Below are 243629 nucleotides of genomic sequence, written 5' to 3'. Positions count from 1 at the left end.
GGCAGGTTTTAATAGAAAATATGATTCCGCAATTGACATATATTAAGGAATTATGAAATACAGACAAAAACGCTGTCCCATAATACTTGTAAAATACTGTATTTTTTGTTATAGTTATAAGTAATAATTACAGAAAATGTTTACATTTGTTTTCACTACTTGAATCAAAATTAATTAAAACTATATTCTTTAGGCAACCTAGGCTTTTGTTAATGAGACAACATTTAAAGAATTATTCTACTGCTGAAAATCCGTGGTTTGTTATCATAAAATATTTTGAAAGGACTAGAATAACTATCGCATTAAATGCCATTACATCTAGTGGACGATAGGGATGTTAAAGCTGATAAAAAGCACAGTGTAAGACGACCCACCCAAAGTTCTTCATGCTGCAACTGCATTTCAGCACCACAGCACTGGACAGCTCCGCCATCCCTTTTACTACCATCCAGCAACACTAATTGAAATAAATACATAAATAAATACTGGTACAGACAAATTCCTACCAAAGTTTTGTAGAGTCACCATTAATCGCTTGTCAGATTTCATTACCGCTGCTGCTGTCTTCCCAGAACCCATTGGCCCTGCTGACCCATTTCAGGGCTTTTTCCCCACACACCCAACTTTCTCCAAACCACCCAGGGGGTAATTATGGCTGTTACTAGTGGAGGGCTGAAGGTGAAAGCGTATAGCCTGCATTCTGACGGGATGACATACTGGAACAGTATATAGTCCCACTCTAACAGAGATCCAGGCTCCAGTGGGGGGGGGCGATGACTGACACAATGGTGTTGAACTGGTTTCGAGGCTTGGATGGAATGTGTGTGAAAAATAAAATAGAAACACTATAAAGAGAGAACAGAGTGAATATGAGACAGAACAAGAACCCTCTCAAACTCTTGAATTACTCTGCTGCTCAGAATGCGTATTTCCTATCAACTGCATCTGTTATTGTTCCTCTTCAGCTGAGAGTGAAAATGGAGAGACACTTCATTCAGAGTCTTTCCCCTTGGTTTAGATCCAATTCCACAGAGGACTTCACAGATTGACATCCAACCCTGCCTTTCGGTCACACACACCGGCGGATCAGACACAGACGCCTCTTTTTTCACTGCCTCTTGTTAAATTTACATCTCCAAAAATCACTCGCCACAATAAATCAGAAACCAAATGGAAAACAAGGCACTGTCACTGAACCAACCATTGCTACGTAATTTCATGGCTTTATGCATGGTGGAAACCATTAGACGAGTGGCTTCCCTGAACGTGACATCATTTATCCACAGGCCAGCCCACCTGGACACAAAGTAATGGGAGACTGTGTCAGAGATTCAGTGCTTTCTCAAGCTGAAAACTCTGTATCATGTCATCCTTGCCATATCTGCTCAAAGACCCTCTATGCAACCTGATACTTAATTTCATCCATCACTTCCTAAAGAAATACAGGCTGCATATCCTTTATCTTCGACCTCAGGTCATGGGATTCAGTATTAGGTGGGTGTTTATACTGATACAGTCAGTAGAATTGATAAAGCGACTCAAATTCCAAAGTTATTTGAAAAAGACATCTTATAATATTTTTCTTATAGTTTGCAACATACTGAAAGTAACAACTGACCTTTTCTTCCATATTGTGACATAAATCCAAGATTCTAAAAAAAAAAAATATATATATATATATATATGTATATATATATATATATATATATATATATATATATATATATATATATATACATACATATATATATATACACACACAATTTATGGTGGGGACTGCATAAATTGTGTGTGTATATATATATATGTATGTATATATATATATATATATATATATATATATATATATATATATATATATATATATATATATATATATATATATATATATATATATATATATATATATATATATATATATATACATACATATATATATATACACACACAATTTATGGTGGGGACTGCATTGGTATTAAGATGTGGTTGTTGTAGTCAAAATGTAAAAATCCAGATTGGATAAGTAATGTTTTGATTAAAACATTAGAAAATGAAACATATGTATGGATGAAGTGTCCACGAAAAGATCAATAACAATATGCATTTACAGAATAGATACAATAGATTAATTTTAATTTCATGCTGAAATGCACTTTTTTTCTGTTGTTGCCTTAAAATTGCTGCAGTGATGACCTGTTTTTGTAGGCCAACCCGGAAGTTAGCATCACCTTTGTCCCCTGGACAAAAACCCAAGAGATTTTTCCATTGGTTTTTTGGATTACTGTTAAAAAAAACAGAAAACAGCTCTATGCTGCCAGAGATGCTGCTCAGTGCTCCTGCAGCCTACACTGAGCAACATAGAGCGCCCTCTCGCGGCTGTAGATGGTTATGTTTTCTCTTGGTTCTTGGTTCTTAATAAATGGGACTTATAGTCCAGTGCGACTTACAGTGTTGGGTATAGTTACTTTGGAAAGTAGTTAGTTAGGTTACAACGTTACCATCAATTAAAAGTAATCAGTTATGATACAGCGTTACCTATTCATAAAAGTAACGCGATAGAGTACTCATGCGTTACCAAAAATTAAAAGCAGTTAGCAGCGGCTCACACATGGCAGACACAGCCCCTGGCCCCTTTAAATGCACCTAGAAGTCGTGACTCCCGACAATGAATAACGTCAGTCATCCGACTAAATTAACACTGCAGGATAACAATAACAGGAAAGACAGTCAGCAATAGGCTATTCCACATGGCGTTTTATTTATTTATTATCACAGAACATATTATTAATCAAAATTCGCACCTACCCAGCCCGGGTAGCCTAGGCTACTGTATATTATGAGCACCACAAGATAACTCCTGATTTTTCTTTAACTTTAAATAATGCAGTTATCAAAGTACAAGTATGCTTACTTGTAAACACAACCTTAAACAGGCTTGCAGATTTAAATCCATTTAGAAATGATGAACAACCAGCCAGCCAACGATCTAACAGAAATTAACAGCTGCCTGTCAAACAAAAATGATAACAAACCGACCAAATTAAATCCTTCACTGCCACACAGGCAAATGACAAATCGCTTAATAGCCGAACTAATTATTATTAAAGTGTCACTCACAGAGTGTGCATTTTACCGTTATGTTCTTTTCTTTTTCGTTGACAAATTGAAAATAATGTGCGTACTTCCATAAACCAAATGCTGTCCTCTCTGCCATCTTGTCGGGAGTTCGAAAAAAAAAAACCCCACACTCACACAGGGTCAGGCGCAGGGCACAGACGTATCACAGCCATTGACTTTACGGTCACAGAGCTTCGGCTCCGCTGATACATCCGCATGTGGCACAGTAGACCTAGGCATACTGTCTGACAAAAAGCTGGCTGCAGTCGGGATTTTCCTTTCCTTAAAATAACGGATTACTTTTTTTTAAAAAATAACGAAGTTACTGATTACTTCCGCACAAAATTAACGCGTTAAGTTACACATTTCAGGAAAAAAGTAATTAGAGTACTCTAACGCGTTACTTTGTAATGCGTTACCCACAACACTGGCGACTTATATGTGTTTTTTTTCCTCGTCATGACGTATTTTTGGACTGATGCGACTTATACTCAGGTGCGACTTATAGTCCGAAAAATACGGAAGTTCTGTGACCAACAAAAGTTTCTAATTCTTAAACTTTTGGTCATGTCACACTGGGTTTTGATATTTACCCATGTTTCATGTTCCTGTCATGTGTTTCTCTACCCTGTCATGTGATCCTGCTATTAGATCCTTTGTTCAGTGTGTCATGTTGTTATTGGTTGTCTTAGTCATGTGTCTTGTTTCTCATTGGTTGGATTGTGTCATGTGACCTGCATTGTTTGGTATAAGTAGCTATCATGTTGCCATTGTCAAGTCATCGTCAAGTATTGTTCTTGTAACCCTCTGTTGGTGAGTTTATGTTTCAAGTCAAGTCAAGTCAATTCTCGTCTCTTTTTGTATTTTAAATTTCACTTGTTCAATAAACTGTACTTTCATTCATTAGGCTTGCCTTTGGTGGATTATCGTTACAGGTCATTGAAATTAATTTCACAAATGCACAATACTTGCTGAGCCTGAAGTGTCTACCTGATCTCGTGCCATAAATGTACCTGGGGGCACTTTTTAGCAAGACACGAAATAAGTACAAATATACATATCACTGCAGTTTCCAAAAGAAATGAACACTAGAGGCAGTAAAACTCTGACACCTTTTATTCCTTTTCGCACAAATTTACAGAGTTTCGATTAATAAAGCACAATTTTTGAAGAATTGCTTGAAGAATATCAAGTAACGACTTCAAAACAATATTAATATGCTGGGAGATTTGCATTTGTGAACATTATCGGGCAGGTTTAGGGTTGGTTTTTGGTGTAGGGCATATTTTCAACATGATACAGCATTAACTTTTAGCGACAGTCCCCGGAATTTGAATACTGGACCACTGAAATATGTAACTATAGCAACGTCATAAAAACGTGCAAGGGTTCACTTATTGAACCTGTACTTTAGCTCCACACAGTGGACATTTATCTCTGAAATGGCGGCAAAATGTGCAGTAAGGCACATAAAAAAAATTGTGTTGTAGAAAAGTACCCAGAGGTACCTATTTTTATGATACTAGGTTGGCTAAAATGCTGACTTATTTCCAGGTTTTGGCCTACAAAGATATTCTCAAAATTCAATTTAAATTAGCCTGACCAAAGTTAAAATTGCAATTTTACCTGATAGTGATGAGTCATTACTCACTATATTCCAAACTGCTAGAGCGTTTTGTTTTTAGCACTTCATCTCTCTGTTATTTTGCCATAAGCTGATGAAAACAGCTGCGAGAACACGGTCTATCTCCTCTGCACAGATGATCCTCTCTCTGGATTCCTTCTGGGTTTGGCCACATGTTTCTTCAGTTCAATGAGGTGGATTCTGTCACCACTGGCTCAACAGATACACAACAGCTTATTTGTTGTTAGTTAAATATAACTCAGTCCTCCTCAGGCAGGAGTCTGTTTAAGAGTTTTATCTTCTCTAAAGCTTTTGACAAATGTCATTTTTCATGTGATAAAAACAGCCATATGGAGAAGCAATACATTAAGTGTTTCAACAACAAAATAAAATAAAGTTAGCTTGAAGCCATCGGATTGTGGGTTAAAAATAAGTTCTCAGAGAAATTGATTCCAATAAGCCTACAAACGGCAATGTAACTTCAGTTTAATATATAAAAGAGTGGTCTGCGAAAGCTTTTAGATAACAAAGTTATAGCTTTGGAAAGATCATTCATTGTCCACAGCAGTCTGGCTGTCGCTCTGTATAGGGATCTAAAAATTCAATATAAAAGACAGTGAGAAAGCTAGTTCTCTCTCATTCAACTGATATGGTGACACATGCTACAGGAGCAAGTAGGTTTGGGGGTCAGGTGATTTGTTCTGTGTCAGGAGGACTGTCTCCTTCTCTAATGTTCTTATGTAAAGTCATTTTTTCACAGTTATAATCACTTCCAAACAAAATAAATCTCTGAGCACAACATGGTTGACTAAGGCACACACCATTTACACACCCACCCATCATTTACTCACTCTTATGTTGATTCAGACCTGCATTATGTTCTTTCTTCTGTGGAACAAAAAGAGATTTAATAAGTATCCAAGTGGGTAAATTTAATCCAGATGCAGTGACCTTTGGCTCACTTTAGTGCTTAATAAAGTACCCAAACATGTCAGCAAAACTTACATGTGGTTTGATGATAATTTTCCATGTTGGCCGGCCAGTTTTGGTGAACACAACACAAAATTAAAGTCATTTTAACAGTAAAATTGTGGCTGTCAGCATCTTGCCCTTCAAGCTCTAGTCTAATAGACATGGAAATGTTCACATGCCTTCTGGAATTTTAATAGCAAACATATAATGTGCAAATGTAGAAAATTTGGGGGTGAATTATTCCTTTGAATTTCATTCTGTCAGATAAACAAAGAAACCCTATGCAAAAATGGTTTGAAATTCTTGCTTACCCTACCTGAAGAGTCTGAGTAAATTTGCAGGAGCGTTCTCTGCTGAACAGTTTTCTAAGAAAACCATTAAAAATGACCTTTGATAACAAAAGAACAAACCAAAGCAGTGAAAATGGAAAAGAGAGAGCTGTCAAAATAATATTTGGGCTCAGAGATGATTGCCCTTTGTACTTGAAAAACCAAAACAAACATTCTGGTTAGAAGTCAAGAAACATTCAAACCTTCAGAAGTTTTCAGCACAAAAGTTCAGACGATCATGCATAGGTCCTCCTTCAAACATCTGTAAACTTTGGCAATTTTTTACATAAATGTAGAAGACGCATTAAAGATACTTGCTTTATTGAAAAAAATAATCAACTAATCGATTAATCAGGTATACTCAGCATAGTTATTTGATCTTATAAAATATTTGTATTCTATTGTGGTACTGAGTGGTCTAACCTATCACGGTAATGTTAAGAAACCAATAGCCAATCAGAGGCATTTATCTCTGAAGCTGGGGTTTTACAAAATCCACTCATTTCCTTTTAAAATGGAGTGTTTAGCATGCACTCACTGACTCAGTTCTTCACTCTCACAAATGCTCTCATTATAACCAATGAAGTGTAGAAAATATAAAAATTAGAAGTGATTGACAATGGAGGAAAACTGCACAAACAAAATTAAAGATAAACAAACAAATAAAAAAGAAACGAAATTAAAATATGTGTGCACAAATAAATAAATAAATATGCAAGGAGATAAATAAATAGCAAAATAAATAAGATAATAAAACTAATAAATTACTTTATCAAGGACAATAATAATAATTAACAAATTTATAATGTGTCAAAATTATGCTGTTCTAAGATACATTAAAGGGATAAACTGAGGTTGGTAAGGTACATTCAGTTATTCCAAAGTAAATGCAGGGCCTAATAAGGAACAATGTGTAGGCCAAGAAGGAGTATTCTATAAATACGGAAAATGCTGTTGTCCTTTGACATAAGATTATAGTAGCCAATTTTGAGTCAGAAGGATTCTGTGGAGTTTCAATGAACCTTCTGGAACACACTATTCTTTGATCAGGAAGGTTCAAAGTATTATGAGGGTTTAAAGTGTCAGAGAGTGCAACTATGCTCCGCTCATAGCACCGGAACAGAATATCATGCCATTATGACCCAATTTCAACCTCTTCTCTGAGCACACATATACATATTCATGAACTCACTAATCAGAGACCAACCATATGCATCCACAAAAGAGGAGATGTTAATTATTACCAGACGGCTCAAAGAGCACAAAGTGCTCATTAAGGTTTTGGTACAAAATAGAGAGATGCATATGTACAACAATATATATATATATATATGTGTGTGTGTGTGTGTGTGTGTGTGTGTGATTTTCTAATTGGAGGGAGATACCTGGAGAGATAGGAAGGGAATAAAGGAACAGTGCCATAAATTGGATTGGAGTATAAAACTAATATTAAAGTATCAAATAAAGATAACATAAAAAAATTTTAAAATATGAATAATATGAACTAATGTCAGGAAAAAAAAAACACATACATAAACACATGAGCACATAAATCATTTTTCCTGAAAATGCTATATATTAATGCATTGGACTAAAACTTTCTGATTTTGCTCACACTGAGTATTTTATAGTTTTATTTAATATCAATTTTGTTCTTCTTTGTTACACTTGTGGTGTTCCCAGCTGCCATTCTACAGCAGATATGTCATCTTCAATGAAAAAGGGCAATGGCAGGAAATAGGAAGGTGAGTTGGAAGCTTTAAAAAATTACCCATTTCCATGGAAGCCTTATGCGAACTCCTACGCAGAATTAGAAATGTCAGATGTTCCCTCATGTAAACAAACACACAACATCCAACATCCATCCATGCTTCCAAGACTATAAACACACACTGCACCTCTCCCAAACTGTGGCTTTGTTTAAATCTTTCACAAAATCAGAAAAAAAATTACATTATCTTTTGCATTCTACCATTTTGTATTTCAGTGTCTTGGAATTACAAAAGCCCAAAATGTCTAAAGCACAACTGTTAAGTCATTTAATTCCTAGCTCCTCTACAAACCTGCTGCTGTCAACAACACATTGAGCTGCTATGATAGAGGAATTATCCCACAGACAACAGCAAATCCTAATCCTGTTACTCTGGGATACTAGCCGGTGCTAATGTGGTTTGATGTAAACTCCTTCCCACAAAATACATCAAAAGAGATTTATGAAAAGAATATGAAGCAATTTAAAAGACAATATTTTATTATTGATTTACAAAGGAAGAGTTTTGGAACACTTTTAGATTCATGTGTGGAACAAAATAATAATCCTGTAAATATAAGTCAGTTTTATTGATAATACAAAGGCTGTACAGAAATTAAGTTTCAACTACAGAACAAAAAAACACAAAAGGAGGAACAAGTGGCACAAACTAACACATGACTAGTTGTAATATAAACACAGGTGGAACTTTTGAATGATGATTTTAAATTCATACCAAAACAGCAAAAAAAAATATTGAAATGAAATATTATTACAATTTAAAATTATTTTCTTTTTAAAATATATTTTAAAATTGTATTCATGTGATGGCAAAGCTGAATTTTCAGTGGGCACTATTTCAGTATTCAGTGTCGCATAATATTTATATATACACACACACACACACATTTTCTACAAATAGTTAAATATGCTGTATTCACGACAAACAAGATCGCATACTTGTACCAGATTTGTGTATATTTCATGTGAAAAAGACCTTTAAAGCTGTAAACATCACAAGACTATGTTTACGAATGTCTAGAAAGAAAACAATAAATTAAGCTATTGATAAAATCACGAGAAGCATAAAACTGCATCAGCACACTCTTCCTTCTGAGGGATGTATACACTGCTTATAAATGACTGCAAGGTCAGATACATACATACATTATATATGTGTGTGTGTGTGTGTGTGTGTGTAAATGTAACGGAGGCCAGCGAGTAGTGCTGTGCAGGTAAACCTCACTCCCCGATCTCAAGAGACGCACTAGCGACAGACGCTAGTGGCTGTAGCCATTTAGCCTCCTTGTTAGTGTGTCCGCCTCCCATGCCGGAAGACCCGGGTTCGAGCCTCGCTCGGAGCGAGTGCGAGGAGTGTCAGAGAGGACCCGGGTGAGAGGGGTTACATTGGTGCCGTGACCCGGATGGGAGTGAGGTTTAGGGGGGTGAGTGTAACGGAGGCCAGCGAGTAGTGCTGTGCAGGTAAACCTCACTCCCCGATCTCAAGAGACGCACTAGCGACAGACGCTAGTGGCTGTAGCCATTTAGCCTCCTTGTTCGTGTGTCTGCCTCCCATGCCGGAAGACCCGGGTTCGAGCCTCGCTCGGAGCGAGTGCGAGGAGTGTCAGAGAGGACCCGGGTGAGAGGGGTTACATAAACATATATCACTCAAGCCTCGATGACAGTGTAGACGATGATGTAAAACCTGATATCAAGTGAGCACAATATCATAAAAACACACAGACACAGTTAGGCTAAAGTATATCAGCATATAGTATTATGATCTCACAACGCTGCATACGAGCAAACATTACTGTACATCTATGCACATGTGCCTAGGGACATCATTAGAGGAAACAACTGAGAGAATGACTGTGTGTGTGTGTGTGTGTGTGTGTATCCATATACCTCACAGAGGTGTGAGCTAAAGAGTTCAACTAACAAAGCTCTGCTAACTTCAGATCCGTTTCCATCCAATCGCGTTCTGAGTAGCTATATCCTCAGGGAGGTTGAGAAGCTCTAAAAACTGCAGCATATATACATAGTCTATAACAGGCATTAGCTGAATATGATATGAATCTGAAGATGAAAGTACAGTTTCACTGCTCTTATTATGGGAGGGATTGTGTATGTTTCTTGCCAATTCTCTATCTTGATTGATTGCCATCACAGACATTACTCATTTTCTGACCCTACTGACAGGGCACAAATAATCAAAAGCCCTCTGGGGAATTGACTGCTAAATAACAACTCATCCTGACATCAATTTCTGAACTGAACACATCTCTTAATCTGAGGTCCACACAATGGAAAATACATGGGTGTTCCAGCAAGGGTGTACAGTAATGACAGATGTAAATAAAGAACAGGCTGCTGCAGAATGTTGTTTCTGAGAAATATTTTTCTGCTTTTGCTCTGCAGTCAATAAATCATGTTAAACAAACTCACATTATTCAGTGCAAAGATGCCCTCCGGTGTGGCCCAGAATTTAAAACTAACATCATGAGTGTCTGTGTAAAGGATGTAACAGAGTTAAAAGTTGTTGACTTTGTGTTTTCAGTTATCGAATACCCACCTGGCTAAAAAAAAAAAAAATAGAGTGGGGTAAAATGTGTCACCATGTTAATCCAGCACTGAGAGATGCACTTCAGAAAAGCATTAAGAACTTGTTTTAAGCCAAAAAAAACTACATTTTCCACATGGCATTTGTCCAAACGAATTTATCCCACTCTAAAACTTTGGTCTCAGTAAGATTTTAATTTTAATCTTTTTTCTTTTTTTCTTTTTTTTGGAAAGAAATTACTACTTTTATTTAGCAAGGATGCATTAAATTGATTTTATTTATTGTTTTGCAATCAAACAATCCTGATAAAAAATGTATTATGATTTTCACAAAATTATTAAGCTGTACAACTGCCTTCAACATTGATAATAATGTTTCTTGAGCACCACGTTAACATATTAGAATAATAAATGCAGCCTTGCTGAGCATAAAAGATGTTTTTCAAAACTATTTTAAAAATCTTACCGACCATGCATTTTTTGACTGGTAATGTTGTTGAATCACCAAGATATAAGACACTGTCTTTTGTTTTGGCTACAGATTAGACATGAATTATTCAATAATTTATTTCTGCTTAAATGGTATTTGTTGGATAAAGCCTGCCAGATCCTCCAGGGTAAACAGCTCCATTAGTGAGCTTTGCGTCCAGATTCAGTAAATGTTAAATATCATACAATTATGAAAACTGTTACAAGACTTGCTAATGAGAATTTACATGTAGCATAGACTTTTATCCAATGTGGCTTAAAAAGCATAAATAATAGTGGCTTATGCAAGTAGAATCATGTCATTTTTAATTAATTTATTGTATTCTCTGTTGCTAAAAGGCAACTTAAAACATAAAAAGTACTCTTAAATGATTGATTGTAAATTGATTTTTTTAAGCATTATATTGTTAGTATTTCCTTCACTTTCATGAGAAACTCATCAGCTTCAAGAGCTGGGCATTCAAAAATAGCCCAAAAATCTATGCAATTTCATGTTGCTGGGAATGGCTGTGCCATCAGTACAAATAACAGCAGGGACAATCACCAAGGATGGCACATTTCAAAGCCACACTATGAATGCTGCTTGTGTAACATTTGAACTTGTCTTACGTCAACAGCGTTCATTGCCTGATATGCTAATGACTGACATTCACTGCAGTTCACCAGGGTAAGACGATGAAGAAGCTAGCTGATCACTTTTAAAGCACAATATTCATTGGAAGCATGTGAAACAGCTTAATTCCATATTCCTAATTAATTCCTTAAGTCCAAACAAACAAACTAACCCTCAGTTATTGTGTCCTGTTACACAATTACCATGACTGCCTATACCTATGAATTACAAATGCAATGTTTTTTTGTTTTTTGCCATTGCGTGCAGTGCATCATTCATTAATCAGACAGGTTTAGTTTCTAGGTTTGGTTGATAACAAAGATCGGAGGAGAGACACTAAATAAATGAATCAGTGTGTGTGTGTGTGTATGTTTATATGCTGAAACTGAAAAATGTATCATTCTAAATTAAACATTCAGATTAGTGTACATTAGTGGTTGTGATGTGACCTGAGCAAATAAAAAAAAATGGTTTTAGATTTTATGCACCTAAAGTCCCAGTAGTGCAAAGGGCAGCAGTAAAGCAGGTGAACAGCATATATGATAATGACTGTTTACTTTAATGATAGCAGTGCCCTGCACTGCCCGGACAAAGCCCTCCACTTAATACCCATCAGCAATTATGCTAAATTGCTCTATTCTCCAAACCAGCAGCTGTCCATAAACAGGGTGGGCTGCTGTTTCCCAAAGACCTTCTGTAGAGGTAAGAGAAGTCCGGGCACCAAGCCCAAACTCAAAAAAAGCCATTAGCACACTCAAAAGAGTTACAAATGCCATGAAAGAAATCGACACTAATGGATAGCCAAAGAGCAGCAAACCATTTCCTATTAAATTCTCCCATTATCTATGTTAAGCCAGGAATAAAGAAAGAATTAAATTATCACTGATGTGTTCTTAATTACTTTTCCTCATATTTGTGACTAATTACTCTGGACATAGCCTCAGCCTCCTCTCCAAAACTTGAATGAATGAATGAAAGCATAAATAATATTATTTCAGCAGATTCTAAATGCAAGACTTTAAGACCTTTTTATGACCAAGTTTTTTAGTTTTTGTTTGTAAAGGTAAATTTAAAGGAACAAAATATGTCAATATGTTCAATATGGAAATGTCTAGGGAGCAGGGATTCATTGTCTACAGACAATGAGTTGCATTAGTAACAATTCTACACTTTTTTGCTCTGAGACACTACAATATGGAAATAACTTTTACTGTACTTCTGACCAGTCATGTTCCTCCTTAATACTTCTGTCTTGTTTTCTCATGCAAATTAAAGATTCTAAAATCAAGATGCACTTACTTGAGATAAAAAAAAGGCATAAGAAAAGAAGTCTTGTTTTCTGTGGAACTGATTAAAGTTAAATGAGTTTATGCTTGGAATTAAGAACAAATTCATGCTTAAAACAAGAACAAATTTCTGCAAATCGGCTCACAAAAAGTACACTTCTCTGACAGATAATTGTTCTAGTTTTTGGTCGATTTTTAAGCTGCATTTACATGAGAATCAAATGTTTAAGAATTTAAAGCTGTTTAAATATTTTTTATTAATAAAACAAACATGCTGAGAAATATTTTTTTCAATGCATGCAACATTTAATGCCATGACATGAATTAAATTTACTTGCTCTAATTTAAGACTTTTAATGACCTTATCCCATTTTAAGACCCCCTGAAAATATAACAGGAAAACATCTACAGCACTATAAGGAAATATGAATCATATACTCGTTATTTGCAACAAAAATCATAATAATAATAAATAAATAAAAACTGGGTCAGAAAAAAAAAATATTGCTTCTGAATGGGCATCTACCAGCACGGGATAACTAAGTGCTAACCAGCCAAACCTTGACCTCTTGATCCCTCCAAACAACTTTATCATCTTGAAATCCAACAGAGCAAAGACCTCTGAATTTCCTGGTGTGAGTTTGATGAAGAGAGGCGTGCAAGTGCACTCACTTCCTGCAAGGTGAGAGAAAACTGTTCAGTGCTGGGCACGGCTTTGAGGAAACAATACTGCAATCACACAACCGTGAGCTGCAGCAGAGGTCAGAGGTCAGAGGTTAGAACAGATTATGAGAGGCTACAGACCATTGGTCTGAGTGAGGAATAAATTCCTTTGAAAAAAAAAATATCACAGAAGGCCTTGATTTGATCAAGAGCAAGATGACCTTTTGTTGGTTGTGTCTTTCTTTTTAGAAAATTCTGAGGAAGAGGCACATAAATCCAGTGGGCCCCAAAAAAGTATTTAACTGTCAACTAGCATTTAGGCATTTATGAATGGCAAAGGCAATGTGTTACATAACAAAATACGAAATCATATTTCCAAGTAAATATAGCACAAACACACATTTAAAGCAAAACATTTTTACAAAAGAAGTTTGTTTTACCAACAATAGAGATGTTGTCCATAAAGTAAATTCTTCAAAAAGTATCGCACGTCCAGATTATATTCATACTACAACACTTTCATATATAGAATGTTCTTTTTTAACGGTCTAAAAGTAATGACTTATTCAAACAAAGTACCTCCTTAGAGAGTATGTGATTTCGGATGCAGCCATGATCTTAAAATAACCATGATGGTTAAGAAAAGCGAAGGCACTTCTGAGAAAGGTCAGTCATCATTTGTTAGCAAATGCCATTTGATATTTTGCAAAACTAGCGCAATGACATTCATACATTTTTATGTGTATCTTAAGTGTCTAAACACTTTTTTGCGGACACAGTATATTCAGTGGGGAGACTGAAAATCTCCAGACTTCACTGAACAGACAGAAAGTGCTCAAACTGATATAATAAGATGGTCTGTTAATGACAGTGGGTGTACAATCAGATTAAAGTAAGGAAACCAAAGATACGCCATAAGTGCACATTTCTTAATGTACAGATGCACACAGGTAAGTTTTATGTGAAGTAAGCAATGGACAATCTCAAATTTACTGCTGAAAACTAATCATGTTTAACATTTGTGTCAAATATGGCATATAGTATTATTAGAGTCCCAATCAAAAACCAATAAAATGAAAACTGAAAACTGGTTTCAATGAAGATTAAAGCTGGTCTTAAAATCATTAATAGTCACTTTTTTAATTAATTTATTTAATTTGCATTTGTGCTGTTACTGAGGTTACTTTATAGCCTACTCCAACATAAGATTCACAGTCCTCAGTAGTGCTTTTGCTACAGATTCACATGCCTTCTGTGGTTGCAGTTTGCTAATCAGTATGCAAACAGACTATAGGTTCATACCATTATTTTCTGAGATGACCACTAGATGACACTTGCCAGATTAAACGTAACAAAATAGGGTCACAACAATGCAGCATACTGCTATAAGTAGTCTACATTTCAAACTGTGCAGTATATACAGTATTATTCTATTCCCATTCCAAAAGGCATTATTTCGTGGAGGAATGAACTTGAGAAATGCTATAGGTCTGTTTCATTTAGTAATCATTAGATGAGATCATTTTGTTAAAGTGATTCATTTTGAGTAAAATGTTTGTGAAGTTTGGGAAAATAACATAAATGTTGCACATGTTCTCTATGAATAAGAAATTAATTAAAACGAATGGGTTTTCTTGCTGCTTCTGTGCACATTAATTCCCACTGAAACCCAAAGAAGGAGAACCAGGGCTTTTTAATGTTTGGTTATAAGGCTTAAAATTTTGATTTAGTCCTAGTAGTCTACCACTTTTTATTAGATGTAAGCAACCATTAAACCATAAATGTAATTAAAAAAAAAAACAGATCAGATCTTAACTAGCATATATATTTAAATTATTGGAAAATCTCTCCAAAACGAGGGTTTTTTGTGACTCGCTTTATTTACATTCAACTATGTTCACTATGCATAAAAAAATTTGTAAATAAGAGAATTTCAACACCATATATTTCATATTCACTGTGTGTGTGTGTGTGTGTGTGTGTGTTTGAAGACAAACTGAAGAGTGCAGAGGAGCGGCTACAAATTAAACAAGATCAATCATGTTGCATATGCAAAAACACAAAGCAGGGATCATATTTATCAAATACCTTTAAAGCGCATTACTGTGTCGGAGTTATATATTAGTCAGAGTAATATATTATTTAGTTCAGGGCTGTGAAGCACAGACATCACATGCTATATTCCAGAACATTGGAAGTGTCCTAGTGGAAGCAGATTTCTTCCACGCCTGCTGTGACCAGACAGCCTCATTGAATTCTCTGCTGGTGTGTTTTGCCGATGCTGAGCGCTTAGGAAAAACGTATCTGTCATATTTACTGCAGCTGTGTAATTTTATTTATAAGGCATACTCCAGTATGAGTTCTGATGGGAGGCAGCCATCTGGTGGTGAAGCTCCTCACTGCATACTAAAAAACAGCACTTGATAAATAATACAAAAAGCAGCCTACATGCACATACTGTAAGTGTGTTCAGCATTGACAGAGGTTTCTTTTAAAGCCCCAGAGTAATGGCTTGACCTGTGCTGTGCTATTTTCTTATTGAACCAGATCCATTTGTGGTGGGACAAATTAAAAGGCTAATTTATTTTTATTTTATCTATTTATTTTACCAAGGATCCATTAGATAAGTCAAAACCACAGACCTTTATTTGATTGCTATATGCCTATGGTATTGTTTTGACCCCCTCATCTGATTGAAAAAGTGGCGGATTGTAGAATCCGAAGTAAACACCCACAGTTGTGTATGTTTGACAGCTACATATAACACACAAAGCAACATTGATCACGTAATAAAAACAGTTACTCACACTTGTGTGGCTGGTGCCTTCGATGGAAGGTATGCAAAGACTGTGTTTGTCCACCACTTGGCACTGCACAGCTTCTTGTTGTCTTCGGAGCATCTTTTTCATTTGGTTTATGTCTAAACCTTCATTCATCTCATTATTTACACTAACCATTATTTAGCCCTACTGGGTACACGCTTTTGTGTGACTTATACACAGCTCTACATGTACTTGCATAACATGTACATTACTTACATGTACTTTATCATCATAACCCACCTTTTTCTGCATTTCTTTGTGCTTTGAGATGATCCAGCACATGTTCCTTCTCTCCACTACAAGTCTGATGTTTCGCAGTAGCAGAAAGGCAACAGAAGCCTGTCAATATTCAAAGATGTGTCACATTCTGGTGGAAACCCAAGTCAGAAATGGCATGTGGCTTGTATAAGCCAGGCCAGTGGTCTTTTTCAAACAAACATGAAATGCAGAAAGGATATTTTTAAAATCTCATCACTGAGCATTAACAGACACACTTTGCAATGTATACTTTACAGGGGTCTGTAAAAGAAGTTAACAATTTGTAAAGAAATTATGCTGTAAAATGTAGCTTGTGCATTGTGAAAGGTATTGTTGCATGATTGAGGAAAGGCTTACGTCAAATCAAAACCAAATCTTTATTTATATACCACTGAACAGCATTAAATATGAAAATAGTGTGTCAATAATGCAAAAAGGCAGTTCATTATTGAATTCAATGTCATCATCCAGCTCACTTCAGTTTGGTTTAAATAGTATCTGTGCAATCAAGTAGAGGATATCACTGGAAATTAAGTGTCCCCAACTAAGCAAAGCCAGAGGCAACAGTGGCAAGGAACCACAACTCAGTGAAAGAATGGAGAAAAAACCTAGGGAGAAACCAGGCTCAGGATAACAAGCTCTTCAAAACATTTATAAGATATTTTCGCGCACTATCAAATCTATCGCACTTGAACAAATGTTGCATTGCTGTTGCAGCATTGTGTGATGTTCAAGGGTTCGGTTTACATATCATGCCTTTGATATCTTTGTAATTCTTGACCTACAAAGCAAAGGCTTCACATCACACCCGAGAGGATCACAAACATCAGAGAGCAGTCTTTGTTGTTGACTATCTTTTCTGACAAATTCCCTTCTGAGCAATAAATTACTGACAGAGATACATTGACTGTTTATTTATATTACTCATGAAACCTCATTAGCAATGATCCCTCTTTTATTATTTCTTTCTTTTTGTTCTGGTAGACATTCTTTATATTATATATATATATATATAAAATCTGCTGTGTTACATAGATTTGGTAAGAGGTGTTGACTACAACTTTTTACAAATATATAGTCTGTGTTGTTCCTACAACACAAAAGCTGTTCTTTTACTGTGAAGTAACAAACATATCTGATTACAGCATCTAACAGGTCATTGTTGCCACCTTATTCCTCATCTTAATTTACCATTAATAATTTAAAAACTGACACCTTTGTTGGCAACAGTGTTGTTTCAGACACTATTCCAGTGGTGACGATCTCCCTAGCCTTTGGACTTCTTCGAAGAAAAGCTGATTTAATCATTTTATTTGAACTGCTATAATATAAGAGCTGTCTGTAGCTGTCTGGATTCTGAACTAGCTTTTAATTTTTTTTTCTTTGAAAAATATCTACAGACTTCTAATCTCGCTGGATATATGTATATTTAATAATGGCGAATGAGAATATGCTTCCAGCCCAAGAGGCTGCCAAAATCTACCACACCAATTATGTGAGAAATGCCCGGGCCATCGGTGTCTTGTGGGCTGTTTTCACCATATGCTTCGCCATCATTACCGTGGTGGTCTTCATTCAGCCCTACTGGATTGGTGATAGTGTAAACACCCCGCAGGCTGGATACTTTGGGCTTTTTCACTATTGTATTGGCAACCCCATCACCTCCGAATTGGTCTGCAAAGGAAGTGTGTTTGATTTTGGTTCGATCCCCTCAGGGGCTTTCAGGACTGCTATGTTTTTTGTAGGCACCTCAATGCTCCTTATCGTAGGCACCATTGTGTGCTTGGGTCTTTTCTTCTTCTGCAACTCTGCAAGTGTGTACAAGATATGCGCATGGATGCAAACATCTTCAGGTGAGCAAAGTGTTTACTAGTTAGCCTTGTTAATAAGTAAAAAATTAAAGCTGTTTAAAAAGATGAAACTACAAAATTTGAAACATTTGTATGAATATATTTACTAAGGGTAGACACCTGTATAAGGTTAGACATTCGTGTACTTATTTATTTGCTATTGATCATGAGGCTGTGAGGGACGGTTGCACTGTCTTAAAGGGAAAGGTGATTAGTTTAGTTAAAATAAACAGTATGAAAAAGATTTGAATGCTAATCAGTATCTGTGCATTCCGTGACAGCATCCGTCTGTAGTAAACCTGCAGCTGTCTGTCAACATTTAAAAGCATCATCAACTGTGCGTCTATCACTCACAAAGTTATAGTGAAAAATGCAATACTGCCTCTAATCTAAATAAATGGATATTGTAGGCATTTAAAGGGAAAAGTTATGGAAAAACGTAACCTTTGCACTTGATGTTGTAGCTGTGTTGATGGTGATGGGTTGTATGATTTATCCGGACGGCTGGGATGCCCCGGAGGTAAAGCGGATGTGTGGTGAGAGGACAGACAAGTACACGCTGGGGAACTGCACCATTCGCTGGGCTTATATTTTAGGCATTATCAGCATCCTGGACTCAGCGTTACTGGCACTGCTTGCTTTCACTCTGGGCAACCGGCAAGACAATCTGCTGCCAGATGACTTCGAGGTGGAGGGTAACGGTAAGAGAAGTATTGGAATGATTTTGAGAATAATTAAAATGTATTTACAACTCATAATTTAGAGCAGAACATTAAGTTACACTGGCTATGAATTGGACAGAATGTGCTGATGAATTTATTAATGTATCATTAGATTAATAATAAAATAATTATCCATAAATCATGTCAAGTATCTATCCTACTAAATAATTCATGACTATATTTAGGTTGCAGTAACTTGAAGAATTTTTAAACGCACAATTTTAGTGTTGTTGTCTCCTTTTGTTTATAGATAAAGCCTGAATCCAAAAGATCTGAACTGCAGTGGACACGGAACTGGACATTTATAGTAAATAACTTTTTTTTTTTTTTAACTGAATCCCAGATTGACAAACCCAGTTTTACTGTACTAAATAGCTATTGAAACAATCAATTGTTTTGCACATACTTAGCAATATAACATCTTGCTTTAATCTTTACTTTTATCTTTCCAAAAGATCAGTGTGTATTACAATGAAAAGTACCCTGCCGTTTTTACCTCCAATTTATATCATTTCAAGGTTGTTGTTTTTTTGTTTTTTTAATAAAAGCAAATCAAACAAACAGGTGCATCCATCTTCCAAATGCTTTATTAAAACACTTCTATCCAGCTAAATAATCTTAGCTTAGATGCAATAGTAGGATTTCTTTTAAAAACTGTACATGGCTGTAATATACAGATCAAGGCAAACTCTTTGGTACACATATATACAGACACACACGCATGCACATGCGCGCACACATAAATCATACATACAACACACACTCTGACAATAAATGTTTTTTTTTTTGTTCCCCCCCCCCAAAATTTCACTTTTGGTGGCCCTTTTACTTTATGTGGAAGCATCATGTGTACACAAAATGTACTGACCATGAGTGAGAAGATTTCAGCTCTTTAAAATCGAATCTGGGGCAGACAAGATCAAAACCTACTGAATTAATAAACACAGCTGAGAGAGGTGTGGCGAATCTTGACGCAGAACAGAAACAACCTTAACTTATACTCTACAGTCATAAAGGTAAACCAAACAATTCACACCATTACTTTTCCACTCTGAAAACTACAAGTAACAAAATGATCTCTTGTGCATTGCACTGGAGCCTGAGTGGTCGGTACTCAGGGGGACTGGACTGTATCTCATATATTAGCGATAAAAAAAAAAAAAAACTGATCGCCCATCGCAATTTTATATGACCTCAGAAAATATCTCAGATACCTAAACAGGTGCCTTCTAAGTCTACATTTCATCCTTTACCAAAATAAGAGGGACGGCAGTGGGCTTAAGGCTGGAGTAACCCTCACAAAAAAACCTGAAGAAAGAAAACTGCCAAAACAAAAAAAGGCAGGTTTACTATTCCTCTGATGAGCCAAGCAAATGAAATCACTCAAATTAACAGAAGAAAAATGACTATGCCGATATGCTCTATAAACTGGAAAGTGATCTGTTGCAGTCTCTTGAGTTCAGGGCCTGAAGTATGTGCAGTGACAGCACGAGGACACTAAAGGGCAAGCCAAGGGTGTCGCAGACAGTCAGCAGCAGTGGCTCTTTTCTCTGGCAGCAGCTCCAGCATTGGAAGCAGGAAATCAGTGAAGATCTCGGCCTCCTCCCGAGACCACTCGTATTTATCCATCAGAACTTCCAGCAAACCCCACGGCTTCAGTTTAGTGATGTGCTTCAGGTCACCTACAGAAGACACACGCTTAGAGACCAGGCTTCTCATTCCATGCAGTATTTTGTTTCGCAGTATTTTGTCATTCCATGCAGTATGTTTTTTGCAATATTCTGGTAGGGTTGCTCCAATTTTTTGCAGATGATACAGAGTACCAATTTCTAATCATGGTGATCGGGCGATACAGATCAGGTACAGAAATACCACAGAAACTGAATAATCTATTTAACGCTAAAATAACAATGGTTAGAGTCTTCAATGTATTAATAAACAATGACATACAGCAGCAGGTTTATTTAGGTCACTGTCTTTGAGACCTCATGCACGACTCTAACTGTTAAAACAAGTTGTTTCTCAATTGTTTACATTCACTTAATAGCCTATCGACTGACAGAGTTTTGTATAAATCGACTTTTTAACATGAATACTCATCAAGATGGTCATTTTGACAATTTTGTATGTATTTGGCCATTTACGCACAATAAGGCACAACACAACATCATTTTATAGTCGCACACTCTAAGCTGCGGTTCTATGTAGGCGCGCTTTGGCTGTGAGCTCACAGGAAGGGGTCTCACACAGTATTGAATGGAGCATTGAATGTTTCAATTTGGAAGACTCAAAAGGTTGTGAATATTATACATTCCGTCATCTGTCTTGAGTGTATTTTACGCTGAAATATTTGTGGGATTTTTTGCCTTACAAGCACGGAAGCTGGGGGAATAACAGAATCCCTCAATGAAATTCAAGCCCTTATTCCGCGCCGGCGATGACGTGGTCGCGGCGCCAAATCATTTATGTCCCCACCCATCATGTACGTCCTCACATGTATACGTTATCAAATTTCGATCATTTCATGAGATCGGCCAAGTTTAGGGAGTACGGATTAAGTCATAAAATGTGATTATTGGCAGATACAGTTCTCCCGACAGATCGATTGGAGCATCCCTACACTCTGGCATTAACATTTTCCCCCACAAAACCACATAAAATCAACATTAAACTTAATTTTTAAATAATAATGTGGTGCAATACAGAGCAAAAGTATATTCAAAAGAAAAAATTGTTTTTATACAAAGACAGTTTTTTGGGATAATGTACACTGGTAAATTGTGGACAGAAATGTCCAATAAATTCTAAATTCTGATTTCATGTTAACTGTAAAATAAAAAATCCAAATCCAAAACATCTATCCTTGAGGCTTTGCTTTGAAATGATTATAGATACACTGCCATTCAAAGTTTGGGGTCAGTATTATTTTTTTTTTTAAACAGTTATTTATTCAGCAAACTACAATGTAGAGAATGACTGAGTTTAATGGTAAAAAAAAACAAAATTCTACAGTACAAACCTGTTAAATATTTAACAGTAATTTCCTGTAAAATGTACGGGGAAAAAACGTAAACTTACGTTCCCAGAATTCTCTGCGTAGCATTTCTTTGAAATAACCATGTTTCTTCTTATTTTTTTTCTGTCATGTTTATAAAGGGTTGTATTTTACATATAATGTTGTTAAATTAATGTTTATTGCATATTTCAGTTAATGACACTGTGCACCTTCTATGTATCTAAATATTTAAAAGCTGCTTGTGATGGGCTTTGTTTCATCAGTGACTTTCTCATCACCACTTGCTTTTGGTGGTTACCAGTGTATTACAAAAGGTACAATCCAGATTTCAGTACTTCAATAAGTTGGTATATTAACATTATATCAGTAAAATTAGGGTATTAAACTGTAAATTTAAGGTAAAACTGTTAAACCTACAATGGTGTTACCATATTTTTTACATTATAATTCTGGCAACCACAGCTGGCAACCACTGCCTTTTTTTTTTTTTTTTTACAGTGTAGCAATAAATTGATCAAAGGAGGCTTTTACATTGTTCGAAAAGATTTCCATTTCAAATAAGTGTTGTTCTTTTGAACCTTCATGGTTTCCACAAAAATTTTAAGCAGCACAACTATTTTCAACAGATAATAAAAGTTACTTAAGTACCTTTGCCGTCACAGGAATAAATAACATATTGAAACATAATACAAATAAAAAATATAAATAAATCAAATAAATGCTGCCTTGGTGAACACAAGAGACTTCAAAACCATAAAAAAAAGTTATCAACCCCAAACATCTGAACAACATTTGACACACAATTTATATTTAACATTTAAGTTTACAATGCAATTTAATCATCTGAAGTGAAAGCATAATGATTAGGTATAAAAATGTATTCATAAGGGCCGTATTACCTTTCTTGGAGAAAAACTCCTTGGAATATTTTCCGGTCAATATGAGTTTGCGTGGGATGGCTCCCAGCAGTTCAATGACCAAAGCAATGTGGTCTACCATCACACACAGAGAGGATCAAGGGGGTGGGGGGAGGGAATTGGACAACTTGATCAGACAGTGTTAATACAGTCATTCACCCATCCTGAGAGAACAGAGATGAGAAGGAAGGCAAGGAGACCCAACCATATCCATCACAGACGTATTTTCACATAAGAGATCCAGATGAAAGATTTTAAGAAGAACTAGACTTGCGTAATGCTGAAGTGTTTTTGATGTTATCCTGCTTCTTATAGAGTTTCAAGCTAATTCAGAATCATGCCACAATTCTGTGGCTCTGAAACTACAATAGTTCATCTATTGTTATGACGGCCACCTCAAACTTGTAAGAAAAGCCTCTTTGTGAACAACCGGACATTTTCTGAAGAAGATTTTATCATAACGTGCTGTGAATGGAGCTGCTGGATCTCCTCTCTTCCCCTTCAAACCCCTCTCTCGGGGCAGGGCTCTTCCTGACTGACAGGCGTACCTTTACGGCTGAAATATTCCTGTGAAAATTTCCCACTCAGAGCATAGTGATGGGGGATATTCCCCAAAAGCTCGATAATCAGAGCAAGGTGGTCTGAGAGAGAGAGAGGGAAGATAGACAGTAAGAGAAAATGATCATGGAATGGGGAAAAGCAGAAAGAACCAGGACAGTATTTAAAAAAATAAAAAAAGGACAAACTCACATGACAAAAGGCAAATGACAGAGGGCCAGAATTACAGATTACAAGTTTAAAAGGGAATCTTACATCAGTGTCTCCAGTCAGACTATTTATGTTTATTACAAGGCTCAATGGAATACAATAATGAAAATTATAGGAGAATTCAATAACTCCATTCTCTTTGACACGACTGAACTTGGAAGGTTTTAGGAAAATTACATCAGCTGATTCAAGTGCAATGTGGTCTAACACAAGAGTATGTTCTAAGCAGGAGTTCAATGAATCATTACTACTCTCTCCAGTTTGACTTCTGGTCTGACCAAATCCTGCTAAATACCTCACATATATACAAAGTGAAAGCATCACAATGCACAATTTACAACCAAATGCTTAACCTCTATAGCCTTTATGCTTTGAGCCCCATGAAATTATTAACATTCGAAATCAATAGAATGATCTGAAATTTCACTTGGTAAGTATGGAGTTTCTCTTTGCCTTTGTGTATTACACCAAAAGCAACATCCACTTAGCGGTTCAAAGCATGCTAATTCTGATCATGACTAACATAATCACCAAGGTCTTTTTAAACAGCATTTCCACTCCAGTGCAAAGATAATACGATCACAGATGACAGCATGCCTTAGAAACTGTTAACTAAGATCGACAGATGGATACTAAATTAGGTTTTACGTTTACAAGTTCTTCCCACACTCATACATTTCTAAGGCATGCAAAATACGCATCTTAGTCTATTTAGTTACAGCATCAACTAACTATAGAACACCAGGAAAAATGAAGAAACATGGGTCAAAAGGGCAAATAGTGGAGGTGAAGGAAGTGATTATGAAGAGGTTTAAAGAAGAGACAGGGTCTTCATGCATTTTAACAACAGGCTCTGATTGTTAGCAGGGAAATAACCACAGGATCACAGCTCTTGAAGCAGTGTAATATCAATTCATATTAAGACAGAAGAAAACAACACACAATAAATAATTAAGCAGGTGTTTAAATTCTATTGCATAGTGCCTGTAGTGAGACATTAATGTGATTGTCAGTCAATTGCAGTAAATTGTTTATAAATAAAATGATGGTTATGTCCCTCACTGTAGGCATGTACATGCATCTGTTATCCAGATTAATTATTACTGTATTTCTTTCCTCAGTAAATGCAATGGAGGGAATATTCATAATTTTTGTAATTCAGGCAGAAGGAAGAAATGTTGCATTACCTTCATCTCTCGAGTAATCTTCACCAGAGTGGGGCTCAAACAAATAATCACCAGTGGCCAATTCAAATGCCTGAAAAGAGAGAGCAATCCAATATCAGGTCTTAACTGTTACCTAATTGATTTACCTGTTCCCCCAAGGATGCCTGTGGATTTATGTAAAAGTAAAGCTGATTAACAAACTGATGAAGGACCATGTGTAGCTTCTCACCATGCAGGCTGTGCTCCATATGTCCGCGGGCGTGCTGTACCCTGATCCCAGCAGCACCTCCAGAGAGCGGTACTGTCGGGTCTGAATGTCTTCAGTAAAGTGCTTGTGCTGAAGAGCAGAGAATTCAAATAAATCATCATTTTGAATACTTAATATAAATAAATAAATAAAAAACCTGTCTATATTTTCTTTCTTAATAAATGTCCGTGCTCCATTTATCAGTCCACACTCAACCAAAAAAATGTACACTACTGTTCAGTAGTTTGGGGCCAATATGTTTTAATGTTTTCAAAATAAGTTAGAAAATGTGTTCATACAATAACATTTAAGTTTTCATGCTCATAAATGTGGAAAACAGTAATATTGTGATATATTACTATTTTAAATGAGTATTTAATACAATGAAAGCATCACAATTTGTCAGAAATCATTCTAATTTGCGGTTTGAACAAATAAATGACTATAATTTGGACTTCATTGGGTTATTAAGATTCTTACCACCCAGCAGGCGTTGCCAAGGTCAGCAATCTTGACCTTGATCTTGTCTGCGTTAAGTGGGTCCAGTGGGTTGATCAATAAGCTTCCAGATGACAACTTATCTGAAAGAAGAGGAAAAAGCAAATCAAAAACAGTCACATGTGGTTACTATGAATTGTCATTGTAAAATTTAAAAGCTCACAATGTACTGACATAAAAATAACAGTATTCCCGATTAGGAACGACATGAGCGTGAGCAAATAATGACACTTCATTTTTTATGTGAACTACCCTTTTAATACACACTGTTACAAGCATGTAAGAATCATGCAATTTATATAAAAAAATAAAATAAAATAAAAAGATTAAAAGAATTAAAAAGCCATAGAAAATTTACCGTTCTTTATCTTATCCTTGTTCTGTTCCCTGGCTCTGGTTCTAGTCTTCTGCTGATCTTGCTCTCCAGGTGGCATCTCTCCTTCCTCTAGATGCTCTCGGCCTGAATTGCCATTGCTGTAGCCAGCCTGGTCCAGTTCAGGGGACTCTGCCCCATTACAGTACTCGTACATGCTTTGAACGGTGTCCTCTGGGCCTGTGTTTGCATTATGGTGGTCCTCCTGTAGCTGTTGGCCATGTGGCTGGTCTCCTTGATCATCCTCCTCAGGCTGTGTTTGACTGGAGTGCATACAGCCGTTACAGCTGAGCTCAAGTGAAGCATCTGAGGTTAGTCTCTCTCTGGTCTCCACTATTATGTGAGAAGTAGAGAAACAGAAATATAATGGAGATGTGTTAATAGCAGCTATTTTGTACTTAAATTGTAAATAAAAGCAAACTCTAAAAAACTCTAACTCTAGCACTATAAAAAAAAAATAACTGATACAAATAGAAACTAACTTATTGTGTCCTCATTAGCAATGTCCTGCAGGGAAGCCTGCCTTAGTGGGACACAGAAGGGGGATTTGGGGGATTCTGGGTCATCGTCCTCTTCCTCTTTGCCTTCAGGCCCAATCTCCATCTCCTCCAAGTCCATAATGCACTTCTCTAGTAGCTCAGCTTGACGCTTCTGCTTCTTCTTTAGCTTCTTTTTCTTGTTTTTTGACATTTTTGGTGCCTGAGGAAGAAAATTCCAGGTTATGACAAATAAAATCACACTACCATGCAAATATTTAGTTTTTTTTTTTTGTCAGATGAAACAAGACTCATTCTTAACAAAGCTGCATTTATTTGGATACAAAAAAAAAAATACGCTAATTTGCTGCTCAAGAAACATTTATTACTATACATATTGAAAACATTTGTGCTGCTTTATTTTTGTGAAAACCTTGATGGTTTTTTTCCGGATTCTTTCATAAGCATTTAAAATGGAAATACTTTGCATCATTACAAAAGTCTTCACAATTACAGTGCCAAGATTTTAAGTTGTAAATAACCCAGAACATTCTTAACATTGGGAGCAGCAATTCAAGATTATTTTCAGGGAACTACAGAAAGAAAGAGAATGATTGAATAGTTTTCTTTGGGACATTAAAACAATAAAAATAAATTGAAATGAAACGTACCTGTTTAGGTGCTGGGGCAGTGCTCACTGGAAAATAAATATCATCATAAGTCACTGTAACTCAATGATGGCTTGCAAAGTAAACCAATTTTAAGAACAATATCCTATAGAGAATGTGAAAAACTACTACCAAGGGAAAAGTTTACACAATTATTTGCAACTGGTTGAAGCCGTGTAAAAGCATGCTTCACTGTGTGAGTCTGTAAGCAGAGCTGTCGTACCTGCTGACCCAGATGGAGGGGGAGCGCCTGCTTTCTGCCACTCAGTGGCTTCTGCAGCCAACCGCCTGATATACAGCTCATCTACGTTCATGAGAATGTTCTCTGGCTTGATGTCTGTGTGGATGATTTGACACTTGGTGTGCAGGTAATCCAGACCTTGAATAACCTGAGATTTCAAAAATGCAGTGATTCAAACAACTATAGAAAATATATATTAGCATCTTTCTGAACATCCTGGGGCAACACAAAATAATATACAACAAGGCATATAAATCATAAAACCAAAAGATACATAATATAACGCTGAATATTAAGAATACAGTACTTTAAAACAATGCAACAAAATTATTACATTATTATTATTGGTTATTCACAGCTCTCTGAAAAGGATGAATCTGATTGCTTACGATTCTAAAAGAGAAAAATCCCAGCACATTTTTTTTTTTTTTAAGAAGTCTCTTATGCTAACCAATTCTGTATTTATTTGATTAAAAATAAAGTTAAAACAGTTATGTTGTCTTTAGTGTCACATGATGCTCATTTTAATGTGAACAAATTCTTAGCAATAGTTTTTTCAGCATGTCACTTTTGATAAATTAAATGCATCCTTGCTAAATAAAAGTATTAAATTCTTAGAAATAAACATCTGGCAGTCCTGCACATTATCCCTTACAAACATGTCTGTTCTAGTGATTAAAAAAAATTAAAAACAAAAAAACAAAAAGATACTTCTGACTTTTCAATTAAACCAAACCCTTTAAGCAAGACTGTAAACCCCTAATGATTCATCTGTAAACTGATCCACTGAATCCAGGACAGCAGTTAATTAATCCAACCATAATGATGTGAACACTGATCTGGTTGTGCAGTGAGGTAACTGCATTACCTGTCGAATGATGCTCTTGACACAGGGCAGAGGTAAGCCTTGATAGTTGGACTTGATAATCCATTTAAGCAAGTGGTGCCCTAGAACTTCAAACACCATGCAGACATCTGAAAGGTCAAGTTAAGATCCAACAGTTTTAAAATGGAATCTGCTGTTGGTAGGAACAAATGTACAACTTCTAACTGAAAAACATGATATCAGAACAGCTTCACTCAGCAAAATCGCTACAAAGCAACAACTCTTTCAAAGTCAGCATTCACACGTGCCCTTGTAAAAGAATTTGTGGTATCTTAAAATAGCACAAGACACCTGCTTGAAGACTTCTTGACCCATTTTCTCTCACACACACAGCTACACACAACATTCTTCACATTCAAGGATACGAGTCCCATTGGCCCCTGAGACCTTGAAGTCATCCAGTAACTGCACAACCATCTCTCTGTTTGGATCATCAGGGTCTGTATTTCTGACCTTAAAACAAAAAACACACCAGACAAATAAATAAATAAAACTAAGCATCCTGGTTCAGTGATATACCAAAATATGCTTGCCTGAATAAATGAAGAAAAAACATATTCTCGTTTCTTTGCATACTTACAGATCTGAGTAGCTTTATTTCATCCACAGCTGTTTCAGTGTAATGCTCTGCACTCTTAACTACCTTCATTGCAACAAACCGCTTCCCTCTGCAAATCAGAAGAAAAAAAAAAAAAAAAGAGAAAAACTGGATCATGCATATGTGATTTTGGCACATTATAATGCATCTCATGTTATTAAAAATGACACAGCTCTTACTGGATGTCCCAGGCCAGCCACACAGTAGAGAAATGCCCCCATCCCAGCTTCCGGATCACGTGGTATTTGCCATTTAAGAGGTCCCCTATTTTCACATGGTGATATCCGCCTGAACAAAGCAGAACCGCAATCCTTCAGCTTGTAATCAGAAAGCTCATCGGTTGTCTTTAAGGGTAGGTTTCATGGTTATTTGGTTAGGGCCCGATTTTGAGCAATCAATTTAAAATACATTAGAAATTAGAACTTGACCAGACTATTGACATTTAAAAAAAATAAGTAAATAATAAAACAAAGTGAACACTTATAGCATCACAACCATTTTATATAAAAAAATAAATAAATAAATAAAAAATAAAAAAATCACACCTGGAACACGCAGAGGATGATGACATTCCTGTATTTACAGTACCAAATATCCATTTCTAACCAAATATCCATTTCTTTTGTAGTGTACAGTAATTATGCACTTTTAGGAAGAATTTTAGTTTCACCAACAGATACTTGCAAGAAAAAAAACACGAAAAAAACAACAACAACTGTGAAACAAGGAAGCGCCTCTAGTCATGTCATTTCAGCAATTTTAAGTCTCGTCTATAGATCAAGCTGTAACTTCTGCTGTCAAGCTGTAACTTCTGCTGTTAAAAAGAAAGTATAGAGCTTTGTCTTCAACCTTTGCAGTAGTCATTAGGATCTTCTTGCTCTTCATCGTCAGAGCCCAGGATTTCCTCATCAGGCTCCTGTATCTGGGTCTCTGTAGGAGGCTGCTGCTGTTGTGATGCCCCGCGTGGAGGATGTGCTGGCCTGAGAGATGATAGCACATTTCATTTAGGTCAATGGACAAGCATTACAGCACAGTCTATATAGGGAGGCCCTCTTACAGTTTAAGCTCTCATAAAGCAGACATCTTACATTAAAAGACCCTATGATGCTAATTTTTACAAGGTAAAAACATTCTGACAGCGTTTTCAGCATGCGTTTTCATTTCATTTCTGTGATGTTTTAATCAAAGGACCTACATAAAGACTATATTTAACTACAACAAAAACACATTTATTCAAAGAGATGAATAATGCAGCTATATATATATATATATATATATATATATATATATATATATATATATAAAATGTTTTGTAGAATTGCTTTATAGGTGAAACAGAAGTTGGAATTATAAGTAAAAATACTGAATCCTGATCGAAAAAAATTGCTGCTATGCTGCTTTAAAACAATCTGTATTCTTAAAAAAAACAAGCGTCCAAAAAAAAAATTCTTTACAATGTAAAAAAAAATGGTTCTTTAGATTATTAAAATGTTCCTCACATGAAGATTGGAAAAACATTTTAACAATAAAAAAAAAAAATAGGTTTTATGCCAAAATCCCCATGTCGAACCATTATTATTAAGTGAAAGTGACGTGACCTACAGCCAAGTATGGTGACCCATATTCGGAATTCGTAAATAAATAAAATTGACCTGTAAAAACTCTTCTGAATGAAACTTCATCTGAATCAGTCAACTGAATCTAAATCCAAGAAACACAATGTGCACACAGCCAGCGTTTCGTTTTCTACCACATAAACTCTTTCAATAGATACAATGTTGACACACTATTGAGTAAAAAGTCTTACCAGGGTTTAACCCATGCAAGAAAAACACTCGTTATATCATTTTAAAAAAAACTGAAGTGAAAGTAAGTGCAACTCGATACTGTTCAGGCCAAAAACGATGACTTCATTCAGCCAAAATATTATCAAATGAACATGGTTCAACAGTTAAGATTGAATAATCTCATTCATGACTCATTCTGTCCACAAAAACAGTGGCGTCTAAAGTGACACTGCATTTAACAGCCCACTCTGCAACTTCCAGGACATACATAAATACTTTTAAGTCTACAGACACCATTGTACACCAAATTATGGTTCCCAATATCTTCATGGCCAATAATCACATCCCAGCTAAATGTTTAACAGTGCATGATGCAGTTTATATATAGGCACCTTCTTAGGTGTAGTGTCATTCTTATTTTAAAAATCCAAATGATCAGCCAGATAAATATGAGCAGGAAAAAACAAGATAATAAAGGACAAACTCACTTCTTGGTCGACTTCTTGGCTTTGGCCCGTTTCTTCCTTGCCTGAAGTGCCAGAACTGGAGTAACAAATGAGATCCAGCATATGACAATGAAACTATTAATAAAAATCACTTAAACTCAGTTGCTCAAAGACAGTCAAACATAGCCCGACCATAATACAGGGGAGACACAGACCGGTTATAGTGATCTTATATAATTCACATAAACAATACACAGCTGGGTGTTTACATTGTGACAAGGAACTGAACGCTTTACACGAGTGCAGACGTGGCTCTTTAATAACATTAATATTTTTATCTATTCTTACAGCGCCAGAAACATGGACGCAAAACCAGGCTTGGAGGAAATAAATTACTGAAGTTTCCACGACAGCAAGGAGGAAAACAGAAGCTTTTAACTCTCATCCATGATACGTGCACGCGCCTAACGTTACTCATACGATTAACGTCTATTTAAATCAAAAGGGGGATGTGACATCGCTTAAAGTAAAGCCTATACAAACCAAATAAAACGTGCCCTTGGGGGCGTGATGAAAATAAATGTATCTCACTTCAGCTGCAGACCGAGTGGCTAACGTTAAATGCTAACGCTAAAGACACCAGCTCATGCGTCCCAATATAAGGAAAAATGCGCCTTTTTTCTTTAATATTACACTACTCGTTTGAGTCCGAATGCAAGTTAGTCACTTTGCCTCATATATAATAGCTATAGCATCAAATAAGGAAAATATTATTCAGAGAAAGTCAAGAAAGAGATTACCTTTTCTCTCCATGTTGGCCCCTTAGTTAGCGGCTTGGGTGGCACTGCGCATGCGCGCCCCTCGGACACGCGCATCTTGACTCTTGAACGCTCATGGTGAGAACTGTCTTTTTTTTTTAATTCGTCACAGTAATTTTTTAATGTATGTGATTGCGCAATTATACATCGAATTAAAAAATGTTACCAAACGATTATTTTGGTAAACACACAAAAGCAAAGCACAGGTAAATCCACGGGACGAAAAGTATCAGGTAAATTATGGTTACGCTCTCTTAGAGATCGAAGAAAGTCTTAAATATGCATTGGTCATAATTTTTTTTTAATGAAATTCAGACCCAAGATATTGCGTATAAAAGGTCAATAATGACCTTACTCTATTGTTCAACCTAAAATAAACAATCATAACAAAGAAGCAGAAGTTTCTGAAAAATATCGGCCTTTATTTTCAGTAAACAATGGTGTGTTTGATTCCGTGTTTTCTGTCAGGTGCTAAAGAAAAGAGTTGCAGCTTTTGAGGTTCATAAATACCACCTCCAACAGTATAAATATCTTGCTCCGCTTTCATATTTGAACATTCAGTTACCGGTAATAGCGTTTTAAAAAGAGCTACTGGAGGCAGAATCAGACGAATACAGTTCAAAGTAGCAACCTCTGGTGGACACACTCACACTCACACACACACACACACACACACTATCTCTCCCTATGAAACGTACACAAACAATGTGAAAAAGATCAGAAATAAAACAGCTACAGATTCCAAAAGCTTTATGAAAAATATATTTACAAATAGCCTAAATTTATTACTAATACCCAATGCAACAATTTACATTTTTTTTTTTTCTAGTTCTATCAAAGGAGCCTCCAATAAATTCCATCTTTATGAAATCTGATGAATGAGGAACACTGTAAAATTGTTAAATACAATGCTCATTGTTTGTTTGGAAAAATATATATATATTAACAGAAACTAAATAAACAATGTTTACTGAACATTTTAAAAGTACTGCAAAAGTGATGCATTATACACAGAAAGAACAGCACAACTGAATACCACGGATTTCAGGGAGATATTACATTTACAAGTAGACTTCCATGACTGTCATATATGAATATCATGGAACTGACCAAAACAAACGGTTAAAAAATAGTTGTTGATATGATTATCCCCAGGTTCTTTTGAAGAGATTCAATGTTTAAAATAATATTTTCTATGACTTCTATTCCTTCTGTTTGGCCCAGCAGACAACATGAAAAATATGAAAAGAAACAGTCAAACATCCTACTGACTGGCTGATTACAATACTGCAAAATGACAGCATTACTGCAGAAGTACAACAGTTGCTTTGATAGGCATCTAGAAGAAAAGGTCAAGATTCCATTTCATCTCCGTCAAAGACTGGAGGCTCAAAACTGACCACCTCTTCATATGTCTGACCTGAGCAGGAACAGAGAACAAACAATAAAGGTTATGATTGCAACATACATTAAAAAATCTTCAAGTCTATATTCAAAAAAGTAAGTGACAGTTAATGTGTTACTAACTGGAAATTAATAAAATGAAAAATACCTTAATATAAATATATATATTTTTTAAAACTAATATATATATTTTTTTTTTCTTTTTTTTTTTTTTTTTTTTTTACAAAAGCACAGAACAAAATGACAAAAAAAGAATTACAATTAAAATCACTATAAAAATAAAACCTAATTCTATTAGTAATAGTAATTTTTTTTTTTTTTTTTTAATAGTTAATGACTATAATCATAGTATAATAATATATTAGTATCAAATTAACACTGGTTCAGGGTGGGAGGATGTGGTTTTGGAGGGAGAGTGTGTTGTTGATGGGATGGGTTGGTCTAACTCAGTGAACTGTTAAAACTGCTTAAAGCACTAGTAACTTGTGCCGACTGGCATTATTTGTATATAAACGGACCAAAAACCCTTGACTCACGTTTCCACTCTTCAATATCAAGCTCTCGGCTCTCAAAGCTCTGGTCAAAAGGCTCTGCCTCAGGTTCATCATCTGGGTCATGGTACTGGGCAAAGTATGGGTGAGCCAGAGCCTCCGCCGCTGTGATGCGCTTATCGGTGTCCAAAACCAGCATCATTTCTAGAAGGTCCACAGCTAAAACAAAGAATCAAGTATTTCGGCAAAATTAAATATATATATATATATATATATATATTAAATGTATATCTCTAAAATATTTAAAGTAACCTACAAAATCAACAAAATGCACTACATAAAAAAAATCCTACAAATTTTGCAAGGACATATTACATTTATCAAATGTGACAGTAAAGAAAGGTTACAATGTTAGAAAATACTTCTATTTCAAATGAATGCTGTTCTTCTGAACTTTTTGTTAATCAAAGATTCATTGCATTGCTAATCACAGGAATCTTTTTTAAATATGTTTATACATTCTTTTAAATTGCAATCATATTTCATAATTTTACTGCTCTTACAGTATTTCTGATCAAATAAATGCAGTGTTCTCTCGCCAAAACATGACAGTTTTACCTTGTGGATTAGCCCCGATAAACACTTCAGCAAAATTCCTCTTGGGCATCTGAGGAAGGGAGTTGATGTAAGTACGAGCCTGTGGAAACAGACACTTGAATCATGAGCAGTCCAGAGTTAATCAAATAATGTCACTATCAATGTATCAGCTATGTTCATTTAAAGTTATCACTACAATTAAGAATTGATCTTGTTGGTAATTCATGACTTGATCACTATGAAAACTTGCACATATATTGCGAACACTGTGAATCCTAACATTGTGGTGTTAGCATGCAGTGCCATTTGATTAATGCAGCAAACAAACAGCTTCAGAAGCCAGAGGTCTGTGTTGTGCTGGTGATGACAGACAGTGATTTCAGCTCACGTAGATCAGTGAATAACTTCACGACAGCTCAGCAGCAAGCAGTGAGAAAAGCAGAAAGTGGAGAAGATGGTGGAACTGCATTGGGTGCAATCGATTTTCACTATTACATTTGCTTACATTCTCTACATAAAATAATGTTTTAAGCCGACTTGAAAATGTTCTAATGAAGTGAGAGTGGGTTTTCAGTCCAGTGTCGCTATTTGTATCACTCCGCTTTTCTGAGTCTTCGATGTTAAATTGTGCAGTGTAAGTGGATTTTTTTTGGAAGTCAGCGTAGCACTATTTTCTCTAACTTCAGGAAAACTCAGACTGGGGTTTTTCACACCAGTGAGCTGGAAACTGGAGAGATTACAGAAGGCTGTGTTTACTTGGGCCATACAAAAGCACTCTTGATTGTGTGATATTGCTTTGTTATACGTTAGTAGGACTTTTTTTTAATTCTTCTAAATGCAGTCTGTATTTCCAAAGGGAGGTCTGCTCATTAAAGGGCATGAGGGGTATTCTGCAAACAGGGCTGGGCGACCGCGAGCTCACCTCATGGCTAGGCATCCTGCTTATTAGAGAGGCAGGTGGAGTTCCTGTAAGTCGCATTATCTGTTGAAGCTGGTTTATATCTTTGAAGGCCGGGTCAAGGAGCGCACGGTGAACAAATTTAGTTTAATGCATATTTATCATATGTTATCTGGACTTTATATTGTGGTTCACCACTGCTCTAGGGAGGAAGACAGGATCTAACACAGAGGGAGAAGGAACTGGCATGCAAATTGTGTTCATATACAGCAGAGAGGAATGTCATGCTTTGGATAGGAAGAGATTTTGACAAGGATTAGAATCAGTTCAGAAACACATGAGCAGAGCTGGAAGACAAAAATCAGGCTTGTCAATTTCAGTTCAGATGTCATGATTCAGTCCCAAACAAAACTTCAAATCAGTCCTTCATCTAAAAGTGAAGCCAAACGGTTAAAGTTTAGTTAGAGAACACTGGACAAATATTATTTTTAATAGCGACAATCAACACACATTTTCCTGTTGGAAAATCCAGCTTACACCATTAACTGTATTAATTAAATTCATTTTTAAAAAAAATGACTGTAAAGATATTTATAATACTACAAAAATATATAGCAAATAAAAAACGTAAAAAAAAAATTTTTTTTTTACTTAATATTCAAAGAATCCCAATCCAGCCTGGAGGAGATAAAAGCTATGACAGCTGCCAGCTTAAAATGGATTTTCCACTTTGAAAATCAACACAGACGAGCATTTTTAGCAAGTTCATACTTCCTAAATATATCAAACTCACAGACTCCGATGATATTTTCATTAACAGCTCAGGTCCTGGAGTTCCAACCAGAAGCATAATAAGCTTCAACTGATCGATGTCTAGTAAAATAAGATGAAGGAAAACTACTGTGGCTCACCGAGGAACAGGCCACAAAAACGAAGCAGGAAATGCATCTGTGGAAAGGCGAGCAAGCTAGTAAAAATATCACAGGTTGAATATTTTCAGCCTGGCCAGCAAAAGCAAGTCAGAAGTAGTTGCACAGGTGAGAGGAGGAAAATATTTGGAAAGTATTTCTGTTCCATGGGTTGTGGAGCCAGATGTATTTAGAGTGGCAGTCATTCAAGATACAGAGTGTCAAATGTGCAAAGCCAGGGGAGAAAACACAGCAAGAGCTGAAACCTGAAAACATTTGTCAGGAAATTAGGAGTGAGAAAGAGAGAAATAGATAGTCATGTAATTTCCTGCAGGGCAGTTTATTGCATTCTCATAATGATGGATGAAATATTCTTCAAATCACTGTTGCGTCTTGTGGGGCAGCTTGAAGGCAGGGCTTAAGCAAAGGGACAAAAGTTCAGTTTAAGACAAGAGGCAGACAGACCTGCCAGCTTCTGCCATAGCAGAAATACATGCTGCAAGGACAGAGAAAGAGGAGAAAAATAAATAATAAACTGTAATGTGGTATTAAAAAAAACATACATAATTTGTATACGTTTAAATCAAAATGAGAGCAAATACGCACTTAAAAATCAGGCATTTTCTGGCTTGGAGCCATGGTGCAATTTATAAAGAGTGTTTTGCAAGGCAGTGAAGGGGAAATGAGAGGAAAAGGATACGATCTGTGCCAGGGAACAGAGTCCTGCCTGTCAACAGCTCAGCCATGATGCAGCCCACTGACCAAATGTCCACTGAAAAGAAATCAAGAAACAAAATTAGTGGAGGCAGCAAGCACATGTTCCCTCTCTCATGTCCCGACCCAGCTGTCTTGTCACAGAGGGCTGTAAAAATGGCATGGATCAGCAGTAACAATCCAACCTTTGGCTGATTATCATGGGCTAGTCAGCTTGTTTGGTAGTTGTTTTACCTATGCTACCATTCCAACATTTGGGGTCAATAAGAATAAAGAGTTTAATAGGTTTATTCAGAACAATGAATTAACTCAAAAGTGACCGTAAAGACATTAACACTGTTGCAAAAAAAACCTCTGAGCTGTTCTTTAAAATTTCTATTCAAAATCCGTAAAAAAAGTATTGTGGTTTCCACAAAAATATTAAGCAGCACAGATGTTTTCAACATTAATATGATTTAAAAATTGTTACCTGTCATGTTGTAGTGCATCCAGTTAAGCATGATCTCTGGAGCACGGTACCACCTTGTGGCCACATACCCTGTCATCTCATCATCTGTGTGTCTAGCCAGACCAAAGTCAAGGATCTGAGATACAACAAAGAGAAAAACTGTCATTATTATTTACAGAATTTATTGAGTAACCACATTATAAGCAAAAGTATAACATCTATAAAACAAAAGACAATGACATACTTTAAGTTCACAGTCTTCATTTACTGCCAGGTTACTGGGTTTCAAGTCCTGGGAAACAATTAGTTAATATTACTTATCAGTTTCTTTATACTGCTACAACAAACAGTTTTTAATAAATATTTGCAGCTATTTATGAATTTAATATATATAGATGTAACATCTTGCATTTAAATTTACACTTTTAAACTAAAAATGTATTCAAGATCATAAAAACAAATAAAAATGCTTATTTTTAAAAGGGATATGAACTCAAACATGAACAGTTTAAAACAAAAATAAGTTATGTGAGCTGTAATGCAAACTCTTTTCAAGATGGACTACTTTCACATTACCAATGTGACTTTTGTGGAACTTTTTTTTTTTTTCATTCTTTTCTAGAACTAATTTCTAGCTTTAGTCTTTGCACAACAACAGGCCTGAACATACAACATGGTGATGCCAGGGAGAATTGGCTCCACGGGGCAACACAGACTTTTCTGAGGGGACAAAAAGTCTGCAGGCCATTTCTCATAAGCCTGAATATATACTTACCCTGTGAATTATGTCAGCCGAATGGATGTACTGGTAAAATAAAATAAAAGGAAAAATAAAGAGTTAGGCTATTTGAGAGAATCAAATTCCAGAGTAAGTCTTTTTTATATCAGACTTAAGAGATTTCTGTTTGTGATCGTTACAGAATTGAAAAAGGGTAGTTTCACCTTCAGCCCTCGCAGGATCTGGTAAATAAGGAACTGAACATGATCATCAGTCAGCTTCTGACACTTCACAATGTTATTGAGGTCAGCACCCATTAGATGAGTCACCAGGTACCTGCAGAACAAGAATATTTAACCTGGTATTGGGAGTGACGGCATAGCCTGAAATGTATGGAACATTTAATTCTGTTTTGATAAAAATCCATTAATCTTGTTTCTGCTTTGACGGTTGACGGTTGACTGTGCTCTAAAGTGAAACAACAACTTAAACTTTGGCCATGGAGGAACTGCTGACTACTGTCAACATCAAGATATTTATGCTTGCATGTCAGTAAGATTTTTTGTTTAAATAAAGGATGCATTAGACTGAGCGCAAATAATTGATAGTAGTAAAGACATTTACATTGTTACAATAGAAGTTCTTTTGAACCTTGATACTAATAGAAAATGTCTCTAGAGTACCAAACTGAATTATTCTTGAAGGATGATTTCCTTGATTTTGCTGATTTGAAACCGTAATGACCATTGAACCTGACCAGCCGCTCACAGTATATTCAGTCACATAATAATCATTATAATCTTCAACCTATTAAACGAGCGCCTCAATGGTAACAAACGGAGTCTAAATAAGCACTGACTCTTAGCAGGAAGGTGGAGCTACAGGTCAAACCGAGCAACTGTGGTGACACACACAGCAGAGCTTAAAATAAACCCTACTTAATCCCAGAAACACTCTCCACCCAACAAGCACACTCTGCATTAGAGATAATCAACAAATACATCCAACCCCCACAAAGATTTGGGGAGAAACAGATTAGAGCCAGTAAACAAACATACATCTCTTCTACTTGCGCAGACAAAGTGCGAATGCCCTTCGTCAGGTTTATTTTTGGCAGTTGAATCGATGTAAAGTCACCACAGCATCTGGTTTTACAACCTGGCTGTGTCCTTAGCATTCCCCACTATCCCACGGCTGCTAGGCTGGAGCCAGGCAGCACAAAAAGCTGTCGCTGTGGAAACCTGAAGCTCCATAAAACCACAAGAGCCCGAATACATGCTTCTAGTCATGTAACAAATGGCACAATATAAATAATGCATTCATCCATTTATTGTATGAGAAATTAGCGCTGAACACACAGGAGGGATTATATTAAAGCTGTACTAAAGGATGGGTGATGGCACATCAAAACCAAATCACTCTAATTGTAATAAACACAGCTGTCTGATGTGGTGGGAGTGACGCACCTTCAGTTGCCAGACAAACACTTTCTTTTTCTTATTTAAGAATGTATACTACCATTCAAAAGTTTGGGGTCGGTAAGACTTCTTTAATGTTATTGAAAGACACTCACCAAGGCTACATTTATCATTTGATCAAAAATCCAGTGAAACAATATTACTGTGAAATGATTACTGTTATATTCTTATATTTTTATTGTTTACTTTTATTTCATTTCTACATAGCTTTATTTATGTATATTTTCATCTGTGTTGTTTTCTTTAATAATTGCACTGTCCATGGAGCGGACCTGACTCACATTTCACTGCTGGTTATATATGCTATATATAATTTTGTATGTGACGAATAAAAATCTAAAAATCTTGAATCTTGAACATTCTACTATGCTGATTTGGTGCTTAAGAAACATTTAGTACTATTATCAATGCTGAAAACTGTCATGCTGCATAACATTTTCATGAAAACGGTGATGCATTTTTTTTTTCCCACATTCATTCAGGATTGTAAACAGACCGTTCAAAAACACAGCATTTATGGACTCACACATCATTAAACTCCTCCAGGCTGGTGGCAGGCGTGAAAACATCCAGCAGGCCGATCACCTGCAAGCATAATGTGCAAAGAACACAAATCAGAAACATTTAGTACAGCGTGTACAGTCTTGCATTAAGATTTCCTTACATAACCTCAAAGGGAAATCTAGTATTGGGCAGTTATAGAATTCCCCGAATAAACCATTTCAAATAAGAAAGGAATTGCTATGTTTTAATACAGGTTTCATTCTTACAGAGAGAATAATGGCTAAATCGAATAACAGAGGAGAGCGGTTCAAAATTTGCTGCAGTTTTCAAGGATACAGCGAGAAATATTATGTTCTAGAATCCCTTGAGCAAACAATAGCTCAGTGACAGGGCTTGATTTAAGGGTATAATAACCCACATTTCCAATTGCACATCACTGCTATTTACTGTAAACATCCTATTATTGGCCTATTCTATTTTATAATTTCCAACAATAATTTTTTATTCTGAATAATGTTGGGGGACCCAACAGAATTTTTTTTTTTTTTTTTGTGAGCAGTAACTTGTTAACATCTTATTAATTTAGATATTGTAGGTCGCCTTATTCACTCACGGTCATTATGTTGCCCCATAGACCTTAATAAGGTTAGAAGCCATATTATAATATTTGGATGAACTAAGCCTTTTAACAATTGGGATTACCATCCGCTCCTCTGCATATTAGACTTGTCAGGTTGATAATACCTTTGATCCAAACTCACATTCTCATGTTTCATATGCTTTAGTAGTCGCAATTCCCTGTAGGTCCGCTTGGCATGGATGATTGATTGAAATGGCCTTGACAGCTTCTTCACGGCAACCTTCAATCCTGTCTTTTCATCATATGCAGAGCTGAAACACACGATTCAATCATGTTGTCACACTTCACTTTGTTGCACAACTGAAACTCCAACATGCTTCAACAAGACCACACAAAGTTAAAGACAGTTGGAAGTAAAAGTCAACATAAAAGGCACTTATTTAACTTGCCATACATTTCAGACCGAAACAAAAACCCACCAGATTCTCACTTCCTCGTGGAAATAACTACCAAGGTTTATAGAAGGAACTAAACAGTAAAAAGTACCTATTGCAACCAATCACAAACTACTAATTGTTTAAGAATTTGTCACAGAATCACCGATACACGCTTTGCAGTAGTCCAAACAGTGAGGGTCATGATACAACCTTTTAAGAACCATAGGATATTGTACATGTATAACTTGACTGAGAGCTAGCTAATAGATCTTTTTAAAGAAAATCTCAGTGCTTCCCTTTTTTGAATGCACTGCATGAGCTGAGAGACGAGCCCGGCACTTCAAACCCTGTGCAATCTGTTCATCAAATATTCAATTAGCCTGACACAATAATGGAGCCCATGAAATATAATCTAGATAGCATGGTTGCCTAGCATCGCAACTTCCAACAGTCACTTTGGTGCATAAACAACCTGTCTGCCCAGAGTAGGAGTAATTTAGAAAATGAGCCTGGCTTTCAAACACCTGTCTGTTTAATATCACAGAGACCCTTCTGAAAATCATTTGCAAACATTAAAGAGTGGGATAAGGCTTGTTTTGAGTTAAAGGAAGAAACCAAAGAAGTATCCCAATGTGCACAAACATGACTGGTTAAAACAAGGTCACATCTCCTCAGAAAAACATATTTCCTCTTTAATACAGAAATCAGGCTGATACCCTGAAAACATTGCGTGACATTGCATAGAAAATGTGTTTGCAGAGGGCCATTACAAAATAAATAAATAAATAAACATCAGCACAAAACCATCAACAAACTTCCTCATTGCAGCTAAATTAACCAAACACGCATTCCAGAGGAATTAATCACGAGATTAAGATAACAAAAAGACCAACCCAGTCCTGGGTGTAACGACAAGCAAACGACAAAATTAAGTTCTAGGACCCACTGACATCGGTCTTGAAATTACAAGCAGCTCTGGCTGCGTTTCAAAAGCTCTCGAGTTTCCTACGAAGACAGCAATTTTGCGCATCAAACGGCAGCTGCCTTCTGTTCTGGGACACAGGCATGATGCATCATCTGTGGGGTGACCTCATTCAGGACAGACCCCGACAGATGTCCGCATTAAGACCACACTACGCCACGAAGTAGGGCGAATAAAAAAAGTGTGTTCTGTTTCATAAATAATAAACAACTTTGTAGGACATCGCGTTCATATCTTCGATTTGAATCGCTAGTTACAATTTAAACGTGTGTATCTTATTGCATATCGACCGCAAAGATTCATCACCTTGCAACTAAAGTGGCATACGTGCGTGCGTGCGTGCACGCGATCTGGCTTTATAGCAACATACGCGGCTTTAAATGTTTAGAAAGCATAAATTAGACACGATAGAACACTTTGCAACAATATAAGCACTTTTAACCCGCTTTTTATAACTAGTAATCCCTCTTGCATAACAAACTACGGACTTTGGTCTTGTTAGCAAGTTTGCTAACGCAGTGCAATGCTGTACGGGCCCGTAAGAATGAATGGGACACATCGTTCCGCCATCGAAACAACAGAGAAATATTTACCAAACAGTTCCGTATGCACCAGAGCCGACGGGAGACAAATTCTGATATCGCACAGGGACCTCCCATATTGTCTTGTTGACCTCCTGTCGATGGAAAGTAGGTCTTTCTTTCTGCGACATGCCTGCAGAACGAGCGCCCGAGGCGAGTTGAGACTTCTGCTTTCCCTGGTTTGCCTGCCTGTGATTCAAGGTGGTTGAGTTGTCGTGCAACAATCAAAAATGGAAAGTAAACGACCGATAAAGTCGACGCACGCGGGCACTAAAGAACGAATCACCTCGATGAGTTTAGTTCATGCCAGCCAGCGGCGGATATTCTTGAAATGTGATTGACTGAGAAGTTGCTCGGTTCCGGGTCGCGGTGGTTTCGAGCACTATCCCGTCTGCGTCTCTCCCTGCTACAAATGAAAGTCACCGCAAAAAAAAAAAAAAGCCTATGCGAGTTCCCAAGCGCGCCCCCTGCAACACATTTACACATTACACAGGAGGCAACACAGAGATTGTTGATGTACTGCAAAGCTTTATGCAACGTTTAATGCAAGTCTCTGAATTCAATATTTATACCACCCTAAACGTTTTGGGTGGTTTGAATTTTACTTAACTTTAATGTATAATAATATTTTATTATAGAATCATGATGAAAAAAAGATATATAAATATAGCTACAGAATGCAGTAATGAGCTACAGAATGCTCATTACTGCATAAATGAAACATGCAGATTGAACCTACTATACAAAAAGTTTTACAGTTAGGTGCTCTTAAGGACTGGCAGAAGGGGTCAGAGGTCATATTTGCCATTGGCATCTGGGTTATAAAGGTCAGGCTACGTTTTTCTTCAGTAAATCTGTGAAGGAAAAATGGTTTGACTTAGCACTTAAAAGTCAGCAAAATAGCATAATAATTATTTTTTGTAAATGAACATCACAAGTGTTACCCATCACAGTGGGCCTTACCCTGCATGACTGCAGACCTGGATCTTCTCAGAGGAAGAGGTTGATAGAGCTGGAAGATGGGCTGGTTTCCTGTCAGGGAGTAAAGAAAAACAAGAAAAAACTAAACAAATATGTTTAATTGTAAAGTTAAGAGCCATGAAAGCTCATTAGCAGTGTGTTGTCTGTCACTACAGAAACCAGGACACTTTCACATAGGGATGTAATAATATCTAAGCATGCTCAAGGAATGTGTGAAATGCAAAGAAATCCAGGCCTAAGAGAATATAAATCTGAATTCTGGATGCTGTGTGACAGCATGGCAGTGCTAAAAACAAATGTCGCAGTTCTGTTGTTGTTTAATTTTTTATTTATTTGGTACTTTCATTTAAATGTCTTCCATACCGAACAACAGTGCAATATCCAAATCCCTTTTTACCCATTCAGATCCTACACACATTTCAATGGATATCACTTTCTGTGTTTTTAATGTTAATTTTAATATTTAATAATACAGTTTAAATAAATATTTTGGTTAACAACAATAACATTCAAAATAAATACAGAATTCCAACCAGTAAACTCTATTTTAAAAATTTAGCAGAAGTTTTCTCAATACAAGATATGTGTGTATGACTTGTAATAATTATAAATTTATTTAACTTGTTTTTTGGCCATTCAAACAGCCCCACAGCATGAGGCTGCTACCAGCACACTTTAAAAGTTTTGGGATGGTACTGAGCTGGTTTCCTTCAAACATGATGCTTAGAATTGAGGCTCATCAGACCATATAATCTTCTCAGAATCTGAGGGTCCTTTAGCTGCTTTTTTGCACATTTTTTGTAAAGCATGTTTTTATTTGTTTTAACTGAAGAGAGAATAGATTTTGGCCACACTGCCATAAAGACTGGATCGACAGAGTGTTGGAGTGGATTTCTCCTATTTCCATATATGATCATAGAGCTCAACTAGAGCAACTATCAGGTTATTGGTCACCACACTAACCAAAGCTTCTGTGACGCTTTCATTGTGGCAGAATTTTTTTTCTGAACTCTTTCACAGATGTGTCGCTTGACACAAACCTGTTTCTGAGCTCTACAGGCAGTTCTTTTGACTTCTGTGCTTGGTCTTTCCTCTGCTATGCATTATCAGCTGTTAGACCTTTTATTAATACGTGTGCACCGTCCTAAATCATACCCATTTAATTGAATTTGCCACAGGTTAACATCACTTGAAATGTAGTAACACCTCTCTCAGAGGAATTTAGTATCACATATGAAACTCACTACTTCCTCTTATTATTCTATCCCCTCCTCTATTATAAAGGATGTTTTTGATGTAGTCGGCCCCTCCATTCAGGTCATCTTAAATATATGTCTCTACATGTTTTAAGCATGTGGTTGTCCAACCCCTGCTAAAAAAACATGATCTCAATGTTAAAAGCCTAAACTACTACCATCCCATTTGTAATCTTCCTTTTATTTCAAAATTTTTGGAAAAAGTTGCTCCCCTTTTTGACCACTCACAATATACTAGAACATTTTCAATCAGTTTTTAGATCACTTAATAGCACTGGAACTGTTCTGCTCAAAGTATCCAATGATCTTCTCCTTACACTAGATTCAGGTGATAATGCCATCCTGATTTTATTGGATCTTATGCCGCCTTCGACAATATCGATCACAACATCCTCCTTACTTGCCTTGATCAGCAGGTGGACATTAGGGAGACCGCATTACTTTGGTTCCGTTCCTTTCTCAATGATAGGACTTTCTCAGTATCTATCGGCAAGTTCTCCTCATCCTCTGCTTCTGTTTCAAATGGGGTCCCTCAGGGGTCCATCTTGGGTCCTATGCTTTTTAGCTTGTATATGCTCCCACTGGGTGACATCATAAGGAAGCATACCATCTCGTTTCATCTCTATGCAGAAGATTCACATTTGTACTTGCCTCTAAAATCTACAATACAATCTCTTCTGGCCTGTCTTGAAGACATCAAAACTTGGATGGTTAACACCTTTCTCCAGTTAAACAGTGACAAGACAGAAGTGATTATTTTTGGTTCTCCCAAGGCAAGATGCACTGTGGTACAAAATCTAGGTAACTTCACCCCATTTATCAAACCTTATGCCAGAAATTTGGGTGTCATTCTTGACTCAGAACTCAGAGAATGATTTCTCACCTTAAGTCATTCCTATCTTTTAACAGTCTTGAGAAAGTTATCCATGACTTTATTACATCACGGCTGGATTATTGTAATTCCCTCTACTTTGGCCTTCCACAATCATCACTTAGACATTTGCAGTTAGTACAAAACGCAGCAGTGCGTCTTTTAACGGACACTAGGAGGCACAAGCACATCATCCCCATTGTGGCCTCCTTGCGTTAGCTCCCAGTGTCACAGTCAGCGATATACTTTTTTTTCTCTCATCTTAAAGCAAAAGAATCAATTTATATATACGTTTTTAAGCATCTATATTGCTTTCTACATTAAATAATTATTAGTAATAACTGTGCAGTACACTGATCAGGTCTTCTTCCAGACTGGCCTTTATTTTGCATAAATGCTTAATGGTTTTGCACTCGCCATGCATCCTCTGGAAGTCACTTGACCTCTGCTTAAACCTCTCTTCTAAAGCATCAACCTTTTCCATTTATTCAGCCAGTCAATTGAAAATGATTGAAGGGTGAGACTCAAGTTTTGCATGATAACAGCTTCTTGAAATTGAACGAGAGCACTTACACAGACACAGCAAGATCAATTATTTTTAATAGCAAATAGAAGCTATACATTTGTGTTTTAATTCATGTCCTTATATTATTGTTATGATATTTATTGTTGTAGTTTGGTATAGTTATAGTTAATCTCAATATTTAATAAAACAATAGACACATTAGCTTTATCTAGTAGGCTATATTATTTAAGACACCCATTACAAACAAGATGGCATTTCCTAATATACATATAACATAACAAAAAAAGGTCCGCAAAACATTAATGCTAGTATACCAAAACATTTGAATGATTTATAAAATTATTATATATTTTTCTTCTTATTTTTTTATATATATATAACAAAATGGCATGTCAAACAAATGCATTGTAAGTTTATCAGCATTATTCACAAGCTTTCACAAGCATATGTGTTTGGTATAAAAAAAAAATGTGTAGAACAATATAAACAAAATAATAGGTATTGTGTGTGTGTGTGTGTGTGTCACACACACAGCATAATTTCTTCTTATGCCACTCTGGCCTCTGGTCTGCTGAATACAGAGGAGATGCAATTGAAACAACAGGTTTATGAGGAGACTTGAATAAGGCAGACTTATTTTTCAATATTTTTCTCTTTTGGAATAAAAGTATCAATGTTATATTGTCAAATATAGTGCTGATGATCTTTTCTGACAGGCCAAACATTTCTTGATGGCTCTCCCCATATCTGAGAAGATCTAGTTCATCTCCATCTCCATTGCAGCTGATGATTTTAGGGGAACAGAATCAAAGCCATCTGACGTTCTCTGTAAAATAACAGAACTTTTTCAAGAAATGCCTGTTAATGCTAATATTATTGGAACATTAAAAACATGTAAAGTGTCCATCACATCAAGAGTACAGCCAAAGAGTGTATAGTACTTCCAAGCTGAAGTCTGTCTTGTGACCTCCTTACCTCCCTGGAAAATGACTTGATCTTAGTGAAGAAAGACTTCTTGGAGAGGTAGATGAGGTCATCCTCTGCATCTTCTCCTTCCATGATGGCACAGCTATCTGCAGCTGGAAGTTCACACTCCTTATCTCCTGCAGTCATCATTAGCTTTGAGTACTTATACTGCAGCCTAAAGAGACGACATAAATACACTTATACATTAAATTTATGCATTTAGCAATCGCTTTTATCCAAAGCAACTTACAATGCATTTTTTACCAGTATGTGCATTCCCTGGGAATTGAACCCAAAACCTTTTGTGCTGTTAACACAATGCTCTACCACTGAGCATTGTCTAATTTCCTTGATCCACAAAGTCAGTGTTGTACAGTGCAGTTAGCTACCATGATTTTTAAATATCACTTTCAGTAATGAACTCTCACTTGCGTGTCCTTTTCCAGAAGTAGCAGCTGATGGTAATGAGCAATATTGCGGCAACAGTTCCGACAGAGACACCAAACTTCAGCCAGAAGTCTAGTGTCACACAGGCACTGATCTTTTGAGGAGGCAGTGACACCCCACCTGTACACCTCAGAGGTTGCTGCCACACATAAGTAGTCCTCTGAGAAACATAAACACATTTAGCTAATAAATGGTCACATAAAAACATTAGGAAAACAGTCTCATTCAGAATCTGCGTGGTTTGTCCTTTTGGGAGTTGACATATACCTGAATTCCTTGGATGCAAGCGCTCACTATCTCCTTAATGTTCCTCTCAGAGCAGAGAGGACAGGCATGCTCGGAGCGCCACAGGAAATGGAAGGAGCAGCCATCACAGGTGCCCTCGGAGCAGTTACTATACCAAATGCACACACACACACGGAAAATAACAAATAAAGACCGATATTACAGATACAGTAATAGTCCTATGCTGAAAAACACAGCACACACATATATTTATTGAATTAAATCACAGCCTTTAGGATTTGATAATCACAATAAGCCATATCGAGATTTTGGTTTTGTGTTGATTCACTGCGCAGACCTACCCACAGGAAAAGCAATTGTCATATTTACCTTGGAAGCGAAACATGGTTCTTCAGTGTTACAGTGGGATCACATCGGAGCCTAATGGAGGCAGATCTTCCATTTTTACATGCTTGTGTAGTTTCTCTAGATCTGTTGACACCATAATAGGAAGACTGTCAGATAAGCCTGAACTAAATCACCTACAGACTTGAATTTGAGATAAAAAAAAAAAGTGTGTGAAAATAATAAAAGCATTAGAATAAACTAAACACAGATCATTGTAAGCAAGTACACTCACCTGTAGTAGAATATGACATCAGGCAACTCTGATTCAACAGGAAAGTTGCCATCCAATGATGAGATGTCATCAAATTTAAAGTCAGTAGTCACTCCTGAGTATAAAAATTTTCCATTTGATGAATCCACAGGACCCACTATGTATTTGAAAGAGATTTCAAAGCATTGGTAGCACTCACCGATTAAACTATCTCCAATACTGAAGGGCTGGGAGGACACAACACTCTGACCCCTGACTTCAGAAGGCACTACAGTAGACTGACAGATGTAGCCTTTTACATCCCTCTTGCTTTCAGTCACATTTTCCAAACAGGATGCAAGAGCCCTGTTCTAAATGGGAGAAAGACACACTTTAATGCTTGATTCTGAGTTTCTATGACTAAGACTTCACTACATACTTTAAACTTTCATAAAGACTGAATGTGTTTTAATTTAGTCTCTTACTTCTGTCCCACACAGCGCCACACTGAAATGCTGGAAATACTGGAGCCCTTTACTGGTGAAGCGTGGGATGCCCTGGAAGCCTGTGACATTTGCCAGCGGAGAGAAATCATAATTCAGCATTTCTCCTTTATGATGCAGTGCTAATGTACAGTCACTCATGCATGCAGAACGGCCCTGTGAACAGAGAAGACAAGCATATGTTACAGAAGTGAATAGATAGCTGTATATAAAATAGTTCAAAAATAGTGAAAATCACTATAAAGAAAGTTACTGAAAATATGAATACACACTAGCAACATATACTAATAAATAAATTGAATCATTATTAAAAAATAAGGATATTCTTTATTTTAATATTTTCTTTACAATTTAATAATTGTAAATTATTTATATATGCTATATTATTTGATAAATATAATTATAATTTTGAATCTTTATTAACCATAGTAAGTATAATTGAGGGAACAATAAGAAATTCTTCAATATGACAAGGATTTTAATGCAAACAGAAAAAATTACAGTGTATGAATAAGATGTATTGCAATGATATGATTATGCTAGGGGTGTTTAACAATCATTAAAACACAAAGTCCAAAGGTTTTTTGGAATCTCTGAGTTTGACTTTTTATACAAACAGTGCAATGCAAAATATTACTTCTCTTTACCAGAACTGCCCAATAAATTATTATTTATTATTGGGGCTTAGCACCCGAATACATTTTTAGTCAAAATAGTCAAATGTCAAAATATTAAATGCATGTTTGTATGTTTTACTACACCAATGCATTCAAGATTCATTTTTTCAATTTTTTTGATTAATTTCCTGAAAACTATACAGTTACAAGGTAACAATGTACACAATGTAAACCGTGCACAATTTATTTAGCTCAGGAGTTAGTCATATGTTTTCAAGATTGCTGAACAGTTTTATTGTTACCTCATCAGCTCTTTAAATCAATGTTTACTGAAGCCTGTTGACTGACAACAGTCCCATCTACTGGCCAGAACAGGTACTAAGCTTGCTATATCAACAAAGGCTTTAAAACTGCAATGAGCTCAAAGATCAGGGGCCTTTCACACAGAACACTTTGTGGAATGGAAAAGAGCACATGGTCTAGAGACGAGTTTTGAATTTCATGAATTTTGTTTGAATGCTCACTTTATTACTGTAGGTATTGGGTCCGCAAGGTATGCAGGCTTGCTTTCCGATTGGCTGCTCGGGCCTGATGATGGTATTTGAGGGACAGCTTTCACACACTCCAGTGCCATTCAGCATGTAGTGCCCTTGAGGGCAGGGCACGCAGCCTGAGTCAGAGTCGACTGCAGCCGGAGCACACTGACGACACTCTGAAGCCACACCCCCAATCACATTAGTGAGGTGAACAGAGTAGATCTTAGCATAGTCAGAGCTGTATTCATTTTTCTGTAAGACAAACACACAGCCTCATGTCCAGCTTCTTTAGCCATGGAGTCTTAAACCTCAGTAAACAGTAAAAAAGTAAAAACCAAACAGGAAAGAAGTAAGAGACTGAGGTTTAATCTTACCATGCTGAAGATCCCAGTGCGCTGAAAAGCCCAGGTGAAACTAACAGTGTTGTTGCTTTTAATAAGATAAGAGTAGGATTGCTTCCCCATAGTACCAGACCAACTCTCCACAATATTACTCCATTCATTTTTCCCCTGCGGAGAAATGGGGAAACAACAACAAATCTTAGACATTAATATGCAAAATTAGGCAAAACCATTATAATGATTGAACCACTTAAAGGTGTGGGGCAAGTAAGATTTAAAAATATATATACTTTCATTCATTTATAAATTATGTATTAAATTGATCAGAATTGACACTAAAGATTTCTATTTTAAATAAATGTTGTTTTCGCTATTGATAATAATAATAAGATGTCATCTATGTATACAATGATTTAAAAAACGGCCGAACTCACTGCCAGGAAATACAGTTTACAATCGGCTGTACACTTTGTTTCAAACACAAATGTTATTCTGGAAAGCTGAACTCTCTCATTGTCTTCACTCAGGGAATGAGGCAGGCTGAAAAAAGGAAAAAGGGGATTTTATTGAGTAAATTTTTAGCCCATGGTTATGTCTCTTGTATTAGCGTTAATGTTGATGAGGTCTTCATTTGAGGTATTGAGACCATTAATACCATGCAGTTGCTGTTTGTAAACGTGTGTGTGTGCTCACCTGTATCCAGGTACTGTGAGCGTCAGCATCATGTAGTCAGAGTCCTGATTGCTTGGTGTGGTGTAGATGTACTCACCCGCAACCTCCCAGCCTGTTACAACAAAAAGCTCATAACTCATAAGCATATGACAGAATGACTCATAACATAACATAAACATAAAATTGTGTGGAGCGCTAGTGATAAGATATTTAGGCACCTGTCATCCTTTCAGTGCTGCTGTATTCTGAACTGAAGACTGAGCTCCTCATATTGCTGGGCATTTTGTTCCACCATTTATATTCAAAACCCACGACTGGTTCTGTTCCAGCAGGACACTCTGAACATTCTGAACACATGTAACATGATCATTTCTAATAGTGAGTTCTGTTACTGATGCACTTCAAGTATATACTAAAACATACATTTAGTGTTATTAAAACATACATTTAGGGGAAGTCGTGGCCTAATGGTTAGAGAGTCGGACTCCCAATCGAAAGGTCGTGAGTTCGAATCTCGGGACGGCAGGAATTGTAGGTGGGGGGAGTGCATGTACAGTTCTCTCTCCACCTTCAATACCACGACTTAGGTGCCCTTGAGCAAGGCACTGAACCCCCAACTGCTCCCCGGGCGCCGCAGCATAAATGGCTGCCCACTGCTCCGGGTGTGTGCTCACAGTGTGTGTGTGTGTGTTCACTGCTCTGTGTGTGTGCACTTCGGATGGGTTAAATGCAGAGCACAAATTCTGAGTATGGGTCACCATACTTGGCTGAATGTCACGTCACTTATATACACATGTAGTTTTGTCATCTAGAGATATAACAGAGATGCATGCATATGCTGTCACGGTGAAATCTTTTAATTGTTGTTTGTTCGCTTTGTCTCTCTACCTGTCCCATTGGAATAGAAGCCATGTGGGCAGGGTTCACAGGTGGAGGTGTTGCTGGAGAAGAATCCTGGATTGCATGGAGGGCAGGCCATCATCTCCCCTGAGACCGGAAGCTGCACTGCCCCCTCCACAGTCTCACTGCAGATTTTTGGCTCGATCCACTTATACATCAGTTGTGTCTAAAGAAAGACAGAAAGATAAAACAGTTGTTAAATAAAATCAAAATAAATAAATAAATACAAATTCTCTCTAGATGTGTTGGATTTTTTTGTGGTACCTGACCACTGGAGTCACATGGTGTGTGAGTATAGAAGTAATCCGTTGTTGTGCAGGGCAGTCGCTGTAGACAGCTTCCAGATCCAATTCCTGGAGTAACACACACAGGAGAGAGGAAAACACCCGTGGCATTAGGAAAAACAAACACACACTCATTTAGATAAAGTGATAAAACACAGTAGGCAAATTCCACTGGGGCGTTCAGGTCATTTACATGAACATTTACTTTCATGTGCGTCCATTTAAATGCTTGATCACATCTATGCAGATTTAACGTTCAAAGCCCTTTACAAGGAATGTGTTGGGTGACCACCCAGTCATTAAAAATAGCTATGCGTAAATGCATTGTGAAACATTTTATAGTATATTCAATTCAATTCAAGTTTATTTGTATAGCGTTTTTCACGATGTAAATCGTTGCAAAGCAGCTTTACAGAAAATTAACGTTTCTACATTATATATGTATATGACAGATATTTGTTAGTTTAACCATAAAATCATTCAATTATTATATCAACAATTCAATATCTTTTGATATCTATATATACACACACATACATACAGACGTTTTTTTATTTATTGACACTTCAGGACGATTTATGCACCTACAAAAATATTCTAATATTTCACTTACACAAAAAAATCGTGTAAACATTCACATACATTTCTAAGAACAGAGGGAGAATAATAACTATAAGCAGTAATGAATGTGAAATTATGACAATAGCAGCCGATGACTGGCTTGAATTAACATGAACATTTCTTTAAAAATGCTGATACACACACCTGAATATTTGTCTGCTTCACAGGGTTGGCACGCAGTGGCTCCCTTATTAGAGTACGAATTAGCAGAGCATGGGATACAGCGGGCAGCCCCTGGTTTATCACTATAGGTACCAGGCTTACAGTGAAAGCATTCAGATGTATACGAGACACCTGAAAATAAGGTCAAGTGTTAATCCTTAAGTACTTTTTTTTTTCATGCATTTTAAAAGTAACCCATGCCATCCTTTTTAAGGTAGTGCACAAATAATTGTGATGGATAAATACCTGAGATGGCAATGTTCTTCAGTAGAACTGGTTTGGCAGTGTTGGAAGCCAGAGAGAAACCTGTTGTTCTCCAGTACAAGACATTGTTACCACTACTCAGCTGTACCTGGTTAAATAGCAGGAAGAAAACGTTTTGAGGCCTGAGGCTTCTATATTTGCTCAACACACACTCTCACACACACACACAGATACTTACATAATGATAATCCCAGTCACTTTCTGATATTTTCATCCAACGACGTTGAGATTCTGTAGACTGACACTGGTCATTCTGAACCTATTAGCACATGAATATCATAACCCATATCACGCAGTGTCTAACATTATCAATGGACTATACCACAAGAAACACATCTGTGGTGGTAATAAAACTCAATTTATTATTTTTATATTGCCTATTATATGTTATTTATATATTAAATATGAAAATGCACTTTATACAAATGCAGTTTAATCAACTATATATTTTTTAAACTCTATATAGGTATATATTTTGGAAAACTGTAACTAGCGAAGCCCCAGTACTTACATAAAACTCAAAAAACATGCGGTTGTCAGGATAGAAGTACTGGAAGGACACAGATCCAGGCTTCTTTAGACTCACAGCATAGGAAAGGGTTGAAGTGCACTCATCTGTGTTAGAGGCAATATAATCACCTTTCGGGATCCATGTTGAGCTGAGCACATGCAATGGGTCCCCATTAAAGCAAATTTCCACAAATGTCTATACTTCAGTTTCATTTTAATTCCAGATAATTCAAGGTTCTGACTCGTCAAGCACTTTTACGTAAACGTTCAGTGCATTCAATTACAGTTAAGTGAATGTTGAATGGCTCAACCATCCACTTGATCCTGAATTTTAAGCACTAACACCAATTTGCATATCTTGAATACAAGAGCTCAAATTTTTCATATACTGTATATATACGATTCACTCACTTGGAGCAATTTGTGTGAGTGTATCCAAAGTTAATAGTAATGCCATGGCTTATAAAGCCAGTGGGCAAAGTGTCCCACTCGTCAAAAGCAACACCCGTCCCAAGAGAATAGGTCCCTGCGACGCACTTCTGACACTCTTGAGTCCTCATGTCCAGAAATTCGCCATCATTACAGCTAAACGCTGACAAAAGGGGAAAAAAACACAACAAAGATTAAAGTATCTTTCTAGATTTGAAAACCTTCACCTGGTGCCATAGCATGCTAGAGACCAGTCTATTATTTTTTGTGTCTGGTAGTGGTAGTGTGTGTGTTGCAGATACTTACTGCAATGGGTGCCTTTGACTGGATCAGGTAAACCAGTGCAGGTCTCAGGCTTGTTGGGTATCGCCACTCTCCATCGAGAGCCCAAAACATCACAGTCTGTGTACTCAAAATGGTAATCAGACTGCAAAATAATGAAACATACAACAACAACTGCATTGAAATGTCTTTCAGGCTTATTCATTTGGAATATAAGACAAAACTAGGAACACTGTAATATTTCGTTTTGTGCAGAGTAATACATTTGTTGGCATAATTTGAGATATCAACCACATCAACCTCATAACATCAAGTCATCCAATTATTTTGGGGGAAAAAATCTGATTCTTTGATTTTTATTCATTGATTGGTGGTTACTTGCCAAATAAATGAATAAATATATGGAAAATAAATGTTGACTTGAGATGGAATTATTTCATATTATGTAATTTATATTATCATAAAGCATCCGCTAAGAAAAAAAGCCTTTCATTACAATACTATGTCACAGCAATATTAAAACTGCAGTGGTCATAAGTCTGTCTTTAAGTGTAAAGTAATTTTCACTGCAGTTGAGAGCTGAGATACACAACTTGTCACTTTGTGCTTTACAGACATAATACTAAAATCTAGTCAACATCTTGTTTATAATGCTCCTCTGGATTACATCTCCTTTTAAAATACTGTGTCAGATCAATATTTACACAGTGGGCGGATCCACCCACTGGAGATCAACTTCAAGGAAGTGTCCGTCGCCTTGTCTAAATGAACAGTCTTTAGCAGGTATTATTTACACACCATGCAAAGTAGGAGAGCCCAATAAAATTTAATCTTGAGTATATATTAACATATTAACATCTCCAAACATCCTGTTCATCCTAATTTAACCAAGGACATAACAACCAGTAATAAAATACTTAAATACTTAAAAGTATGGTTTAAATGAAAGTTATTTAAACTCAAGGTGGTTTGTATATGTTGAAAGCTACCCCAAAGAACAGGCCGCTGGCAAGAAACAAGAACCTAAATAACCCTGACTGAATAACACCTGAGGTACCAGCAGAAACTTCACTTCCACAGAGCAAAACAGAATGACCCATGTGGAAGGAAAGAAGATTAATAGTTAAGACCTCACCAGGACGAGTGATCGTGCTTCTTATAAGTGCTTTGTGTTAGTGCTGTGAGAGTTACGTTCAGTAAGAAAGAAAGAAAGAGTTGTTCTGAGCAAGCAGTCAACATCATAATCCCTACATCCATATAAATGATGAAACCAAGGCAACAGAACAGACTGACATTTGTTTCTATGGTGTCTCTTAGGGGTCAGATTAACAGATGAATCTCTTCCACAGAAAACATGGGTTGTTTATTCCCCCCTCAAGGTCAATTTTTCACTTTGTCTATTTTCAGTTATATTTGCAATAATATAATATATATATATACACACACACACACACACACACACACACACACACACACATATATATATATATATATATATATATATATATAGCTTTTGTGTCAAAGAATTAAAGACAGGTATATCAGTTCAGGTACACCAACAGCAATGCAGCCTTTTGTTAAATGATCATAACAGCAGATGCCCCTTTCACAAGCTCTCTAGGGCAAACAGACAAGCTTATCTGGACGTGAGTGTGTCCCCCATTTCCATGATTATGCTCACTCTTATTCAAACAATTAATTTACTTGAGGGAAAAGAGGACAGAAAGCTAAAACATATATTTTAATCAAAATCAGCATATATCTTGAAAAGAAAAGGAAACAATACAATGAATGCTGATGTATGTGAGCTTTTTATTAACTAAGAAGAAAATCAAGCCCACATCCCTTGTTTGCTTTACTAACTGAATTGAGCTCTCACTCAGACTTCTTCTTCTTTCATTCATTACTGGACGGTTTCAAATTTTGTATGGTCTTATTTGTAAAGTGGCATCATGTGATACACAGGCTGATGATCCAGTGATGATGTTTGTACAATATGATCTCAGCATGTAATCTCGTGTTATTTCAAGTGAGGAGAGTTTTCTACGATTTATGGACATAACACAATATATATTTTTCTTGAATGTTCTGGCCTAATCCTCCAGTCCTGCACAATAATGTTGGGTGTTTATAATGGTCAATATACCCTCAGCAGCAGCATTAAATCACAAATATGCTATTCTGTTAATGTGGGTTCAGCCAGCACTCATGGTACTAACAGCTGTCGGAAATAAACCGCACACAATGAATAGTGCAAATCACATTAACTTGCATTATTTTAAAACTGTCGCGGTACATGATATACAATGCACAGTAAAGCAGCACCCTACCTCTTTGCAGCTGGGTAATTCCGTTGCCTTAGTTAAAAGAAAGTGAAGCAAAAAAATGCCTACACTGAAAAGCACATGGCTTAAAAACATTTCTGTTTCCAAAAGATATGTTCCCTGCAGGCAATGCGTGTGACAGTAACAGACGTGCTGTTAATATTGCTGCGCTTTTATCCAGACACTGTTTGCACACGTTAAGCGTGTAATGCGCTCAGCTCTCCTATTGGTCAGTCTCTTTGGGATGGAGTTCCTACTGCAAACTTGTCTTATTGCCACATGTTAAGACATGAATATTCGTTAAGACTCCAATAAAAAAATATAATAAATAAATAAATAAAATAAAATAAAGACACACACACACAAACATTAAGAACATGGCGGAGTAACAAACATTAAAGTAATGATATTAGGTCTAATGTAGGCTAGTCTACATTTGGGAAACTCATTTTAATGCTTATGAGCAAAGTACGGGGAAACTCAACAGTTTTGTTGTTGTAAAAAATAAAATAAAACCCGGTTAACAGCAACGTAATGATAAGGGTTTAAACACTGATCTATATGTTTCTCTATTATAGATCAGTGGGTTTAAACCTAAATGAGTTTGTCTGTATGGCGCTGTGTGAAACACCAGACCTGACGCTCACAGTTGGTCTCTAGGCAACGGTAGGAGGGACAACAAAGTTGCAAGAAAAGATCCCAAACCATCGATCTGTTACATTCCACAAGACTCATCTGGATATATTGTGGGAATATGCCTCAAGAACGAGATCCTTTCCCAATCCCGCGATATGAGAACGATTATACACTCAGAAGGAGTGAGGAAGCTCAGGTAATTTCAAACTATGAATTTAAAACTTTAGAACTGATCAGCCGTTTCTATTTAGTTACAGATTTGTATGCTTCTTGATCATTGCCCACATTTTTATACACGTTACATATTTCTTACTTTTTACCTTGATTGATCAGAAACTACCATACGACAAGCCGACCCATCTCGCACAAAATGACGAACCCTGGGGGAGACTCCACAACACGACAACACAGGCCAGCTCGCGTCGACAAGTCTGTCATTACGATACTACAGTGAGTTGAGATGACCTCGGAGGAGGATTTGAATTTACTGAATAGGCTACTACTTAAAAATTACCATAGGAAACCTAAAATAAATTCAAAACGGAAACATATTATGATTCAAAGCTCTGTTTTTAAAATGTACTGACACTGCTAAAATGTTACAAGGTACCAAAGGACAGTCTGGACATTCATCTAAAATCGACATACGATCATCATCTAGGATTATTTCAGGACAAAAATAAAACTGTGACGCAGAAGGAAACTATTGCATTGGAAAATGGGTAAGACCGCTATTATATAGATATGTGTACGTACACGTATATAGTGTTCAGATGCAAAAGCCTTTAAGTGTAGTCTGAAAATGTTCTCGTAAAATTGGTTAGGATTTTTATCAGGCTCTTTAGGTTTAGTAATTTGACTTTAATGAAAAATAAATTGAAATAATTGAACAAATATAGGACTATGAACCTGATTAAAAAAAAGCTAATTTTACATGAAAAATTCAGGCGGCATATATATATATATATAAACAAACATGGAGAGTTGTTTCGTTCGAAGCCTCAGTCAGGCTGAAACTTGCAGCCATTTTGATTTTTCCACACAGGACACTGAAAAATAAAGAATCAGAAGATTCGGTGAGTGAAACTGAAAACAAAGGCATGAGAGTGTGGCTCGACACCCAGAAGGCGTCTATATACAGTATTAAAGGGTCCATAGGTGATATTTAATACTCAGCCCATAAAATAATCATCAAAAATGCTACAGAATTTAACCAGGGTGTGTGCGTTTTTTTCCCCTTCTTTTTTTTAACTCTCAGAGTCTCATCATACAGCCTCTACAAACCGAGGTTACTCTCGTAAGCATGATGGCGGCTTTTACTCAACGTGACGCAGTGCAAATGGGATATAAAGTGAAGATGAGAACCCATATTCCGTCAGTTGATAAACAATGGGTATCGGCAACACCATGTACAAGGACTTGAAAAAAGGAAAATAAAAGAAACGTAGATATGCCCGTGTGGACTCTTTAAAAGAATACAACACGTTTGTCGTGATGCTCACTGACTTCAAGGAGACACTCACTGTTAGAAGTTATGGTTAGATCAGGATCGCCGTTATACTCAGTGAACAAGCAGGGTTTACTGGACCGAGATCCAGCACACTGTCTGTTCTAGTATATCTGATCGACTCATCATTTCTTACCACAGTTTCAACTGTGGGTGCCCCGAGTTTAGTGAGAAAGCCTCACGATCATCGCTACAGAAGCTCACGAGTCGGTTATTATCATCTCTGTATCCGAACAGGGCAACAACTCGGACCAGATCAAATAAGATCACGGTGTAGATTTTTACAAATTATCTAATTCATTCACTCACACTCACAAAACTTAAACATTCACGCGCACAAACAACCACTCTCACACTCGCACTTACTCCACACACACGAGAAGACATTCACTCAATGACCTCACGTCCTGGTTGACGTCAATAAGTAGCACTTTGGAATCATGGGTAACGTTTAAACAACCCTAAAAATCACACTGCCCTCTTGTGGTTGGTTACGGTACGCGCAATTTTTAATAGTCTCATTTTTAATTATAGTTCTTATAAATTACTTATTCATATTTTAATAAATTAATTACATTTTAGACTTAGAGACAACAAAATACATAATTTAGACGAGATGTAAAATTGATAGAACAATAACCTGTTGGTTAAAAAACACACATTGTAACAGGCATTTTCTTAGCAAGTGTCTGCGGTAATTAGTTAATCTGGCGTCCTACGTGCCTCGTATAAATTCAGGGTAATCTGAAGTGATGTAATGAGCTTGAATGTAATGTCCGCAACAAGCATCACTGAACATAAACAGGGCAAACTCTAACTGGAGGCCACAGTCTCGACAATAGACCCACAATGCTGGACCTGAACACAACACAAAATCAATCAACTGTGTGCGTGGAAGTGAGTGTTCTTTAAAAAAAAAGTGTATTTAAGAGTTTATTTGCTGAATCCTAACTGAATGGTTGTTTGTTTGGTATTTCACTCTCTTTCAAAGATAAAGATACAAAAATTTAGTTACTTTTCCATAGTTCCTTTTATGAGGAACGACACCGAAAGGTGTTTGTTAGTATATAATTGTTTATATAGGTAGATATTGCGTGGACTCGTCTAGGTTCCTCAAATGCACGGTAGAGTATGACGCTAAAGTGTCTCTTGTTCGATATATTTAATATACAAAATCAAATTCAGTAGTTATTTACAGATATAATGGTCTATTTAATATAAATAATAATACAAGTAACTTGGCAAGTCTGTATTCAAACTTTGTGTATAATTAATGCAAACAAAATCCAATTTTGAACGTCTTCCCTTTTGTCCTATTGGCTGTAGTCATATGGTTTCAGAGGTCAGGAAGTCAAAACTAACTGAAGAAGCCCCAGTGTTGAACTATAAATGACCTTGTTTGCTTCATTCTTCTGTGTTTGTAAATCAAGCCATAACGCATTAGGAGGCAGAGCATGTGATTTGATCCTGGACACGATGGCACGGTTACTCTATATTAGTTGCATGCTAAATGTCAATTAACTCAGTCATTTGGCTGATTTTTTTTTTCTCTCTCTCTCTTTATCAATGGATTAATACTGTTATTTATTTTATTTTTACTCCTCCAGCACCCAGGATTCAGACATAACCGAAAAGGTATAGGCACTGACTGTGCCCTGAGTTTTATTGACCCTGCATAATGTACATCACATAATCTCTTATAAAAATGTAGACCTAGTTTTATTACAATTATATTCAAACTTACAATTTTCATCTCAAATACATTTTAAATCCTAACTGAATGTTTGTTGCCATTCAAATAATTATAAATGTTTCCCCTCTTTGTATGTTCAGATAATATTGTGTGTCATCCTCCTGAGTCCCAGCAAAGCACAGACAGTGGAGACGAGTTCATTCAGCTCAGGAAACTGAATGGCTCACCCAGCGAGAGTCCCAGTTACCAGAATCTCCACAAAGAACTTTTGCTCTGCCACAAGAGGTGAAGGGTAACCCCTGTTTAATTTGCAAATTGAGTATGCCAACATAACCCAGTACTTTACAATAAAAAAAAAAGTAAACCCTTTTATATATGTATATGTGTGGGTGTGTATATGACCTCAAACCTACTTACCTGCATTTATGCATACAAACTTTTTTTTTTTCTTTCTCTCTCTCTCTCTCTCTCTCTCTCTCTCTCTCTCTCTCTCTCTCTCTCTCTCTCTCTCAGAGGCCTGTTGTTGGAGGAGAAACCAGAATTGCAGCGTGTGTTACAGCAAAGGAGGCTTGACCTGCACCGAGAGCAGGAACTTGCCCTCCGACCTCCCTCTGACCTGGAACAAGAGCTTCGTAAGAGACAGCAGAAACTGCAGGAGGTACTGACCATTTGGTCCACTTAATGTTCCTCATTACTGAAGACCATTTTGCCAGATGTAGGGTAGTACATTTTGATTGTCTTCAATGAACTGTCAGTGTCTATGCATTTTGTTGAATGGACTGTTTCTTAATATAAATATTTATTTTAAATTTTTTTTTTTTTATTCTCTCTCTGTGTAAAGTTCACCATTTTGACTTTCTCCACAGTATGAGATTGAGGAACAGAGCCGTATAGAGGATGAGAAAAACGTTCCAGAATTTGTACGAGTGAAAGAGAATCTGCGTCGCATACAGTTGACAGAATAAAATAACTGAAGGGTCTGTGGATCAGAAATGTGCCTTAATTTTTACTGTTTTCATATAAAAAAAGTGTTGAAATAAAGTGGCATACAGCTGTAATGTAGTGAAGCTAGTGAAGCACTGTATTTAAATGTACTGTAAATTTGAGTCCAAGTAAAGCTATTCATGTCTTGTATAATATTACGGTTGCTTTCTTTTTTTCTTCACCCTGTTCAGTGATCAAACAGCAATGGGGTATATGAATACTTTTGACTTGCATAATATCCGATTACATGCAGTACAAAGTTTGTCCCGCAGGTGGCCAAACTGTCAGACTTAATGGGTAAAGTCAGTTACATCCTACCAAATGACAATCTCCTGTCATATTTCCGCAGCAGAACGTTTACTTATCTTGTAGAACCGGGGAAAAACAACCCCCCCCCCAATACAATAGAATTCCCAAATCGATTCGGTGTCTCGTTGCCTTTTGCATTTACAGGTGGCTTTTTCTGCACCTCGCCAGTGCGGAGAGCAATCTCCACGGACTCTTCCTTTCACATGGAAATGCCACGGTTTAATTAGCTGATCTTTAAATTCAGGGAGAGGCACGAGGAAAGAAAGCCTGACCATCTGCCGTAGCCCGCCTGTATCAGGAACGTAACAACAGGAGGCGAATGGGAAGTAAATCGACAAAGAAACGTTTGTACGAAGAAACTCGAGCCATGCTGTGGTCTCAAAATGTGTATATTTTTACATGCTGACGACAATTGCGTCAAAAACACTTTCGGCAAATTAACGTTACTTTTGAACAGTATCGTGCTTGTCGCCACGCAAAAAAAATAAAATAAACATAATTGGCAGCGCGCCATTTCAGACACTATTCAAACAGTCCAAAGCACTATTCGCCAGCTGTCCTCTTGTTTAACTCTTATTGTCTCGGTTTTCTCCCGCTGGCTGTTAGACACGCCTATCCCAAAAGAAGCGTGCGCTGCCTTCAAAAGATCACGCACGCTTACGAAGCATCTAGACAAACATTCACGATAGGGGATAGTTGCAGTGGTATCGCCCTTTTTTGTATCTTTAAACTATTTTACAAGCGAAATTGAAAAACAAAATATTTAAAATATGAAGTAGGCGTCTATTTCTTTTAATACGTACGTTACTTTATAAATCCAAACTGTAGAATATTTCAGATATATGGCACGCTCCCACTGCGTTAAAAAGGTTGGTACAGTCCAGTGGCTTTTTGCTGGTTTGAGAAAAGACTCCACATCCAGCCGCACTGTGGAGTCCGCAGGCACACGCGCTTCTACGGGAATGGAGTGAACGGAGGGCGTGTATTGGGTTGGATACTGCAAAGAAAGGTATTATGGAGATAAATATTTTTATGAATATTACATGTATGTGTTATCTTTTTGTGGCACAGATGTTTTTCATATGTGGAAATGATATTTTATGTTAACGCTTTGCACCATAGTTTAGCTAATCATTTAAAGGCATGCGCTAATTCTTTGATTAAGCTCTGTGCTTATGTTCTTAAATATTCTTTTGAGTGCATTTATGTTTTTGGGATCTAAACCTGCATTCACAAAATACACAAAAGCTGATAATTTCATTGCATGGACAAGTGATGCTTAGTTAGGTCATCCAACCCTTTCATATCATGCAAATTATTAAAGACTATCACTTCTAAAATCAAATCTGAATTGCATGATATTTTTATGGGCCCAAGTTGGTTTTGATGTTGATTGGTTGCATTATGATTGATTAGATTGAGCAAGTACTGCAATAGAAACACAAGTGATTTCTTATCATTTGTCCTCACAAACTACATGCAATCAAAAGACATGTTTCTTAGTGCTTGGGAGTGTTGTTGTAGATCCAGATCAAAAGTCTGGATAAAAAGTTAATTAAAAGTACCATTTTGCTTACAGTTACAACCATTGCAAGGCCTACACATGGTTGATCTTTTTTTTCCCCCAGAGATCCATCGTATATCTTAATGGACTTTCTACTGGAATACAGGTAGAAGTGGATGTCCATTCATAAAGGAGAATGAGTCCATGTTTACAAATGGCAGAGAAACTTTTTTTAGCTAAATGTGTTTTTTTTTTCTTTTGAGATGCTTTTTTTTGTGTCATGCATTTTGATTCATTGTTTTTTCTTCACTGAGTGGCATAATGAAAGGAGTTAAGCGGAATCACTGCCTTTCAAGTCTCTTCTATCTCTATCACTCTCTGCAATGTTTTGCATGGCTTCATTAAAATTTGACTGGTTTTCGGCTTTACACCAGCTGTGGAAATAAGTCACACACTAAACTCTGTCACTCCCATATCATTTGCGTCCACACAATTCAGCATCTCTATAATAACAGGCTTCGCATACATTCTGGGTTGCGTTCAAGTCTCCTGTCAGACTTTCCAAGCTCTGGCCCTCTCTGGGAATTCCAGACCTGGCCGCAGTGGTAATGAAATTGGCCGAGTAGGCATTCCAATAGATCATAAGCTCATGGGAAAGGGTGTTGGGAAATCTGGCGGAGATGACATGAGAATTGCAAACTACTGAAAATGATCTTATTCGCTGATGTCTCATCTTTACGCTTGACTGCGTGAGAGGATGGGTGGATCTGTTGTTATTCTGCTACTGCTGAGATCGCTGTCGAGAAGTACACGTCCTGTCTGCTCTTCTGAGCTTAATGTGCTTTGTCATCAAGACATGCCTAATGTGTTTTTAGGGTGGAAGTTTGTGGGTTTGAAGAAATTGGTCATACAAAAGTTTCAATGTCATAATTTACTCATCCCTTTATGATTTCCTTTCTTCTGTGGAACACAAAAGGAGAAGTTTTGAAGATTGTGCTGATTGATCTTTTTCACACTTACACAAGTTCCTTTCAAGGAAAGCCAATTTAAGGCAAGGAATCCCATAAGGAGGGATTTGTAGAAAATGACATGTTTGAGAGAGGTGGGGCATAGGGCATAAATGACCTACAATAATGTACAGTATTTGAAAAATAATGTGTTTTTTTAATTAAAGCATGTCAACATATTTTGTTACACCAAATACACAAAATAATGATTTTTAAAAAAAGCATCAAATGAGCCCTTTAAATAACATTTCATTTCAAATCAAACATGAACTGTCCACCTAAATTTTGGGCAAATTTCTTCATTAATAAATCACAATTCACCAATTATTGTGTGTGTACTCAAAATTTATTTATTCAGAAATTTCTGAAAAACTGTGGGAAGAACTAGAAATGTGTCAGTTGGTTCTTTTATTTAGTAGGCAGGATTTGTATCAGCTTTATTGTGCATCGCAGTTTCTCCCATTCATAGTCTCCATTTCATGCTCCATGGCAGAAAGTCATATGGGTTTTGATGGCAGAATTGTGGGGTGAACTAATATTAAGAGTTGCCTTTTGTGTAATAATGCTCAGTTTGTCACAGTGACCTAATTCCTGCCGTAGCTTCATCAGCCTTTCTTTTGCCCTCTCTTACCAACTTAGTCTTGTTGTAGCAGCAGATACTATCGTCTCAGTAAACTGGATGCCCGGTGTCTTGTTGACACAGAACTTAGCTTGTACTCTTTCAGTCGTTGGAGTGTCTGATGGAGCAGGCTGGTTCCTTTTGTGCTGAGCTGCATCCATCCACATGAGTTACAGAACTGAATGAGGATAGAGCTTTAGAAGCTCCACAATCACATCCTGTTAAATTTTCTTCCTCAGAACTCAGGAAGAGGGATGATAAGGATCCACACTGACTCATTAGCAGAGATGTTGTCCCTAGTGATATGGGTGGGCAACTAGATTCCCCCCAAAATAGCATTTATATAAATACAATGTCTGTTTTTGTAATTTTTGCGTGAATGTCACCATAGCTCATTAGATATAACAAGGAGTCATGGGCCCCATTTAAAACACACATACAATCGGGATCCTAAATATATATATTACTGTTTTTAAAGAGGGATACATTTAGGGAAAATGTCCATTCTTTTAGAGATCATTCAAGATTTTGAAAATTGTTGTACATTCACATTTAGGATCTTTGCAAGCACATCTATTTGCTCGCATTTTTTGGGGTAAACTTCCATTCAATTAGATACAAGTTTCCTGCATGATTAATTCATTTTTACATTTGTAAGAGGATCAGATGTGCCATTCAAACTCTACCAAGTACATTAACATGTCCCTTTACAATAACAGAACAAGACTTTATGTAAATGTCAGAGCAGTATCTTCTCATCTTACTTGCTCCATCCTGAGGCCTGCGAAATCTGAGACGTCACAGTTCGAAAGCCCTAAATGTTATTCCTAACAATCTTTTAGAAAAACTCTGCCTGTAAGTTTTCTTCATGGTAATTAGAGAAGCCCTGACATGGTTATCAGCGTCTCCCGCCTGCGGCTCAGTCAGCATGGACACATTGTTCCACTTGAAAGCTTCGGCGAGTGGGCACTGAAAGAAAGAGAGGGGCTCTTTTAGAGAACAGGTGCAGTCTTTGGGAGGGGAGAGTCCCTTCTGCCATCTGTTGACTTCTAGTTTTCCCCCTAACACACTTCATCACAATTCACACACACGCCTGCTTGGTCATAGTGATCCAGGTTGCTATGGTGCTATATAGGAGGAATAAGACCCCCACATAAGTGTGGTCAACTCCGGGCGTGCGGCTATTGTGTTTTGAGGCATTCAAACTTTTGAAGGGGGTCAGGGGAAGGGGGGTTCATGTGTGCGCAGACTGAAATAGGGGTGGATGTGGCAAAAGACCAGTTGCTTTGTCAGATGTGGAGGAGACGCTGAGGGTTCTCCTCTGGAGGTTCGGTTTTACATAATCGCACAACCACAAGCCACTATTTGGAAGGCATATTTACTAAGTGGCTGCTGGACTGGAGAGCATTAGTAAATGGAGAGCGCTTGAAATCAAACAACAGATTTCAGTCTTTTCTCTTCCCCATCAACAGGTCACATCTGCAGACTGAAATCGGATCTTGTCGAAAACGGCAGAATCACTCAAATAAACATGGATTGTAAGGAGGAGATCAGTGACTCTGATAGCGGGATCATTTTGAACTCTGGTGAGTGCTTTTATTTTGTTTTATGTTCATGATAAACAAATAAAATTAAGAAGAGAGCAGAATGCATATCAACTTGTAAAGATTTGGTGCTGTAGTTCCCCCCCAAAACACATTTCTGTATAATGTTTAATGAATATTAGTTTACCAGCTTTATTTTATTTAATAGCATTTTTTTGTGTGTTAATAATATAACTAACTACTCACTCAAACTCAGATTTTAGTGCTACAGTTCAGTGTGTCAGGGCAGGTCAACTGCTAGCAGGCTATATGTGTGTGCTGTTGTGTAATGAAACCTGCTGTGTTATCCAGGCCCAGACAGTCCCACGTCTCCAGTAAAGGACCTGAGCACTCACACACGTGCCATGAGGCTGAAGCAGAAGGGCCTTGAGGACAGACTAGAGCTTTGTGTCCTGGAGCTAAAGAAACTCTGCATTAGAGAGGCTGTGAGTGACAAAAAATGAGCCATCTATGTTTTTATATATATATATATATGTTAAGCATTGGGCTTATATTTACATGTAAAAAAAAAAAAAAACATCACAAATACCAGAGAGGGTCTGTGGAAAAATCTTGAATTGTGACCAAAGTCTGCTTGAAAAACTGGCAGCCAATATACTATTTTCCATTAATTTTCTCCACAGAAATTTCATAAAGATATTTAAGCCATGAACCAAAAATAAAAACAAGCTTCAAGATAACTCTTGATTTTCATTTGAAAAGATAAAATTAACCAAGGGTCTGCCAACACTCCGGGACTATAAAAGGGTTTCTTGGTTCAGAGAAGTTTAACCTTGGCCTAATTGACTAATGAAGCATAATGACTTCTAACAGGCTAAACAATTACACTACCGTTTAAAAGCTTGGGGTTAGTAAGAAGTTCTCTTTGTTTGATCGAATATACAGTAAAACAGTACTATTGTAAAATATTGTTGCAATTTAAAATAAGTTTTCTATTTTGATATATTTTAAAATATAAGTTATTCCTGTGTTGGCAAAATCATTGATCCTTCCAAAATCATTGTAATATGTTAATTTGCTGATCAAGAAACATTTATAAAAAAAAAAAAAAAAAAAAAACATAATTTATTTAATAATGTGTTATAGTTTTAAAAGGAACCTTTCAGTAGGAAAGTCAGCTGGCCCATAAGCGTAATTCAGACTTCTCTTATTAAGCTGAGCTTTTTCTTCGTCTGAATACAGCCCTTCAATAGAAGCACTAAAGCCAATGGCCAAGAAACAGATGCTTCTTTGCAAGTTAGCCCACATGTCTGTCATTCACTATTGGCCAAGCAGAGAGAAGATTTAAGGGCCTAATAATTACACCAAAGAAACCCCTTTCTGGACGCGTTGACATTATAAAGACGAGCATCTGCTCAGTCAAAGACTTTGTAGTTTTGTATTGACTAACGCACATAAAGTTTGTTTTCTTTGCCCTTGTTTTTCTTTAATGCTCTTTGTTTCGACAGGAGCTGACTGGAAAGCTGCCCTCCGATTACCCTCTCCTGCCCGATGAGAAGCCTCCTCAGGTCCGCCGACGCATCGGAACTGCTTTCAAACTGGATGAGGGTTTTATTTCACAAGATGGCGAGGTATAGGCCACAGTTTATACACAGACATTATTTTAATAGCTTTAATGCAACTGACTGTTATTTGAGCCTACCTGGCTAGTTATAAATGTTATTCTTGGTGCTATTATATGTTCCACTTACATGGAAAAATATTTTTTTTGTTGAATCCATATTTCAGCATTTTCAGTTTGTAACCCTGCGGTTATCCCCTAAAATGTTTGTCTCCAGGAGTCTGAGCTGCACGCGCTCGAGGCTGATCTTGCTCTGCAGCGGCAGATTTATGAGGCAGTCCGAAAGCTCTCCCTCGAGGAGCACATCAGCAAACCGGTGAGGAAAAGCCGACTGCAGCAGTGTAAACATGAAGAGAAGAAGCTGAAGGAACTGCAGGATGCGATACTGAAACAGCGCATCAACCACGGCTGTCTCTCTCCACAGACCTGCTATCCTTCCAGACAGAGAGGTCAGCCACTTGATTCTCATATAAATTCAATTTGATGCATTACAAAATTGATAGATTGTATTATTAAAATGATATGTTGTGAATGAACAAATAACAATTGTATTTGTTGGTCCTTTCCAGATATTTGTGTGTCTGATGACAGCTCGCTGTCAGACGCTGTTGCATTGGATGATGGTAAGTGAACGACTTTTTATTTTGATGTTAAAATAAACTCGAACAAACGTTTGCAGCCCACTGTATGGGAAATGTAATATTTTTTGCTAATGTCAAAAATTATCTTTTATATACAGACTCAGACTCTGCTCCCTTTTCTGCGGCCGTTCTGGGCTCTTCCACAGACAGTGGGTTCCAGTGTCTGACTCTCTTGCCCAATAAAGGCCCGAAGCAGTCGAGCTCCAGTTCCAGTCTGGACTATGATGCCTCTCCAATCCAGAACTCTCCATGGAAGGAATCCAGCTTGGACCAGCCCTACCTGAAACAAAAACCTTCTCACTCTGCCTGCAGCAGCCGCTCAAGGTATTGTGATGATAGATGTTTAATTGCAATATAAGCAAAACTTTACTCTGTGTTGTCAGAGCTGTTTTAAATGTACTTGAGCAAGCATTTGTTATATTACATATGCCTTAATGTTCAAAACTTTGGGGTTGGTAAGATTAAAAAAAATGTTTTTGAAAGAAGTGTTTTGTGCTCATCAAGGCTGTGTTTATTTAGCTTACAGTACAACAGTAATATTGTGAAATATCATTACAGTTTAAAAGATCTGTTTCTTTTTAGTATTTTAAAATTTAATTTTGTCTTGTGTTGGTAAAGCTGAATCTTCAGAAGCCACTACTCCAGTCTTCAGTGATTCATAATAAATCACACCAATATGCTGATTTGGTACAGAAACCATATTGAAAACAGTTGTGCCACTTTAGATGTTTTTAAAGATTAGTTGATGAATAGAGAGCAAAAAAACACAAAATTGATCTGAAATAGAAATCTTCTGTAAGATTTTCAATATTTTTATATTTACTGACACTTTTGTTGAAATGAATGCATCCTCGCTGTATAAAACTCTCTGGTGTGTGTTTTGGCAGATATCTTGTACACAACCATTACTGAACAGATCAGGTTTGATTCTTCTGTTTAAATATCTTTTGTCACACTAATGATCCGATTAGCTGGTTTGAGGTTCGACACTTTAGAACAAAGTGAGTCTATTTTAGATGCATTTATGAGTTTATACTTTTCATAGTGATTTCTTTTTTTTGTTTCAGCAGCAGTCCAACAAGCTCACCAGCAGACACAAGAATGGCAGAACTTCCTCCAGCGCCCCAGTTTGCATTTAAGAGTCTGCCAGTTCGAAACAATCAACCGAACAGCGCCCCCTCCACCCCTGAGCTGCCACTGCGCCGACAGTTCTCACAGTCCTTCAGGTACCAAGGCAGCACTGGCCCTTCAGGATTGTTCACTGTTTGTCAAATACATGGTTCATGTTGATATTAAAACTAAAGTAAGATAAGCCCATAGATTTGAGGACTTAAAATACATTGCACACAATATTGTTTAGTAAAATAAATTGCATTTAACTATTTTTAAATGACATTTGTATTTCTATTCTATCTGCCAAATATCTGCCAAATTTTTAACCTTACTTATCATCTCCTCTCAAATAGGCTTCCCAGAAGCAAACCAGAATTGACCAAGGCCAGCTTAGACCTGGGACGGGGCCGGACCAAGTTGCCGCGTCGACGAGTGACCGATTTTGCACTGGCTTACTCAGTTCAGCGTTTATATCAGTGCAGCTCTGAAGACAGCAGCTCTGAGCTTTCCATTTCTTCATATAGCAGTTCCTCCAGCCGAGAGACGACCACCGAGGCACCCAAACCCTGTCCGCCTCCATACGGCTACCACCGCACCGCTCCAAATAAAGGACTGGGCCAGCTCAACACCCACAGTACACTGAAAAACAACAACAACAACCCATCTCACCTTGTGCCCAGACCCAATCAAGTGAAAACTAGCAATGGGACACCACTTCAGGTGAACATAGGGAGGCTGCAACTCGGACCAAATTCACAATCTGATCCTGTACATACTGATAAACCCCAACAAGTTCAGGCTACTTCACCCAAACGAATGCTCAAGCCTCCCCCACCGTACACAAAGGTGGCCCGCACGATGTCGCTAAGAGAGTATCCCAACCACCCTGGCCGTGTGCTTCCTCGAGAAGTGATATCAGGGGAGCTTAAAACCTGGCACCAGAAAAACAATATAGCCATATCCAAACCCCGCTCACTTGAACGGCAAGGATCGATTAGAATCAAGCGCCCAGAGCCACCACCCTATTACCATATCCCCTTTCATAAACAGGTAAAGATGTAGACAATATGTGTGTATATCATTACCAATTTCGTAAAATGAGTGCCATAAATTAAATCTGTCCTAAATGATAAACATACTTGTTTTTATCCAGGTTTCTCAGAAAGTGATCCTACAAAGGGCTTCCGATGGAACGCCGCTGCAGTGGTATGAAGAGGAAGACTCTGAGATTGTGAGTCAGGTGTAACCATGTAGAAGAAACCTAGAGGAAACTAAACCAAGAATTAGTGAACTCTAATTGTATACCATCTTTATTTTTATTTATTGAGCCAATGGACTCACTTATGTAGTCTGATGATGTTAATTCTCACCAAGACTTTTTGACCAAGTTGGAGCTGAGCCAGTGAAGTATATGCCTCAATTCAATATATTCCTAGATTTGTGATACAATTTTAAGTCTAAGACTTCCTTGTAAGGCATCATGCCAGATATTTATGATGAATGTAGAATATAATAGTGATTTTATTGTTGTCAGGAGAGTGTGGCCCACCTTTTGCATATGAACACCCACAAGTGAATGACATCATTTAGTATATATTTGTGTCTGGTACACAATTCTTCATAATTAAAGTATTATGTAATTTCTTAGATTCCCCATGATTTAATTTAATTTAACACATTATGAATTAATATAATATTTTTTTATATCTTATTTTTTATTTGTGAATTAATATGACCCCTTTCCTAAAATATTTTGTTAATTAGTGAAATGTTTCGAGAACCTCTGCTGTGCTACTGTAATATGCGTTGTATGAATAATCCATCTGTGGGTTTTAATAACAAATGCTGATTTTTAATTTCCTGTTTATGCACTAATTGTGAAATATATTTAATATTATTTATAATACACTTTAATAAACAATATCATAGATCCTCGCTATTATGTCTTTCACATTGAAATTGTAGAAAACAGATATACAACATACATTGAGTGCTATTACATGAATTTATTCTGATATCATTTAAAACTATACATCCTATAAATAGCTTCCCATAAATCTAAGTTAAAATGTCTAGCAAATGGTAAGTAAAAGCTATCAACAGTATTTTAACATATTCGTCGCATTTCTATGTCTATGGTTATAACTTTCACATCCATAAGATGGGTGTTTGCATCAACCATACTAATATGGCTAATATAATGATCGAGCAAAGAACAGTGAGGTAAATGGCAAGGATTATCCAGCGGCAACGGTACATCCACTGCATAAGAGGGCGCTGTCTGCAGATAGAGTCACAAACAATACAAGTGATCAGTAAGCACTGAGAAATGAATGGATAATAATTGAATAAATACAAGAGTAAATGAAAAAGCAACATGCAAATGAATATCACTTGTTACTCACAAGCTACTGACACATCTATTACAGTCTCTGAGGTAGTGCTCAGATCTCTTGAGCCAGGCATGACTGCGCTCCAGCGATGCCTTCCTCCTCCGCTTTTGATGAGCTAACACTGGCAGTGAACTTGTGTTTCTGTTATTTGAATTATTATGAAATGGTTAATATACCACTCTTTGACTGTAGCAGACTAAATCTTAGCATTAAATACATGTGGTGGCTTGTTTATGTCTAATGTTACATTTAAAGGTTAAGTTATCATGAGATTTCCTCTCCAGGACTTTCAAAAAAAAAGTGCCTATGTTTCAGTTGACCTACTTTTTTACAAAGGCAGGGTCCAGCTCTAGCCTCAGAGTCTGATTGGGATGAATTTGGGTAGAGGATGTCTCCTCAGTAGCATCCGCCGTGACTGTTTGTGAGGGGCTGTCATCTTGGGGTACTTGCCTATGGAAATGTGAGACTTTGGATGTGGTTATTAATCACACTCATACTGTGATATTTCAGCATAAAACCCTTTTCCAAAAGGTTATTTTTTCCCAAGTAAAACAGGATATGAAAAAAAAATATATATATATATATATATATATATATATATATCCATTATATATCCATTATATATCCATTGGAACAAGTGGTCATGAAATGAAAATTATCCTTATCTAATTTTTTTATGTTATTGATTTTATTGTTAATGGCTCATTCGTGTAAACTGAATCAAATCTCTAGCCTCTATTTTTTTGCTAGTCTATTTCACTCTGATGCACATCATAATAGTGATGTATTTTTGTAGGCCAACCTGGAAGTTAACATTACACTGAACAAAAAAAACAATGGGATTTCTACACTGGTTTCTTGATTATTGTGGACAATAAGCTCAAACCAACAAAAGTTTATGATTCTTACACATTCTGTTCATCATTATAATGTTTACAAATGAACACACATTTTATTTATTTTGATGTAAATACAAAAGGCAGAAGTAAAAATCTAAATGCAGACTATAAATGAACTACACCACGATCACAAACTCTTTCAGTCATTATATACTCTGAAAGTTGAGTTAGAATAGTTTGCAAGAGTGCAATTATAAACTCAAGGAGGCTTTGAAAGTGGACTGGTTATAATATAAGTTAACTGGTGCAATGTAATCCCATTTAACAAACTTTGCAGGCCCATTTAACCACTCGTTAGCACCTGCCTTTTTCAAGACAAGTGAAAGCTTTGAAAAAAACATTTTATCTTTACAATGTTTTATATATTTTAGGTCATAGAGTACAACATGAAAATATCTTAAACTTGTTTTAACCACAGACATTAATGATTTTAAAGATTTTAACCAAAACCCAGTGAAACAAGGCCAATGACATCAGGATTATAGAACTGGAAGTGCTAAAATGCTAACTTGTTTCTGGGTTTTGGCCTACAAAAATACATCTTACCAGCTGTCTATACAGAAGACTATTTCTGTTACATTGCAACTATAAATATACAAATGTATCCAAATTACCCTCTATTCAGTTGGCAGTTGTCTGTGTGGTCAGGTTTCTTTGTGGTTGATTTGATCTCTTCACTAATCTCACTGGTCACTGAAGATAATATAGCTTCTGCCTCCTTCACCTTTTGCCTCTTCAAATAAAAGAGAAAAGAAAATGACAAGTGCTCTTACATTAAGTTTAGACTAGAATGGAAGAGACTCATTGTGCACTGACCTGGATTTGCTTTGCAATGATGTTTGTACTGATTCTACGCCGTAATTGTGGCTAAGAGTGAGACAAATGAAAGACATTATTATTTGATGATACTCTAATCATATCATATAATTCACATCTGAAATATAAATTATTTATCTTCATAAATCAAGAAAACAAACAACAAAATCATTTTTCAGAATGAAAGCCAAACAAGTATGCAGTCAATACCTTCTGTAGGTCTTTTTCCAGCTTTTCAATAGTGTCAGTTTCCTCTGCGGTAACACAGGTACATTTTTTCTAAAAAGCTAGTGGATGCATCATAACTTTAACATGGTGAAAAAACTGAATGGGTGTTTCCTACCCCTCTGCTCGCAGACATTGTGCTCTCTGCTGCTTTTCTCCATCTGTTTCTTCATCTCCTCCAGTTCAACACTGTTCCTCACATGACGGCGCTTCAGGTTCTCCACATGAGCCACCATGAGCTCCACTGCACGGCTCACTTTAGCCTCCTACTCACAGAAACAGAACGGGATTACAGAACCACCAGTCTGAAGGGATCTACTGTAATGTTCCCTGGCTTTGCTAACAGAGTTAAATCTCGTATCGACAGATACCTGATGCACAGCCCCAAGAACCTCAGCTGTCTTGGAGATTCTTCCGATGGTGCCCCCGATAATGTTAAGAGACAGCTCAAGATGCTGGAGAAGCCTGGCACGTTTGATATCTAAACACATTCCCTTGAGTGTCTAGTGACAAAAATACAATCCTAGAATTGGCATAGGCTAAATCCGAAAAAACAATGATTATATATATATATATATATATATATAGATATAGATATATATATATATAGATAGATATATATATGCTCTCAGATTGTAGTCGTACCTCAAGCACTTCCATGCCTCTTTCCACTTCTAGTTTGAGGTTCTCCTCAGCATTGTCCCGAGCGTGTTCCTCCATCTCCAGCCTCTGACAAAGCGTGTACTGGTCACAGCGAAAGGCCAGAGACAGCTGAGAGAAAGCAGCCTGTGCAGGGTAATGAAAAGCTAAATTAAATAATATTAATAAAATACAATTTAAAAAAATTGATAAATACATTTATCTAATCTACATGGAACAGAATTATAAAGGAATGCCACACATTAAAGAAAACTGAAAACCATCACTTCACTTGATGGTACGAATGTCTATGTATCTTAATCAAACAGGACTGACCTCCAGTTCCTCCTCTGTCATGTCAACACTATGATGGAAGACATTATTGTAATTTATATCCACAATTCAGAAATCAATTAAATAACCCAATAAATTGCTGATGAGACTTTATAACTAAAAAGCTAGCTTTGGTTTAGTCTGAGTAAATCACCTGTTAGGACCCAGCCTCACCCTAACAGACGACTCTTCTAAAGCAATTTGGTCTTCGTGTCTAGACCCTTCAGAAGAGAAAAGTCACTTGAACTTTAATTTACATTGTATAATTTTAAAATTAATATATTATAGGAAAGTATGTCAAGTAGATGGTTTTGTTGAGGCATTACCCTCCTCAGAGTCATTCTCACTGGTCTCAGTCTGATTGTTGGTCATGACTAGCTTTTCTTCACCGGCCTGATCAGAAATGGTTTATTAATTATAAATCGCAAAATAAGTCTAAAAACTTGATGCAGACTATAGAAGCTTAACTGATGTGTATGCTTATTTCCCCAGCAACAAGTGTTTTACATTCATTTTGAACATTAAAAACCAAGTTTTTCTACACAAGCTATGAATTCTGCCTACATATTGTCTATAAAAAGCCATCTACTGACACGTTAAATCAATCCAACCCCAATAATCACCCATCTTACATGCAGATTTACAGCTACTGCTCAAGATAGCATACACAAAGTGTAGAAAATAAGACAAATGCTTGCTTACCATGTTAACGGTGATTTCTTGCTCTCCACTTCTCCTTGTACTGACACTTAATCTCATTAAGATTAGACATAGTCAAGGAAACTGGCAGACTAATGACGCGGTTTGAGACAACTGCTAAATATACTTCGCTTGGTGTGCAAGCTACAATGCACCATGGTGAACCATATTACAAAAGTTGCCTTTAATGTTTAAGCCAATTAAATATAAAATTCATTTATGCAGGTGAAGCAGTTTTACATCAATCTTTTTCTAAGAACTAAAGTCTCCTTACGGTCCATAAATATTCCGAAAACCTTTGAGACAATTCAAATCAATTTGTGCAACTTTCACAATGAGAATACTATCAAATGAACACATAGAAAGAGCAATCATTTGAAAGGACATCAGGAAAGAGACAAAAACAGACAAGATTTGGGTCAACTCCATTTATTGTAGAAAACTGAGGAACAGAGTCTCTAATAGAGGCGCTGTGGCTTTCCCATGGTGCTCTTGATGTAGAGTGCTCTGACATTCTGCCAGTTCTTCTTCAGCAGAGACACCAGGAAGTTGACAGCCAGGTGGATGTTGTAGACCAGCTCTTCCTCAGTCATCCTGACATGACCAACAGCCACAGCCAGACACAGAACCTGAAAGTGACAGAAGCCATTATCAACTTCATGTAATACAAACTCAGGAGTTCTTAAAATGAAGCCTCTCAATCAGCATGTACAACAGTGATAAAAATTTGTAATATACACCCTTTAGTAGATGCGGGATCTGTAGGAGTCTCTTATGCTCAACTAGGCTCCATTTACTTAAACATACACTAAAAACAGTACTATTGGGATATTATATTAAAAGGTACACGTGATGTCACTGACACCATGTCCATGTTTTTACAGTCTGGGAAACAGTCACTTTTTCCAGAGTGGTTTCATTTCATCTTTTCATTGTCACTTTTGATCAAGTTAACGTTTCAACTGATGAGCAAATGCAACCTCTTTAATAAAAACCTACCTTCTTCATCTGGAATTTGATGGTGGATTTCACTTCATCCACCTTGGTGGCCAGGTTCTCGTTATGGGTGAGCAGAGAGGGGAACTTTCCTGCCTTGTTGAGGCCAGGTCCCAAGATACGAGGAATCTGCTTGATCAGAGACTCAGAAGCCAGGAAAGCGTCGTACTTCTTTGCTAAAGAGAGAACCAACAAGATGCATTAACATGTAGACACAATCCAGAACCTAAACCCTTATCACTAATGCTCGCTTGAAAGGAAACTCACCCAGCTTCTTAACCAGTTTCTTGTTCTTGTTGAGCTTTTTAAGAGCCTCGATGTCCATGTGTGGAAGCTCAGCGGCCTTGGCTTCATCACAATGCTGCTGGTCACCAAGGATGCACACGGAGAACTTGGGACGTGGGGTGGTCTTCAGCCTGCGAGGGGCAATGGAAAAGATTGACTGACAAACAGAAGCATATAGGACCACTTTTAACCAATATGAGGCAGAACAGAAGAGTCTTACCCATACCACCTCAGCTGTAATCAGGTGTTGATAGCACAGGCATTTAACAAAATGGTCGGCTTAGGTATGACGGCATGAACACAGTCACCTATAGCCTCCCCTCATGTTTTAAGACCCAGGGTAGGGGTCCGCCTGCTTAACCAACCCAGAGAATGGATGGTTCAGACAGACTACCCGAGGCTGTTCTCTACTGCCTGCCTTTAACCTCCCCATTCATAAAATTTAATTGAGTAATTAATGTCAAGATATCCAGATATTTATTCAGGCAGAGCAAAGGGCAGGCAGACAGAAGGCTGGGCGATACAGTAAATTTCCGAACCTGACAGTGCCTGAGAAACGCTTGTCCTTCTGGGGATCGTAGTTCTTCAAGCTGATCTGCAGTTCCACAGTCTCAAGAAACCTTAAATATAAAAGCCACTATAAATATTGTGTATTCAAGTAACTGCTACATAATGAGGTTAAACACCTGGGGCTGTTAACGAATATACAGCTGATATTTAAGCATAGGCTACATTTTTATGGCAAGCAGTTAAATATTTATTCATTGAACTAATAGCCTTTTAACTACAAGTAACGCAGTAACTAGTCCATTTTGACCAGAAATCAATTTTTAATAGTACTAGTCACTTATGATCACTAATTCAGTGACTATTCCATAGCTACTGATAAAAAAAAAAGTAAATAAAGAGATAAACCACTTACATTCAACTAGTTTGAATTCCAATTGTTGCTGGTCCCAATTAATTATAATTCAGTTCACTATTAACTACTCAGAGACTACTAGTTACTGGTAAACTAAACCAAGAGCTACAAGTATGTTCAAGCTTCACTTGCACATTTTTTTTTTTCAGACAGTTGTACATTTCGTGGTGCACAGCTAAGTAGGTGATGCCAGTATAAATCTCAATTTCTACACAATTGACCTAAACAATAAAAAGAAAAAAAAATAGCTGTCCACAATTTAAACTACTAGCAATAATTTAAAAAGAAAAACAAAACAAAAAGTACTATAAACAACAAAAATAGATACTATAAACGTCTGTGGCTTTATGCTGTCAGTTAACACAAGAACCGGAATCTTACTTTCTCTTCTTAAGACGGGACCCAGCCTGGACCTCCCGAACAGCCTCGTACAAAGTGTCTCTTGAGACCTTGCTGTTAAAAAAATATACATGAATGATTACTTGCATGACCAGTTTGTTCCAAGGGGCTCGAGCGCTTATATTGCCATGAGCGTAAGACTGACCAGTGAGTGAACCATTAACATGCCCTCAAACTCCGTTTATCAAACATCAATATATCAAAATTACTTAGGTTAGATATGAATGATAACAGTTAGAACAATAATAATTTTTAATTACGTTTACTAACGGTCGGATTAAACCGGATTGTATTTCTGATAACCCACTATGCTACGCGCTACATTAGCTCTCAAGAGCTGCTCGAGGTCGTCAAGGAAAACACATCTCAGTGTCTCCGACTGACACCGCTTTATGACATACTTGCTTAAACATCTATTAAACTGTAAGATTAAAAAAAGTCTAAATGCTTTAATACGTTGTATATGTGACAATTTCTCACGTGCCTCATTTTGCCGTGACGCCTCTCCTTTCACACAGAGCTCGAAAAAGGAAGTTTGATAGGAAGTTGCGCCGAATATATGCGCCTGAGAGTAAAAAAAAAACGGACTTCCGGAACCGACATGATTGTTGTGGCCATAAAAATGTTACTTTACATTCCATAAACTATTGTTTTCAATGTGTCAAAAATGTATAAATAAATAAATAAAAGTGTGTGCGTCATGCATAGTTTCATTACATTATATGTGTATGTATGCATGTATGTGTAAGTAATATATATATATATATATATATATATATATATATATATATATATATATATATATATACATATACATACAGTCTAACATGCTGATTTGCAGCTCAAGAAACATTTTATTATCAATAATGCAAACTGTTTTATAGCTAAATATTGTTGTGAAAATGTATAATAATTAATAAGTTCTTAAAAAAAAACAGTTGATTACAATCATTTCAAAATCTTATCCTGTGCCAAACATGAATGTACTGTACAAACTTTTGGCAGCAGAAGGTGTGTGATCACAAAACTGCGGTCTGGGGACAGTTACAACAGACAGCTACATAACTGATCAGATGCTTCTGAAAAACACAGCATTGAACACAATACCTCCAATTATTGCTGTTTTACCCTTTAAATAACTATTGCAAATGATTATATATTTATACGCATATGCAAATTATATATATAGGTTTTTGGGGCATTGATTTACAAAAAAGAAAAGAAAAAAGAAAGAGAATCATGTTAAAAACATTCAGATTTTTGCCACATAGCTGACAGCCGCCGAGTTTAACCTTTTTTTTTTTTTGCTTATACTAAACTCAAGTCCAACTTTTTGATACATCGCTAGACATTAATAGGTGAAAGTCAAAATGAAAAATAAAATAATTGTGAAGTAGTGAAATATTTCATAAGCTTTCAGAATCAGATCCACCACTGGAGCTCATAACAGACATCGGACACCACCGAGGAAGCCTGCCACTACTTGCCATTTCAGAATGATCCGTCTAGACACAGCAGATAGATTTATGATCAAAACAATGACAGATCATAACACTGCTGAAAGCTCAAGGTTCGAATGAGCCCTTTATGTGGCTCTTAATAAACGCTTATTGTACATTGGAGACTCCTTCAGGTTTGGAGCGGAATTACAATAGAGAAGCCCTCTCGCGACATTCTGAACCAGTTTTGTCAGTGTTTTCTTAATTTAAAATGGAATGATTTGTAGAAAATAAATAAAATTCAACTTCTCCAAAGTGCCCCCACCCCCTCAAAGCACACATACAAATTAAAGAGACCAGGAAGATCAAGTAAGGCAAACTGTGGAACATTTTTTATTTTCACTTTTCTTTGAATATAAACATGTACTAAAAGTTATAAAATGTGACCTCAAGTCCTGGTATAACCTGTTAACACTGCTGAAGAGAACCATATATGACCGAAAGCCTGCTGACAGGTTGCACATTTAGTGTTTTGCAAATACTGGCAATAATATAAACTACTACACAAAGTATAATTAAAATTTCATAAAGGTATCAGACAGAAGGGTACAACAATCAGGAATCAGCACAGATGGAAGTACTAAAATGATCAACAAGTGAAAAGCAAGCTGAAATAAGTGATCATGCATTCAGTTAACATGAACCTCTTTTGCCCTAGTTTCTCCTCAACTAAACCTGAAGAGACACAGAGTTTAAGATTTGAGCATTCAAACTGCTCCCCCCACCAACTCCCTTAAACTTAAGGCAAAAGACCCACACACACGTAAATCTACACAGCTAAACAATTAGCCAAACATTTAGGACTACCTAAAGCCAACCCCAAAGAGAGACCATTAGATTTCAGTGCAGAAGATAAGCAGCTCACTCAAAGCAGAGTCAAAACATAAATGACTCTAAAATGTCCTTAATCATCAAGAAAATCCAGAAGGTCTTCATCGTCTTCATCCAGCAAAGTTAGGGCAAAGATGTAGCTCCAAAGTTGGATGCCATCAATGCCCAAATCCTCCAACATCTCAGCTGTGTCCTAAAAACAACTCTGATTAAAATGGCTAACTAAAGACGGTCAATACAGCAAGCTTAGCAATGCATAACGGACAATTCCAACTTACAAAAAACAAAAAGGCACGAACATGGGACATAAAATGCACAATTAATAGAGTAAAATGAGTTAAACAAACATTACCCTGGATGCTGAGCGCCTGCGACGGTGTGTATGATTAGAGGGCATGTCATGGCTGTAGATACACTCTGATTTAAAGGGGCAGCATCCATGACGCATGAAGAAAGTGCACTTTAGCTTACTAGAGATAAACAAAACTCAGGAATCAATGTTAAGGATCGAATAAACATTACAAAAGACTTGACAGCATGAATGCGAACCATTCTAACCTGCTTCTTTCTTTGAAAGCGGCTATCAGTGATGCCTTTTCCTCCCCATCACAGACCCAATGCTTGCTGGGAATGTAGAAGGAGGATTTCACTCTGCACTGTGGACAGCCCCTGTTTAAAGAACAAATTAGTTACATTAATTAATTTACATGTATACATAACTTACTACATATATACAGTTTTATACACGCAAGGTGCAAAAGGGGAGTCAAAAAAAAAAAAAAAAAAACCCTCACTTGATGACATCCTCCTGGAAGTCCTTTGTTTTTCGCCAGGTAACAATGCAGCCGATGCAGAAAGCGTGATTGCAGTTGGGTAGGATGCCATAACGCCGATCCAGAGTGGTGGATTTCTCCGAAATCTTGTCCATGCAGATGCCACAGGCCACATCTTTGCTTTGGTCAAAGGCCCTTGAATGCTCTTGCCCCGTCGATACTGCAGCGCCACCCTGATTTAGTCTCTCTGGTGAACCATTCACCTAGAATCCAATATTTCATTAAACCCCAAGCCTATGATCTCTAAATAGAGCGGTCAAGGCTCTAAGGAAACATATATAGTGTTTGTGACCTGCGTTTCAGCTTCAGATACGGTTATCTTTTGGACTACAGCAGGTGTTGCGCCCGGCACAAAGGCTGATGAGCTGTAGTTATGTGAAGAACTGGAGTCTGTAGCACCGATTTGTTGTAGTGGTCTAATTGCACCTGAAGGGAACAACAAAATTAAATTCACAAAAGGAAAATGTGATGTGTAGTTTCAAAGAAAAGCATGAATAAACAGTAATACCTTGCTGGGGAGGTGAATTGTCCATAACCACAAACTCTTCCTCCTCTGCAATGCCTGTAGTCAAGCATTCGAAGTTCAGCTGCATTACACTCATACTTGTGACCAGAGGCTCTGAACCCCTGCGATTCAGACTGTGGGCTCCTCGAGGTGGGAGAAGAGAGGGCTCAGATCCTCTGCGGTCAGCCAGAGAACGGCCCGCCAGCGCAGAGGGGAGCCCTGCAGGTGCTGAACCACGTCTGCTGCTCCCTGAAGAACCATCACCCGCTCGAGGAACATGGAGATACCTGCAAGACAAACAACCCGTAAACCACTTTTCTTATAACATATGGTGTTCAAAAAGGGCCAGCTAGCTCCTTACCTGCAACGGTCACCAAACCAGCAGCCACCTTTCTGGAAGTATCTACACTGAACCTGAAACGAAGGATCTGCTGGAAACTCGTGGAGATAGTAACAGCTCGGACCATAGCGACAAGATCCATTGATGAACTGCCTGCAAAACACAACAACATGCTCATTACATATATTTGTGGACAACTGCCAGCACATGTACTTCACAAGTTAACGAAAAGCTGCAGCATTTGATTTAAAAATAAACAAATAAATAAATGGCAGGAAAAATCAGTTTTGAACCCTCGAGCTCTCGTTTGGGTTATTGACTACGGTAGCACACGGAAACTTCAGGACTCTAAACGTTTAGGAACTAAATTAGCAATCTCGCAACGGTCTTTTCAAAACTAACTTTTACGTTGCAGTACAAAAGCATAACAAATATCACGAGGTTGTTGTAACTACAATTCTCTTTATTCTACAGCAAAAACAAATCGCTCGCTGCCTTAACCGGATGTAAACATCTGCGCCGAGAAACGTTAAAGCAGGAAAAGTCTCTCTTTCAAACAGATGATCGGGGCTGAAAACGAACTTTTCATCCGATCGAAACCACGAAACTACCTGCAAACTTCTCTTTCCACATTTGAGCTGCCTTTTTTCGACTGTCTACACGGTATGCGATACCGATTCATTGTCAGAGCCTCAAAAAAATTGATTTAATGAAGTTGTCGGAGCCAATAAACGGATTGAAGAGTTCGGGGGAGAGAGAGAGAGAGGGAGGCGCTGAAGACCGACGTCACGAAGAACGCGCGTTGACCAACCAGGGACGCGTGTCTCTTTTAAACATTAAACTGCGAATTTGGAGGAAGACGTCTATACAAACGAGACTTGTGTCTCACAATTTGTATATACTTGCAGATTTTGGTCTTGGTCTTAATATAATATCTTCTTAATTGTTTGCTTGGTGGACCTGCAACAATCCAACACTGATCTGCACACTGAGCTGAAGACCATACCCACCTACAAACCGCACTGTTGTTTCCTGGGCCTTTGGATGATTGTGCTTCCCTTTCCATCTTGCGCTTGTAACTCTTTGCCCGATGGATAGCTAATGACATGCACACTTTTATAATTGTTGGGCGGGGCTTTCCCATATGGACGTGTGATAGACAGGGATGTCTCTCAAAACGTGATACTCAGTAAAGGATCGAACTTCGAATCGATTCCAGTAAACGGCTCTTTCGAACAAAATAAAATAAATTCTGATATTCGTGTATATCATTGTACATATTTCTAACACGATAGTTTCCTTCATATTATTTTTCACTATGTGTGTTAAAATAACTAATAACTATTAAAATAATATACAAAAAATAAAATAATATATTATTTATTATCAACTCTGTTTTGAGTTCAATATGACTGGAGAACCACACAGACCGATTCAGCTCGATTCGCGAGTCAATCAATCATTCAGACCCACTATTAATTAGTTCAAACCCGTTTATGAAGAGGTTCAACCGATTCATTGAAAAGATTCGAAAATAACAATTCGTTACGATGTAATATTGACAGAACAGAAAAAAATGTTCCATGTTTTTAAGTAGAATAACTGGCTTTAGTATTATTTTTCTGAGAAACAAATATGTGAACATGTTTTTTTAAATATCTGCAAATATATTATAGTATTTTTATGCTTTAGTACAAATTACAAACAGCAACAAAGATGACAGATGAAACTAAAAGATAATAGTTAAATATAAGATTGCACCGGATAGAACAATTATGGTGAATGTCTGGTGTGAAAATGGATGACAAAAAAGTACGTTTAAAAATAAGAAAAGAAAAAATGCAATTTCTTATAATTTCATATTATTGTGCTCTCTAGTTTCACAGTAACAGGTTTCAACATAATCATAGATCTCTGACATCAAGGTCCATCTTGAAAAAAAAAAAAAAAAACAGATCAGAAAAGCAATTTCAGCCATAAGAGAAAATCTCAGATATTTCTAAGATTCTTCTGGATGTGAAATGGTAGATGTGTTGCACATCATATTAATACCAATTAATGTAATTCAACATCAAAACTGATTTTTAACACGTGTACACTGAATTCCCAAATTATTCGGCACTGTTTTTGACAAGACCCATTCTGAACTCAGAAGTGTCCAAGTTACTTCAATAAAGGACAACTGAAGTATCTTCCCTAAAAAGCATTCAATTCATTTGCAACACACATACAAATGTCATGACATGATCATTAAGTAATTAATGCATCTGATTTACAGAATGAATTTAAGTTTGTGTACTATACATGTTCTAGTTTGAATGTAACCACAGCCTGCTTGCTTTCAATCACTCAATGTATATTCATAGTCAAGAACATGTTCAATCAAAATATAATGGAAGACCTAATTTAATACATATAATGAAATCTGATTTTGTTTCTAAAATCAGTAAATATGACCTTGAGACTGGTACCAGACAGTATGCCAAAATACAAGTATCATCATGGTACAAGTGTTTAACAAAGGGATCAGCACATAAGAATTTCATAAATCAAAGTAAAAAAAAACTTTCCTTCCATACAGCTGAAATTATCACGCTGTTGTAGGTTTATCCCAAAGAGTTGAAAGTGAATTATTAAGCAGATTTGTCTTCAGTTTCAATACCAATATATATTTGTAGCAGCTGAATCTGAAAACAACATACTCAACAAAGTAACATAATCCCAAAATAATATAACCGACTGCTGTACAGTTCTGTGTGGAGTCAAACTTTTACTTTACTAAAAGTGCCAACTCAAACAGAATCAGGAGGAAAGAAGAACTATAAAATAAAAGCCCTACATATAGTAAGTCGTATTTCAAGAGCTTGACTGTTCTTCTCAAAGAAACATACTAGACATCACTTAAATGTACGTGCAAACCAAAACCATGATGGAAAGGTGTTAGCTCTCATCAAGCAAATTAATAACAACACGATGGTGGTAGTAGTAGTACTAGTAAACGATGACTAGATGTTCTGCATCCTTGAGTTTAAATAAAAAAACACTCCGCAAAAATAAGAGAAAATGTCAGTATTCCAAGTCAATATTTGTAAAAAGTCATTTACAAAATTTCATAAAAAAAACAAAAAAAACAAAAAAAAAAATGGCACCATGGCGCCGTTATGATCTGTGCACTCTCTCCGTTCAGGAGGGAACTCTGAAGTCCATGCTTCATTCAGGTACTTGCATGTCAGTACATGTCTTTATAGATCTCCTGTAAAAGTGGGTGGAGGGAGGTCTCAGATTCAGTCTTTTTGATCATCTGAACCAGCTGGGCATTCTCTGTGACCAGCTGTCTGAGGTCGGCCATCTTCTGGAGCAGTTTGGGGAAGAGATGAGGAGAGTCAGGGTGGTGCACCTGAAGATGTTGGTCCAGAGCTTGCAAGATGCCATCCTGGATCTGTTCGACCTGCTTCACGTTCATCAGCCCAGGACGATCTAGAGCAAAGACAAACCATTTTCAGCTTCCTTTTTCTTACTGAGTTATTTCACTGACATTACAATTGGTTGGTTTACATCCAGTGTAAAGTGTGCTTCTTCCAAGCGTTTAATCTCTTCTTATATTTGGTTCTCATTTTACTGCCATTACTCCATAAGTTCTTTGTGGATGTAAAGTGTATAGACAACAACAATTTAAAAAAACGAAGCAATGATGCCTTGCCTCCACAAAGTATGATGGCTGCTACAAACAGAGCCAGGTCACTGTCATCCAGCTCCAGGGCATTGAATTTTACCGCAAACTCAAATTTGGGCTCCATGATCTCGCCGAAAGGTTTGCGTAGACTACGCAGGAATTCTCTCGTCACGAAGCCCTTCCCATTGGCCACCAACAGCCCGTCTTTATTCATAAGCGATGGGAGCATCGCAAATATGGCCTCATGGACTCCATATTTTAACAATGTTACCTGAGAGAAAAAGTGGGAGATGAATTCAGCGGAAAAATATGCGTCAATACGTAATTCATGTATAATAAATACAAGTAGCCACTAAAAATGGTCAAATGTGTTTGTATTTAATAATTTAGCACTATTTTTTAAATGAGGAAATAGAAAAAGATATAGTTCAATGAGGTAAAACAAGTGATTGCTCTAATGTAGCCACCAAAATGATGAATCATAACAATAATCCTTTTTTTTTTTCCAAATAAGGAAAAGAGACATCCATCTTGGCAGTCACTTTTCAAAATGAATAAAATCACAAATAACAGATTTAAAGGGATATTTCACCCAAAAATTTAAATTCTACTTAAACCCATAAGACCTTTGTTCATCTTTGGAACACAATTAAAGATATTTTTTGATGAAATGAGAGAACATTCAGACCCTCCCATAGACAACAAGGGTCCTTGCAAGATCAAGACACAGAAAAGTACTAATCTCACCTGATCATTAAGGAAGAGATCCACAAAGCCAGGGATGTTTTTGGCAAACTCTGTGAGCTCTCGCACAGTTTCAACTGTGGTGCACTGGCAGCGGTAGAAGACATGGACCCCAATCTCTTTGTTGGGTGATGCTCCATTAAGCTGATTCCAGACCAGCCCGTTTTCTGCCTGCCATAGTGAGTCCATATCATGGATCACAAAAGGCTGAAGGTGAAATGAGAACATAATTAAAAAACAACTAAAATAACTGCAAATCAATCATATACTGTTTTGTGTTTAAAACAGTTTAAAATCAGTTTTAACATAAAAATAAATATTGGCTTAGAGTATCTGCCAGAACTTTAACATCAATCCACTTGCTAAAATAAAACAATATGAGAAAACTGAAATTATTGGTGGCATCTCACTGAAAGCTGAGCGCATACCGATGTGCAGCTCGTCTTGCCCGTGAGGATGCTCTGTGCTTTTTTCTTGGTCATGTTGAGGTTCCTCAGGTAGGATGTGTTGACATGCTTGGCCAGTGTTTTGAGGTCAGCTCCACTTGAGTTTAGCAGTTTCTCCCCAGCGATGAGCCCTGCCACTAGCTTCTTCTTCTCTGCCTCTGGCATACGTCCGTACCTGATTGCTGATTCAAAGAAACAAAGATGAGCTCCATTTATTACAACATAACCCAGCACACATTTAAAAATAAAGCAACAATTTATGAATGCTCAAATATGAATTGTGGAATATGACTATTAAAGGGGACATCGGATGCCCATGTGTCCTCAGCGGCTCAGATTTCAGGTGAAAAAAAGACACTTTATGTTCACTTTTACATCTAACTACAAAACAACTGCATTACCTAGGAGACATTGTGTCTATAGCTGCTCGAGTGTGGAGAAAATGGAGGACAGCGTATTACTAGCTGATGGTGGATATATGCTAATATGGGACACTCAGTCAATATGACGTCATATTGCTCAGAAATTCAAAATGGTTTGATAAATTGAGACTGTTTTGGTTTTTGAGGGAATAAAAAAAGAAGTGAATGGATTTTTATAATTGTGGGGTTGTGTCCACACTCTGCTAAGAAACATTTACATACACTCCATGTAAAAGGCAAGGCAAGTTTATTTATATAGCACATTTCATACACAATGGTAATTCAAAGTGCTTCAAAGTGAATTTTCCAATCGATGTCCCCTTTATACAGGAATAGTTGGCACAAAAATGAAAATTTTCAGAAAATGAACCCACCCTCAGGATGAAGTGAATGGGAAGCACTCTAATGATGAATTTGCTTCTAACAAACACAGCTTTACACTTCGCAGGAGATTAATTGTCAAACTGGTATTGTGGATTACTGTGATGTTTTTATCAGCTGTTTTGACTCTCATTCTTAAGGCACCCATTTTCAGGAGGATTTATTGTTGAGTAAGTGATGTAATGCTAAATTTCTCTGAATCTGTTCTGATGAAGAAACAAACTCACTTTGGATGGCCTGAGGGTGAGAAACTGTTCAGCAAATTTTATTTTTTGGTTGAATTATTCCTTTAATTTACAGTTTTGCACATATTTATTGGATGTAAAATGAGGGTGAAAATTGTGAATGCATTTAAGTTTTTTTAAATGTATGGATTTTTGAAAATTACATTTCAAGCAGTGTGTAATGCAGCTTTATGTGAATGTAAACAGTCTGCAAAGTTGTAAAGCTGAAAGTGTATCGTAAAGTTATTATCTCTAACGAAAGAGTTAACTCTGAACCACTGAAATTAGCCGTTTTTAAATTTGAATTTTAAAATCTTACATTTACATGATGCCTGCCTACGTTCTGCGTGGACATCCCATGAAAACAACCCTCAAATGCTGAAGCTGGTTTGTGTGGATAATGTCAAGAAGACACTGTGAAAGCGAATTCAGTTTATTTTAATTTCTAATGGATGAGGCTGTGAAGAATCAATGGTTAAAATTCATATTTACTAAGATTTCACTAAAGACAGCTCCCCCAATCAACGCGTTCAACGCGGGATTCGTAAAACGTTTGTCCTTGAAGGATGGGCCAGTGCCTAGTTTCTTTGGAACAGTTTGCTCCTCTGATTCACAACCTGTAAGTGTAACTAATAATTGTTGCTTTGATATTCTGTCGAGCGTGCATAATCTGCCGTTTTGTGTTTTGCATTGTGTATACAGTCAGTGCAGCTGTAAGTATCCAGCTAACTCGTGTTATACAGGTGCTGGTCATATAATTAGAATATCATCAAAAAGTTGATTTCACAAATTCCATTCATAAAGTGAAACTTAAATATTATATTCATTCATTACACACATATAATTCAAATGTTTATTTCTTTAAATTTTGATGATTATAACTGACAACTAAGGAAAATCCCAAATTCAGTATCTCAGAAAATTTGAATTTTACCTAAGACCAATACAAAGAAATAATTTTTTGAAATCTTGGCCAACTGAAAAGTATAAACATGAAAAGTAAGAGCACTTCTGTTCGTAGTGGTTCTTGAAGCACTGACTCCAGCTGCAGTACACTCTTTGTGAATCTGCCCCAATTTTTTGAATGGGTTTTGTTTCACAATCCTCTCCAGGGTGAGGTCATCCCTATTGCTTGTACATTTTTTTCTACCACATCTTTTCCTTCCCTTCGGCTCTCTATTAATGTGCTTAGACACAGAGCTCTTTGAACAGCCAGCCTCTTTTGCAATGACTTTTTGTGTCTTGCCCTCCTTGTGCAAGGTGTCAATTGTCATCTTTTGGACAACTGTCAAGTCAGCAGTCTTCTCCATGATTGTGTAGCCTACAGAACTAGAGACCATTTAAAGGCCTTTGCAGGTGTTTTTAGTTAATTAGCTGATTAGATTGTGGCACCAGGTGTCTTCAATATTGAACCTTTTCACAATATTCAAATTTTCTGAGATACCGAATTTGGGATTTTCCTTAGTTATCAGTTAAAATCATTAAAATAAAATAAATAAACATCTGAAATATATCAGTCTGTGTGTTATGAATAAATAAAATATACAACTTTGACTTTTTGAATGGAATTAGTGAAATAAATGTTGATGATATTTTAATTAGATGACCAGCACATGTAGTTCTGCTAATCAACTGTGGGTCTGCTAATGTCTAGAAATTAGGGCTGCAAGATTAATCGCATGTGATTGTCATGTGTGTCTCGTTAGTAAAGCCAGATGAATCGCATGCGATTATGAACGTGATATTGCGTAGTTTGTTACGAACTACGGCTCGGTCTATTAAGTGCGCTCCATTTGAAAGCAGGTGATGGACATTTACCGCTAATCACAGAACTGGCTTTACTAACGAGACACGCATGACAATCGCATTCGATTAATCATGCAGCCCTACTAGAAATGTGTTGATTAATATAGAATGTTGTACTTGGAGTCATGATAAAAGGATGGAGCAATACGTTGGTTTACAAACTGAAGTGGTTCATCAGAACTCTTTGTGTTTGGCATCTAATTAAATGCATATTATAAGGAAATGACAGTGTTTTTGAATCTTGCATGCATGTAAACATCTTGTTGGGGACTCCCAAAACCAAATAATAAACATTTTTAAATAGCATAATATGGGCACTTTAAATTGTGGTTATATGTAGGCTGCTTACCATCATGTGACATGCCCAATGCCAGGCACTTCTGGAAGCGACAGTACTGGCATTTGTTTCGGCTCTTTTTCTGGACCTTACAGGCACGCTCACACTGTTCATACTCCAGCTTCATACGAATGGTGCGTCTGAAAAAACCCTTAAAAAAAAAAAGGAGACACTTCATCACTGCAAAACAGCAATGCACATTTGCACTTGTATTGTGGAGTTATTTCACAAAAAGATATGACAATTTAAGCATTAGGAAGCCCAGTGATTTAAGGTAAAGAAATACAGTGGTTTTATTAAACCACCCAAAAATGAAAATTTTGTGTTTATCTGCTTACCCTCAGGGCATCCAAGATTTAGAGGACTTTGTTTCTTCAGTAGAACACAAACCAAGATTTTTAACTTAAACCATTGCAGTCTGTCAGTCATATAACGGAAGTGAAGGGGAATCACAGCTTTGAGGGTCATAAAAACATACACAAACAAAACCAAGCTAAACCCTGCAGCTCGTGACGATACATTGATGTGTAAAGATCGGTCTGTGCAAGAAACTGAACAATATTTATATCTAGCTATAATCTCAATTAGGCTTGTCAATGGTTCATTTGAGAGATAGGTGGTGGTATTGCACTTAGAAGTCTGCAATCCACCGTAAAGCGAGTAGACAACGGCGCGTCAGGCGCTGGCTGTTGAGAACGCACTCAGGACAGTTTGGACATGCCTGTGAAAATCATAGGTAAAAACTATAAATACTGTTCAGTTTCTTGCACAGACCAGTGGTTTTGTGTCTTTACACATCAATCTATCGTCACAAGCTGCAGGGTTTAATTTGGTTTTGTTTGTATATGTTTTATGATTACCTTCCACTAACATTATATGATTGAGAGACTGCAACGGTTTGTGTTAAATATCTCAGTTTGTGTTCCACCGGAGATACAAAGTCACCTACATCTTGGTTGTCCTGGGGGTAAGGAGATAAACATAAACTTTCATTTTTGGGTGAAGTATCCTTTTAAAGATGCTGTAACAGATAAACAGATCCACAGTTTGTGAAAAACCTTGACTGCAGTAGTTTGGACAAGTTCAGCAAAAATACCTTGCAGCCTTCACAAGCATGTACTCCATAATGAAATCCTGAGGCTTTATCTCCACATATGCGGCACTCAACGTTCAGGCCCAAAGTACTGGGGTCATTCTGACCCAGCCGTAACTGGTCTGACAGTGAGAGAGAGGTGGTCTGTAATGGATCTGTAAATATGAGCCAAAAAACAAAAAATAGAAACTTCTTAAAGGGTCTCTTATCAGAGAACTGCAAAAGTTTATGGATAAAATACATAGAAATCAGAAAGCCTGACAGAAAAAAAAATGGATGTTTAATGTTAGGAAAAAATTATCTACAATATATTTCTATGAATTATTTCATTGTAATCTTCTATTAATGTTGTTTTGTTAAAGGGGTCATGAACTGAGAAATCAAATGTCCCTTGATCTTTTGACATAACAGGTCAATGTACTATAAAAACAATCTTAAGTTTCAGAACTAAATTTTCCCTTTTATTTACCCCAAGCTGACAAAATGACTTTTGGAATTTGTCACATTACGACGTCATAGTTCAATGAAAGACCGCCTCTGTACAAGAAGATCAACGCCTACATGAACCTCATTATCTCCTTAGCCCTTCACCCTTGTAGTAGAAGGGGATGAAAACACTAGAGAGAGTGCTGACCCCTTTAGGTTTAAAAGTTAACAAAGGATAAAAAGCAGGTCATAAATAAGTAATATTAAATAAACAATAGTTACATTAATATAATCATGTTTAAAATTGAATTATTATATACAGTACAGACCAAAAGTTTGGACACACCTTCTCATTCAAAGAGTTTTCTTTATTTTCATGACTCTGAAAATTGTAGAGTCACACTGAAGGCATCAAGGGCTATTTGACCAAGAAGGAGAGTGATGGGGTGCTGCGCCAGATGACCTGGCCTCCACAGTCACCGGACCTGAACCCAATCGAGATGGTTTAGGGGTGAGCTGGACCGCAGACAGAAGGCAAAAGGGCCAACAAGTGCTAAGCATCTCTCGGGGAACTCCTTCAAGACTGTTGGAAGACCATTTCAGGTGACTACCTCTTGAAGCTCATCAAGAGAATGCCAAGAGTGTGCAAAGCAGTAATCAAAGCAAAAGGTGGCTACTTTGAAGAACCTAGAATATGACATATTTTCAGTTGTTTCACACTTTTTTGTTATGTATATAATTCCATATATAATTCCACATGTGTTAATTCATAGTTTTGATGCCTTCAGTGTGACTCTACAATTTTCATAATCATGAAAATAAAGAAAACTCTTTGAATGGGAAGGTGTGTCCAAACTTTTGGTCTGTACAGTAAATATATATATATATATATATTTAAAATGAATATAGCTAAAATATCTGCTGTATTATATATGGTTAACACATTTTATGAAATAGAAAACATGATTAAATATATAATACAAATTAAGTTAATGAAAATACAGTAAATAATATCAATAGCAATTTTAAGGGTTATTCTTTTCAGGAATACATTGATCTTATTAATGATGTAGAGGCCTTTGAAAGCCATGTACCAAATATGATACATCGATATTTATATTAGAGGTTTACTGGTAGTTAATTTTACCAATACTGATAGCTATGTTGGATTACGCTGACGACTAACCAATTAATCAACCGATAGTTATATTATAAATTGATCATTAATGTTAGTTCATAGTTAATTAATAACAGATGCAACTTTAAACTTTTAAAATGTACTGGAATTGAAATTAAAACTCAGAAAAAGGACCAATGCTTCTACAGCTCATATTAACACAAATGGAATTGAAATGGTTACAAATGGAATCTTACAAATTGTAAAGTGTTATTTAATATAAATCCAAACAGTCATGTTTAAAAATGGCCATGTTTACACATCTACAGAAAGGCCATAGCACTGAAATTACATATGCATTTTTTAATGTATAGTCTTACTTTTTTTTTTTATAAAACTAAAAATAACAAAGCACACCGGACACAAAGTGCAGCACGTTTCATCTATAACTCACAGGTTATAACACACCGGACGTACTGTGTTCAGTTCAAGCGGCTGTTCAGAACTGTTTATTTAATCACCAACCAGGCAAAGGTTCACTACAAGAACAAAGTGGCAAACCATTAAGAGAAAGCACGATCTATACTGTAAGAAGCATTTTGAATCTGTTTGAAGCATAGAGAAAGGAAAATGTTTCACTGAAAAATGCCCAATTCACAATCTCCCAGTCTTGGGTGAAGTCATTATACATACCAACAACGATCTGGGACAAATATAATGTAATTTAATGGAAAACTATGTGAGTGGTCATGCGTGAAGCAGAAGGATCTCTGTCAGCTGCATGAACGCATCAATATGCTTTCTAACGTCACTAGCTTTAAATACGCAACTTCAACCGGTAACAAATGCATAAAAGTGACCAATTGGATATAAAATAATGCAAATAGATGGTTACAATAATGACATCAAACATTTGATTATTTTGGTCAAACTGTTTCAACCTCTTGAGGTGCTAGCCTACTAATGTTTGCATCCTCTTAGCCTTGATGGCAAACATAATTCTGTTCTTTCACTACTAATGCAGCATCTAGTCAACAAATGTAACTACTATATAATGATATGAAAACATGTACAACCCTTTGAGAAAACATTTTATTCAATTACCTCTTCTTAAGAGATCTTTAACAGAGTTAAGCCAGATACAATTTGCAGTTTTTAGCTAAAATAAATTGCAAAAATCTGATGTAACTTAGATACATATTTTCTTGCCATGAAAATAGCTACAATAGCTTGCATGGCGTTAAACACAAACAAAGAATGAAAACATGTACTGTAGTATACTGTATACACACCGCTTCGTTGTCCGTTTTAAATCCGCATCTGAAGTGTCCGGCTCTGTGCAGCGCGCAGCCTCACGTGTCAAAACAAATAGCACAAAGTGTCAGTGATTCCTCCTCTAGAGGCCGCTCTCATACTGTAGCCGCTCCAGCAACGCACACAACTAACGATTTTTGCAGATAGCCGATATTTATAGCAATTAACTATCAGTGCCGATTAATCTACAAAACCGATTAATTTATATAATTTATTTATTAGAATTTATAGTCAACCTCTGATTTATAGGGTTAAGTGGAGGCAAAAAATCTCACTGTCAGGATGTCATAATACTTGGCTCTGATGTCTAAGCGCAGTTTTACCTGGAAATATTTGAGCTGTTACAGAAGTGTCACTATTCTGTCGAGGACTCTTCTGTGGTGTCCCATCTCCATTCTGTAGAGTGGCCCCCCGTGATCCCTTGCTGCCGGGTGAGACTTCTATTCCTGTGGCATCAGACGTCTCGCTGCCCTCCACCTCCTCACCCGACGCTGAGCTCGGCTCCTGTAGCTCTGACATCTTTCCACAGTCCGAGGATGCAGACTCACCCTCCTGGACTGCCATCCATGTTGTGTCTTCAAGAATCTGGACTGGGTTCAGGTCTCTCAGTGGAGACGATTGGCCCTTCATAACTCCTGTGAACATGAGGGGCTCTTGGGCTGCCGCGACGTCTACTGGGCCGTCACATTTCATTTCTGAGGTAGATTGCTCAACCTGTTCCATGGTTCTCCTGTCTGGCTACTAATACTCATAACCATCCATCACGTGACATTGCCTCTGGAAAGACAAAAGACATAGATGTTAATTATTGTAACAGTGCCTCAATCGAACACGGTATCAGTATATGACCATCATCGCTGGTGTGTAGTGCACATGCTCCAGAGATTACACTGATGACCTGATGTCCAGTACTGCTTGGGCCATTTCCTGACTCCACCCCACCCCCCTTACCTCTCCGCTGACTCAAATAAAATTAAAGGGAAACAATTTCATCATGATGATTTTTAAAGCGCATAAATGATTTGTTCACACTGTATTAAGACCACATTCATTTGATAAAGATTTTAAATTAATTGTTTTTTCTATTATTAAAAGTATCCTGATGCATTATAGTTTCCACTGAAATATTAAGCAATTTCAACATTGTTAATAGGAAATGTTTCTTGAGTATATCAGCATATTAGAAAAATAACCATGTGACACAATATATTTATATTAAATAATATTTCTCATTATTACTGTTCACTTAACTGTATTTTTGCAGCCTTGGTGAGACCTTCAAATAAAAAAAAAAACACTATTGAACGGTAGTGTATGTAATGTAAAAATACAAGTTTTTACAATATTTTTATATTGCAGTAATGCTTTCCTTTCAAAAAATTTTTTTTTTGTCACTTTTTTGAATAGGTTTCTTTTTTTGGGGGGGGGGGTAATGCCTGGCTCAAATGCTTATAGGAGAATATAATCCTTAAATGTAGAGAATCAGAAAGTAGCTTTTGTCTTAGCAAGCTGGCCTTTTATTCATTCACCACTTCCGATTACATGACATTTATCTTTTTTTGGAGACAGATACAAACTGTGTCATAAGCAATTACAGGTCTGTGGTATATTTAGTCTACATAGAGTGAGAGGTGATAAATCCATTATGAGACTCACTCAGATTGTATGACCAACAGAAAGAGATCTAGCAAAATACTTCTGTGTTACAAAATTTACATAATTTGGTCATCTGATCAAGAATGGTCTATCAAAGCAAAATGAAAAGAGAAAGAATAACGCTGATCATTATCTTCCTTCCTTAAGAGACACAGAACTGACTGTGCCCATGTTAAGGACAGGTCAGATAACTAGCATCCTAACAGAGGATATAACATGGGCAATGAGCCATGTCAAACACTAAGACATGAATAAATGCTATGTGTAAAATACTGAAGAGATCCATGCTGTCACTCATGACCCATTTGCATGAGCAAACACAAAAACCAAACTGTCAACACAAAGGTCAAGAGAGTTTGTGTTTCATCTGGCAGGCAGTGTACTTCCTCAGACTACAAGGTGTTTACAGAATGTCTTAAAGGGATAGTTTACCCATGAAAACCCTATCATCATTTATTCACCCCAATATCTTTTCCAAACCTTCCAGTGAACAAAAAAATATATTTTAAAGAAATCTGGAAAAACTGAATCATTGTATCGACAAAAAAAAAAAAGAAAAAGGAATGAATGAGGTCACATTCATCATAGCTCTCAGTGTGAAAGACGGTGATAACAGATGTGAGGATTGAGACCCCGACCAAACAGACTGTGTTCGTAATTAGAGGATTCTGACAATAGGATTATGCAGAAACCACATCAATGTGTGAATAACAAAGACAATCCAATAAAAAAAAAACTTAGCTGATTTAGTTAGTTAGTTAGTTACTGAACCACATTGGATAACAGAAAAAAAGAGCACTACAATATATGCACCGATTTTACATTAATTTACACGCATGCGCAGTAAATGAAGTGATCAGAAACACTATGAGCCACTGTTCAGACTTGTCAGCAACTAGTCATTCAGGATCTCAGTCTGTTTGCATTGTACTAAGGGTTGCATGCTAGCTGCAGAGAGGAACTAAATGAGTCAGTGTGCAGAGGTTTTGAAAGACACTCATTCCAGTGTCTGAACCGCGCAGTTGCTTCATTTTTGTTTTTAAGGCAAGATACTAAAGAAAAAAAAACTACGATTTTTTTTTAATGCACAGGTCAATTTTGAGTTACTGGACTATTAGGCTTCCAGAAATGTCCAAAATACACATTTAAGTGTTTATTTTATTAAAGTTTATCTATTTTCATCTGTAGATTTCAATTCACATGTAAGGAGCCAGAAATCTTCACTTATAGTGTACTTACCTATATTCTAAAGTTTTCAGAGGGGTTTGTTCATCATTTGACTATTTTATATAAAAATTTAAAAAACATGATTTATATATTTTTTTGACAGTTTTCTCTGTTTTATTTATTTTATTTTCTGAGTCATAAAAATATATATCCAAAGTCCCCTCTTTAAAAATCATTCATATGTCCAATGTTCAGATTTCTGTTTGGGAAATGTATACCAATTAGTGCACATTTAGTAAATCATTTAGTGTACAGTATTTGCATATTTAAACATATTTGATGTCTTGCCATTATAGTTAAAGGGCAGGAAAAACTCAGAGCACTACACAATTAATAATGAACTAGTACATAAAATCTGTTGAAGATTATAGACAGTAGATCTTCACCTTTATTGTAAAAACTTTAACTTTGGAATCAGAGCGAAAGCAGTCGGTCTTCTGTGTGCAGAAGGTCACACTTGATACATCTACGTGAAGCCTTTCAAATACAAAACACAAACAATTCACTTGTCTTAGCAGTATAATAATAAGTTTATTATAGAGTAAGTATAATAATAGTAAATAGCTTCTTTCAATCTCTTATCTGTTTGATTCAGAAAATAGTACGTTACTCTTGTAAAACAATTGCTTAAATGTATCTATAATAATGTTTCTTTAATTGCCTGGTCATTTTGGAATTTTTGGAACTAAAATGTCTTAAGATGACGTAAAGTATTTGTAGAATGTGCCGACTAATGTATTCCTTGTTCCTTAAATTGTTAATAGATGCCTGTAAAAATCTAACGTAATGTTAATGTGAACAGCGCCTGGCTGAGAAAGCAAAGTTTAGAAATGTACAATACATATGGTGAAACTTCATCTAATGAAGAAACTGACATGAAGTGACTGACATGAATCCCATTGCTGAAATAACCTTAACGATTGTATGACAAATAACACAAAATAGCCAAAAAGCTAGACAGACTGAGTGGCACATCATCAACCTGACAGACAACAAATCTAGCTTAGTTAGCTGACAAAACAGTACTTCAAAACGGTGACATCAACTCTTTAACAGACTACAACATACACTTATTCCGATATGGGCATGTTTACTTGGTTCGTAATCGGATGAAGCAGACATTTAGACTTAAAGCAAAACAGCGAGTTTTGGCTAAATTAGCAATTCTGGTTTACCTTGGTGTTTACGAGTCAGCTTCGAAGTTTCCCAGCGGTCGAACAAATACAAATATACTTTTCCTACGTTACGTTACGTTGTTTTGAGACTCAAATGAGCTCATAGTCCGTGGGTTTACATCAGGTGTGTCATCAGTGTGTTCCCGCCGTGACTCTTATTCCACAAATGCTAGTCCGTGGTGAGCACTAGTTAGCTTGACGCTAACATGTTTTGTTTTGTTTTTTATTTTGTTGTGCACGCTTTCAGATTTCTCCCGGTAAAACAAATATCAAATACAGTCTTCTTCCTTCCAGATTCCTGTTATATCCATTCTGCTTTAAAATCCAATTAAAAAACGGATCAAGCGATGACCATCGCGCTGTTATTCCTACGCCCACTTTTACCCAATCTGGTCTAGTAACTCCATTCACTTTGATAACTCGGTTGTCTGGGATGACCGAAATAAAGGAACTAGAAAAGAGAAAAGAGGCGTGTATTCTATATAAAATAGCATGCAGGGGTCGCTCTTCGACCGAAAGTTGTCAAGAAGGCAACTGACCTTAAAACGCAAAAAAATCAATTTAACCACTTACATATAGTACAACCGTTTTAAAAATGTGTAAAGAACTAAATACGAGTAGATCAATTCACCTCTATGAACTATTTTTCTGATTTGATTCTGAAGGCTTTGGTTCAGAGTCTGTTTTCCTTTACAGGTTTTTTACGATAGACAGTAAAAGACCTAAAAGACATGGTAAGAAAAGAAAAAAGCATGGCGTGAATGTTACGTAATAAAAGGTGGTTAGTTTCCGCCAGTAGGAGACAGATGAATATTAAGGAAGCTGTATGAATCATAAATGTTATTTCCCGTTAGGGCTGAAATCGTACCGAGACGGACTAGTTGCTCTGAGCAACTGGAAAATTGCATGTAATAAATTTTGTGAAATGTTTACAAATGATCTCACTTTAATACATTAATATTATAACAATACTCGTAATTGAAAGTTTTTTTGTGATTTATAAAGTGTTCCTCTAGATGGGGCCATTAGGTCGGAGTCAACTGTAAACAGATGGACTTCAAGTTAAATATGATGGTGTATCACCAAAGATATTTACCTGACAACGAGACGGGAGTAATAGATATAGAATAAATCAAACACGAAGTCGTTCATTTCTAATATTGTCTTCTGTTACAGCCCTCAAATCTCACCTTGAACTTAGAACACAAAGCATTTGAGGACAGGTTTGTGCTCAGGTTTTTACAATAGGTTATGCTAACCTATTGCTCTCAATGAGGATTTTTAATAATAAAACTACACAACAATTGCAAAAATGAACATGAAATATTGACAATAAATGCAGATGTTGGCCATGTGCCACACCCAAGATGTAGGCTATTGTGGGATGGAATGGATTTAAACATGGCAATATAATTTCACTGGTAACATAACGCATAATCAAATCAGCTCTAATATTTTACAGTATATCAAACAATGGGCAACAATGCACAGTTTGTGAGTCACAGGCACTCTAATCCAGCAAAAATTTGTGGTGCTTTCAGATTCCACATGAGCAGTGTTGGAGAGGAACTACATGTAATGGAATTATGTAATTTAATTACAAAATAAATTTAATTTTAACCATTTACAGTTACTGAGAATTGTTTTTATAATTAAAGTACATTTACTTACGAAAATGTTAACGATTACAAAGGGATTTACATCTGAATTTGTTCACACGCACACACACACACACACATACACGTTTGTTTTTGTGAAAAGTGGGTTCATCTCATAGGCGTAATGGTTTTTATACTGTACAAACTGTATATTCTATGGCCCTACAACCCTACCTAACCCTAACCCTCACAGGAAATTTTGTGCATTTTTACTTTTATCAAAAAAACTCATTCTGTATGATTTATAAGCATTTTGAAAAATGGGGACATGGGTTATGTCCTCATAAGTCACCCTCTCCTTGTAATACCTGTGTCATACCCATGTCATTATACAGAGTTGTGTCCTGATATGTCACAAAAACAAGAGCGCACACACACACACACACGCACACATATTTCATTGATTTATTTCATAAATTGCATTGACTTTTAAAATATGAGACATCAATGTTGCTTGCTTATTTGAAAACTCTTTATTTCCTATTCAAGTGATGAAGGATTTTGAAAGTCAGACTAATTAAAACTCCAATTCCAGAAAACTTGGGACATTTTGTGAAACGCCATAAAATCAAAAATATGGTATGTTTTTTGTTCATTCTCTTTAACCTTTATTTAATTGACAAAAGTACAACGTAATTTTATTTTGTAAATATGCAATATTGCAAATATTGATTTTGATGGCTGCAACATACTCCAAAAACGCTGGGACAGTTTATTACTGTGTCACATCAACTTTCCTTTTAATTACATTTAAATTGTTTGGGAATTGAGTTACTAATTGTTAAAGTTTTGCAAGCAAAATGTTCATTCCGTCTAATGCACAGTAGTCTGTGATCGTCAGTTTCTGATTCTCCTTTTCATGACTGGATATTTTCAAAAGGAGAAAGATGTAGACTGCAGGCAGGATTTGCTGGCAGTTTATGTCTCTGTACAATTTCAATATAAACCTCCATGTCAACGGTACCTTTGCAAATATGCCAGTCACTCATGCCATTTGCTCTGCTGCATCCCATTTTTCTCAGAAACTATGAAATGTAGACTCATCTGACCACAGCACACATTTGTCTTTTTGACTATGTGAGTTAAGCTCTGGCCCAGAGAACCCATCCCTGCATAATTGGTGTATAGTTTTCTCCTATAGATTCGAGGTGCATTTATTCATGCAGCAGCAGACTGTGTTAAGTGACAGCGGTTTTTCTAAGTACTCCTGAGGCCACATGGTTATATTTAACACCACAGAATGATGGTTTCGAATCAAATGCCATCTGAGGGCTCAAAGGTCATGCATACTCAGCTGAGGTTTCCTGCCATGCCCTACACAGACTTGAGAGTCTTTTCACAATTATGTGTATAGTAGTTGGTGAAATACCTCAGTTCTTTGTGATTTGGCATCGGCATTTGGCATTATTAATGACACTGCTCTCATGAATTTTGTCTCAAATAATGAGCCATAATCCAGATTTGCATGCAAAGACCCAGAATAACACCCTCACCTGTTACCAATTCACCTGCTTACTGTGATATTCTGTAATGGATATTCTATAACCTTTTCATATCCTTTCATATCCTTAATCCTTTTCTTATATTTCCAAAATACATTTAAGTTGGTCAGTGAAAATTTAGCAAATCTTTTCTGAATTAAATAAAAGTGAATGTAGGTTAACCTTGTAAGGTTATGGAAGGTTAACCCTGCCTGGTTTAAATGTTTGAATATGACTAACTAATGTTGAGAACGTTAGAAATTTAGAAAAGTAATACAAAATAATAAAATGTAATCAGTTCCATTACTTTAATAAAGTAAATGAAACAGTTACATTACTCATTACATTTTAATTAGGTTCATTTGTAATGTCTAACTTATTACATTTCCAAAGAAACCTTCCCAAAACTGAACATTAACCATAGTTATATTGATATTTTAGTTCATATCTGCTAAGAACCTAAATGTGATTGCACAATGCATAAAAATATGGTTGTGCAATGTTCAGCTTGAAAAACCACTAAGCTGTCATTTAATGTAGCTGACGTTTTCTCTTTTTGGCTGTGGTTTGTTGTCAGTGCCGGCTAATTTACTACAAACATGTCAATATGAAATGCCACTTAAGATGTTTTGAAAAAAACATCTTAAGTAGAATTAGATATATTTACACAGACTGTTTAATGCAAGGGTGGCATGAATGCACTTAAAACAAATAATATAATTTTATAAATAATGTTATGAAATTAATGTTTTCAATATAACATTTTGAACATAGGAATATGGCAACAAAAAAAATATGGGTAAAAAAATGAATTATGTTTAACTTTGAAATTAAAACTGTCAGAAGGTGGCGACAAGCCACTGTCTCAAATGAGTCATGGACTCATTTAATTCGTTCACAGGACTGATTCATTCAGAAACAAAGTGACTGATGATTTTATGAGTGGGTAATATAGCCTAACTGAATCATTCGCTTGTTCAAAATATTGATTCATTCAGAAAGTGCATGAACACCTGTATATAGAGCAAAATCAGACAATACAGTGTCTATAATGTAAGTCACTTAATATTAACTTTTTGCTTCTGAGCTGTACAAAATCAACATCACATTTACAATTTAATGTCCAGCAAAACAGCACTCTTCTTCCTCTTAAGTTGCTCAACTGTAAAAAAAAAAAAAGAGATCATACATACAAAAATCACTGTCACTGCTTGAGAAAACGGATATGTGGCATGAGAAAAAGAGAACAGAATGAGCTGAATTCATCTGTGTCCAGGGCCGGAGTGTGACTCAATAATAATAATTTTCAGCCCTGAAGTTTCATGCCTTATATTTTAGTTCAAAACTTACTATAGGCCTATTCAGATAATGTAATTAAAACCTCAGTCTATATAGGCCTATGTCTGCAATAGTAAACAATTCCCTATAGCCTTGTAATTCATTGTATTTTTGCTCATATATCTTCAACAACTGATGTTTTTTTCAAGGTTCCTCTGTCCGGGGAGTCAAAAGATAATTACGTCATCATCAGGGTATAAACATAAGCAAAAAGAGTCATTGGCCTGAGTAAATCGTACCATTATAGAATTGTGACTTCACGAGTACAGTGTAAAAGGCTAATTTAGGAGGTGAAAATACGTGTAATTTGAAAGCATAACATATGAACGTCTATGAAACATCAGTCAATAAAGCTTTTTTTTTTTTACTTAAAATTTTTAACTAAAATTTTATTGCAAACATGAATGAATGCAAATGCATATTTTTCAATTAAAGAACACTAAGAGAGTGGGGGATTTGTACTTAGGTGCAATTTTAAGAATTAAGTTATTTTTTTATGAAAAATGTAGGCCTAGTCTATTTTTTCTCTATTCAACAGCATTAACTTACAAAATTGAAAGACGTCTTCTCTTGGGTAGACTGGATGCTTTCCTGTCTTGCTGGATGTTGGGCTTTTGATCAGTGGTTTGTATTCGCCCATTTGGAAACATCAAAACGCGTCGCGGATGACCAGCCCATGCACCGGTTTACATATAGCTAGTCCACTGATTTTTGATCAAAAGTTTTGACGCAACAGAATGTTTTAATGATAGTTTCTAAGGAGCTTTGACATTTTTAGTTTGCTGTTTACCCTTATGTAAAATGGAAAACTCCTGCGAGGTCTTTTGTTGAGATATTCAACACCCCTACCACCACCCCTAAAAGAGGGAAGAAAACACACACAAACACACACACTTGAAAGGAACGCATTCGTTTGTTTTATATTCAGGTATTATGCCGTTTTCATCTTAGATATGCTTGTTGGTGGGTTAGTACACTTGAAATAATTTAGAGAAGAGCTTTGACCGGACGTAACTGTATTTAACAACTGCGCTGAACTCTTGAAGGAGTGGAACTGAAACTATTTGATTATTTTACAAACCAGCAAGTAATTCTGATGAATCTGCAAAATCATTATGGAATAAAGGAAGCAGGAAACCTCTTTCACAATGAATATTTCCTGTTTTTATAAACAGCTCTCTTGGGTCGTTGAGGCAGGGTGAAACACATCACTCGCTATCACAGTCTCTAAAGCTGCCACAATAAAGGGAACTGTGTAAGGTAAGTGGCTAAATTTTATATTGGTTAAAATATTAAATTCATAACGTATGAACTTCTGAACCCTTACTTTGTATTATCAATTCATTTATATTACTCAAAAACCCCCACACACATTTGTTTGTAGTTTCAGTTTTTTGTTTTGGCTAGTCATAATTTTAAAATGTTTTTACGTGCAGTAATTTTAAGTACTTCCACTTTCAGAATCAAGCATTTCAGCCATGAATCTGATCGTGTTGGGGATTGTGCTCCTCGGGATTTACGTCCAACAATCAGGTTGGAAATGTTTTATGACAATATTTAAATATTCGGTCATATCTAAATGAATATTAAGTAAAAATATGGCTAGCTTGCCAAACATTTTCTCAAAAACTTTTTCTACCAACTTTATCTTTATCTTTAATGAAACAAAAGAATAATACAATTTGTTTATTTATAAATGCATCCTGGTCATCTGTGCCATAACATATATCAGGCAATAAGTGTAACAAGTATTTTATTCTTTCATTCATTTGGTTTGTTTCTCAAGTTTCGCAGAAGGTGGATTGTTTTTCATCATTTACCCTGTCCAGTGGGAAATGTGGTAATCTTTTGGGTGAGGTTGGAAAAGAAGATTGTTGCTTGAACCCCAGCTATGGCTTCAAAGAAGCAGATGGCGTCTGTAGGTCCTGTGGGTAAGCTTCATTGATGTGATACTTATAATGTTCATGGCCAAAACCCTGTTTTGATAAATGTCACATTGAGCTACATTATTGTTTATTAAACAGATGATAATTTTAAGATGTGAGAACTATTTCCTAACATAGTAAACTTTTTCCATGAAGCTTATGACATGCAGACATGCCCACAATGTGCACATCTCAAAATCCAACCGTCAGCCAATGCAACCAAGTCGCCTCCCTACATTTTTTCTTTTCCTATAATCTGTTACATTCTGATGTAACAATGTTAATGGTCCTTTTTTGTGGAAACCTTTATAAATAGTTATGCATTTTTTGTGAAAAGAGCTACTGAATTAGCTGAACTGAAATAAATGAGATCAAATGCATAAAGCACATCACTTAGAAACATCTTAAATGTTGAATGTTGACCTCCAGGCGGGCAACATGGTCTGAATGGACTCCCTGGGGCGAGTGCTCAGTGAGTTGTACAGAGGGAGTCAGTCAAAGGCGACGATCGTGTCACGGAATTGGCAATTGCCCAGATCCTGAAAATCTGGGAAAGGTTCAAACTAAACCATGTGTGAAAAAAGATTGCTGCCCAGGTAAAAAGAACATTTAATTAACTGTAACATTTAAACACAGAGGTTTCTATGTCCTTTCTCATGTTTCTGTATATATATTGTTCAGTGGAAGGTGGCTTTTCAGAGTGGGGGAAGTGGCAGCTATGTTCAGTCACATGCGGCGATGGAATTAAAAAAAGACGAAGAACATGTTCTGAACCCATTCCACAATGTGGGGGCTCCTGTAGTGGTGCAGAAGAAGAAATCACCCCTTGCTCCACTGAAATAATCTGTCCGAGTAAGCATAGTTTTCTATTTTCTTTTTCTACTTACCGAAGATACTGAAAATGAAGAACATGCTCTCATTTGATGTCTAGCTCATGGTGGTTGGTCCAGTTGGGGGAGTTGGGGTCCATGTCCAGTTACTTGTTTTTATGAAGGACGCAATCCTCAAAATGAACTTCGTAAACGAACATGCACCAACCCTGTTCCATCTACCATTCCACGTGGTAATGCCTGTGAGGGCTCTGACACAGAAAGCCGCCCTTGCAGAGGTCTACCGTTCTGCCCAGGTCCGACTTTGTTTTCTTCTATAAAACAGCCAAACATACATGAGGATTTTAGAAACAAGAACTTTATTTCTCTGCTTCACAGTTGATGGAAACTGGGGCGCTTGGGCAGGTCACACACCCTGCTCTGTGACGTGTGGAGTGGGTCAACAGACTCAAAGACGGATTTGTGATTCTCCTAAACCAGCACATGGTGGAAAACAGTGTCCAGGTGAAGAGCAACAATCTGTTATCTGCATCATTCCTGTCAACTGTCCAAGTAAGTATAGTGACAGAATGCTACATTTTTCTAAAATAAAATGTATTGTTTACAATTGAAAGCTATTCTTTTTGTCTTTTTCTCTCAGTAAATGGGATGTGGAGTGAATGGGGAGAGTGGAGAGATTGTAAACCACCTTCCACTAGAAATATCATATGCAAAAACAGGGAGGGAAAACGAAGGAGGGAGAGGGACTGTCTGGATAGAAGATACGATGGAGCCCCATGTGATGGAGAGATTGTTCAACATGGCAGGTGCTATAACATAGAAGGCTGTGAAAGTGAGTGCAAACTAAAATCATAGCTGTTTGAAATTGCATTTATTTCAATTAAGAAATACATTTGGTTAAAACTTACTTTACAAAATTAAATAATTATGCTCTATATAGTATGAATATGGGTAGTATGAACAAAACTCAAACATACTACATCCACCATGTTGTTGTTGCCTTTCACAAATCCTCTTCTGTGGCTTCATGGCACAGTAAAGTGTCCATTGGATGCCCTTTTCAGAAACTCAAGAAGTAGTAGGTCAATCAGGCACTTTTTGCCTACTGTTTTTTGAATACTACAATTTTGGACATACTAACTACTCTTTGGTCGTACTGTTTTTCGCATTGGGTTGTATTATTGTATAGAAGGCATATTCAAATAGCATAAGCTACACAAATGCAAAGTACGCTAAATTTTTATTGTTTAGCATAAAAATGTGTCACACTTTGTAAATCGAGTGCTTAAAGTGTGTGCACTTCAAACACTTCAAACCATTGCAGGTGTAAGGTTTTGTAGGTGTAAAGTAACAAATAACTCTCTGACTGTGTTCAGTGGAAGGTGTCTTGTCAGAGTGGAGTGAGTGGAGTTATTGCACACCTGATTGTGGGTCAAACTCTACACAAACAAGAGAAAGAAAGTGTGTTGCTGACATCGCTATATACAGGTAGGAGAAAACCATTGCATGCTACTAACTGAAATAAGACTTTTTCTATAATAAATCATATAATTATGCAATTCAATTGCACTGTAGGTTGGTCATTGTTTCACAATCATATTAAATATTTAAATATTTGTAACATCTAGTCATAGGAAGCATACATTATTCATATTATTAAACATTATTATTGCTATTATTTATCTCCCATAGCTCCCAAGACCGCACTATGTTTGCAGGGAATCCACGTGTTAAATGTGGCGGTCTGAAAACACAAACAGAGAGAAGACCATGTAAAAATGTTCCTGAGTGCATGGATTATGATGTAATGTTATGCTCAGAGCTTATGTATATTCATCTTTACTAATTACTAATTGAAGACATTTGAATTTTAACAATATTCTTACTGTTTCCCAGTATGAATGAGCACAGAATGCAGAGTAGTTGTTGAAGACAAGAGGACCAGTTGCTGTACACAAGTACCTCACCAGCAGGTGGAAGAACCTCAGCAAGCTGTTTTCTTATCAAATATGCTACTAACAGAAAAAATACTTGGTTTGTCAGCCTTTGTTATATGGACTGGATTGATTGCTGATTAATGCACACATTTGTAAACTCTGCTTTGTTGTCACAATAAAGTATTAAAATAAAGCAATTTGATGTAGTATATGAGATCAAATAGTTAGCAAAATGTATGAGCGAATACATCATGAATTCATCTTCAAAACCACGTTTTTGTCTAATGCCGATTCACTACGGTACACCTATAATAAGTGCTTTTGTTTGGACTACTGTAACCTGGTCGGGTCGTCACTGCTGTATAGTAACAATTACCTGCATGAATCGCCATTGACAAACTTAGAGAAGTGGCCCTGGTTTTAATGTTTTTACATGGGACGCGTGCAGTTCTGTTTATTAACCACTACAGCGCCAAAAGTTAGATAGTGTTGCTTTAATCGAATGCAGAAAAGATACGAGACAGCCAGGAGTCGAACCTAGAATCTTCTGAACCGTAGTCAGATGCGTTATCTATCACACTACTGGCCCTGTGAAAAACTTGGGGGCCATGTGACCTTACTTTGTACAACGGAACTAGTTTTGTTATATTGAAGACTGATGCGACCACAGGAGGGCCTAATTGAGATTCATTTCAGAAAACTATTTTAATCTAAAACAATTATTTTTAGTGGCATAAGCCATAGAGACCTTCAAAATGTCTCACAAGAAAGAACCCTTTCTTTAGCAGTAAAATCAATAGAGAGTATAAGTGTTTTGTAACATGAATGGATATAACAAACTGCACGTGTTCCTCACTTTGAGAAAGAAATGGGCAAAGGGAAATTGTTTTCTTTGAGTTTAAGATAATGGTAGTTATTTGAATGGAATGCTTCGAACTGGAATCATGGCTGAATATCCCGGGATGTTCACTTCACAGGCCACTTATGCTCCAACAGAACAAATGTCTGAAGCAATAAGACAAACTGTTGAATTATACAGTCTTTTACCCGTTGCGTTGTGTTGCATCGCGCCGCGTAAACATAAAACGATGCATTTGTGATCGGAGAAAAGAAAAACAACAAGAGCTACTGTACACTACTTTAAAACTCGCGTTTGAATCATCAGTCTTAAATCCTTAAATATTTCAATGTACTTACAGGCTGTGAGTCAGAACAGCCGACATTGTAGTCTTCTCTCCCAGGATCAGGAAATAGTATTCCATAAAACGGCTGCGCTCATCTGAATATTTGGGTTGAATTGTTCTGGAACAGTGTTATAATTACAGCTTAACCACTGGTTTCTAGTTGTGTCCTCTTTTGGAAGACCAAACTAAGTAGTTTCGCATTCACAAGGAAACACACAGCGTCACAGCCGGTGGCAACATCATCCAACCAATGATGCTTCAAAGACCTGACATTTTGCTTGGCATTTTAAACACAATATATTGCAAATCTCCAAAAAAAAAAAAAAAAAAAAAGCAAAAAAAAAAAGCTAAAATGGCCTATGGTGTTACAAGAGGCAACATAATAGTAACAACACCATAATAAATTCATAAATAAATAAAAACTTTTCATAATTTTATTTTGAAAATATCTTCATGCCTAAGCAGGATTCTAATGACTACCACATCAAGACGCATATCCATATCCACTTATGTCAATTAGTCAGGAAAGCAAAAGCTTTCTCTTGGTAATCATCACTTATCCGAGTGACTATATTTCAAACTCTTAAAAACCAGCTCGACCAGCCAGTTGGGAGTCTGTTGCTGCTCCGAGACGCTCTACCATCTTAGACCAGCTGGAAACCAGCTACCATGTTCCAAAAAAACTGATTAAGAAGCATTTCCAGCAGGAATTGCATTAAAATCTTTGTGTGTGCAAAGAAAGATCACTGATCAATTAATATTCTGTGAATTTATTGTATAAATAGGAGTATTGCAAGTCTCTCCATAGGTGTGTGTAAAATACTATCATACAGAACCAAACCAAAATTAGAGAAACAAACATACATGTATAGACAACGCTGACAAACTGGACTCATCACTGTTACACTTTCCAGGAAAATCACTTTTTAGTCCATGTGCAGAGGTCTATCATTTTAGCACTTAGAAAAAGAGAAAAGAACACATGGACGGATCGCATAAGTTTGTTTTTACATTCAATCTTGATTTCAGGTATTATGCCATTTTTATCAATAATGTTATATGCTTGTGGATGGGTTAGTACACTTGAAGGAATTTCGAGAATAGCTTTGACCAGACGTAACTGTGCTCAACATGTGCTGAACACCTGAAGGATTGGGAATGAAACTATTTGATTATTTTACAAACCAGCAAGCAATTCTGATGAATCTGCAAAATCATTATGGAATAAAGGAAGCAGGAAACCTCTTTCACAATGAAAATTTCCTGTTTTTATAAACAGCTCTCTTGGGTCGTTGAGACAGGGTGAAACACATCACTCGCTATCACAGTCTCTAAAGCTGCCACAATAAAGGGAACTGTGTAAGGTAAAACAGTTTTTGTTTTGGCTAGTCATAATTTTAAAAAGTACTTCCACTTTCAGAATCAAGCATTTCTGTCACCGATTCAGCCATGAATCTGATCGTGTTGGGGATTGTGCTCTTCGGGATTTACGTCCAACAATCAGGTTTTAAATGTTTTATGACAATATATAATTATTTGGTCATATCTAAATGAATATTAAGCAAAAAATATGGCTAGCTTACAAAACATTTTCTCAAAAACTTTTTCTACCAACTTTATCTTTATCTTTAATGAAACAAAAGAATAATACAATTAGTTTATTTATAAATGCATCCTGGTCATCTGTGCCATAACATATGTCAGGCAATAAGTGTAACAAGTATTTTATTCTTTCATTCATTTGGTTTGTTTCTCAAGTTTTGCAAAAGGTGGAGTGTTTTTCATCATTTAGCCTGTCCAGTGGGAAATGTGGTAATCTTTTGGGTGAGGTTGGAAAAGAAGATTGTTGCTTGAACCCCAGCTATGGCTTCAAAGAAGCAGATGGCGTCTGTAGGTCCTGTGGGTAAGCTTCATTGATGTGATACTTATAATGTTCATGGCCGAAACCCTGTTATGATAAATGTCACATTGAGCTACATTATTGTTTATTAAACAGATGATAATTTTAAGATGTGAGAACTATTTCCTAACATAGTAAACTTTTTCCATGAAGCTTATGACATGAAGACATGCCCACAATGTGCACATCTCAAAATCCAACCGTCAGCCAATGCAACCAAGTCACCTCCCTACATTTTTTCTTTTCCTATAATCTGTTAGATTCTGATGTACATCACAATATGGCAGAGATGGTCTGTTGCTACTATGTTAAATCACAACTTTAAAATAATGCACTGTTAATGGTCCTTTTTGTGGAAAGCTATATAAATAGTAATGCAACATGGTCTGAATGGACTCCCTGGGGCGAGTGCTCAGTGAGTTGTACAGAGGGAGTCAGTCAAAGGCGACGATCGTGTCACGGAATTGGCAATTGCCCAGATCCTGAAAATCTGGGAAAGGTTCAAACTAAACCATGTGTGAAAAAAGATTGCTGCCCAGGTAAAAAGAACATTTAATTAACTGTAACATTTAAACACAGAGGTTTCTATGTCCTTTCTCATGTTTCTGTATATATATTGTTCAGTGGAAGGTGGCTGGTCAGAGTGGGGGAAGTGGCAGCTATGTTCAGTCACATGCGGCGATGGAATTAAAAAAAGACGAAGAACATGTTCTGAACCCATTCCACAATGTGGGGGCTCCTGTAGTGGTGCAGATGAAGAAATCACCCCTTGCTCCACTGAAATAATCTGTCCGAGTAAGCATAGTTTTCTATTTTTACTCACTGAAGATACTGAAAATGAAGAACATGCTCTCATTTGATGTCTAGCTCATGGTGGTTGGTCCAGTTGGGGGAGTTGGGGTCCATGTCCAGTTACTTGTTTTTATGAAGGACGCAATCCTCAAAAAGAATTTCACCAACCCTGTTCCATCTACCATTCCACGTGGCAATGCCTGTGAGGGCTCTGACACAGACAGCCGCCCTTGCAGCGGTCTACCGTTCTGCCCAGGTCCGACATTGTTTTTTTCTATAAAACAGCCAAACATACAAGAGGATTTTAGTAACAAGAACTTTATTTTTCTGCTTCACAGTTGATGGAAACTGGGGCGCTTGGGCAGGTCACACACCCTGCTCTGTGACGTGTGGAGTGGGTCAACAGACTCAAAGACGGATTTGTGATTCTCCTAAACCAGCACATGGTGGAAAACAGTGTCCAGGTGAAGAGCAACAAACTGGTATCTGCATCATTTCTGTCAACTGTCCAAGTAAGTATAGTGACAGAATGCAAAATGTATGCAAAATGTATGCAAAAAAAAAAATATTTTTTAAAATTTAACACTTTTCTTTTTGTCTTTTTCTCTCAGTAAATGGGAAGTGGAGTGAATGGGGAGAGTGGAGTAATTGTAAATCACCTTTCGGTAAAAATATCACATGCACAGAAAAGGAGGGAAAACGAAAGAGAGAGAGGGATTGTGTTGATAGAAAATACAAAGGAGCCGCATGTGTTGGAGAGATTGTTGAACATGACAAGTGCTTTAACATTGAAAGATGTGAAAGTGAGTGCAAAGAAAAGAATTACAGAATACACGAGACAGGAAATTTGAACCCTGATCGGTTTGAACGGCAATACATTTGGTTAAAAACTTACTTAACAAAATTAAAAAAAAACTATGCTCTATATAGTGTGAATATGGGTAGTATGAACAAAACTCAAACATACTACATCCACCATGTTGTTGTTGCCTTTCACAAATCCTCTTCTGTGGCTTCATGGCACAGTAAATTGTCCATTGGATGCCCTTTTCTTTTTGCCTATACTGTTTTTTGAATACAATGATTTTGGATATACTTGCCATAGTGTTTTTCACATTGTTGTATTATTGTATAGTAATGTAGGCATATTCAAACACAGCATAAGCTACACAAATGCAAAGCACGCCCGTTTTATTGTTTAGCATCAAAATGTGTCACATTTTGTAAATCGAGTGCTTAACATTTGTGCAAACAAATTGTGAATGATGATGTTAAAGATCGGTTGTTCCTAGTTTCAGACTAAATGAGGATTTTTCAAACCATTGCAGGTGTAAGGTTTTGTAGGTGTAAAGTAACAAATAACTCTCTGACTGTGTTCAGTGGAAGGTGTCTTGTCAGAGTGGAGTGAGTGGAGTAATTGCACACCAGATTGTGGACCAAACTCTACAAAAATAAGAGAAATAAAGTGTGTTGCTAACATCACTTTATACAGGTAGGAGAAACTCATTTCATGCTACTAACTGAAATAAGACTTTGTCTATAAATCATATAGTTATGCAATTAAATTGCATTGTTTCACAATCATTTTAAATTCTCTTTGGCTTTTTTTTAATCTCCCATAGCTCCCAAGACCGCACTAAGTTTGTAGGGAATCCACATGTTAAATGTGACGGTCTGAAAGAACAAACAGAGAGAAGACCATGTAAAAATGTTCCTGAGTGCATGGATAACAATGTAATGTTATGCTCAGATCTTATGTATATTCATCTTTACAAATTAAAGTGAATACATTTGAATTTTAACAATATTCTTACTGTTTCCCAGTATGAATGAGCACAGAATGCAGAGTAGTTGTTGAAGACAAGAGGACCAGTTGCTGTACACAAGTACCTCACCAGCAGGTGGAAGAACCCTAGCAAGATGTTCTCTTATCAAATATGCTACTAACAGAAAAATACTTGGTTTGTCAGCCTATATGAGATAAAATAAAGTTTGCAAAATGTTTATAATGACCGAGTACATAATGAATTCATCTTTAAAACCACGTTTTTGTATTATCACAAATCACCACGGAACACTAATAATAAGTGCTTTTGTTTGGACTATTGTAGCCTGGGCAGGTAGTCACTGCTGTGGAGTAACAATTACCTTCGTGAATCGCCATAGACAAACTAAGAGAAGTGGCCTCGGTTTTAATTTTTTTTAACATGGGACGCGTGCAGTTCTGTTTATTAACCGCTACAGCGCCAAAAGTTACAAAGTGGTGCTTTAATCAAATGCAGAAAAGATACGAGCCAGCCAGGAGTCGAACCTAGAATCTTCTGATCCGTAGTCAGACGCGTTATCCATTGCGCCACTGGCCCTATGAAAGTGTGCGTAGGGGGCACGTGACCTTACGTTGTATTCCGGAACCAGTTTTGTCATTTCGAAGACTGCAGCGGCCTCCTGCGGTCGAGTTTAATGGCTTCTTTGAGATTGCCTCATTTCAGAAAAGTAACAATTACACGCCGAAAAAAAATAAATAAACAAAGGAATCATAATAATGTATTCCTCACAAAAATAACCAATTTTATAATGGCTACTTTGGTGAAATTAGACACCATCGATAATATCTGCAGCCAGTCGACAAATACGACCACATGAGGGCGCAGAAGTCTTCGAAATAAGAAACACAGCTTTAAACTGTAAACGTCATGATCGTGTGAACAAGCCTTTCGTTCAATTCATTAAAATGTTTTATAGAGCCATTATTAAGATTACAAGCTGTAATCATCGCCTACCTATGTCTGCCTAACTGATTACATAGCGTTAACTAGGGGTCTTACAGCTGAGCTCAGTTGGGAGAGCATTATTAAACTGAAGACCTAAAGGTCCCTGGTCCCATACATAGGGTCCCGTACCGGATTTCGGCATTTTAATCTAAAACAATTATTTTTAGTGGCATAAGCCATAGATACCTTTAAAAAGTCTCACAAGAAAGGACCGTTTCTTTAGCAGTAAAATTAATAGAGAGTTAAAGTGTTTTGTAACATGAATGGAGATAACTAACAAACTGCACGTGTTCCTCATATTGTGAAACAAACAGGCAAAGGGAAATATATATATTTTTTAAGATGACTGTAGTTGGTTTATTGTGCCACAATTTAAATTACACATAAGAAATGGAAATTAGCCCAATTAATAAGTACATCATATGTTTATGTTACAGATATACATTTGAATGGAACACATACTTCTGCAACGCTTCGAACTGGAATCAAGGCTGAATATCCCGGGATGTTCACTTCACAGGCCACTTATGATGGGAGAAAAGACAAACAACAAGAGCTACTGTACACTACTTTAAAACTCGCGTTTGAATCATCAGTCTTAAATCCTTAAATATTTCAATGTACTTACAGGCTGTGAGTCAGAACAGCCGACATTGTAGTCTTCTCTCCCAGGATCAGGAAGTAGTATTCCATAAAACGGCTGCGCTCATCTTAATATTTGGGTTGAATTGTTCTGGAACAGTGTTATAATTACAGCTTAACCACTGGATTCTAGTTGTGTCCTCTTTGGGTAGACCAAACAAAGTAGTTTCGCATTCACAAGGAAACACACAGCTTCTCCATGACATGGCGCTGGTGGCAACAGCGAAAATTTTTTGATACAAACAATAATGCTTCCAAGACTATCCAAGGCCAATGATGTTACAAGAAGCAACATAATAACACCATAATAAATAAATAAAAACTAAAATGTAATGCCTAAGCAGGTATCTTATGACTACCACATCAAGACGCATATCCATATCCACTTATGTCAATTAGTCAGGAAAGCAAAAGCTTTCTCTTGGTAATCATCACTTATCCGAGTGACTATATTTCAAACTCTTAAAAACCAGCTCGACCAGCCAGTTGGGAGTCTGTTGCTGCTCCGAGACGCTCTACCATCTTAGACCAGCTGGAAACCAGCTACCATGTTCCAAAAAAACTGATTAAGAAGCATTTCCAGCAGGAATTGCATTAAAATCTTTGTGTGTGCAAAGAAAGATCACTATAATCAATTAATATTCTGTGAATTTATTTTATAAATAGGAGTATTGCAAGTCTCTCCATAGGTTTGTGTAAAATACTATCATACAGAACCAAACTAAAATTAGAGAAACAAACATACATGTATAGACAACGCTGACAAACTGGACTCACCACTGTTACACTTTTCAGGAAAATCACCTTTTAGTCCATGTGCAGAGGTCTATCATTTTAGCACTTAGAAAAAGAGAAAAGAACACTTGCTATTAAGACAAAGAATGAGTCTCCAACTAAATGCAGTCTGCTAAAGGCATTAAACACTTGTGTAATACTCTGAGATGTGTGTGTATACATGTATATATATATATATTTTTTTTTTTAACAGCAGTGATACTTCATTGTTACATCTGGATGATAAAGATGATAAAGTGGTAATGAATGAACAGACAAGCCTTTGGTGAAAGAATGAAGGCTGAAATGATGAAAATTAAACTTATAAGCAAGAGAGAGAAAAATGCCTAATTCAGTGAAACGAGGCACTTCTCCAACAAAGGCAAGGATAAGTGAAACCAAATTACCAGCCATTCTCCTTGTTCATCTTAGTAGGAGTGCTGCTTTACCAAATCATCCACTGCACGAGTTACAGCTGAAAGGTCAAAAAGCAGAGGATTTCTACTGGTAGTTCAGAGATCGATTCAAGATTGGGGCTGAGTGTACCTATTCTACAACAGAAGGTTTCACATTGACGGGATACTGGATAAAACATCAGCACCATCTCAGGCCAGATGTTTCATATTACCAAATGTCAAGGCTTAAGGCTCTTAAAAAGCATAAATAACAAATATCTGGAATAACAAATACACCTTTGCTGCTGGCAATGTCAAACAAATTCATAATAAATTTCAGGGAGCATCTCAAAATCTTTACTTGAGTAAATGTTCACTTCCCTACAACAAATGACATCCTTTTTACCGAAATAAAGATTGCACACATTTTGCATAAATAACAGTATAATCTTGTTGCTTTGTTTTAGGTAAGTTAGATTACTATAACATGTTTTATATGTCCGTAATGTGCCTTTCAAAAGTGTTATTTACAAAGTGAAATGAGACTCAAACTGGCCTGCCCTTTCAAAGGACAATCAATAAAGTGCAATAAAAAAGATACAGTACAATAAAAGGGACTTGACTTGATGGACAGGGAGAAAATCATGAGATGAGAAAGTCACTAAGCTTTGGTTGTTGATATAAAACAACACAAGTCTCATTAAGCATGTGTAAAGCACAAAGTTGTGCTGTGACTGCAACTGTGGTCAACAGCTGGTTTCTCGAGATAATCTACTACTGCACAGGATCAGGAATCAGATGGAGAGAGGGCAACAGGAGTTGTTGGAGAGGGAATGGTATTGGCTAGATTATATGTTGAATTCGATAAGGTACCCTGAGAGGGCTGTACATTGAGGAAAGGAGGTCTAGTGGTGGGTGTCTGGGGGGATGTTGCTGCTGTGGTTGGGGAGTCCAAGCTGACTTCATCCCCTTCCTCCGAGTCCCATACCTCACTCTGCAGGTAGTCTGCAAAGAGGGCTTTAGCTCGGTGCAGAATACGCCCAAGGTTGTGGCGACGGACCAGGCGGTCAAAGTGCATGGCCAGCTCATTGTAATCCAGGCTGTTTTTGACAATGTGGTCACGATGTTCCAGCAGGATAGACAGGCAAAGGAAAAGCATGAAGGGATTCCCTTTCCCAAACTCTTGAGGAGGAGGAAGCGAGCAGGGTTTCATTCCTCCTCCTTCTGGTTTGTTTGTGTTTGGAGAGGTTATGACAGAGGCGGTGGGCCTGCATGGTGAGGGAAGATTGCTGTAAAACGCTTTGGGCAGAGATGGGGATTTGCCGAAGGATAAAACCGGAGAAGAGAGACGCGAACGATTGTAACTCTGCGATGGAGACGCCAGGAAAGATTTCCCTGGGACCACTGATGGGGACTGAGCCTCAGTTTGTGAGGACGTGAACCCCCCAGGAGGTTTATCAGGAGACACCGCTTTGTCCCCACTAGAGGAAGAGGTTGTGCATTTTGAAAGGTCATCGGGAGATGCCGTTCTCCAGCTAGATGGAGAATTAGATGCTTCCGGTGAATGATTAGAGCTACTCTTCCAATTTGGTAGGCCGGAAGGAAGAGATGATGCTGGGGAAGCAGCTTGACCATTGGGAGAGTCTCTTTGTCCTGGAGAAGAAGGCGTAAGATTACCGATGAGAGGTTCCTGCTCTCCAGGGTCATCCTCACTTTCCTCTGTGGACTGGCGGACAGAGAATGGCAACGTGGAGTGTGCAGACTGAAACTGTACTGGAGATAATGTAGGATCAGAGCAATCGTTTTCATTGATATCAAAGCTGTCCTCACTTCGGCCACTATAGTACTTGAATTCCCCAAAACTTGCCTGTTTCTCAAAGGAGGGCACTGGAGCTGTGACATCATTCTTGACCATGTCATCTACACCGAACTCTCCTTCACCTTCCTTCCGAGGCCTCTTCTCCTCCTCCTCTACGATGAGGCTACGTCCCCCATCTGCCTCCTCTCGGGATGGTCTTAGCATGTGACGTCTCCTCTGCCTTTCCTTCTGCTTCTCTTCCATCTCCTCCATGTCCACATTCTGATGGACATTCTGTGAGCCACTGGACTGATCTGGCTCATGTGGTAGCCCCTGAAGCTCCACCTCTGTCTCAGGTGGATCAGGTGGCAAGGAGCTCCAGGTGACCTCAAGCATTCTCAGAGCATCATCAAAAGCGAATTCACGCTTCAGCTCCAAAAGCAGCCAGCGGTAACAGAAAAACAGATCGTCTGCACCTTTTGAGACTAGGTAGGCATAAAACTCAGGGTCTGAATACTGCAGTAGCAACTTCAGATGCTGGAACTTAATGGACATAAGTTGTCCGTCAGGGCGAAAGTTGCCCTCAAGACGTTTCATAATGCCACAGAAGCAGATAAAGGCATGAGCTTCGTTGTCCATGACAGCTAGAATTGGCGAGGCAATGTCGCTCATGCCTTGGCAATAAGACACCTGTAAAAGCAAACAAGGACAGTTTATTTCCCACAGAGGTACAGGCATATCTTAGTGTTATCAAATGGGACTACTGTGTGTTTACCTGTGGGTGTGTAATAGCAAAGGTGGTGAGAATGTCTGTCAAGGCGGTTAGATGTGGGCTGTCCTCTGATCCTGCATAGTAAGGATGTGCTCTGTCTGTTCGAAGAACATCTTTCAGAACGTTTCCCCTGATGAACTCCAGGTCCTCTGTGCTGACCCGTTCTGTCCATTCGCTCTTGAGCTGGTCGTACTCTCTTGTTTTCCTCTTCATGTAGTCCATTCTCTCTTGTCCTGTGAGACCATCTGGGTACACATTAAGGAGGTATCGCCAAACAACCTGTCAAAAAAATACAAAGGAAACATTAAGGTAAAAATAGGATTGCTTGCCACATCATATTCTTTAGAAAGCATTTTTAAATATGTTAATATATGTAATAGATTTAAAATATACATTTCTAATTTAGATTTATTTAAAAAAATAATAATAAAAATATATAAATAAATATATCTGTGTGTGTGTGTGTGACCCTGGATCACACTAACATTCTTAAGTTGCTGGGGTATATTTTAAGCAATAAATATACACTGAAAAAAAAAAAAAAAAAAATATATATATATATATATATATATATATATATATATATATATATATATATATATATATATATATATATATATATATATATATATATATATATATAATATTTCAAATTTTTGTATTTCGGCCAAATATTGTCAGATGTAATAAACAATAAATCAATGGAAAACTTAATTATTCAGCTTTCAGATTATATTTTAGTGCTGTCAAACAATTAATCACAATTAATCGCATCCAAAATAAAAAAATTGTTTACATAATATATGTATGTGTACTGTGTGTGTGTATATATATATATATATATATATATATATATATATATATATATTAAATACTAAATACACGTAGATACAGTAAATATTTCCAGAATATTTACATGTATATATTTATTAATATGTTTGTGAATATATTTATATATTTTCTATAAATATGTTCAACATATAAACATAACGTTTTTCTTAAATATATACATGCATTTGTTTGTATTTTTATTTATTTACATCATAATTATACACAGATATATTATGTGAAAAAAAGTTGATTTTGGATGCGATTAATCATTTGACGGCACTAATATATATATATATATATATATATATATATATACACACACACATAAATATTATATATATATATATATATATATATATATATATATATATATATATATATATATATATATATATTAGGGCTGTCAAAAATAGCGCGTTAACGGCGTTAATTAGTTGTTTGTCGTTAATTACGTCAAATTTTTTAACGCATTTCACGCATGCGCAGTGTGACAAATTACTCAGGTTAGGAAAGTCTCGTCGATCTCTGAATTCTCAAGATAGTAAAAAACAGCGGCGAGCGCCGCGACGAAAACACAGAAGAAGCTTAAGGTTTTATCCCAGTTACTCTCAAATACATTCATGCCAAGCTCGAAAAACAGAGATGACTTTGGTAGTTGATACGCTGGAGCTTCTTTTTCCTGTTATAGCAGTGATCCTCAAATCTGGCTCGCGAGTTTCCTGCAGAGTTTAGCGCAGACTCCAATTAAGCACACCTGCCTGTGATTTACTAATGATCCTAAAGACACTGATTAGCAAATAGTGATGGCCGATTCGTGAACGAATCGTTCAATTTAACCGGTTCTTCTTAGTGAACCGGTTGAACCAGTTCACCAAATCGAACTGAATCGTTTGAAACGGTTCACGTCTCCAATAAGCATAAATCCACAAATTACTTAAGCTGTTAACTTTTTTAACGTGACTGACACTCCCTCTGAGTCAGAATAAACCAATATCCCGGGGTAATCCATTTACTCAAACAGTACACTGAATGAAATGCTGTGAAGACCGAACTGAAGATGAACACCGAGCCGAGCCAGATAATGAACAAACACGCCCACTGCTGGAGCAGTTCTCGTTCTCGAGTCAAGAACCGGTTGCTTCGGTGTTCGGATCACCAGTACACTCAACCGAGAATCGTTTCTGTCGGACGCGTCCGATTAGAGAACCGATTAGCTGATTCTCGTTCTCGAGTCAAGAACCGGTTGCTTCGGTTTTCGGATCACCAGTACACTCAACCGAGAATCGTTTCTGTCGGACGCGTCCGAATTGAGAACCGATGAACTGATGATACTGCGCATGCGTGTAATTTTGTAAGTATTTTGTTAAACATCGGAAAGTGTGATAAAGTAACTATATTTTATTTTGATTTTTTTTTAAATTATTTTTTTTAGATTAATGTTTCCAATCTGTATATTGTATATAATGTATAGGCCAAATGGGTTTTCAGGGAAGTTGGACAATAATTAAGACTAAAGACTCTTATGTTTAATAGGAATAAGGGATGATTTATGAGATATCTGTACTGTATTTATAGTTAATGATGACATTCACAAATTGAGTTTGTAGTAAACAGAACATGAACACGAGTAGAGCAGCTGATGACACTGAACTGCAGCACGTGCCGGTTAGAGCGATTCTCGTTCTCGAGTCAAGAACCGGTTGCATCGGTTTTCGGATCATCAGTACACTCAACCGAGAATCGTTTCTGTCGGACGCGTCCGAATTGAGAACCGATGAACTGATGATACTGCGCATGCGCGATTCAGCGTGAAGCCAACTGACTCACAGCATGTCTCTGAACCGAAGGGATTCTTTTGGTGATTGATTCTCATTCTGTACTAGTAATGTTATGAGCGCGGGTATTTCGAGGGCTTGGATGAAGGGCAATCTGGCGAAACGTAAGTTAATTTAATAACAAATACATCGCAATGGATTATGTTTAGTAAGTGGATCATGGTTTCTGCACTGATGACACCTAATTTATTTACTTTATATCTTCAAGACTTAAATCCTCATATGCACATTATTGCTGTTACTGTATTTAGGTGTTGTTGCAAAACTCAAATGTAAACTTTTCATGATTATGAGGTTTTAACTGACTAAAGTTATGATTACTGACTTTATATATTTGAATGTTTGATAGACGTGACGCCATTACGTCATCGCCAATGACGTCATTACGTCGAGCGTGAAAGAACCGATGAACCGGTTTTTTCAACCGGTTTATTGAATCGAACCGTCCGAAAGAACCGGTTCGCGGAAAAGAATCGAACTTCCCATCACTATTAGCAAACTCATGCGTGTTTGATTAGGGTTAGAGCTAAACTTCGCAGGAAAGTGGATCTCGCGAGCCAGATTTGAGGATCACTGTGTTTCACACTGCGCATGCGCAGAACGCCTACATGCAATGCAGCGAAAATTACAGCTGTTTGGAAAAGCATATGCATTTTTACTTGGTTTTACTGGCACTTGAAGCCTTCAGAACGTGAAAATATCGATCCTAAAGTATTGTGGCACAGCAAATGAACACCTCCCAAAAACAAGAGTGCCCAGAGTGCTGCTTATGTGATTGTGGCGCATGTTTTTGTTTCTGAGTTCATTCTTTCGAGTTTCTCTATCCATAATTTCATAGATATGTGGCTATATTTAACCACTGGTTCACCTGAAACTCTTACACTATCTGTAGTTAAATGGCATGGTTTGATATAGTGCTCAGGTAAATTTGATCTAAGTAAATGTTAAACTTTTGAAATTCAGAAAAAAAAGAACCACATGATGAAACAATACATGAAAATTATGTATCTGTGTCCTGTTATTTATCTTTTGGTATGCATTTCAGAAAAAAAATGGTTAGGATTCAGGTGTAGTGGCAAATAGTGATGAATCATGATTAATCCACTGAAAATTCTGATTAATTTGATTAAAAATTTTAATTATTTGACAGCCCTAATATATATATATATATATATATATATATATATATATATATATATATATATATATATATATATATATATATATATATAAATAAATAAAATAAACTATAATATTTTGTATTCAGAGATTAGCAAATTAGATATAGAAAGTAATATACTACCCTCTAACGGCAGATTAGTTAAAAACTGTCAAATCAGTCTGGTTACCTTGCGTAAGGATGGCTCAACCCCACCATGGTATATACGAAGTCTAAGGTCCTCTGGTCGGGTCAGTTGACCTTGGCTGTTCAGGTAACTGTGGAACTCAGCATCATTTAAGGGAGGCTTGAATGGTTTCACCTCCTCCCCATAGGACCAACTCAAGGCCTGCTGCACACGCGATAGAGTGCGACCCACCTGAATTGATGAGCAACATACAAAGTAAACTCAAGAATGTGTACTATTTATATGGATTTCTAACTAAATTTATGGTATTAGGTGGAATAGAGGCAGAAAGAATCATTCATATATTCCAATATCGCCTTCAAGGACTCCTAAAATATATAATGACTTCAATTGTTTAAGGCTAAATGCCATTAATTATAGTATAAAGGCAGTAGACTGTGAACCTGACTGACTGCAGCAGACACTGGCTGGTAAAACAGCTGGCTAACAAGGTGAAGAACATAAGTAACCTGGGAGAGCAGCGACTGTGTGAAAGGAAGTGCGGCAGATGCCAACGACCTCTTCTCTCCCTGCAGCTGGTCTGAGCCAATCACATCCTTAGGACTGATTATGTCCCAGTCCTCCAAAACAGGACCTTAGGAAGTACATGGGGGTAAACATGAAAGCATTAAAAAAGTATTCAAGACTGGATTAGTTATTAACATGTAAATGCATAATGTTTGTAAAATAATTATTCTACCCAATAAAGATGCAATGTAGACTCTACAAAACAACAAACACACTGGAAAAATGTACATATTCCCAGGAAAATACACAACCATTTGAACTAAACGACAACTACCCCCAAAAAAATTCAAATTAGGCAGTTTAAAAGTAAATAATGTTATAAGGATCCACTGATTTTGACATAGATTTAATACCCGGCAAACAGAAGGATATGGAGTTCACTCACTGTCCTCTGATGGTCTGATGTCCATCTTGAGTTGGAGAAAGGGCTTTGCAGCACTGACAAATGCTGCATCTAAATCCCAGTCAGACAGCAGAGACACGTAGACCTCCACACCTCCTTGGTCACGGGACAGGTAACTTATCCCAAAGTTGCGTTTTCTACAGAGAACCAAGGAAATAAATACTGCATCTTTATTTGCTGCAGTTCATTTCCCTGTCATTGCTATTAAACAATCATAAAAATAGGGTTACAACTGTTTTTTACAACAGATGTAAATGACAATTAGCACAGTACAAATATATTCCACAATTTCTCACTCACCCATTCAGCTCAAATGCTCGTATCAAGATATGCTGCAACACCTCCAGTGAGGTTATTTGAGGATCAACAGCAAAGGAGCGAAACTCCGGCGGTAACACCCCTTCACACTTCTGCAAACAGACAGATTTGATTTAAAAAGTTTTAGAAAACAAAGACAAGTGGAAAAATGCCTATTTTACATAACCCTACTTGGTCAATTATTCTGAAAGGCTAATCACTCCATCCTCTGAAATGCAAATTACCTAATCAGGTGACACATTTATTCAGGTGGATTTACTGCCTGTTGAGTCTCTGTTGATGTTGCAACCAAGCATGGGAAACAGACTCTGGCTGTAAAGATTACTTTGAACTTTACCAACACATGCTAAAACACCTGCAAAACACAGCACTACAAGGTCATCTGTCCCAAGCAGAGCACACATCTGTCAAGGTTCACACTGGACTGAAATGTATTTATTGTTCAAAACCTTGTGATTTTGGTATCATTTGTTACTGATGCTTGGGTGCTGGGAAAAAAAAACAAGATATAAAACTTATTCAAGGAGTAATTTAAAAAGTATCAAAATGTTTAGAAATATTTCACATACTCATGTGTAGGTGCAGCTCCAGCTTTTTTCTCCCTTGCCAAAATGTGGTTCAATTGTTATTTCAGTATTTCTTATTTACTATCATAGCATTTATTAATATAGTAAATTATTTTCAAGCATTCACACAGTCAGACACAGAACATCTTGAAAATGCTGGCATAACCATAATTTACATTTCATATATATATATATATATATATATATATATATATAATAGCATTTTGTTGGTCATTTTCCTGAAAATTATAAAAAATATATATATATATTTATTTACAAGCTGTGTAACCGAGTTGACATAAAAATTAGTCTCATGGCAGTGTAGTTTACTGATTAATCAAAAGTTCACTGTAATTAAACTAAAATTAAGAGACCCAACGTTTTGTCCGAAGAGAAAATGGGCAAACATGTTAAGTGCCATTTATGATTTATCATTCATGGCGGATCTATTAGGCCTGGATCTGAAATTATACTTACATGGTTTTCAAAAAGCAGATACACTGCTGTTCGTATTCATTAAAGCAGTCTGAACATCTGAGAAACGACTGAAAAACAAGCTAGGGAGTTCATGGCAGGTTGATGATCATGTGACACTTGAGAGCAGACATGACTCACTATCAGGTCAGCGGTACATGAGAGTTTTTTCTTTACGACGTGGCTTCACAAATAAATATACATACAGTATTACTATGGTTATAGCAGTACAGAATGATAACGACCAATTTGTATATGATCAACGTATATATGTCGAAAAACTACAACAAAATCATCTAAAACATATATTCATTTTAACAACAAATAATTATATTTCTACAAAAAGTATGTCACATAAGTATTAAAGCAGTACAATTATTACACAACTTCAAAGAATGCACGTATGCCCTTTAAACGAATGATTAATACGATCACGATTTGTAAACAACAAAGATGCCAGCGAATCAAGCAATGCACATGAAGAGCAGCTCCACGTCACGGACACGGACACCAGACACTGTCTCCTGGTCTGCTGTGTCTCTCTCTCTCTCTGTGTGTGTGTGTGTGTGATTGGGGTTTGTAACGTTACCTGCCGCTCGGTCCCCACAATTTCTCACCTTGACCTGAACACGAACTACCCCCCTCTCCTCCTCGGAAGACATGGTGGGTAGTCCGCGTTGGGCGTCCCGTTCAGAGATGCGTTGTGGTCATCCGGTAAAAAAATGAAAGTAAAATAACAATGGATGCGGGAACCCGTTTGCCCCTCTCTTACTGCTCGCAGGTTCAATGAAAACTCCGGTAATAAGAGACCGAAAAACAACCAATATCCTGCTGACACGTCATAATAAAAGTCCCGGTGTAAGACAGAAAAAGGCATTCGCGTCTTAAAACGTATTTTAATGACGGTTTGCGTATGATTGACTCAGGGAATCAGTGTTTCGTCTATATTATTCGTCTAATATCACACATGACGTAAGTAAGAGGGCATTACGTTTGCTACAAGACATCGGCCAGTTTTAAACAACAGGATATGACGCCACACTTGCATTACATCATTGGATTCATCAGGGAATGTGTGATCCATGTGCAACAAAAAAAAAACCCTACGATGATTTATGGTCAGACAGATGCAGTCATTTAGGTCATATTTATAGGCATATTTTAAAATTAGTATTACATTCAACGATGACATATAGTATAAAGCTATATAATAATTAATTAAATATTCCGAAGCATTTTTGAAAACAAATATAACTACACAAAGGTCTATGTATGAAATACACCATGAAGCAGTAGTATGTATTTTATCAAACATAGCAAATAAAAACACACGCCTCACCATTTGCGAATGCCGTGACCCGGATTCGAACCGGGGTTGCTGCGGCCACAACGCAGAGTACTAACCACTATACGATCACGGCGCGCTACTTGGCAGCTGCCTGCAAGGGGCGGATTTAGACCATGTAATCAAACTGAAAATGTGTCAGTTTGTATAGCAGTATGTACGAGTATATGCTACTCGGCAGCTCGTTGATTAATTTGTGCATTAATATTTCCAATCTCATAAGTAAATAAGCCTGCATATACACAGAAAACTGTTATTGTGGCAATATTGCTGTTTTACTATGTTTTTGATTGATTAAATTGGTAATCAACTTTCAAGATTTAGAATTTGTGGGTTATGTTTCATCACTTAAATGTATAAGGACCAACACAACATAATGCAAAGCCTTTATTTGATTTTATAAATTGTACAGCAGGTACATACAAAAGATGAGATTTTTCTTGTTGCTGGAAAACTGAATTTAGCAGCATAGCTATTCACAGATTTAACTGTGAGCAAACAATGCTCTGTTTGTACAGAAGCTTAGTCTAAAGCCACAAACAGTGAGGACCTGCAAGGTCAAAAATAACAACAGCATTTGGTTTGGCCCTCCAGGAGCCTCCATGTATGTAATTACAGATGTCATAAAAAAAATCATTTCTCTAGTAATAAAAAGCTGTTGAGACTTATTTGTGCATGTGTAAATGTTGAGGCTAGGCTACATTGTTACTGTAGTGTAGGGAAGGTAAGTAACATTACAACTCCAAATCTATGAAGCTATTTGACCTAATCATACATGTAATCAGACCTACTGTATTTGTAACTCATAATTGTGCAGTTTTGGACAGCGGCTCAATACTTTGGGCTACCAGAGTTAAAAAAAAATGTCTGGCTACCACAAGTGATTAATGTTAATACAAACATCACCCTTTTGCAACTACAAAACTCATGACATACAGGTTTACAAAAAAAAAAAAAAAAAAAAAAAAAAAAGAGAACTGTAAACCACTTTACATCTAACTACGTTTAGTAAGATGTAATGCAAGAGCATTAAATGTAAAAAAAAGTTAAGAGATAAGAACATAGTGTCCTGTCCGTAAGTTCATCAGCAAGCCTTTTCTTTCAATGAACTCAAGAACATTGAGATGCATTGTAACATAACATCCAGCAGGTGGCCCCGTTATATTAGGTGTTCACGCAAAAAGTACCACGTCTCCAATGGCATACACACACCACACCTCATTTTACTTTTCAGTTCATATTTACACATTATACCTTTGGCAGTTTTAACGAATGTGGGCCATCTCCTCTAAGAAGGGCGTCTTCATGCAGCCAGTGCAGAGCTGGTCCATCCAGAGGGGGGCTTCGTGCTGCAGGGGCGTTCGGCGAGGGTAAAAGGTGTATGAGAGGTCGTAGTTCAGCAGGCAGCTGATAGAGGCCATGTAGAGGTCTGAGAAACGGCACAGGCGGCGGGAAAAGTAGGTGGGGTTGTGGCAGGTACGGAATATGCTACCAAAGTGAGGGTTGAAGAGGTTCTTGGTCACTGCCCTGTAAAAGAAAATTGGAAGATGCATCACAATGGCTTTAGTTCTTGAGTGAGTTTTTTTTTCTCGTCTTTTTGTCTTGCTTCACTCACCGTAGCTCCTCTCTCTCTTTCAACCACTCCTGCAGAACCTTCTTGGACTCTGGATCCCGATACATCTGAAAACCAAGATGTAAATATGTCAGTTGTCTAAAGAAAGGTTTTTTTCTTCAAATCAACAGGGGAAAATATGGAAGATTACCTTAAGATGACATAAAAGACATGACAGACTTTACTGTAGCCATAAACATATATATACAGTATAATGATATAAACACTATCGTTCAAAAGTTTTAGTCAATGAGATTTTTTTTTTTGTTGTTGTTGTAAGAAACTAATACTTTCATTCAGCAAGGGTGCATTAAATTGATCAAAAACACTTTTACTGTGATTTCTATTTCTAATATTCTTCTGCGTTTTCCATTTATTAAAAAAAATCCTGAAAAAAAAAAACTCATCATGTTTTCACAAAAATAAAAAGCAGCACAACTTTGTTTTAAACGTTACTAATAAGAAATGTTTCCTAAGCAGCAAATGAGAATAGTAAAGCATAAAATTAAAGACAGAACATGGGGTTGAATGCATTCTGGATTATATAAACAGAAAAACCGATCACACCAAGCCTTTCTTACACAGAGACCCTAACTTTGGAAACGAACATTCAGAACAATCCATTCAGATCAATTTAAAGCGAATGGACCTCTGCCAAACCTATCAGGTCACTACCATGCATTTACTGTAGAAGCATGTAATGCAGATGTGTTTATTTTGCCCTCTAGAATCTCACTTACAGAGATAAATTAAGTAAAAAAAGAAAACAAGGAAATTTGGATCTATTAAAATGTTTTTTTTTTCTTTAAATGTGAAATTTAAAAAGTAGACATTTATTAGGATTAATATTTTTGTATTGTAAACAGGAAGCATGTTGGTGGAGTACCTGCATGCGCTCCAGCAGGCCGGTGAGCGCCTGCAACCACGTGAGACCTTGAGCGTACTGCTCTGTGTTCACCACCTTTGTCTCCACCTCAAGTTCAGGCACGATCGCTCCTGTCCTCCACCCATGACGCAACATCAGGTCCTAAAATGCCAGGACACAGGATGTTTAGACTATAGTCCACTTCAAGTACCTTTTAACAATCATGGTCAATGTTTGACTCTGGAAACCGGTGATCAAGAAAACGATAGAGTGAGATTTACTTCCAGTTTCTGAAGAAGTAAAAACAAAAGGAAGAGACGCAAGCGCAACAAATGTGAACAAAACAGAAGTGTGTCAATCACTCACTGCCAAGTCACTGTAAAGATGATCTCCAAAATAGAACACCTTGGATCCGCTCCATCCTGTAAGCTTCAGAAAATCCACAAGGTTTCCCTGAAATAAAACAAATTGATTTCAAGATTTTGAGCACACTAGTTTTTTCCCCCAGTACTCATTTGGTTTTGGGAAGCAACGAGTCAACATTGGTTTTGTATGGCAGGAATAGTTTCCTGCCAGGGAACTTCCTCAAAAGTCTTTCCCAATTCACATCCTGCTTTAACTTCATCTTGCCTGAGGGCGGGTATGTAGCCAGGCTGTTTGTACATGCCTGACACTGCCAAACTGTGTTCAATTGATTTTCCATTCAGACTGAAGTTGACATGGCCACCTCTTGTACTTTTTTCAAATGAAAGAGCCAAATTAAGTGGATAAATCATTCTACAATTAACAGAGATTCAATGCTGAGCTGGAAAGGTTTGGGTGTATTCTCACAGGGACAGGAAAATGTTAAAAGTTTAGCTTTTTTTTTTAAGACTTTAAAATTACAAGTTTTTCACAAGTTGAAGACTTCTAAGTAGGCCAAATGTCCCAGTAATTCAGAAAAACATTCACCAGATGTATTTGTAATCACTGACTTAATCCAGTCAGGTAAAAATGTAATAGCAACTAAAAGCTTCTAATCTGCCTGTATTCTGGTAAAATGATTATGAGCAATAAACTGTTATGATGGCGTACAAAACAAATCTGTGTTACCTGTTTATAGATCTGTCCCTTATCCAAACTCTTGATTCTGTCCCACTGCAAGTCTCCATTGCTGTCCAAACGCCTAAATGGTCTGGAAAATTAAGAACAAAATTGAGATTCTTTAAAACTATGGAAAAGGGTTATTCAGAGTTAAGGTTTATTATCCATTAGTTCAGGGTCAGGCCTTTTTTTATTTTTTTACTTTTTTCCAGCAAGGATGTTAAACTGATCAAAAGTGGCAAAGAAATTTATAATGCCATAAAATATTTATATTTCAAACAAATTCATTTTTTTTAAGAATACTGAAAAAAAATGTTTACTGCCTTTTCAACAAAAATATTAATCAGAGTTTGATAACAATATGAAATGCTTCTTGAGTACAAAATAAGCATATCAGAATGATTTCTGAAAAATAAGGTGACACTGAAGCCTGGAGTAAATGCTGCTGAAAACTCTGCTTTGAATCACGGAAATAAATGTAATTTAAAAATATAACAAAGAATAATCATTTTAAAATATTAAAGCTGTACTGTATTTTTTTTTTTTCAAATCAAATAAATGCAGCCTTAAAAAGAAAATGTTTGAATGGTATTATATATAATCAATCACCTCTTCTAAAGTGCACAATAAAACATTTTAGTGAAGAAATCTCAACTGACTGTAAATGGTATATTTTCCATTCACAATAAAGCAGACTTACTTTATGCAGTCATTAAAAAAATGAGGTTTGTCAGCTTGAACAATGACAACGTCAAAGAAGTCCCTCCACTCCTTTCCAACCATGTACTTCATGCCTTTATCACTGCAAAAATACAGAAAAACCCCACAAATACTTAACAATAACAGTGTAAAAATAATAAATATAAATATATAAGCTAATGTTTAATTTTATGTCTATATGAGAAAATTATTTGAGACAAAAAACAATTAGGTGTTTTTATTTATTATTATTCATCATTTATTTATTTGTCAAAATTGTAGAGAGAAATTTGGAGTTACACTTATGAATTAATCTGCTGAATATGATACAACAGAAAAGAAACTCACACAAAGCTGAAGGGGCTGTTGGTAATTAGGAAAAGCTTCTTTCCTTGACTGGCCAGCCGGTGCAACACAGCATATGTCTCGTCTCCTCTGAGAATGTATTTCTCTGAGGACAGAATAAGGAAGGAAAAAGGTCTTTTAGTCTTTAAAAACCAATTATATTCTATACAGACAAAAACCGAATCAGTCATTTTTTCAGACTATGATGAATGTAAAATAGAATCTGACCAAATCTGTTTTCCTGTTTGCATTAACAGTGTTTATACTGAAATGGAAAATCTGTGATAAGGATTTGCAGGTTCCCTGCTTGTCCGCAGGGATACAACAAACATTAAAACCAAAGATTAGATTGGGCTAGCCCAACAAAACCACACACTGCAAATCTCATTCTCCAGAGAGGTCCGATTATGCAACAGTCTGCTCTGAAAACAAAAGACAGCTCTCCACCTAAATACACAGCACATACACGCACTGCACAGTCATATCTGGGGAGTCAACTTAAAGTCTGGTTGTCATTAGCTTCAGGTTTCAGTAATATGATCTTCACTTTGCTAAAGAAATTCAGTTTTTAAGCCATTTTTGGGCCACATATTTTGGTTATGCGCAAAGTAAATATTGGTTCATACTCACCAAGATCTTGCATGATCCATTTGTACATGTAACCTTTGATGTGCACCATTCCAATTGCATCCTGAAAAGACAGATTTCACCCATCAATTCAGTGCTCATATTTCTCAAGCTATAAAAGTTTAACAAACACTAACAGCCATTTTTGTGCACCAATGCTTAAGGCAAACTTTCTATTATTATATCCTTTTCCCCCCTTCTTCGTAAAAATTATTTTAAAACGGATCTTTCACAAACTTATTTTGAGCCGCTGTCAGGTTTCCGGTTCACTATGACATCCTACGTACTCACACGCACGCCACGCTGCAAGTACAGTACAATCTGTTCTAGCAACTCGGACAAAAGTCAGACGACAGAAAAGCTGCGCATGAAAGATAAACAAAGGCAGCTGACGTTCTATTTCCTGACAAGCTGAAACTGAATGTGTTAATGAGGCAAACCCACACACTGCAAAAGAATTCATCTGATTCTTGTTGACGCACTTTGGAGGTCTGAAATATTTTGGGTTTCAGCCATTTATTGCTCAGCTAAGATTTTTATTTTCTACTAGTCAGCAAAGGCACGAGTAAGGAGGAGTGGAGAGTGAGGCTTAAAAGCAGAAGTGAAAGCAAGACCACATTCTGCAAGTACACTGACACAAAACAGCATGAAAAAACAAAGTCGCTCTGTAACTCAATTCAGGACCACCGTGATCTACGCTGAATGGAAACAAATCAGTCAGCTGCACTTAACCACAGGGTGAATCCACTCAGCTTGACCAAAGAGTTTACACAACAACAAACAAGAAACAGCTCTCACAGATTTAAATTACAAAAGCAGTTTGTAAACTATTCCCACAGCCTGGCTTTATTGTGCAAATGCTCTTAACCGTCAAGAAGACAAGTGGTTTGATCAGGATTCAGTGGGCATATTGCCTTCACACTTACCGAGACATCTTTGTAGAGATGCTCTGGGTCGTACTCGATGTCATTTGAGATGAAGTAATCGTTCGCAGCTGCCAAGAGAGTCATTTCGGGGATGGAGAACACATCCATAAACTGCTTCATTTTGGGACCCTGGAACAAATAATAAATAATAAAATGCATAAGTCATATGTATTGTACAACAGTAATAAATAGGCAAAGCTTCATTCATCTTTATATGTAAATTACATGCCTTTTCTAAGAGAAGCTGGAAATACTGTTGGTCTATTGTGAGGAAATTGCAGGTCATATATTTTAATGACCATTTTAGTGGAAAACCTCACACATACAAAAAAACAGTTAACAAGTATTTAACAAGAATTTCCTGAGCCATGAATGTGCATGGCCACATCATTTGAGATAAAAAAAAATAAAATAAAATAACTTATTCAAAGCAGTGGTTCTCAATTGGTTTTAAATTGGACATTAAATGGCAATACTTAAATGGAGTACTATTAGTGTATTAAAAAATGTATTGGGAATTATTATAATAAGTATTATTAACATGAACTGCACAGCTTTAACATAAACATCGTTGGCTATACAATTCAACAGGAAAAAAAATTCCAACAAAGTTTTATTATTATCATATTATTATCCACATGATAGGTAAAAATTGATAGCCTGAATGCACTGTAAGTCGCTTTTATCCAAAGCGTCTGCTAAATACATATTTTATTTTTTTAAATCTATGCTTTCCACCGCTGTCTATGACCTCATCAGAACCACTACTCCAATTAATCATTCATACAGATTTGCAAACCACTTCAAACAAGTTTGAATTGACTCAAAAAAGTCAGAGACTCTCTAAGTCAGAGAATACTAGGCAAACAAGTTTTACTGCATCAAAGAGTAACATTTAGCTAATTAAACATTTTGCAGAACAATTCCTCATGATTTTTCCAAGTCTGCAAAACACAGTTTTATAAATGCCTGATATATCTGTTTCCCATGACCATGGAAATCCTTCAGAGAAGATAACCATCTGATACAGAAAGGAATAATGTTTTTCTTGTAGATCTACAGTGTACAGCCACTTACTCATGGTGGCTGGACACATAAAATCAGATCTGAGCTCCTGACAGGGTGGCACCACTTTAGCCTCACTGACCTCTTAGTAATGAGGTACAAAAATGTGAGCATGCGAATAATGCCATATAAACATCTGCTCTCTGGAGTGTAAAATTGAAATTTGATTAAATGAAAATACAATATGGAACAATCACCTTGCCGTAAAATCCACTGACTTGGTGGAGGGGAACATGATTTGAACCTCCATAAAGTTCCATGACCTCATCATCAGGGACAGGCTTCAGACCCCTGTGAACACAAGAAACAAAGCCTGTGAGTTACATAAACAGTTCTCCACAAACTCATTTACCAAATTGATCAAATGAGGATCAATTTACCTATAAACAGTGCCCAACTGAATATAATGGAAGGCGTCGATTTTCATCAGTAGTCCCTATGGCATTGAATAATAATAAATAGACAGTTACATTAATTTTATTGCACAGCTGCAATTAAACAACGATGCAAAAACTCAAGCACAGAGGATTAAATGCACCTTTTGGATGTCGTAATGAAGTCCCCGAGTCGCAAAGTTGGGAATGTAGTCGTATTTACTGATTTCCTCAGGATACTATTGAAAGAGACAAAAGTTAAGTCATCTCAAACATGCCAACCTTTCACCCCCCCCACCCCTTGTCACCACATGACAGCTCAGACAGGTAACCATCATTAGAACAATTAAGCAAGCAAAACAGAACTATACATAACTTTAGCGCTTGAGCAAAAAGCCCTGGATGCTTTTGTTGGATTAGGGGCGGTTCACACACACACACAAAAATGTGTGTTCCACTGCATTGCTTTTACATTGATTTTTCTATGCTTATAGGAGTTAGATGGACAGGTTTTGACTTTTGCGTTCGCGTCTTTTGCAACGCCTCAACATAAAACAGAGCTCTAAAAATGTGCTACTTCAATTCAAATAACTTTTAAAAAGAGAAAACAAAACAAGGTTTCCTATATCCCAGTGCTTTGTGTCTCCCATGTTAAATGCAAAAAAATTATTCTGTATATGGCTTTTTAAACTTTCTAAGGGGCCATTCACACAGAATGCGTTTTGTATTCCACTCCACTGCTTTTCATTATTTTTCTACGTAAACATGGTCCAGACAGACCGGTCTGACCATTACCTTCACGTCTTACATGGTGCTCTAAAAACGTGGTGCTAAAATTAAAAGTAGTTTGACTTAAAAAAAAAATCCCAAAACACGTATTTATCTACTATTCTGTTACGTTTTGTAGTATAATTTTTTTTCCGTACTGAAAATTCCAAAAGAAAAAGTGCACTTTAAAATACCCGGATGATGGACTTAAATAACTGTAAAAAAAAAAAAAAAAAAAAGTGTAACGTTGAACACGTCATTCACTCGAAAGGGGAGGGGCTATCAGTCTCCGATTATGAATGACAAAATAACCTTATATAATTCATAATATTACGTGGTTGAGTACATAGTGCGTAAGTCCTTCATTATGGATGCGGCATTAGATTTTGCAGTTTTTTCCACTACCCCACGTCTTGCATTTTTAAACATAAAAGAGCTGTTTCGTTTGTTTTTTGCAGCATTCTAACAACGCTGCGCTAACATTCACGTTATATTTTTTTCCATTTTAATGCCCCTCCTCTTTTTAGCAACAAGCGCGTGTGATTGGACCGTAAGTGTTTGTTTTATGGTTTTACCTCATAATGACGCTTCGTATTTATTATTATTTGGTTTAATAGCAATGAAGTATGGAAATCAACAGGTTTATATGACATTGGATGGATGTTTTTCCCGGACCTTGTAGTGCTGAACGAGAAACTCTCGCGCCTTGTTGTATATCATCTCGTCCAGCGCGCTGGAATAGAGCGCGAGCGTGTAATCATAGTCAAAGCCGTAGATGTCCACCTCTTCCAGATTCACCTCATTGTTGGCATAGATGGTGGAAGGGTTCAAAAGATTGCACACCCCAGGAGGAATCAAATCTGTGAGGCGGCAAAGGGAGATTTACATTTTATTATTACATACATAAAAGTCTATGTTTTAAATACTTTTTACTCTGTGCATAAATAAGGCAATTAAGAAAAAACATGTCTATTACACATGAAATAGTGGTGAACATGAAATGACGATCATGCACTGGACACGTGACTGGCAGTTGGTAGTTGTTGTTTACAAAATGTCCAGAGGCCAGCGCCTCTTAGGAACGGAGGAAAAGTGGACAAATACATTTTGCCAAGAGTCCAGAGATTACCAAACATCACATCTGTGAACTGAAATTAAATCAACATACCGTGCACGAGCCGTTTCATCTCATTGTATCTCGCCCACAAGTACGTTTTGTTGTTGATCTGCGGGGCCGTGGATGAGAAAGCCCTGCCAGATTTGGTAAGAGATTCTTCGCCTCTATTTTTGCCAACGAACTGATGTCTGTGTGAAGTGACTGCTGCTGCAACAGGGTTATGGTTAGCTGGTGGAATTTTCGTCGGCCCACAGTTGTGCCTATCTTTGCAGCAGTTCTGTCCGTTCATTGTTGCACCAGCCGAGGCGAAGCTTCCACAAGCTAAAGCAGGAATATTAAATCCTGCGCACATCGAAACGGTGCAACTAGAGCTTCTTTTCCATATTGCGTTACTTAAACTGCCTAATTTTTTGCAAGCCATGTCTGAACTATACTAACAAAGTTGTTTACTTCTTTCATTCGTACTTGCTCCGCGTGTTCAGTAAGGATCGCTTCTGTGGTGACTGATACAGCTTAGCTCAGGGCGTCGTTGGTCGAGTGCAGGCTGTTATATTAACCAATCATGTACCAGACTTGTAATGATTGACAGTTGGCTAAACCAATGAGACGAAGATTCTGCTGCGTTGCTTATATAGGGGTTTGGTTCAAGAGAAAAACGTGTTTACATGCTAGTCCCACCAATACGTTTCCTTGTTGAAATTTTGCAATATTTCATGCTTTGTGATTGGTCAGACGACCTGGCAACTGCCTACATGTCCTACGTGACTGAATATGCTTACAATACATTTTGTTCCTAGAGACATAGGCATGTATGTACAAGATGTGACCATAGAATCAGCTGGTTCTACTTAAAAAACATTTTTTGAAACGTTTTTTATGGTGTTGTTCTACGCTTGTCGTTTCATCAGAGACTTCACGAGTGCTCTCCAAATGCGCTGGAACAAAAGGGACGCGTTATGACTGCGGTTCAGTGCAGTAACACAAAGGCTGATGTAATTAGTTTTCCGCTTTTGAGCATATGTTCGATTTATGTTACTATCTTATCCTAACTGATAGGCAAAATAGATTTTTATATATGAGGCCCTTCCGGAATGCACACATTTTTTTCAGCGAGTTGATTTTAGGTGCAGTAACAAGAGCAAAGTCACGTTTTACACACATTCACAAGTTTGTCTGAAAGGATTTACTAGGCTAATCAGCTAAGAGCCAAGCATGTCTGAAGTAACCGTTTGTTTACAGCTGCATGTATTGACATCCACACACCATTCATTTGAATATGTGTTGAACAGGCCGTGGGCAGAGGCAACAGAAGCATGTTTTGTCAATATGTCCCAGGAAATACCTCATGAAACTGTAGAAACCGGTCAGTAATCATATTTCGCTGCAAAATATATTATATTGAATCTCACTTACATTTTTTTATTTATTTAATATTTAAAACAGAAACACGAGAAAATTGCACCACTTCGTTGCTCGCCTTGATTTTTAGTTTTTACATTCAGGATAGAAAATGCATAAAACAATGCAGTTTTGGAAACTCTCGCGAAACAAGCAACCCCACAGTTTCAAAAACAATTAACATCATCAGTATTATTTATAATCAAATATTTATTACCAGTGAATGAATCTGCAACATATCAAACACACTTTTTTTATTTAAAAAGCAAAAACAGAAGCTTATTTGACAAAAATCAGCAAACTACAACAAAGCGGGAGGTAATTAAAAAACATTTTCAACTGTGAGAATAGGATTGGACAGATTAAAATGGAGAAAAAAGACAAGACCTTTAAGGGGTAGCTGTAACATAGCCACATTTATAGCCTAATAAAATATATTCTAACCAAACGTATACTTTAGTATAGGCATCGTTGTTTTTATTATATTATACAAAACACTATACTAAAAAAAATTTAAAAAAACTTTTTTTTTTTTACCTTGTCTACTACTTTCACCTCTTGGATTACAGCATCACATGCCTTTGTGTTGAACGTGATTTTTCTCCAATGAGGGGAAGGAATGTTTGACGAATACAGCACTTAATAATATTGCTGATTACTGATAACTGTGAGCAGACAATATCAATCATTGCATTGGAGAATATGGTGAACATAAACAGAAAGAAGAACATAGGTTAAGAAGCCCAGGTTTCTTTGACAGTGGCCTTCAGCTCATCTGCATTTTTTGGTCTCGTTTCTCATTTTCCTCTTGACAATAGCCCTTAGATTCTCTATGGGGATCAGGTCTGATGAGATTGCTGGCTAGTCAAGCACACCAACACCATGGTCATTTAACCAACTTTTGGTGCTTTTGGCACTGAGGGCAGGTACCAAATCCTGCTAGAAAATCTCAACATGCCAATCAGCTAATCAACTCAAAACACCCGCAAAGTATTCCTGAGCCAGCCTTCAAAATGATTTCTCAGTTTGGTTCATTAGGCTACACAATCATGGGGAAGACTGTTGATCTGACAGTTGTCCAGAAGACAATCACTGACACCCTTTACAAAGAGGGTAAGCCGCAAACATTACAAAGAAGACAAAACATTTGACAAAGAAGCTGACTATTCACAGAGTGCTGTATCCAAGCATGTTAAAAGAAAGTTGAGTAGAAGGAAAAAATGTGTGGGAAGAAAAAGATGCAGAACCCGAGAGAACGAGAAAACTGCAGCCTGAGGATTGTCAATCGAAATCGAAGAATTTGAGTGAAATTCACAAGGAATAGACTGAGGCTGGGGTCAAGGCATCAAGAGCTACCACACACACGTGTCAAGGAATTTGGCTACAGCTGTCGTATTCCTCTTGTTAAGCCTCTCCTGTGGCATCTAATCTGGGCTAAGGAGAAGTAGAACTGGACTGTTGCCCAGTGGTCCAAATTTCTGTTTTCAGATGAGAGCAAGTTTTGTATTTCATTTAGAAACCAAGGTCCTAGAGTCTGGAGGAAGGGTGGAGAAGCTCATAGCCCAAGTCGGTTGAAGTCCAGTGTTAAGTTTCCACAGTCTGTGATGATTTGTGGTGCAATGTCATCTGCCTGGTGTTTATCCATTGTGTTTTTTTGAAAACCAAAGTCACTGCACCCGTTTCTTTTAGAAAGTTTGGAGCACTTCATGCTTCCTTCTGCTGACCAGCTTTTTGAAGATGCTGATTTAATTTTCCAGCAGGATTTGGTACCTGCCCACACTGCCAATAGCACCAAAAGTTGGTTAAATGACCATGGTGTTGGTGTGCTTGACTGGCCAGCAAACCTGGGCTTCCATACCAGCTCAGCAGTGCCACAAACTGATCACCTCCATGCCACACCGAATTGAGGCAGTAATTAAAGCAAAAAGAGCCCCTACCAAGTATTAAATACATGTACAATAAATTAACTTACTTTCCAGAAGGCCAACAATTAACTAAAAAGTTTTAAATGAAATATTCTAATTTGTTGAGATAGTGAATTGGTGGCTTTTTGTTAAATGTGAGCCAAAATCATCACAATATAAAGAATCAAAGACCTAAACTACTTCAGTCTGTGTCTATTGAATTTATTGAATACATGAGTTTCACAATTTGAGTTGAATTACTGAAATAAGTGAACTTTTCTTTGACTTTTCTATTTTCTTTCACCACCCAGAGCCATGTTAGGCACTTTTCATTATGGATGGATGCATTTTATTTCACTTCTTTTGGACTGATGTACTGCAACACCTGCTGACTGCTATTAAACAGGTGGAAGATCAAAGTATTTATACAACTCCGATTGGAATCATCTAAAAGAAGGGATTCATATATGCCTATGATGGCTTGAGGGTGAGTAAATAAAGGGCTAATAAGTTTTTTTGGTGAACATGCCCTTAAATGTGTGTGAACATGACTATATTAAGAACTCAAAAAAGAACTGAACTATTTTCTGCTGTGTGAATGTGGCCAATGACTCATTCATTAACAGAATTGTATTGACTTGATGCCACCTACTGGCGATATCCTATCGTTCCATTTTGTCATTCATTTCATATTTCTATATTCTGAATGTTTTTGTTTAAAACATTATTCGCATTACACTATGCAGTTGTACTTGTTTCATAAATGCATTTATTGCCCTTTGAGCAGCATTAACTGTGTAAATACATATAAAATCAATTTAATATTCAGCTTTTGCTGCAAAAATTACTTTGGTTGATACCGTTTTAACTGGTGACACCTATAATGTCATAATGTCTAATATTGACTAAATTTAGTTATTTTACTATAAAGTTAGAAAAATTCTCTTTTTTATGAAAATAAATAAAATAACATTTAGGAACCCCATCCTCACTTTTTGTGTTGGTTATATCAATGTTACTTCATATAATAATGTATGTTGTTCTAGTTGAGGTCATGAAGAGTAGGTGAGGCCAAAACAATGACTCAAATCCAGGCCCCAGCCAAATATAACTTGGGTACACTCATGTTCTTTGCCTTTGCCTTTTTAAAGCGATATTGCAATTTGGCATCTCAAGCCAGTTTACCTTTTTTTTTATTAAACCGTGGCGTCAAATTACTCATACCAATGAATTCAATAGTTGAAACAAAAACACTGAAGCAACCATTGAGGATTTTCTGGACAATTATATCAAACATTTGTTTAAAAAAATAATTTGTAGTAAAATGTGAGTGGTAAATGTTTTTTTTCAAATTTAATATGTTGATAACTTCCTCAGGACAGTAACTGGTAGCAAAATGGTGGAATATCAGAACATCATGTTCAGAAATTGAGCAGATAAATTACAAAACATTTCTTACAAATTTGCAATTGGACCTTTTACCCATGTGGTGCAGCCCTACTCTAAATTTCCAATTGTTACAGCAAAGGTGAAAAAAGTGCCTTAAGGTTCTAATGTCTTTACCTCATTTGAAGTTAACCAAAAAAAAAAGACAATAACAACCGATAAAAGTGGTGAGAGTGGTAAATTATAAAACATTATTTTCTATGTAATCTCTAAAAATCAATCACTCCAAAGACAGGCATAAACTATTAATCTTATGAAAACCTGTTTGATTGGGACAATCATCAGTGTTAATCAATCAGACACTTAAAAGTGTTTACACAGCTTTCCTATTATTTGAGCAATTCTATGGATCCATCAGAGCCAAACAAACAGATACATTATCAAATTGATGCTTTAATATATAACAGAGAATCTGTTCATGTGTATTAACTTATCAGCCTAGTATTCTCAAAGCTCAATCAAACTGACTGAATTTTGTAATGTTCATGAGCAGCTCAACCTATATGAACAAGAACAATCAAAGGTCACTGTTAACGGACACTTTCATGTACATAATGGTTATCGCTGTATAACAAAGACATTGTTTTATCAAGCCGAAGCACCGGTACTGGTCCTTCTCAAATTATTGCAGTCCAAGCTGTTTGTTAAAAAACCGAATCTCATCACAATGATCAGAATAAGTTTTAACTAACACTTTTTCAAATTTGTGTCATTTTGATGCAAAAAATCTCTTGTGTTCAAACCCTCAGTAAAAGCTGAAAGTTGCTAATGTGATGAGGATTATTTTGGATGGAGGGCTGACGCAGACGGGAGCCAAACTGACGTCTCTCACAGCAGCACCCATTTCAGCAGGCCGGGTTTTCACTCTGCAGTACCATCAAACACGGACGGAGCAACAGCTCAACCTTCCCGGATCTTGGCAGCAAGAGCTGAGTTCTCCTGACGAATGGCCTTGTAGTCTTCAAGGATCTTCTCTAGGTTGCTAACTGTTCTTTTGCCGTTTTCAGTGTCAATCTACAAAAACAAAAACAAAAAAAACCCACTGAAGACAGTTGAAAAGTGACAATGAAATGATGTTTGCTTAGATCTAAACTTGACTGTGTTTCACACCTGCTCCTCAAGATCTCGGATTTCTCTCATGATGGTTCCTGTGTCCTCTATAGTCTGAATCAGCTGAGTGCAGTTCTGAGAGCACATAAATGTTAGACTGATAAAAATAGCCAGAATCACGTTGATGTCAGGAAGGGCATTAACTCTAAGATCAATTGTGTAGTTCAAAGGTTAGACAGATTGACTAAAGCACTGCTAATGGCCTTAAAAAAAAAAACAAAGTGCCATTTTTGTCTAAAATGTTTTTTGCAGGTTCACAAGCAGCTTGCCTTTTGCTTGTCTTCTCACATGGGACAAAAAATACAACACCTGCATTTTAGGACTGCAATATGAAATGTTTCTAAATAATCAAGACCAGTGACAACATCAAAAAAAATATATATAATCACATTTATTTGTAGATCAACTTATATAAACTGATACGCAGACACATACCTCATGTAAGGCAGCCAAGTACTTGTAGGATTTGCGGACAGATTCATCTTTTTTGGCATCCTGCAGTTTGAAAAAATTCAGTTGTTTAATATTTAATTATTATTACAAAACAATGAAATGACACTTTCTCTAAGAGGGTCTGAGATCACACCGAAAATAAATTATGATTGCAGTATAAAAAGAAGAAATGCAAATATATCTATCTTTTTTTTTATATACACTACAAACATTTGGAATCAGGTTTAATAAAAAAATTAATACTTTTATTCAGCAGGACTGCATTAAAGGGGTCATGAAATCAAAATTATCTTGATGTTTTGACATATAAGAGATCATTGTACTATAGAAACATCCTGTAAATTTCAGAACTTCAGAACTTTCTCGTTAGTATAAAAATAGCTTATATATCGACTCCAGTCAGCCAATATGACAGGCTGTGGAACGTGCCACTTTATGATGTGATAGTGTGGCTAAACCCCGCCTCCATAGAATAACATCACCTGCTCCTTCTACATCACTGCCTGTTTAGCCCCGCCCACCGGTACGCACGTATAGTAGATGAATAACAAGAGATGCAAACGCAGGTCTATGCAGAAATCAAACAATAAAGATGGCCCCGAAGACAACAAGACGCTGTACAGAGCCAAGCTGTAGACAGTCTTTGCATTGACTTCCTTCTGATCCCAACAATAGGAAAGAGTGGATGAACTTTATTTTTATTGAAGATCCCCACCGCTTCAGTAAGCACTTGGTCCTTTGTTCACTTCATTTTACCACGGATTCGTTTTGACAGGATTTTCAGAAAGATTGAAACTAAAGTCGATGCTGTGCTGAAAATATTGGAGCCGAAAATAATGTTGGACCATACAATTGTGAGTAATTGCTTTTATTATGTGGTCACTCACTATTGCTTTGTTTGCGATCACAGATCGTTGGATACGTTCTGAGTATTTCTTCGATTTTAACCTAAATAACAGCAGCGTTCATCTATGAAGGTCGTAGGATGTCTGCTGTCAAATATACACAACTGTTAGCCAATCATAGCAGTGGGTGTTTTATTTTTGAGCCTACAATCCGCCACGCTTATTCAAACAGAGCATTCTTCTGAGGGGGTCAAAACAGGACAGAAAATAGCCTATTACTGCTAAATTATTTTTGATGTAAAAAACTTAACATTATAGGTGCACCAAAGAAAACAGTGCAAAAAAATAAATAAAGGCAGTTTTCATGACCCCTTTAAATTGATCAACCATTTCTATTTCAAGTAAAGGCTGTATCTATTTAAAGAACCCTAAAAATAAAAACCACCATTCCGCAAAAATATTAAGCAACACAACTGTTTTAAACACTGATAATAAGAAATGTCAAATCAGAAAATCAGAATGATAAAGGATCATATAAATAATAGCTTTGCCATCTCAGGAATAAAATACATATTTTAATATATATCAGTTATTATAAATTGTAAACTAAATTACTGTTTCACTGTATTTCTGATCAAATAAATGAGCATTTTTGGTAAGACTTAAAAAATGTAAAAAGAAAATCTTATTGACCACCAAAGGAAAGATAAAAAAAACACTTTTGGACCCCACTAGATATAAGACTGACCTTAAACACCAGTTCATCTGTGACGGCAAATGTTCGGTCTAGTTTTCCAGTCAGGCTGTTAATCTCTTTCTGCAACTCCTTCGTGTCGGACAAGATCTACAGGGGGTGGATTAATTGGGTCAGAGGTCAAAAGGGTTCTGAAGACCTGCCAACTTCAAACACAATGCTTAAGTCTGTGGACACAGGTCATGACCTCAGATGAAGTATTTTATTGAGAGCTAGATAAAGGATAATCGCAAACAAAGACCTTAGTGATTTCCTCCTTCTGTTTCTTTATGTTGCCCACAATCTCCAAGATCCTCATGGTGTAGGCTGAGCGAGACACATCTTTAGATAGCGTTTCATACTCAGTTTGCTGTAGAACATTAAGGAAGGAGAGTAAACATACAGATTGAATGTTAAACCAACAAACAATAAATATTATAAAGATATACATAACATATAAATGCTTTCTTAGAGCACATCCTAACCATGCATTCTGATAAAACAAAACATTTGTCTGATAAAACACAAAACGAGACAATCACAACCAATCAGAAAACATGTTTTTGGTGTGGGGTTACAGGGGATGGGGTGGGGTTACAGAGCCAGATGTAACAGAGATGGAAACCAGAAGATCATTTATCCTATAATGACTAATTAGGTCAAAAACTCATTTACATGGAACAGATGGCATTGAACACTTGTTTTTGTGAGTGTGACTGGTTAGGACATGGTGTAAGTGCTAAATGCATTTCTTGTATGACTGAAAGGAGAGGGAAGGGATGAAAAAAAAAAAACATTACGTACAAGCTGCTTATGTAGACTTTCCTTCTTTTTGGCTTCCTCAGCCGACTGTCTGATTTTGTCATGCAGGTCTTTGATCTCCGACAGCTTCCTGGAGGACTCGGACTAAGAGAAAGTTTACATAACAGGTCACTTCATGAAGGCACACATTGCAGTCAGAGTGATAATTAGGGCTGCACAATTCATCGCAAAAAAAAACCAAAATCTCAATATGGCTTATTGAGATCATAAAAACACTGTGTTCTTTTACGTGTAAGCTGCTCATGATGCAGTGTTTGCAGTGTCTCCGTGCGGCTTGGTTCACTGTAAATAGATCACAACATGCAGGAACCATCAAACTTGTAATGAGAAGTGCTTATAAACTGGCTGTTATCAACAAAAGAGAATCTTTATGGTCTCCCTGCAGTTTTACTGCCAAAATATTTTAACATTTTAAATACTATACAAGTTTCTATTTTGCCATGAAATATTATAATAGAAACATTTCTTATTTAATATTTGTATTTCACAAAATAACTTTAGTAAAAAAGAAAAAAAAAGTAAAAAATAAGAAAATCTTATTTTATTTGTAAGTTTACTATAAAATAACCGTATTTGTATTTAATACTCCCTTTTTATTATAAAAGTCGAATAGTATTATCAAACTTTATTATTTTATTAAAAAAAATAACTAAATAAAGTGCAGCAATAATTGAATAATCACTATTATTCATTTACTTTTTTATAGTTATATTTAATCGGTCACACTTTGTGCAGTGTGAGGACCAAACCAAATCTCCAGGTTCTCTTATGAGAACCAGGCTGAAAAACTGCACCTCTGTATATGTATATTATTGTTATTATCATTATTATTGTTGTTATTATACTGATATACAATCAAAACATTTTTGTGCAAAATTATGCAGCCACAACAAAAAACAAGCATAGTGAATAACACAAACCAACACAGAAAACTAGCACTTAAAAAAACAAACAAACAAAAAAAACATTTAGATTCCAATTGCAATTTGTATCAGAAAAGCAAAACAAACAAACAATTAGACTTTTTCATCAAAATCATACAGGCTTTTCATATATTCAGGGATTTGATAGACAAAGAATTGAATTGATATCAATGTGTTTGGCCGTTTAGATAAGAGTACATATTAGACTTGGATGACTGCAGAGGTTATAGGGCTGTACAACACATCAGGGTTACACAAGGTACCTCTCTGTTGCTACACAGCTCTTTTAGTCTGCGGTGCTCGTCAATCAACGGGACTCTGTGTTTCTCCCACTGAGAGGCCAAATGAACCACTCGTTTAGAGCTTCCCTCTACCAGACTCTACCAAACACAAACACAAAAGAAACATGTCATTCGCCACAGGCTAGTTACATACCGTTTAAATCTGTCTGCACTGCAATGTTATTCCTGATTTTTGATACAGGTGTGTAAGGTGTGTGACTTGTGCACCTGTAACTTCAACAGGTTGTTCTCAGCATCAGGTAACAAGTCAATGGTCTGTCTCTTCATTTTGACTGAATTCTCCTTCTCAGCATTTCTAATCTCTTTCTGTTGTAGTTCATCTGACACCTGCAGACAGGAATACAACATATTAATGATTAGTCATGACCTAATGGTTAGAGAGGTGGATACCAGCATGGGTGCTGCAACAAAAATGGTTGCCCACTGTTCAGGGTCTGTGTTCACTGTGTGTGTGTGTGATTACCTGCTGGATAGACACAGTGAGCTGCCTGATGTCTCCACCCACTTCTTCCATTTGGACTGACAGCTGCTGCAACTGTTGCTGCAGAGCAGAAAGTTCTGCTTCCTGCTGGGCCTTTAGGTCCTCCTCTGATTGGTGAGAGCTGGGAAGTGCACTTGCTGCTGCTGCCATCTGCTGGGCAGCTTTCTCGGGTTCCTGAAAATCAGATTGACCTTTTGGTTTAATTTGCCTTTTTAGTTAAGAGCCTAAACATCAAGATCCACTACATTCAGCTGCAGATTCGAATCAGATTAAATTAACTGGATAAAGAGTCTAAAATGATCATTTGGTTATAGATTTAACAATAAATAAGAATAAGAAATGGCTTTAAGTAAAAAAACAAAAAATAATTACTATATAATTGTTTTACAATTTATAATATATATTTGTTTTGAAAGGTGTATGTATTGTTTATGAATACGATTATTACTACAATATGGTTATGTTGATGATAATAATATTATGAATATATAAAATATGAAATAATAATACTTTTGTGTTTTGTAATGTTTATGTATCATTTATAAAGGTGTGGTATAGGCCATTAGTTTACTGGAATAATCATACAATCTAAGAAATAAAAAATGAAAAAACTGTAATAACCAATCACAGCCCTGCTGAGAATGCATATTTTCAGTATTAATAGTTTACCTATGTTTCTCTCAGCCTTTATTACAAACAGCCTACTGACACATTATTTTTACCATGTGTTTACTGTAAATAACACATCTACAGTCAGTCAATACATACAAAATGACTGTACTGACATCGCATATTAGCACTTTGCTTCTCACTCAAAACAAAAAACTATTTTAGACACATATTTCTGGTACATTTCCATGTCTGGCAAGCTTATTAGTCATAGCTGTAGTCCCAAAATGTCTACATTTTGAAAAAGCCTTGTTAGTAACACCGTCATGTCACTATTATTTTCCATGACATGTATAAAAATTTTCCAACTCTGGCACATCACAGTTTGAGTAAACCAATTCTGACAGGTACCTGTGTAAAGGTGAATTTCTCTGTATGGGTGAAGCGTGTGCCTTTGGTCAGCACATCTCCCGCAGTGGAAGCCCCACCGAACGCCTGCAGCAGTTCAGCGAGGTCAGAAGTCGAGCGCGTGGCTCCGTGTGTGTCAGGTCGAGGCTGAGCCGCTGCTCTCAGCTGCTCCTCGATACGCTTCTGCAGTCGGGCTTTCTTTCTGGATCGGTACTCCTGAAGAGACAAGATAACAAGGACGGGAAGGATTTAATTCCCCAAATGAAATGCTTATCATAAATATATCTCTTTAGTTGAATATCAGTTTATTAATTTAATAAATCATGACAGCTCTGAATAAACTATAAAACCTAAATGTGCTATGGTTATTTTCAGACCCACAACTATTCTCAAAGCTCAAAGCAGAACAGAAATAAATTAGAAACACAGATGAAGCCTTGCGATTGGCAAATAAAATGAAGAACATCTTGGAGAAAATCTAGAGGTCAGACAGTAGGCCAGTAGGTGAGCTGGAGGGCAGGTGAGGTGAGAATGTGGAACTGAGATGTGAGAGGGCAGCGGTACAGTCAAAGGACACATACATGCTGAATGTCACACATCTCTGTGTTCCATCCTCATGTTGATACAGAGACGCCATCAAGGAAAGAAGGACGGCAGGAAAAATATGTACATGCTAGTGTTATTGTTATTATCAAGATGGAACCTAGACGTTGTGCTAGAGAGATGTCATGCTGAGGCTGTAAAACGCCGTCTGTATGAGTAGCCTGAGCCACATTTAAATCAAGTGCTTGCCAATTTAATGAAGTTCAGCTTTAGACTTTGTTAAATGAATACACAATGGAAATTTATTAGCTTAATAATAATAATAATAATAATCAGTTATTAAAGGGATAATTTTTCTGCTAGTATGTAACCCTCAAGTTTTCCACATTACACAAAACATAATTTTTTAAGAACATCATAGCCATTAGACAAATTGGACATTGTTAAAATACCAAAAGGTAATTGAAATAAATCTGAAATAAAATAAAATATAAATATTAGATGAAAAAAAAAAAACTAAAAAAACCTCAATTAAATTTCGAAATGTTGCTTTAACAACTTTCTGAAAATGACTGAATTTCTTACTGAAGTACTTAAGTACTAGAATTACTTATGTTGAGGAACACACCAAAAGATAATCGGGCTGATTTTGAGCCGATTTCCTCCCTTGCGACATATATATATAAAGCTAAAGTAACACCATTGTGAACACCTTGGAGACCTAGAGTTAATGTCAAAACTAACCCTTTACTAAACAACTATTTAATAATGACAGAACGTTCCTTTATGGTTGAACTATCTCTTAAAAATTGAAAGAGAATAACCTCAGGTGTAAGTCTTGACAGAAGGCCTTGGCTGTTCCATTCACTCTCCCACTCCTGTGCGGCACTAAGTTCAGAGATGTGGTTCTCCAGGAGGGACGCTGGCACTGAGGCATGCTGGGAAGGCTGGGCAGTCACAGGCAGCAAATAATTTCTCCAGTATTCTTGTACCTCTGAGAGAATTCACAAAGAAACACCAAAAACATACTAATGTTAGCAGAATGAATCATAGAGATTCCTCAAAGGGGTAATCACACTTCAGGGGTAAGTGGCATCAAGGGCAATACCACAATGAAGAAGACATATCACACCAAACACCTAAGGGGGCTTACTGAGCGGAGTAAGTGAAAATGAGCATGCCTTTTAACTTCCTGGAAGAGACCTTCACTGAATATGGGAGGCTCAGCGGCTGGGTGTGGAAACTGTGACATGGGCCGGAACTCTGAAATTACATTTTACACACATTTGACAATTAGTTAGCTTGGAAGAAGTTTTACCTATGTAACTGAACATGTACCAACACTGAAATATCATGAAAAAATTACTTTAAGCATTAGTGTCTGTGCATTTATACTAATATATTACTGCTCGGATGTTTGGTCAGTAACTTTTTTTAATGAAAGAAATTGCTAATTTTATTCAACAGGGATGCATTAAATTGATCAAGTGACATTACATTTATAATAATGTTCTTCTGACTATTTTCTATTAAACAAAGAAACCTGAAACAAATGTATCATGGTTCTGACAAATATTAAGTAGCACAACTTTTTTCAACATTGATAATAATAATAAATATTTACTGAGCAAATCAGCATATAAGAATGATTTCTGAAGAATCGGGTGACACTGGAGACTGGAGTAATGGTTTTGGAAAATTCAGCTTTGCATCACAGGAATAAATTATTTAATAAAATGTTTAAGATAAAAAAAAAAATAGTTTCAATTGAAATAATATTTCATTATAATTCTGTTTCACTGTATTTTTTAACAAATAAATGCAGCTTTGTTAAGCATAATACCAAGAGACATAAAATACATTAAAAAATATTACTGACTGCAAACTATTTTAATGATATTGTATACATTCTTCAACCACATCAATATGATATTTGTAGAGTTGCTAAGGTAAATGTATTTAAAATGTAGAATTCTGCATATAAGCCTTGGCCTTGGATTTCAAGATGTACACATGTTGAGGTACCTGTGTTTTATGATGAACGGGGAGTTTACAGGACGGAGGGAGCCAAGGCACTGACAACTGCGCTTTAATTTGAGCAGCAATTGATCTTTGCAACAGCGCAGATTTTCCTAAGAGAGGAGAGATAAAGGCAACAATTAGACTATTCTGAGAAACTAACCTCATCATTAATCATATTAATTTGATCTAATAATCAAGAGCAACATGGGATGCCACAAATGCAAACAAGCAAAAAAATAAATAATAATAATAATTATAGTGAGTCTGAACCATTTTCCTACTGAGTTTAGAACCGAGTTAACAAGCTATTAAGTGGGGCTGACTCTGAGTTCTTTCCAAGATAACAAAACATTTGAATTCATTTTTAGGCAATGAAGAGTGTTTAATTAATATTGCAGAATTGAGAGTTTACTGAAGAAAGCTGGGAATAATCAACGCTCTGAGCTCTTAGATTAACACCTTAGTTAATCACATTATCCTTTGATCCTAGCATGAAGAACACATAACCCAACCATAAACTTTATTATTACACAGCCAGAAAATCATCTTGGGTGTTGGAGAATTTGTTGAAGACTTTGAGTCCCACCAGATTTCATATGATGTAAATCACTGCAAATCACTATTATGGCATTATTCTCTAGTATTATCACATGCTGTATAAAGTAACTGATATAACATAATACTAGAATAGATTGCAATTTTATTATTTCTATTGCACCTGGCAGATAATGCTGCTGAAGTTGTAATACAAGTAGCAACATTTATTTTCTTCTGTATTGTGATGTTTATTCACGTGAAAGAAATGTTAAAAAACGGAAAAAAAAAACTTGGTTCCAGAAGATCTGAATCTTAAGTAGATAAAATGATGAAATCTGGCATACATAACCAGAAAGAAGTCTGTTGTTTCAACAGAAGATTGCATAACATTTTGATAAAAAATACAAGGTAAATGAAAATAATAAAAATTCATTAATTAAACATATAGATGGATTCTTGATAAAATGCATTTAGAAAATAAATACAGTGAATTTCCATTCTATGCTGTGTTCAATATCAATATCAGTCATATGCCAAATACATAAATGCAAAAAAAACAATGGTCAAAAGTACCTGCAGGCTGGTCCGAGGCCTCTGCACTCTCTCTGGGTAACTTCTCAACCAGAAACATGAACAGAGAGCGAATCTCTGGCTCATTGCTGTAGAGAAATGTCTGGTAACCAATTTCCCCTTTAAAACCCACATCCTAAACATACAGAACAATGTAAAGATTACAACAGAGTCTTTGAAGTCTCTCTTGCTCTACCTTGCTAAGATAGAACATTTAAAGAGGTACTAGTGGTATCACTTTCCAATAATGTTTCATTTGTTAACATTAACACTAACACATAGTTAATGCATTAACTAACATGAACTAATAATGAGCAACATGTTTTTATAACAGTTATTACTCTGTTAATGTTATATTGAAACCTTAATAAAAAGGTTCATGTTAGTTGAGAGTACATAAGAAATACTTTTGATTTTAATAATGAGCCTAACTAAGAAAGATAAAATATGACTAAAGACAAATTAACAGCCAGTAAAAAATAAGAACAAATACACAAATTACAGATAAATAGAGCAAAGTTACAAATAAAATAAGGTCGGTAGTATTCAGGTACAGAAATGTAATAATTAAGTGGAAAATAACACTGCATACTGTTCACTGTATAAATTAAATATAGATTAATCTTTGTAAAGGCTGTGTTTTGTTGTTTGGTTAGCATTAATGACAGCAGCAGATATTTATAGGCCGCTGTCCCTTTAAGACCAGATGCAAGGATCCAATATAATGATACACATCCGATCTCGTTCTCTGTTGTTTTGTTCACTTAAACGGTTAGTTCACCCAAAAATGAAAATTATGTCTTTAATTACTCACTCTCATGTCGTTCCAAACTAGAGATATATCGATATACCAATATTTTCCCAATATTTAAAGGGATAGATCACTTTGAAATTTAATTTTGTTATGTTTTAGCTTACCTGAAGGGCATCCAAGATGTAGGTGTCCTTGTTTCTGCAGTATTCTCAATTTGGATATTTTTAGGTCAAACCATTCATGTTTGTCACACACACGCACAAACGTCACACACCAGGAAATGCGTGTGCCTTCAGATCACTTGGATGTGGTTGTGTACAAGAGGTAAAAACTATATAAATACTGTTCATTTTTTCACACAAACCGCTTGTTCCGTGTCTTAGGCCATCGATGTGTACTTACGATGGGGAATTGTTTGATTTGGACTCTTCTGTGCATGATCTTTGAGGTGGTGACCATAGACCTCCAGTATATGAGTAACAGACAAGAACGGTTTGACCTAAAAATATCAAAATTGGAACTACTACGGAAACAAAGACACCTACATCTTGGATGCCCTTGAGGTAAACTAAAACATACCAAATTTTAATTTCAAAGTGAACTATCCCTTTAAGCATTTTGCCATAATCGGGGATCTGTTTTGTAATATTCGTAATGTTCACTCGGATTCATTGCGGATTGATGCTCAGGAAATCCTCCAGCAATTCAACAATAAAAAAAAAAAAAAGATGACTGAAAAGAGAAAAAATCTATGTGAACTATGTTCTTACTCAGTCATTTATTTACTTTATAACAGTAAATAAATATCAGTTCCGCATATCGGTTATCGGGCACATAAGCATGCAAATAATTGGTATTTTATATATATATATATATATATATATATATATATATATATATATATATATATATATATATATATATATATATATATATATAAAAATCAATATCGGTCGATCACTACTCTAAACCTGCAAGAGCATTGTTCATCTTCGGAACACAAATTAAGATATTTTTTATTAAATCAGAGAGCTATCTGAACCGCCTTGGACAGCAACATAACTGAAATGTTCCCAGGTCCAGAAACATAGTAAATACATCATATTAAAATGATGAATAAATAAAAACAGTCCATGTGACATCAGTGGCTCAACTTCAGTTTGCGATGCTACGAGAATACTATTTTTTTGTGCAAAAAAAAAAAAAAAACAACAACAATTAACTCAACCATTTTTCTCCCCTGGGTTACATCTTCTGCCATTTTAAAGAGTATTACAATGCATATGCAAGCTTTCCCCTAAGCGTAAGCAACATTTATTACACAGATTAGGTTCATGAGTGCCTAAGTAAATAACGCTGATTACATCAAATGCATTTTTGAATACTCTCCAAAATGGCAGAACTCGTAACTCAGGGGAGAAGAATTGTTGAGTAAATTATGTAATTTTTGTTTTCTTTGCGCAAAAAAAAATAAAATAAAAAGACTAACTTTGAGAGAGAAATGCAATTTCAATTCTCTGTATGTGCTGTACATGTGGCAGAATTGACAAAGCAGACTTTGACTTTAACTATTTTCCTGTTTGACACTGTAAAGCTGCTTCGACACAAGGGTCAAAAATAAAGGTGACTTGCAGTAAGAACCTATTTCCTGGCCGGAGGAGAACAGGCCCCCAACTGAGCCTGGTTTTTATGAAGGTTTTTTTCTGTCACTGCTATCGCCTCTTGCTTGCTTATTTGGGGACACTTAATTTCCAGTGATATCGCCAACTTGATTTCACAGATACCATTTAAACTGAACTGAGATGGACGATGACATCACTGAATTCAATGATTAACTGCCTTTAACTGAAAATTAAATGTTAACGATTGTCCTTTTGCATTGAACTATTTTCTTATGTTGATACCGTAACGCTGCTTTGACACAATCTGTATCGTTAAAAGCACTATATAAATAAAGGTGAATTGACATTTATCTTTTGTTAGAAATATTTGTACATAATCTATATACTAAGTCTGGTTCATTTATTATAAATGTCATTACTGTAACACCTTTATTCAAACTCAAGATAAAAACAAAAGTGCTTATTCACCAGCAGTAATGCATTCTGAAGGGCTATCAGCTGACTGTCAGCTGTGAGGGGTCAAGTTAACCCAAGCACACAGTGGGACATTCAGGCACCATGTCTCTCACCTGACAGGCCTGTGCCAGGCTCATGCCCAGTCTGAAGCGGGCAGACATGCCAGGGGGGAGTAAGTGGGACAAGCCATTGCCCAGAGCCGGGTCGATCACACGCAGGCATTTCACCACCGCTTCCACGATCAGCTCACTGGTGAACTGCTTCACACTCTGAACATCCTCATCAATGTCTCTGGAAGATGAGGAGGTGGTCACACACACACACACACACACACACAGACACAGAAATAGACAATAAATAAGTTTTACACGTCCCGAGATGCAAATCACTCCAAAGTGTGAAGAGATGAGTTTTCACAACTGAACAGACATGTTAGATTTTGAATACTTACGTGCCAGCTTTTCTTAGAGAGTGAATTAAAATCCTGTCGACTTCTTCCATCACAGAAAGAGGTCAGATATAGCTGCTCGACTGTCTTCTGTAACAATATTAAACCCCCACCGTGGCCAAGGAAAATGAGTATCATAAGGCTTCAGCTAACCCTGAGCATCGCCTTCACTTACAGCCGTGCAGGGCTGCTAACCAGGACGACCGTTCGGTTGCCATGGTTACATTTCAAACCGCAGCTTCAAATGAACCGTGAACTGTTTTTTAACACATGCTCCAACAAAACGGCGCGTCAAAATACAGCTTTTTTCACACAGTCTCTTCAAAATCTGTTTTTTTTTTCTGGAGAGGAAGTCAATACCTAGGAGTGTCCGACGCAGTGCACAATGGGATATGAAGTTTAAGATCTTCGAACCGCCCGTACTGAACTACTCGTAAAAAACTAAAGTTCCCGACATCCACAGCGCGCTCAAGTCTCGTGACGAGACCGACGCGTAAGCACGTGCGCTGTCCAGGAGAGAATTGAAATGTTTGAGATGTTTTAGCAGAGGAAGATAAAATCAGATTTAGAACAGTCATATTATTTGCAGATGCTTAAGCTAGAAAGAACATGCTATTAGCCTCAATATTATTAGTGCTGAATATTACTGTTGAGTGCTGACTAAATATTTAATGATATATTTAAATGTATTATGATTTGTAGCCTGCAGTAAATCTTAAGAGATTTTTGTGATTTTTTTCTTCCTTAAACTAGGAAACTACGTCTTACATAAAGCTGCTACTTTGATTCATTTCTGTTTACTTTTTAATTTACTGTTTTCATATAAATCAGTTACAATAAATAAAAAAATGTATATCACAAGACAATTTAGAAAATATGACATTATTCCTCAAAAAAAAAAAAAAAAAAAACGAAAAAAAGAGGCTATAACAAACCTTTAAAAGTCTTTTTCAGCCGACAATAGTTTTGTTTGCTTGAGACCAAAGTGTTTTATTCACTTTAAATCTAAAGCCCTAGGCCAGGGGTTCCCAAACTTTTCAGTTCACAACCCCCAAAATAACAGTGCCAGTACCTTGGGACCCCTACTTTCCTCTGAGGGGTTTAAAGTATACAAACGTTTTGCACAATGGCCTATATGCACTTATAGCATAATGGCAACACAAAGGAACACAACAGTCCAACAACAATAATATTATGTTATAGTAATTTACTCATTACTTAGATTTCAACCTTAATCTTACCTAATTAGTTGGGTGGACAACATGCTGGAGTACAAAAGTCCATGCTGGAGTTAGATTTTTAATTCAATTTATAATTTTTTATTTATGGGTAAAATATGCTATATCTAATCCTTGATTAATTATAAGATTTCTGGAAATCATCTTGCAACCCCTTCTAGTGGTTTTACGACCACCTGGGGGTCCCTGCCCTAAGCCACAATTTATATATGATATATGGATTAGTCATGTGACATAAAAAAAAAAAAAGAGTACCCAATCTGGGTTGTTTTTAGCCCAGTGGCTGGGTAAATATTTAGAACAGAACACATGTTGGCCAAATTTGCCCACAAATTGGATAGTTTATTTAATCTGGCATGATATGTTGATTTTACCCATTGATTTTTACAATAATATTAAATATGATAAATACATTTTTATATCATATTAAATATCTTTACCTACAGAATAACTTAATCTTGGTAAAATACACAATTCAACCACTAGTTAGTATACAGTCCTTAATACAGCATATATATATATGTATATATATATATATATATATATATATATATATATATATATATATGTATATATATATATATATATATATATGTATATATATATATATATATATATATATATATATATATATATATATACATATATATATATATATATATATATATATATATTACCTACATTTAAACTTACAAACATTCTACAAACAGTCTAACAAACATTTTAAAAAGTAAGTCAAATGGCATTAACTGGTCTCTGTTATTCCATTTCTACTGTAACAGTATTGGATCTCTTTCTGGAGCTGTGTTTGTGTTCGGCGGGGGAATCACAAACCTCAGTCCGCTGCTCTTTATTCATGGAAGCCGAAATATGCTGTGACTGACTCATAACCTGCATTTGACCCAGCCAAAGGGTTCCAGAAAACTACCCAACACTGAAAAAATTACACAAAAAATTACATAAATTTATTTACATGTCTTGTTCTGAGTTTTGTATTTTCCAGCTCAAAATATGGAGCTTCTTGTGGATTGCATTACATTCTATCAATATGATGAATGAGAGAAAAGCAGAGGTGAAAGAGTTGAAGAGCCATTGAATGGAATGCTGTTGTCTGCATTAGTGGCTTCAGTTGTACATGACATCACAAGTAATTTGAGACTGCATTGAGAAGCTCCCTCCCTTTCTAGTTTTTTTCCTCCATGTGCTTCCCACCCTTGCCTTACACCCTTCTCTAGAACCACACTGTCCTTTCTCTCTTGAGCTCTACTTAAATCTTTTAACAACTGGGATAAAAAGCACCACCTCAACTAAGAAAAGCTCCCAGAGAATGCTTTAACAAGCACTGTCTTTGAGAAAACATCAACAGCCATTTAAAAGGGTGAGAGAATCTGAGTTTTCTGAGTATCTGTTGTATAGCACATGGTCTATAAAAATCAAACTGCTGTTGACAGGAAAGGCTTAATGGCTTAGTAGAGTTTTGAAAGCATTATTACAGCTTTCATTATGTTCTGTAATTTTTTTTGTATATACATTTTGTTCTTTGATTGCTATTAATTGCACTTTGTGGTGGCTTTTTATAACAATTTGGGTTAGTGAGATTTAAAGTTTGTTATTCCCCTCATTGACTTTACATTAATTGTTCTGAAGAATATGTGTAAATATGACTAGTTAATAGCGTGTGTGAGCTGCAAAGGAAAATCTTTCAATGCACACTGTTCATGACCTTATGCGGGTGTCATATGTCCGATCACAGGACTAGAATTAACTCAAGCCAGATATAAAAGACCAATAGCTGATCTGGATTTAGACAGAAAAATTACTGGAAGTAGAGGGCAGTATGTATGTTCTTATGTCTTTTATTATGTCTTGAGATGGTTTCTGTTGACTGAGAGCAGTGTGCACCCACCCCAAATATCTTAAAAAACAGTCACTCTTTCTTTATGAGGTTGCTTAGAATATATTTCACACTTGGAATGTTTCTATTAAGTTAAACTACCATGTCAGTGTAAGAAAATCAACTTGATAGACATGTAGGTTATATGTAAACTTTCAGCATATATCAGTCAATACATATGCATATATATCTGAACCATTCAAAAAAATGTGTTGCGCAACATTTAAGAGTACACCCAATGCACTGTGAGAAGTAGATCAGAATATAAAATGTATTCGGTAGAAGCATTTAAAGAGCAATGAAGTCATGTATTTGGGAACAGAGACATCAAATATCATTGAACTTGGTAACTTCAGTTTGGTAATTCACTATTAGAAATCTGTTCAAAAACTGTTATGAAGTTAAATGGGAGAGCAGAAGTATGTAATTTAATACACTTTACTTGCCTACTGTAGTGGTGATTAAAATGTATATTTCTTATGTTGTTCATAAAATGTAATCTGATTTGGATCAAAGTCACAAGTATAGACAAAAGCTTATGTAACATGTAAACTGTTATAATCTTTCATGTATTTATTGAACACATTCCATTAAACATGCTCAGTGCTGTGGATGTTAAATAAAAAGTAAATGTTAAATAAATAGTAAATGTTGTTGTTGTTACCTGGATGACCTACAACTGTTTTTCATGTTTTGGACAGTTGTTCATGAATCCCTTGTTTGTCCTCAGTGATTTTCTAAAGAACTTCCTAAGGTTCTTTAGAAAAAATCCTCCAGGTTCTGCATAATCTTTGGTTTTTCAACATCTTCTGCAAATCTGACACCTTTACAACGTAAACTATGATTTTGAGATCTAACTATTCACACTAGGGACCAGTGATGGACTTGACTCAACTACACAACTATAACAAAAGGTAGAAACATTTACTGATGCTCAAAAAGGAAATGTGCTTTAAATGCGGGGCGGTGTCAAGTTTTTGAAAATGATGATCAGGGCAAATTGTACTTACTGTACTATGAAACATAAGTATCTTACATAGCTACTGAATTGCAGTATTAAAAGAAAAAATAAGACGTTTATTTTATAGGTATATAGGTTGTCCGAATACAAAGCATTCATGAAAAAGTAGATGAATATTATTCAGATCTTCACCTGCTGGGACTTTGAATTTCACAGAAAGTGGACACTTTGTTATCTCAATGAGGCCATGAGAAACTGTAACTTTAAGTCGCTCTTTTCAAATGCAATTCAAGTGAAACTGCAACTTATCTCAATAATGTTGTCCATCATAGCATAGTTAATACTTGTTAACTCCTGAGTGCATTATTTATTAGTAGTATGTAGCGCACAAAGGACAATGGCATTTCTTATAATACGCAATGGCAACATTTATCAATCATAAAGAAGTATATTCCTTGTCAAATTCAGCACGTACTTTGAAACTATGTGATTTTAAACACAGAATATGTGATTTTGAACACAGAAGATTTCACTCTGCACTTTCCTTATCTGCCACTGACTGGCCGAACACTTAGTCCCGCACCTCATGCCTTTGGTTGTGCTATTATTGCTATTTTGGGTTGGTCAGAATGCTTAACCAGAGTAATGTATTGATAGCACGCCAGTAGTAAAACTTTTCGGTCTTCAAATGTCTTATTTATAGCCTCTGTATAAAAGAAAGTATTTTAACATGTTTACTTTAACTTAGATGTTGCGTAATGCTTAAACTGGATGGGCAGTATTTCTTCTGCTATTTGCTTGGAAAGCAAATTTAACCACAAAGAACAACAGTCCCTCAACCCAGTCTGTTTAATTTTGTGCATCTGAGAGCGTGATTTCATACAATATCATTTTGCTTACCAATTTTAGCTGTTGGATTCGGGTGAAGCACTTCCTGCTGTGTTGTAATCTTTGAAGCACATACAGTTCTATGGCTAGTGTGTTGAAAACAACACATCACTTTCATATATTTGCTAACATACCAATGTTATCTGAAAGGAAAAGTAGAGGAAATCATTATCAGGTGGAGAATGAAAAGGAATGTGTTCAGTTTTTTGAAGGGGTGTTCAAGGCCCAGTGTACACACTGAAGTTGTGACCCAAACAATTGATAAACCTCAAGAGGTTTCTGGAGCTTTTTGAAACGGATGTCCTGGACATATTGAATATATATGGCGAGTGCATTGTGTGGTCTACAACAATGACCAGACCTGGTCTTCTACTTTGGCTTCCACTCTTTGAGGCTTTTGGGTTTAAAAGTAATTCTGATGTGGAAAATGCATTCTGTTAGTGCTATTATATTAGTAAAAATGACTACGAGTTTATTAAAGCCTGCGTTTTGGCATACAGATGAGATTGAGCGAGGGGATCATATTATCTCCGGGGAAATGCTCTGGAAATTCAAGTATGGGCAAGTGCACTACCCTCTATCTGTCACAAAAAGAGCATTTGAGCACTGTAATACACCTCTGGCCAAGGCCTTAAAATGGATAGCAATAGTGTGATTTGTTGACATATAGGGAGAGAGTCTATGAAGAATGAGAGTTGAATGACAGGAAATGGATGGAGGCACAGAAAGGAATGCCAGTGTAATGGGTGGAGAGATGATTGCTCAGCGCTGATGGGTGAAGATAGTATAGAGGGTGGGATCTGCAAACCTGCCAAATCTTGTCCACAAATCTTGTTGCAATTCAGGTTTAAGTGTTACAAATGTGATTCAAAGGTACTTTTGATCACTGGTTTAGTTCAGTGCTTCTCAGTAGATTTTGCTTTGGATCCAGATTACAGAGCTTATAGTACTACAGTGTCTGTTACACTAAAGTAAATAAAATTGTTGAAAATATTGAAATAATGCAAATATAGAAAATATGATATTAACCATAATAACATTACAAAATCTAATATTTACATTACTATGTACAATATAATATTTTTCAAGTAACACACTGCTGTTAAACAGATTGTGGTCACAATTAATTTGTAATTGCTTTGTAAGCCTTTACAGGGATGCGTTTATTTGATCAGAAATACAGTAAGAAATATTATTACAGTTTCAACTAGCTGTTTTCTATTTGAATCTATTTTAATTTATTTCTGTGATGATAAAGCTGTTTTCAGCAGCATTCTTCCACTCTTTAGTGTCACATGCTCCCTCTGGAATCAGTCAGGCTGATTTGGTGCTCAAGGAGCATTTATTATTATTATCAATGTTGAAACCATTTTCTTTGAAAATGAAAGAACTATTCATCAAAGAAAAGCATTCATTTGAAATAAATTTTTTAATTACATTTTATTCTGAACCACATTTGCTAAATAAAGTACAAAACTGTTAATTTTTTTTGTTAAATGTGAATAACCAGCAATTCACTGCACAAAGCAATTTTATTTTTATTGCAAGTGAAGCTGTATTTTCTTTTATCTCACATAGTTCTTTTACCATGGTTTCCGTATATGATGGCATGTCACAAAAACTGTCTACCTGTCATGTGCCTAATTTGTTTATTTTTGTAAGTGACAGATGAATTTACACTGAACAATACTGCTGATTGGATGAGTCAGGTTCAAGCTGACAAGCTTATGTGTGTGTGATTATATGTTCAAATGCATTTTGCATTGTTTTCCCATGTAGTCAGAAAGTTGGGTTTTACTACATGAATGTTATCCATCTTGAGAATCTCTTAAATTTAATTCAGCAACAGCGAGTAAAGGGTTAAAAGTTATTCAGTGTCCCAGCACCTCCCCCTCCCCTACCTTTTTCTCTGTCTTTTTTTTTCCAGCCCCTCAATAATGTCTCCCCACCCTGCATGTTTTAACTGAGTGCTAAGAAGTTTAAACAAATAAGTCAATGATTCCCTGAGAGTGAAGCGGAAAGGCTGCCTGGGCCAAGTAACATTTAGCATTTAAAAATCAGATCCAGAGAACGTGGCTTTACAAACAAGTCATCTAGTGCCGCATGGAGAAAAGCTGCTCCAGGTAACAGCCAGTCTGCTCACACTAGTATTTCACACTTGAACAGGAAGTTATTGGGAGTGGTTGGATACTAAGTGGTCTTGTCACAGAGAGTTTAAAACCTCTTTCTCCATTTGCATATAGGCAAGCTGCCTTCAGGGGGAAATTCTTGGCATAAACATGAGTGTGACATTTTGCATCTGACAAATGTAATTTATAGGGGTTTTTTCCATGAAAAGGTTTTTGGTGTTCGTTTAGTAAGAATTTGCTCTGTAGAAATATGCTATAATTGGCATCAGTTCCATGACTTTCAAGTCACAGATATTTGAGAAATGATCACTTGTCTGTTGTTTTAAAGGTAAACTTCATAAGTTAACAAAAGCTTCCCTTCAGGAATGTTGTCCAGTCGGTTTCGACCGTAGTTTCCACGTGACTCTATATGTCTCATGCCTTTAAAGCTCATAATCTTCTTTGGTTAAACCTGTGGTTTGTGCTATTGGCCACACTCTACAAGATTCTATATGTTAACAGTATAGTTAAAGAAATAGCTTACAAGAAATAACACTTTTAAACCATTTATTAATCCTCTAATGTTAATTTCTACATAGGCTTTGCTAATATATAACATTACCACAATATATGTTTTAAGAAGTGTTGTTTTTATTATTAGTTTCTAATGCATCAACTAATGTCAACTAATTGAAACTTAAAATGTTGTTTTATAGCTATATAAATTCTCAGAAGTCCATCAATACTGCAATTGAATACTTCATATAAACAAAAATATTTTAGTGCTATTTATGTACTATTAGAGTATTCAGTAAAAGCTTTTATATTTACAGTTTTCATTTAAATTTTAGTTTATGTAATTATTTTTTCGCTTTGTACAGTTAATTAATTTTTTTATTCTTCTCTTAAGCTCTGATTTTCATTCATGTTTTTCTAGTTATATTTTAGTTATTCTAGTTTTTTTTTCATTTGACAGGTTTATTTTTGTAATAATAAAAACTGATATAACGTACTAAAATTAGGCATGAAACAATGATTATGAGCTTATGAGAAGGTGCAACAACTTTCCAAAACATGTTTCCACAATGCTTCATTATTGTTTAATCGTGCTCGTGCACAATTACATATACATATAGCATAAACATTACAGATTGCGCAATTCTGCATTCCAGTCTGCAGTTGGTACAGAATTACCATTCAGCCTGATGTGTCAGACACTTTAATGACTTTTACCATACAGTGTGGAATTTTGCCAGTCCATAGAGCAAAAGGTCATCATTTCGGGATGGCAGCTGAATGCTAAATTTTGGAAACCATATAGTGACAAGATGAGGCATACAAGAGTCACAAACTTTTAGAAGTTTTGTGTTGCTTTTATGTCCTCCAGATGAGTTTGTTAATTGTGTTGGCAAAATTATAATTTATTAGTATTTAATTTTGTCACACACACCTCATGAATTATGTAAAATCATATTTAGCTTTTTTTAAATAAGCACTGAATTTTAAGGCACACTAATAATATTGCCTTTAAAGTCTCATTCGGTTTCATATAGCTTAAACTTCAGCACTTTTCATTTCATTAACTTACTTCTAATTGTATGTGTTTGGGGAAAGATCAAAGCGTGAATCGCCATATGCTGGCAGTATGTTATTATTACAACACATCTAATCAAGTTTTTGGGTGTACAAGGTTGCGCTCAGAAAGCAGTTTGAGAACGAGAGCTGGCAGGAGCTGCTGGAAAATTTCCTAACCTCCGAATACTGAGCCACGTATTCAGACTTTTGGCTGAAAGTGGCTGTGGATTTCATATCCCACAGTAATTTACCGTGTTGCTTCTTCCCACAGCATTTCACATGGTCTTATAAACATGCTGATCTCATATTTGTTTACATTTTTCTGTTAGATCTGGGCATTGGAGAGGGATTTGTTTCCATTTACACTTTCTTATGTGTTTGAGACATTGTGAGATAATTCACATAAATGTGGCAAGAGACGTTCTCAATAGAACTGTCTGAGTCACACACTGTTATGTCTGTTAGCATGTGACCATTATTCCCGCCAGATGGAATAGATCCCACTGAGTTCAGCATTTGAACCATCAGTAGTCTGCAAACCATGCACTACTGAGTTAATATATAACATACCAATGTTGGTCTGAGTGATGTCAGTCATAATGATGGAATGCAGATGTACTTTTCATTCAACACTGTGCACACTATAACCACTACACACCCTCATATCTCCACCCAGGGTTCTTATACTAAAACCACAAAAAGCAACATTTTTCATTTTGATGAAATCTTGAGTAACTAAACTTAATAAAACAACAACAACAACACTATAATAGCTATAAATAACACTGACCCCCACTCTTTGTAAAAGCTAAAACACAGAATGTCAAAGGTAGCGTCTTTCCAGAAGCAGTTTCGGCCGCGCTTGTCAGTCAGTTAAGATTAAATGTGTGTCCCCTTTGGGGATGAGTGTTTTAGCAACACAAAAACAACAAGTGTAATATTTAATCTTCCAGAGTTTCGGTCCATATTATGGTGTGCACGATGGTTTTAGAGTTATGTAATGACTAAATGGAGCACAGAAGGTTTTTAAGTCAAACATTAGGTTACAGTTCCAAAGCTCGTCATTCAACAACAAATTCACACACATAGAGAATGGAATGCAGCACCAGAATTACAATTTGTCTAGAAGCATGTGGTGTTTGACATGTCTGTCAAATCAGAAGTGCTTTCTCAGAAGCTGTTTCTTTATAAACGCTCATTTACACAGTTGAAGGCAAGAATCCAAAATAAACCCAGAATTACAGATTTCTTGTGTATTTTTAAGCTCTTTCCCCACTTGAAACATGGCCTTTAGAGCTAATCAGAATAGAGGTGGTGGGAAACAGACACATGGACCTCATGTTTCCTGGACGTTCAGCTACATCTTGACAGCTCTCACGGATTTCTCATCGGATAACTTTTAGGAGAATTATGAAAAAGAGGCTAAATAAAAGGTTGTATGAAGACAGGGTCAAAGAGTGCACTTAATAGTCTTCAGGTAGAGTTAAGGCTGCTCAAAAGTAGCTCTGTGATCGTCATGGCAAATATTGTGTAACATCGCCTGGTATAGAAATACTAAAATATCTGTATGACAACAAAGAGACACTTTGACTGTGCTTTGATTCTTGGCAAAGATTGAAAGGTAGAGTATTTTAAAATGTGGAATCTATCATTTTTATATTTATTTGATATTTAATTTATAATTCATAGTTAGAATTTCTTGCTTCCATATTGATGATGTCATATTTAAAACATTAATGTCATAACATTATTTCTGCAATTGTATTTCCTATGTAAACCCACTTATATGCTGCCTCTGTCTAAATACTGTACTGTATGATACATAACTAAATGACATTCTTTTTGAAGGATTTTAGTTAAACTGCTTTCACTGTGTCATTATTTCCTGCAGATCTGCTTTAACGAAAACCCTTCACTCCGCACCTCACAACTTTCACTGCTCGAAAAATATACATCATGGAACTTCACAAACTAACAAACGGTCACCACCAAGACTTTCAACATCTTGAAGAAGGGTATGTGTCATTCATTGTTAGGGATTTTGCATTAAAAACAGAACTGCGAACGCGCTTTCTATCACTCACTAAATCTGTCACTACATATCTATTTTCTACTGCCCTGCAGATTCATGTTAAAAGTGAAGCAAACACACAAGTCAGTTGCTTAGCTGTCTGATTCTCTAGAACAAAACCACAGTCATAAGCAGAGTTACATTTATTTTAAGTTAATATTTGGGTAAACTTAAACTGAACCCAAAAGGAAAATGTGAGCATTGCACATCAGAATATTTTTTTCCAGGGAGTGAGAAATTTAGCAGCATACCACAAGCATAGCCTTATTAGTACATACACAGAAATAACATTTGATTTATGGTCACATTAATGCATTCTATACAGGTTGAACAAATCAGTGTTAACTGTTCAACAACAGTTCATTAAGTGATATTATCCTTGACACATTTTATTACATGTAAACACCATTATATTGTCTATTTTTTTAGAGAATCACCTGAACGAGAGGAGTTTTTACCACACAAGAGTGATGGAGGAAAACCCCCTCAGTTTACAGATGTGAGTGCAAAAATATAAAGCTCATATTAATAAAGCATCCAATTTTCAAAGTTTCAAAGATCCAGTGACTCCCCCCACACACACATCCTTTCCCTCTTATTGTTTCTGGGTCTGTTGTTTCTTCTAGTTTGAAGGAAAGACGTCATTTGGAATGTCTGTCTTCAACCTCAGCAATGCCATCATGGGCAGTGGGATTTTGGGACTGTCTTACGCCATGGCCAACACTGGTATCATCCTCTTTCTGTGAGTATCCCAGAATGCACTTCAAATCCCTTAGTTTCACAACTATAGGCACAATGTAAGTGCCCTTTCATGGCATTTCTAACCATCTGAATGACCTATCGTTTGAAAAATGAAGACAGCTTAGCATCTAGTGCATCTAGTTTTAACAGTGTACAATGTTCTTGCCTTATGTGTTCTTCTTTCTTTTTTCTCTTTTTTTTGCTGGCTTTTAACAGGGTCTTACTGACCTCCATTGCTGTCTTGTCATCATACTCTGTCCATCTTCTGCTGAGGAGTGCAGGGGTTGTTGGTATGGTGATTCAAGAGATTTGGGGTTCTTTTAAGTATTATTTAAAATATTTGTGTTATAAAAATAAAAGAGACTTGCTTGTTTTTATACAGTGGAGCTAAATGCTTATATATATATAGTTATATTCTTCTACTTTACATTATTTTTCAATTAAATACACTAAATATAAACTTTTAACTAAACTTTTAAACTTTACTCTAAAGCTTTTTGATTGTTTCCAGGTGCAGTTAGATTTTGTATGAGACGTTTGGGCCCCACTGTTAAGATTAGAGTTAGTCCAGTAGACCAACTAACCTGTAATATTGTCTGCACAGGTATTCGCGCTTATGAACAACTGGGTAAAAGAGCATTTGGACACCCGGGGAAAATACTGGCAGCTGTTGTCATTACAATGCACAACATCGGTGGTAAGTTTTGGTTCAGTTCTAATCTGTTTTCCAAACTTTCCAAACCTTTGTTCTGTATTTTTTTGCTGACTCTTTCGTTGAAAAGTGTAACACTGATTATTATTCTCCATTAGATTCTCTATAATTTGGTCTGTTAGTAAGACATGAAAATGTATATTTATAAAGGCTTTTAAATGAATATAAAGCCTTAAAAAATACAGTGGTTTAGTAGCAAGTCCTGGGTTTCATGAGGAATGATGTACATGCATATATTAGCAGCATATATGCCATTTAGAAACTGGGCGGTGCAACCAAACTGTGTCTGTTGTATCCGTCTCTCTTTCTTTCAGCTATGTCCAGCTACCTCTTCATTGTGAAGTATGAATTACCTCTGGTTATTCAGGCATTCCTTGGCCTTCAGCACAGCAGTGGGTGAGAAAACAATTATATGTTTATCCCAGTGTTCTCCTAATGAGTTTAATTTAATCTAGCCAAGAATTAGATAACATTTTCGGGGTTATCCAAGGCAACTGTATGTATGAAATACATAAACATTCACTACATTCCTTGCACAATGTGAGTTGGCTGACTTATTCTCTCTTTTATGAAGTGAGTGGTTCCTGAATGGCAACTATCTGATCATCATTGTGTCCATTTTCATCATCTTCCCCCTTGCCCTGATGAGACAACTTGGTAAGCCATTCTGCTCTGTGTTTGTTGTGATTGAATCCATCCTTTTCTCATCTTTTCCATTTGTCACATTGCCAGTGTTCAAAATATACTTTGCTAAATACACATTTAAAAGGATTCATTGCTTTTTCTGTAGAATCCTGAAGTAGAATCCAGACTCATTTTATGATGTTCTAAAGATCATTTTTATGGCAGGTTTTGGAGAAATTGGAACTTTTTCTGATTTTTAAATCTACTGATCTGTTGTAGATTTCTGATTTCTGTTGAAAGAACTGATTTATAACCCTAAACCAATTGAATAAACTACAGTGAATTTGTGAGTAAAACTGATTTGTATATATTTGTACAGCAGCCTCACAGAAATATCTGATCTTAATGCGTATATCTTATTGTATCTTCATGTCTTATAGTCCTATATTAGAAGAACAGATCTGGGTGATAATATAGCATAAAAAAATACATTTTGTGGAATATTGTCTGTTTTTTGTTTCAGGATACCTGGGTTATACCAGTGGCTTCTCTCTGACATGTATGGTTTTCTTCCTGATCTCAGTAAGTTCACTTAAAGGGATAGTTCACCCAAAAATGGAAATTTGATGTTTATCTGCTTACCCCCAGGGCATCCAAGATGTAGGTGACTTTGTTTCTTCAGTAGAACACAACTTATGATTTTTAGCTTCAGTCGTTGCAATCTCTCAGTCAGACAGAACAGAAAAAAACATGCACAGACAAATCCAAATTAAACCCTGCATTTTGTGATGATACATTGATGTGTAAAGACACAAAACGATCGGTCTGTGCATGAAACTAAACAGTATTTATATAGTCTTGGAAGCCATGGTGGTAAGCAGATAAACATCTAATTTTCATTTTTGGGTGAAGTTTCCCTTTAATGCTGTTGTTTATGTGTGAGCTTTTTGTGATAAGATCCAAAGATCACTCAAAACATTGCTACTTCTCTTAAAAACTCTGTGATACTCTCCAATATTTCTGTCTCTCTTTCTCATGGTCTTGTTTTTAGCTTTTATGCACTCTTGTTTGTCTTTCTAACTTCATTTCTTTTGTGTTCCCAGGTCATCTATAAGAAGTTCAATATCCCCTGTCCTTTTGATGGTTTCACCAACCACACTGTTGAAAACATTACTATTGATAGTCAATGTGAAGCCAAATACTTCACTATCAACCAGCAGGTACGGAACTGTCTTTTTTATTCCAAGAATCTATTTAAGAAGTTAATTTCTAAATATTGTTTAACTTTTTATGACGTCCAGCCCAGGTCAGACAAGCTGATGGTATCATAGCTCAAAACAGACAGGAAATGTTTAGTACGCAAATGGAAATAAAGTTTCCAAGCAACTACTAATTTTAGTATGATGACACAAGTGTGAGATCAGATACGGCCTTGAGTAATTTCGGTTACTCTGGTCGTTTTGCAGACAGCATACACGGTTCCCATCTTGGCCTTCGCTTTTGTATGCCACCCTGAGGTGTTGCCGATTTACACCGAGCTACGCAAGTACGTTCAGAAAACACACGCTCTCTATGAAAATATTCATGACCACAAATAATAATGGTGGTCACTGTTTGAAAACAGTCTCTATCTATACTCTACTGTTCAAAGGTTTGAGGTCTGAAAGTTTTTTTCTTTTCTTTTCTTTTTTTCTAAGAAAAAATATTTTTATTCAGGGATGTAATACTATTTCACAATATTTCAGTTATTCACTGTATTTTCATCAAATAAACCCAGCCTTTTTAAACGTAAAAGACTTTTCAAAAATTTCAAAAATCTTGCTGACCCCAAACTTTTTAATGGTATAAAGATATTGGGTGTCATTTTTTTTGTTGCAATAAGGGAGACATGAGTCGAAAATAAATCTCCTTTTATGATTGTTGTTTTGATACTTCTAGTCCTACAAAGAGACGCATGCAGGCCATTGCCAACGTGTCCATCCTGGGGATGTTTGTCATGTATCTGCTCACTGCCATCTTTGGCTACCTCACCTTTTATTGTAAGCACTCTGAATTTTAAATGAAAAATGATGTCTAATGCTGCAAGTGAGGAATCCCTGATGCTATCAGGTTACCTGCTAGACTCGTGTTTTTCTCTGCCACGGTTCCATAGTTTCTCTGCCATAGTGGTTTCAAAATAATCAAGCTTGTACAAATAAAAGAACCTGTTGTGTACTTGTGTGTGTAATTTAAGCAGAGCCTGGATATAACAGTTAATCTCAATATATGTTCATCTCTCTCAGTAAACACAGAGGCAGAACTTCTACACACCTACAGCATGGTGGATCCTCTGGACACGCTCATCCTGTGTGTGCGTCTGGCTGTGCTGGTGGCCGTCACTCTGACTGTTCCTGTTGTGCTCTTCCCGGTAAAGAGACTCTTCAGTGACAGAGTTTTATAGCCACATCCATTTCTGAAAAGACAAAACTATGTTGTAACATACTGTCAAAATGTAAAGGGATACTCCATACAAAAATGTTTTACTTGCACGTATGCTGTCCCAGTTCCTTCAGATAAACACAAAGATTTTTAGAAAAAAATTGTGAAAGCATATACTACAGTACGTGTTTACGGGAAACTGAAGTGAAGTGAAAGAATAGGAATTTGTGAGACAAATACTAATATTTTCAACATTTTTGGACTTTAATCCAGTGCTTCCAGCCAAGTATCATATATTTGGTTCATGAGAGCTTGGTAAAGCGCTACATCAGCACTTTCACACAATGTGCTTAAATCACAATGTGGTCATGATTACGTCAAGTGTGAACTCATGAACCCATGTAAGATGATACAGTTGGCCGGAAACAATGGTTTACAGTTAAAGACATTTCAAATATTATTCACCATGGGGTGTAAAATATAGTGTCAGCTTTGGAGGTCCCATACACTTGCATTATATTGACTCACAGAGATGGCTTGTTTTTTTGAAGAATCTTTGTGTTCATCTGAAGAAAGACAAAATATATAATAAAAAAAGACATGTAGATTTGGGATGGCATGAGGGTGAATAAATGATGAACGAATTGCTGATGAAAGAATTTCATTTTTGGCTTGAGTGTCTCTTTAATGTGTAAAAGATTCAGTAAACACATTTTTTATATATTTTCAGATTCGAAGAGCCCTTCTTCAGCTTCTGTTCCCTGATAAACCCTTTCACTGGTTTCGTCACATCTCTATTGCATTGTGTCTCCTTTTTGTTGTCAATCTGCTCGTCATTTTTGTGCCCAACATTCGTGACATTTTTGGCATCATTGGTGAGTAAATAAAGAAAATTGTAGACATGCACCTGAAGAAAATGCAAGTGCTTGCTATGTAGCAAACGAACATTGCTGGAGTTTTAGTTTAGTTGCAAGATAATCTAATAAGCAAAAAAATACTTATCACACAAACATATTGGGTAAAACGATACATTTGTAATTTTGATAAACAGTTTTCATTGATACCTTTCATTGTCTAAAGAAATGTATGTTAATTTCAAATATTTCTCCCTTATCTTATTTGCATAAAGTTAAGATCTGTTCATTGGCATTTATAAATGGTTTTATGTACTGTTTGCTAGGAAAACAAGACCAATCACAAATCAGCATATAGATATTACAATGATGTAATCACTGGTGCATTTTGAATGCTGGGGAGTCTATCAATATATATCAAAATGTGCGGTAACATTTACAGTTTACTGTACATTTTCATGGCCAAAATCCAGTCATTTCAATAGGAATCTTCACAATTTGGAATTTGGTGTAAGGATAGGTTTTCTACACAAATTTCACAACAGGTTTAGGGCAGTCACACAAATTTGCTGCATTGACCAAAAGAAAGCTGCTTGATTTGAAAGTGAGTTGGGTGTAAGCTGTGGTTCATACATCTCTGACTACTGACACTATTGACAGTTAGCGAATGGGCCTTTATTTCGCCAAAGTTGTGACCACAACTTCAGCTTAAATTGTAAAAGTCTTGTAGAAGTGTCATTTATTCTTTGTTCATTTCATAGGTGCAACCTCTGCTCCGAGCTTGATCTTCATTCTCCCAGGTCTCTTTTACATCCGTATCGTTTCCACTGAACCAATGAACTCGAGACCAAAAATCCAGGCATGTCTCACACTTTCTCTAAATTTTGAATCAATATAAGTTTCAACTAAATCAAAAGAAAATGTGATTCTGTTATGGTCGCCTGAGTTAAGGTTATACTCGTAGTCATCAAAAGCTTCTGCACCTGTGTTTCAGGCTGCCTGCTTCACTGCTCTAGGCTTCATCTTTATGAGCATGAGCTTGACGTTCATCACACTGGATTGGGTCTACGGAGAGAATCGAAGTGGAGGAGGTCACTGATCTTCAACCAAGATACTGTAAGGGTCCAAAAAGCCTTCTTAGAGGAACATCAACACCCTTCTCCTGAACTTGAGAGAAACCAAACATCACTTAGGCTGGACCCAACTCACGTCAGATCTGTAGTAAGGAAAGGACTGATGTTCTGCCATCTGTAAAATTGAAATGGATAAAAATCCTGTGTTTCATGGTGGAAGATTTCTGGGGGACACAGAAATGTCATGCCATTTTGAGGCCTTTTCTACAAACAGGTTTCACAATGATAAATGATGCTTGTGTTGGAGATGGAAGACCGCTTAATAGATTTACAATAATGCTAAATATACAGCAGAATCCAAAATAAATAACTGGAGAGGTTTGTTTTGTCTGATGGAGACCAGGAAACAATCAAGTTCGTCATATATATTTTTTCTGTTGTCCCCATCAAATGAAAGCCATATTCCCAGAGTGCAATACTAGGGAAATTAAAACATATTTTCCTGCTTCAATTTGTTTGTTAGAAAATGTTGCTCATGATAAAACAATTCAACATCCTCTTAGAGCGGCTACAGACCTGAACTGAATCTGTCAGCGTCTGTTATATGTGAGAATGAAATTTACCGGAAGAAAATGTATTTCAGTTGAGATGAAAATGGGTCCTGAAATATTATGTGACATAATATGCACTACAATTGAAAACAGACAATCAGATTTAAACTGTTTCAGGTTTTTTTTTTTTTTTTGCTGGATATCATATATTATGTCAAACATATGTGAGGTACGTACAGATCCAGTATTTTGTGGTGCAGTGGGGTAGAATGCCATCTATTGTGAGGAACAGGTGAAAAACGATGGTTAAGGTGCTTAATTACATTGATGTGATGCGTCTAACATGTGAATTCAGTTATTCATAACATATTCCCATTGATCTGTCACAATCTAATAACAGGATAATGTGTCATAAATTGTCCAACCCATTTTTCCAAGGAATTTATGAAAAAGTAATTGTATAGGGCTGACGAATTTGTAAGAAACCAAGACTCTCAGAATTTGTACTCATGCAAAAGTGCCAACACATGCCCAGAACCTTTAAACAACAAAAGGAACAATGTCCCCTGTAGACTGTGAGACAATGCTTGGAAGTGAAAGATGAGCACACCTACTCACAGTATCAGAATATTATTGCTAATACCATAAAAGGATGGCATGCTCCCTCCTCTTCAAGTTCCTATGTCCTGCAATGACTATTTATTGTTTTAAGGGAAATAAATGCATTGTTTCAATGACTCTGTGTTTGTTAGTTAATTAGAAAACTAGTTGCCAAAAGTATATGAGGTTAAAGACTGACAGTTCCCATGTGAAACACAAACACACCAAAGAGAGTTGGCAGATGAAGAAGTGCCTTTTTCTACTGCTTTTACATTTGTTTGTTGGTTTACTGAACTGGCCTTTGATTTTGTAATACTTGCCATTTTCAATAAAGATTGTGTGGTCAGTATTAACAAGTGCGATATGTATGCATTTATTTTTTGTGTACCCGAGAAGGCCAACTGCATGCATAATGTCTATTGAATCTCTTATGACATATGAAAGCACTCATTAATTATTGACTTCTTATTGTTTAATCCTTTACTTCCCTATTATCTCATTATCTTTAACATGTAAAAGTGGTTTAAAGAACTTTTAAATAATAAGGCAATTATAAAATAATATAATAATAAAAATATAATGTTAATACATTACATTATAAACAAAGGACAATTGATCCATTGTTAAATTACTACATGGTTATATATTTATATATGCATCCTCCTTATATAAATGAAGGGGGATGTACAAGGCGTTCCTCCTTTCTTTATGTGAGTGAAGGAACACGTGCCTGTCCACGACATTCTGAGAGCAGATCTGCGCAGTGGTTTAGTTCTTCCTGTTCTCTTTTGCTGTGCTGTATTTACCTCAGATTACAGAACACGGAAGCAACAGTTCCTTCAAACCATTTGCCTGTACTAAAAAGACTTCTGGCAGGTACCGTGGGCCAAGCAGGGGCCCCAGGCGTGGAGTCCCAGGATCTAAGAGGCCATTTCATCGAGGAGAGATGAGCAAAGGAAAAGCCAAGGGGCAGGAGAACATGCACAGTTCTCTTCTCAGCAGCCAGGAGAATGAACGCCTGGTAGAGCTGCTGGGAAGGAGATGCATGGTGAGTGAAGTCACTTTGATTAGAAGGCCAATCATAGATGGGGCATTCTGTCCCAGAGAGGATGTTTTGTGGATATACAGTAAATCAAGCTGCTATAAAAGAGAAACTCCTGAAAGGAGAGACATGGTGCAGAGGTCACAGATGAGATTGGAGCTATTTTTGTTGATGTCGGTTAAACCCAAGCTCAAAATAAGACTCAGCTTTTCAAGTCTGTCTGTGTGCAAAATATACGTTGATGAGACTGTATACACAACACTGAAATCTGTGACAGTATATGCTATACAAGCCGACGTATTTAAAAGAATGTTCCACCTAGGAAAATTTACATTATAAAAATAATATTTTTTTCAGAATATCCATTTTACAACATTGTCAGCAGTGTCACCTGTCAGCAGTGACAGATGTATGTAACGACAAAGTTTTACAGGAGAGCAAAAGGAAATGCTGTTTTGAGGCCACTTCCTGTTGTTGTAGATGATGCTGATGTCTTTGCTTTACCTTTCATTGTAATACCTCACTGATTATTCCACTTTTCTAAATGCACTTTCATATCAGTTGATTGTGTTTGTGTGTGCAGACCATGGCCACGACAGTTGTTCAGTTGTACATGGCTCTTCCTAACAGTCCGACCCAATGGAGTCTCCAACATACAGGAGTTGTGTGTTTCATTAAGGACAATCCTAAACGTTCATATTACATCCGACTCTATGACATAAAGGTCAGAACTTCAGTTTCTAATCTGCAGTGTAAAAAACCTTTAACAAACCTGCTGTTAACTTCATCAGAATTGTTATGCAGAATGTTTACGCTTCTAGCATCTTTGAAGATAGGGATGTTTTCTGAGATTATAAAAGCCCAGGATGATAAATGGCTATATACTGACTCTTGTTAGCATGACCAAACTTGACCTGTGGCAAAGCAAGCTGAAATTAAATAAAGATACACTTCTGCTTTGAGTTCTGAGTCACAGCCGCTCAACTCAACTTAGTTCATTAAGTCCCACTCTGGTAGCACCATTTAGACTTTGATAACATTTGTGCGTTTTTATTTGATTTATTTTCAGGAAGGGAAAATGGTTTGGGAGCAGGAGCTGTATAATCAGATGACATATTCCTGTCCAATGAGGTTCTTTCACAGTTTTGCAGCTGATGTGGGTACAGGCCCTTTAGAAATCTCAATTCAAGCCCAACCTCAACGCTGTCCGACAAGTCTAAATCACTGCTTGAATTAAGCTACAATGTCTACTTTAAGTTTTTACTTTACATTAAATTTGTCAGATTGTGTCAAGTTTTCACTGTAAAATCTATATTTGAATGCACTTGTGTCTCAGGACTGTCAAGTAGGTTTGAACTTTGCCAGTGAGACAGAAGCTGATTTTTTCAGAAACGTAATTGTGGAGAAGATTAACCAGAGATCCAACCGCCAGGGTCAGTTACTGTCATTCTTATTTCATATGACATTTGCTAGAATCATTAACCATAAACACTCATATTTCATCAGTATCTTTTTGTGCCTTTTTATATATGCATATTTAGAAAAAAGACAGCATGCTCCGTCTCAAGGTATGTGTCCACAAGTTTAAACATACACTTAATCCTAATTGTTAAATTAGCATTTTAAAGCTGGTTTTTATTTTGATTAATAGAAAACCTGCCACTACAACAAACCTCTCCAAAAAATGGTGAGTCACTTTAAAAACACTTCATGCAGAAATATAAATGCTGCCATCATTGGCTTACCTGCATGTTGTTCCAAACCTGTATGACTTTCTTTCTTCTGTGGAAATCAAAAGAAGATCTTTTGAAAAATGTCCCATTGTTTTTTTTTTTTCATGTTATGAAATGAATTTGTGTCCAATGTTGCTTAGATATTATTTGTTCTTAAAAATACTTTTTTGTGTGTTCAACAAAAAAAAAAAGTTTACTTATCCTGCTGTGATCGCATGTTCTAATGCATTGATAAATGCAATTGTTTAACCTATATATGTCTAATAACCAGGTCCAGTTTCACAGCCAAGTGTAATGCCCACAGTGGACATCCAGAACCCTGATATTGTGGCATCAAGGTACCGCTCCACCCCAGTGCCAGTCCCCGCACCAGCCTCACTTTCCATTGGCAAAAAGGACAAAAAGGGAAAGAAGAAAGGCCCTAAACTCACTAAGGCAGATATAGGAGCACCTAGTGGATTTAAGTAAGAGTATTTCACCTTAAGCTGGAGATTCACCTTGTGTTTTGTTGCATTTGTTTAATGTGATGCTGACTGTGCCTCTCATTCCTCTTCAGACATATCACTCATGTTGGGTGGGATCCAAACTCTGGTTTTGATGTAAGAAATGTCCTTTACCATTAAAAATGCATAAAGCAAATTTAGTCACATAAACTGACACTCAATGCTTATTCTAATTGCAAGTTAAAAAGTATATATGAACACTGACTTTGGCCCCTCTAGACCAACAATCTTGACCCTGACCTGAAGAAACTGTTCAACAGTGCTGGTATCAGTGATGCCCAGCTGGCAGACAAAGAAACATCTAAGATCATCTATGACTTCATCGAGCAATCTGGAGGCCTGGACGCAGTAAAAGAGGAAATGAGGAAACAGGGTCAGCTCATAAAAAATTTAAATCTAATACATTCTAGGTGTTTCTCAATGACAAGGAAGGATCCTTGGAAGCCAGTATTTCGAGGATGCTACGTCATAGACATCCGTCGAAGGACTGTTCCAATGTCGAGGATCCTCGGAATTTCAACCAAGGACTGAGTCCTTTGTTCGAAGAATATCCCATACACAGGAAAGGATGCATATGTGCATCCTTCGCACTCTTCGCGCTCTCAAATCACCCACAATCCTATGCGCGCAGCTTTGCTATCTAACGTTAATTCAAAAATTCAAAAATGTCGAAGGTTAACGTAGTCGGAGCGTTAACGGTTTTTATTTAAGTTACCAAACATTTGTTATAACTATAGAATTGGTTAAAAGCATTTCTTTTATAAATAACTAGTTAAGTTGTCCAAAGTAATTGAATGACACCATTCACAGCGTTATTCAAACGGACCTTTTCACTGACGTAATGACGCAATTATGTGCACTTGCTAGCCTGTTCTATTTACGTGTTCTCCGTATGCTAAAGAGGAGTCTCACCTAGCCTCTGAAGGAAGTGACTTGGAAGAATCAGTCCTGCCAAGGAAGTATCCTTGACATTGAGAAACGCCTCCTGTGTGGAATATTTGAATGTTTGATTTGGATAATTTCTCCTTGTTAAGATTTTTAATGTCAGCATGATAGTGAATTCTGATCTATTTTCTAAACGCATCTTATTGATCTTCTTGTAAACTATTAATCCAAGCATGTTTTATTTATTTATTTGAAATTTTGATCAAAATTTTTTTTTTAATCAAAATCTCATAACGACCTTCCTAATGAAAAGGACAGATTTCTCTGCTGACATATGCAGGGCTTCTCCAATCATTTAGTTTGCATAAACCCTGCCCATTTCTCATAATCAACTGGAAATTCACATTCAGATCCATTAAATCAACAACCAAGTAATAGAACCAAATCCCAGTACTATTTTTTTTTCAGTTGACTTCAATGTCGTTTGTTGCCCTCACAGATCCTCGTTCTGCTCCTGCACCTCCTCCACCTCGTGGCGGGCTTCCCCCAGTCCCAGGTCCACCTGGACGTCCTGCACCACCTTCACGCAGCCCTGGACCCCCGCATCGTGGTCCACCACCACCTGCACCACCTGGAGGCCGTCCTGGGCCTCCACCCCCTATGCCTTCTTCACTTCCGCCACCACCACCCCCCTGCCAAGGTCACAGGCCACTTCCTCCACCTATGGGTGGAGGTGCACCGCCTCCACCTCCGCCCCCACCTCCTCCTCCACCACCACCTTCTTCAACAGGCAACGTCCCTAGTAGCCCTGCCACCTCAGCACCACCTCCTTCTCCTTCCTCTGGTGGTGGAGGACGAGGAACCTTACTGGAGGAAATTCGGCGTGGACGTGTGCTAAAGAATGTATGTGAGACACAATCGCAACGCATTCCAAAGCAACGCAACACAATTGTATCTATAAGGACCATGCACACTAATGATAATGTTATAATAATTATTCTAATTCTATGAATAGGGAAGTCCACATCACAGCTATAATGATAGCAAAACAGAGAAACAATACCATTGGAATCACTTTCATAAATATTTTTTTAATTACCATGCAAAGGCCTATATTTAGTTATAGTAGTAGTTATATTTATCATTTTATTATTATACATATATTATACAGTATATCTATATCTATATCATTATTGGTGTGAATGGGCTTTTTACTGTGCTTTGATGGGTATAACCCCTTATGATGTGCTGTTTATGTCAGGTGTCTGACTCCCCGGACCCAAATCCTCCAGGTCAAGAGGAATCCTCAGGGGGAATTGTGGGAGCTCTGATGATGGTGATGCAGAAAAGGAGTAAAGTCATCCATTCCTCAGGTAACCCATTTAATAAATCTATTACTTTCAAAACCACGGGCCACTCAAAACATGGCTTAACTTGATCTTTCCTAGGTTATTGTGTTCCAAATTTCACATTCGTAAATTGCGTCTTAATGTTCTTATTTGCATATTGGTTATGTTTAATTGATAGGACAAACAGCAGGTAATAGAGCTGTAAATAGCTACTGCTCTCGTTCTTGGGCATCAGACTTACATTTTTTCAGTGTAGCTATACCAGTTTGTCATGGCCCATCCAATATTGAAACGGTCTCGTCTTCATTTAAATTGACTAGTTTTCTGTCACTTTTTGACATGTTATTTTCTCAGATGGCGTGCGTGCGGCTCGTCAACGTTTCTGCGTCTGCGCAAAGCTAATGAATACTTAATGAAGCAAGCGCTGTTTAAAGCTGAAAGAAAGTTACGGACGGCAGCTCTGATTACCGCTCCCCTAAGAAACAACCAATCAGAGCTGCCGTCCAAACCGTGTTTTTAGCCTGTCCTGAATCACTAGGGTACACCTATAATAAGTGTTTATATTCGGACTATTATAAATTGCTTCAGGGGTGCTTCAGGCGGAGTAACCCAATACCTTTGTGATTCTTCATAGACATAAACAGAGAGAAGTAGTTCCGGCTACGATGTCCTTCCGCAAGACGCAAGCAGTTCTGTTTTTTAACCGCTAGAGCGTCAAAAGATACCGACTGCAGCTTTAATTCTGTTTGGTTGGTTGTTTCTACGCACACGAAAAGAAACTCTCAAAATATGACGTGAAACAAACCATCAATACACAGAAACGAGTGCATTAAAGTTATGCGCGGTATCAAAAAGGGTTTCAGCTGTATTAGCGGATTTTAATTTGTGTACATTTAGTGTTATTTTTATTTTTTTGCTTTCTTCAGGAGATGAAGACGATGATGGGGGTGATGAAGATGAAGAAGATGAATGGGATGAGTAATGCTTCTCTCTGCTCTTGGTTCACACATTTATGCCATCCAATTCAGCAAAATGAGGTGATTAAGCCAATGCTCAATGTTAATCATTTTAGCAATAAGCATGACATTTTTTAGGTTATTCCATACTAAAGTTGGACTGAATGATCTGAAATCTGCTGTAAATCCAATAAAGCAATTAAAACCCAACTTTGATAATGATTAGGTTTCAAGCCTGTTTTGCAGTGTCTCAGCCTTGTTTCAAAGACTGGTCTGTTTTCATCTCCAGCTTTCACTTCACAGTAGCTCAGCGCGAGTTCATTCAGGAAGACGGAACTGTAGTTGAGCCAAACCAAACCAAACATAGGACTGCCAAGCCTAACCACAGGTTTATGTTGGATATTTCCTTCTGTGTGCACATGCTTTTGACTCATCAATGGTCTAATTCCAAATCTGACTTCTTTACAAACCCAGTAATGTTTTTTTTTTCTTGTCAAGTTCTATGTAGTTTTCTGAAGCTGGACAATGTTCTGTGCATCTGTTGACTGCACACAACATTCCCCTGCAGGACAAATGTGGAACTGTCAAAAAGGTTTAAAAAGAGTATTAAAATAATCTATTAAAATGTACTGATGATGACACTTCTGATATAGATAGATATGTCAAGTTTTCAGATAGCTAAAACAATAAATACATAAGTAGATAAAAACAAAAACAGCAGTTTATTGTTATTGCTTAAAAAAAACACCTATTAGAACTCCCAAACCCCAGAATACCATGATAATAAAATAATATTTATCACAAACAATCACATTAACATGAACCTACACAAACATCTGTAAATACAAAGAGGAAATATTTAAGAAGCAACCATATTTAGGAAGTTTCTGTTTAGTTCAACAACCAACACCAAAGGAAAGAGACAACAGGACAAAGAAAGTCTATGTGGCATTAAAAGTTCTTCAGAGAAGCTGTGTTGGATGTCATTCTGCATAATAACATCTCTGTGGAGAGGAATGAAATGTGGTTTGGACTCTAGAATCTGTTCTCCACCCTTCACGACCAGATGACATGTCTTGGGTTAAAACCACAAAGCATTTCAAAGCGAGTCTTTATACATTTTCCACCAACATCTAATGAAGAGAAACACTCATCCTTTAAAAAAAACAAAACAAATGACAATAGTGGGCTAGACAAAGTAAATGTTCTCAGAAGAAAATGATACAACACCTTTCCCTTGCTTTTGTCCTTTAGTCTGGTGTCAAGTGATATTCCATAGAAAGTGCTTGAAGAGGTAGACATTTCTGGCTTAAAACACACTGTGAATATGAAATATTTCAGGCCAAATAATAAAAAGAGCAGATTTTTTGCCCATATTTTTTCTTTAGAATCCCAAGTTTAATTTAAATGTCATAAGATGAAAATATTTTTGTCTATGGGTTAACAGATTTAAATTTATCCAAAAACATCTCCCTCTCAGCATCTCTCCATGTACCCTGGTCCTGTTCATATACAATACAAACAATTACATTTTTCATCAGAACCAGCCCTGTCCCACCACCAAAGAGCACAACTCGCATGAATATGTACACTCTCACAATAAATATGTTGTATGGTGTGGATGAGAGAGAGAGAGAGAGAGAGAGAGAGACAGACAGAGGGTCACGTGACAGATGAGAAAAGAGACCAGTGACTAGTCGAAAACATACATTTTCTATGTACATGTGTCATTGTCACGCAACACAAAGCACAGATACTGTGTTTATACACAAGCAAAAAACATGACCACATATCACCACTGACAAACCGTGGAATACAAAATGTTTTGATTTGATGGATTGAAAGTGAGAATATTTTTACTGGTCCGACTATCATCAGAGTCCAGAGTCAAAGATAGAAGAGACCAGACTGAAAACTATATCTATATATTCAGCCGTTCAAATCAGGGAAGATCCATTTGCTAATATTCGTTGCCATTTGTTTTACAAGAAAAAACCAGAAGATAACTGACTTGTACTTTGGTTACAATCAAAATTGCAATGTGAAGTACGTATCAGGGCTTTTCACATTACGGTTAATGCGATGTCTGGTTTCACTGATCACAAGGGAGAGATTCTGATGCATAATTCCTACAAACATTTTTTTTATTTTTGCAAATCCCATGTCATTTTGGTCCACAGTCTTGTCTGAATAAAACATTGAAATTTCCAGGGCAATGATCCAATCATGTTACAAAGAGCTGTTTGTTCCGCAACAAAAAGGAGACAAAATATATCATATTTTTAGTATCAGATAAATATTTTGTTTGGCAAATATTTGAAATGGAAATTGTTTCTTAAATGTATTTTTTAATCTAATGCCTAATAATTTTATTGCAATTATTTTAAATTCACAATCTATCTGAAGTTTTATCTGAAGCAACATGTTTAAACATGGAAATGATACTGAAATATCATTTTTGGTAGAAGTTGCTTTTCAGTTCTAGGTTTTCAAATTTCTGTCATGGATCAAAACTAAAATTAAAGCTCAAATTTATGGAGGACTCGAAGTGACACTTAAAAATAAAATGATAGAAATATAATGATATAAAAAAAGTTATCAATGCATTAAATTTTTTTTTATTTCATTTTAATGTTTCAATTATTATATTACTGTATATACATTTTAATTTTAAGTGCCACTCCTAGCTGTCCAAACAAATGTACCTGTTCTTCAAAGGACTTTAACTGCAGAAAAAAAAGACGAAACCTTCGGTGGTCAAAATTATTGTAAGATATATTGTGTTTTAGGCTAATTGCAGCCTTGCAGATACATAAATCCAACCATCTTGAAAAGCTGCAGAACATTCCTTCCACTACTGTATTCCATGATCTGGGAGTTTAGAGATGTCTGACTGAAACTGCAATCTTTAAATTTAATCCAAAACATCTTTTGAAGCCTCTACAAATGTACATGTTGTCAAGTGATTCAGATAATATTTGCACTGCAGTCATTGATGTACTGAATATTAAAATGGAATAGCTTATGTTTTACATAAAACAGCAGTAGTTTTGCTGGTGTGGCTGGATGTTTTAAGGAACTATACTAATAGAAAACTGTGTGGTTTAAAGCTAACTATGGAAGTGAGCACATCATAGCCAGATTTAGATTAGTTAGGCACCACAAAATGAAAATAAATCTAGTTCAGACACAGTCTGACACATCGAATTAATCAATTGAATCAGTCTAAACTAATGAATCATTTTATTAAATGTACTGAGTTTGCCTAGAGGAAGAAAATAATGATTGGGCACACGGACGGGACGTGGTCAACAGGGTCCCAGGTGCTGTTCCACTCACTGCTCCTGTAGCTCCTCCTCTTCCTGTTCTCCAGTGTGCCTGCGGTTGTTTCGTTTGGCTTTGTGTGGCTGGCTTTGTATCTGCTGCCTGTAGGATTGGCAGTACTGGCTGATGAGACGCACCTCAGGCTGTGGGTGGAGCTGGAGAGCAGGTGGGTGGGTCTGAGGGGGAGGGGGCGGTGGAGGTCGGTGATGGGAATGGTGGCGGCGGTGCTCTGGTTCTATCGGGACATCTGATTCAGTCAGCGCCTCCACGATCTCCCGGTCCAGGATCCGTAGGGAGATGCGCGCCACGGTGTGTTTGAAGTTGTTCTCGGTTGCCAGGCAGTGATAAAGGCCGGCATCTGATTGGGTGAGAGATTTCAGCAGGATGCCATGACCGGTCTTCAAGACATCTTTGTCTCGACTGAGCTGAAAAGGAAAAGGAGTCATTTATGCCTTCTAAATTAATGATAAAAAATACAAAAGAATAATTTTTGAGCATGTTTCAACTGCTTTTGTCCAAACAATGAGAGTCAACAGGAGTTCAAAACAACATTGGACCGCACTGACTTTCATTATACTGACAAAAAAAATCCCGAGACATTTTTCAAAACATTGTCTGAAGAAAGAAAGCCATTCAAGTTCAAAATGACATGAGGGTGCACTGTAATAAAATAAAAAATGTAATGGTAAAAATTGTCATATTAAACATGTTAATGGCTTTACAGCAAGTTCCCAAATATTCACTATTAAATCTTACTGGACATTTAATGTAATTTCACAGTAAAATCCTGTTACATGTTTTTATCTTTTACCATGATGGTGTTTTGTATTTGTGTGCACACTGGTATTTACATCAGCGTGTGGAAAAGCTATGTGATGAGCTTTTATTCTACTTGTGAATTTCTCATTGGTTTTCCGTGTGTTATAAAGGTACAAACCAGACTTCAGTACATTGGTATATTAATATTATATTATTTTTTTTCTGTAAATTTAAGTTTAATCTGAGAAACCAAAAATGCTGCTGCCATATGTTTTACGAATCAATACTGGCGACCACAGCAGCCTTTTTTACTGTTAATTTCACAACTTTTTTATAACGTGAGTATCTTACTGCCTTTCGCTTGCCGTCCTTCTGGTAGAGCCATTTGACGGTGGCCTGCGGGGATCTTGGGTGGCACTCCAGGAACGTGCTGCTCCCCTCAACCCCAAACTGCACTGTCTCCCTCAGACGCTTCTCTACTGAGAGGGTCAGAGGAGGGCCACATTCAAGCTTCTGAGGATCTTCTGCATCATTATTCAGTGTCATATGAGAGGCTGTTTACAAACCTTTAGCGTTGAATCCTCTGCACTGCCGTAAAGGATCTCCATGTTTGATATCTTGCCTTCTGCTTCTCCTGATAAATTTATTCACAGATGATTTAATGGTTTAAAGCTTATAGATTATTTTAACTTTTAACTCAACTATTGCTGTTAATCACACCGTTTATTTTTCTTCCGCAGATCTGATGAAGACCAATACGCACTGTACATGGATTGACAATGTTATCAGCAATTAAAATGGGCAGTTTATGAAGTCTAGATATCTATTTGAACACAATTTGGACCATGGACCACCCATTGGGGTGAATGAATGTGGTCTGACCTCTTGGTAGCGGGGGTGAAAGCAGAGCAGTACTCTCCGTCCCAGGCACAGTAGGGGTCCCGGGCCAGGCAGCAGTCCGAACAGGCCTTGCCATAAACGGCACACCTGTGCAGGGACACCTGGGTAAGACCCATTTCTGAAGACACGTACAACTGTTGCTATAAACCGCAAAGGAGAAAGAGAAAACGTTTAGAAACAGCAGAGATTTTTCAGCGATCATTACTGATCTGTATCATTGGCATACCTCGAATATTAAACAAAATTGTGTTTTATGTAGGGTTATTTTCATATTAACTACAAAACTTACAAAACCTAAACCATTACAAAAAAGCATTTACATATCTATATAAATTAAAAGACATATTAAGAACTAGTAAAAGCGACAAAAAATTACTCAAACTTAAACTAATGAAAACGAAAAGAAACAATATAACAAAATCTCATTCAAAATTAAAAAAACTTTATTAATTCAGCATATCAATGACACTACAACTATATTTACCCTTTTAGTAGAAATCTTTAGAGTTTTGACGGCAGCTGGAGTCTGGAAAAATTAAACGGATAAATTTCACGTACAATTTCATAACATTTAAAATCATGCATTAGAGTATTTTAGGGTAATTCCTACCAGACAGCAATATTCTGTAATTTTTGTACCTTAAAAACCTCAACCTCTTCCAAAACGATCTCTTCTGTTGTGCTGATGTCTTTCGGTAAGACAATCACCTTCTGGACTGTTCCACGATCTAAAGTTCAATGGGTACAGTAGATCAGATTTGCCCATGTTTGAAATGTTTTACAAATTAGGTGGCTCATGTTGCAATGATGCACCTTCTCGTGCAACTTTAGGAAGATCTCATCCTGCATGTAACTCAACAGAGAGTATCTGACATGATCAGAAATGTCTAACCTGTCCCCAGAAAGAGCACTTCATATCTTCCATCCACAGCATCCACTAAGTCCACAGCAATAGTTGTGAAACGGTAATCAACGCCAGTCCTGACCACCAGAGGGCGTTTGTGTATCGGATATATAGGTTGATACATCAGCGGATGGGCACGGACGAAGTTTACAGCCTCGTCAGAGAAGGATTTAGTTGTGTGGAGATCAGGGGTGAAAGTTCCTCCAGGACACTAAGCAATAAAATTGAGCAGAAAGATCAAAACATAATGAAATATCAACAAGGACAATAAAAAGATACAGTACAATACTGGATTTCATAAGCAATACTCACAGTCCCCGGGCGAGGGTAAGGGATTTTGCCAGTATAAGGTGTCCACTGGTAGTTGTGACCATGTTTGTGAGAAAAGGGTCCATTGAAGACATTTCTGATGTCTGCCATTGAATACACACACACGGCAGAGCCTTTAAACACAGAGCTGGAAAAGAAAAGAGAGAAACAGCATAGGTGTCATAACTCATTAAACAAAAGACCATCAGTATAAACACTGATCTGAAGGAAAAGTGATGTTACACTCAATGCAGAGGCTTTTTGGGTTCAACTATGCCTTTTAATCTATATTTAAATTATGTTCAAAATATTTCAGGATGATTGGGATCGTTTTTTTTACATTCTGTTTCAGAAAAAAGTCTCTTATGACCATTTATGTGATAAAAAACAACAACAACAACAACAACAACAGTAAAACAGTAATATTTTTTAAGCAGCCATTACTCCAGTCTTCAGTGTCACAGTTCAGATTTTCTTCATAAATCATTCTAATATGCTGATTTGGCGCTAAAGAACTATTTATTATTATTATTATTATTATTATTATTATTCATTTTGTACAGGATTCTTTGATGAATAGTAAGTTCAAAAGAACAGCATTTTTTTTACATTATAAATTACTTCACTGTCACTTTTGCTTAATTAAATGTTTCCCTGCTAAGTAAAAGTATTAATATTTTTCCCCCAAAAAATCTTACTGACCCCAAACATTTTAGGTTGTAAATGTTCACATGAGATTATCTCACCCAGCAGTGGAGAACACAGCATACACGATGGGGCTCCGTTCATCATGGGTCCTCTGGATGAAAACATCCCCTACAAAACAAACAGACATCAGACATTAGAGACAGACTGAGAGCTGATTGAGAACATGTTACGATCATGGACAGGAGAAATACATATGCCATACTCAGTTCATCAAAGTAAGTCTCAACCCCATCTGCACCAATCACGGAACAGACCAGTCGTGCTTTGAGGAACGTCGTCCACTTATTCACCAATGACCTTTGACCTCCATCGTCATTCTAAAGGGAAAGCACACAAACAGAAAAAAAAAAAGATTTGACCTTAAACACACCTTGGGTTCATCTAATTTGCATGAGAAAACTCATCATAATTAAGACTTAAAGAGTCAAGTCTTGTGTCTAACTTCTGGATTTTCTCACCAGACAGACTCGGCCAACTCTCGCGAGGACGCTCGGAGCGCTCCCCCCTGAGGCATCTAAACTCTTCTCCCGAAAGAAGAAGTAAAGCTTATCATCATTCTTCTCAGCACTGTCTGGAATCTTCTGGATTTTTATAAACACAGGCTCTGATGGAGAGATGAAGGGATTTGTAAAGAGATAAAAGGGATCATATTTGTCACTGGTCCATCTTTTCATTTGAACCGCTCCACTCCTCTGCTCGTATCATACCATTCAGCCATCGGGAGTCATACTGCTCTGTTCTGACTGCGGGACGGTCTCCCAAGGTCCTGAAGATGGCTGGATCTGTACCCATGAAGTCCACATGTACCCCAGCATACAGGTTCCCATCTGAAGAGGGTAGAGATAGTAATGTGGAGAGAGAGAGACAGAGAGAGAGAGAGACAAATCATGATGGATGAAGACTGGCTATATTTATACCACTGGCCCATTTATACAGCTAGAAGTGCTTAACAGAATGGTTCCCACACTTCTGACCAAGGAATTTCCATGACTCCAGTCGATCAAGGTTAGATCACTGCTTAAGTATTTTCAAAAATAACTTCAGAAATATTTCTGAAGCAAAATTCCATTTCTAAGTTACCAAAACCTTTGAATTTATAGATATAAACAATCACAAGTTTTGCTCTAGGAGGCGAGTAAAATATACTACTGTTCAAAGGTTAGGGGTCTGTATGATTATTTCTTTGAAATAAATAAATATTGTATTTAGCAATGATACATATAATTGATTAAAAACAGACATTTATGTTCAAATTAATGTTGTTCTGTGGGACTTTCTATTAATTAAAGATTCCGGGAAGAAGAAAAAAACACAGTTTCAACAAAAACATTAAGCAGCACAAATGTTTTAAAAATTGATAAATAAAAAATGTTTCTTGAGCAGCAAATTAGAAATTACTATGATTTACGAAGAATCATGTGTCACTGAAGACTGCAGTAATGTCTTTAAAATCTCAGTTGTGCTTTTTAAAGCTTAACTTCATGCTTTTGTAATGAGAGAAACAAAAGGGCAGGAGGGAGAGATCTCACTGATCAGAGCTGCTGCGTTCTCCTGGCGGGGATCGTAAGGAGACTTTCCTTTTCCAGAGTCCACATAACCTGGAACCAGCCGGAAAAGGTATTCCTACACACAATCACACACAAACTTAGACATTAAGAAAGTGAATGGACTGCAGAGCTAATGTTTTATATGTGTGTAAAATCTTGAAAAAGTTCAAATTTGAATAAAAATTTTCAAAATCTTTTAAACATCCATCAAACATAAAAAATAAAAAATAAAAATAGAATTCTGTTGATCAAGATTAACCCTGCTGTCCTGTACCTCAGCTCTCCAGCCTCTGTTGATGAAGGTGCAGATGGGTTTATAAGCTCCTGTGCCGCAGGTGTACAGGTGAGTTCTGTTCCACGGCTCGATCAGACGCACAAAGTTAGCACACTCTCCCTGAGAACAGAAGTAAAACAAGAGATTTTAGCAGTGAATCTATTTCTTTGTTAAAATGATTCATCAAAATAGACTGTAAAAGTGTACCTGTCCACCTTTGCCAGTTAATTTACACTCCCCTTTCCTTTGTGCTGTTGCTGGCCAGTGAATCTGAAAACACACAAGACTTAATTAAAATACCGTTCTACAACATAATCAGTAAAAAGTAGCAAGCATACCACTGAACTACCATACAACTGAAATGGTTCAATTTCAGCTAATGAACACTTAAACATACACAACTTTTTTTATTGATTTCATACAATAAGAGAAAATGCAGAATAAAATAATTCCATAACATCTTACAATAAGGGGCTCTTTATTGACATTTTGCATGTCTAGAGAGACCAGATATTCACGGCTGCCCAGGTAAAGCCGGCCTTGGTCTTGGTCCATATGCAGGATTCGGTAGTCACTGGTGTTGAAGGAGAAACTGAATGGCCGTATGGTTTTCGTCTCTAGTAACTCTGAAGCATGGAGAGAAAATATCAGGCAGTTAACATCAACTAAATCTTTTCCAAAAGTATCATAGGTAAATCATGTATGGGTGCTTTAACTGGGAAATTATCCCTCCACGTTTCTGGGTTTCACAGAAGTGGAAGTTGTCACAGTTGGGTAAACGTCTATAGAAGTGAATGGGAGTCTACATCAAATATATTTTTTTGCACTCCCGTTTGCACAAATAGCAAAAGAAGAACCTTACTATAGTGTTTTTCATGACTTTCAAAAAGAGCAAAATATAGATAGAGATTAATAATGGCAGTAAGAATAGAGATATATATACTTGCTTATTTTTATTTTGTTTATCTCTTTTACATTTTTAAATAATATTTTATTTTATTTTTTCAACCCTGCTTTCTTTATCCGTCATATTTTTCACACAGCAGGTGCTGGTGGTTTCCATCTCTCTCTCTTTTTCTTTCTCTCTGAGGGAGGACACAAGGGAGAACAGAGCAGGTTTAGAGATGAGAGACTGCTTCAGCTGTCTGAGTACACTGTGCTCCAGTGTGCAGTGTCTGTTCCCCGTCTCGATCACATTCAGCCACTAATTTCCCCAAAGACACATCACCAATTAAACCCGTCCATTTACACCAAATATCTAGTTTTTCTGTCTATGTTCAGCTTTAAATGACAAAAACATAATTAAATACAATCAGACAATAATAGTGCAGAGGTAGGGCCAGGGAATGAGGAGAAGCTAGTTGACTTTCTACATAAATCTGAGGTTATGAGGACGTGATGACATCGTTGCCCTCTGAGACTACGAGAGCAAGTGTGTGATTTTAGCGGAGCGGAACGGTGCAACTGACGCCGAGCGAATCTATAAATTACTCCATGTTAGCGTCATACCACAAACCACTTTGATCTCAGAGGTATTACTGTGCTCTCGTCCAAACGCCTGTGCAGCGTTACACATTGGATAAACAGAAATAGAACGGGCTGGCGAGAGGAAGGTCAGAGCGAAGTACACTGAAAAGGTTTTAGATAATGTATTAAATAAAGACATGATCAAAAAACTCTTGTATACATGTTTAAAAGGAAACAATGGTCAGACTGAAGGTCCAACCTAAATAACATTTAGTCATTCAGACACTAAATGTGAACACGCGTATATGAGATCATATGTGAACAGGTGAAATGCCACATATGCTCTCAATGTGTGTGCCTGCACATATGTGTTAGGTGTGCTCCTCAGGGCTATAACTAGTTGGCCAAGTGTACTAGTGTGTGTTTGTGTGTGTGTGTGTGTGCGGTTCTGGCAGCTGTGTGGGTGATCCTCCAGTCATGTACAGAATCTCCCTGGACCGATCCACAGGGGCAGGCTGGGATTCCAGACCGCTCACTGCGTACTGGGGCCACGGATCTATTCTCAGCGTGCTCTCTCATCCCTGTCCAACAGGCTTCATCCACAAAATCCACTATCTTTTGGCAAGGGACGGCAGCTTTATTCAGTAAGGAGGCACCTGACAGCCTGTGGACGTCAGGTCAGACCTTGACCTTTACCACTGTACAAACAATCTGAAGCACTCACCCCTTAAAGAAGTGATGGGAAGTGATGTCATTTTGAGGGGTCGTTTGTGTGATGAAGTGCTGTCAAGGAACTGACGCAAAGTTGATTTTACTAAGAATTAATTAAGTTTTATAACAAAAGGTTAATTTACAACAATAATAAGTAACAATAATAAATATAAAATAAATGTATTATAATGTATTAGATATTTTTTAATGATAATGTATTAGATATGTATTGTTTGAGAATATATTAATATTTAATAGTTTATTATTAATTTATAAAACATTTCTATTATTAACATCACATTATTTTTATATTGTATTAATTTATATTTTATAATAAATGTCAATAACATTTATTGTAATTATTATTATTCTAAATGAGTTAGATTTTTGTTTATTATTTATTAAACATCAGTAATACAAATATCTAAATGGTAAAAATCTCCCCATAATACATTAGATGTGTATCTCTGAATGTCTATCAATTATTAGGTGACGCATATCTTTGTGTGTGTTTTTAGGGAGTTCTGCTTCTAATATTGTCTTTCCAGCTGGCTGGATCAGTTGTGACTTTTGCCAGTGTTTGCCACGAGTCAAAATCAAATGTAATCAAATCACAATGCCATAATTTAAGGAGGACAAAAGCAGTCAGATTTTCCACTCACAATGTCCCAATAGCAAACATTTCATGTTCGCCAAACTTAACTACAGTGATGATGCCAACAACAGACGGATTAGGTTTAAAGCAAGAAGGGGAGAAAAAAAACAGTTACAGTCTAGTTTTTATAACGCGTTTAATGGAAAAATATGACATTTTGTATATTTTTTCCAATGAATCATTTGAATATATAGTCTTTTACACATGGAAACACATCAGAACCATTATAATATCGCTGCTGAAGAGCATGAAGATGCTTAATTCAAAAAGGTTAAAATGTTAAATATCTCCTATAAGGTACAACAAATTACACAGATGCCATCACTGTGTGCTAAACTTGTCTTTTTGATCAACTATGGTTGAAATACTGAACAACACAAATCTGATTATCTTAAGACTTGTTTGAGAGGTTGCCTTTAATTTAATTTAGTGGGTCATTATAACTCATTAGTGTCCCAGAGAGCTAGAGAAGAAGTGCACTTGAGTCCAGAGTTCCAAAGACAGATTTGCGGAGAGACTCTGTGGTTGTGCCAATCTCCTGCCTAATTCACAAAAGATAAGCTGTGGAACATGCTGAACAATGAGTTGGGGAAAATGTCCCATTTATTAACAACCCCTCTGTTGTCTGTAAAAAAATAAAAATAAAAACATTATGCAATGCTGTGGGGAGGAAAAAGACGCCAGACCCCTCAATTAAAGTGCAGTGGAAAACTGGATTTGATCCCTTAAGAGACACACATCTCAAAACGTCTTGTGTATGTTATAGCTAAATTCTGATTATAATGTCCAACGGAGCTTCATGATTTCATCTAATACAGTAATCAGAGCCAATGCCTGGAGGCAGGTGGACAGCAGTTGCTGCCTCTGTGAACAAGGACATCTCATTAAAAAAATACATCTGGAAGAGACTGGCATATTAGGAGCTGCGTCAGCAGTTCAGTTCAGTCTGCACAGAAAATAGACACAGACTGTATAAAAAGTACAGCAAACTATCCACGTCTGTATATTTCTTTTGGACATCTCTAGTTTGAGCCTCGTCTAAACTCCTGCTGCGTCTGCGAGTCGGCCCTGACAGCTTCTTTCCAAAAGCTGCCGCTGCTCCACCTCACTGATTTCATAACCCTCTGGCCAAATACTTTTTTAGGAAATCTAAATATTTAGGTCATGACCTAAATGCACAAAGTTTCCATAAGAGAATATGTTTTCATTCATTGCATTTGCTTAAAATGACTTCAGGTGCACTTGTAGCAACCAAGCAAACGGAATGTTCCAGATTAAATAGAATTTGAAAGGATAGTTCACTGAAAAATTATAATTCTGTCATCATTTACTCACCCTCATGTCATTCCAAATCTGTATGACTATTTTGAAAAATACCTTTGTGCTTTTTTTTTTTTTTTTTTGAAAGTCAATGAGTTCAGTGTTGACATGCTGTCTAAAATATCTTCTTTTGTTTAAGAGTCATACGACATTGTTTGGACCTCATGTTGTTCCAAACCTGTATGAGTTTCTTTCACCTGTTCAACACAAAAGAAGATAACTTGAAGAATGTTTGTTCAACAGAAAAACTGAAACTCATACAGGTTTGGAACTATTTGAGAATGAGTAAATTACAATTTTCATTTTTGGGTGAAATCTCCCTTTAACAGACTCTAGTTTCTGGATCAACTGACTTTTATTTAAATCTTAACTGTTATGCTGCACCAAAAATATTTTAATCTGACATATAACAAGAGAGAGGGATCAGATCACATTATTGTTCACACGCATGTATCGTGAGCATGTAGGCCTGGCTGAACACTGACATACTCGGTCACGAACATATGCTATTTTTACAAACTACTCCCTATACTTTTTTCCTCTGTGAAGAACTATGAATGTTTGCCCCGCTATTGTGCCATTTTTACAGTTTGACTGTATAAAATTTTGGTTTGCTCAACCAAACTGCCACCCTGAGGTAATAGATTTTCCATTATATTTTTGTGGACAGTGTCTCCCACCTACAAGTTTTCAAACATTATTTAGCGTTTAATTTGGGGCTGCAAGCCAAAAAACTCTGCAGGTTGAATTCCAGACTACAGGGGAAAAAAAGGGTAAAGAGTATCATGAGAATCTTCACAGATCCAACTTTTAATAATGTTGTTAAATCAGTTCCTCTGTGGCACTCTGCTCTGGATTCTTTTTTATAAAGGCCAAGATCATAATTTGGACATGGGACGCAAGCATGGGGAAAAGACTGGCCTTTTATACAGGAAAGGACATAAGTTAAAGTGTCTCATTGGTGAGGAATTCCTCCGAGTTTTTCCAGGGAAGGAAATGTTGATTGTAGATGAAATGCAAAACTCTACATGACCTCATTATAAATGCATCTGCCAACAGACACTTTGCACAAAAAAACTTGGATGGTCATTTATGAGGGAGAAAACCCCATCTGTTTTCATTTCGAAGCCTTTTATCCAACAACAAAGATAAGTTTGAACAACACAGTTGTATCACTACAAATCTGATAGATGTGTTCAAGAAATACCCTCATTATTGCACAAGGCACCCATGCAAAACATCCAGTATAATCGGTCACTTATTTTTTATGTAAACTATATAATGTCTTCATATCTATTGCCATCAACAGAACAAAGCTTGACTAAAAGATCAACGCATCTCTAGGAGCTACAGTAACTTTAATTTATGCATTGAATTTGAAGCCAAATCGGCAAAATAAATCTGTAGAATGGATTTATTTGGAAAATATGTTAAATTTAGCATAGAGCCCTGCATATGCATAATCAACTATCAAAAATACAGATTAAACAAACACTCAAGTGTAACTGGATGTGGAGAACTTCATGAATGATTGGAGATTCAGGACTGTTTGAAGATTTCTGTGTATTTCATATAAGTGGATCTCATTCCCATAGACATTCAGGGGTCAAGCCACATGAAAAATAATCTTCCATTGCTCTATTTCTGATCTTCTACTTCATAATTCTGGTTTACAGAATTCATTTATCCACATACCCTTTCCAAAAACGTTTCCAACATTTATATGCGGGCATTGCTGTCAGTTTGTAAGTGACACTCTGGGAAAGTGGTCTAGCTCCAGAGAGAACTCGCAGAACTTGTGTTTCTTGTGTAACTTGTGTTTCTCTCTTAATGCACTTAAAGGGATAGTTCACCCAAAAATGAAAATTTGATGTTCATCTGCTTACCCCCAGGGCATCCAAGATGTAGGTGACTTTGTTTCTTCAGTAGAACACAAATTAAGATTTTTTAATGCAAACCTTATAGACTGTCAGTCTGTCAGTGATACAGTATAATAAATGTAAATGGGAATCACAGCTTTGAGAGTAAAAAAAAACTTCTTCTTGCTTTATGGCAGATCGTATGCCAACTATCTCTCAAATGGACCATTGCAACTCCTAACTTAGATTTTAGATAATGTTTCAATGGTCCATTTGAGAGATAGGTGGCGGTAATGTACTTACAAGTCTACAATCTGCTGTAAAGCAAGAAGAAGAAGAAGACGTGTCATGGGCCGGCTGCTGAGAAGGCGCTCCAGACAGTTTGGACATTGCAGTGAATCAGAGGTAAAAAAAAACAATATAAATACAGTTCAGTTTCTTGCACAGACAGATGGTTTTGTGTCTTTGCACATCAATGTATCGACACGAGTCGCAGGGTTTAATTTGGTTTTGTCTGTGTTTTGTTTTTGTTTTTTTACTCTCAGAGCCACGATTCCCATTCACTTCCATTATATGACTGACAGACTGCAACAGTTTCAGTTAAAAGTCTTAATTTGTGTTCTACTGAAGAAACAAAATCACCTACATCTTGGATGCCCTGGGGGTAAGCAGATAAACATCAAATTTTCATTTTTGGGTGAACTATCATCTTGGTCTTGAGATGCAATGGGAGTGGCAGTGTACACAAATATAAACAAACAATCATTTCAAGAGTGTAAAACAGAATTTTTCCATTTAGATACCCTGACTGGTAGTCCCAAAATCTTTAAGCCCAACCCGGACCAAAACTCAAACTTCAAACCTGATCCTAACAAAGCCAGTGGCTCTGCTGTGGGGTGGAGACGGATTCAGGCTGGATGACACTAACTGAAGCTCCTAACATTCCTGTTGTCTCTGTGGCATTTTAGAGCAGATTGCTGGCAGTGAGCCCTGTCATGCTTTGGGGGGCTTCCCTGTGATTTGGCCGAGGTAAACACAGCAACCACACAAGCTAATAATAAACCTCAAACGCTACAAGCCATTCCTGTTTCTCAGAACAGGGATCTATCCCACTGTCACCTACGCACATAATAACCCCAGTCAACCCGGGGTCATAATCACTCTCGCAAACATTTTGGAGCATCGGACATTCACGCTTACACACTCAGACACTCACACATACTATATTTCAAAGTCTAACATGAACCTCATATGCATGTGTGTATATTGTATTTTAAGCAAAATCATGAAAAACAGTACAAGAAAAAGATGTGAGCCGCTTTACAGTGACTGAAACCCTGCTACAAGAGTGTGTCCAGATGAAGGCCAATGGGGTGACCCTTTCAGCCATTGCAAGAGAAGCCGGTCATTCCAAATCTGGGATTTCTAGAAAATTGCAGCTTTACGATGACACTAATTAATTCAAGTTCATCAAAAGGCTGGTCATCCACATAAGACAAATGGACGAGAAAACAGAATAATGCAGAGACTCAATGGTGAATCGGTTCAACACTGCAGCTGGAATCTCTCACCACTGAACAGGGTATGGATCTGTCTCGGCATGTTAAAGAGAAGCTGGACTGAAAGTGACAAAGCCTCTCATCAGAAAAAAGAATGAAAAGTCTAGACCATTGCTGAGGAGGAGAGAGAAGAACTGAAGTTCACTTTTGTGATGAAAGCAATTTAAATTTATTTGGGTCCGTTGGGAAACATTATGTTCGGCGTCAAACTGGGAAAAGATTCAAGCCTGAGAGCCTAAAGAATTCAGTGAAAGATGGAGAAGGAAGTGTCATGGTTTGGAGGATGTTTTCTGCAGCAGTAGTTGGGCTAATTATACAGCTACATGGCAGGGTGAATATCAATCAGAAACTCTTTCAGCAACAAGCGGTACCTTTCCTGCAATGTCCTGTAAGAACACTGAAATGATGAAATGGCCGGCCCAGCGTCCTGATCTAAACCCAACTGAAAATCTCTGGAAAATCCTTGTCCACAAAGTGATGGCTAAGAAATGCTTTACAGTTAGAGACTGGAAGAAGAGTGGACCAAGATCACACAAGCGCGGTCTGAGAAACCAGTGATATCCTGTGGCCGCATATATGCTGAAGTCATTCAAAGCAAGGGCCTCTACATTCCTACTAATTTTTGACAGCTGTAAACCTTCAAAATTTAGTTCTTAATCTTCTTGCATGCCACAGTAGTTTCTGTTCTCTAATTTTGATCACTGTATTTGTCATAAAATAAACGTTTTTGTGGAAATGCCTCGGTTATTTTATCATACATCGAACAGTGGTATACCCACAGCTGATATTCCTTCAAATTTTGAGCGATGAAGATTAACAATATTTTTTTAATTGTTCTCTAATTTTGATATATACTGTGTGTGTGTGTGTGTGTGTGTGTATTATATAATGTGTTAAATAATTCAATTATGTTCATATATATTGCACAAACAGTGGTCAGTGTATATTAAACACCAAAAATTAAAAGTATAAATTCCTGTGTAAATTCCGAAACACTGTAAAATATGGAAAAAATACTTTTTTTTTTTTGTTTGTTTTTTACAAAGGAAACCCATAAAAAGTATGTTGCATAGAGAATTATCAAGATATGAATGCCACCAGGTTGTGAACTAACATATACATTGCGGAGGAGACTGTAAGTGTGTGTGTGAGTTAATGCATTTCTGTGTGTGTGTGAATACTTTCTGATGGATTACACAAAGTAATGGGGCTCCAGTGCAGAGGCACCTGCTGGGTCGTGTGTGACAGTTTCTGAGAACCGAAAGCGAATTCATGTCAGACTCTGACCTGTTGTGCTGCTGCGCTTCTGGCAGACGGATTGGCAAAATAGTATTATAAATGTGTCTGCATGCAGCTGTGCCTAGTATCTTTCATTATATAAAACAATATCTCTTCAACAACACCACAGTATCTTTTCAAGCCCATTCTTTGACCGCCGTTTGCGAGCTGAATGGGAAAAAATGCTAATGCTTTTGTGTTCGAGAGATTTGACTTTTAAACTTCAAACATCTGCCTCACTCTGCTTGCATCTCTTTGTGCCCCGCTGTGACACATCCCCCTGCAGAGGGGATGATGGGTAGTCCCCTCTCTAGGGCATTAATTGGGAGATGAGGCATGCTGGTGTCAGATTCAAAACATACACAGGAAGAAGACTGGAAGCGAGAAAGAGAGAGAGTGTGACATGAGGAACAGTAAGAAAAGAGAGGCATTAAAAAGCCACTGATGACAAAGTGCTCAGAAGCTCCACAAAGCATGATAACTACATCCCACAGACTTTCTAAAGAAACTCAAACAGTATTTTTGCTACATTAACAAAGCGTTTTCAAAATATTATTTTATTTATTTATTTTTTTTACAAAAAATAGGGAGTGGTAATAAATGAAAAATTACTCAATAAAATACATTAAAATTTTCTAAATAATTATAGAGTAGATTGTGATTACAAGATTTGGTCAATTACATATACCAATTACATATAGCAATTACAAAACAATTTCTACCTGATAAAATATTTTAGAACTTGACAAAAATATATATTCATTATAGAAATGTCCATGACTTTTTCATAATTTTATTTCCCTGACACTTCCAGGTACGGAAATGACACTTTTAAAATTCCCTCAAATATCCATCCAGGATAAAACCCACTGGCATTTGCTAAATGATTCACATTTCTTTTTAGGGGGAATTTATGTGATAATGAGATTTAATAATTATGATCACCTCAGTGGCTCATTTAATTACCAACAATGAAAAAATACATATTAATATTTTATATAAGCTTATTGTATTCATATTTTAAATAATACTTTATATAAGCCCAGTAATGTATTATTAACTCAGAAAAGAATACACATACAAATAAAAATGTGTGCGTGCATATTTTAAAAAACAAGGGGGGAAAAGTCATATTTCTCACCTTTATATGACAAGTGCACTCGGGGTGTTGTGCGGGCGTTGCCATGACAACCCCAGGCACATAAGCTCAGGATGAGGAGCAGGGTTTGCATCTTGATAATGACAGCAGTTTACCCACCGAGATCTGCAAGTGTGAGAGAGAAAGACACATTCAGTTCATGCATGATATATCAAGACACACTAGGAAGTTCATTCACTGACAGCATCTGTATACATGAACGGTTACAATTAGTTTTCATAAATGTGGCCCATAAAACAAGAGCGATTTCAACAATGCTCAGGTCTTGTTAGCATAGAAGCCCCCACCTCGAAAAAAAAAAATCCAGCCTTGAATTTAGGCTTGTTTACAGGTCACTGAAAATGTAAGAAAAGTCCCACCCTTTAGTAAAGAGGCCCAGAAGAGTAAAGAAAGCAAAGCACTAAAGGGTCCCGTTGCTTTTTAATATTTGACTACTGTTTCCACACAGGGCTGTAAGTTTCTCTGTCTTTTCTCAGAGCATTTACAGCCGTCCACCATGAGGACTATAAACACCTTCCCAAGGGCAGCCAGGCCAGTTAAATCACAACGTTGAGGTATTTAAACACAACAGCTCAATTTATCCATAGATACACAGCCTAGTTTTCTTTTGAGTTTTTTTATCTGAAAAAAAAGAAAAAGACAGATATCTGAAGCCAAATGGCCTTTTCCATGAAAACAGTGTTGGACTGTGTGGGAGAGGGCAGCAAGTCTTTCTGCAGTGGGGACGTGCGCCCAAAAGAGATTAGAAAACTATGCAGTCAGAGAGCAATAGTTTCTTAAGTACGTCTGCCAAATCCTTCCAGCTACGGCAAATCCATGTCACACTGTCTTGCTTTAAATCTTATACACTTAGTCCCGGCCGGTCGAGAATGGCAAACCTACTGTGAGCCTCCGTATCTGCAGAAAATCACCCTGTTCTGAGGTGGTAAACATGGCGGGCACGTATCTACGCAAGCTGTGCACACAGATTTACATGCTTAATGAGGGATAACCGGAACACGAGCGCAAACACTTGCTAGCATGTTTTATAATGAAAATGCTCAAAGATGTTGAACTCCGAACAATGCTGATGTATATGTACAATATCTCCATTACTTTAACTCAATTTAAAGTGGAGTTTACAGTGAGGCATAACATATGTGTTGTTTAAATTAATAGTCCAATGTTAAGTACAAGTTAAGCTAAATCAACAACAATGTTGTTTACCATATTTTTTCACCAATTTTGGGAAAATTCAAAAGCAATGTGAAGCTTAATATTTCATAAGCATTCATACTGTATTCATTCGTACGATTTCTGAAAGATCGTGTGACGCTAAAGTCTGGAGGTATTAAACAATCCTGTAAAACAATTAGTGTCACCACAAAAGTACACTTTGTATACTATGCTGTTATTTAACAGGTTTAGTGGTTCTACCACTAACGGAATCTTCGCTGAGGTTCCTTTGTAACACGCTATGAAGCGCCACACTTTGGCCCTCTTCCAGGATAAATGACACTTTCCCAAGTGATGAAAAATTACAGAGGAACAAAAGCCGAAAGACAACGCTCTTTATCCATGATAAATGTTTAATTAATTTGAACTGGAAACCAGAAACGCTTCATAGAAATATACTTTAGGATCTGAAGCAGACCAATTGGTGTAAAGATATTACAGTACACGTTTAGCACAACTAGTGTGTGAGAGTCATAAAACAATAGCACTGCTGAATTCTTCACTGTCTGCTACTCTTGAAACATTTCAGAAGATTCAAATCTGGCTCAAACACTTCTTACAGATCCAGACAGACAGGAGAGGCCGAGCGCTCCCACATTATGTCTGATTTGCTTCCTTTTGGCTCACTTGTCAAGTTTACATGTAAATATATGAAAAACATTACAAAAGAAGAGCATTTCGAATACTGAAATATAACAACATCATTAGCTGCTGTGTTGAGGAAGCTCATTTGAAAACTGTAGCTTGTCAAACTTTGTATAGTTAGAAGCTACTAATAAAAAAAATATATGAATCTTGATTTGAATGAAAGCACTGAATAATATATGAACAATTCAATTTACACTATACTTCCAATTAATGCAAAATAATCAAGTAAAAACAAAATTAATTGAAGAAAATAAATATTTTCATAATTTATAATTTTGTAGATTTTTCAGAGGTGCACTGAATCAGATAAATGCTTCAAAAGAGTCAACATTTTGTTCATTCAAGAATGAAGAGTAAATTTGCTTGTGCAGTACAAAAGCGTATATGAACATGGCTTGTTTTGGTAAAAAAAAAAAAAAAGAAAAAAAGAACTTAGTTACTGAATAGAAACACTATTTTGATAACAACTACTGTGACATAACTGAAAATTGTAGTTAAATTATTAGTGCCGCCACTTTTCGTACCCCAACACTGATTATTGGTAATAATACACCGCCTTGACTTCTCTGTTTGTTAACAGTACACATGGCAGTACAGTTCCAAACTATCTGCATCATGCTTTTATTTCTGAACCTAAGGGAGTGCATCTTTTATTTTGAGATGCACTGTAAATGTGAGGGTGCAGTCATGGGTGAGTCCTGTAGCCTGGAGAATACCTATCGTTAAGAGTCAGCACATGTCTGCTCTCTAATTATATGCCTCAAGTGACTACAGGGGTGTCATTATCACTGTGTGTGTGTCTGCATAAGTGAGCCACACCTGCATAAGGAGCGACAGAATGATGAGGTTCTTAGAAAACGGAGAGGAAGCTGAGTGAATCTGAGAATAAACAGAGGTCGAGGACAAGGGTGAGGCAAAAAAATGAGCAGCAGAGGTTGAGACGGACAGCGGGAAGGATGGATAAAAAAAACCAGGGATAAGGTCTGAAAAACATTATCTGGACATGGATTTAAAGTGAAGAAAAAAAAAAAGTATACATTTAGGGCCAGATAAATATATTTCTAAATATAACAGGAGTGGAAATTTCTGCAGGTGATTTACTGACAATGAACAAATTAAAGAACACAGACTACTATTTTAACACCAAACAACGGTTTGCGCTGGTGCAAGTTGCAAGTAAATCTAGCCCTTTATCTGTTAGAAAGCATGAAAGTTTGAACATAGCTTCCTGTTGAACAAGCAAGACTCAATTAAATATGTATAGGAAAATTAAATAAAATGGATTTATTGATGATAAATATATAATCCTAACATAATTTAATAATTTATAATTTAAATATAATTTAAAACATATGCAGTATATGAATACTATTACAAAAATCTCATTCATGTATCATTTATTTATGACAGACAAATGCATCACATTAGGTTTATTAGTTTGTTTATGCAAAAAGAATTGAAGTATTTGAAAATTAAAATACACAAATCTTTAGAGTAAATGATGACTTTTCTGGTAAAAAAAAAAAGAAAAAAAAGAATAAAAAATAATTTGGCAAAGACTCTCTCGCCCCTTTAGACTCGTTTCTGTCCCAGTCTCTAAAACTCTCTATTTTTCTCTCTCCAGCTGAGCTCCTCTTCAAGTGGAAATTAGTTTCCATGCAGCAGGCATGAATACAGAAAACCAATAGCGCAGCACATTTACCATTAAGGAGCCTGGGTATGTGGAAACAGTAGGTCATGGGGCGACCCGACACAAAGGATTCTGGGAGACTTTCCCTCAATGATTCAACTGCAGTGGCTCCCTCCTGCTGAACCAAAGTCTGCATTTTCACTCACAGGACCCTTTAGAGCAGCTCTAATTGACAAATAAGAAAAATTTAATTTACAGAACTTCATGCTTATGAGGAGATGGTGATATTTAGAGGTCATTTTGAATCTAGAAGTAAAACATTTAAAAGACAGTTTGTAAGTCATTAAATTAATTAATGAGAAATACACAGACCTCTTCAATGGGCTTCCAACAAAGGAAGACTTTTAACAGGGGAGCCCCAAGGAATAAAGCAAGACATGATTGATCACATGACCAACACCCTGCGTGTCCCCCATTATTTAAAAGAATGTTAAATCTCAGTGAATTGGCTGTTTTAAATCAAACTATACGGCTAAGAAATTCAAGGGTTGCATTTCCAACAGCTCATAGAGTCAGTAAAAAGAATCTGAGAAACTTCAGAATCAAGTAGAAGGCCATTTCTGAGCTCTGAGGGATTGTCTAGAGCCGATAACCCTGTGCCACACATTCCTCCACAGAAGACAGGCCATTTCTCAACTCGAAGACCTGTTGGTCCTCATCAGTCTCACAGTGACAGTAAACTCGTCCTTACATGTCTGTCCAGTTTCCTCTTCGACATCTTCACCCTTTAATGTAATCTTTTCGGTGCTTATGTATGCCAAACATTCAGTTTATGTTCATCATGTTCTCTTAATGGTTCTCTTCGAGGTCTCAAAAACAGAGTAAGGAAACCTGATCATCTTCATTTGTTAAAACCCCGAAAATGATAGAAGGGTTCTAATGGGTGACTTCATCTTAAATTCCTTGTGCACCAGTCACGAGATTGATGAAATCAGGAAACCCATCACTGCTTCTGTGGGTTGGTTTACTGTTGGCTTTTCATGAGATGAAGAGGCCTAAAAGCCTATATAACTCACAAAAACAGTCACAATTAACTGAGAGCTTCAACTGAGACTCACACTGTGCTTTTAAACCACAGTGGCCAGCCAGCAACCTTTAACCAAAGACACACAAAACACAATGACAGCATCACTAAAGATGGATGATCAGGCTAAATCCTGCATGCCAAGAAAACCAGAAACATGAGCGCCTCAGAAATCAAAGGGCTGAGTTGATGTCCACTTTCATTTGATTTGGATTAATTTGCTCATTTTTCAAGAATGTGGTTAGTTTTCCACTAGTCATTTTTTTCATCCAAAAAACTTGTTTTCTATTTGATATTAGATAGTTGATTTCTGGTAAATGGTGCAACAAAATAGATGGGAAATCTGCATGATGGTGGCTGTTTTGTCTGTCAGTTTTGGGCAGTGACAGATTGCATATGTTTATCTGGGCCACCTGATCTCCAGAGGCACATTGCGAACAGCCCATGGGGGGAAATCAGAGGCGTACAATCAGAGACTATTGTCGAACTGATGACATCCTGAATTTTAGCCAGGAACGGTTACTGTCTGACAATGAGTTACATCTGCAAAGAATAATAATTTTGGTGAGCATGTGCACATCTTCTCTGAGGTTTTGTTTGCTCTATAGTCATTAAATAAATAGGCCAATGACAAAACAAGAAAAGAATGTATAAAACCATATAAAGACTCAATACAACTATAAAGAGACCTCTTTATGTGATCCCTTTATGTGAACTCAAACCAGCCTCTTCTGAAAAATGTGCCTGTGGTGACATTTCTGCAAAATGATATTACGTTACATCTTGTTTCAAAGTAAACTGTCCAGTGAGTGATGCTTAAAGCATGTTAAATTTTCTTCATTTAAAACAGATGAAGCGGAATCTGCCAATGTTTTAATGTGTTGATTGATGTACATATTGCAGCAGTTTGGAAAATCACACATGTTCGTTCGCACTTTCAATAAAACGTAAATTTGCCTCTCACATTTTTCGATTGGTTAAGTCTCTTTACATGGAGGATTTTATGAGATAATGCGTATGTATAAATCCAGATTTAGAATTCAAAGAGACAAGATAGGCTATACGTGACCTGACGTTTTCATAACAATCGCTCACTCACGTGTCACGCCCATGTTCATATCCGCACTTTATCCAACATTCAGAGAGGTCACGATGAGTTCAAAGCGACACTCCTTTTTCACATTTTAAGTCAACAGGTGCAAGTTGGCTTGGCATGTGGCATCTGAACTGTGATGAATAATTTGCTACATGTTTTCTTTTAAAACTTCTCCTGATGAATAATTAGCGAGCTTTGATCGCAATTTAAATATTAGCTACCACACACAAACATGCACTTATTCAGTGTGTATGTATTATATATATATATATATATATATATATATATATATATATATATATATATATATATATATATATATATATATATATATATATATGTGTGTGTGTGTGTGTGTGTGTGTGTGTGTGTGTGTTCGTGTTTTTCAATGAGTCTATGTTAGATTAATTTGCAGTTTCATGAGACAACCAGTATCAGATAGCTCCTTTTTTTAAAGGCCAAAAATACCACTATCATTGGGTAAAACAACATAATAGATCTTAAGTAAAGCATGCGTGTCGATAAACCACTCCACCTACATCACCCAAGATATACGGCTACATGTCAAGCTGAACTATAAACTGCAAAACTCTGAAATCCCCTCCAAATCCTCAGGCTACATTTCATTCTCCTGTGAAGAAAGTGAGACTTAAAAGCATATTCCGCACCCCAAAGCCTCTGAACATTTTGTGACCACTTTTCAATCAGCAAATCTGAGTAAACATTAGAAAAATGGGAAAGAAAGAGAGAAAAGTAACAAGAGCTTTAGCCCAAGCAATTAAACCACTGAGGTGGAGAGGAAAAGGTGAAGCAGTCAACCCTATCACCTCTCAGAACGCAGGCGGGGCGGGGCTAATGCAGTCTGCTGTCAATGCTAGCACTCATTAGCGTGACGCATTAGCTCAGCAATAGAGCTGCCACAGATTCGGAAAACAGCCCCCAGGGACTAACAATTGTACAAAGGGGTCAAGAAGGTCATGTTTCAACATCCACCACAGAAGAAATACAATAATCATTTACCAGGAACTCAGTTTTACTTTATACCTTCCCGGCTGAGAAAAAAAAAAATTGAGTTTTACTAGTTTAGCGACTGATCTTCCAGTCAGACAAGAACTCAAGACACCCTTAAACAAGCAAACCAGGCCAGAAGCTTATACACTGAACAAAATCTGGTATAGAAACAACTTACCCTTAGAAATTACTAGTAAATATCAATTGCAAAGACAACACAATTAAGCAGAAAATGTTGAAGCAGAAAAACTGAAATACTATTTCCTTGTAAAACATTTTTATGTAAAAATGATTATGTTTATTTATGCATTTTTAAGAGTTGCTAATCCAAATATAAAGGCTTGTTTTGTAAAATACTTTGGGGTAAATTTTTGGGAGATTTATTACAAATGTTTTTTTTTATTACAGTATTTTAAGATTAAATAAGCAGGTCAGTATAATTTATACATCGTAAACAGTAAATGTAAAGATTTTTGGACCATGTTACACAAAATAATAATAAAAAATTATATTAATGTCATGTTTAAGTAGATACATTACTTGCTGTTTCTTTGTAATTATTTGTGCTCAAATACATATTTAAATTTGAGAAAAAGTTTTTGCAATTGAATTGTATTTTATATTATCAAATCACACTTTTCAAAAGCATATGTTCAGACAAACTGTAAATAAAAAAATCAGATCTCTTATATATTTTATATTTTTAAACTATACAAAAAAATAAAATACAAAATGAACTGGTAATTTTTTTTAACTCTAAAATACAATAAACTAAAACACCTGTGAAATATAAACCATTCTTTCAATTTATTAACACAGTACATTGAGCCTTATTATTAGGGACTTATCATGTTTTTTGACATACTAACAATCCATTGTAGCCTTTGCATGTTTTTACAAAAATGGCCAACAGCCAGTCCTGAAGTATACTGGCAAGAGGCATAACAGATTGTCTTTCTCAGGGCCAGGTCTAAAGTAAGTTCATGTTGTGCGCTTAGCAAGTGAGTGAAGGTTTTCACAAACACACATATGCTCTCTAGTGTCAGGGAGCTAAGTGCGTGCCACTGTTGAGGGAATTGTGGCCCTTCTCCAGCTCTAATGTTGGCTGCCCCCTACACGAAGGCCCAGGACCGTGCATTTAAACTCGGGTGGAGTAGACAGCCTTGGAGTCACTGTATAAGCTTCTCCACCCAGATTCAGCTCCTGTCTACAAAGGCTGTTAAGCTCCGAACATCTTATCTGTGGGTCTTTGAAGTGACCAAAAGCCACAAAAAACAGTGATATTTTCACCTTCACACGTCAGCAGTGTTGTGCAGTCACCAAGCAACAACCATTTCCTCATACAAAAAGAAAGAGAAGGCACCACATAGGTTTTTGCGAATTGGAAAATAATGAGGCACTAATTTAGAAATAACAAAAAAGGCACTTTGCATCATGCAGTATTAATGCACTCCATCATTCTCAAGCCATACATGCACAGTTGCGCACATAAATATGCGCACATGAACTCTGCCCGTCTCTTATCCTAATCCCTGCCACAATGCTTCCCCTCCCCTCTGGCAAGACCAGATCCCTGAAAGTGGTGCTTGTGTGTTGTAATGTTTCAAATTGAGAGCAGGAGCATTAGAGAGACTTTACGCAGAGCGGGGCGAACAGCACATTGCCCTAACAGTGCATACCAACACCTGTTTCAATGGCCTCTCTTCTTTTATTTACATGATAAACACTGAATTCCTCTACAATTAACCAAACCAGCATGGCCCCTGCTATTCATAGCTGACAGCTGTTTTTCAGCATCAGGGGACCTCATGATAGGATGCAATGTTGGCATGCACTGCATCAAAAGAATAAAGGAGATTTAAAGGCACAATATGTGATAAGTTTTTTTTATTTATTAAAGTATTTAAAAACCACTTGAACGGTGTTATATATTTTGCTGATTTGCGTACTTACGTACATTATCCCAAATCTTCCGAAGAATGTTTAAGCAATTTTAACTAGTGACATGGACCGTGTCGATAGTGTCATTGTGTGTGTACTGTGTATATTTATATGTAAATACACAGACATAAATGTATAAATGTAAGAAATATGAATATATACGTGTATATATTCATAATCGTGATTTATATTATTTATATTATATATAAATATAAATATTAACACTAGCTTGCTCTTTTTTTTTTTTTTGCTATTCCATCTGTTTTCTTTTTATTTATTATATTATTTAAAAGTCCTTGCTACGTGTACTGCTTTAAGCAAACTGAGACTTGTTATAACACTTGTACATCATTGCTCTTGTTGTTTTTGATTGCTTCCATTGTCCTCATTTGTAAGTCGCTTGGGATAAAAGCATCTGCTAAATGAATAAATGTAAATGTAAATATATTACATTTATTTCTTAAATGTATACACGTGTGTGTATTTATATAAACATATAAATATAAACAATACATAGATATATTATGTAAACACAAACTTTTATTTTGGATGTGATTTATCGCGATTAATCGATTTGACAGCGCTAATTCTATTTAATAAATTCTATTATTTTAATAAATAATTGTATTATTTAACAAAAGTACACTGTAAAGTATACAAATTTATATTTTGTAATTTGTTTAAGATTAAATTATTATTTTTAAAGATGTACTTTAACTGAGAGTTAGATGAAGAAAAACTTCATCTAAATGCAAAAATGGAGTATATTTATAATAATGGAATAAATTCAATATCTGATATCAACTGATGAATTAAAGAAAAACAACTAATGTGATACAACTGATATGGTACCGAAATACTGCACAATCAGTTCACAACCCCATTCAGACCTAAAGTAAGACCAACTGAGAAAGAGTTGAGATCATCTAATATACTATGACGCATATTCAAAGAAAAGAAAGGGTTAGAATCTCTAAGTTAACAAGTTTCAGTTTGCTATTCTTGGCATCCCTCACTCAACATTTGACTCAACATTTATTTTTATTCTTTTGTCATCCGTTACATTTTCCAGAACAACCAGAGAACAACCAGACACTACAGTGTGACTAGTGTAGCATCACTAGACCAGATCAACGGCTGATGAACGCCCTGCATCTTTTCCCCCCTCCAAGCCTTTTCATGCCCTTCTGATGTGATGACTTTATTTTTCTTCACATCCACTATCCTCTCCAGCCAGAGAATAGATCGTTTGGTCATCAGCGGACTCTCACAGCAACTACTGTTGTTTTTTGATTGGCAAAGACCCAAGAATCTTCAGAATGGAGGTTTAATACTCCCAGGACTGACAGCTGCAGGGATTAGGCACTCTTGCTTACTGTTATTGACGCCGCTGCATTGTGCCTTTCTCTATAAATGTAGCACCAGGACAGGGATGGGGGTGATGAGGGGGCTTTATGAGGGGGTCAGCGCTCTGAAGTCATGTTATGTGCTTCTGCTTTGAAGCCTGAATCGATGCATTAAAGAACATTGAGAATATGTGATATATGAAGACCAAAAAATTTGGGAATAGGCGTGAAAAAAACCTGCCTCAGTGAATGATATAATTTACGATCTGCATTAAGAACGCACTTGCTCGTAAGGTGGACGCCTCCCAAGATCCACCATGACTTCACTAAATTATCACTTATGCCCCAGATTCCCCCTTCCACCAACCCCTAGAGTCCGGTCTGACCCCACTCTGACCCCCCAGCACTGCTGACGCTGTCATGACAACCGTCTCAAGAGGCTTGTTGTATGTGTAGAGAGTGAGAAGTGTATACATGAGTGCATCTCTTCCTAAATGTGTGTGTGTGGGGGGGGGGAGAGGCACTTGTGACAAATGGGAATTTAAGTGTGTCATTTACGTAGTGAACAAAAAAAGCTGCATGAATGTTGAAATGCACAAAAAAATAACAACATCATTTGTTCAGATCATTCCCCTGAATTAAGACAAAATGAGGGGAGGGATAAAAGCTTTAAAGAGCCACACAGATGGGAAATCAAAAATTACCTGAATTACAGTATATGATGTAGCTGTCCATCAGTGTAAACAATATGCAAATAATTAAACCAAAAAGTACACGATTTATAAAGTTATTATCTTCTAAAGTAAGGAGTCGACTCTGAATCGCTGAAACGAGTCGTTATAGATTTCAAATCTTTTGCCCATCTCTATGTACGTCACTAGGGACACTTTGCATAATAATCTCCGCCTACCGTGTTGGGAGAAACGGAACTCTGACCTGCCCCACCCCCCCACACAGACGCTCTGGTGTGATAGCATCATGTCGAGGAGACAGTGTGTTTTTAATTGTAAAGGCAAGTTTGTTTTATTTTCACTGCCAAAGAATGAAGATCAGAGGAACCAATGGCTAAAATTCATTTTTACCACAATACCAGAGCAGTACAACAAATCCCTTTTGTTGTGTTCACAACATTTCACTGATGACTGCTTTTCTAATCTCGGTGAGTACAGCGGGATTTTCAAAGCGCTTGGCCATAAAACATGGTTCATTAGCAACTTTATTTATAACAACGAGCATCTCCGAATCACAACGCGAAGTATGATTATGAAATTATGTGTTTGCTTTCTCCAGAGCGTCTTATCAGTATGTGTGCTGTCTGCAGCGCTGATCGTCATGTACAAACACGTCATTAAAATGAAGTGTAACTCCGTGAATACTCAACGAAGAGACATCTATAGAAAGCTTGACATGTCTACTTTAAAACTAAACAAGTGCTGCCGAAAACAGATATTCTGTGATAAAGTAATCCATTTGAAAACAACGCGATGTCTGTTTTTCATGTCTCCCTTCGTTATATGTGCGGCTTGAATACACCCACACAGAAGAAAAGCAGTGAGACTGTTCAAGTTTTTTATTTTACTGTTTGCTTCGCGGTGAGAGGAATAAGACATAATTCACCCTAAACAGATGCTAACGCATAGTTTACCGTGGAGGTGTGTGCGAACAACCAATCCAATCTGCTTGCATTTTAGTTGACCAATCAGAACACAGTATGCTACCGAAAGGTGGGGTTTAAGGAAACTGAATCTTTTGAACAGCTTCGCGCGAACTGTTTGGGGATCTCTGATCTCTGTAATTTTAAAATGATATTTTGACAAAATGACAATGTTTTTTAACCTTGGATGGATTTAAACCTAATGTACAGGACAGTAAAATAAACAGTGATAGGAAGCTTAGAATTTTCATCTTACTGGCTCTTTAATATTCATTTAGATTTTGTGAACTTGAGCAATGGTTGCTCTAAATAAATACAAAATTTTAATTAAAATGAAAAAAGGCAGATATCCAACATTGACAAGTATTGAAGTCCAATAAATTGTTTGCAAATTATAACTGATGAAAAGACTACTTCTGTTCTCATGACAAATGTTCCTCATTACGCTCGAAATATTATGTCAACAGGTTTGTACAGGTATTAATTATCCATATCTGGGCTCTTTGAAATGTGCCTGGAAAAGCATCCGTGTGAATATTTAGCGATGTGCTTTAAAGGGTTGTTTATATAAAAAGATTCCCTTCTTAATGTTCAAAGTGTGTTAAGCACAAAGACAACACCTCAGAGTTCTCTCATTGCTCTCTTCCCAAACATGACCTCGTAATGTCTTCAAGGAATGCTCAGAATAGAACAAAGTGACCAATTTAGAATATTTACTTAATTTAGTCTTTTATCATCATCTTCTTCATCCTCCTGACAAGGAAAGCGAAAAATTATTAAGAAAGGATAAATTTGGATGCAAAACATTTGAGGACTAGCAGCATAAAAAAAGCAAGCATGTCATTGCATTAAATAAAGCCTCAAATAATTTTTCTTTTATTTTAGAGAATTTTAGAAAGATTTGAATTTATAAAACATTACATTTATTGTTTGAAATGAAGACTTGGAAACTTTGTAGTTCGGAAATGTTAGCAGAACGTGATGAACTGTATCTATAGTTACTATGTCTGGAAACTTGAGCAACCTTAAGGAGATCCCCCCAAAAAATAATAAATAAATAAATAATCATCTTGAGACCATTTGGTTTTAAGTAATCACACAAAAAAGCCACCTGCAAATTTTTTTTTTCTTAGCCATGTGGATTGACATTTTATTTCTAATCTAATAAAATGTAAAAATTAATTTTGGGACCACTGTATTTCTCTATAGTGACCATAAATGTACTTATGTGAAACCTTAAAAGCACACAATTCCTAAAATCACTATAAGCCTTGAAAAAAAAGAAAGAAAAAAAGATTACGGCAAAAGCAAGAGATTTTAGTATGGATGGCACAGCTTAAGTCAGTATATAGTGTATGATTGGCAAGATTAATATTTCACTAAGGCCTGTCAACATACCAAAATAAAGGCAGATCCAGTGAACCCCTCAGGGCAAGATGTCTCTCAATCGATTTCAGACCTTCTTTCCTCCTCTGCCTCAATAACTGTTCAATAATTGATGAGATACGATCCACATGGATCCCAGAATTCCACTGTAAAGTCTTTCAAGCAGCAGGTTGGTTTTGAATAACTTCAATAGGTTGGTGGAAATTCTACACCACCAAAACAGTCCATCATTATATCAAGGACAGAAGCAACATATTAAAAAAATAATAATCAGCATGCAATACACCAGAGAAACAACAACAACAAAAAAGAGGCATTTAGTAAGAATCAAGGTTACAAAAAGAGAATTGCATGAATACCTTCATGTGTTGCATTAAAGGATTCTAACTAGTATTTACACCCATAAGCACATAAACTTAGTTACTAATCAATTCCTTATTCATTTCCACCTTAATCGTCTTAGTATCAAAAAACATCCTCAAGTTCCCTGAGCAAGGACCTTGATCAAATAAATTTTTTATATTTCAACCGCTACGAGCACAGGAGGTGAATTTCGAAACAGCCTTAAAATCATGACCACTAAGTGCCTTTTCATGTTTTGCACAGGATTTTGATTGTCCCACACATCCAGCATTGCTGTTTGATACCACAAACCATCAAATGTTGTACAGCCAGGGCACTGGACAGTATTTTAGACAATGTTCACATTACAAATAAATCAATGGACTGATTAAAGGACCAAATAAACCGAACATTTAACAGTTTTAGCCTCTTTTATAATGCCAGCTCTGTCTTGAACTGTATACCAGCTGCAATAAAACCTCTCATCTGAACTAAAATGAGTACTATTAGAACTAGTAGATTAAAGCCCTCTCTTATTCTACATATGTAAAATATAGGATTAGAAACCTACAAATTATAAATCTGACATTATTTCTGATCTGTTATGATTTTAACTTAATGCATTACTTTTTCAGTTGGGGCTGTGAATGAATAATAAATTGGCCCAGTGAACATATAATGTGTATTTCGAAATGTCACCTCAAAGTCCTCTAAAGTTGCCTAATGAGTTTGTTTTAACAGAAAACAATTTCTGAGCAACTTTGTTGTGTGGGTGTAAAGTGGACAATGAAGGCTGATGTGGGAACCTCATGGCATCTATGAAGATGCAGGACCTTGTGGACCACTGAGACAATAGTTGTGAGCAGCCCACCAAAATAAGACTTGGTAGAAAACATTATAAATAAGAGGAAAAATTAGACAAAACTTATAGGTCCCGTTTTGTGAATAACTGGTTCCTATAGACTCGGAACCTTTCATCGGTATAGCCATTTGTGGAACCTCAAATATCTTTTAATTTTTTTACACTTTATGCATTTTCCGTGTCAGCTGCATTTTTGAGGATCATATGTTGCACAAGTGCTCTTAGGCACCTCACTGTTTGAGACACAGCCTGTAAGTGACATGATAATGTAAACAAAGACCTCAAAGATGAGCAAATTCACAAACCGTATCAAACAAACACGCTGCTGAATGTTTCAAACATTTCTCTTTCTGTAAAGAGCCACTTACTTCTTGTCCAGGTAACTTAAGATGGAAGATGTTACATTCCGTGGCACGCAGCTGTCCGATGCGAACACAGGTCACAAAACACACCTAAACGCGTCAATGTCCATTTGTTTGTAGGCTTGTAGGTTCGTTCTTCGTTCGTTCTTCCTCAGTTGCCAAAGTTTCCAGTTTGCGCAGTGAAAGTACTAGCTAGCGTTCATAAACCGGTTAACCCTTTGAGAATTACGCGGAGCTCCAAAAAAACTTTCCCATTTCCAGGCGCACTGTCATCTTTCACAATATCATGAGGAGAAAATCCGTTAGTATTTCAGAGATAGTCGCGCTGCCTCTCTGTACGAGTCCAGTCAAGTGTTTGCAGGTGTCGGCTGTGCTGTGTGCTGTACCTCGCCCTCTCTCCACTACCTCCCTATTAAATCCAGCCAGTGTTAACCAGCTCCCTGCCAGCACTCGACTGCGCGGAGCCCCCGCTGCCTGATTGAGGCACTGAATGAAGGATTGTCATCCAGCTAATAAACCAGGCCTCTTAGTTAATCTTACAAAGAGGGAATCATTAATTATAAGCTAGTACATGAAGTTCCCAATACTGAGTCCTATTAACTTAGAGTTATTATCCATGGTGTCAGGTTGCATGGGTTATAATAAACCTCCTAGTTGGGGTGAGGCCTCATATTTAATTCTCTCTGATGTGAGACAGAGCGGGTTTCTGTCAGCCGCTCTGACACTCTGGTGATAATAGTCTTATCTTCTAAAGGCAGATATGTTAAAATGAATAGAACTCTGAAAAGATTACCATTTGAACATTTAACCAGTCAGTTGAGTCTAAATTTATTTCAGTAATATGTTTCTGCTAGTGCACTGTGTTAGTCTATTTGGAAAACACAAACCTCATTGACTAATATGCATTATTGGAGTTTCTACCTCTGGCTGTGGAGGGAGGTGATTATATGTTGGTGTTTAATGTAGCTTTACATGAGCCTTATGGGTTGAGCAGAAAAAAATCACCATAAACAACAGATGTTTTTCTCACAGTATAACTGTGTTGTTTTCTGGTGTGCTTCCAGCAATTAGTCTGTGTTTAAAAGAACGTGAAACTGCTGTGTGTTACAATCTCAGCCAATTAGAATTTAGGTCATGTTTAATGTATATGTTGAGCTTATTTTAGACCAATCATATTCAACAATGGGCGGGGCTACCCAGGGCAACCTTGCAGAAATAGAAACAAAGCAACCAACTAAATGTATCCTAGCTCTATAGGACAAAAATGGAAGAGATTATTACTTTATCATGCTGCATCTGGTGTAACAGATACAATCATGTTGGGTTTTACTTTTAAAAAGCTTTGCTTCTGTATATATTATTATTTTATTTAATTTTTTTAATTAAAGGTAGGACAATTTTGTCCACCACTTGTATTTGAAAATAGTCTAACCCTTGAATTATATATTTCTTTAGTATTACTATTTATATACTATTATAGAAAGTTGAATTAGCTTTCATTGATTTTTATTTCAGTAATTTTAGTACATTTAGTAAAAACTAAATTTAGTTCAGTCAGTTGCCAAGGTAACATTTCTAAAGTTTCCCATTTAATATTTATCTTTTATTGCATTTTAACTTAATTTATTTGACCAAAAATCATTAATAACAATTTTAGTTTCAGTTAAAAGTAACAAAACAGCTTTTATTGTATTTTACTTTACTAGATTTAGATTTAGATTTGGTCAATCTAGCACTTTTAAGAGATGTTAAAAATAACTGTCACCAGGAAAATACCTTTAGACATTGAGAGGGACTCATCTTCATTAGTATTCAAATGGCTGATTAATATCTTTCTAAATTTTGTCTTTTGTCCCCTTCATTATTGAATATTTGACTATGTCCTTGCATCTGAATTACCCTTGATACTGATTTTGCTCCTCTCTTTATGTTGTTACAGTTTACAACACAATAGTTAACAGGTTTTTGGCACATCACAGTTGAGGGGTAAGAGAGCGGAAAGAGGTAACCGATAGAGAGAGAGAAAGACACTGAGGGGGATCTGACCCTTTACACAGACAGGGCAGTGCTGTCATTGTGCCCAATGTCTCCATGCAGGAAAAGGGTAAAAAGCGCACTGGGAATTCTTGAGATTCCTGACAGTCCAGCCTTGGTGGCCCATAACGAAAGAATCAGGGTGACCAGGAAAAGGATTAAAGACAGCATTCACATCAGGCCATTCTCAAATTTCTCTCTTACGTGTATGTCTGTGTATGTGTGTCTTCCTCCAAAACAAACGCCATGTCTCCTTATGGCCTTTTGTGTGGGGGGTCACCCTGTTCTCCAATGGAGCCCAAGACCCTTCACCTCCCCAAGTCAGTCATAAGCCTACTCGTCTCACATAGTCTATTCAATCCCTCGCTCCAGTAGATGCTCGTGATTTTATTGACAGGCATGCTGCAGGGCTCCTCTACCTGCTGGGAGGATGAATCGATCGAACTTGTTTGCCATCACACAGAGAAAATGATTTGGGATGGCCGACAGAGGTATGCAGCTATGGGTGAAGGGGTTCAGTGAATGCAGGTCATTCAGGCACTGACACAAACCTAGTAGTTTTGTAGTCTTTGACAATATAAACATCCAGAAAATATTTTTCATAAAAGGCATTTTGTTTCAGTTTTGTTTCAGACCTAATTGTTTTTGCATATTTGTTAAATTTATAAGTTGTCACATTTTAGACCTGGTGTGTATGCATTTAAGTAGTTCCACTGATTAATACAGATTATTTTAAATGAGGGAGCATGTGTCCACAGCTATTAATTTGCATAAAACACACCCACATCATGTCCACGTCACATCATCAAGGGTTTTCTACAGCATCTTTCTTTCCTGCTCGTTTGTTTGCTCACACTCTTGTGTGAGAACATGCACAAGAAGATCAAGCAAAGCTAAGAATGTAATCGTCAAAACCAGTTCAAACACAACAAATTTTTTTTTAATAAACCTATAATACATTTATTCCCCTCATTTTTGTTACTCATAAATAATTACTTCTATAGAAACAGTTGAAGAGTTGGACATATGGAGCTCCACTCTATAGTAGTATTTGGTGCTTCTGATTGCTTTGGTGCTGAACAGGATAAGAAGCAGTGTCAGAAAAGGGTGAAGTGTAGTTTCCCACCCAGGGCAGTGTCGCTAGGATTTCCTCTGAACTCCCAATCTGATGTAGCTGACAGTAACATGCAACAGATGCATGTGAAACACCTACATGCTTCCTCTAAGAGGAAATTACTACAGGTGCAGCATGCACACAGGATCTTTTTGTCACTTCTTATGTTTTTGATTTTTTTTAAAATATATATTGTCCATATTTTGGTTCATTCTATAATTAAAAGGCCCTAAAATACCTGTAAAAATATGACAGATTGATTTTATACATGTGATATTCATATTCTGCTCTCCTTTTTTCTTTTAAAAATAGTTTGCAATGATCATATTGTTGGAAACTTACTCTAATTTAGTTCCTGGTTTGCTCATGAGACTTATACGTTCTGAACTTTCCAGTGGTTTTTCCAGCATCACTGCTTTGGCAGTTACTTCATGTAATCATATCCCCATACAAAACCTGCAAGGAAGAGCATGGCAGGAGCCAATGTTTACAAGAGTATTTTGTCCTGTCATCTCTATTGTGTACAAGAGCCACAGATGCATACGGGAACTTACAAATATTTTACAGTCTGAACGTGTTATTTTGACCTCACTTGGCTTGCAGAAGTATTATGGAAAGTTCCCAAAGCACAGTCGCATATACAGCACTGACAATGTGTGAACTTCACCATATATTCATCTCAAACTTGAGCTGTTAGGTTTTCTCTAAAACAGCGTGATGACAAACATAAGCAAAAACGAATTAAGGGAACTTCATATTCTGTATCTTTGGCTAAGCATCATGCATGACGCACAGAGTTTTGCGAGGGTTGGTTTTCTCCAACGGACATGAACGATTTCCCATCAGACAACGGGAGAACAGGAAGAAGGTCAAAGAGAAAGTCAACAAAACCCACCTGAAACTGTCAGCTTTTCCCAGAAGCAGACTCTTTCCTTTCTCTCTCTGGCCTGTGAGAGAGGGCCTCTGATAATATCAGTGAGAACCATACCAAGAAATTCTGGTTCTGCTGAGATCACTAAGAGTCAAAGCACTAAGATCACACTCAGAGAGGGGAACATGTCAAATCCAATCATCACTCTCTAGATTCAGACAGTTACCCACAGAATTTACTTTATCACTGAAATTAACTTAAACACCTGTAGTTTTTAAGGTCATTGGTGATAAAAAGCAAAAAAATAAATAAATAAAAAATACAAACAATAAATAAAACTCACTCTCTTTTCCAAAAACATCCTCAACTCCATTTGTATCCGATTAAAGGTCAAATACAAAAAAGTGGTTAAACTCTACTGCAACAAGAATTTGACCTTAAGGTCAAAGAGATATGAGTTTCTGTTTCTAATAAAACCCCAACCTCTGTTAATCCATAACGGAGGCCTTAGTCCAAACTAATACTTCATATCTAATCTGACATAATTTTGGTGATTTGGCAGACACTCTCTATCCTGCTGAACATTAGCAGCATGTGTCATACTGATTTCATAAGTCTCCTGCACCAGAGCACTGTGTAAAGTCATTTAAGGAAATCATACTATTTATTTTAATGAGAAAAAAAAATAAGAAAGAACGACAACAAATCCTAAATGGATTAGATCTGGCCTTGCTGCACAATATTCATTTAGTCATATCTGCTTGATAAAATTAGGTAACTGTCATCATTTCAATAATGTTGAGTAGACAATTTTTAGACATGTTGTTTGTCAGACATATGCCATTGATAGAAAGCTCTGAGCTAGTAATCTCAGAAAATGATCCCAAAAAAAGTGTTCTACATCAACTGTTTACACTGGACACATTAAAGCAAAACTTCTTTAAGCCATTCATTTGTCAAGTTGTCAGAAATTGCGCAAAACACATCAGGAATAGACCAGGCATCTGTCAGCGCTACGCAGCGCAGTGCATCAGCAACTATAATGTATATTTGATTATAATGGATTCTATTTGCAGTTTACAAACGTAACACTATGCTCATAGCTTTTGTCAACTAAGATCCTGAGCATCAAGAAAGAGAAATATGAAACTAGAAAATAGATTGATGCTCTCAGTCAATGGATGAACATCTTCCCATTAGTTTTTTTTATTTATTTGCGCTGATGAAGTATTAAAGTTGTAAATGTATGTTTTTAGTCTGCTTAACAGAAAGTCAGGCTGGCGAAGAGCCAGACAGATATAAGGTTACACACAACTTGCAGAGAGTTTTCTCTCTGGGAAAGAAAGGGATTGTGTCTTGTTTTAGAAAAAACAACTAAAAGGATTTTCTCTGCTTATTAATGTTATCTTTCCAAGATGGTTATCTGAATATGAAAGGCCTCCTGATAGGACAAGCTCAAAGCAACAGGATCAACTTCTGTTCTTTACAGGGCTCAGATCTCAGTAAATCTACACAGTTTATTTGAATAAATAATAAAACATATATATTTTCTATATATATATATATATATATATATATATTTTTAAAGACTAAATAACCAAAAAGAAACTGTGGTAACTCAGCTAACTAAGGTTTTATGAGTTTTCTGACTTTCTTTGTCAGGTTTAAAACTGTGTTTCTTTCTTTCAGACTTCTCAGAGAGGATTTCTGGGGAACGGGGGGCTTTTGATAACCAACCCAATAGGGATGCTCTTACTCTTTCTCTCTCGCTCTGCCTATCCGTAGTCCCGTTTGAATGCTGGGATGGGAAGAGGATTTGGGGGGGATGGGTGAATGGGGGGCAGGGGGTGGACTATAGGCTCTATTTTTCCATGGACTCCATCCATCTCAACCACATTTTTCTGTCAGGTCCTGGGAGATGAGGCTAATTATCCTGCTATTCATCTTCTCGCTCTTCATCTTAATCTCTCCATCCCTCCCCTTCCACTCTCCTCACACTTCGCTATATGTGCATTTATGCATGTGTGTGTGTGTGTGTGTGTTCCCACATATCTCTGTGTGTGCCTGGGCATGAATGTGTGTTTTCATGCATATAAGATTGTTTATATGGAAGCTGTTCGTATCATGATCCCTGCTTTACAAGAATGTCTCATTTAAAGTCCCATCAACAGAAACACCAGTCTGCCGGAGTCAAACCCATTGGAAATCCCTGGACCAGAATTAAGCATGACATGTCTATGCCTGTGTTCACATCGCCAATCTAACAGGCTTCAAATCATCTCTTCGTTCGGCTTTCTCTGTGTTTGTACGTGCATATGCATTTGATTAGCAGCAGTGGATCGGTTTGTTCTGTATAATCCAGGTTGTCTACTATTACACTCTCTAAAAATAAAGGTTTAATGTTGACATCTATGGTCACATGAAGGACATTCACAGTTATGGAACCTTTTCAGGTTTTTTAAAGTGGAAAAAAAGTTCTTTAGTTTTTTTTAAAGGCTCTTTACCATAAGGAAAAATGTTTTTTTAAGAACTGTTTACTGAAAGGTTTTTGGGGGAAACCAAAGATTGATCTTCTATGGGATCCCTTCAAAAACCCTTTGAAATCTTTATTTTTGTATTCACTAATGTCAGGTTTGGATTAAATCAAAGTGATTGCTCTGTTAGTACAGTACATTAAACAAATGGACCAAGACCCCCTGAAAAGATGGGTCTCTCGGCCCACTTCGAAACAAACTCAGGTGCGGTTCAAATGAAATATGAATGCAACATCACAACTAACCAATCATACTTTTTTCTCGTCATATTATTCATACTGTTTGTAACAGTTTGGTACATTTGTTGGAACCGCCATCTCCATTCATTTGTAGGCTTATACATTTGCATGCTAAATCCTTTACACGTTTTGTAACAAGTTCTTTGTGAGTAAAAATACCATCATATGTGCACATACATAATACAAGCACATTTCTAGAATCTTCTCAAATCTCCAGACGTCTCTACCCAGGTAATTAGATCACAGCACTTGTTAAGCTAAAAAAAAAATGGAGGTAAGATTACCTCTATCATTATGGTTTCTTTCTCCCCCAGAGCTATTTGACTACTGTATCACGACTTGAAAGTTGAGGAAAGTCCTGAGCTGTCAGGAGGCATCAGAGAGCTGCGGTGCCCTGCGGAGAGATCGTCTCCGTGCTGCTAAGATGGAGGCCAGCGCCCTTTCATCCTCTCCTGCAGAAAGACGCGCTTTCATTCTCTCAAAGGTAATATGTCTAACAACATCAAGGTGAGGGAGATTGCAGATGCGGTGCAGGAAATTCTGCTGTGCTACTGGGATGCTGGAAGGAACAAAGAGCTAGTGAGAAAATATCAAACACATGGGGGATTGGTGTAATGAATTTAGATATACTGTTTAGATAACGACATCTGTGTTTGGGAAGAAAAGCCCAGCTTGAAGTTTCTCAAACCTGAATGGATGACCAGGGCCTTTCCTGATGAGAAATTAATGAGGTCTAGCAGAGCCTATTAAAATGTGTCTCTCTGCTAAATATGATTTTCCTCTCTCAAGGTCATACAAGTAGCAGCAATTTAGATAAATGTGTGCTCATGTAATTAAACTGCGTCCTGTGTAGGCACAGCTCAAACCGCACAGACAGCAAATCAGTGAAATCTTTAAACAAGAACAAAAGAGACTGACGGTTTTAAACATGGACCAGGAAATCTTCAGCAGAGTGAAGACCATAGGGATCGGGGATACAGTAAATTGAATTGAACTAAATGGAACTGGGCATACTGGGAAAACTGAAACACGTTCACTTTGTCAATTAGTCTTGCATTTTGAATAGATTAACTTTAGGATGGACACCTTAGGCATTAAAATATCACAGAAAAAAATAGTTTAATTAAAGAGGACATAGTCATCTATTGTTGGCATCTCACTGCAACAGTATACTATGTTAAAAAATAGTAAGCTGTTTTTAGTGCATGTGCACACCAATTCCTCTGTCTAGATCTGCTTTTATACTTCCTTAATACAGGCAGTTTCATGTCTGAGAGGCTGATTTTTAAAGCTACATAATTTTTGTTAGGCTATATGAAGGTCACTTTAAAGCTGTTTTTATGCCTTGAGAGTCTTTTTAGGACATTGGTTTTCTTGAAAGTCCACAAGAAATCAGTGCTCATAATTATAGTTGCACATATGTGTAGGTGCGGGTGTGTCACTTTTAGGAAGATGAATAGACAGACTGAGGCTGAGAGTGAAGCATGGCCTCTAGCCTCATAATCCTACTTACAATGCAGAGTGAGCCCTGAACTTACCAGAAAAACCCTGGCTGTCTGCCTCCTGCTGAGACCAGAGAATATGGACGCTTGATTGCTGGTACGTCAGCACGTGGGGCCCACACCAGTACAAACTCAGTCACACTTGAGAACAAAGACACAGTAAAGGGGACATTAACAAATATCTTTATATAATCAAAATCCCCAAAAGTGGGTTTTTAAATCACAGATAAATTATGTTGCTGAAAACCAGACTGTCTGACAAATAATCTAAGGAAATGTAAAATAATTAACTCTTTTTAGATGCTCTTCAATGCATTTTTCACCCAGCAAACCAGAAAAATGAAGTTTTATAGTGCAGCTGTTTGCATCAGGTTGTACAGGTGCTGAGTGATTTATTGCTCTTCTCTGTGATGTGGTTTAGTTGAAGGAGTGTCATTTATGCTATTCCTTATCTCTGTCCCAGCCTGTCAAACATACCAGCCCGCTGGCTCTGTGTCAAGCGTTTGCATGTTTCAGAGATGGGAAGTTGTCAGGGACTGACGAGACAGGTGAAACAAAACCTACAAGCCCAATTCTCTGTTGAGTCTGTCTTTCTTGTCAAAGAGACGGCTAATGAAGTGTGAGATATTCACCTTTGTGCTGTATGCCTAGATGAACTAGTTTCTCTCCTGTTCTGGGGAACAAATGGAATCAGATTTTGTGCAGTGCACTACCATTCCATAGAGCTTTTACACACTGCTCTTAACACCTGGCTATTTTATAACCCCGGGTAAAGGTAAGTTTTACACTTGTAATTTAGAAGTGGGGTTAGCACTGCTTTTTACCCGGGTTTATTTGGTGTTAACCCTGCATTGCGGTGCCAAACGTGCACAGTGTTTAGCAGAGACACCCAATCACATGGCTCATGCAGGTCACATACTTTATTTTGGACAGTCAGAAACACATTGCACATTCTAAAAACAGTCGTTCCAGTATTTGAGGGGAATTTGTCAAGTTGTTAATAGAAAACACATGAATTTGATTCAACAATAGACTATTTTATTCTTACCATTGTAGTCCACCAAACAGACCATTCAGGAATAACTTGACAGTACAGTCTACAATAGAAGAATGAATAGGTTTCTGAGCTCCACTGCAATACTTTAAAAACAAAATTACAGGACAACCTGTATTCATAACATTTGAATCTGTGAAAGAAAAAAAAAATCTCAGAGATGACACACTTTCCACCAAAACACATCTATTGTGAGTGTGTAGAAAATAACTATGATTGTGCTCAATTATCTAGCCTGAAAATCATAAAAATAAACAGTAAAAAAAGGGACACTGTCCATTAAAGCTTAATGTTTTCTCTGGCTATAAAACTCTGCAGAAAGTCCACTAAGGACATTCCATCCTCTGTTTCCACTGCATATCTAGGGCAGGTTCAGGTAATGAAAACACAGCAGTCGTATAACACTGAGACACCTGTTTGGAAGTCCACAGGGGAGGAAGAGCAGGTAATAAGCACCTGACACAGAGAGAGGCAGCTGTCAGAAACAGTGAGGCTGTCCAGAGCCGGTATAACGAGGTGTGTTCTGAAGGAAATGCTCCAAGTGTAATTAAGGTCCAGCTAACTCTAGCCTGCGGCTGTCAACTGCCCATTTTTCATCATAATACATCTGCAGCACTTAAGGCCATGGAAACAAGAAAGAAAAAAATATAGGGTTTGAAATATTTTGTCAGATCAGTGCTCAACCAATAAAATTATCAGCAGGCATGAGGAGTCCCACTGAGACGGCTGGAAAATGTGAGCAATACAACGGGTGGAAATATTTTGTCTTTAATTTTGGAACACACCACAACAGTGCATTTCACAAACTTTAAAATATTTATAGAATTGACAAGTGATTCTTAAAATTAAGTTTATTACACGATTCTTAATTATTTAAGAACATTATAGATAGCTATAGTCACATGATCGCAGCAAACAAGGCTTCGTTTCTAATGATTTTAATTTCAACAAACATGCATAATTAAAAAGGTAGAGTGAAAATAGTTTCTTATTGGCTTTCTTAGTCAAGTCCTGCCTAAAATAATAAAACAAACACTACAACTTAAAAAAGAATAAAAATTATATACACACTTCATAATCAACTGAATTCATTGACTTTCAGTTATACTTTCATCAAACATAAATTGGTTTGTAAAAGATGTCTTTTGGGTTGTGTTCACCTTTACTGTTTTGACCAGCAGGTGTCATCAGAGTGAAGTGTTTCCAGTGCATCAATTTATTTATTTCTCGGCTGAGCAATTTGTTAAATAGATTGTTTGTTCCATTGTTTGTTGTTGCATTGTTTGTTCCATCTCAACTGATTTGTCCAGGCAGCCCATTTGTTCATGATTTTTGTATCACACTGAAGGCATATTTGTGTCACATGAAGTAGGCTATTTGGTACGCACTATTTTACTTAGCGGAAGTTGTAATGAATGTAAGATTTATATCCATGTATTGGTGAATAGGTTATATATCAATGACATTGTGACAATTCACATAGTGGCACTGGAATTGACGGGTGAGCAAAAGCCTGTGGTGGCAGAGGAGCACAAAAGCATAGGCTGAAGCATCATGAGGGGTGGATGCATTCCCATCAAGCTGGAAGACAAAACAGAGAACCACAGGGGAGCAGATGCAGTTGATTTATGTACTCTCCACCTTTAGACTGCAACATGAATTCACAAATGTGCAAAATAGGGTTTAAAAAGTGTCCTGATGAAGTATAAGCAGATAAAGCATAGAATTCTAATTCAAATTAACGTGGTGAGTCATTTCATAAGACATATTTGATTCAACATAGCCTACAATTTGACCTTGACCTGATTCAGTGGCTCAGTTTTGAGTAGTTTTACAGAGTAAGAAGGATCAGAATACGATTTAAAAATGTGGAGAGGAAATTTCTTTGTCTTTCATTCCAGCAGTTTTGATGCTTTTTGTCTTTGCCTGCTCTGTTACAGAATTACCACACCCAAAAAATGTGCGCGCGCACAGATGCCCTCTTCTGGTCAGGTTGGAGTCTGGTCCGTCAAAGTGAAACACGGAATCATTTTGACTTTTCTAATATGTTATTGCTGTCGTATTTTGTATTACATCACATACATAAAATTATATAAAGCAAGACAGTAACGTCATATTTTAAGGAAGACTAGTTGGCATTTCTTCAGAGATACAAAAAAATGAATATTAACAAATATTCCATCCTTGAGGATAATAGGCCTACTAAATCTCTGACATCTAAAGCGGAACTTATTGATTTTCTGCATAATTCACTTTCACTTCATTTCACTGAGAATTTGTGGCTTTTACTGATACATCTGAGGCTTCGTGGGATGAACAATGGGAGAAGGGTGTCAGCCATTTCAAAGTGTAGTCCCTGTAAAACATCACACGAGAGTCGTTTCAAAACAGCGAGCTTATTTTGTACATTTAATTCACATTTCTCATTTTAATAATCTTGAACATCTCATTGTGCATGTAATTCGTCTAAGGTTGAGGGAAGAGCATGAGAGGACCTGTGGATTTTCTGCCCTTTTCTCTTCTGAAACTCTTCCTCGTCCACTGTCCACACAGCCCCTGTCCTCCCGTCCACCCGCACAAAGCATTTGTGGAGACTAAGATTGTGTCGCACAGCATTCTGAGGAAAAAAAGGTTGAAATAGTTGTTAATCAGAGAATATAATTGATATTCATATGAAACAGGCCTTCTTGCTTTATTCAGTATGATCTAATGTCAAGAGCTCCACCATGTGGACATAAATATAAATAAATATATAGAACTGTCAGACCAATCTCAGGATCTTATAAATAAACCTGCTCAAGACTGGAGCTCTTTTGTTTTAATTTAGCTAATTTATATGGAATTAAACCTCTCACAATTTGATTAAAAAAATATTATTATACATATTATACATTTGAGTAATAATAAAAAAATGCTTATATTGAGTTTCGAACTGAACAGAAATGGGACTGTCTCCAAGTGTCAGCATATGTAGTACCTTCCATGTAGGAGAATTATGACGGAAGTAGAAGAACATTCTTGTGAACCAGTTGTAAATTTCGTTTAGCGTCCGCTGTTTTTCTGGGGCTTCTAGAATTGACTGTTGGAATCAATAACATTTTTTTATTTTAAAAATACAAGGATTCGTTTAAAATTCAGAGTGAGCATTAGCTAAATGTATTAAAATACATATAAAATAAAGAATTTAAATAATATATATTAAATCTAATCAAATATGTATTAAATCTGATATACCATATATACATTAAAGGCAAACCAAAGACGTGTACTTACCCATCTGATTAAGAAAGCATAAGTATATGGAGGTCGTATATTGGCATATTTGTAGTATTCAACGCTGCTAACAAAATCTGTTATTGGCAGAAAACCGAATTACTAAGAAGCAAGACATTGCACAATATTCTTGGAAAATGACCACAAACCCATATACACTGTGCCTTAAGTGTCTCACTATGAGTTTTGCTGCAAGTGCAAAACATCGTGTAACAGCTATGAGTCAGTCATTTTCGATAATACACTTGCGCAATACATCTAGCAAAGGCAAAATTTTGTTTTTATAGTACACAGCTTATAAGAAAACTCCAGCTGAGTACGTCTGAACTACATTCTGTCCAGACCTTAGGCTTCCTTTGTGGTCTGTTGGCATGCCTAGTGTGGGAACAGGAAACAAGCAATATCACAGCTCCAACTGTAGTCATAGTGGTAGACCACCAACTTTCTACTGTCTGGCCAACAACATAAACACATTAAGCAGAAGGAAGTAAGAACAAGAAGACCTTCACAATGTAAACAGCGATAGGTGGTGACCTTTATTAATCTGTATATTTTCCAACCACTTCAGCATCTGCATTTCAGTTTCACTTGATAGGTTTTTTCTGATGACACTACTAAGCTAGACTGTGTGTGGTAAGGGCCACAGCAAGGTTTTACCTGGCAGCAGGTGTGGTAGGAGTATGTGCCAGGGTTCCTGTTGTACTGGTGCTTCACTAGCTCTCTCTGTCCTGCCATCTGGCTCCCCCACCTGGGGCAAATTTGGTACCAGCGGCCTCCAACAGCCTGGAGCAGCCCCCTGAATGAGAACACACAAGAGAACACACCTACATATGAGAGTGATATTGAGCACAGATAGGCCTATAGTTTTCCGTAGGCGTCTTAAGATACGATTTGTTCATCAGCACTTTTTATAAATTTACTGACGTTTTATGAAATCACAAAAAGGAAATGTCTTGTTCACTGTGAGAATCACTGTTTCTATACGCACTCATGAAACTTGTGCCAGTGTGAGAATACAGAGTATTCTTACGGTACGTGTCGAGATGCATTCAAGCAGTTGAAGGTGAAGTTGCATCGCGTGAAGTTTCTGCTTCTCCTGAATGAGCTGAAATCATCACATATAGCTTGTTAGAGCCGGCGGGGTTTCAAACCACCGTTACCAAGACGTTTGATTCTTTTGGGTTCACACATGACTCAAAACCAATGAAACCATGATTCACTCTCTTGTGCCTCATTCATGATAAGTGATGATGATCAATGATGCAAAGCGTGACTTGTGTGTGCGCCCCGTGAAAGACTATTGCTGAGTCCCAATTCGCATACTATCTGTCCTAAATAGTATGCGAAACTAGAATTAGTACGTCCCAAATCGTAGTATGTTGAAAAGAGTATTCCAAAGATACCCGGATGGTCTACTATTTCCGGTTAGAATTCGAAGTGCAGATCAATGCAGCCCTGCTTCTTCACTCCTCAACTTGGTAGAAGAACACATTGTAAAATGTATTGTGAAAAAAAAGATGGGAATAGTAAATAAAATTTTAATGGACTTAAAGAATGAATGAAACGTTAACAGTTGTGGTGTGCGTAACTAGGCAACCACGTTGTCGTTCACGTTGCATGACGTCATCGAAGTATGTCCCAGAATGTGCATAATCTTTTGCTACACACTCAAAAGTATGTACTTTTTCCTCACAAAAAAAGTACATACTTTTAGGTCCTAGTATAAGTAGGCGAATTGGGACTCACTGATCACTGATGTACCTGATTCTCCATGTTGTGTACCAGATCTTGCTGAACTCGCCACTGTGCAATTGTTTTCTCATCTGTGCTGTGCTCTTGGTTCAGATGTCTAGATAGGTTGAGAATCAAAAGCTGTATCCTTACATTTGAAAATGATCAATTCCAACAATGAAGGCTTGCTGATGTTACTATATATATATATATATATATATATATATATATATATATATATATATAGGGCCCTCCATAAGTATTGGAACAATAAAGACAAAATTGTTTTGTTTGCTGTGGAATCAATAAATCTGTAAATGAATATGAGACAAAACTACAGAATGTCACATTTTATTATTGGGTGATTCAATACAAAGATGTTTTACCAGCTAAGAAGATCAGCACTTTTAGAATTTCCATCTCCCTATCTGATGTGGAACAGCTGCCTGTTATATCCATTGCTTCTGCATTCTAAGGGGCCGTTCACATATCGTGTCTTTTGCGCGCTCAAGTTCGTTATTTCCAATGTAGGCAGGCGGTATGCACTCTCATAATGGAAGCGACGCGATTGCGATGCACACGCGGTGCGACATGCCAGTTTTTTTCAGGCGCGTCCACACCGCATCGAGTTAAAAACATCTCAACTTTTCAGAATGCCGCAAGCGCACCGCAGGTCATGTGACAAGATCTAAACATTCAGCTTCATCCTTTCCCGTAACAACGTTGAAAGCTCAGCCAAGATGAAGGAACAGGTGATCATAGATGTATATGGATTGCCATTTTGAAATAAATTTAGTAGCAGAACTACTGCAAGATATTTTTGTGCTGCAAATCCATTTATCATTTGCTGATTTTCCGCGTCTTCATGGAGAGAGCGCGTCATTTTTGCTTAGCAACAGCAGACGCCTCAGGAGCGCTTCTGCCCGAGCGCTTTGGAAAGAAGGAGAAAGCAGCGCGCATTGCGTTTTCCACGCGTTTTAGGCACGATATGTGAACGGCCCCTAAGTCTTGCATTCGATGATGACACATACAAAACAGGATGAAGACGAGAAAGCCAACTCTGAAAGAAAAGCAAGCAATTTGGATGCTAAAAGAAAATAGGAAGACAATGAGAACTAAAGGAAAAACAAGGGACATGGAGAAATCAAGTAGTTTGGAAACTACCGGTGACATGAGCAACCAATGACAACCTGACCGGCTGAGAAAAACAACAGTAGCTGATGACAGGTCGCAGGAGATTTTGACACAGAATTACAGGCAAGGCAATTAAAGGCATGATTTTTCACAAATGTGAGCCAGTAGAGTTCTGGAACTGAGTTGATGGACAGATGAGACAAAGATTAACCTGTATCTAAGTGATTGGAAAGCAAAAGTCTGAAGAAAAAAGGGAACTGCAAATTATCCTAAGCATACAACCTCATCAGACTGAATTTGGAAGGGTACAAAATCATCATGGCTATTGAAATCACTTCATATTGGATCAGGACAATGACCCAAAACACCATGCCAGTTCATTCAATGACTTTATCAGAGCAAAGAATGTACAATCTTAGACTGCCCAAATCAATCTCCAGATTAGAATCCCATTGAACATTAATTTCACCATCTGAAGAGGAGGCTAAAGACAGATACTCCCCAAAACAAGCAACAGTAGGAATTGGCTGCATTAACGACTGGGGAGAAGCATTTCAAAGCATAAGACCAAGAGTCTGGTGATGTCTATGGGTTGCAAACTCTGCACTGCTCTGATGGCATGCAAGGAATCTGCAACTAAGTATTAGCTTTTAATCTTTTAAATCTGCCTTAAATTCAACTGTTCCAATATTTATGCTCACATCAAATAGTGGGATGAGCTCTAAAAGTACTGTCCTTTTTATTTGGGAAAACATGTATGTGTCGAAAGACCTAATAGTAAAATGTGACATTCTGCAGTTTTGTCGCATATTCATCTTTTAATCATATTTGCAAATCTCTTGACTCCACAGCAGAGAAAGCAATTTTGTCTTTACTGTTCCTATGTTTATGGAGGGCACTATATATATATATATATATATATATATATATATATATATATATATATATATATATATATATATATATATATATATATATATATATATATATATATATGTGTGTGTGTGTGTGTGTGTGTGTGTGTGTGTGTGTGTGTGTGTGTGTGTAAACATATAGACTTACTTCAAAAAATGTGTATACCCTTCAAAGACTTTATCACAGCCTGGCCAGCGACATTGTCCGTTTACAAAAAGAGAGTTGGATCTCTGGATTTCTGACTCGACTGGGCTGAGAGGGACACATGAGGGGCATTAAGATTCTAACTGATGAACATTTAATGCCAATAGAATTTAATTTTTTTTACCTGTACTTACCTGTGAGAATGAAAGCTGGAAGATTGTTTCCTGTGCTGGCTTGATCCAGAGACAGCTTGCATGAAAGTCTGCGCACTGTGACCTATGTCTTTTCTTTTGTTCATGACTATTGGGTTGCCCTCATTTGCTAAAGAATAAGACAAGATAGGGCTCACTTGTGAGTACTGTAACAAATTCTGTAACACATTTTTCAGCTATTTATTATTTTATATTGTTTTTAAATTAGTAAAATGCACTATATGGGTATGTGTATAAAAATAATTTCAAAACGATAAATCTCAAATAAAATAATTTGAATTGTCTTGAAATTATGTGTGTGTGTGTGTTAATATATTCTGGAATATATATATATTATATATAACATTACATATTATGAATAATACATTGAAATCACAGCATAATAAAATAGCAAATAGCAATAGCGGTTTTCGTGATTTGAAATGCCTTTGCTCATCATGAAGTTTGAATAATAAATTTGAACACAAACCCTGAAGCTGGAGAGCCGGAGAGCGAAGTACAGATGGCCTGATAGGAACGGTCTGGAAATTCTGAAACATCAGCTGAAGAAACTGCATCCGTTCAAACTCATCAGCAGCTCTCTGCACATGAACACCCACAGAATCAGACCAACACAATAAAGACCATTCACAGAGAGCTACAGCACATTTGTGCACTATAGCTTTTAAACATCAATAGTTTATTAATTTACCTGGCATAGAGGATGTTTTATTTGTGATCAGGAAAAACAGAAAATAAAAATTATAAACAATAAGAACAATAATATATATATATATATATATATATATATATATATATATATATATATATATATATATATATATATATATATATATATATATATATATATATACATACACACACACACAAAAAATACACATAGCAAGAAATGTAACAACAATTTTATTAAACAATATACTTTTATACACAAACCCATTTTGAATCTTCAGTAGTGCAGTTTAAATTATAAGCAAACAACATACAAAGGGATGTTGTGCTTTTTAAAGCATTGTTACAGAAAGTACCAGAGAATTAAGCTCACTCACACAACGGACCCCAGAAGAAAGATGTTCCACCGGCTGTGGGGAAGAAGATTTGGATAAAAGAGGGGGAGATGCATCCCGTTGTTCATTTTCTCTCCCACTCGCTCTTTTGTCACCCTCTCTCTCAGATTTAGGCATTCCTGAAGTCAAGAGTTTGAAAAAGATTGCAGATTGATGTACAGATTGCAAACATTCACATTACATTTACATTTTACATAACATATACTGTAGGACAGACAATGAAGCATTTAACTGAATGTTATCTTCTTAAGTTAGCAATAGCGGTATATATATAATTGTATATATATATACACACACACACTGGGATTCTGCTTTTTCTGTTATTCAGTTATTCAACATAGAATATTTAATTTAGTATTTTAGATGAATAACATTTTAAATATAATAAGAAATTATATCAGAAGTCATTTATAAATTCTGTAAATGTTTACCCCGTCTTACCCCCAGTAGTGGGGTGAGATGACCTCTTTGTATAATTTTACAGCTTGCGCTAAAATAACTAAATTAGCAAATGTTTATTTTTATTTCCCATAATAGCACACTGGAATCATCCTGCATATGCTAAACTTATATCTAAATATGTTACAGTTTAAAGTTACAGATTGTTCTTGAGGGGGATATTGCTGACCATCTTACCCTGCATCTTGAAATGTACTGAATTAAAAAAAAAGATTTTTTTTTCTGATAGAAATTAGTTATATTTACATGCATGTAAGGAATGTGAGTGTTACGAACACAGACCCTGATGGTTTTACAGTAGCCACAAGACCATTATTATTTCTTACATACTCTAATCTCTAACTTCCCTATTTTATGTTAAAGTCTCTAGAAAAGCCTAAACATGTGAGTTGCTTGAATGCAAACCCAAAACATGCACGACATCTATCTGTCATACAAAACACAAACCTCTCCCACCTCTCAGGAAACCACAGACACACTTTGCATTTTGCAAAAACATGCACGAAAGAAGCAACCCAGGAACAGGATAAGGGATATAAAACAGCAATTGAATGTGGTTGGTGATGTTATTGAACCTGAGTTGAGATCAGTGTATTGCTAACAAAAAAAGGATGTTTTCATCAAATGCAAGCAAACATGAAAATTCAGTGAAAAATGTATTTTCATTTCATCTATTAAATAAAAATGAGAAAAATTACAATACTTTAGTCAATATTCAAAGTCATTTGCTTTTCTACACAAGGTGAAGAGTGTCTGGCACATATGCAATTTTGTTTTCAGGTTCACACTCAGCGATGGAATATTACTCACTATCACGCTTGTTCATTTTTCCTCTTTTCACATGCATTTTACATAATCGAAGTGAAACTACACATAGGCATCATTATTGGTCAGCTACTTTCCATTCCTTCTCTACCACATGAAAGTAAAAAAAAAAACTCAACTTTGTTAGTCTTCATAAAATAAGGATGCTATCTGCGAAAATTTGAGAAAAAAAACAAAAAACAAAATTACTCAAATCTCTTTTACTTTCCTACATTCATATTTCCAACATTTGAGTATAGATGTACATGCAGTAAAGATAAACATGAAATAATTTCAATAATAACAATCTCGATTTCATTTGCGACATACATAGTATCATAATAATTTGCATCACAACAAGGTTAAAATATTATTCAGTCATGCATAACAACTGTTAAAAAAATTATAATAGTCCTATGATTTAAAAACATTTTCTCTGCAAAATGAGAGTTCATTACCACCGAATTAGAAGCAAATAAGTCCCAACATACATCTTGTGTGCATGCAGGTTATGTGAATTCAGATTTAAGAACAAATGTTTGATCATTTGGAAATATCTTAATCCATACCTGTCTCATCTAAGGCCTGCATGGAATACTTTGTCATCAAAGTTATCAATAAAAGACAAGTAGTATTAAATCAGGTTTATTTCAGAACAAAATATTCACCGAGAAACAACGTTCTTTACCTTGCACCTCTGTAGTCAGCCGCTGTCTTCCTGTGTTTTTCTGGTTAAAAACGAGACTGAAATGATCTTCAGAGGATAAAAATATAAATCTGAAAAAAGAGATAAAATCTCACATCAAAGGAATAAATGCAATGCTATTTTTTTCTAATTGTATCAAAGGTCATGTAGACCACATGCAGATGGCATGCAGCAATATTATTACCATAACATGTCAGTCTGCAGAGGTTTTCTTGTGGAAGATGAAAGGCATTTCATGTTGTACATTTATGTTATGTTAAATGTATTTCTGTACCCCAAATCTTTCACTATGATTAATAAGCACAATATTAACAGGAAAAATTGATGCCCTTCTATAATAAAGTTACCAGGAAATGTAGAGACAAAATATCATTGACAGTTTCTAGTTATTTTTTTTTTCTTTGAAAACAAGTGATAAAAAGTAATTAAATAAAATGTTGTGCTACGAAAAACCTTTAAAAATATTTTTGCATTAGGTCATATCATATCATATACATATATATATATATATATATATATATATATATATATATATATATATATATATATATATATATATATATATATATATATATACATGAGTCACTGGTCTTTGTGATCTATCATTTCATTTTTTTCCAGCAGAGACAAAAAATAAAAAGGTTTTCCAAAACATGAGCAAAGATTGTAACAGGCAACACATCAAATTAATAGTTTCCGCAGAGCTGTAGTGCATCTTCAAACTCACCTGAAGTTGCCACCTTCCCACATAGAATGTGTCATTGTCAGTCAGTATAAAGCACTATTTATACTCAGAAAATACTCTGTGTCATCACAAAGGAAACAGAAAGAAATGTTCAACAAACAACAGAGCTCCAAAGACCAGGTGCTCACATGGCATCAAACAGTGAGCATGTCAAAAGCATAATTAATAAAGGAAGAAATATAATTTTTTATCACTGACCTTTAAGAACCTTTTACATTACCATTTACTTTTTAAACATCTTTTGTATACAATAATGTGATTTACACAGGTTTGAGGGAGGCGTCGCATATTTTTATATTATTATTATTGTTACAATAACAACAGTGACATCAACAATAATCATTTTATTATTAATAATAAATATCATCATCATAAAGTCTCAAGATCATTATCATTTTAACAGTGTTGGGGGTTACGTATTCAGATTACTTTTTTCAAGTAACTAGTAAAGTATTGCATTACTTTTTATTTTACAAGAAAATATATTTTTCAAAAACGTAACGTTACTTTGTTTACCCATTTATCGGCTGACAAGTCTCCTGTCCCCATATTGAGAGAAATCAGAAGTACAGAGGCGATGTGTGAGCGGGGTGAACATGATGCAGTTCTAGACTAAAAGTGAAAATTCATTCATTCATCCCACTCACAAAACAAACAAACAAACAACAATTTCTTTAGTATTCAACAAAATGAATTAAATTAAAATTAAAATTACATTTTCTAAATTAATTAAAACAGTGGAATGTAATCTCAGAATATCAAACAAACCTGCAATAATTAAATATGTTAAACAACACAAATGTATCTAATCTCATTTTATTAACTAATGTCCTTGCTGCTGACCTTTGATCCAGTTCAACCATAAGCAAAAATGACTTTAGATAAACTAACAAATGTGCTTCATTGTTTTTTTTATTGCTGAAGACTGTTGAACCTTCTTCCCCTGCGTTATACTGTACAGACGTGAATTTACTTTTCCTTCAGCCTGAGCTTTATTTATTACACTTTTTGGTGTGAAAGGGCTTTTATATTTGCTATAAATAGAACTTCTTATATTAAAAACAATCAAGCCCTGCTCATATTTAAAAAGTAATGCAATAGTAACACAAAAGTAAAGTAACTCGTTACTTTCCATAAAAAGTAACTAAGGAATGAAATTAGTTACTTTTTTAGGGAGTAATGCAATATTGTAATGCGTTACTTTTTTAAAAGTAACTTTCCCCAACACTGCATTTTAACTGTGAATCTTTTTCCCTCCAATTTTCTCTTCCGTATTCAGAACTGTAACCAGAACATAAATAACAGTTGCTACCTGGAAATTACATAAATGTTAAATCATAGCAAGATTCTCAAAAATTATACAGGTAATTCTATATATATTACATGCAATATTCTCTGCAACCTTTTAAGTCACTTCTATAAGAAAATAAGAACCATGAAGATGAAATCAGCATCCGTCATATAAAGAAAAGAATATGTTAACAGTTTCCTACTGTTGTGCCATAGTCATTTTCATTTCAACAGTATGTGGTATAAGAAGCCGAAAGTATAATAATAATAATAGTGATGTAGACAGTTGACTGCATAATGGCATCTGACAATGTTTAATAAAGGAATGATTCACCTCAGAAACGAAAAAGTTCTCATCATTTACTCACCCTGTTGTTCCAAACCTGCATGGCTCTCTTTTTTCTGTGAAACACACACACACACACACACACACACAAACTAAATGAAATACTGTAGAAGTCCACTGTCCATACAATGAAAATCAGTGTGGTCCAGTGATGTTTGAACCCCAACATTCTTCATAATATAACACAGAAAGTCACACATGTTTGGAACGACATGAGCTTGATTTAGAAATGAAAAATGGAATGGGTTGAATTATCCCTTTAATATCTTTTCTGTGTGTTTTTGTCAATATATTTTCTTCATTTTACAGTGTAATATATTACACTATAAAATATCCTTAGTGAGATATTTTCTCACTAAATGTAACAAGATGATGAAAACAGATAAAGAAAGTGCACTGATTTACTTGGCAACCATTAAAATCTTAAGCAATGATGCCCAGAACTGCAAAATGTTTGACCCTTTTGTTTTTTAGCAGTAAGGTTGCTATTTTAAAGTATGCATTTTCTTAGTACGCATATGTGTGTTTCTAATTATCTGGATATCTGCATCAGTAGATATCTATCTTTTTTTTTTATACAAATATGAGTCAAATGTGTTTTGAGTATTATGACTCAGTATTTCTTATTGTAGGTGTGGATTCAGGTCTTATTCAGCGGATTCAGATCCGTTTTTAGGTGTAGAAGATTGATTTGACATAGTAGTGCCGCCACAGAAACAACATGACCCAATATTCATATGTGAGAATTATCACACGATTATCATCCCACTGCCTGACCAAAGCACAAATGCTGTTGTCAAACTGTGAAACTCTCTGGGTTTTTGAAAAATGGGTCTGACAGTGTTTTTGAAGACATGTGAAACTTTGATCTTAAATTCTACAAACCGGCACACATTCATCAACAGAACTGTTTAACGTTTTCTACTTTTACTGAAATGAACACCTATAACGGACCTTTTCAGCAGAAACCCCCTAATAGTTTAAATGTTTCTATTCAGAGGTGGGTTTTGCTTACATCACGTTTAGTGCAGATATTTACGCCTAAATCTTTTGCTTTTTCATAGCAGGATTTGATCGCTTAAGTATTATCTTTGGAGGGTGTACTTATTTATAATAAGGCACACTGCAATAAAACTGAATCAACGCATCCAGTTCAAACTGACTAAATTTAACTGGCTTAATTTAAAGCAAACATCTATGGGAACGGCTGCTACAATTACACACACAAAACTGACATCTGCATAAATGGGACTGTCCTCACAAGAGCAAATGACAAGTTTGTTTTGATGAGAATTCTTATTTTTGTGGTTAGCAAATGTCCCATATGACATGTTCTGACTTCTGATAAGCCGCATTCTGATTTCCTCTGAAAGTCTGTCACTCAAAATCGACAGTCACATGATTTTATGTCATTTAAAATTAGCACAGATAAAGACTTCCACTGGAACGAGTGACAAACACTCTTTCTAATTATGGAAAGGAACTCTCACTTATCACAAATAAATCTCTTTAGAACCAGTGAGCAAATTCCATACGTCACTACTATATATTTATAATTTATGTCAGTAATTAAAGACTATCCTGTTATTTGCACTAGGCCTTGCATTGAACAGATGAACTGCATTATGGGTGAGGGGTGGATGCTGATGAACACGAAGTGGAGGATATTTAATTCTAAACCTTTTAAATCATTTCTAGACTATGAAACACATATAAATAAACAGTCTCAATCCCGAACCGGCCTTTGATGTAGAACTCAGGGTGAAGAAATTGATAAGCACGGGAAAGTAAATATTAAGCATTCATTTGTGTTAACAGACAAGAGAGGATTCAGGCATTGTGCTATAGTAATAATAATAATAATAATAATAATAATAATAATAATAAATAGATAAATAAATAAATATTATAAAAGTTTATTGAATTCAGAAGTATGTCATGTGACAAAATTCTATTATAAAATGGGTACATTTTTAATAGAAATTGATATTGTAGAAAAAAAGTATTCTTATTATTATAGTATTATTTTAAACTAATTTCTATGTTTGTTATATTAGGCCATATTATTTTAAAATAACACAAAACATTTATTGCATAAGTTTTATTTATTTATGCAGCCATAATGCCTTCACTATAATGGCCCTACCAAAAAAAAAAAAAAAAAAAGTGAACACAAAAAAAAAATCACTCCACATTGTTATCAATGTCTTTACGGGTATTAATTGCTCCATAAATATAATTGAATGATGCAACATTTCGACCATCAGGTCTTCGTCAGGCACGGAGTGTGCGGAAAATACGTTTATATTTTTTGTCCTGCACCTGAGCCCTGTGTGGAATGGTTGCTACTTTTTTTAATACTTTGAGTTACGGTGATAAGATCACTACAGAAGACAAACTATAGAGTAGCGAGCTATCTTTCTGCCCACTAGAGGGCGCTATTGCATACATATTGTCCTTTTTCATTTAGAGTAATTGAGCTTTTTCTACTTGAGGTTAATGCTTAGTGATTTAACCTCTTGAGACCCTGTGGCCTCATATGAGGACATTATATTTTTGTGAATTTCTCTGAGTCTGTTCATGCCACAGTTTTAGATCTGGATGTCCTGTACAGAGCACATTCAGGGCTTTTCAGAGATACCAAATGATTGGATGTTTCACATGACCACTCCCTCTCCTTGGTCATCAAAATGTCTGAAATTAATTTAGTGACACTCTTATAGAAATATGATAATATTTCTATAATATATTGTAGTTATCATTTAAATCTGTCTAATTTTTAAATTCTGTGTCATAAATCAACATCTCAAAAATATGTTATGGGGTTTCAAATCAAAATATGACTTTCTGTTACTAAACAGGACATTGATTTCATACATGTCCTCAGATGAGGACACCGGGACTAAACGCATGCTTATGACGCATTTTTGGAGACATAACAAATGAATAGAGAAAGAAATTATATTTCAATATTCTATGAAATATTATATATTATTATGAAAATCTTGACAATTATTACTCACATTATTACACTTCTTTTTTCATTACATGTTGCCCCAAAAACACATTTATATGCAAATTAGATTTAGTTTATAGATACATTGTATATAATTAGAAAACCCATTAATGGTAATTTTACACACATTTTGCAGAAATAAAAATGTTATACTGAATTATTCTGTTATACCATAGTTGAGAATCATCTTTATACAAAGTTTGGTAAAAAAAAAAAAAAAAATCTTGAACATTAAAAATTTATTGGTGATTTAAAAAAATCTATTGTTTTTGCCTATGCATTTTCATTCATGTCTTTTCATTTTTTTTTTTAGAAATTGAGTCCCGATGTCCTCTGCCGAGGACATAACATAACTTTATAAATGAAATGCATGAATGCAGAGCACAAGGCTGCACTGGGAAATCCTCTGTGCGATGCATGACATGCAATGTGCATCTGTGCTTGCAAAGTGAATGAAACTGCTTTGCAGCATTTCACATCATGATAGACCCACTGTCCTCACATGAGGACATCTTTTTTCTGGGAAAACTACTTCCTGTACAAAAACAAATTTTAGGTATTATACTTATTAGGTCCTACATATCCCAAATAGCAAGAAAAATTATAAAATGCACAACAGGCAATCTCTCGGGTTTCAGGAGGTTAAGCAACTGTATTCCTAAGATTATTAATAAATATATATATAACATTATTTTAAAAATCATAATAAAAGATGATGATGATCACATACTACCAGATTATACGGCAATGTAAAGGGTAGCCTATATTTAGCCTTGTTCTGTGAGGTAACTGTTAAACTATGTCCAATATATCATCTTAAAAAATATTTATATTAATATTATCAAAATAGTACCAAATACGCTTTTTGTACTTTTATTTCTTTCAGATGACTGATTATGTGTCCATAGGTCGGTTTTCCCTTTGTAGGGTAGGCCATCTGTTCCTGCGGCTTCCAGCGGTTCAGGCAGCTGTTTGGCCAGGCATGAGGACATGCAGCGGATCGCTGTGTCACGCAGAGACAAAACACCTTTTTTCCAGGAAGTTACAGATAGATTAAACACTCACACACCAAGGGCCTACTGAATGAGCTGGCTTACAAGATTCCTCACTTCAATCAAAAATGTGCAAAAGACCCAGAAGCCATGGAGGAGAGACTGGAGTGTTGTAATCACACACCCTAAGAAAGCCTACAAAAGCCCTTAAATTATAGCCTACACATTGGTACATTAAACATTGGCTATAAGTACTTTAAACGTATAGACTGTAAAGCACAAGCATTTTATCATTATTATTATTAAAATAAAAAAATAACAATTACGCAATAGGTAGCCTATTTTTTGGACTTTTAATGAAATGTAGGCTACTTTTTGGTGGGCTATGCCCATATCCCATCCTCTTTTAAAAAGGTAAACAAATATGAAAATTTAATTGAAAATTATAAAATGACAGACCTACTAACATCTCTATAGAGGCCTATGCCTTTTTTATTATTATATATATATTTTAGTGCTAATTTTATGTTTTTGAAAACACTCGCCATTTAAAAGTTGTGGTTATCTGTGTGTCTTCAGTGCACCACTGTGGCTATGTTGGAGAGAACAGCGTCAACGAGGCTGCCGAAAAATCCCGAGACTTTTCCGAAGGGATCCGATCCTGAGAAAACCAAGGTAGAGCGCAGAGACGGGAGCCGCTGTTTCCAATTCACCATCGCAGAAGAACCCATTTCATTTCGTTTATTTTTCGTAACCATTCGTAATTTCAGCGATGGCACCGGGATACTGACATTAATGGCGAATTCCCGAGCAAAGAATCGGGTCACTGCCATGTGTGATACATCTTTTTTGCGCCTTACATCAGAGACCTTACCAGGCTTGTGCATTTTAAATATATAGGGCGCTTACATGTACTGTGTACATGTCTCCTCATAGAATGACTACAGTAGACAACGCTGATGCCAATGGATATACAGAGCGATGATGCGTGATAAAGCGGATTTATTCCCGTCGAAGATAAGATGTGTAACGTTATCGGTGTGACGTGGGAGAAAATGTCTTTGGCTCCAGCCAGAAAATGAAGATGGGAAGAAGCGCCTTGTCCTGTAGCCCAGTAGCGAGAGCCAGTCGTTATTTACACATCTAAATCAGCGCAGAAGATAATGATACTGACGCTGTATCTCAGGATTAAACGGTACCACAAAACACATCAGAAATAGAGTATTTGTGCTATTAAACTCTGCTTGATTTAGTCACCGTGTGATGGGAATATACCGCTAAGGCTTGGCCTAGCTTTATGGAAAACCCGAAGACATGACATGCACACGAAAAAAGAGGAAACGATATTTTTTTGTTTTTTAAAACCCGTATGTGTGTAATATTTCAGCTTCTGGCATAATATTGTTTAAACCGTTCAGCAAAATACTTCCCAGTGAAACAGATTTTCTTTCTGTTTTTCAGACTTGACCATCCCCTGTATTAATTAATTAATTAATTGCTATCATTATACTTTTTTATTCTCTGTTGTTCATAAAGGACGTCGAGGTTCATCTTGGATTACAATTTGGATTCATGTGCGATTCCTTGAACGCGGTGTGTCGGGTCGAAAAAAAACGTATTTGCACATTTTTGTGTATGTTTTTGTTTTTTATTTATTTTTATTTTTTATATATTTACAACAAGCTCCCGTTAAGGCCTACCACTGAGACAAGATCCATTGCCTGGAGGAAGATCGAGAATTATAGGTAAGAGCTCCATCACATTATGACTCTCCTATTTGATGTTTATCATATTATCAGGCTACCTACCTATAAAATTTGGGACACGAGTGATCGAGTATTTAAATAATAAACAACAACAAAAATTAAAATAAAATGACTCTCGTCATGACGCATACTATGTAGGCTACTGAAGTGAAATGCAGGCCTGTTTTATGCATTTATTTCATTGTCCCTCATGCAAATGCGCGCGCGCGCGGAACAAGACACACACAGAGAGAGAAAGAGTGAGAGAGAGGAAGAGACGCCGTAGTTCTTCATAATATACAATGATAACCATGCAGGTCACAATGCTCAGCACTTCCAAGAAGACGTGTCTTGGGACTGTAGGCTATATGCGCGCTGACAGTGTCCATACGGGTCATTTGCGTTTTTGCGTATTGGCTGTGCGGGTCACGTCATTAGTTCTAGGTGATTCATTATTTTTATGTTCTTTCATGTGTTTGAAGGAAAACAATCGACAACGCACGCGCTGTAAAAGAGGCTCCAGTTCAATAAACGATTCATGTATATTGTAGCGCATCGCCAAGCGCACCGATAGCCCACATGAAGATGATGGAGATAAGCAGAAAACGTTTTTATAAGAGTTAAGCATGAACGACGGGATCTCTCTTTGTCGTATTAAAACGATATGTGGGAGAGTCGAAATGATTCCGGCTCGTTTGGTTGGTGAATTCCGCGTCGCCTCCTCCCACCGAGACCACGGTAACGATATTCACTGCTGTTGCTATCCAGCCTTCTACCTCCAACCAACTCCCTTTACATCTGACTCCTCCCAACGACATCGAAGGCCTTCTCACTTTTACTGCGAGATAAGAGCACACCAAACCTCTGGAGGGAAATATCATAGACTCTTATTCTATAAATAATAGAACATAATGATAACCCAAGGGTTGACAACTGTAATAAATGTAATAGAGCTAAAGGCTTTCCTTAAGGAAAATTTTCCGAAGTCTGTGAAAAATATTCCTTTTTATTGAATATTTGTCTGACAAAAAGTCTATTTGGATTTTAAATCTTGTAATTATAAAATATTACTCAACCATTATGTAAAACACCCTTAGGATGACTGTACACTTGGGGCAAAATGTATCACAATTGAATAATTTTCAGCATGTCATTACCTCTTTCTTTACTCTTATGATTTTGTTTATATACAGTGACAGGTAGCTTACAATATTGGTACAGGTAGGCCTATATAAAGATATATAAAGATTTAGGCCTCACTAAATCTTTGTGATTTGGGGACATTTACACATCTATCTTAAATGTATTCATTCGCTGAGATTAGCACTTTCTTTCACAGGGAACCTGTACAATAATTTGAGAAGTAATATGCCTAAAAATATATGTGACAATAGCAATAAATATGTAACATTCTTAAAAAAAAAAAAAAAAAAACTTTTTGGCATTGCACATAATAAACTTATGGGCTAGAGTAATGGCAATAAATGGGTGTTAAAGCAAGTATTGTGTTGCTATATACTGAGAAAACAAAATTAAAAGGGCCTTAATTTTAGTAGTACCATTCCACACAATAATGGATATTTAAATTCATTAGATTATATGATGGCCAGCAGACAAGTTATCAAAATATATAGCTTACATTCCCCACTCAGTATCTGATAGACTGTTTATCAAAGGGCCTATCAAAGAATTGAGGAGAAAAGGAGGGTACATTCTTCTTTAATGAGCAAATTAAACTTTCAGCTTCCCTCTTTGGAATGTGAACATGTCTATTTTCACTAGAGCTGAGAAAATAGAGATAGGTGAACACTCACTTATGTAGGAAACAGCTAACAGTACCAGATTTGACACATCCAAATAAGCTACATTCTTGTTTAGCCCTTTACTTCAAAGAACGAAACACGAGTGCATTAGCATTTACTGTGGGAAATGCAAATCATCATCTTTGGACCGTAAAGATGTAAACACTCCCCCCATACCAGGTCACTTAACCACCTTTTATTTCAAGTGAAAAATGTGACATAAGCACTTGCAAAACAGTTGTTCAGGCATCATATTCCTTTTTCTTTGCATAAAGGTAAGGTTCAGTGACACGCATGTAATAAGTTACATGGCTTAATATTCATCATATTTAAAATTACATTGTCATCATTAGACTGTTTCTACCTAAATGTTGCTACAATTGAAAACATCTTCAGAACAATAACAATGCTTAGACTACCTTTCTGAATCTGAATCACAGTGAAACTGCCAGGTCAATTAACGCCTGTAACTGACGTAAAGTGGTGCAATTTGTAAACTGGTTACAACGGGTTGTCATGATAAGGTTGTGACAATTTATCTTCTCTGTGACAGAAACATTCACTTCAATCTCTGTTCTGGCTGATTATTCCTCATGAGTGACACTTTCCATCTCAGCTCACCTCAGCGCATACAATTCTGAGTTGCATTCAGGCTTACAAAGACACATACACCGCACAAGGCAGAAGGACCCTGTAGCCTAGCAACAAGCAGCTGTAATTGCTGTGACACAAGTGAATTAGTGTTTCTGCTCTAAAACAATGGGTCGGCGCAGTTCTATCTCCTGTTGGACTAAGGTACTCAGTGGTTTTGTCATCAGCTGGCACCTAAGTTTAGCTTTCTCTCTACCAGAGGCTGTTAGTCGGTGAGAGTTAGCACAAATGGCTCTTTAAATGCTGCCAATAGCACCACAGCAGGTGGAGGTATACACCTGAATTCATGGATCAATGCTCTTTCACACTGAGAGAGGGGGATAATGCTAGCTTGGCTGTTCTACGCCCCAGCAGGGGATGTATTTGTTTGGCAGGGGTATATGCCCTCATCTAAATACCATCAACTGGGCCGGAGTCTGCTCTTTCGGCATGTGGGTGCAAATGAGAAAGTCTGGGTTAGGTGGAACTTCCAGAAACATTAGAGGAAAGTGGGCCCAAATTATTCATGCTGTATCTATATAGTTAGTTCTAGATTTCACTATCACTATATATATATATGCTAAAGCATTGTCTTGAAGCTCCGTTGCCGCCTGCAAATGCAGATTA

The 243629-nt window shown here is 36.6% G+C and overlaps 19 protein-coding genes and 3 non-coding genes across 48 annotated transcripts in view; 7 read left to right on the top strand and 15 right to left on the bottom strand.

Annotated features, from left to right (window-relative positions):
* The first annotated feature begins 17752 nt into the window (after window positions 1-17752).
* lhfpl5b (LHFPL tetraspan subfamily member 5b) lies at window positions 17753-19537 on the top strand. The gene is made up of 2 exons (XM_026249177.1): window positions 17753-18338; window positions 18800-19537. Exons 1-2 carry the CDS (start codon window positions 17921-17923, stop codon window positions 19096-19098), a joined length of 717 nt encoding a protein of 238 aa, XP_026104962.1. The 5' UTR covers window positions 17753-17920; the 3' UTR covers window positions 19099-19537.
* A 314-nt stretch (window positions 19538-19851) lies between these two features.
* Window positions 19852-32019, bottom strand: srpk1a (SRSF protein kinase 1a). Of its 2 annotated transcripts, none has more exons than XM_026249173.1 (16): window positions 31945-32019; window positions 31187-31241; window positions 29761-29891; window positions 29091-29199; window positions 28894-28981; window positions 28679-28766; window positions 28296-28402; window positions 27410-27575; window positions 27190-27215; window positions 26525-26741; window positions 26028-26375; window positions 25652-25752; window positions 25154-25261; window positions 24946-25015; window positions 23539-23631; window positions 19852-20739 (listed from the first exon to the last, which is right to left on the bottom strand). In XM_026249173.1, the coding sequence occupies exons 1-16, from the start codon at window positions 31955-31957 to the stop codon at window positions 20555-20557; spliced, it is 1905 nt and encodes a 634-aa protein (XP_026104958.1). In that variant the 5' UTR covers window positions 31958-32019; the 3' UTR covers window positions 19852-20554. The 2 variants fall into 2 exon arrangements, with proteins under 2 accessions (XP_026104958.1, XP_026104957.1); XM_026249172.1 differs by lacking the exon at window positions 23539-23631 and adding an exon at window positions 22973-23065 and having other exon boundaries at window positions 31945-32018.
* A 344-nt stretch (window positions 32020-32363) lies between these two features.
* On the bottom strand, window positions 32364-43135 carry mapk14a (mitogen-activated protein kinase 14a). Of its 3 annotated transcripts, none has more exons than XM_026249174.1 (12): window positions 42715-43134; window positions 40884-41013; window positions 40145-40203; window positions 38365-38476; window positions 38198-38227; window positions 37667-37714; window positions 37444-37558; window positions 36961-37032; window positions 36146-36225; window positions 34476-34554; window positions 33903-34076; window positions 32364-33382 (listed from the first exon to the last, which is right to left on the bottom strand). In XM_026249174.1, the coding sequence occupies exons 1-12, from the start codon at window positions 42831-42833 to the stop codon at window positions 33315-33317; spliced, it is 1086 nt and encodes a 361-aa protein (XP_026104959.1). In that variant the 5' UTR covers window positions 42834-43134; the 3' UTR covers window positions 32364-33314. The 3 variants fall into 3 exon arrangements, with proteins under 3 accessions (XP_026104959.1, XP_026104960.1, XP_026104961.1); XM_026249175.1 differs by lacking the exon at window positions 36146-36225 and adding an exon at window positions 35377-35456; XM_026249176.1 differs by lacking the exons at window positions 32364-33382; window positions 33903-34076; window positions 34476-34554 and adding an exon at window positions 35463-35782 and having other exon boundaries at window positions 42715-43135.
* A 3060-nt stretch (window positions 43136-46195) lies between these two features.
* Window positions 46196-61308, bottom strand: elapor1 (endosome-lysosome associated apoptosis and autophagy regulator 1). Of its 2 annotated transcripts, none has more exons than XM_026249161.1 (22): window positions 61271-61308; window positions 54718-54838; window positions 54394-54574; window positions 53984-54131; window positions 53651-53731; window positions 53455-53560; window positions 53191-53340; window positions 52406-52494; window positions 52130-52307; window positions 51460-51588; window positions 51263-51353; window positions 51004-51109; window positions 50603-50737; window positions 50217-50480; window positions 49058-49231; window positions 48793-48943; window positions 48615-48708; window positions 48365-48466; window positions 48017-48143; window positions 47731-47909; window positions 47312-47477; window positions 46196-47162 (listed from the first exon to the last, which is right to left on the bottom strand). In XM_026249161.1, the coding sequence occupies exons 1-22, from the start codon at window positions 61274-61276 to the stop codon at window positions 47094-47096; spliced, it is 2847 nt and encodes a 948-aa protein (XP_026104946.1). In that variant the 5' UTR covers window positions 61277-61308; the 3' UTR covers window positions 46196-47093. The 2 variants fall into 2 exon arrangements, with proteins under 2 accessions (XP_026104946.1, XP_026104945.1); XM_026249160.1 differs by lacking the exon at window positions 61271-61308 and adding an exon at window positions 57024-57775.
* LOC113076474 (uncharacterized protein C1orf194 homolog) lies at window positions 57690-59424 on the top strand. 2 transcript variants are annotated; one of them, XM_026249170.1, is made up of 5 exons: window positions 57690-57849; window positions 57987-58103; window positions 58260-58375; window positions 58699-58811; window positions 58912-59424. In XM_026249170.1, exons 1-5 carry the CDS (start codon window positions 57772-57774, stop codon window positions 58980-58982), a joined length of 495 nt encoding a protein of 164 aa, XP_026104955.1. In that variant the 5' UTR covers window positions 57690-57771; the 3' UTR covers window positions 58983-59424. The 2 variants fall into 2 exon arrangements, with proteins under 2 accessions (XP_026104955.1, XP_026104956.1); XM_026249171.1 differs by having other exon boundaries at window positions 57697-57835.
* On the bottom strand, window positions 59192-59574 carry LOC113076481 (small Cajal body-specific RNA 2). The gene has a single exon (XR_003281188.1).
* Window positions 61309-62223: 915 nt separating the features above from the next.
* Window positions 62224-72130, top strand: LOC113076470 (innate immunity activator protein-like). Of its 3 annotated transcripts, none has more exons than XM_026249164.1 (10): window positions 62224-63155; window positions 66749-66862; window positions 67172-67305; window positions 68329-68451; window positions 68659-68890; window positions 69011-69064; window positions 69181-69406; window positions 70153-70308; window positions 70549-71245; window positions 71349-72130. In XM_026249164.1, the coding sequence occupies exons 2-10, from the start codon at window positions 66808-66810 to the stop codon at window positions 71439-71441; spliced, it is 1770 nt and encodes a 589-aa protein (XP_026104949.1). In that variant the 5' UTR covers window positions 62224-63155; window positions 66749-66807; the 3' UTR covers window positions 71442-72130. The 3 variants fall into 3 exon arrangements, with proteins under 3 accessions (XP_026104949.1, XP_026104947.1, XP_026104948.1); XM_026249162.1 differs by having other exon boundaries at window positions 70150-70308; XM_026249163.1 differs by lacking the exon at window positions 62224-63155 and having other exon boundaries at window positions 65854-66862; window positions 70150-70308.
* A 29-nt stretch (window positions 72131-72159) lies between these two features.
* On the bottom strand, window positions 72160-76469 carry LOC113076472 (lymphoid-restricted membrane protein). 3 transcript variants are annotated; one of them, XM_026249165.1, is made up of 12 exons: window positions 75827-76469; window positions 75655-75721; window positions 75504-75531; window positions 75174-75314; window positions 74900-75031; window positions 74647-74794; window positions 74514-74557; window positions 74304-74354; window positions 74102-74220; window positions 72913-73038; window positions 72601-72729; window positions 72160-72476 (listed from the first exon to the last, which is right to left on the bottom strand). In XM_026249165.1, the coding sequence occupies exons 1-12, from the start codon at window positions 75870-75872 to the stop codon at window positions 72344-72346; spliced, it is 1164 nt and encodes a 387-aa protein (XP_026104950.1). In that variant the 5' UTR covers window positions 75873-76469; the 3' UTR covers window positions 72160-72343. The 3 variants fall into 3 exon arrangements, with proteins under 3 accessions (XP_026104950.1, XP_026104951.1, XP_026104953.1); XM_026249168.1 differs by having other exon boundaries at window positions 72255-72472; XM_026249166.1 differs by lacking the exons at window positions 75504-75531; window positions 75655-75721 and having other exon boundaries at window positions 72164-72476; window positions 76203-76469.
* A 143-nt stretch (window positions 76470-76612) lies between these two features.
* Window positions 76613-79374, bottom strand: LOC113076473 (60S ribosomal protein L10a). The gene is made up of 6 exons (XM_026249169.1): window positions 79286-79374; window positions 78784-78855; window positions 78020-78100; window positions 77463-77611; window positions 77199-77371; window positions 76613-76828 (listed from the first exon to the last, which is right to left on the bottom strand). Exons 1-6 carry the CDS (start codon window positions 79288-79290, stop codon window positions 76658-76660), a joined length of 651 nt encoding a protein of 216 aa, XP_026104954.1. The 5' UTR covers window positions 79291-79374; the 3' UTR covers window positions 76613-76657.
* Window positions 79375-80610: 1236 nt separating this feature from the next.
* Window positions 80611-83917, bottom strand: LOC113076468 (probable E3 ubiquitin-protein ligase makorin-1). 2 transcript variants are annotated; one of them, XM_026249158.1, is made up of 8 exons: window positions 83820-83917; window positions 82831-82962; window positions 82473-82756; window positions 82257-82390; window positions 81926-82167; window positions 81690-81800; window positions 81484-81601; window positions 80611-81324 (listed from the first exon to the last, which is right to left on the bottom strand). In XM_026249158.1, exons 1-8 carry the CDS (start codon window positions 83915-83917, stop codon window positions 81205-81207), a joined length of 1239 nt encoding a protein of 412 aa, XP_026104943.1. In that variant the 3' UTR covers window positions 80611-81204. The 2 variants fall into 2 exon arrangements, with proteins under 2 accessions (XP_026104943.1, XP_026104944.1); XM_026249159.1 differs by lacking the exon at window positions 83820-83917 and adding an exon at window positions 83421-83589.
* A 390-nt stretch (window positions 83918-84307) lies between these two features.
* On the bottom strand, window positions 84308-99328 carry LOC113076467 (peroxisome proliferator-activated receptor delta). 5 transcript variants are annotated; one of them, XM_026249154.1, is made up of 9 exons: window positions 98851-99328; window positions 98062-98152; window positions 95116-95569; window positions 91939-92090; window positions 90855-90993; window positions 87655-87854; window positions 87230-87433; window positions 86510-86753; window positions 84308-86286 (listed from the first exon to the last, which is right to left on the bottom strand). In XM_026249154.1, exons 3-9 carry the CDS (start codon window positions 95513-95515, stop codon window positions 86039-86041), a joined length of 1587 nt encoding a protein of 528 aa, XP_026104939.1. In that variant the 5' UTR covers window positions 95516-95569; window positions 98062-98152; window positions 98851-99328; the 3' UTR covers window positions 84308-86038. The 5 variants fall into 5 exon arrangements, with proteins under 5 accessions (XP_026104939.1, XP_026104937.1, XP_026104942.1 ...); XM_026249152.1 differs by lacking the exon at window positions 98062-98152 and having other exon boundaries at window positions 98851-99325; XM_026249157.1 differs by lacking the exons at window positions 98062-98152; window positions 98851-99328 and adding an exon at window positions 93933-94017 and having other exon boundaries at window positions 94771-95279.
* Window positions 99329-104483: 5155 nt separating this feature from the next.
* On the top strand, window positions 104484-113904 carry LOC113076415 (A disintegrin and metalloproteinase with thrombospondin motifs adt-1-like). Its single transcript, XM_026249064.1, is given in 22 exon segments — window positions 104484-104587; window positions 104789-104860; window positions 105114-105258; window positions 105682-105848; window positions 105934-106104; window positions 106184-106378; window positions 106461-106634; window positions 106723-106914; window positions 107459-107570; window positions 107775-107886; window positions 109219-109225; window positions 110624-110707; window positions 110962-111106; window positions 111464-111642; window positions 111728-111898; window positions 111971-112055; window positions 112057-112151; window positions 112234-112407; window positions 112507-112698; window positions 113276-113387; window positions 113518-113629; window positions 113720-113904. Coding segments are annotated over 21 exon segments (2688 nt in total). The 5' UTR covers window positions 104484-104587; window positions 104789-104805; the 3' UTR covers window positions 113729-113904.
* A 281-nt stretch (window positions 113905-114185) lies between these two features.
* trnar-acg (transfer RNA arginine (anticodon ACG)) lies at window positions 114186-114258 on the bottom strand. Its single transcript has one exon. It is a non-coding gene; the product is annotated as a tRNA-Arg (tRNA).
* A 742-nt stretch (window positions 114259-115000) lies between these two features.
* LOC113076464 (TBC1 domain family member 25-like) lies at window positions 115001-126351 on the bottom strand. Of its 6 annotated transcripts, XR_003281186.1 has the most exons (9): window positions 125966-126351; window positions 124291-124400; window positions 123973-124127; window positions 123530-123654; window positions 123063-123251; window positions 119051-119326; window positions 116490-118965; window positions 116086-116148; window positions 115001-115399 (listed from the first exon to the last, which is right to left on the bottom strand). XR_003281186.1 is itself a non-coding variant. In XM_026249149.1 (8 exons), the coding sequence occupies exons 4-8, from the start codon at window positions 123995-123997 to the stop codon at window positions 117265-117267; spliced, it is 2316 nt and encodes a 771-aa protein (XP_026104934.1). In that variant the 5' UTR covers window positions 123998-124127; window positions 124291-124400; window positions 124533-124663; window positions 125966-126349; the 3' UTR covers window positions 115944-117264. The 6 variants fall into 6 exon arrangements, 4 of the variants coding, with proteins under 4 accessions (XP_026104934.1, XP_026104935.1, XP_026104932.1 ...); XR_003281185.1 differs by having other exon boundaries at window positions 115001-116148; XM_026249149.1 differs by lacking the exon at window positions 115001-115399 and adding an exon at window positions 124533-124663 and having other exon boundaries at window positions 115944-118965; window positions 125966-126349.
* A 346-nt stretch (window positions 126352-126697) lies between these two features.
* Window positions 126698-126769, bottom strand: trnah-gug (transfer RNA histidin (anticodon GUG)). Its single transcript has one exon. It is a non-coding gene; the product is annotated as a tRNA-His (tRNA).
* A 298-nt stretch (window positions 126770-127067) lies between these two features.
* On the bottom strand, window positions 127068-136736 carry LOC113076466 (5'-nucleotidase domain-containing protein 2-like). The gene is made up of 14 exons (XM_026249151.1): window positions 136226-136736; window positions 135733-135917; window positions 134454-134528; window positions 134296-134351; window positions 134113-134206; window positions 132851-132979; window positions 131928-131988; window positions 131301-131403; window positions 130954-131055; window positions 130263-130344; window positions 129537-129623; window positions 129192-129332; window positions 128309-128373; window positions 127068-128220 (listed from the first exon to the last, which is right to left on the bottom strand). The coding sequence occupies exons 1-14, from the start codon at window positions 136593-136595 to the stop codon at window positions 127959-127961; spliced, it is 1812 nt and encodes a 603-aa protein (XP_026104936.1). The 5' UTR covers window positions 136596-136736; the 3' UTR covers window positions 127068-127958.
* Window positions 136737-140803: 4067 nt separating this feature from the next.
* LOC113076463 (coiled-coil domain-containing protein 22-like) lies at window positions 140804-154939 on the bottom strand. The gene is made up of 16 exons (XM_026249146.1): window positions 154564-154939; window positions 154226-154403; window positions 151284-151416; window positions 150177-150283; window positions 149333-149414; window positions 148976-149145; window positions 147612-147824; window positions 146574-146765; window positions 146318-146437; window positions 146072-146188; window positions 144868-144969; window positions 144326-144433; window positions 144079-144174; window positions 142468-142527; window positions 142033-142107; window positions 140804-141936 (listed from the first exon to the last, which is right to left on the bottom strand). Exons 1-16 carry the CDS (start codon window positions 154611-154613, stop codon window positions 141823-141825), a joined length of 1917 nt encoding a protein of 638 aa, XP_026104931.1. The 5' UTR covers window positions 154614-154939; the 3' UTR covers window positions 140804-141822.
* Window positions 154940-156999: 2060 nt separating this feature from the next.
* Window positions 157000-173228, top strand: slc38a5b (solute carrier family 38 member 5b). The gene is made up of 16 exons (XM_026249145.1): window positions 157000-157176; window positions 165116-165239; window positions 165725-165794; window positions 165922-166037; window positions 166253-166326; window positions 166641-166733; window positions 167063-167144; window positions 167323-167405; window positions 167896-167954; window positions 168476-168592; window positions 168839-168918; window positions 169311-169411; window positions 169655-169779; window positions 170521-170665; window positions 171406-171503; window positions 171639-173228. Exons 2-16 carry the CDS (start codon window positions 165181-165183, stop codon window positions 171741-171743), a joined length of 1407 nt encoding a protein of 468 aa, XP_026104930.1. The 5' UTR covers window positions 157000-157176; window positions 165116-165180; the 3' UTR covers window positions 171744-173228.
* Window positions 173229-173619: 391 nt separating this feature from the next.
* Window positions 173620-179919, top strand: LOC113076461 (wiskott-Aldrich syndrome protein-like). Of its 2 annotated transcripts, XR_003281183.1 has the most exons (13): window positions 173620-173916; window positions 174494-174634; window positions 174980-175066; window positions 175247-175343; window positions 175452-175478; window positions 175562-175597; window positions 175915-176107; window positions 176200-176242; window positions 176366-176519; window positions 177531-177934; window positions 178293-178404; window positions 179307-179417; window positions 179626-179919. XR_003281183.1 is itself a non-coding variant. In XM_026249144.1 (12 exons), the coding sequence occupies exons 1-12, from the start codon at window positions 173815-173817 to the stop codon at window positions 179360-179362; spliced, it is 1452 nt and encodes a 483-aa protein (XP_026104929.1). In that variant the 5' UTR covers window positions 173620-173814; the 3' UTR covers window positions 179363-179557. The 2 variants fall into 2 exon arrangements, 1 of the variants encoding a protein (XP_026104929.1); XM_026249144.1 differs by lacking the exon at window positions 179626-179919 and having other exon boundaries at window positions 179307-179557.
* Window positions 179920-180039: 120 nt separating this feature from the next.
* On the bottom strand, window positions 180040-213233 carry LOC113076459 (semaphorin-3F-like). 4 transcript variants are annotated; one of them, XM_026249141.1, is made up of 19 exons: window positions 212653-213233; window positions 198052-198174; window positions 188527-188687; window positions 188269-188331; window positions 188062-188181; window positions 187770-187863; window positions 186948-187067; window positions 186699-186844; window positions 186443-186557; window positions 186279-186348; window positions 185536-185680; window positions 185212-185434; window positions 184959-185047; window positions 184804-184845; window positions 184302-184459; window positions 184140-184181; window positions 183986-184053; window positions 183771-183895; window positions 180040-183085 (listed from the first exon to the last, which is right to left on the bottom strand). In XM_026249141.1, the coding sequence occupies exons 2-19, from the start codon at window positions 198140-198142 to the stop codon at window positions 182672-182674; spliced, it is 2286 nt and encodes a 761-aa protein (XP_026104926.1). In that variant the 5' UTR covers window positions 198143-198174; window positions 212653-213233; the 3' UTR covers window positions 180040-182671. The 4 variants fall into 4 exon arrangements, with proteins under 4 accessions (XP_026104926.1, XP_026104925.1, XP_026104928.1 ...); XM_026249140.1 differs by having other exon boundaries at window positions 183771-183898; window positions 212653-213232; XM_026249143.1 differs by lacking the exon at window positions 184140-184181 and having other exon boundaries at window positions 212653-213231.
* Window positions 213234-222830: 9597 nt separating this feature from the next.
* Window positions 222831-233244, bottom strand: LOC113076458 (forkhead box protein P3-like). Of its 2 annotated transcripts, none has more exons than XM_026249138.1 (13): window positions 233164-233244; window positions 232419-232507; window positions 230429-230586; window positions 229873-229984; window positions 229386-229512; window positions 229195-229299; window positions 227029-227116; window positions 226298-226372; window positions 225925-226063; window positions 225268-225344; window positions 224972-225073; window positions 224490-224611; window positions 222831-224350 (listed from the first exon to the last, which is right to left on the bottom strand). In XM_026249138.1, exons 1-13 carry the CDS (start codon window positions 233196-233198, stop codon window positions 224260-224262), a joined length of 1320 nt encoding a protein of 439 aa, XP_026104923.1. In that variant the 5' UTR covers window positions 233199-233244; the 3' UTR covers window positions 222831-224259. The 2 variants fall into 2 exon arrangements, with proteins under 2 accessions (XP_026104923.1, XP_026104924.1); XM_026249139.1 differs by having other exon boundaries at window positions 230450-230586.
* A 6209-nt stretch (window positions 233245-239453) lies between these two features.
* Window positions 239454-243629, top strand: part of LOC113076457 (probable G-protein coupled receptor 173) — a 10291-nt gene continuing 6115 nt past the window's right edge. The window contains exons 1-3 of one of the 3 annotated variants that reach the window (XM_026249137.1): window positions 239454-240020; window positions 240362-240418; window positions 240509-240570. The gene's annotated coding sequence lies outside the window, so the exon portion shown is untranslated. Of the gene's footprint in view, window positions 240021-240361; window positions 240571-243629 lie in introns of all 3 variants that reach the window. The other 2 variants (XM_026249136.1, XM_026249135.1) reach the window with 2 other exon arrangements.

This window comes from Carassius auratus, unplaced genomic scaffold (assembly GCF_003368295.1).
Source record: "Carassius auratus strain Wakin unplaced genomic scaffold, ASM336829v1 scaf_tig00020493, whole genome shotgun sequence".
Lineage (NCBI taxonomy): Eukaryota > Metazoa > Chordata > Actinopteri > Cypriniformes > Cyprinidae > Carassius > Carassius auratus.
Note: the sequence above shows the minus strand (reverse complement) of the source record. Positions and strands in the feature narration are given on the sequence as shown.

What these genes read in the sequence shown, in the direction of transcription:
- lhfpl5b (XM_026249177.1), top strand. Translation starts at nt 17,921, where the DNA reads ATGGCGAATGAGAATATGCTTCCAGCCCAAGAGGCTGCCAAAATCTAC. An exon ending in ATGGATGCAAACATCTTCAG is followed by an intron (nt 18,339 to 18,799) that starts GTGAGCAAAGTG and finishes TTGATGTTGTAG; the next exon opens with CTGTGTTGATGGTGATGGGT.
- LOC113076466 (XM_026249151.1), bottom strand. Translation starts at nt 136,595, where the DNA reads ATGGCTTGCAAAAAATTAGGCAGTTTAAGTAACGCAATATGGAAAAGA. An exon ending in GATGAAACGGCTCGTGCACG is followed by an intron (nt 135,918 to 136,225) that starts GTATGTTGATTT and finishes GCCGCCTCACAG; the next exon opens with ATTTGATTCCTCCTGGGGTG. An exon ending in AACAGCCCCTTCAGCTTTGT is followed by an intron (nt 131,056 to 131,300) that starts GTGAGTTTCTTT and finishes GTATTTTTGCAG; the next exon opens with TGATAAAGGCATGAAGTACA.
- srpk1a (XM_026249173.1), bottom strand. An exon ending in TCCTAATGACTACTGCAAAG is followed by an intron (nt 29,200 to 29,760) that starts GTTGAAGACAAA and finishes TGCTTTGTTCAG; the next exon opens with GCGGATATCACCATGTGAAA. An exon ending in AGATTACTCGAGAGATGAAG is followed by an intron (nt 23,632 to 24,945) that starts GTAATGCAACAT and finishes TCTCTCTCTCAG; the next exon opens with ACCACCTTGCTCTGATTATC.
- LOC113076472 (XM_026249165.1), bottom strand. Translation starts at nt 75,872, where the DNA reads ATGACCAACAATCAGACTGAGACCAGTGAGAATGACTCTGAGGAGG. An exon ending in TTCTTGGGGCTGTGCATCAG is followed by an intron (nt 74,795 to 74,899) that starts GTATCTGTCGAT and finishes TTCTGTGAGTAG; the next exon opens with GAGGCTAAAGTGAGCCGTGC. An exon ending in AATAGATGTGTCAGTAGCTT is followed by an intron (nt 72,477 to 72,600) that starts GTGAGTAACAAG and finishes CTCTATCTGCAG; the next exon opens with ACAGCGCCCTCTTATGCAGT.
- LOC113076461 (XM_026249144.1), top strand. Translation starts at nt 173,815, where the DNA reads ATGAGCAAAGGAAAAGCCAAGGGGCAGGAGAACATGCACAGTTCTCTT. An exon ending in TGCTGGGAAGGAGATGCATG is followed by an intron (nt 173,917 to 174,493) that starts GTGAGTGAAGTC and finishes TTGTGTGTGCAG; the next exon opens with ACCATGGCCACGACAGTTGT. An exon ending in CCAGAGATCCAACCGCCAGG is followed by an intron (nt 175,344 to 175,451) that starts GTCAGTTACTGT and finishes ATGCATATTTAG; the next exon opens with AAAAAAGACAGCATGCTCCG.
- LOC113076468 (XM_026249158.1), bottom strand. Translation starts at nt 83,917, where the DNA reads ATGTCATTAGCTATCCATCGGGCAAAGAGTTACAAGCGCAAGATGGAA. An exon ending in CAATTCACCTCCCCAGCAAG is followed by an intron (nt 82,391 to 82,472) that starts GTATTACTGTTT and finishes TGTTCCCTTCAG; the next exon opens with GTGCAATTAGACCACTACAA. An exon ending in GCAGGCGCTCAGCATCCAGG is followed by an intron (nt 81,325 to 81,483) that starts GTAATGTTTGTT and finishes AGTTGTTTTTAG; the next exon opens with GACACAGCTGAGATGTTGGA.
- LOC113076463 (XM_026249146.1), bottom strand. Translation starts at nt 154,613, where the DNA reads ATGGAAGAAGTCGACAGGATTTTAATTCACTCTCTAAGAAAAGCTGGC. An exon ending in AAAGTCTACATAAGCAGCTT is followed by an intron (nt 144,434 to 144,867) that starts GTACGTAATGTT and finishes AATGTTCTACAG; the next exon opens with CAAACTGAGTATGAAACGCT. An exon ending in AGAAGGAGGAAATCACTAAG is followed by an intron (nt 144,175 to 144,325) that starts GTCTTTGTTTGC and finishes CACCCCCTGTAG; the next exon opens with ATCTTGTCCGACACGAAGGA.
- mapk14a (XM_026249174.1), bottom strand. Translation starts at nt 42,833, where the DNA reads ATGTCGCAGAAAGAAAGACCTACTTTCCATCGACAGGAGGTCAACAAG. An exon ending in AGCATATGAAACATGAGAAT is followed by an intron (nt 40,204 to 40,883) that starts GTGAGTTTGGAT and finishes TTATGCTTGCAG; the next exon opens with GTGATCGGCCTGCTGGATGT. An exon ending in TGAAAATATCATCGGAGTCT is followed by an intron (nt 34,555 to 36,145) that starts GTGAGTTTGATA and finishes CTGTTTCCACAG; the next exon opens with GCTCGTACTTACATCAACTC.
- LOC113076458 (XM_026249138.1), bottom strand. Translation starts at nt 233,198, where the DNA reads ATGACACATTCTATGTGGGAAGGTGGCAACTTCAG. An exon ending in TGGGAAGGTGGCAACTTCAG is followed by an intron (nt 232,508 to 233,163) that starts GTGAGTTTGAAG and finishes CTCTTTTTTCAG; the next exon opens with ATTTATATTTTTATCCTCTG. An exon ending in AATGCATCTCGACACGTACC is followed by an intron (nt 226,064 to 226,297) that starts GTAAGAATACTC and finishes GTTCTCATTCAG; the next exon opens with GGGGCTGCTCCAGGCTGTTG.
- LOC113076473 (XM_026249169.1), bottom strand. An exon ending in GAAACTGGTTAAGAAGCTGG is followed by an intron (nt 77,372 to 77,462) that starts GTGAGTTTCCTT and finishes TTCTCTCTTTAG; the next exon opens with CAAAGAAGTACGACGCTTTC. An exon ending in TCAAATTCCAGATGAAGAAG is followed by an intron (nt 76,829 to 77,198) that starts GTAGGTTTTTAT and finishes TGTCACTTTCAG; the next exon opens with GTTCTGTGTCTGGCTGTGGC.
- LOC113076467 (XM_026249154.1), bottom strand. Translation starts at nt 95,515, where the DNA reads ATGGAACAGGTTGAGCAATCTACCTCAGAAATGAAATGTGACGGCCCA. An exon ending in ATCTCTTCCTTAATGATCAG is followed by an intron (nt 86,754 to 87,229) that starts GTGAGATTAGTA and finishes TTTTTCTCTCAG; the next exon opens with GTAACATTGTTAAAATATGG. An exon ending in AGCCATCATACTTTGTGGAG is followed by an intron (nt 86,287 to 86,509) that starts GCAAGGCATCAT and finishes TCTTTGCTCTAG; the next exon opens with ATCGTCCTGGGCTGATGAAC.
- elapor1 (XM_026249160.1), bottom strand. Translation starts at nt 57,113, where the DNA reads ATGTTTTTAAGCCATGTGCTTTTCAGTGTAGGCATTTTTTTGCTTCAC. An exon ending in GTGACTGGGATTATCATTAT is followed by an intron (nt 53,561 to 53,650) that starts GTAAGTATCTGT and finishes CTATTTAACCAG; the next exon opens with GTACAGCTGAGTAGTGGTAA. An exon ending in CTCACAGTACCTGGATACAG is followed by an intron (nt 51,110 to 51,262) that starts GTGAGCACACAC and finishes TCCTTTTTTCAG; the next exon opens with CCTGCCTCATTCCCTGAGTG.
- LOC113076470 (XM_026249162.1), top strand. Translation starts at nt 66,808, where the DNA reads ATGGATTGTAAGGAGGAGATCAGTGACTCTGATAGCGGGATCATTTTG. An exon ending in AACTCTGCATTAGAGAGGCT is followed by an intron (nt 67,306 to 68,328) that starts GTGAGTGACAAA and finishes TTGTTTCGACAG; the next exon opens with GAGCTGACTGGAAAGCTGCC. An exon ending in CAGTTCTCACAGTCCTTCAG is followed by an intron (nt 70,309 to 70,548) that starts GTACCAAGGCAG and finishes CCTCTCAAATAG; the next exon opens with GCTTCCCAGAAGCAAACCAG.
- LOC113076474 (XM_026249170.1), top strand. Translation starts at nt 57,772, where the DNA reads ATGCCTCAAGAACGAGATCCTTTCCCAATCCCGCGATATGAGAACGAT. An exon ending in ACTATTGCATTGGAAAATGG is followed by an intron (nt 58,376 to 58,698) that starts GTAAGACCGCTA and finishes TTTTCCACACAG; the next exon opens with GACACTGAAAAATAAAGAAT. An exon ending in CAGTATTAAAGGGTCCATAG is followed by an intron (nt 58,812 to 58,911) that starts GTGATATTTAAT and finishes TTTAACTCTCAG; the next exon opens with AGTCTCATCATACAGCCTCT.
- slc38a5b (XM_026249145.1), top strand. Translation starts at nt 165,181, where the DNA reads ATGGAACTTCACAAACTAACAAACGGTCACCACCAAGACTTTCAACAT. An exon ending in AACCCCCTCAGTTTACAGAT is followed by an intron (nt 165,795 to 165,921) that starts GTGAGTGCAAAA and finishes TGTTTCTTCTAG; the next exon opens with TTTGAAGGAAAGACGTCATT. An exon ending in ACTCGAGACCAAAAATCCAG is followed by an intron (nt 171,504 to 171,638) that starts GCATGTCTCACA and finishes CCTGTGTTTCAG; the next exon opens with GCTGCCTGCTTCACTGCTCT.
- LOC113076459 (XM_026249140.1), bottom strand. Translation starts at nt 198,142, where the DNA reads ATGCAAACCCTGCTCCTCATCCTGAGCTTATGTGCCTGGGGTTGTCAT. An exon ending in TCAATAAAGAGCCCCTTATT is followed by an intron (nt 188,332 to 188,526) that starts GTAAGATGTTAT and finishes GTGTGTTTTCAG; the next exon opens with ATTCACTGGCCAGCAACAGC. An exon ending in AGGACGGCAAGCGAAAGGCA is followed by an intron (nt 183,086 to 183,770) that starts GTAAGATACTCA and finishes TTTCCTTTTCAG; the next exon opens with CTCAGTCGAGACAAAGATGT.
- LOC113076464 (XM_026249147.1), bottom strand. Translation starts at nt 126,010, where the DNA reads ATGTCTTCCGAGGAGGAGAGGGGGGTAGTTCGTGTTCAGGTCAAG. An exon ending in TAGTTCGTGTTCAGGTCAAG is followed by an intron (nt 124,401 to 125,965) that starts GTGAGAAATTGT and finishes GTCTGTTTGCAG; the next exon opens with AAGTGTGAAGGGGTGTTACC. An exon ending in CACAGTCGCTGCTCTCCCAG is followed by an intron (nt 123,252 to 123,529) that starts GTTACTTATGTT and finishes TCATCAATTCAG; the next exon opens with GTGGGTCGCACTCTATCGCG.